This window comes from Sorex fumeus, unplaced genomic scaffold, assembly GCF_029834395.1.
Source record: "Sorex fumeus unplaced genomic scaffold, SorFum_2.1 ptg000122l, whole genome shotgun sequence".
In the NCBI taxonomy this organism is placed as follows: Eukaryota; Metazoa; Chordata; class Mammalia; order Eulipotyphla; family Soricidae; genus Sorex; species Sorex fumeus.
The window spans coordinates 49055616-49312500 of NW_026606179.1; the positions used below are offsets into that span (position 1 = coordinate 49055616).

General features: G+C 47.9%; 10 protein-coding genes, 1 non-coding gene and 1 pseudogene across 16 annotated transcripts in view; 7 read left to right on the forward strand and 5 right to left on the reverse strand.

Moving 5' to 3' along the window:
- Positions 1-1619: 1619 nt before the first annotated feature.
- On the reverse strand, positions 1620-35325 carry NAE1 (NEDD8 activating enzyme E1 subunit 1). Its single transcript, XM_056136042.1, has 20 exons — positions 35182-35325; positions 30637-30740; positions 30479-30539; positions 27214-27244; positions 25991-26062; positions 25692-25771; positions 24192-24301; positions 21620-21729; positions 20075-20137; positions 19648-19711; positions 18910-19001; positions 15358-15417; positions 15120-15253; positions 11250-11325; positions 10929-10968; positions 9578-9664; positions 8113-8205; positions 4842-4956; positions 3520-3569; positions 1620-1853 (listed from the first exon to the last, which is right to left on the reverse strand). The coding sequence occupies exons 1-20, from the start codon at positions 35232-35234 to the stop codon at positions 1744-1746; spliced, it is 1605 nt and encodes a 534-aa protein (XP_055992017.1). The 5' UTR covers positions 35235-35325; the 3' UTR covers positions 1620-1743.
- Positions 35326-48629: 13304 nt separating this feature from the next.
- Positions 48630-56688, forward strand: CA7 (carbonic anhydrase 7). 2 transcript variants are annotated; one of them, XM_056136311.1, is made up of 7 exons: positions 48630-48781; positions 51152-51349; positions 53902-54020; positions 54797-54892; positions 54997-55059; positions 55518-55673; positions 56062-56686. In XM_056136311.1, exons 1-7 carry the CDS (start codon positions 48742-48744, stop codon positions 56182-56184), a joined length of 795 nt encoding a protein of 264 aa, XP_055992286.1. In that variant the 5' UTR covers positions 48630-48741; the 3' UTR covers positions 56185-56686. The 2 variants fall into 2 exon arrangements, with proteins under 2 accessions (XP_055992286.1, XP_055992287.1); XM_056136312.1 differs by lacking the exon at positions 54797-54892 and having other exon boundaries at positions 56062-56688.
- A 33469-nt stretch (positions 56689-90157) lies between these two features.
- On the forward strand, positions 90158-95298 carry PDP2 (pyruvate dehydrogenase phosphatase catalytic subunit 2). Its single transcript, XM_056136020.1, has 2 exons — positions 90158-90203; positions 91467-95298. The coding sequence occupies exon 2, from the start codon at positions 91537-91539 to the stop codon at positions 93127-93129; it is 1593 nt and encodes a 530-aa protein (XP_055991995.1). The 5' UTR covers positions 90158-90203; positions 91467-91536; the 3' UTR covers positions 93130-95298.
- A 19208-nt stretch (positions 95299-114506) lies between these two features.
- On the reverse strand, positions 114507-125171 carry CDH16 (cadherin 16). 4 transcript variants are annotated; one of them, XM_056136017.1, is made up of 17 exons: positions 125127-125171; positions 124787-124870; positions 123567-123722; positions 123363-123501; positions 122113-122271; positions 120552-120748; positions 119902-120024; positions 119542-119692; positions 118878-119105; positions 118723-118799; positions 118460-118648; positions 118127-118368; positions 117515-117641; positions 116444-116567; positions 116208-116315; positions 115732-115848; positions 114507-114601 (listed from the first exon to the last, which is right to left on the reverse strand). In XM_056136017.1, the coding sequence occupies exons 1-17, from the start codon at positions 125169-125171 to the stop codon at positions 114507-114509; spliced, it is 2361 nt and encodes a 786-aa protein (XP_055991992.1). The 4 variants fall into 4 exon arrangements, with proteins under 4 accessions (XP_055991992.1, XP_055991991.1, XP_055991990.1 ...); XM_056136016.1 differs by having other exon boundaries at positions 116444-116624; XM_056136015.1 differs by having other exon boundaries at positions 116444-116674; positions 117508-117641.
- A 2996-nt stretch (positions 125172-128167) lies between these two features.
- On the reverse strand, positions 128168-131138 carry RRAD (RRAD, Ras related glycolysis inhibitor and calcium channel regulator). The gene is made up of 5 exons (XM_056136027.1): positions 131035-131138; positions 130478-130853; positions 129803-129876; positions 129450-129654; positions 128168-128782 (listed from the first exon to the last, which is right to left on the reverse strand). The coding sequence occupies exons 2-5, from the start codon at positions 130836-130838 to the stop codon at positions 128505-128507; spliced, it is 918 nt and encodes a 305-aa protein (XP_055992002.1). The 5' UTR covers positions 130839-130853; positions 131035-131138; the 3' UTR covers positions 128168-128504.
- A 6355-nt stretch (positions 131139-137493) lies between these two features.
- Positions 137494-139574, reverse strand: CIAO2B (cytosolic iron-sulfur assembly component 2B). The gene is made up of 5 exons (XM_056136031.1): positions 139386-139574; positions 139125-139202; positions 138710-138835; positions 138308-138353; positions 137494-137705 (listed from the first exon to the last, which is right to left on the reverse strand). Exons 1-5 carry the CDS (start codon positions 139539-139541, stop codon positions 137608-137610), a joined length of 504 nt encoding a protein of 167 aa, XP_055992006.1. The 5' UTR covers positions 139542-139574; the 3' UTR covers positions 137494-137607.
- Positions 139575-141195: 1621 nt separating this feature from the next.
- Positions 141196-152360, forward strand: LOC130043605 (cocaine esterase-like). The gene is made up of 12 exons (XM_056136019.1): positions 141196-141271; positions 147266-147470; positions 147846-147987; positions 148840-148973; positions 149067-149325; positions 149702-149800; positions 149967-150107; positions 150245-150325; positions 150513-150657; positions 151016-151153; positions 151780-151852; positions 152174-152360. The coding sequence occupies exons 1-12, from the start codon at positions 141196-141198 to the stop codon at positions 152358-152360; spliced, it is 1680 nt and encodes a 559-aa protein (XP_055991994.1).
- A 14984-nt stretch (positions 152361-167344) lies between these two features.
- On the forward strand, positions 167345-184535 carry CES4A (carboxylesterase 4A). Its single transcript, XM_056136123.1, has 14 exons — positions 167345-167402; positions 171772-171973; positions 175955-176096; positions 176182-176315; positions 176603-176756; positions 178874-178978; positions 179061-179165; positions 179332-179370; positions 179978-180118; positions 180579-180659; positions 181130-181283; positions 181824-181955; positions 182151-182223; positions 184346-184535. The coding sequence occupies exons 1-14, from the start codon at positions 167345-167347 to the stop codon at positions 184533-184535; spliced, it is 1710 nt and encodes a 569-aa protein (XP_055992098.1).
- Positions 170232-170331, forward strand: LOC130044539 (uncharacterized; annotated as a pseudogene).
- A 13398-nt stretch (positions 184536-197933) lies between the features above and the next one.
- CBFB (core-binding factor subunit beta) lies at positions 197934-239997 on the forward strand. Of its 2 annotated transcripts, none has more exons than XM_056136029.1 (6): positions 197934-198263; positions 198507-198593; positions 204917-205033; positions 222919-223035; positions 228730-228825; positions 237805-239997. In XM_056136029.1, exons 1-6 carry the CDS (start codon positions 198186-198188, stop codon positions 237871-237873), a joined length of 564 nt encoding a protein of 187 aa, XP_055992004.1. In that variant the 5' UTR covers positions 197934-198185; the 3' UTR covers positions 237874-239997. The 2 variants fall into 2 exon arrangements, with proteins under 2 accessions (XP_055992004.1, XP_055992005.1); XM_056136030.1 differs by having other exon boundaries at positions 197935-198263; positions 228730-228856.
- Positions 211700-211830, reverse strand: LOC130044557 (small nucleolar RNA SNORA72). Its single transcript, XR_008795417.1, has one exon. It is a non-coding gene; the product is annotated as a small nucleolar RNA SNORA72 (small nucleolar RNA).
- A 6391-nt stretch (positions 239998-246388) lies between the features above and the next one.
- The window catches only part of PHAF1 (phagosome assembly factor 1), a 35670-nt gene continuing 25173 nt past the window's right edge, over positions 246389-256885 (forward strand). Inside the window, exons 1-2 of the mRNA XM_056136022.1 lie at positions 246389-246694; positions 254597-254679. Coding sequence (XP_055991997.1) covers positions 246631-246694; positions 254597-254679 — 147 coding nt within the window. The 5' untranslated portion in view covers positions 246389-246630. The remainder of the gene's footprint in view (positions 246695-254596; positions 254680-256885) is intronic.

Genomic DNA, 256885 nt, shown 5'->3' on the forward strand with positions numbered 1-256885 from the left:
TGGCCTAAGTTATAATACACCAAGAAACTGGACCTTGCCCTGGTTCCTAATTCCGGTTTGCTTCTAGTTTGGCTTTTGTGTTGTTTTATTTTTCCTTCTGGTATGTGGGTGATTATTATGAGCATAACATGGTTCTTTTTCTTCCCCTTAATTTTTTTTTTAATTTTGGGCAGAGTGGTTTACAAACCATTATTAGTAGGATTTCATACATGAACTATTCCAGCACCACACCTTCCACCCATGCGTCTGCTCCCCTCCACCACTGTCTCAGGTCCCTCTCCAAACTGGTGGCAAACTTCCTACACAAGTTCTCAGTTTCCATTGCCTTTGGACTTTTGTTACTCCTGTTTCTTCATATCACACAAGAGATCATTCTGCATTCATCTCTCTCCTGACTTCTCTCAGCATGATACTCTAGCTCCATTCATGTGACAGCAGATTTTATGATTTCATTTTTTCTTAAGAAAGTGAAATAGCCAAGTACTATTTCATTGTGTGTAAGTACCAGTTTCTTTATCCAGACATCTGATCTTGGACACTTGGGGTGTTTCCATTTTTTGGCTACTGTGAAAGTGTTGCTCAACATGATTATTCCTTAAAATGAAAGAGATGGAAGGATCACCAAAATGTTCAGGAAATTGCCAAATAGAAGATGCCACATGCAGGATGGGTTAATTTTCTGAGGGAAAAAGAGTGGAGTGAATGCTTTGTATTTAGGAACCATAGGTTCAATCTCTAGCACCACAGAATTTCAGAGCACTGTACTCTGAATAGCCCATGGTCATCCTCCACATCTGAAATATTTGACCTTTAAAATCCTATTTGTTGGGGCTGGGGTGATAGCACAGGTGATAGTAGGGCGTTTGCCTTGCACGCGGCCAACCCGGGTTCGATTACCAGCATCCCATATGGTCCCCTGAGCACCCCCAGGAGTAATTCCTGAGTGCAGAGCCAGGAGTAACCCCTGAGCATTGCTGGGTGTGACCCAAAAAGAAAAAAAAATTATATTTGTTAGGGCCGGAGCGACAGTACAGTGAGTAGGGTGTCTGCCTTGCATGCAGCTGACCTGGGTTCAATCCCCAGCATTCCATATGGTCCCCTGAGCACTGCCAGGAGTAATTCTGAAGTGCAGAGCAAGGAATAATCCCTGTGCATTGCCAGGTGTGACCCAAAAAGAAACACACACACACACACACACACACACACACACACTAAAACCCTATTTGTTTTCATTGTTTTGTTTTGGTTTATTTTTGGAACACACCTGGCAGTATTAAGGGGTAACTCCTGGCTCTGCACTCAGGAATGATTTCTGGTGGTGCTCGGAGGACCATTCAGAATGCTGGGCATGTAATCTGGGTCAGTGGTGTGCAAGGCACAAGTGCCTTACTGCGGTACTATCTCTCTGGCCTCCCCAAATCCTATTTGTTTTAATAGTCCTAAAAGGATCATAGTTACAATCTGCATATATTTAAAAAATTTTAAGTTATTTTTCATGATCACAAATGATTTCTATAACTTTAAAACAGCAAACCAGTTACAAATGGGTAGGCCCCCTTTTTTTTCTGAGAAAAGGATGGCTTTCTTCCCCCACACCAGTAAATAATAAGACTACATCATTACAAATGAGAAAAATGTTTATTAAGTAAACAATAGTTGTCCCTTCACAGAATTTTACAGACTAGAACACGCCTAAAGACATTTACAGTTTCAACCATTACCACATTACATGGGATGCTTATTCTACAACTGGAAAGTTGCTGAAGTCTGTGACATTCCACTATAAATGTAAGTGTTGTTAAAAATGACAAATTGCTTGGTGATTATTTTGATAACCTCTTGAGCAGCAGCTCCTACAAGGAAAGGAGAAAAGGTTTTAGAAGTTTTAGAAGTTTTCTTTAAAACTACCATTTACTAACATTTGAACATTCTGAGTATCAATCACATCTGGATCTGCTTTCAAAACTTAATAATCTAGACAGCAAATGTCACAAGCAAGTATTACAATTGATCACAGAAGAGGGGCAGTTAGGCAGATAGGATGAGGGAAGGGAGACTCAATGAGGTGTTTTTGTTTGTTTGCTTGTTTTTGTTTTTATTGGGGGAGGATATACCCAGTGATAGTCAAAAAATCACAGAAATAATTCCTGGTGGTGCTCAGGAAAACATCTGGGGTGTTGGGGATCAAATTCAGGTTACCTGCTATACTATAGCTCTGGCCCTGACTCAAGGAGTCTTTAAGAACAAAATGGAAATTTTTTTTTTTGGGGGGGGGGGGGTCATACCCGGTGATGCACAGGGGTTATTCCTGGCTCATGCACTCATAAATTACTCCTAGAGGTGCTTGGGGGACCATATGGGATGTTGGGAATCGAACCTGGGCCGGCCGTGTGCAAGGCAAACGCCCTACCCGCTGTGCTACCGCTCCAGCCCCACAAAATGGAATTTTTAAGTTGGGCTTTTGACAGGTGAACTTTCTATAGGAAATAAGGACATTAAAGGCAAATGGTGTGAAGTTTCAAGGCGCAGGAACTCAAAGGGAGAAAAGTAAGCAAATGATTTTAAAATCAAGGACAGAAGTTTGTTTTTATTTTTTAAACAAAGCCCCCATTTTCTCTGATTTTTTTTCCTCCCTGTGGGTTTTTTGGCCACACCAGGTGCTCAGGAGTTACTCCTGACTATATTCATGGGACCATATGGAATATCAGGAACTGAACCCAGGTGAGCCACATGTAAGGCAAGCTCCCTACCCACTACACTATTGCTCCAGGCCCAAAACAGAGTTCTCTATCAAATGAAACATCCTGAACTAATTTTCTAAGGACATTATCATTATGTCATGTATTGGGAGGGGCAGAAGGTTGGAAAGAGATACATATGGCCATATTTATTTATTTATTTGGGCTGGAGTGATAGCACAGCGGGTAGGGTGTTTGCCTTACACACAACCAACATGGCCGACCCGAGTTCAATTCCTCCGCCCCTCTCGGACAGCCCGGCAAGCTACTGAGAGTATCTCGCCCACACGGCAAACCCTGGCAAGCTACCCGTGACGTATTCGATATGCCAAACAGCGTAACAACCAAGTCTCACAATGGAAACGTTACTGGGCCTGCTCGAGAAAATCGATGAACAACGGGAGGACAGTAACAGATTTATTTATTTATTTTGCTTTTTGGGTCACACCCAGCAATGCTCAGGGGACAATATGGGAAGCTGGGAATCGAACCCGGGTTGGTCACGTGGAAGGCAAACTCTCTACCTGTTGTGCTATCGCTCCAGCCCCCCCATGGCTTTGCTATGTAGAGATTAATCCCTCTTCACAAGATGACAACAGTGGAGAAATGAAAAGCAGAGTAACCAGCACTGGGGTGTGTGTGTGTGTGGGGGGAGTACTAAAATTATCTAAACTTGTAACATTCTGCTTTACCAACTTCCTAGTTAAAACTGAGAAAATAAAACTTCACAATAAAAATATGCACTTTACAAGAATCAATGAGTCTTCTCCACAGAACTTACCCCCTAAGAATGCAGCGATGGTGTGCGGCTCAGCAGCTCCGTACCGGCAACTGCAGAAAAGGAGAGACATGAACTTGGATTAATTGGGGCCAGGACAGATGTTATTTCTGGCCACACCCAACAATGCTCAGGGATGCTCTTAGCACTGCATAGGAACGACGAAGTGCCAGGATTCAAACCCAGGACTCCCATGTGTAATGTATATGCTCAGCCTGTTGAGCCATCTCTGTTGTCCACATGTTCTTTTTAAAATTTTAAGTTTTTGTGGTGATGGGGATTGACCCCAAGACTTCACACATGCCAGGTAGCACTCTACTGCTGAACCACATTCCCAGTTCCTATTATTTGATCTCCTTCATATTCTAAAGAAAAAAAAAGGGGGGGTCGTGAGAAGAGAGGAATGGATAAAGAAACTATGGTACATCTACATGGTGGAATACTACGCAGCAGTTAGGAAAACTGAAGTCATGAAATTTGCTTATAAATGGATGGACATGGAGAGTATCATGCCGAGTGGAATGAGTTAGAAGGAGAGGGACAGATATAGAATAACTGCATTCATTTGTGGTATGTAAAAAATATATTAGAAGACTTGGAGCTGGAGCAATAGCACAGCGGGTAAGGCGTTTGCCTTGCACGCAGCCTACCTGGGTTTGATCCCCAGCATCCCATATGGTACCCCGAGCACCGCCAGGGGTATTTCCTGAGTGTAGAGCCAGGAGTAACCCCTGAGCATTGCCTGGTGTGACCCAAAAAGCAAAAAAAAAAAAAAAAAAAAAAAAAAAAAGACTAATATCCAAGGCCAGGGAAAACAAGGGCTAGGAGGACTGGTCAATGGTTGGAATCAACCACAAGTGTGTGTGAGGTGGAGGGTAGGTAAGAGAGAGAAGAGACCAATATGACAATAATCAGAAATGATCACGCTGGACAAGTACCGGGTATTAAAAGTAAGTAAAAGGCTATATATGACAACCTTTCAGTATCTGTATTGCAAACCACAATGAGAGAAATATAGAGAAAGACAGAGAGAGAGAGAGAGAGAGAGAGAGAGAGAGAGAGAGAGAAGTGATTCAATTGAAGAAAAAAAAGCACAGGGGCTAGAGTGATAGTGCAGTAGGTAGGGCGTTTGCCTTGCATGCAGCTGACCCAGGTTCAATCCCCATTATCCCATATGGCCCCCAGGAATGGTTCAATCCCAGGTATCCCAAATGAGTACCTGCAGGAATGGTTCCTGAGTGCAGAGCCAGGAGTGACCCCTGAGTATTGTCAGGTGTGGCCCCAAAACAAAAAACATTTAAAAAAAAAAACCCCTCCAAACTCACAATTCGTGGATATAATCATCTTTCACCATTATAGATAATCCATATTCCTGAAGGAAACTGTTGAGACAAGCCTTCAATTTCCCTATATCTTCTTCAACTTGATAGTTAGAAACCCCTAAAAAATATGTAATTTTCAATGAAACAAATGCTATTCAAAATTAATGGTAACACCTCTTTTATTATTTAATCCAACATTAGGTAGTCTAGTCAAAGAATAAAACTGAAGAACAAAAATAATGAGATGCACAAGACCAATATTTGCAAATATCATAAGCCTGTAATAATTAAAGTAACCACCTAAAACCTATAGGAGTTTAATGAATCTGCTTTTGATCATTGCTCCACACTTGATATTCACAGAGTATTTGGCATACATTAGTGCTCAATTACTAACTGCATAAAAGAATTGGATGAATGAGAAAGTAATGTCCTGTTTACTATTCATAAAAACAATAGTACTGGGGCTGGAGAGATAGCACAGCGGGTAGGGCATTTGCCTTGTACGCGGCCGACCTGGGTTCGATTCCCAGCATCCCATATGGTCGGTTCCCTGAGCACTGCCAGGAGTAACTCCTGAGTGCAGAGCCAGGAGTAACCCCTGTGCATCGTCAGGTGTGACCCAAAAAGCAAAAAAAAAAAAAAAAAAAGATAGTACTATCCATTTTGAGACTGAATGACAAAGATTATTATGAACAATTATTATAAACTTACAATACATAATATTCAGAGTATTTAATAGATGTTAGTCACCATATTAATTCTCATGACAACTCATTATCCCCATTTTACAGAAGACTAAGGCACAAAGTTACTCCTTGAGTTACTTTTCTTATTAATAATCACTACCCTTTATTTTCAAAGTGCCTGGCAGTATTATTATATAACATGCTATCATACGTCACAGGGCTGGAGCGAGAGTAGGGCGTTTGCCTTGCGCGCAGCCAGCCCGGCTGAGGTGAGTTCGATTCCTCTGCCCCTCTCGGAGAGCTCGCTCGGCAAGCTACCGAGAGTATCTCGTCCACACAGCAAAGCCTGGCAAGCTCCCCGTGATGTATTCAACATGCCAAACACAGTAACAAGTCTCAAAAAAGGGGGACGTTACTGGGCCCGCTCAAGAAAATCGATGAACAACGGGAGGACAGTGACAGTCACATATGTCACATAAGCCATTTCATAAATAACTGAGATTTGGAGTGGAATAGTGATGCATTCAAAGTCACACAGGTAGGAAGTGACAGAGCTTGGTTATGAACCAGAAAAACTCTGTGCTCCTGGGGTAGTTAGTATCCCAAGATGGCTCCCTGATGAAAAGTGGTTTGTGCCCTCATGCACTCTCCTCTCTTACTCTGAACTGGCTCTGTGAACTCTGTGAGTTCACACACAAAACAGTGATACTATGTAAATTTTATTTTTGTTTGGGAGACATACTCAGCTATGCTCAGAGATTACTCCTGGCCTACTCCTGGCTCTGTGTTCAGGGATCACTTTGGGCAGGCTTGGGGGACAATATGGGGTGTGAAGGATCAAGCCTGGGTCTGCTGAGTGCAAGACAAGCACTTTACCCTTGTACTATCTCTCAGGTCCTGTGAAGACTTGTTTTAAACCACTAAATTCTGGTATAATTTATAATTCAAATACATGTTAGTGAATAGGTTATTACCAAGTTCACACCCTGTAAAAGTTCTCTGCACTATTTACTAACTTTGTTTACCCACTTTACCACTCAGCAGTGTAACAACTGGTGGAAGCCAATGAGCGTGCAACATGGTGCATCATTAATCTTTTTCTTTTTTTTAATTTTTGGGTCACACCTGGCGATGCGCAGGGGTTACTCCTGGCTCTGCACTCAGGAATTACTCCTGACGGTGCTCGGGGGACATATGGAATGTTGGGAATCGAACCCGGGTCAGCTGCATGCAAGGCAAATGCCCTATCCACTGTGCTATTGCTCCAGCCCCCATTAATCTTTACAGTACAGGAGCCATACAGTCAGCTTCTTACAGAGCACCTGGCACCACTCTGAGCCCTAATATAAAGTGGGCTTCGTGTGATAGTGGCAGTCCAGGCAGGGACGTTAGTTACAGCTGGAAGTCAGGTGTCTATTCAGTTGCTGTGATGAACACCTTAATCTGGAGGGTTCATAACAAATTTATTTCTTACTGTTCTAACAGCTGGGAAGACCAAGATAAAAATGCAGCAGATTTGGTGTGCTGTGAGGCCCCTTTCTGGTTCAGAGAGGACAGTCTGCATTGCTCTGGCCTCCACAGTGCTGTCAGGCCAGAGGGATTCTTTGGGACCTCTGTTATAAGGCAGTAACCTGCTTTCATTCCTGAATTTGGGGTGCAGGCGCCAAGTTTTGGCCTGTAGTAAAGGTGAAAATGAAGCAGTAAATAGAAGGTGGTACGTTTCTTTAAAGGGCCGGAGCGATAGCATAGCGGGTAGGCGTTTTCCTTGCACGTGGCTGACCTGGGTTCAATACCTCCGCCCCTCTCAGCGAGCCCAGCAAGCTACTGAGAGTATTCCGCTTGCATGGCAAAGCCTGGCAAGCTACCTGTGACGTATTCAATATGCCAAACACAGTAACAAGTCTCACAATGGAGATGTTACTAGTGCCTGCTGGAGAAAATCAATGAACAACAGGAGGACAGTGCTACACTGCAGTGCTACATGTTAATGAAATAATATAAATAGAGCAATAAATATTTTTTTAATTCTTTTTTCTTTAGGGGGGGTGGCACACCCAGAGGTGCTCAGATGAAACTACAGGTTTTATGAAATGCCTAAAAGGTGTTGCTATGCAATAATCCCGAGGAATTAAAAAGATCTTTATCAAAATATTCTGAACAACTGTTTATCTCTGAGATTATGCCAACTTCCTAATTACTACATTTGCAAATAAGACAAAAATAGATACTAAGCAAAGAAATTCCTACTTCCTCTGAGTTGAAAAGTCACTGGCATACTTTTCATGACCAGCTAAACTCAGTATGAGTCTTAGAGGCTACAAAAGTGACAGAGTTTTCTTCTATATGCAGTCAATGAACATTTCCTCTAGTAGTTCAGAATCAATGACTATTTGCAAATAGTTAAATATAGAGACACCTGATAGTTTCTCACTGAGAGATGAACTAGGTATAAACTGTTTACAAGATAAAAAATTCAAGAACCACAACTATGAATACTGGGATGAAAGACTTTATGATTCAATCCCACTGCTTATTCAAGATCTTATGATATTTGATACTTTTATTGCTTGATAACATATTCTTACCTGGATATCTACCATGTTGTTTATAAAATCTGTCAACGGCCCGTAACATTAAGTATAATACTATTTCATTATCTGGATTGTCCATGCTGGAAACTGAAATGAAAAAACTTTTCAGTGAAATTTGGGTTATTCATGATATAAAAACTTAATGGGGGAATAAATTTAATATGTACTTAAGTTTCGTGATACAAGAAATTTTTAATACAAAATTTAAATATTTTGTGACAATAACAGTAAAATAAATGAAACATTAAGCAGAACCCTAGTGATCTTATGATTATTAGTCATATCTCTACTAAACTACTACAAACATGCTGGCTTCACACAACTGACTCAGGAACATAAATATGATTTTATGTGTGTTAAGTTTATATTTTAAAATTATAAACACCAGAGTAAGTTAATAACATCTGGAGTATATATTTTTACATTATTCTTTATTATCACTGTACACTCAACAGTATTATGCAAAAACTTTTATGTATTTATTTTGTTTGGGGAGACTACACTCAACTGTGCTTAGGAATCACAACTGGCATGCTGGGGGACCAAATGGGGGGAGGGTACTGAAGCTTGGTCAGCTGCCTGCAAAACAAGTACCCTATCCACTATCCTCTCTCTCCAGCCCCACCAATCTACCTTTAGAGTTAGCTAGAGCCAAGGACATCTCAGGGTTCCCAGGACACCACCAAATGTAGTGTGAGTGATCCAAGAGCACTGGCCCAGACAGCACTGCATTAACTCAGAACTAAAGCCAGAGTCACCACACTGAGCACTGTAGGGAGGGGTGTGGGTACAGTCCTTATTAAAAAATACCAATCAATTAAAAAAAAACCCTCAAATCAGTAGCCCAATGGCCAGGCATGTGGCTTAGGTGTACAGAACACACCTTGCATAGGTTAGGTTCCATCACCAACACATGCCCCATCCACAGCACTGCTGGGTGTGGCTGCCACAATAACAAATGTTCTTAAAAATTAATTGCCCTGCCCCAGCTCCGCCTACTCCAGATGAACCGCTGTAAGAAAAACCCAGGTACTCGGACTGAAGACACCAGGCCACATGACAGCTTTCCTTCCCTTCTCCCCGCGCCCTCAGATCCTGGTCAACACGCCCACTAACTGTCTCCCTGACGTTTAAGCGCGTCACTGGCCTTGATTCAGAGACTGAGCAGTGAATTCCAAAGACAGAGGCTCAAAAGAATCTCAAAATGGATTAGCTCTCTACAGAGATGTCTCCAGACCCCAATCATTTACGATTTTAGAATTCCAGAAGTGCACAGCCGTGAACTCTCATGACATTCATAAGCATTAGAAAATAAATTATCTAGCATCTGCCTGTGGCAGGCAGACTTGAACAGTGGTGGGAAGGTGTAATGGTGGTGGGACTGGTGTTGAAAAATTGAATGTAATCAGTTAATGTGAATAACCTTATCGTCTTGCATCAAAAAGATAATTATACATACTAATTTCATCCTTGTTAACTGTATTCAAGCCATATTCTTCAGCCAAGGATCGACATCTGACCACTCGAAGAAATGCAGAATTGCTGCCTAAAAAGAAGACATGTAAGGAAATGGTTGAGAAACTAACATTCTGAGTCACAGGCTACTCTTATTTTTTTTTTTACAGGCTACTCTTAAGGAGAGGAAATTTTGTATAGGCACAAAGACATGGTAATATTTAAAAACACCTTCTCTTTGGCTCCAGGTTAGCAGAGTAGACACTACAACACGTCCCCTATTTTAACTTCACATCCTTCACACTACCCAGTTCTGAATAAAGTAGGTGAGGGTATCTCTCTCTGAGCCTCAGAGCAGTCTCACTGTAAGATTCCTGATAGGATACAATGAATAATAGTTCTTGTTATTGTTATAGTCTTCCTAAGGGAGACTATGGCATACATTGTGCTTTTAGTATATAAACCTTAAAAAAAAACTTTATTTGCGTCAAGAATGTGGCTCAAGTGGTAAAACAGACCATGTATATGCAAGGTCTTGGGTTTAATCTCTGGCAGCACATTACTTTTCACAGTACCAACACGTGTGACCTCCTCAATGATTAAAAAACTATCCTATGGTGGACAATTTCAAACAGTCCTGCTATAGTAGACAGACCAGCAACCAGGTGTTAATCTTGTGTTATATACTCCACTAGCACACACATTAATGCTGAATCAAGATTCAAGAGTAGTAGTGGAACAAAATATAAAAAGTAAGCCAAACAAGTACTGTGCAAGAGTAGTGAGAGGGAGAAGTCAGATATTTTAAGGATAGGGAAGAGGGAAAGTAAAATTTCTGCAAAAACTGTGGTTAGTAACTACAGTGAAGTCTCAAGACCTGCAAAATAGAATTTTCATTTTTAAGTTGACTCTTAAAATAAGAAAATGCTTTGGTTCATCTGATGTTATTAAGAAGACCCCAGAAATTAATTATTCTCAAAATAGATGACAAAATCCTGAATTTTATTAGTCATCTAATGTGACTTTGACTGTACTTTCAGTGTTCAGGTAAAAATTTTCTATTTATAAACTGAAAATAATTCTACACAAATGAGAGCTTTCAACTGACTTTATGTCTTTGTATTGTCATAGAGACACTCTAATTCACTCTTATAATACCCCTTTTACTATAAAGGAAAAGAAAAAGGAAACCTTGTCCAATAAATAGGTATATCTGCACCATTAAGACCATGCACAAAATTTGAATTCACTCATTTAAAATTCCTGAGACTATAAATAAAGGAAAACCAAATTTCTGGGAACCTTTTCAGTGGCACAGTTTATCAAACAAAATAAATTAATTCAAAGGGACTTACAGAGTAATTTTAATTCTTTCTCTGAAATGGACTCTGGTGCCTGTAAAGAGATAAATACACGTTTTGCTGTGGTTTAAAAGAGAAGATGAATAGCAGGTACGGCACAAAGCTAATCACTGCGAGATGGGGAAGCTTTCTTTCTCCAAATGCTGGGACATCCCCCCAAGAGGACCTTATTTCCGGATAACGGCTTTCTCCTTAGGCACACCTCTGAGGCTCCTGAGTGTGCACGGGGCCAGTGCTCCCCACTTGGTCTCTGAACCTGTTCTAGTCGGGATTATGTGCTCAGGTCTCTGGAGCTCAAAAAGCCCAGCAACTTACCTGGCCTATAGACTGCAGCAGTTTTGCAGCGTGATGGCCCACAGCGTCAGCATCTTTCTTTGCTTTTTCACGGTAACTGGAAAACAAGATTTCCTTTCTATGAAAGAAATACGTGCCTGACAACATACAAAATGTGAAAACGTCATGGAATGCAACTAGTCGCACCTAGTGTTTGGTTTGGTTTGGGACCTCCTAGCTGAGCAAGCTCGAGCCGGGGTGCTTAGGATCACTCCTGCAGTACTCAAGGGACATGAGGCGCTGATGATCAAAGCTAGGCCTCCCATATGCAAAGCATTAGCACTGGGGGATCTTCCCAGGGTTGTCAATAAACTCTAATACTGAGCACTTTCTCTACTTAACATATCCAATCTAAACACTATTAGAAGACCCTGATAAAATGTTACTGAAGAATATGCTTTATCTCCTTGAAGTCAGGTCTAAGGAAAGTTAAATGTATTTTAGAGTCCATGTGCAAATTCACATGAAACCTCCTGTAAGTCTATATTATCAGCCGCCAAAGATACATTCCATGTGAGGTCATATTTTTTTGTATTACAAATCAGCTTTTCCCAAGTTTTAAAAACCTTCTTTACGCTAGGACAACAAAAAAGAAAATTGCTGAAGAGTGACTAAGCAGAACAGTATAATCAGTCCCGGGAAACAGAACTTCTTTCTGTGTGATATAAACAAACAACAAAGGTTGTTTGCCTCTAAACAACCAAGCCAGGCACTTAATTATCAGCACAGTGCCGAAACTAAACAAGGGCACTGAGAGTCATTCTGAGAGAGTCCACTTTGTTTTGAGTAGCAACCTGGAGAGCAAGTGTCTACTACCATGAAGTTATAGAACACTAATGTCAAAAAAAAAAAAAACTGATCAAGAGGCTGAAACAATAGTACAGCGTGTAGGCACCTGCCTTGTATGCGGCCAACCCTGAGTTCAGTCCCTACCATCCCGTATGGTCCCCTAGCCACCATCATGAGTAATTTCTGAGCACAAAGCCAAGATTAACCCCTGAGCATCACCAATTGTGGCTCAAATACAAAAAAAAAAAAAAAAAAAAAAAAAAAAGAGGTGGGGGATCAAAACTAAAGTCTTTGGCTCAGGAGATAGTATAGAGGCTAAGGTTCTTGTCCGGCAGATACCTGACGGGGAGTTTGAGACCCAGCCAGCAAAAATTTTCTTGAGCATCAGAAGTAATCCCTGAGTACCACAAGGTGTGGCCCCCTTCCCTCACCCCACCAAAAATAAACAAAAAAGCAAACAAAAACAACTACCTAAAAACTACAGACTTGAAAGTTTTAAAAGAGAACAGGGCCATCCTGGTTCTGCCATTTACCAATTGTTTGATCCTGATTAAATTGCCTTTCTGGGCCTATCTTTTCACCTGTAAAATGGAAGAACAGTTTCTCTTCTCACAGAGTTGTGGTGCAGAATAATTTCATCACTACACTAAGCAGTTTGTAGCATGGAGTTCAAATGTAATTTTTCAAAGAAATAGACAAATTACTCCTAACATTCATATGGAGTAAACCTCCACAAAGAGCTAAAGCAATCCTTGGGGAAAAGAAGATGGAAGGCATCATCTTCATCAACTTCAAACTGTACTCTAAAGCAGTAGTAATTAAAACAGCATGGTATTGGAATAGAAACAGAACTGCAGACCAATGGAATGGAATTGAATATTCTGACACAGACTCTCAAATATATGATCACTTAATCTTTGATAAAGGAGCAAGAAATGTGAAGTGGAGCAAGGAAAGCCTCTTCAACAAGTGGTGTTAGGAAAACTGGACAGCTACATGCAAAAAAAATAAACTCAGACCTCTGTCTAAAGCCAAGCACAAAAGTCAGATCAAAATGGATTAAAAATCTCAATATCAGACCTGAAGCCATAAGGTACAAGGAAGAAAAGCAGAACCTTTCTTGATATTGAATCTAAAAGCATCTTTAACACCACTGACCAACCAAGTGGAAACAAAGCTAAATAAGACTACATTAAAGTAAGAAGCTTCTGTACCTCAAAAGAAACAGTGACCAAAATACAGAGCGAGCCCACAGAACGGGAAAAAAAAATTTACCCAATACCCATCAGATAAGGGGGTAATATTCAGGATATACAAGACACTGGTAGAACTTTATAAGAAAAAAACTTCCAACCCCATCAAAAAATGGGGAGACGAACAGAAACATTCTCAAAATAGAAATACAAATGGCCAAAAGACACATGAAAAAATGCTCTACATCGACAATCATCAAAGAGATGAAATCAAAACAACAATAAGATATCATCTTATACCATAGAAACTGGCACACATCCAAAAGAACAAAAGTAAGCGGTGTTGGCATGGATGTGGGGAGAAAGGGACTCTCCTAATCACTGTTGGGGGAATGCTGACTGGCCCAGCTTTTTTTGGAAAACAATATAGACGTTTCTCAAAAAACTAGAAATTGAACTTCCATATGACCCAGCAATACCACTTCAATATATCCCAAGTATGCAAAAAAGCACAGTAGAAATGAAATCTGCACTTGTATATTTATTGCAGCACTGTTCAAATAGCCAGAATATGGAAACAACTCAAGTGCCCGAGAATAGATGACTGGTTAAAGAAACTTTGGTACATCTACACAATGGAATACTATGCAGCTGTTAGGAAAGATGAAGTCATGAAATTTGCTTATAAGTGGATGAATACTGAGACTATCATGCTAACTGTAATGAGTCAGAAAGAGAGAGAAAGACATAGAATGACTGCAGTTATTTGTGGAATACAGAAAACATAATATGAAACTAACACCCAAGGACAATAGAGACAAGGGCCAAGAGGCTCACTCCACAGATTAGAAGCCTGCCTCATGTGGAAGAGAAGGCAGTTGGGATGCAGAAGGGACCACTAAGTCAATGATGGTTGGAGGGATTGCTCGGGATGGGAGATGTGTGCTGAAAGTAGTCTAAAGATCAAACATGACAGCCACTCAGTGTCTGTACTGCAAACCACGATGCCCAAAAGTAGAGAGAAAGAAGGAAGGTACCTGCCACAGAGGCAGGGGGGCAGGGGGTGAGGGTACACTGGTGGTGGAAAATGCGCACTGGTGGAGGGATGGGTAGTCCATCATTGTATGACTGAAACTCAATCATGAAAGTTTTGTAAATGTATCCCACAGTGATTCAGTTAAAAAATAAAGAGTTCAAATATTAGGTTTCACCATTTAACAAAAAAAAAAAAAATTGTCCCTGGGCTAGACAGGTACAGCAGGTAAGGCTAGGGCCTTACAGCAAGCAAGGCTAGTCTGTCAATTCCCAGCACCATCAGTAGTGATCCCTGAGTGCAGAGCCAGAAGCAAGCCCTGAGAACTGCCAGATGTACCTAAAAACAAACAAAAAGATTCTGCCCCCTATATGGGAACTCTTTATTTCCCACCCTTCACTAAAATTTGCTATGAAATCCCTTGTAAGTTCTTGGTGGGGGTTGTGGTTGGGAAGTGCTGGGGGCTCTCTTTCTGCTTGAATCCCACGACTCACACAAGTCATATGCTCTACCCCAAACTACATCTTCTGCCTCTACCTTATTTGGAAAGCAATGAGATTAGAACAGAATTAATCATTTGGTTCTGATACACTGATAAAATGAGATTTTTTGGCGGGGGTGGGGGGCATACACAGTGGTGTTTAGGGCTTCTTCTTGGCTCTGCACTCAGGGAATACTCATGGCAGGGCTGGGGGACCATATGGGGTGCCAGGGATCAAACCTGGGTCAGCAACATGAAAGGGAGGTGCCCTACCCACTGTACTATTGCTTCAACCCTGACAAAACGTTTATCTCTAATATTAATTTTTACTACTAATTTAGAAAACAATGACTTACACAGTTTGCAGTTTTATGTATTTGCCAGAATCTGCAATCATATCAGGAATTGTGCCTCGAACAGGTAAATTTCCTTGACCTTCTTTGGCCACAAATTCCTTTAAGGCACGAGCTAAAATCCAAAATGATGGAGTCTAAAATAAAAGCAATAATATTAAATGGCATTTGAATTTCCCTCAAGGGTTGAAAGAGTGTAAAATAAAAAATAAAGAGCATATTTTTTATTTCCTGCTGTTACCTGTTTGGTGATATTTATGCAGCGATCATCATTAAATATATCTTCAATACTGCTTGGGATCTAACAAAGGAAAAGAAAACATTTTCTTCAAACAAGAATTTGCCCAACTTTATTTTCACTGCTATTTCTCCTAAGTTCTTTAAATTCTCAAGTTAGTATAAAATGAAAATATCCGATCTGCATAGGCTTTTGGAGGTTTTGATGGGAAAGAGAAAACAAAAGAAAGTCCCCTCCTGTTCACTGGTCATTAGGATTAAGGATCAAGGTGAAGGAGCCAAAGTAAAACACGGCTTCATGAGAAGACACAAAATAGATTACAGACATTACTACCAAACTGGGTTTGTAGACCTTCATGCTTTTCCACCTAATCAAAACCTTGAAACCCAAACACCCTAGTGTGTGCTGAGACACCCACTGGCAAAAATTGGATAAAATGGTTTCTAGTGGGGGTGGGATGGGCGGGGTGGGACACATAAAATGGTGCTTAGGGGCTACTTCTGGCTCTGTGCCCGCAGGACCATCCACATAAGGTGCCTGGGATTGAACTGAGGTCAGCTACATACAAGGCAAGCACCTTCACTCTATACTATTTCTCTGTCCTCAAACTAAAAAAAATTGGGGGAATTGTTCTATACCCTGTGATACTCAAGAAACTATATGTGGTACTGAGGATCAAACTGGGGTTAGCCAAGTGTAAGAGAAGCACTTTGCCTCTTATACATCTCTCTCTCTCGACCCTCTAAATATTTTTAATGTAAGCAAGATAATTATACATTCTAAGAACATTACAAGGTTTAGGTCCCGAGGCCTTGATTCTACTATTCTATAGACAAAAGAAATTTCTTATTAGTTGGTCTCTGCATGGTTTTTTCCCTTGTTTGGTGGGAGGGACACAGACTTCACCCAGCAATGCTTTGGGCTGACTTCTAGCTTTGCACTAAGGAATCATTCCAGGTGGTGCTGGGGGACCATACGGGATACTGAGGATTCAACCTGGATTGGCATGCAAGGCAAGTGCCCTATCCACTTTACTATCTCTCTGGCACCTGGACTCTCTGCTTTTCCTCCCATTTTTTTTCTCCTCATAAGATCTTGAATGGTTTGGGGAGGAAGCAGGGAATACTCCCAGCAGTGCTCAGTGGTGCAAGGATCAATCCCAGGGTTCCCACATACAAAGCATGCACTCCAACCCTGTACGTCATTTCACCAGCACCAGAATGATTTTTACTTTTGGCAGCAGCAAGGGGTGGGGGTGGGGCAGAGAGGGGCACACATTCGGCAATACTTAGGGCTTACTCCTGGCTCTATGCTCAGGGAACATACCTGGAGTACCATATAAGGTGCTGGAAGTCAAATCTGGGTTGGCCGCACACAAGGCATGTGGCTTACCTGCCGAACTATCTCTCCGGTCCCCAGAATATTGTTTTAAGAAACATATATGACTAGTATACTCCCCTGCTCAAGTGCTTCACTGGTCTGCAAGGCCATTATGACCTGGATCTTTCTGCCTCTCCAAATTCGAGTTCCTCCCCCACAACTGTCCTCTGTTCACTTCACTCCAATCATACCAGTTTTCCTACTGATCCTTGAACAAATGCCATCATCCCTATTAAGACATAGAAAATTTTGTGGCCAGGATGTAACTCAGTGGAAGAGCACAATGCTTTGCATGTGTGAAACTCTGGGTTGGATCTGTGACATGCAAAATTAAACAAAAAAAAAAGTATTTTCATCACCCCAGAAAACTGATAAACAAGGTACATGCTTAGAAGTGCAAGTTAATCCCCTCATTGTTGCCCCCAAATTTATAATAATTGCTCAAGTACATTTCTAAATTGAAAGGCAACATTTTTAATTAAAGTGTAAGAAAATTATACAGAGGGTGGATGGGAAGGGTTGGGGGCCATATTCAGTGGTGCTCAGGGTTTACTTCTGGGTCTGCACTCAGCAATCACTCCTGGTGGGCTTGGAACCATGTGGAGTGCCAGGGATCAAACCCGGTCAGCTGCTTACAAAGCAAATGCCTTATCTGCTGTACAAGCACTCTAGCCCTATAAGAAAATTCTAACTTAACTGCCTGTGTTATTCTAATGTTCCCCAAAAATATCATTGACCAGACATTAACAACATCAAAAAAACCAAAAGTCATCTAAACTATGTTATCCTCCAAATAATTTTATTGGGGGAAGGGTAACACACCGAGCAGTGCTCTGAGTTCAGTGTTTGGGGAACCATGTGGTGCCAGGGACTGAACCCAGGTCTGCTGCATGCAAAGTCTGCTCTCAGTGCTTTGAGCTATCCCTCCAGTCACCAAATATACAGTAATATTAAAGGCATATTCCAGCGGCCAGGGATCTAGCTTGAAAGACTGGAGTGCATGCTTCGCATGTGAAGCAGCGACTGAGCCCATGACACTGCATGATGCCCTTAAGCACCTCCAGGTTTGAGCACCAAACCTTCAAGTCCTGACAGTCACATGGATCCCTGACCAAGCACCCTAAGCACTGTTTGGGTGATCCCACCCACCAAATATTTCCATTTTATTCAAATAACTAGTGTCAAAAAAAAATGAAAGGTGAGATTCAACTTTCATTAGTTTTATTTATTTTATTATTTTGTTTTGGTGCCACACCCTGTGGTGTTCAGGGATCACTTCTGGCAGGCTTGGGGGACCACATGTGATGCTGGGGATCAAACCCAGGATGGCCACATGCAAGGCAAGGACTTCACTGCCTATACCATTTCTCTGGCCCAAGATTCAGCTTTCAAAGCAAAATAATTTTAGATGAGCAAAATACCATGCATTATCAAATTCCTATCACCTAATTTTTACTGTTCAGAAATCATGTATTCTGAATAACTATTGATACTGTCACTATCCTCCCATTGTTCATTAATTTGCTCGAGCAGGCCCAGCAACGTCTCCTTCGACTTGTTGTTACTGTGTTTGGAATATCGAATACATCACGGGTAGCTTGCCAGGCTTTGCCCTGTGGCCAAGATACTCTCGGTAGCTTGCCGGACTCTCCGGCAGGGGCGGAGGAACTGAACTTGGGTCAGCCAGGTCGGCCGTATACAAGGCAAATGCCCTACCCGCTGTGCTATCGCTCCACCCATATACTGCTGTATTACTCTATATGTAGTATTCATATCCATTTTAACAAAGAAATACAGACTCTTATTAAAACAAAATTCAAGGGCTGGGCAATAGTACAGGAGTTAGGGCATGTGCCTAGCAAGGGCCCAATCTGAGTTTAATTCCTGGTGCCACATAGTCCTCGAGCACTACAGGGCAGAGTCCGGGAGGCCCCCAGAACTATCAGTGGTCGGCCCAACACTGCAGGACTGGTTGGCTGATAAATGCCAGTGGGACCCCAGGATGTCCTTAACAAGTTGCAAAATAATACATAAAAAGAGTAAAAGAATCCATCTGTATTCAAAATAATTTCTAACAGCTTCGGGAATATTGCCTTAATTTGCAAACCAACTGTCTCCCACAAGGACTTCAGAAAACCCTTTTCCTGTCCGACTCCCTCAGCAGTTCCTCAATACCTGAGTTGTATTCAATGCTGTGTTCACATTTTTAATCGCTTCTTCAAAATTCTCTTCATCTTCAGGAGTCCCATTTTCATTCTTTAGAATCCCTATCAAAATCAACACCAGTTAGCAAACAGCAGCTCCTTTTCCCCCACACCTCTTCCCCTCCGATGTTTATTTTTTGCTTGGTTTTTGGGCCAGAGCCACTGGTGCACACGGGCTACTCCCTAGAGAGGGTTAGTTACCCCCTAAATATTAAGGAAATAATAGTCAATTTTGAATGGAGGACCAAATACAATTAATTTTTTGTTTTGGGAGGTGTTTGCTTTTTGGGGGGCTACAACTTACTCCCAGCTCTGCATGCTGAAATCATTACTAGAGTTGGGGGAGGAAGGGGTGCCAGGGATCAAACCGGGGTCAGCTACGTGCAAGACAAATGCCCTACCACGCTGCGCTGGCCCCCTACTCTTTAGCTTGTTTTTAATCTTTGTAGAGGCCAGGGCTGCACAACACCCCATTCAGTCATGCTGAGGAACCGTGCAAACCCAGGACCTCACTACAGAGTCACATGCCCAGCCCTCAGTCACTCTGAAAACTATACAGTGTAGCTCCTTGCCCACCGAGGGAAAAAAAATCTAAAGGTCATGAAGGTATCATATGACAAAAGCTTTGTCTGAAATAAAATAAACATGAGCTTAAGCAATTTGCTTTTCAAACATTATACACAAAACACTTAATCACATCCTTCATTACCTTGTCTAATCATCTCTCTGAATTCTTCCTTTTCTTTATATGTTTTCGGTGTTCGTCCGTTTGTCTAAATTGATGCAAAAAAAATTGTAGTTATAAAAATTAAAAATTCAGAAATTCAGATCTAAAGTTCCCCCATCCTCCCAACCCCATGAGATCTCATCAGCAGATACAGACTTCACTGAAATCAGAGGCTGACTATGGGCCATTTTGCTGTGTTTAATCCCTACTGCCAGTTTCAGCACGAGGTTTATTCAAATTTTATTTAATTAACTAAAATATCAGCTTCAAAACAGAAACTCCTGAAAGTACACTGGAAAAGGGATACCTGTTCTATAACCACTTAAGGGAGACCATCAATGTCCTATTTCCCTCCCTTGTAATCCTTAATGAAAAATTGAGAATAACATGAATTTTTTAAAGGACATACCTCACTATACCACTGTGCTAAATATTTAGCTATGATCACAATCCATGGAGTATGGCTATGGTCCTAAAAATCAGAGAAAAATAAAAATGACAGTATTAGTTAACTTTTATTCATCTGTATACCATCTCATTTCAATAAATTGAATAATATTTGTTATTTACCAGTTTACATGGAATAACTAATGAGGAAAATGAATTTGGTTAATAAAAATTACTGTCAAATTTTTAGAGGCAACTGTCCAATTTAATTTTAATGTGGCAGGATATACTATGAGTGCTTCCATTTTATCATCAAGAAAATTTTTAAAAATTGTTGTCCCCAAATAAAAGCTTAAGTTTCTCGATTTCAGCTACCAACCCTTGAAAAAAAAATAAAACACATCCTCTCTGTGTTCTGACAGACCAGATACCTCCACTTTAATAAATACTAGGCCTGCCTGGCAGTGGCTTAGCAGAATACCATGGGCCTGGTGTGAGTGAAGTCCTGGGTTCGATCCCCTGCACCACACAACACACAAATTTATTAATATGTAGATAATAAAAATACAAGCTCTCCTTAAGTTACATGGTCTGCTAAAATTTCTACAGTGAAACGTGCTGTTGCCTTTTACATCTCAAACATCTGAAATAAATTTCATTCAAAAATGTATTTTAAGAGGAAACAATTTAAAAAACACCCAATTCAAATTCAAGTTACGTTTCAAAGTATTTTAGGTTGGAGAGATAGCTAATGGGCGGAACACATATGTGCCCAGAATGTGGGGAGCTCAGATTGAATCTTCAGCACCATATATGGCTCCCTGAATCTCACCAGGAGTAATTCACAAGCACAGAGCTGAGAGTAACACCTGGGCATAGCCAGATGTGGCCCAAAAATATAAAGGAAAAATTAAAAGTGCTTCGATTTGCTTAAGAAAAGTCTAAGAAGGAAGCTTCAGGATGTGTTAATGTTCTACTTCTTGACCTGCATGTTGATTATATGGATATGATTAGTTTATGATTTCTCCTATGCAATATTCTTTCATCACGGGGGGAAAAAGATTTATTTAAAATAAATAATGTTGAGAGACAGCAGAGGTCACCACCTTGTGGGGAGTGAGAGGGGGGTCTAAAAAAAAAGAGAGAAAAATAAAACATTGATTACAGAAATATGGATGCATACAGTATCTTCTCATGTATCATTTTTAAAACCTTAGGTTGAAAAAAAAAATGCTTTGGGGCTGGAGCAATAGCATAGAGGGTAGGGCGTTTGCCTTGCACGCGGTCAACCTGAGTTCGATCCCCGGAATCCCATATGTTCCCGCAAGTACCGCCAGGAGTAATTCCTGAGTGCACAGCCAGGAATAACCCCTGAGCATCGCTGGGTGTAACCCAAAAAGCAAAAAAAAAAAAAAAAAAAAAAAGCTTTAAGGAGCCAGGTCTGTGGTTCAGCCCTCCCTTGCATATGTGAGGCCTTGGATATAATTCCCCACATCATCCAAAGGAAAAGGGGGGAGGGGGGACTTTAAACCTATCTATAAAAAAAAAAGGTGTGCAGATTACTAACCTTTTTTTCCATCTGATCCAAATCATAAGACTGAAAATGTTCTCTCAATTCTGGAAATGGCTTATCTAGTCGCAGATCCTCTAACGCATTATCTGGGTGAGATTCTATTACTGTGAAACAAGAAATCCCAAAAGAGAAATTTACTTCTTTGGCAATACACATCACAGAAACAGAAAATCTGTAAGTTCAAAAATGGGAAAAGGGCCTACAGGGCTTTTTCACTATGGGGCTCATTAATGAGGCATAAACTGACAACATATATTTTACTAAATGCACAAATCTAAAGTGGACGATATATCTTTTTTAAGTCACCATGAAATTACAAAGTTATTCATGACTGGGTTCCAGGCATACAATTTTTTCAACACCGATAAATGGATTTTACTTTTAATCAAATTAGAGCCCAAAGTATTCTAGAGCAGAACTGTCACATTATTCTAACTAGAAAAGATGACACTTATGTATGCAGCTCAAACTTAGCAACCTGCCTTCCACCAGCTGTGGTCTTCAATCCATCCTCATGCCATCTGCCTAAACCTCTTCTTGAAACCTACTCATCCTTGACTTCTTGCTTTCCTGCCCGACATTAGTCACTTCCCACACATTCTAATGTTGCTTGGTACACAGCTCTCCACATGGGGGAGGACAGGAGAGCATGGCATTTCTTAACAGTGTTTCTAGAACACGGGGCCCAGTTTTGTCATTTTGTAGCTATGTGACCTTAGCCAGTAACTTAATCTCTGACTCAACAGTCTCATTTGTGAAAAGCATTTAATCTAATTTTTAAGACATTTCCAAAAGAAACTGGAAGCATCTGAAGTAATCACATAAAGACTGATATACAGCTCAAAATAACCTTCATTATTATCTATTCCCACTGCCCTAGATTTAAAGCATCTAACCTTAAGTCAGAGGCAAACACACTCCCTCGAAGACCACTAGGAATCTCCTAAGTGCAACCTCTGCCTGCCTTCTTTGCCTCTTCAAATTCATTATCTATCTACCTTCAGAGTAACAGCTCATTTAAAATTTCACCCTATCACTCTTCCACTTACATCTCTTTTTTTAGTGTATGTATGTGGAGATAAGGGGGAGGTGGGGGAAGGATGGGCACCCGGCGATGCTCAGAACTTATTCCTGGCTCTGTACTCAGGATTACTCCTGGCAAGTTTGGGGGACCATACGGGGTGTAGAAGATAGAACCTGGGTCAATTGTGTGCAAGGCAAGCACCCTAGAGTGCTATCACTTGAGCCCATTTATATCTCTCAATTGGCCCAACAGCACCAGCCATCAGCTTACCTTTCAAGGTGGACCCTATCTGCCCAAACAGATAACACAGTGACACCACCACTGCCAATGGCTATAACTGAGAGAGCAGAGTTCTGGGTCAGAATAATACAAGACGGACTGAAATGTTTACATTGATTTGAGGCCAGGGAGACACCTCACATACAGGGCTAGAGCACTTTGTACATGGCCTCAATTCAATTCCGAGACTATTGGTGGCCTTAGTAGCCCTCAGCACCACTGGACCGAGTCCCATCACACTGCCAGGCTCAAGCACTGATCTCTCCAGTCAGCTTGGTAAGTCACTCCACCCCCAAACTTTATGCAATTTAAGATTAAAATTTTCTAGGTAAAGTTCTAATATTATCTTTGATTAGCAAGCCTGTCTCTTGACTAACTCTGCTATCCTTCCGGTTGCATTATTTCCTTAGAACAGCAGCTAGGGAAATGCCTTGTGTGAAATGCCTTGCCCTGTACCTGATTTGGGGGAACCTCAGGTCTGCATGGAAAGAGGATGAAAGGTCAAAGGGGTTAATGTGGTGTGTCCTCTATGTGTTAAGTAGGATCTCCACTATAGCAAGCAGCTACATGAACCTATGTGGGTCTGGAGGCAAAAACAAATAAATACATGAATAAAAGAGGTGCCTGCATAGCTGATAGGTCTAATAAAATTAGCAAGTTGTATTTCTTGCTTTAGCTACACTGTAGCACTGCAGCACTGTCCTCCAGTTGTTCATAGATTTGCTCAAGGCACCAGTAACATCTCCATTGTGAGACTTGTTGTCAGTTTTTGGCATAAGGAATGTCACGGGGAGCTTGCCAGGCTTTGCCATGCAGGCGGGATATTCTCGATAGCTTGCCGGGCTCTCCAAGAGGGATGAAGGAATTGAACCAGGGTCGGCCACGTGCAAGGCGAACACCCTACCCGCTGTGCTATCCTAAATTAAAGCCTACTATTTCTGATTGCTATTCTGAACCCAAAGAGTTTTGTTACTATAAATTTACTTTGTAATTTAATTTTTACTTTTTTTGGGGATCACACCTGGCAATGCTCAGGAATTACTCCTCGCTCTGCATTCGAGAATTACTCCTGGTAGTGCTCAGGGGACCATATGGGATGCCAGGGATGAAATCTGGGGAGGCCACATGCAAAGCAAACACCCTACCTGCTGAAATTGCTCCAGCCCCTACTTTGTAATTCGAAATTCACTTTCTAAAGGTCCACACTTCCCAAACAGTACCGACATTTACCAGCAGTCAGCCCCAGAGTCACAACAATTTTACCTGGATGTTCCTTTATAATGATTCTCATATAACCAACTAGTCCATATGTCCTACAGATCAAAAGTGGAATCTGAGAGTTCCAGAGGACATCTGCTAAACGGAGCAATGTACTGTAAAAAAAAAAGTAGCATAAGATAAGAGCAGCGGCAGATGGATATATGCCAAGCCTGAAATAAAGACAAGTTGCTTATTAAATAATGCAAAGACAAGCCTGAAAAAAGCCTTAAAATAAAGCAAGCTGCATACTAAATAATGCAAATATATGTTACTGGATTTATATAAGCAGGACAAAAATATACTGAAATGCAAAAAACAAGGAGGGGGACCAGGAGATGGCTTAGTGGCTGAAGCACTTGCCTTGAAGCATGAGGTCATGAGTTCTAACCCTGGGACCATCTACATGTACTAGCACAATCCAACACCTCTACTGTCTGTGCTTCTCAGCACCACAGCCAGGAGTGTGTGCACAACACCTAATAGGGCGGGACATTCAGCAAACACAACTAAGAAGATGTGCAAGTACCACAGCCAAGGTGACCCCTCCCCGAAGGATGCAACACTACTGAAGAGGACGCCCCCCAGTTTGCAAGCACCCAAACTAAAAAAATTCAACCCCTGTGTGTGTATAACAATCCCATCCCCAATATCATAATAAGAGTATTAGACAAAGGAAGGTGGGGAACCACAAGGTTGTGTCCCAAGAAAGTATCTTTTGGATAGTGGGATATGAAGCCTCATCCTTTCTGGAAGGAAGAATGTTACCAAAAAGACCCTTCCTGGGTCAGGGATGCAGCACAAGTGCTGGAGCATATATGCAAGGCTTTTGCAAGGCCCTAAGTTCAAACCCCAGCATTGCTGGGACCCCTGCCCAGCACAGCTGTAAGGGATTTCCCTCACAAAAAAAAAAAGAAAAAGAAAAAAAATTTGTTAAAAATTTTAACAATAAAGAGAAAATATTTCTAAGACCCTGTACACACTTTCAGGTGCTCTCTATTATTCTAATCAGTTTAATTCTAGCCTTCACTAAAAGGCAATGTTCAATTTAATTACTCTAAGCATATACAAAAAAGCTTCAGGTCTCAAAAAGAAGTTGTCTATTTTTCTCTTCTCTATCTTCTGTTTTTAAACATTGTATCAATGGTTTATTATCAGTTGAGGCTTATTTATATAAGGAATATCAAAATAAACTATTTTTTGGTCTCGTTGCCTTTTTTTAAAAAAATCTTTTTATGCAGGCACTGTGATTCACAAAAACATTCAGAGTTGAGTTTCAGACAGTGTTCCAGCACCAGAGCCACCATCAGTGCCAATTTCTCTCCACCTTTGTCCCCAGGTTCCTTCCTGCACCATTTCTCTATCTTCTTAATGCTGGAGGTAAACAGCTTCCATTGAAAGGTTTCTATAGAGGTGAGCAATTTAAAAACCACAGACTCGGTAGAGAAAATAAACCTATGCAAATCTAGTAAGAAACTAAAATAACATACTGACATCAAAACTTACCTCTCTGGAAGCTGAGTTGCAATCACAATGGTAAATCTACAGAAAAATGAAGGGTCGTTGTCTAGAATGTTTTCTGGATTCTAAACAGAAGGGGGAAAAATTAAAAAAAACTTTACAATCAGATCAGATACATTAGAACAGGTAAGCGATTCGAGAAAAATTAGGCATCATGCTAGATTCCAATGTTAAAGCAGTTCAAGTTTCAACTAAACATAATCAAAAATTCCAATTCCTAGGGTTGTGAGCTATTATAACGATTGCATTTCTGTACAGAAATAATTACGCATACACATGGGTACCTGTTCCACACAACTTCCAGAGACGTCAGTATTTAATTCTTGTAATAATTCCATGGCAGCTTGAGCTCGGTTCTTTATGAAAACAAACCATTTGACTTGAATTAGAAAAAAATTTTGTTAAAATATCACCCATCCACTTTCAGGCCAGGCAAACACATTGTAAAACTCCCAATCTCACATGTAGGCCTGACAATTCTGCCCTTCACAGCGAACAAAATGGGATTCAAACAGAAGATTACTTCCAATAGCTAATTATTCCCAGTTCCCCAATGCTGACATTATTAGCACTTTTCTGAGCGGGCAAAATATCAGAACACCCAGGGTGGCAGATAGGGATGTCCCGGAGCAAATTCTGACCTACTCTAAAATCCCAAGGTCAGTCGTAGGGGGATGGGAGGGAAACTGGGGACATGAGTAAAGGAAAATGAACCCTGGTGAAGGGATTGGTGTTGGAACATTGCATGCCTGAAACTCAATTACAAATAATTTTGTAATTCATACAACTCAAATTTTAAAAAAGAAGTCAATCATAAAGCAATAGTCACTGTCATTCAGAATACTGTATTAAGTTAATAAAGCTTTGTGTAAGTTTTAATATAAAAGCAAAAATAAAGGTTATTCTGGCTAACTAAAAATTTTAATAACAAGAATAATTCAAACTCTGAACATGAACATCACCCAACATTTAGCTTTACTATAGAATACAATGTAAACGAACAAACAGATAAAGATTTACAACATTAGGAAGAAGGAGCTAATTCTCAAAACACTTTATAAGAAATGTTAAGTGTTACAGGATTTTTTTTTCTTTTGGAACTATACCCAGCAATGCTCAGAGGTTACTCCTGGTTCTGCACTCAGGAATCACTCCCAGCAGCGCTCAGGAGACCATATAGGATGCCACTATCGGACTGTGATTGGCCATGTGCAATGCAAGCGCCCTACTGGCTGGTCTATCTCTCCAGCCCCAATATTAGCTATTTTAAAGTCAAAGCTTTTGAACTGAAAGGGAGCTCAAAGAACTGAGTGCAGGCTTTGAATGCAAGAGCCCCATGTTAGATATCTGAGCACTACGCTGAGAGTAAACCCCAAGCAATGCTGGATGTGGCTCTCAAAGCAAAAATTTTACTTAAAAGAAATAATAAAGTCAAAGTTTTTCAAGCACTCAAAACAGAGTGACATCACTGTTGCTCAAAATCCTACTATGTTCTACAATCACTTACCTTGCCAATACTGCTTCTTTGAAGAAAAAAACTAAAATAGAACAAAAGAAAAAGAAAGTATTTCTTTAACTATGAAGGAAAAACCACTTATATCAGATACATTTCACTCACAACATAAAATAAACTATATATGATTCTAGATTGTAAGAGACTTCTTTGGAAAAAGAAAGTTAGGTGAAACTTGTAATCAAGGAGGCTAATATCTTCTAAAGAATATACCACGGACTTATTTCCTAGCCTGGCAAGCTACCCGTGATGTATTCGATATGCCAAACACAGTAACAACAAAGTCTCAATGGAGATGTTACTAGGCCTGCTCGAGCAAATCAATGAACAACGGGAGGACAGTGACAGTGACAGCTCCAAAAGAAAAGAATTTGGGAAAGGTGGAGCCAGAGAGATAGTACAGCGGGTAAGGCACCTGACCTGCACACAAACTAGTTTTATCCCCGGGATCCCATATGGGATGTACCACCTGAGTACCTGAGTACCATCCAGAGTACCACCCTGATTGCAGAGCCCAGAGTAATCCCTGAGCAAGACTGGGTGTGCCCCTGCCACCCCCCCCCCCCCCACACACAAACACACAAAAAGAAAAAGAGTGTGGGAAAGGGCTAGGTATATGGCCCAAGTGATGCCAGAGTGGCCCTGCTAGTACCTGGGTGACCTATTCACCCCCAACCCTTCAGCCCCTAAATGCTGGCAGCGATTGCTACACCAGTAACCCACACCCCCCCCCCAAAAAAGGGAAATATCATGTTCTATTTTTCTGTAAGAAATTTCTATTATTCATGCATTCCTTGGCAACAGACATGTTCTGAGAAATATAATGCTGCCACTGTGGCGATGTTGGAGTGTACCTAGACAGTATCTACTAGGTAGGCACTGAGACTGCAGCTCTGGAGCCCATGACAAACATGTGACCTGATGACGAAAACGGGATGTGGCATGTGACAGCACATATAACACAGAGTAGGAGCCAGAGCCGTAGTACAGCAGGGAGTGCACTTGCCTTGCACATGACTGGCCCAGGTTCAATCCCCGGCATCCCATACCATCCCCCAAGCACTGCCAGAAGTAATTCCTGAGTGCAGAGCCAAGAGTAACTCCTGAGCATCATCAGGTATGGCAAGAAACAAACAAACAGAAAAACCACACAATAAGCTTTATACTAAGAAATGCTTAGCTTTATCTGATTCGTGTCCTGAACTCACTGGACACTGGAGTCCATCTGCTCTATGAAGCTACTAATAGAACCTCTATTAAGAGTCATCCCCAGCCCCGAGGGCCAGAGTTCAGCAAAACACACTTGGGAAATGCTAGGCTGAACTGTTTGTTCTTTGCAGGTAATTACTAACTGATTTATTCAGGCTTCTTCCAGCATATTATATACCTTCATGTTCTCAGGTGTCTGACCAGAAAAATCAGTGGTTTAAGGTTTTTTTGGCTTTTGAGCTACATCTAGCTGTGCTTCGGCTATTCCCAACTCAGTGCCTGGAGAACATGCAGTTCCAGGAATCAAACCTGGGGCTCCTGCATGAGGTGCATGTACTCCAGCACACTGAACTATGTCCGTGGTCCTGGATCAGAGTTGGTTTTATAGCAGACATTCTTATCACACCCTGCCCCCAACCACGAAGTAAGCAACAATAACAAGGCTTTATAGATACCAATTAAAGAGCTGTTAAAGAAAGCAGAAATGTATATACCACTCAAAGAAAAAGGATCTAAAGGATATTATTGCTCAACATGAACTAAAGTGATTTTCCTTGTATTCACCCATTGTTTACTGACAAATACTAAACACCCTAACTCCAAGTTCCTAAGAAAACACTTGAAATCCAGATATGGGCATGCTTTATAAGTCTAAATATGATCATATTTAAAGAATGATATATAGATCTGTTAGGCTGGATTTTGGTTTTAAGGCCACATCCAGGAATGCTCAGGGTCTTCTCTCTCTCATAGGAGAGAGAGGAGCTAGAGATATGTTGGGTAGGACGTTTCCCTTGCACATAGCTGACCTTGGTTTGGTCCCTGGCACCCCATATGGTCCCCTGAGCCTACCAGGGGGATTCTTAAGTACAAAGCAAGAAGCCCTGAGCACTACTAGCCCAAAAAGAAAAAGGGATTATCCTCAGCCATGCTTGGGTAGTCCATCTTTAGGAAAGCATTTTTTGTTTGTTTTTGGACAAGGCAAGGCAAACATCCTACTGGCCCCAACGATGCACTTTTAGAGACAACAGGTAGAGATGGCTACTCCTGGACCAGGCTAGGAAGACATCACAAATAACCAAGCTCCACCACAGTGAACACAGAGCCAGGAATAAGACCTGACCACCATCGGGTATAGCCTAAGCCTCCTCCCCTTCAAAATAAAAATGGTGCACAAATAAAAGTAGTTTTTTATTACTGATTCTGTGGGAGAATGGTAAGGCCAGGGACTGAATCCACGTCCTAATATATGTGAGGCAGAGTTCAGAGCACATCTCTTGTTTTTCTTCTCTTTCCTTTTTGGGCTATACCTCACAGCGAACAGGGACTATTTATAGCTGGGTGCCAGGGAGTCTCCTGGTGATGCTCAGAAGTCCTTGAGCAGTACAAGGTATCCAACCCGGACTCCTGCATGTACTGCATGCTCTACTCTTGTGAGCAAAAATAAAATTATTGTCAAGTGCAGACTTAAATCTGGTAAACAATGCATGCAAAGTATCCATATTTCACAAATTAATAACAGTATTTCACAAATTACTAACATTATAATAATATTAATTAGCATTAATAACAAAATAGCACAGCAGGTAGGGCATTTGCCTTGCAAGAGGTCAACATGGCCGACCAGAGTTCGATACCTCCGCTCCTCTCGGAGAGCCTGGCAAGCTACCGAGAGTATCTTGCCGGCACTGCAAAGTCTGGCAAGCTACCCGTGAGGTATTCGATATGCCAAACACAGTAACAATTGTCACAATGGAGATGTTACTGGGCCCGCTCGAGCAAATCAATGAACAACGGGAGCACAGTGACAGTGACTATGTATCACTATCAGCAATAAAGAAAGTAATAATGGCCTATTTGCCAGACACTCTGCTAGCACTTTACCTACATTAATTCACTTCATTCTCACTAAAATCCTAACTTGGGAATTACTTCCAGCTGACTGTCAAGTCACTGATTAAGGAGGTAACACTGGGATTTAGATCACAGCCTCTTCGACTGTGTACTACCTTCCCTAAACATGCATTTATTTGAAAAAACAAGAACCTACTTATTTCCAGCATCTTCTCCGCTGACCTGATTTCCATCAATAATTGTGAATGAACCAATACCTAGGAGACAAAAAGTGCCAGTCAAGAATATGTATCTCTACTTCAAATTTTTAAAGAAGTAAATTCAGAGGTATAAAAACCCACAAAACTACATTACCGGGTAATACTAAGTTCTTAAGAATTTCCGTTCCTGTAGCTGTTGCATTTATTAGGCAAACATGAGCAGATTCTAAAGCCTCCTGCCCGTGATCACCCCACAACCTGCAAAACAAGACATAAATCAAACACTCAAAAAAAAATGAACTCTTCCTTATTTGAATGGTGATCTATAATTTTTATTGGGGAAGTGTGTGTGGGAGGAGGAAATTGGGAAACACCTGGCAGTGCTCAGGGGACCATATGAGGTGCTGGGGATTTGAACCGGGTTAGCTTCACGCAAGGCAAGCACCTTAACTCCTTTACTATCTCTCAGTTCAAACCTTTGATCTTTAAGGTGTTATTCAAGAGGCAGGAGAGGCTCAAAGGGCTGAGCACATGCTTTGCATGAACGAGGCCTGAGTCCAATTCCCAGATCCATGTAGTCCCAAGAGCACCACAGGCAACAAGCCCAAGCAGAGTTGAGAGTAACCCCCTACAACAAAAGTTTTTCTTTTACATATAAAAATGGCAAATGTGAAACAGAACTGCAGGAAGAGTGAATGGAGATTCCATAGCTGAGATTCCATAGCTCATACGAGTGGATGCCTTACATGGCTAGAGGGAGGTCAAATCATTACTAGGAGTTCGGTCAACCATATCCTTGTCCATTATTCTTTCCAAGTTAGAAAGTTACAACTAGAAAGTTTTCGGATACACTCATTAAAGAAGTGCCCTGGATTGGAAACCTATCCTGTTCTCTGCCTCGTTTTTCCTTAAGTTACACTTATCCAGCATATCTAAGACCATGATTTTGGATTTATCAATGTGATAGTTCCAAAACTAAGCAAAAACTTTTCTATAAAAATGAAATTACTATTATTTGAGAAACCTCATATCAACTTCTACAGGAGTGCACTAAACCCCCAATGAGGGGGCTGGAGAGACAATTCTAGCAGGTAGGGCATTTGCTTGCATATGGCTGACACGGGTTCTGGTATTGGAAGTACCAATTCCTGATACTCCATATGGTCCCCTAATCCTTGTCAGGAGTGATTCCTGAGTGCAGAGCCAGGAGTAAGCTCTGAATACCAAGGGGTGTGGCTCAAAAACAAAAACACCAAAATACCCAATGAACATTCTGATAGCATGATTAATACATGCAACAAACACAAGGATGGAATAACAACTGCTATAACCCTGGCACCCAGGCCAACTGAGCTACCTTTTTTTTTTTCTTTTTGGGGTCATATCTGGTGATGTTGAAGGTGATGTTACTCCTAGCTCTGTACTCAGGAATTACACCTGGTGGTGCTCGGTGGACTTTGTAGGATGCCGGGGATCGAACCCAAGTCTGCATGCAAGGCAAATGCACTCACTACCCACAGTACCATCACTCTGGCCCCCCAACCTGGCTACTTTCATCCAGAAAACTTACAAACTAATTTCTTCTCTTGTCAGTATCAGAAGTGTAGGAGCACCAAAATCAGAAAACCATATCCACCACAACTTGGGTGACAAACCTTAATGTGTCTTCCCCATCACGTGATGTACTACACACCCCTCATCTCTCACACCTTCCTTCCACCTCCCACCAGTGCCAAGGTTTAAAACAAGGGTCAGAGTGACAGGAGAGCAGGTAGGGCGTTTGCCTTGCAAGCGGCCAACCTGGTTCGATCCCCCGCATCCTATACAGTTCCCTGAGCACAACCAGGAGTGATTCCTGAGCAGAGCCAGGAGTAACTCCTGAGCATTTCTGAGTGTGGCCTAAAAAACAGTAATAACAACAACAAAAACCCCACAAAAAAACAAACAAACAAACCAAGGGCCTTACGCATGCAAGGCAAGTGCTCACCTGCACTTCCTGTCACCTGGTCTAAAGCAGATTTCCCTCCCTCTTACTGTAGCTGGTATGTGGTCCCATCACAACTCTAACTGCCTCACCAAGCTTTTTATTTGCTAACCATCCTTTCCTCTACCCCACTCTCATCTCCACTCAGGTCCCTATTACTCCCATCTTCACCGGAGCCCCGTTGCCTGGCTGAGGGCAAGTGGTCACAGAATAGCTTGTAAACTTCATGGAAGATCCAGCCGAATTAGAAACATCTGATCTTTCTATAAAAGTCAGGCTCACATAACAAGGCACCAGGCCAATCTGGTCGATGGGTGCTTGGGCAGTCAGAGAGTGAGCCTTGGAGAACACTGGAGCATCTCTAGGGAACAGGGTTCAAGAAAGGGGTCCGATACAATTCAATCCTCCACTCTCCTGCTGACCAATGGAGAGTGGGGCCTTGTTACCTGTTAGCTGCACCGCTTTGCTTCTGTTCCCTTGTGACACGCAAAACCAATGATCAACTTCTTTGTTAAAGATAACATTTGGAGGGGGCTAGAGTGATAGTACAGCGGGTAGGGTGTTTGCCTTGCACGTGGCCGACCCGGGTTTGATTCCCAGTATCTCATATAGTCCCCCGAGCACCACCAGGAGTAATTCCTGAGTGCAAAGCCAGGAGTAACCCCTGTGCATCGCCGGGTGTGACCCAAAAACCGAAAAAAAAAAAAAAGATAGCATTTGGAGCAGGCGAGTTAAGAGAGCTGAAGCACATGCTTAGCAACCAGTGGGCCCAAGTTCAACCCCCCGCCCCTCAGCTCTATACAATCACCCCCAAACACCTCCAAATGCAATTTCAAGCAAAGTGCTGGAAGCAGCCTCTAAGCAATGCCTAGATGTGATCCCAAAATCAAACAAAGAGATCAAGTATGGGGGCAAAAGAAGTAACAGTGGCAAGAGTGCAAACTCTGCATGAATGAGGCCTTGGGTTTGGTCCTTGGGAACCAAACCAATACAAAATAACAAAGCTAAAAACTGCAAAGTTAAATGCCTAAACAATTTGGCTCAGCAGAAACTCTTTTGTCAAGGCAGTGTTAAGGAATGGTAGAGTCAAGTATTCAAACCATAGTCAACAGCACTGAAACCAAGACACCCAAACTTTAACAGTCAAACTTAGAAAGGTGCCTGACAAGAAGGCAGGCTGAAGACGGGGAGAGTATGGGAGGGAACCTGGGAACACTGGTGGAGGGAAGCCACTGGAGGTGGGTATTGCAATATTGTACAATAAACTCAACAATGAATCACTTTGTAAATTATGGTGCTTTGATTCAAAAAACAATTTCTTTAAAACTTTTCTTTGGTCACAGATATTCAATGATATATCTTGATATATATTCTGAAATATCTTTTCTCAGCTTTATCATATATTCAAAAGACAAAGAGCACCAAGAATTTACAAAAGAATATAGCAGGTTCTGGGGGCCTCTCGTACCTCGCTTTTCGCTCAGAAGCTTGGGCACTTGAGAAGAAATGATTAAAGTACTCATTCTGAAAAACCCAGAGGGCCGAAATTATAGCCTGGCTCACGTGGAGGGGAAAATCACTCAGAAGTTATGGTCTAACATTTCCCAAGACTCAGTATACCCATCTAGACAACAGAGAGAATGTCTCATCAGCAGGAGGCAGCAGCTGCCCACCTTGCAGCCTACCCACAACATACCCTGACCCCCTTCCTGGCTTGAGTAAAGAGGACCCAGAAAACCGGGACAGGGGCAATTTTTTTTTTTTTTACTTCCACTGCACAGAGGTTAGGGCCTTTGCTTTGCACAAAGCCCATCAGAGTCCCATCCCTGGCATCCCCGTATAGTCCCCTGGGCCCTTCAAGAAAAATTCCTGAGTGCAGATCCAGAAGAAAACCCTGAGCACCGCCAGGAGTGGTCCCCAAACAAAAAAAAAAAAAAAAAGGAAAAACGAAGAAAACTAAGGAATGAGAAGGAGGAGGAGGAAGAGGAGGAGGAGGAAAGGCCAGGAACAGAAAGCAGCCAAGACCCTGCTTGAGATGAGCTGTCCAGGGCCCGTGGCACTTGGGGCCACACAGGGTCACACTCGCCAAAGGGGCTCCTGAGCGCCGGATCGGCGAACCGTCCACACACACACCCCGAGATGCTGCATGTGCGTGGAGGGGTCGGGGGTGGGAAACGTCCGATTTCCAAGACAGCGCGACAAAAAAAAAAAAAAAAAAGGCGAACTATCCGGGGTAAGTTTTTCTTTTAGGTGCGGAAACGGTAACTGCATCTGTTGGGTTGAATTTCTTGAAACTGGCCTCCCCTCCGCTCCCCTCAGATTTGCTTGGCGTGGCCCGGAGGCGCGCCCGGGGCACGGAGGCGGCCCCAGTCGCTGGGGCTGTGCTCGGACGGCGCCGGCCGATACCTGACGCTCGGAGGGCCGGGCCGGGCAGCCCAGGTCCACGCCCCGCATTCTGCCAAGCCCCCAGCTCGGCGAGGCGGGGCCGTAGCGCCCCCGGGACTCGCCGCGTGGCGGCCGGGGAGCGGGGTACGAGGAGTGGCGCGGAGTCCCGGCCTCGCGGCGCTCCGAACGCAGCTCCCGGAGCCCCGGATGGCACGGCTCGGCCCGAGGCCCCGGGAGAGGCCCAGCCGCGCCGCCCGCTCTCTCACGCCCGGCCCGGACGCCGCGGGGGCCCGGCTGGCCGCCCGCCCGGCCCAGTGAGCCCCGGCTCACCTCAGCTGCCGGTCGTACTTCTGCTCTTTGAGCAGCTTCCCCGGCTGCGCCATGGTCGCGCCCGCCGCGCAGAGAACCGGCAAGTCGCCGCCGAGCGCCGCCACCGCCGCTGCCGCCGCCGCCGCTTCCAGAGCGCAGGCGCACTGCGCGCTCCGGGGCCCCCGCGGCGGCTCCCCGCGCGCCGCCGGTAGGGGGCGCCTCACGGCACTGCGCACGCGTGGCCGGGATGACCCGGCATTCCCGCAGACCGAATTGGGGTTGTCTTTCCTGGGGTTGGAGCCTATTAATCCTGCTAGCCGTGGCTGTTTGCGTGCACTCGGTAGGTGACTTTGTCCGTGCAGAGGGGACTTCGGCTCTGGGAGCAGCGAGTTTTGAATCTTGACCCTATACTGCTTGTGAAATCTGCCCTAGGTCTTTTGGAATCCTCAGCTTGTTCACCTGTGCAATGGGTTCATTCGGTTCTCCATCACTGGGTTCGTTTGCTTTGAATAAATGTTTGTGGGGCCGGAGCCATAGTACAGAGAACAGGGCGCTTGCCTTGCACGCAGCCGACCCAGGTTCAATTCCCCACACTACATATGGTCTCCTGAGCCCATGAGCCCAGGGGTTATCCCCGAGCACAGAGCCAGGAGTAAGCTCTGAGTATCACCAAAAAATAAATAAACAATAAAATACACAGAGTCAGATTTTCCAGAGGATTTGTACAGGTCGTAACTTACATTTCTACGTCATACTGTGCCCTGTTTCTTCCATCCCCATAGAATCAGTCCACACCAAGTCTCTCTTTCTCTCTCTCTCTCTCTCTCGTTTTTGTATTTTGGGCCACACCCATAGGTGCTCAGGGCTTACTCCTGGCGCTGTGCTCAGGGATCACACTCCTGGAGCTGTGCTCTTGGTGGTGTTCAAGGGACCATATGATGCCAGGGATTAAACCAGCGTCAGCTGCATGCAAAGCAAATGCCCTCCTCACTGTACTATCACTTCCGTCCCCCAACCAAGGGTCCCTTCTGAACCAGAAAGCTCCCGCTGGCAGAGGCAGAAGCAGAGGACCCTCTGCTGTGAAGTTGACAGCCCCACAATGGGAGAGAGACAGGAAATAAGTACTTACTAGACAATGTGGCCTTCCATTAGCTAGAGGGAAGCTGGGGTTCTGAGAGGGGCACAGAGGAACCCCATCACTATGCTTCTCCAGGAATAATGCTTCATGGGGTGTGGGTAAGGAAGGGAGATGATTTTAGTACGTTCATCTCGGCTGCAGAGAAGACACTGGCAGGCTGGGGCACCAGTGCTCAGTGGCAGCTCACCGGTTTGAGCGGGCCCAGTAACATTGTGAGACTTGTTGTCACTGTGTTTGGCATATCGAATACATCACGGGTAGCTTGCCAGGCTTTGCTATGCGGGCGAGATACTTTTGCCGGGCTTGCCGGGCTCTCCAAGAGGGGCGGAGGAATCAAACTCGGGTCAACCAGGTCGGCCGTGTGCAAGGCAAAAGCCCTACCCGCTGTGCTATCGCTCCAGCCCATGTAAGGAGGAATCTAAAGCCCTCTGACCAATGCGCTGGAGCGATAGCACAATGGATAGAGGCATTTGCCTTGCCACTGGCCGACCCGAGTTCGATTGCTCTGTCCCTCTTGGAGAGCCCAGCAAGCTACTGAGAGTATCCTGCCCGCATGGCAGAGCCTGGCAAGCTCCCTGTGGCGCATTTGCTATACGACAGTAACAATAAGTCTCACAATAGAGACGTTACTAGTGCCCGCTTGAGCAAATCCATGAACAACGGGAGGACAGTGCTACAGTGCTGAAAAGAACCACTTCCAGAGAGAACATGAAATGTGCACAAGCAAGGGGATGAGAGATGAGGACATACAGCTCAGGGGCAGAGTACTTGCTTTGCTTGGGGCCCTGAGTTTAATTCAGGAACACTGAAAAAAGAAAGAAAAGATGAGCTAGAGAGATAGCACAGGGATTAAGGCACTTGCCTTTTATGCAGCCAACCCTGGTTCGATTCCCAGCTCCACATATGATCCCTTGAGCACAGACTCAGGAGTAGCCCCTGAACACCACCACCCCACACCACCCCACCATGAAAAAGAAAAAATATTAAGCTGATGCTATTGGGGAGGTGACTCAAAGGGTTAAAGTAAATGCTTTGGATTCCATCCCCACCACTGGAAGTGTCAGCCCCCAGCACTACCAGATGCAACAGCCTCCATCCAAAAAAAAGAGATAAAGAAAGGGGTACCCTTAGGAGGAGGGGGGCAGGGAGAGAGATTGTTAGTCAGAGAGGAGGGAGGTGAGGATTCTCTCTCTCTGCTTTCCAGGCACTCCAGCCACCCCAGGTTAATCATTGCCTGAAAGCAAGTGAAAAGGAACATACCAGCCTATGTCCCCACCTGGAGATCAGGGCAGGAGAAGTTGCCCAGCCCGACAGCTATGTTGCCCCATGATGGATGCACTTCCTCTCCTCGTGCTGTGGGAGCACAGTGAGGGACCCCCTGCACCTGACTTCCTTGGCGCCTGCCCAACCTCCAGGGAATACTTGATGGGAAACAGGGCCGGGAAGCTCTCCCAGGTCATCATGTGCTTGTGTGTGTGTGTGTGGATGAGGCCACATTTCCTTCTCTAGTTAGACAGGAATACGAGGGATAATAAATACACCCAGGAAATGTGGGAAGGTCAAAAGTCAACAGGGGCGAGTTCACTGTTTGGCCACTCCTGCTCATGGACCATGTCAAACATCCCTACAGATAATGTGGGTTAGGCAGTGGGGTCATCCAGCCTATGAAAAAAGGCTCACCTTGGTGGTGCCCACAAAAGGACACCTCAAGTGTATTCATTTCCTAGGGTTGCTTCTATGAAGAACCCTGAGGCATGTAGCGTAAAAAGACGAGAACGTTTTGTCTCGTGGTTCTGACAGCTAAAAGTCTAAAACCCAAGGTAGCATCACTGTGTTTCCCACATTCCTACTGGCAGGCTCCATCAGCACCTTCCTCGCTTCTGTGGGCCCCTGACACCCAGGGGTGTGCAACTGAATACTCCCACACTCAGCTTCTCCCAGGGCTTCTCATCTCGTGTCCTCATGACACATGCACACTGGACCAGATTCCACCCTAAGGACCACATTTTAACTTGATTCCATTTGAAAAAATCCTGTTTCCAGACAAGTTCCCACTCCCAGGCACAGGGGATTCAAGATTCAGCGCGTTAAGGGGAATTGGTTGTGTTGTGCTGGCATGAGCCACGAATGAACAGAGACACAGTTCAGAATAGGATAGTGAGTTTAGTATAAGTTCAGCTCTGAAGACCCCAAGTCAGAAGAGAGCAAGACGGAGCCCTGTTTGCTAAGAGGGTCTCTCTTTTATCCTCTAAAGGCGGGCTACAATCTACATACATTCTTATCAGTGGAACAGGGGATATAGAGGTAATAAGTAAAAGAAAAACAATCAATGCATCGTTCCCACATGGTATGACCTTCAGGTGTTCAAAGAAAAACAGTATCAGTATCTCTTGCTCATTTTTGGTGCGACCTTCAGGTACCATCTCCCGTGAACTCCCATAAATCTGTCGGGCCTATCAATCTGGGCTGGTGGCCCCTTAACTCGGTTAATTAGGGTCATAAAAGGAATGCATCTCCCTTCCTTCTCTTGTTTAATTTAGGGGGTCAGTTTCAGTTTCCCAGACCTCATCACAATTTCTAAATTTTCATTACAGTTTCATAATTCTCATTATGTACAGCTTCTTGTTTGTCATTACAGCTGAACCAGAGTAGCCAGTACACGAGTCTCTGCTGGAGCCAGAGCAGGTAGCCAGCCCACCCCTGTTCTCTGGAAACCCTAGGAATGGGCTGACGCATTGTCTCTGTTGTAGAAGACAAAGAATCCAGGCCTAGCTTACTTTCCGAGTGTGAGCTTAGATCAGCAGCATCAACATTGCGAGGAAGTCTGCTAAATATACAAGTTCTCAGGCCCTGCCCTGACCCACTGAGTCCAAGCTCTGAGGTAAGTTCGGAAAACTGTGAGTCCTGGGGCCAGAGTGGCAGTACAGTGGGTAGGGTGTTTGCCTTGCACAAGACCTTGCACAGAGTGGCAGTACAGTGGGTAGGGTGTTTGCCTTGCACAAGACCCAGGCATCCTATATGGTCTCCAAAGCACTGCCAGGAATAATTCCTGAGAACAGAGCCAGGAGTAACTCCTAAACACTGCCAGGTATTACCCAAAAAGTAAAACAAAACGACAAACCAACCCCCAGAAAATTATGTGTTCCCTAATCATAGTACTGCCTGATTGACTAAACATTTCTTTCTTTGGGGGGGGGGGGGGCGTCAGGACGGTGTGAGGGGGGGGGGGGGAGTTTTCCCAAGTAGTTTGGGAAATGTAGTTTGGGAAAACTCCCCCCCCACCCCCTCACACCGTCCTGACGCCCCCCCCCCCCCCCAAAGAAAGAAATGTTTAGGTCCGAGGGCTGGAGCGATAGCACAGCGGGTAGGGCGTTCGCCTTACAAGCGGCCAACATGGCCGACCCGAGTTCGATTCCTCCGCCCCTCTCGGAGAGCCCGGCAAGCTACCGAGTATTCGATATGCCAGACACAGTAACAACAAAGTCTCCAATGGAGACGTTACTGGGCCCGCTCGAGCAAATCGACGATCAACGGGAGGGCCTTTACCTTTTTACCTTTTACTCAGGAGGTCCAGGGGCCCCACTTGTGATTCTCAGCCAACCAGGCTGGTCACTAACTGCAAGGATCCAGGGATATGAAGTTGCTCAGGCCTTGCAGTTCCAGAGATACCTGGACCACACCTGTGGTATTTGGGGTCTCCGAGGCCGCACCCAGTGATGCTCAGGGGTCCAGGTGCTTTTCCATGTTAGGAATATGCCTAGCACACACCCCAGCCACTGTATAATCCCTTGTCCCCACTGAACACTTCTGTCTGCCAAGCAAGCTCCTGGCTGCTCGTGAGCTTATTTTGAGCTCATCCTATGTAGCAGACATCTGCGGCTCCCTCCGTTTTAGAGACAGGAACACAGAGGCGTGAATCACATTCCAAAGCCTCGGGCTGGAGAGAGCTCAACGGGCTGAGCACAGGGCGCACAAAGCATGCTTGGCATGCAGGAGGCCTGGGTTCGATCCCTGGCATTGCATGACTCCAGGAGAACCGCTGAGAGCAACCCCCGAATATTGAGCCAGAAGAAGCTCCTAAGCACTGCTGGGTGCACATCCCACAAAGTAAGATAAAATTCCAAAGTCTCGGAGCTATTACAGGTGCAGGGATGAGAAACAAATGCCCTGGCAGACTTGGCCAGGTGCCAGCACAGGTCTCGTCTGCTCACCCTAGTAGACCTCAGCTGGGGAAGACTGGATCCTTGACTGCCTGTACTCGGGGAGAGTTTATACTCTGCAGGAAATTATCCGGGAAGAATGAGTCACTTATACAGACCCCCTCCCTACCTAGCTGTCCCCGCCTATCCTCGTCCTTCCCACCCTGGCACGTGTTGGCCTGTGCGCTCAGCTCTTTCCTCATAGCTCTGGAACTCTATGTTCACAGTTGTATCACCTCTGCCTGGCCCAACACTTGTCAGCACTATCTTCAATAAATGTTTGTGGAATAAAGGATAGATTTCCGGAGATGTGGATCGAGTGGTAGAGCACATGCCTGCCTAGCATACATAAGGCTCCGAGTTTGATCCCTGGCACTTCATGTCTCTTTTCACTGCCAAATACAGTCACAACACCCCACCCTAAGCACTACTCAGGGCAGTCCTAGTGACCACAAGCACCGTGGGGGGGGGGGGGGTGTCAGGTCCCGGTCTTGAGGTCAAGCATCACCAGAAGTGACCTCAGGACCACTTTACTCATCTCTGGGGAGGGCCCCTATAAAATAAAAAAGAATAGATTTCTGAAAAAACTTCCACCATAGGGATGAAGAGAGCATAGCATATAGGGTGCTTGCCTTGCGCACAGCCAACCCAGGTTCGATCCTTCATATCCCATATGGTCCCCTCGGCCCACCAGGAATGATTCCTGAGTGCTGGGCCAGGAGTAACCTCCCAGCACAGCAAAGTGTGGCCAAAAAAAAAAAAATGACTTCCACCAGACTCTACTCATTTTATTTTACTTTAGGGGGATCAATTGGAAAGATAGTACAGAAGATAAGGCATTTGTGGAGCTGGAGTGACAGTATAGTGGGTAGACATTTGCCTTGCACACGGCCATTCCAAGTTTGATCTTTGGCATCTCATTGGTTCCCTGAGCACTTCCAGGAGTAATTCCTGAGTATAGAGCCAGGAGTAATCCCTAAGTACTGCCAGCTGTGGCCCAAAAACAAACCAACCAAAGAATAAGGCCTTGCAGGTAACTGACCCCAGTTCAGTCCCTAGCACCAGCACAAGTGGTTATCTGAGCACAGAGCACAGGAGTAAGCACTGAGGACAGCTAGTTGTGGCTACCAAAAATGTAGGGGGCCTTTCTAGAGGTGCTTGGGGGACTGGGGCCACTCCTATTAATAGTTGGCCCAGGACAGAGGCACTGGCCTGGCATTTGGTGCTGATCAAGCTCAGCAGTCTCGGAGGCTACTGGGGCCGTACCTGATGGTGCTCAAGAACCATGAGTACCAGGGATCAAAGTTGGGGCCTCAAGCATACAGCACAGTATGGTCTCAGCTTGGGAACTCGGGGCATTCTATAGGCAGTAGAGGGTTGCCAAGCAGGAGGATCCCTCCACAGCTTGGAAGCTGGCCTCACATGCTGGGGGAAAAGGCAGCTGGGATAGAGACAGGAATACTGAGTGAATGATGCTTGGAGGGCTAGTTCGGGATGGGAGATGCGTGCCAAAAGTAGACTATAGACCAAACATGATGGCCACTTACTACCTGTATTGTAAACCATAACACCCAGAAGGTGAGAGAAAGAAAAGGGGAATGAATGCGCCTGCCACAGAGGCAGAGGGCGATGGGGGTGGGTGGGAGGGATACTGGGAACATTGGTGGTGGAGAATGGGCACTAGTGGAGGGATGGGTGCTCAATAATTGTATGACTGAAACATAATCATGGAAGTTTGTAAGTTTGTAACTGTATCTGATGGTGATTCATTAGAAACAAAAACAAAAAACTAGAGGGGTGCCAAGATCAGAGGACACACAGGGGGTGCACTTGGGGCATTAGTGCCCAGGTCTAATCACCACATGAGAGTAGGTTGTGAGCTCAGGCCCACTGGTTCTAGGCTCACACTGAGCCAATGGCCCAAGCTGCAGGTAATTTGATTTGATTTTGTATTTTAAATTTATTTTCTTTGGGGCTGAAGCAATAGCACAGCGGGTAGAGCGTCTGCCTTGCACACGGCCGACCTGGGTGCGATTTCCAGCATCCCATATGGTCCCCTGAGCACCGCCAGGGATAATTCCTGAGTGCAGAGCCAGGAGTAACCCCTTTGCATCGCCAGGTGTGACCCAAAAAGCAAAAAAAATTATTTTCTTTGGTTTGGGGACCCTACAGTGTTTGGGGGCTATTCTTGAACAGGAGTGACCCTTGGCTATACTGGGGAACCATATGTGGTGCCAGGAATTGATCTGCAGTTTGGTCGCATGCGAGTCACATGTCCTACTCCCTGTACCAAGACTCCAGTCCATCTGCAGGTGATTTATTTTATTTTCCTTTAATTTTTTATTAAGACATCGTGATTTACAAAGTTTTTCATGATACAGATGTTTCAGGCATGCAAAGCTCCAACATCAGTCCCACCACCAATGTTCTCTTACCACCACCAGGTTCCCCACCACCTCCAGCCGCTCTCTTTGGCAGGCAAGTAACAAATTTACTTCATAAGACTTGCTACAACAAAACTTCAAGGAATGGCAAAAGAAATTATAAAATACATCAGTAAATTTGTGATGATTGATTGCTCTATAATTTTAACCTAGGCTAATAAAGAAATTAAGGTTCTGGAGAGATAGTATAGCAAGTAGGGATTTGCCTTGAATGCAGCTGACCTGGATTCAATCCTCAGCACCCCATATGGTTCCTGAAGCCTCTCCAGGAGTGATTTCTGAGCACTGAGTCAGAAGTAAGCCCTGAGCACTGCTAGGTGTGGCCCCAAAAACAAGAGAGAGCAAGAGAGAAAGAGAGAGTGAGAGTGAGAGTGAGAGAGAGAGAGAGAGAGAGAACACAGATGAGGGGAACAGGAAAAAAGGGAGGGAGGGAAAGTAGAAGGGAGAGGGGAAAGGCAGAGGAAAATAAAAGGGAGAAGCAGAGGGTGGAAGAAAGGAAGAGAGGATAGAATGAAGGGAGGAAGGAAGGAAGGAAGGAAGGAAGGAAGGAAGGAAGGAAGGAAGGAAGGAAGGAAGGACTAACAAAGCTACATACCAGATCCTAATTATCTAGTGTTGGGAATGGAACCTGACCTTAGACATGCCCTCTCCCCTGAGCTACATCCCCAATATTTGACTGTGGTCTTTTTTTAAAATTAATTAATTAATTAATTAATTTTGCTTTTGGGGTCACGCCCAGCAATGCACAGGGGTGACTCCTGGCTTATGCACTCAGGAATTACTCCTGGTGGTGCTGGGGGAAACCATATGGAATGCTGGGAATTGAATCCGGGTTGACCAAGTGCAAGGCAAACGCCCTACCCACTGTGGTCTTTTTGTTTTGTTTTGGGGTCACAGCCAGCAGTGCTCATGATTTACTCCTGACTCTGCATTCAGGAATCATTTTTTCCCCACCCTCCTCCTGCCTCCATGACAGACATGCTTCCCCATAATCTCTCTCTACTTTTGGGCATTATGGTTTATAGTACAGACCCTGAGAGGTCATCATGTTTGGTCCTTTATCTACTTTCTGTACACATCTCCCATCCCGACCAATTCCTCCAGCCATCTTTTTCTTAGTGATCCCTTCTCTATTCCAGCTGCCTTCTCCCCTTTGCTCATGAGGTAGGCTTCCAGCTATGGAGAATCTATCTGTCCCATGTATCTTTAGATGTCAGCCTCATGTTATGTTGTTTTATACTCCATAAATGAGTGCAGTCCTTCTATGTCTATCCCTCTCTTTCTGACTCATTTCACTTAGCATAATACTCTCCATGTCTATCCATTTATAAGCAAAGTTCATGACTTCATCTCTCCTGACAGCTGCATAGTATTCCATTGTGTAGATGTACCAAAGTTTCTTTAACCAGTCATCTGTTCTAGGGCACTTGGGTTGTTTCCAGATTTTGGCTATTGTCAGGAGTCACTTTTGACTGGCTTGGGGGACTATATGAGATGCTGGAGATCAAACCCGGATGCATGCAAGGCAAGAACCCTACCAACTGCTGTATCACTTAGCCCCTGATTGTGGTTGTTTCGTCTTACTGATACATATGGAAAAGCCTGGCAGAACAATCAATAGAATGTTAACAATGCTGGTTCTTGAGTCACATCCCCAAATAGTTTTAATTTCCTTCTATTTTCTTTTCTGATTCTTCTAAATCTATTCTACAATGACTAGATGATAGTACTATCATTGAAAAAAAGTCATGCTTGGGGTTTAAATGTGCCCAACAACAAGCTTAGAAAAAGGAGAAAAAGAATAGGGTCTGAGAAACACATCCTTGGATCAAGAATTACACAATTATCTCCTCCCCTGGCTAGCTTAGGAGCCGTCTCTACTCCCCCTTCCAGTATATACAATAGCAAATGGACACAAAGACATGAAGCAACTTGCCCCAGACCACACAGACCCAGAGGCTGGAAGCCAAATTCAGGTCTCTCTGTGGTTCACCATCCCACTGTGTATAATCATGTGTGTGCATGCGTGTATACACACACACACGCACACACACACACACACACATCCTTAGAGTGGTATTGTCTTTTCAAAATACATGGAACTTGGCCAAGATTGTAGCACTTGCCCTGCATGCATAAAGTTCTGGGTTTATCGCTGTGCACCTGTAAGGTGGTGTGGTACATGGAGCTACTGTCGTTTCAATCGTAGCGTCTCTGGCTATAGGGCTTCTACCTGGCTCCCAGCCCTGTGTGGAAAAGACAGTGCTGAGTAGGCATTCTCGCCCTGTTGTCGCAGCACTGGATGTCTGTCATCTCAGCCAGTGCTCCCAGAGTCTCATGAGGTGAGTTTGCAGGGAGGATCCCCCTTGTCACTTGGCAGGTCATAGGGCAGAGACACTGTACTTCGGAGAAGGGAAGTGAGACCCAGCCAAGGCCACGTGGGAACGAGGTGTGGTTGTGTAAGGGCCCCTGACCTTCATCACAGCCCCCACACCCCTGCACTCCCCCTCCACCATTAGTGCAGAATCTAGGCGCCATCAAGCCAGTGAGACCAAAGAGTAAACGGCGGAGCAGGAAATCAATTCTGTTTTAATGATAGCACCTCGCTGAGATGGGAGGCGCCTGGAAGGGGGCACTTGCCTTTCCCACATTGACCTCAGTGGGCTGCAGTGGCCCTAGGGCCACACCAGAGACAGGCAGACTCCACCCGTTCCTCTCACCTGCTGAATTTCCCAGCACCTGGTTCCTAGGGAAAATTGCAGAAGCTGGAAGACAGGCGGTAAGATAGAAAGAACTGGATCAACTTTTATTTGCCTGGTAAAAAGGCAATACTCAGTTCTTTGAAAAGGTACAAAGGGTAGGCAGTAAAGAGTGTCCCTCTTACCCTCAGACAGCAACACCCTTACCCCACTTCCGGTCTCCTTCCTAGAGTCACACACTCTCTTGAGCAGCTCTTAAATCCTTTCAATGAGAATCTCGCATATACACACAAATGAAAATCAAATTTCAAATCCACGCTGTGCATCCAGATGAGCTGAATGTGACTCGAAGCAGCCCAGGCTTCTCCTGGCTCTCATTCACTGCGTACCAGTCTTAGCTTCTGAGCCTCGCTTTCCTCATTTGTAAATGAGGCCAACCCCACCAGCCAGAGTTTAATCTGCAGATGAAACTGGATGTAAACATACATGAATAATTTCAAATGTTTTCAGTTATTTAGAGAAACATGGAGAGAGCCTGGGGATGGCTTGGTGGCAAAAACATCAGGCTTGCAAGCAGATGGTCATGAGTTCGATCCCAGTGTCATGTGCGTGCTCAGTCCCACCAGCTCTGCTTTTTTTGACCCCAGGTGCTGCAAGAGTGCAATGTCTGGCATATTGCAGTCAGATGTGTGTGACAGTCAACACGCTAGTTGTATTGCGTGTGTGACTTTCCAGCGAGCACCTAAAAAAAATGAGTGAGCACTGTGTCCAGGAGAGTAACCCCAGCATGCATGGTGTGAGCACCACAGCGAGCATGACAACCAGAATGTTCTAGAGCAGTGCAACTAAATGAGTGTGACCCCGAGAAGTACCATAACCAGATATCCTAGCCACAGTGGAATGACTTATATAATCCCCAGTCATTGCAACAACAAAGAGAAAGGAAGAGGGTGGCAAATGCATGTTAAAAGTTGAAAGAAAGTATCACATATTATATATATATATATATTTACAAAGTTTGGGTCACTATGAGGAAAAGTGGGTCAGTGAAGTGGACACAATTGTCCGTAGGCCCTGAGAGTATGGTGACCCCCCCAAGAACAGGGTGGCTGGCTGCATTGACAGAGATCTCACACTGGTCTTGGTCTTCTTGGTCTGCAAGATGTCATTTCTGGCTTGGAGATCTGTGACCTTGACATGTGTCTCTATCATGAATCTCTCTGGCTTCACTCTTAATGTCAGGTAACACTGGCTGATCAAGTCACTGATTGATCGTGACCTAGTCAACTCTCTCTTAGTTCATCTCCACAACTTTTCCTGGCAAGATGGGGTTCAAGGAGAGGGAAAGTGAGACAGGCAGAGAGATATAGGAGAACCAGAAATCAGGATGGCAGGTTGCCTCTGAAGGTCAGCCAAAAGCAGAGCCTAAAGAGATCTCTCTTGGCCAAGGTTAGACCTAGAGACAATGAACAAAGGGCCCTTCAACCCCTGTCACGTCTAGGGCACTGGGCAGGATTATTTGTCCTGTAGTCCACCTGTCTATCTCTCCCAAACTGCTGAGGCTGAGCAGAGCCTTCCCTTTGGCAGAAGTCCACCTACCAAGGTAAACCAGATTTGGCCTGCTGGAGCCTTGGGCAGGAGAGGAAGGACATACCAAGAAGTGGAAGGCACTACAAGTAGCCGACTTCTGGGTGGGAAATGAGCAACCAAGGCAGAAACTGAGTGCAGCGTGGAGGGGCCTGAGTTCATGGGGAATAAAGGAAAGGAGGCTAATGCAACAGACTGTTGAGAGACAGGCAATAGATAGAGGAAGGCTGGACGGATGGGTGAGTGGAAGGAAAAATAGTGGAGGGATGGTGGATGGATGGAGGATGAGTGGGTGGATGGAAGAAAGAATGGTGGAGGCATGATGGATGGATGGATGGATGGATGGATGGAAGAAAGAGTGGTGGAGGCATGATGGATGGATGGATGGATGGATGGATGGATGGATGGAAGAAAGAGTGGTGGAGGCATGATGGATGGATGGATGGATGGATGGATGGAAGAAAGAGTGGTGGAGGCATGATGGATGGATGGATGGATGGATGGATGGAAGAAAGAGTGGTGGAGGCATGATGGATGGATGGATGGATGGATGGATGGAAGAAAGAGTGGTGGAGGCATGATGGATGGATGGATGGATGGATGGAAGAAAGAGTGGTGGAGGCATGATGGATGGATGGATGGATGAGGGATGGATGGAGCACTGGAGGAAATGAGAGTAAGGAGGTGAGTTCTCGGACTTGGTTGCACATGGGGAAGCCAACTGGTGTCTGTGGCTCTACATATTCTCATTCTCCTGTTGGACCCCGCCCCACTCCCTTCACTGCCTCTGCTGCCTGTGCCAGGGGTTCAGAGGGTCTGATGTGCTCGCATCTCAGGGCTTCTAGCCTCCCTCACCCGATGAATGCCCTTTGGCCCCAGCATCCAGGGAAAGTGACAAAGAAAAATGAACAAACTGAAGTGAAAACTGGGAAAGACCCTCTCACTAACTGTCTGGGTGACCTAAGGCAGATCACTTCATCTTCCCAGTCCCCAGTCTCCTGATCTATGAAATGGGTCTATAACGGGAAGCATCCCCAACCAGAAGGAACCAAAGTTTGGTTCAGGCCCTGCCCCGGGGATTCGGGGACACAATGGGCAGCCGGGCAACTTCACGGGTACACTCCAGTCTCAGGGGGCTGCTGGTGGTGGGTTTTACAGCTCAGGAACAAGCCTGGGGAAAGTGGAGGGTATGAGCCCTAAGCGGGGCTAGTGTCTCAGTCCTGGGAACAGACCGTCCTCTGTCCAGGGAGCGCTGGGCTGGAGCAGGGCTAGGTCCCCACGCCTCTCATCGGATCCCCGGGCTCAAGTGGCCAGCGGGTGGAGGGGCGGGGGTGGGGCAGAGACGGCCTCTCTCGCCCTGCTGGGGGGTGGGGGGGCGGGTCCCCTGGGAACTGCTCCTCCCGCCCGCCACCGCTTTAAGAGGCTGCAAGGCGCGGGGCCGGAGCCGCAGCCCGGAGCGCGGAGCCGGAGCCGAGCCGAGCGGGCAGGTGCAGGGCTGCGGGGACGGCAGCGGCATGACCGGCCACCACGGCTGGGGCTACGGCCAGAACGACGGTAGGCGCCCCCGCCGGCACGCCGCCCCGACCGGGGCTCCCCAACCCCTCCAGCCCCCACCCTCCAGGCCGGCCCGGGACCCTGGCAACCCCCTTCCTGCACCCGGCGCGAAGTCCGCGCCGCCTGCCCGCCCGCGCATCCCGCCGCCTCCTCCGCGCAGCCCCAGGCAGCTGTGGCGCTCGTTCGGACCCGAGCCCGACACTTGCTCACGCGCCCCGGAGGGCGCCGCTGCGGGCCGAGAGGGCCCCGGGCAGCGCGGGGTGGTCGGGGCGGAGCGCGGTGCGCGGTGTCTGTGCGGGGAGCGCGCACGGCGTGTGTGTGCGGGGGACCTCCCGGGAGGGGCTCCGCGGGGGCAAGGGCGCAGTGTCCCCGGGAGAGCTTCCCCGAGGAAGCATCGTCTTGGCTGTCGTGCTGGAGGTATGTGAGGGCGGGGGCATACAGGGGCGCACGCCTGGGTCCGGGCTTCCGCATAGAGCGGGATGTGTGAGCACGTCCCGGCTTGAGACGCCAGAGCCGCTGGCCCGAACCCACCTCTGGGGTGACGGGCCCGACAAGCTGACCAGTAACAGGCGCTCCGTCGCTCAGTTGAGGTGGGGGTGGGGAGGGGGAGGCAAAGAAGAAAGAAAGGGCGGCAGAAGGGAGAACCAGGCAGGCTTGGTCCGGCTCTGGGCTACTTCTTACCAACCTGGAGCAGGGACCTCACTGCTCTGTTCCCGCATCCCTAGCATGTGTGTGGGCCCTGCGCTGGTCAGGCTATGGGGGGCAGGACTTTGCAATGCTGGGGGGGGGGGGGGGCTCAGGGAGGTGCCTGCTGTCTCTGCCTTTCCCCAAGACCCCCAAGGACAGGATAGCCTAATTTGGAGGGGAGAACCCCAAATTAGGCTATCCTGTGGGCGTACATGGTAAAGAGATCCAGGAAAAGGCCACGTAGAGCTGCAAGGATGGAATGAAGCAGGGAAAGGGCAGGTGGACAGACCCCGCGAAGCTCCAGTTCCTCCTGCACCTGCTCTGGGCCAACATCTAAGGGTGTCCCCAGGAGAGGGAGCCCCCAACTCTAGCCTTGCTGGTCCTGTCTCTAGTTGTGAACAGCCAGGATGCTCTGAGGCCTGCCACCCTCAGGTCCCTGCCCATCATCAGCCAGACCAAGGTGGTACCTTCTGGGGGTAAGGAGGGAAGGGAACAGGCAGAGGGAGGTGCCAGCATGCGACGTGCTCATAGGACTTCAAAAATAACCCAGTGGGTCTGGGCCACCATTCTGAGTCATCCACTGGGGCCTCGGCTCCGTCGGCACCTGCTGCTGTTTTCTCAGGAAAACTTAAGAAGCCAAAAACGGGGAGAAGCACCAGCCGGCGATGGCGCTAAAAATAGGTCGCATCTCAGGATGTTCCCCGGGGAGATGCCGAGCCTCCAGGCTACAGATGGAGGCTCTGGGAGGCAGGTGGTGGGCGCCTGTGGGTGTACGTGCAGGTGTGTGTGTGTGTGTGTGTGTGTGTGTGTGTGTGCACGCAGGCGCGCACAAGTATGTTTGCTGGCATCTTTTCATGCAGACCTTGGTTTGCAACAGGGTGTGTTTGTATGGGAGGGTGCACACGTGTGTGTTAGATGGAGTCAGCAGGGACATGCATGTTTGCAGTCGTGCGTGTTGCTGGTCACTGAGCACATGGGTGTGCAAGGAGGAAATAGGTGGATCGCTGGGCACATGTCAGGGAAGGGCAGCTGGGGCAGGCCACGCACACATACTTATACCATACCCAAGCATGCACATGCCTGAGGGGCTCTCAGTTCCCTCATCTGAGAAACAGCACCCCTGCTGCTCTCTCCTTCACTAGGGGCCTTTGTGGAGCTGAGACATCTCTCAAGTCAAAGTGAGGCCCCGGTGAACATCACCATGAACATGTCTAAGGCAGGGGAAGGGGAAGTGGCTAGCATCAGACTGGGGACACCAGGGTTTGGGGGACCCCTCTGAGCATGTACTGGGTATGGGGGTGAGTCTGCTGTCCAGACGGCCCCTCTAGGCTTCCTGTCAACTCTAGGAGGTGAATGTTAGTGAGCTCATTTCACAGACAAGGGAAAGGATGGTGAGAGGGGAAGTGACAGATTGGTGGCCCAAGCTGCCCATCTTCGATCTGGGACCTCTGAAAGCACACCAGAGAGAAGGCTGGAGACCCGGGCTCATGCCCTGACACCACATGGTCTCCTGAGCACCTCCACGAGCAAGCCCTGAGCACCCAGTTGGGAGTAGCCCACCCCCAGCACCTCTGGTATATCTCCCCAACCTCCCTGAGAAAAGAAGACAAGGGGACCATGGCCCACGGATGCCCTCAGCATGTAGCCGAGAGATGTCTGATCCTTGCCCTCTGCCCACTGCAGGCCCTTCACAGTGGCACAAGCTGTTTCCCATTGCCCAGGGAGAGCGCCAGTCCCCCATCAACATCGTGTCCAGCCAGGCTGTCTACTCGCCCAGCCTGAAGCCTCTGGAGCTGTCCTATGAGGCCTGCAGGTCTGTCAGCATCACCAACAACGGACACTCTGTCCAGGTGGACTTCAATGACAATGATGACCGAACCGGTAAGTGGTCTGTGCCAGAACTGGTGCTCTGCCCGCCCGCTGTGGACAGGCTCGGGAGGGGCATCAGGCTGAGGTAGAGAAGGCAGGTCCTCTCTCCAGCTCCAGAGCCTCCGGCTCAGGTCTATGCCCTTGTGCATGCAATGCAAGCAGCGGAGGCTGCTCTCCTCTCCAGGGCCACAGAACTGCAGGGATGTTGAGCTGGTCTACAGCAGATGCCCAAGAAATGTTTTTCCCCCTCCTTCTCATCCACCACACTTTAGGCTGGTTTGATTTTTCATTCCCTGCCCCATTAGTGAGGGGCAGGGTGGCCTATGGCCAATCTCTCCTCTCTGTGATCTGGCCAAATGCAACAGAGAGAGAGAGAGAGAGAGAGAGAGAGAGAGAGAGAGAGAGAGAGAGAGAGAGAGAGAGAGACAGAGAGAGAGAGAGAGAGAGAGAGAATGGAGCTAAAAGGTGCTGTGGCCCTGCGCCCACCTCTGCTGCTCTTTTATTCCTCTGCACCACCACTAACATGGGTGAGCACAGAGAGTTTGGGAGCTGTGGGGCCCAGAGCCAGTCCCGCCCCATATAAAGATCCTCTCGCCAGTCCACTCCTGACCTCAAGATCCCCATCATCCTGGGTCGGAGAGGCCAGTGGGAACTTCGGGCAGCTCCTTCCCAAGTTTCTTTGCCCTAGAATAGAATCCATGTTTGTCTGCAGTCAGGTCTTAGAGAGCTCAAGAATATTCCCTAATGAAGGAATTTTGTCTTTGGGCCCGGCCAGTGAAGAAGAACTGGCTGCTTCCTTGGGTAAGGGGATGGTTGGTGCTCTGTCCCCTGCTTCCTGTCTCCCCTTCCCCCAACACACACAACTAAGGACTCCAGGGAACTTCTGTTCTAAAGAAGAAGTCAAGAAGTAGGTAAAGAAACAGACTTTCTGGCTTAGTTGCTCAGATCTGAGTTCCTTGGCAAGCTAGGAGTAAAGAGAAAGAAGTTCAGGTCTAGTTCTTGCTGCAGGAGGAAGAATGTCTAGTCAGTCCTTGGAAGAGGGACACAGCATTTCCTGGTACTAGATTCTAAGGAAGAGTCACTCAAAGCTTTGGGAAGGGTCCCAGGCCACCCAAACAGCCTTCAGAGGCCACTGAGGCTCAACATTGATACTTAGAGAAGCCTCTGATGCAGGGCCAGGTTCAAGGAGGTCTACTTCCAGGCTTTTCTGGGGCTCCCTCTGCTCCCCCAGATTCCCAGAACTGCGATGACAGGGAGCCCACAGAAAGAGATTAAGCCCAAACAGAAGACAGTTGGGACTCTGCCACTCCCGAGTCGTGTGACCTTGGGCAGGATTCCTGCTTTTCTGAGCATCAGGCCCGGGAACAACTTGTCCTCCTCAAGGAGTTCATGGGTACAAAGTCAGCTGAGGGCTGGGCACACAGTGAATGCTCAGTGAAAGGAAGGATTTGGTGCTCACAGGTCAGACTAGGGAGTTCAGCCTTCGAATCTAGGGCTCCTGACACCTTCTTCACTGGACCCCTGAGCTTGGCTCCAGAACGAGCTTCTCTTTTCTCCCAGATTCATCATGACAGGCTCAGCATCTCGGATCAGGCTGGGCAGCAAGTGTGTGTGTGTGTGTGTGTGTGTGTGTGTGTGTGTGTGTGTGTAGGGAAGTGGGGTGGAAGGAGGCGGGGGACTTCTCTCAACTCTCCCTCCTTCTCCTCTAGGGCTCTGTGGGGGAAGGTCCTGCCCTGGGCACCCCTCCTGGAGGGGCCCTGTCACACTCTGAGTCTGGGGCTGTCACCCGATCCCAGGGCTCACATTCAGGCCCCGCTGGATCCCTTTCAGCTGGTGATTCAATCCGTCTCTTCAGGCCTGGTGTGACCATACTCACCAGGTAGTAGGGAAGGCCCAGAACCAGCATGGTGGGACCCTCCCCAGGAGGCCATGAAGGAGGCACACTGGAGCTATCTGGACCTGGCCATCCGAGTGGGGACTCAGTGGCCTTTAGACAGCAACAAGGACCTGGGGAGACGTAAGATTTGGGGGGAGGCAGCACAGCCTGGTGATCAGGGCTCTGGCTCTAGACTTGCATAGGAAATATGATAGCCTTAGAGCCTAGCTCAGGGCCATGCTGTGTGATGTTGGGCCAATGCCTTGCCCTCTCTGTGCCATTACTTCTTACTAATACAGAGACAGTTAATTCTGTCCCTCATGGGTTACTGGGAGAACTAAACAAAGTAATCCTCTGAACCCAGCCCTGGGCCAGGGCTCCAGAAGTAAGAGATTCTTTTGATAGTGGTGATGGGAGCCCAGGAAGCCAGGCCCCACATTACCTGAAAAATTAGATGGGAATGAGGGAGTGATAGTCCTGTCATTGTCCTGTCATTGCCAGGTTCTTCTGCCACCTGCAGGCTGCCTGGGATCTCTGCCCAGACCCAGTCTAGGAGCGAGGGGCCTGGGTAGGGATGGGACCAAATTCTGTGCAGTGAATTTTCTGAATGGAAAGCCTCCCAGCCCTGGGCAATGCCTGGATGCTCTCTGGGGTGCCACTTAGGTCCACACCCCATTTTTTCCTGCAGTGGTGACTGGGGGGCCTCTGGAGGGGCCCTACCGGCTCAAGCAATTCCATTTCCACTGGGGCCAGAAGCACAGCGTGGGCTCGGAGCACACGGTGGATGGCAAGTCATTCCCCAGCGAGGTAAGGGCCCTCCTATCCCCCCCACACCCTATCAGGGAGAGGAGAGCCGGGGGTGGGCGCCAAGCCAGATGGATGCCCTCCACCCACCCCAGCTCAGGGTCTTTACCTGAACTCTAACCCTTGCTGGCCTGGTCCATGTGTCTAGTTCTCTGAAAGGCAAATCCAGTCCCCCATGCCCTGAGTCACCCCCTTTCCAACTGGATCTGGGGCTGGAGAAACAGTAGGGAACGTGCACTGGCCTTGCCCAGAGCTGACCCCTGTTCTCCCCCCAGCACCACAAATGGTCCCCTGAGAACCCTTGGGTGTGGTCAAAAAAAGAGTGGGGCTGGCATTCCAGGCCCAGCAGGCCTGGCCTTCCTGGCCTTGAGTCCCCCGCTGATCTGTACATGCTCCTCCCTCAGCCCAGGGCTGGCCCCTGTCTTGTCCACCCACTCAGCCTTTGGCCCACACCGTTCTCCTCCAGGGATGCTTCTCCAGAGCGTCTGTCCGGTAGCTCCACCCTCTCCTTTGCATTCAGCTCCGGGACACTCATCTGTTTAACATTGACTTGGTGGAGGACCGGCGCCCTTGCCGGGCTCCGTGGGCTCAGGGAAGGATGGACCCACAATATGGAGGATGTTGTCTCTCAGAGCTTTGTCAAGCTACCGCCGCCCGCCCCCGCTTCACCCCCCTCCCCCTGCAGCAGACCTGGAGTTTGCTGGGAGTCCAGTAAGCCTGGGTCCCAGCTCCCCTGGTCCCTGGCAGGCGCTAAGCCCTGGCCGGTTGTCACCCCGTAGCTGCACCTGGTTCACTGGAATGCCACCAAGTACAGCACCTTTGGGGAGGCGGCCTCGGCACCCGATGGCCTGGCTGTGGTCGGTGTCTTCCTGGAGGTGAGGGGGGTGAAGTGGGGCCAGGAGGGGCACGGGAGGCCTGGCACTGCCCCCGGTTCCAGACCGTAGGGGATGCTAGACTCACCTGACCCTCTCCCCTACAGACAGGCAATGAGCACCCCAGCATGAACCGCCTGACCGATGCCCTCTACATGGTGCGGTTTAAGGTGAGAGCAGGGGTCTGTGGGCCTGGCCCAAAGCAGCCTGGAGGGGAGCGTGGGGGGCAGTACTGGACCCAGGAGCAGACAGGCCCTTGCTGAGATGAAGGGCACCAGGCAGTGCTGGAAGAGCCGTGCTCCTTGCTCCCGTTCCCAGGTTCTTGGGGCTCTACTGAGACCCTCAGATCCAACCCTGTGGAGCATAGGATTGCCAAGATGCTCACTAGGCAGCTGGACACGCACAGACAGGGCCACTCAGGGTCACTGAAGGCCAGGGAGAGGATGGGGAGGGGGGTGACAAAGGGCTCGGGAGGAATCACAACTTTTACACTCGATGGGGAGGGGGTGGACGGGGGAATGGACTGGCTGGGGCTGCATCTGGGACTGCAGACATGTGCCTATGATTTGCATCAGTGGGCAGCCATGAGGCTGCCCGTGCTGATTCCCGGATCCTCGGCCCTGTCCAGGGCACCAAGGCCCAGTTCAGCTGCTTCAACCCCAAGTGCCTCCTGCCCACCAGCCGGCACTACTGGACCTACCCGGGCTCCCTGACGACCCCCCCGCTGAGCGAGAGCGTCACCTGGATCGTGCTCAGGGAGCCCATTAGCATCTCGGAGAGGCAGGTGAGTCCTCCCAAAGTACCAGGCAGAGGGTTGCAGTGCTCGGCGTCCCTCTAAGGACCTGTGACTCTCCCAGTCAGCACCCCACGACCTGAACCCCCACGGTCATGGCTCCAGTCTTTTTGCTAATCATCATTGAGTCTCTGGGTTGGGAGTTGTCTGGTTTTGCTGCCTGTAAGGACCTAGACACTGAGTGGGAGGGGAGACCCCTGAATTCTGTGACTAGCCGCTGCTGTCAGGCTCTGAACTGGAACTGGAGAGAGCGGGGTCCGGGGTGCGAGTCCTTCAGTGAATAAATGAAGTTGGAGGCCAAAAAGGGAGAGTCAGAGAATGTGCTTGGGGTCGAAAAAGGCAGTCCCCCATGCCCCCCTCATCTTTTCTATCTTCTCAGATGGAGAAGTTTCGAAGCTTACTTTTCACCTCGGAAGACGATGAGAGGATTCACATGGTGAACAACTTCCGGCCGCCACAGCCACTCAAGGGACGGGTGGTCAAGGCCTCCTTCCGGGCCTGAGCTGCCCACCTGCCCCACCAGCTACTAGGCACCATCCTATCAAGGGCTTCCACGTCAGCAGACACCAAACCATTGAGGCTCCCCGCCTGGGGGTGCCGTGGACAGCCTCTGGCCAGTTTGTCCTTGGCCACCCTGGAGGTTTCTTGATGGGGCCCTGGAGTTGGGGAGAGGAAGGGCTAGAGCTGAGCGTGGGCCCAGCCTGGGGTCACCTCAGCTTCTCCAGGACCCTAAGGTTCATCGCCCCCCCACCCCTAACCCCCTTCCCCGGAGCTCACACTGTGATTGATGGACGAGATCAGGCTCGGCGGGGCAGGCTGCGGGCAAAGCCAGGAAGACTTAAGCAATAATTAGAGGCAGGCAGAGCTGCCCCTCGGCGTTACCTCTGGCGTTACCTCTTCTGCAGCCTCCGCCACGCACGCGGCACCTCAGTGCCAGGCCGTTGAAGTCAGCACCCGGTGGCCGGAGGGGCCGTGGCCTTCTCCCTCCAGCCACCTGCTGCTGGAATGGCACTGGCAACAGCTTTCCCTTATTCCCCAATTTCTCCCCTTAGCACTGCCCCGCCCCCTGCATCCCTCCCTCCTGCCCCCACCCCCACCCCCCGTCCCTGCCAGCCACCAAAGCCATCCAGGTGACAAGCCATCCTCATGTTGGTTAATAAATTCATCTGTGCAGCGAATCCCTTTGAATGTCTGTGCTGCGGTCATCCTCAGCTTTATGATGTGTCCGTCCAGGGAGGGACAGGGAGTGTGAGGACAGAGCAGGGCAGGTGGGCGGAATTCCTGTCCCAAGACTAATGGGAGCATTCAAAAAAAATTTGAACTACCTCCCAAGTAGTTCTTAGAGAACGTAGAGCCACTCTTGGTGGTGCTTGGCCCCCGGGACAGGGTGGCTCAATTCTTGGGTCCGCATGTGGTGCTGCTCAGGCCCAGGGGTCCTGGGGACCACCAGGGCCACACCTGGTGGTACTTAAGGGCCAACAGGCCTAGATCTGACAGTGCCGAACACGGGGCCTCTGACATGCAAGGCATAAGCGCCTTGCCTTTTGAACTATCTCCCTGATGCCTTTTTAGACTTTGCAGGGGCCAGAGAGATAGTACAGCAGGTAGGGTGTTTGCCTTGCACCTGGCTGGCCCGGGTTCAGTCCCCAGCATCCCATATGGTTCCCCCAAGCACTGCCAGGAGTAATTCCTGAGTGCAGAGTCAGGAGTAACCCCTGAGCATCACTGGGTATGGCTCCAAAAGCTAAATAAATAAATAGACTGCCAGGGAAGAAATGGGAAAGCAATGGGAAGGACAGTGTGGGCTGCCAAGACTCTAGAGGCCTGCAGCTGAATCCGCAGCACATAGCAGCAGCACAAGGAACTAGTTCTGTTTAGATTCAGGGTCTCATCCAACAGTGCTGCACATCACTCAGGGGTCACTCCTGGGGGTGCTCAGGGTGCCTTGCCAGGGGTAGAACCTGGACTTTCCGCTTGCAAAGCTTATGCCCAGCCCTGGGAGTCAGCTCCCCAGCACTGTGACTGAGCTCAAAGCCACACCCTTGTCCTGGGAACTTTTTCAGGTCCTGAGCCACTGCTGGACTTTCTAATGGGAGTGTTGAAGCGTCTGGTGTAGCGGAGAACCCAGGGAATATGACTGGATGGTGGTGGGGCCAGGCCAGAAGAGCAGAGAGCTGGGTGAGAGATCTGGGGGTGGCACCCAAATACCGCTTCAGCTCTATGTGAGTGTGTACCTGGGTGGAGAGCAGAGACAGGGGACCCTGGGGAGGACCTAATGGAGGTTAGGTAGGCAGAACATTGAGGAGCTCAGAGGGAGGGGCTGGGAGATAGAGAAATGTTGGGGTCTGAGCACAGGAGAATGGTGGGGAGTAGAGGGGCTGCCTTGGGCCTTGGACCTTGAAGCTGAAGGGCTGCATGGGGGGAAACGGGGGGCAGAGATATGAGAGGCGGAGGGTGTGATCTGGGGATAGAGCTCCAGAAAAGCACATGCCTCGATCATGCCTCACACATAGGATGTCCCTGGCTTGATTCCCAGCACCTGACCCACCCCCAAAGACACACAGGCTATTTTTTTTTACAATTCACAACACATTTTACTTACAGTTTTGCACACTGTTTTAATATGAATGGGACAGTTTATTTACTTGAGCCATATTTTAATCAAAGCAATATAACCTAAGTAATAACACTGTCCTCCCATTGTTCATTGATTTGCTCAAGCGGGCCCAGTAACGTCTCCATTGTGAGACTTCTTGTTACTGTATTTGGCTGAATACTCTCGGTAGCTTGTCAGGCTCTCTGAGAGGGGTGGAGGAATCGAACCTGGCTCAACCAGGCTGGCTGTGTGCAAGGCGAATGCCCTACCACTGTGCTATTGCTCCAGCCCTAAGTAATACAAAGTGTTAAAATACAGCATAGAGATACGAAAATAAACTAATTCTAACTAGGAGTGACATATGATGCTACGTTTTTTATAATCAATAATTATGTTTAAGAAATCACACAAACATAGATCACTGATTTGAATAAAATGCACAATTTGTAGCAAAGCTTTGTAGTTAAAAAAACCAAAATTACCAAAGAATGCACAAAATTAATGTTTATTCTACCTTTGTGTCATATTCCTGGATCCTCACCAATGTTACATGAGGACAAAACACAAGCAAAACAAATGAAAATCTGAAATCAGAATCATTAATGGGAAACAACTAAATTAAAACCTAGCAGCTATCAGCCAGAGCAAAAACAATGCTGTGAAAAAGAAACAGAGACAATTGCTAGAAAACTGCGCGTCATACTCTCCTCAAACCAGCAAAATATGCTCCTGCATACAATGGAACATAATATTTTTTTTCCTGCAAAGAATGGAAATGCAAGCTGTTGGGGTTTTTTTTCTTCTTAATATTGTGAATGGTTAAAGTGTGTTTGTAATGTTAATTCAACTAAGTTCTAATAGAGTTGGCCAGAAACACATGTGTACAATTCTTTGATTGGGATAGCCAACTCTCTAGCCAAAAGAAATCCAAAAACCCATAAACAAAGATTTGGGAAGGGATGTTAGGGGCTGCAGAGGAGTCATGGAGCTGAACCTGTTGAATCCTTGGGAGATGAGTGATTCTGGGGGTGCAAAACTGAAGGGGTCATATACCCTCAGGCACCACCATGCATGTTTGCCCCAGCCCCAGTCTGCAGAGCTCAAAGGTTTTAGAGATCCAAGATCAGCGAGACCCGCAGGACCAGAGCAGGAGGGGAGAAGCCAGGTAGTGACCACACTGGACTGGTTCTGAAGGTGGGGGGCTTATTGGAGGGAATTGGGGCAGGACTTGGAGGTTCACAGATGAGGATTGCCTGAACCAGTGCACTGAGCATGAGGGAGATGGTCAGGGAGGGGATCACTGGGCCCTCACCCCTAAACCTCTCCCAGGTCAATATCTAACTCTGGGCTGCATAGGAGAATGTCAGGAAGGGGAGGGTTAGAGTACGGGGGTGCAGAGAAGAGAGGGATGCCCCATTGGCCTCCCGACCAGGGCCCAAGGGAAGAATCCCTTATCCAGGGCAGCACCCAGGTCTGATCTGGGGGGGTCCTTATCCACCTGACCTCCAGGATTTAGGTGAATAAGAAGAGGAGAGCTCTCAGGATAGAGTTTGCTCAGCTGTGGGGCAGGTGGTGGCAGGTCACTAGGAAAAGAGCTGGGAGCCCCTGCTCCTCCCTCCCAGAACCCCCAACATCATTAGTATCCCTAGGAGGGTAGTACTGATCAACAGGAGCTTAAGATGATCAGTGAAGAGAGAATTTGAACCCAGATCTGCCCTGTTACTTGCTGGCACTAACCCAGGCAGCTGATCTGGGCTGAGAGTGCTGGGCATGGTGGTGGCCACCTGTGGGTGGAGCAAGAGGCCTGAAGTGCCAGTGCTTCCAGGGGACCTGAGAATCAGGAACTGCCTTTCTAATAGTGACCCCAGCTGGCCAAGAGTCCTCACCCCCTAAATCCTTTCCCTTCATGAGCTTTTTTCCATTTAAAATGGTTTTTGTCATTTTATTTATTACAAAATTGTTCATGATGATTTGTTATAGACATTCAATATTCTAATACAAATCCCCCACCATTGCATCTTCCCACCACCCTTATTTCCAATTTACCAACCACCCTTAAGCCTGCCCCCATAGCAGGCCCTCAATAATTTATTTTGTATTGCTTAGCACTGTAGCACTGTCCTCCTGTTGTTCATCGATTTGCTGGAGCGGGCACCAGTAACGTCTCACCATTGTGAGACTTGTTACTGTTTTTGGCATATCGAATACATCACAGTAGCTTTGCCGTGTGGGCGGGATACTCTCAGTAGCTTACCAGGCTCTTCGAGAGGGATGGAGGAATCGAATCCGGGTCAGCCGCGTGCAAGGTGAATGCCCTACCCACTGTGCTATGTTCAAAAATAGTTCCTTAGAAGAAAGTTAGTGAAGATTGTTGTATTTCACCATGGAGTCATTAAGCCCTTGCATAAGAGATTACAAAGATGTTGCTACAAGTTAAGCCTTCTGTGTTTATATTCTGTTAATTGAGATTTGTTGCTTTCTACATTACATCCCATCCAATCTGGTGTGCTTCTTCTGGTTTATCAGTACCTTAGAGCTTGAGATGTTTTAAGGGGTGATATAGTTAGAGTTAAATTTTTAACTGGGTGGCAGCTTAGGAACATGTGCATGACTGCTAGAACTTCTGGAAGTTCAGGGAGATGCGGGGAGGTAGTCCATCCCTGACTCCATGAAGCCTGGAGATTTCAGACACAAAACCCACATACCTCAGTTTTCCAACAGATTAATTTTTAGATGAGGCTCATCCTGAACATGGAGTCCAACTATGAGTGTGTTGGTGATTGTGGAGTGGAGTGTGGAGGTTTTCAGCTGATGGAACCTCTATTTGGGTGGATCCTCAGAAGGGCCCCAGGGCTACTCAGCCTTGCACAGGATCCAGAAGAATCTTTGCAACTTGTTGATCTCTTTCGAGATTTATTTATGAGTCTCTGGATCATGGTACCAGAGGTGGTTTGTGGGTGTGACTCCATTTAAAACTATTTGAAACCAAAAAGTGGCCTTGTTCAGATACAAGCACAGTTCAAAATTTGATCTTTTTTTAAATCTCCAAATGGAATTAGCTCCTCACTAACAGTATCCTGTGAACTCGACTTCAAGAATGCTCCAAGAGGGCTGGAGAGATAGTACAGTGGGTAGAGCATTTGTTTTGCACACTGGGATGATCTGAGTGATCCAGCTGACCCAGGTTTGACCCCAGCATCCCATATGGTTCCCTGTGCAGCATTAGGCATAATTCTTGAGTGTAGAGTCAAAAATTACCAGGAATAATCCCTTGAGCATCACTGGGTATGACCCAAAAAAGTAAAAAAAAAAAATCCTCAGGAAGGGCACAGTTTCCTCCTTGATGATGCTGGGCATTTTTAGGGTCTCCAAGTAAAGATGATCCCAAGAAACCAGAAAGGGAGCCAGGGCATCTCTCCAGGAGACCTGTGTGTGAGTTGGTGGGGGGAGGGAGGGCAGCAGAGGCAGTGGACATACCTGTCAAGTGTGCCTAGACCAGGCAACCAATTTCCTTCCAAAACACTTCCCAGGGGCCAGATTCCGAGTCCCCACCATCTCCTTCTCTGGGGGTGAGGGGAGGTTGGGGGTGGTGGTGCCAGGAGTTAGGGTAGCTCTGAAGACTTATACCCAGATCCATCTGAAGAAACTACTCCAAATCTCCAGGTTCCCTCTACAGGTGCTTTTGTCATAGGGATCTGGGGAGAGGTCCCCCTAAAAGCTAGCTAGGAACCTATAGCTCAGCATGCTGCTCTATGGGCAAAGTGGAAGGGCTGGGGACAGGGACATAGGAGGGACTAAGGGAGATGGTGCAAGACAGCACAATGGGGCTGCAGACAAGGGAGGGGTCACACTGGTGCCCAAGTGGGGAGGTGGGGAGCAGGACAGTGGCCTTTAACCTGGCAACTACCCGGCTACCCAGGTGCAGGGCGAAATGGGAGGGGAACCACCCCCAGCCTGGGCATTATGGGGAGGCCCCTATGTGGAAGGGTAGGTCTCCACCTCAAGTCTAAGCCATCCTCAGTACCAGAATGTACCACTGATGGATCAAGATTCTGAGGGGGACCTAGATTCTGTGAACATGGAAGATTCTGGTGTTTGTTTCTCAAACAGAAGGGACACTGGTGCTGGGGCAAAACGGGGTATGGGTGGATGATTGGAAACAGGTCCCCAAATCCCTAACCTTTGTCTCTTGATGTGGCCAGAGAACAGCCAGTCTTTTTTCCATCCCTCACAAGGTGGCTCAGAGGGAGATAGAACTGATTTACATGAAACAACTGCAGGACTCCCTGGGGGCCCAGTGGCGGGGGTGGGGTGGTCCTGGGGGGCTGTGCTACCTGGGGCGATGGTGCTGGGAAGCAGATCCTCTCTCACAAGAATGGGACTCTGATGGCACCATTGCAGGCAGGGCCAGTGAGCTAAAAAGGTATTTAGGAGGCAGCCTTGCCTTTGGTGCTCTGTCTCCAGCATTAAATCCAGAAGCCTGAGGGTTTTTGGGGCCACAGCGGGGACCTGGAGGGAGGCTCCTCATCTCTGTCAGAGGCACTCAGATGGGCTCTCTGACCCCAGGTTTAGAGGGGTTAGCTGAGTGCCAGCCTGGTTGCTGGAACAGGCGCCAGTAGTGACCCCAGTGACTCCTGGGGGCTAGAGGCTGAGCAGCCACAGTCAGCTCTGCTGTCTGAGACACCTGCCTGCTCTCAGCCTGGCGCCCCTGAGGTCAGAGGTCATTCTGAGGAAAGAATGTCAGGGGTCGGGCTGCAGCCAGAGTTAACGAGCTCAGGCAGCTTCACTGGCCAGCTGTGAACAGGCTGTTTCCCTCCTGACCTGTCCCCTGCACCTGGGGATGCAGCCATGGGTCAGAGAAAAGGCCAGTGTTTGGGGTTCCATGATCAGATCCCACTTTTGCTTGTTTGACTAATTCTGGGCAACACTCAGTGGTGCTCAAAGCTTATTCCTGGCTCTGTGTGCAGGAATCACAGGTCTTTGGGGAACCCTGTGTGATGCCAGGGTTGAACTCAGGTCAGACATGTGCAAGGCTAGTGCCCAATCTGCTGTACTATCTCTTGGCCCCAGATTCCACATTTTTCAAAGAAAATTGTTCTTCCTTTTGATATTTAACTTTAGCATGATTTCAGACTTATTGAGAAGTAAGTCTGTTATTTTACTGAGAGAATATGGAGGGGGTGCCCAGTTCCCCATTTTGGCATGTGGCTTCCTCCCGCTCTCATCATATAGATACATTTTAGAAATGGTTTGAGAATGAGTGGGAAATATGGTCCCATTTTATCCCTAAATACTTCAGTGGTTTTTCCTAAAATCAAGGACATTCTCTTACATAACCAAAAACCAAAGCCAGCTATCCACTTTGTTGTGTTTTTACTTATTATCATTATCATTGATTACCAGCTCATCAACCTGCCTTGTTCAGATTTCGCTCATTCACATCTTTTGAAACCAAATAATTCCCAGAGCATGCAGTGCATTATGTTGTCCAACCCCTGCCTCCTCCCTGACACATCCTTAGCCACATTGCAGTGGAGAGAGAGCAGAGGCCACTTAGCAGGAAGCTGACCCACCTTTGGGTTGGTAGGTGTTTCTGTCATAAAGAGATTAGACCTGAGACTATAAAATGCATTGAGGAAACTCTCATAAGATCTCTCCAGGATCTGAACCTCAGGTTTTTTAATGCTTTGGTTTCATCTGCAAAGATAACAATAAGTTTAAAAGGTTTTACAAGGCAAAAGAATCTAGGCTAAAAGAAAAAAGACTCCCTACTAAAGAAAGGGAAAATATAATCTGCACACAATACATGAGATTAAGGACAAATACTGCAAGGCTGGAGTGATAGCACAGTGGATAGGGCATTTGTCTTGCATGCAGCCTACCCAGGTTCTAACTCCAGAACTCCATCTGGTGCCCCGAGCACCACCACCAGGAGTGACCCCTGAGAGCAGAGCCAGGAGTAAGGATTGAGCACTGCCAGGTGTGGTCCAAAACCAAACAAAAGCAAAGCCAAACCAAAAATAAATGGGCATGTACCCAAAGTATAAAAAGCACTCACAAAGTTCAGTAACAAAGACTCAATGACCCATCAAGAACTGGGGAGAGCACGTTTCCGGCAACTTGGCAGTCAAACCCAGAAGCCACCTCTGGTTGGCGCTGGATAATCTCACCCACAGCCATAATCCAGAGACTCAGTATCCTTCTCTCTTGGAAGAGAGCATAACATGACACTGCCATAGCCATGCCTCTGGAACTCGCACCAGGCTGTTTCATTCAGGGCTCCATGAAGGGGGGCGGGTGAGGCCCCTCCCTACCCCAAGGGACCCAGCCCCAGCAGCTGAAAACCTCCAGAACTCAACCGCCACCATGCTCACAGCCATTCTCCACACACTTGGGCTCAGCCTCACGCATGAGTAAACCTCTCCCTGGACCGTGTGGCCATGAGACATCTCATACCTCACACCACTCATACTCTTAGAATAGTGCACCAATTTGATGAGGCTTAAAGTAGAAGGCAATCAATTTTAGAGGAAAATAAATTTTTACAGATATATGTACATAAGCACCCAAGGCTCAACCCTTAATAGCATATTAGTAATCTCTTATAGAAGGGCTTAATGATCCCTGTATGAAATACAACAATCTTCACACATTCTCCTCTAAGGAAAATTTTTTGGAGCATTCTCAGCAGTTTATTCATAACAAACCATACAATATAAATTATTTTGGTTTTGCTTTGGGGCAGGGGTTGGGGTTCAGAATGGAAATATCCAAAATATGGTGGCAAAAATGTATGATGGTGGTGGGATTGGTGTTAGAATATTAAATGTAATTAAATATTGTGAATTACTTTATAAAAATAAAATAAAATTTAAAAAAAAGAAAAAATAAAATGGGGAGAGTAGGTGAATGGAACTTCTGTGAAGGGGTTATGTTTTTGGGTGGTCAAGAAATAGATGAAAAAGTGTTCAACACTTATTATTATCAAGGAATTACAAATCAAAACAGTGAGGTTTTCATCACACACCAGTGAGACTGTCATACAGCAATAAAACTGGTAACTACCAATGTTGGCAGGGATGTGGTGAAAAAGGAAGCATCACTCATGGCTAGTTGTTTATTGTCTGGTCCAACCATTATGAAGAGCAGTAAGAAGATTTGTCAAAAAAGTAAGAATAGAGAGAGCCAAATTGTACAATGGATAGGACATTTGCCTTGCATGCAGGTGATCTGGGTTCAATCCCCAGCATCCCATATGATACTCCAAGTCCTTCCAGGGGTGATCCCTGAGCACAGAGCCAGGAGCATCACCAGGGGTGGCCCAAAAACCAAAAATTAAAAAAAAAAAGAATTAAGCTCCCATATGACCCAGTGATTCCACTTCTTGGCATCTACCTCAGAAAAAAAAATGCACACCTTTGTCCATTACAGTGTTTAGCACAATAGCCAAGATATGGAAACAAGACAAATGTCCTACAACAGAAAAATGAATAAAGAAGTTATGACAAAAAGAAAACAAAAAAAAGAAGTTGTGGCATATATGTGCAACAGAATACTATGCAATCACAAGGAAAAATTAAATTATTCCATTTGCTGCAACTTATATGGAATTGGAGGGTACCGTGATAAGCAAAGTAAGCCAGAGGGAGGAAGACAAGTCCCCAGTGGAGTCACTCATTTGTGGTGCACAGGGAAGAGAAACAAAGCTATCGACTGTATCAACAGATAACAACACCTGGGTACTGGAGTACAGACAGAGCACCAGATTGGGGTAGGGGATGGGGTAATTCAGGGGCAGGAGGACAGGGGCGGTCACTTTGGCTGACGTGAAGCACTGTAGCACTGTAGCACTGTCCTCCCGTTGTTCATTGATTTGCTCGAATGGGCCCAGTAACGTCTCCATGATGAGACTTGTTGTTACTGTGTTTGGTATATGGAATACGTCACAAATAGCTTGCCAGGCTTTGCCGTGCAGGCGAAATACTCTCCGTAGCTTGCTGGGCTTTTCAAGAGGGGCGGAGGAATCTAACCCGGCTCGGCCAGGCCAGTGGCTTGCAAGGCAAACGCCCTACCGCTGTGCTATTGCTCCTACACCAATATCACGAGAGTCAACACTGCTGTAAACGAATCACCTAAACTATAATAGAAATTGAGTTTTAAAAGAAAGAACTTCAATTATTTACTTTTTGTCAGAATATCACAGACCCATCCCACCTTGTTTCCAGGCATATGGTATTGATCTGTCCGAGTGTCAGTGATGTTCATGTGAGTTTTGTTTAGTCTTCAATTGATTTTCTTGTACTGATGGATTTAGTATGCTGCTGGGATTGAACCATGGGCCTCATTCATGTGAGGCATGTGCTCTGCCCTGAGTCCCAACCCTGGCCTCGTTTCTGTCTTGGATTGAAACTGGCATTATTATATAGCAAAGGGCACACACACACTCCCTAAACTTTCATAGTCTGATCCTACTCGTGGAACCAGTAGCCCAAGCAGCAAAAGTACATTTCCAGTACCCCCCAACATCTATGTTCTTCCCAATTTCCTGCCTCCCAAAGAGAATCAACCTCTCCAATTCAAACAACATCATTCTATTAGTCTGGCCTTGAACTTGAAAGAATAAAGGCACTCTTTCCAATTCCAGAGTCTCCTTCATTTCTGGGATTTTTGATCCCATTATTTTGTGAGTGAGAGCTGGAGCGATAGCACAGGGGGTAGGATGTTTGCCTTGCACACAGCCAACTCAGGTTCAATTCCTCTGTCCCTCTTGGAGAGCCCAGCAAGCTACCGAGGGTATCCTGCCTGCATGGCAGAGCCTGACAAGCTCCCTGTGGCATATTCAATATGCCAAAAAACAGTAACAAAAAGTCTCACAATGGAGACATTACTGGTGCCTGCTTGAGCAAATCAATGAACAATGGGAGGACAGTGCTACAGTGCTACAGTGTTATTTTGTGAGTGTCCCAGCACCTCCTTTTTACAATAATAAATGCAATACCTCCTATCCTCAGCCTTCTATAAAAATAAAAGAAACAGGGGCCAGAATGATTGTACAGTGACTAGGGTGCTTGCCTTGAATGCGGTCGACCCGGGTTCAATCCCCAGCACCCCATACAGTCCCTGAACACTGCCAGGTATGATTTCTAGATGCAGAACCAAGAGTAATCCCCAAGCATCACTGAGTATGACCCAAAAAGCAAAAATAAATAAATAAATAAATAAATAACTTACCCATATACACAATATAAAGGACAGTTACTTATGATATATAATAACATTTATAGGCACAAATCATTCTTTTGTTTTTGGGGCCATACTCAATCCATCTTTATTCAAGGGTCACTCCTAGTGGGACTCAGGGAAACATAAGTGTGCTGGAGATCAAACAAATCTGCCACTTGCAAGGGATGTGACTCGTCTCGTACTATCTCCCCTCCCAACACAAAATTATTTATTATTATTTTGCTTTTCAGCTCATACCCAGCAATGGTCAGGGGTTACTCCTGGCTCCGCATTCAGGAATTACTCCTGGTGGTGCTCAGGGGACGGTAGGGGATGCCAAGGATCAAACCTGGGTTGGCCTTGTGCAAGGCAAACACCTCCCTGCTGTACTATCATTCCGGCTCTTAATTTTTAACAAAATACTAAGGGCTGGTATTTGGGGCTGGAGCAATAGTGCAGTGGTTAGGGTATTTGCCTTGTACGCGACCAACCCCGGTTTGATTCCCGGCATCCCATATGCCCCCCCCACCCGAGCACCCCACCCGAGCACTGCCAGGAGTAATCCCTGAGTGCAAAGCCAGGAATAACCTCTGATCATTGGGTGTGACCCAAAAAAACAAAAGAATACAAAATCAAAAAACCCAAATACTAAGGGCTGGTATTTAGTGCCAGAGCACTGGACCTAAGAAGTTCTGACTTGTGAAGTTTGCGTCTCTCTCAGAAGCTAGGCAGCTACAATGCATTCTGGGTAGATGGATGTGAGTGCCTTTTCACATTCTGGTTTTCCTAGAGGGTGAAGCAGTCCTGGAAAAATTCCAGACCACACAGAGCAGATAATTCATTCTATATTAAAATGGCAAATACCACTTCATATTTCCAAATTAAACAAACCAAGGTTGGAGGCGCCAGTGAAGATCAATAGGTCCATTGTGTTTGTAGCATCTGGGTGAGATGTTCCAAAGCAGGACTTCAAGCATCTTTGGGTCTGTGAGCCTGTCCTCTCGAATGTCCAACACCCCAATCTCATCTCCCCAAGTACCCCACCGGGATCTTCCCTACTGTGGGAGAAACTCCCCAGATGCCCTCCAGGGCAGTGTCACCTTCTAGGGGACAAGAGTGAGGCTTTGGGTGTCAGATAACCACCTGGGGAGGACACCAGGAAAGGGTGGCGTGGGGCTGAGGTGCATGCCCAGGTGAGAGCACTATTAGGGGAGTCTAATACAGGAGACTCTCAAAGCCAACCTGTGGGGTACAGGTTGGTCTCAGGGGAGAGAGAGTTGAATTGGTCTATGTGGCCTTTTCATTTATCACCAGGGTCATTCTGCAGAGAAAACCACCAGGCCCTACACTTTCCTTGGGGCCTGCTTGGACTTCTAGTTTTTACTCCACTTTATTAAACACCGTGGCTTACAAGGTTGTTCATGGTGATTTGTTACAGGTATTCAATATTCCAACACCAATCCCACTACCACTGTCACCTTCCCTCCACCACAGTCTCCATTTTCCCAACCACCCTTCAAGCCTTCCCCTGTAGCAGGCTCACAGTAATCTATTTCATATTGCTTGTTATTATTAAATGGTTAATGGAATGATTTTAAAAAATTGTCTCCAACTTGTTGTATTTCATGGGCTAAAGCGATAGCACAGTGGGTAGGGCGTTTGCCTTGCACACGGACGACCCAGATTCGATTCCTCCGCCCTTTCTGAGAGCCCGGCAAGCTACCGAGAGTAACTTACCAGCACGGCAAAGCCTGGCAAGCTACCCTTGACATATTGATATTCCAAAAACAGTAACAACAAGTCTCACAAATTTGTTACCGGTGCCCGCTCAAGCAAATCCATGAACAACGGGAGGACAGTGCTACAGTGCTACAGTTGTATTTCATGTTCCACGGGGACATGAACTCCTTGTATGGTTTTGCTTAGATGGTGTTGTCAAGTTAAACCCTGAGCCACCTCTCCGGGCCCCTTGAAAGGCGCTGGCTGACTTCAATGCCGCTGATAGCGTCAGTTCCTGAGGCTCAGCACACACGATCTCTCTCCCTCTAGCTTCCCTCTCCTCCCATCCCCCTTTTTTCATCTGCCAGTTACCCAATCTCCAACCCCACCTGGGAAGTGAGAGGCTTGGGGGCTCCCTGCAGTGTAGTCAATCTCTGCCCCCTGGTGGCTGCATCAAAGCTGTTGCACGGTCCCAGCTCCATCCAAGCCTAGGAGCCTCTGAGCAATTCATGAGCCCTTTGGGCCAGAAAAGGACCTGGCCTTGCAGGTGACACTAGCCAAAAATCTGTCAGAAAGAAAGCTTTTGGGGGGCTGAAGTGACAGCACAGCGTGTAGGGCATTTGCCTTGCACGCGGCCGACCCGGGTTCGATTCCCAGCATTCCCATATGGTCCCCTGAGCACTGCCAGGAGTAATTCCTGAGTGCAGAGCCAGGAGTAACCCCTGTGTATTGCCGGGTGTGACCCAAAAAGCAAAAAAAAAAAAAAAGAGAGAGAGAGAGAGAGAGAGAGAGAGAGAGAGAGAGAGAGAGAGATTCTATTCGTGCTCCTGAGCGCCTGGTTTCTCTGCTGGATAAGAAATTCCAAGAATGTGTTGGGCGTGCAGCAGCCATGGGCATGCAAGGAACCCTGAGGCAGTGGTTGCTGTGACCCCAAAGGAATAAAAGAAGAGAGAGCAACCCAGGGAGGCCGCAGCAGGGCAAAGGCTGGGGCAGCTGCAGGGAACTGAAGGTCAGTGTAAAAACCAGTGGCTCAGGGTTTAGGGTGTTTTGGTTTGGGTTGGTTTGTTGTTGTTTGGATGGGGGCTATGGAGGGGGGGGACCACTCCCAGCAGCCCTTAGGGCTTACTCCTAGTTCTGTGCTTAGGGATCACCCTTGGTGGGCTCAGGGGTCGAACCCAGGTTGACCACAAGCAAGCAAGGCAAGTGCCTTACCTGCTGCGCGACGGCTCTGGTCTGGCAGAGGGCTCAGTCTGACCTAGAGACAGGGTTGCCCTTATTCCAAAGACAGGTTCTAGTTCTTCAGACAGAAATAGCTCTGGAGCTGGAAAGGAGGCCAGCTCTGTCTCATCGCCCCCACACCTTCCCCTGGGGCCCCCATCTGCCGTCACCATGCAGCTGGGGGGGAGGGTGTGATGCCACCTCTGTGGGAAACGTGGCCTTCAGTCACTGAGGAGATGCAGGGCTCTGGGTGAGGCAGAGTACCCGGTAGCCATGTGACAATCACCGACAGTGCTGGGGACCCCGACTGTGCCTGCCACAGCACACGGGGTGCCCTGCTTTGGAGGGGACTCTTGTCTTCTGAAAAATCAAGTTTAAAAAATGCTGGAGGGTGGAGGTTGGAGGTAATAGAGGTTAAGGAACTTGCCTTGCACACAGTTAACCCAGCACCCATCACAGACATCTCCTCTGGGCCCCCAAACCCCACTGGGAGAGAACCCTGAGCACAGAGCCACAGAGCCAGGAGCACAGAGCCCTGAGAACCACTGGGTGTGGCCCAGAAAACAAACAAGCAAACAAAAATTTAAAAAGTTTAAATGCTGAGGAGAGGGCCAGGGAGACATTGCAGAGGGGAGGCACTTGCATCTCAGGACAATATGTGGTCCCTGGAGCACCACCATGAGTCACTCCTGAGCATGGAGCAAGGAAGGGAAACTGAGTACTGCCAGCTGTGACCTCTCTCTCTCTCTCTCTCTCTCTATATATATATATATATATATATATGTATGTATACATATATATGTACATAAAATTGGAGAGACATGGCAGGGAAAGAGCCCAGGGATTAGGGCCATGCAAAGTATGCATGGAGAAAGGCTGGAGCGGTAGCACAGCGGGTAGTGCATTTGCCCTGCATGCGGCCAACCCGGGTTCGATTCCCAGCATCCCATATGGTCCCCTGAGCACCACCAGGAGTAATTCCTGAGTAACCACTGTGCATTGCCGGGTGTGACCCAAGAAGCAAAAACAAACAAACAAACAAAAAGCATGCATGGAGGGCTGAGGAAGTACCCCCTATTTCCTATAGGAATGGAAGATAGATGAGGACAAAGCATGTGCCAAATCTGGGTTCAGTCCAGGCACCCCATGGCACCTTGAGCATCAGCAGGTGCAAGTCTGGATGCCTCCAAGCATGGTGGGGTTGCCTTGATGATTACAATCCCTGGGGGCAGAGGGGCCTGAGCAGCACCACACCCTCAAGCCCCCACGGTGAGCCTCCAGACCATCTTCCTGAGCATTGCTTGAGAGACCCCTTAAAAATTGTTCAGGGATAGCACTTTGCCAATAAGCCCTAAATATCCCCGTTACCCTCTGATCCTCAGTAGGGAAGCAAACAAAATCCTCACAGGGTCTCCACCCTCTCAGAGGTTGTTGGAAGGAAGACTGATCCTCAGAGTGGCAGATGAGTCACCAAAGAGATTTGGTTAGCCCTGAGGATGCTGAAAATGCAGGAGATGCCCACTGGGTCACATAGGGTCAGCCACCCTGCACTACCCACGGAGCCCACACAGGATCAGCCTCCTGCACTGCCTATGGGGTCTACATAGGATCAGACCCCAGGAGACAAAGGCCTGATGAAGTTCATGTGGCTGGGCCATCAGTCCAGAGACCAGGGTCCATCCCCATCCCTATCACAGTCAGAAGCTTCAAGTAGGACCGTGTGTGTGTGTGTGTGTGTGTGTGTGTGTGTGTGTGTGTGTGTGTGTGTTAGGGGCGGGGGGGTGGGGGACTGCTGAGGAAGGATGAGGCCAGGTCACCAGACTTTATTTTGCTCTTCAAAGAATGGATGGATATATGTGTCTTACTCAGTACAAAGCATGAGTTCAGCTTCTGCCAGTAGTTCTGACAGCAAACAGGAGGGTCGCTGTGAAGAGTTTGGAACAGTCAAGCTGGATAAGCTCCTTTGCATGACAGAGCCCTTAGTTCACTGGGACTTACTGCCTGCAGCAGGTAGCAAGGACGAGGCCCTTTTCTCTCTGAACATTTTCTGGGCTCATGTTCCTACGTCTGCACTTTAGGAAACCTTGAGCAGGATAGTCTGGCAAGTCCTTCCCAGCCCTGGCCCAAGAACTGAGGATGGCACACAGTGCTGGTCATCAAACCCTTGGCCCAAAGGCCTGGGCTTTGGTGCCCTTCTTTCTTTCCTGGAATGCATTCTCCCGGGTATCGCCAAGCTTGCTCCCTTGCTTCAGATCTCTTTCCAAAATTTATCTTACAGGGACTATTCCCGACTTCCAGATCAAACGTAAGCTGTAAGGCCCTGCATGCAGCTGCCCTGCATTCAATCTCCAGCACCACCTGTGGTCCCCTGAGAATTGCCAGGAGTGATCCCTGAGCACAGAGACAGGAGTTATGCCCTGAGTGACCTCCCTGGAACCTCTAAAGAAATAATTCTTCCGCTCCACCCACAGGGCTGCCCTCTCCTCAACTGCCTCTCTAGGAAACCCAGACCTCTTCCACATCCGTGCGTGTGGGCTTCCCTCTGTTGAACGCATGTTGCATGGCCAAATAATCAAAAGGATGAAAAAAAAGAAAGACAAAAGCAAAGAAAGAGGTGTGTGATCCTGAATCCCCGCTACACCTCAAGCCCCAGCACTGCAATAAGCATGACCCCTGACAGCTCTCATTGCAAAAAAAAAACAACTGAGAAAGATGGAGTACATGAGCAGCCCTACAGTCTGGTGACCCTGAATTTAAGCCTTCTCAACAGCTGCCTCTGTCCCACTCAGCTGCACGCAGAGGCAAGCGCAAAGGGGAAGGGGAAAGCAAATGAATAAACACTCGTTGCTATCTGAGCGACCTCTCTCTGCACTAACCTGGTCTTTCCAGTTGATGTTCTGTCTGGGCCAAGAACTCTGTCCCTGCCTTCCGAGTCCCACACCTGGCTCCTATTAGGGCTAAACAGGTCCAACCGAGGCACTGCAGGCCAGACCAGGAACCTGACACTCCACCCCTCTGTGCCTATCCCACCCACCTCTGCCCACATTGCTCGGGGTTTCTCAGTTCACATGGTGACAGTTACCTCTTCCTTCCATTTAGGGATGGTCACTCTGGAAGTGGCATGAAGGGTCCTTGGGCACCCACAATTCCACAGGTGTCAATGGTGAGCACCATTTCTTGCCAATTAAGCTGAAACCAAAGTCTCAGCGCGTTTCTGAGGGAGGGGGCAACCAGGGAACCCAAAGCTGTGTTTCTACTTGCTCATGCCCAGATTGTTCTACCCTCAAGTCCATGCTTGTAAGAACAGAGGGGTCCTCAGACCTCCTACACTGCTCAATGGTGAGAGGTGATGACTCAAGGTCTGCTTTCAAACTTCCCAGGGCTGGAGTCTCAGAGAGAGCAAACTGACTCCTCCAGATGCCACGGCAGCTCCATGGCAAAGCCTGAGCCTCAGACTGAGGACTCTCATGCAGGGAAAATTCTGGGCCTGCCAGTGAATGAAACAGAGTGTGTGGGGGGTGGCGGGGGAAGGGGCTGGCCAAGGGAAGGGTGACTGTGGGGGCTGCCCAAGGATATCGTAACCTTGGGTGCAGCTGCTCCAGCTGGCTAGAGGAGCCTTACAGAGATGGCGAGGGGCACTCTTGAACTTTGGCTCGATGAGCTGGGAGTTTCCAAAACGCATTTGGAAGCGGAGAGACAGGGCTGGAGTACATGCTTTGCAGGTTCCATCTCCTATGCTGTGGAACCTCACCCCAAATTAGTTAAATTTTAAAGTGAGGTTAGAGATAGGTAAGACACTTGTCTTGCATGCAGCCAACCCACTTTCGACCCCCAGCACCCCATATGGTCCCCCAAGCCCGCCCAGGTATGCAGAGCCCGGAGTAAGCCCTGAGCATTGCCAGGTATGCATCCCCCCCATTCAAAAAAAAAGATGAGTTTAAAAAACTAGTTCAAGTGCGAGGAGTACAGGAAGTGCAGGAATACAGGAGTAGTCCTTATATAGAGAAGGCTGGGGTTCAATCCCTGTCAATTGCTCGTTCCCCAAATATCAAGCTGAGAGTAAACCATGAACATTGCAAGGTGGTATCAAAATAAATAAAATCCATCTGAATAAATTTATAGATCTAATGAACTTTGTTAAAAAATACTTAAGGATGTGGCCCCAAAATGTAAAAAAAAGGGTGGCTGCAGGAGGGAGAAGAAAGAAAAAGATTGAAGAACTGGACAGTATCCCATTTAGCAAGTAGAGCAATATTACAAGTTGTCGAATATGTAAGGTTTTGATAGTTAGAAAGCAGCCGGGACAGGTTGTTAGCCGATAGGAGAGAATTTCAGGCAAGTTTTCTCTCCTCTGAGGGGCAGGCGTTTAAACTCTGAGGAGTTTAGGTGAGAGCTAGAGTTTATGCAGTTGCTCATAGTGATGAACTAGAACTCTTCTCCTGCTCGGTTTCCACTGCACCCGGGAGAGGTTGACCCTGCACTCAGGTGAGTCACTAAGCCCCAGTGGCAACTGGCATAAATGACTTTGAGCCTGGTGTTTCTTCTTGGACAGTTTGATTACTGTACAAGTTTTATAATGTTCCCCTTTATGCTATATTCATAGTCTCTCTATTAGGAACAAGTTTGTAAGTCATGATGACTTAATAAAAAACTTTTAAAAAATAAACTAAACTAAAGTCATAGAATCTCTTTACATTCCTGCCCACCAAGATGGCAATAGGTGCCCATCATGTTGTAATATTTGTCAGGATCATTGGCAACAATCAGTGATCTCATTTCAACTCAAATCACCTGGATTTTGAGGGATAGTGATTGCGTTTTGTTTGTTTGGGGGCCCTGTACTCAGTGGTGCTCAGGGCTTACTCCTGGCTTTGTGCTCAGGGATCATTCCTGACTGGGCTCAGGGAAGCATACGGGATATTGGGGGTCCAACCTAGGCCAGCCTCATGCAAGGCAAGCACCCTACCCTCTGTATTATTGCTCTGGTTCTATTTTTTTCTTTTCCAGGTCTCACATGAGCATGGCGCTGAGCCACATCTTGGGCCCAAAGCGAGGAATGTTTTTATTCTTGGAAAACAGTTGTAGAGCTACTACATTCCCTTCCTCAAGGGAGAGATTAGTCCTTTCCCGGCCTTTGCTTTCAATCGAAGACCCTGGGACAAGGAAATACTTAGATGAGACTCTGGACCTGCTCATCATTTATAGCGTGATTAAGCTGGTTACAGCCTTTATCTTAATTGTATTGTTTTATTTTATAACACAATAAAGTGGTGCTTAGCAGACCCAGTGGGGCTGGGATCAAACCAAGACTACACATGCAAAGCATATGTTCCGGTTTTTTTGAGTCAGATCTCCCCAGTCCACGTAAGGACTGGTCAATGGTTGGCAGCTTGCCACAAGTGTGTAGGGCAGTTAGGATAGAGAAAGGACCATTATGCATTATGATAATAGTTAGAAATGATCACTCTGGACAAAAACTGAGTGTTGAAAGTAGGCAAAGAGATATACATGATAACCTTTCAGTATCTGTATTGCAAACCATAATTCCCAAAAGGAAAGGAAAGGGAGAGAGGGAGAGATAGAGAGAGCAAGAGAGAGAGAGAGAGAGAGAGAGAGAGAGAGAGAGAGAGTCCCTGTCATATAGTGGGGGTGGGCTAGGTCTATGTGATGTGGATACAGGAGGTAAACTGGGGACATTGGTGGTGGGAAATGTACACTGGTGAAAAGATGGCTGTTGAAATATTATATTGTAGAATAACATTGCCACAGGGAACTTAGGTTTATCGGGTTACACCCATCACAGTGCTCCCATTCCTCTGTTTATCTATAAACTCTTCTCTGTGCTCTCTTCCCCAGCCAGTTAATCACCTTTTCTCCCTAATCAGATTTTATTAGCTTGTAAGATCAGATCCTTCTAAGGACACTGGACTTGTATTGTAAGTTATGTCCTTTGCATAGTTTACCTTAAAGCAATGTCCTTTCTGTATGGACACAGAAAGACAGTTAATATTATGCTTTGTAACTTGGGAGTTGATTGACTCCGAATAATATTTACTCCTCGGCATTTGCTTTCTTGACTCAGTTGCCCTTAGTTCCAAGCACCCCAAAAGCAGGGTCCGACGAGGGACAGAATGGATCCAGGGCAAGCTGTGAGCTACCCTGGCATTGAAATGGGCCAGGCCAAAGTGCCATGATACTCAACTATAAGTTGAGGGCATGATCATGGACAAATGCTGTCATGATCCAAAAGTAAGTAACAACGAGACTAGGACCCTGCTGGGGCTGGGAAGACTAACCTGGCCTGAGGACTGTAATATATATTTTCATTTCATCATCCTGTTATTCGTCGATTGCCTCGAGCAGGCCCCAGTAACGTCTCTTTCATCCTAGCCCTGAGATTATATTCAAGGCTATTTAGGAGAATGAGACCCATCATTGTTACTGGTATTTGGCATATTTGGTACGCCACGGGGAGTTTGCCAGACTCTGTCCTGTGGGCAGGCTACATTCGATAGCCTGCAAGTTTGTCCAAAGTAGTAATGAGACAATAAGATGTCATAAAAAAAAGTTCTGCAACGAGTGGATTAGACAGGAAATCAAAGAGGAAATCAAAAGATTCCTAGAAACGAATGAAAATGAGAACACGAGTTACCAAAACTTATGGGACACAGCAAAGGCTGTGTTAAGAGGAAAGTTTATAGCTCTACAAGCATTCCTCAGGAAGGAGGAGCGAGCACACATAAGTAACCTAACCTCACAGCTTAAGAGCTTGGAGAAGGACCAAAAAAAGGAGCACAACCCGAACAGGAGAAAGGAAATAATAAAACTCAGAGCAGAGATTAACGAGATGGAAACCCAAAAAACAATCCGAAAGATCAATGAAACCAAAAGGTGGTTCTTCGAGAAAATTAACAAGATCGATAAGCCTCTAGCAAAACTCACAAAGAAAGGGAGAGAGAAAACCCTAATAAACCGAATCAGAAATGAAAAGGGGGTCATTACAACAGAAACCACAGAAATTCAGAGGATCCTCAGGGAGTACTTTGAGAAGCTTTATGCCACGGAACATCAAAACCTCGAGGAAATGGATAAATTCCTAGACTCCTACAGACTCCCAAGGCTGAACCAAGAAGACCTGGAATACCTGAACAGACCTATCACCATCAAGGAAATTGAAATGGTAATAAAAGTCTCCCCAAGCACAAAAGCCCTGGCCCGGATGGATTCACTAGTGAATTCTTCCAAATCTTTAAAGAGGACTTACTTCCGATGCTCTTTAAGCTTTTCCACGAAATTGAAATATCAAAAACACTTCCGAACAGTTTCTACGAAGCAAATATCACACTGATACCAAAAGCAGACAGAGATACCACAAAGAAAGAGAATTACAGGCCGATATCCCTGATGAACACAGATACAAAGATCCTCAACAAACTACTAGCAAATAGAATCCAACTACTCATCAAAAAGATCATACACCATGACCAAGTAGGATTCATCCCAGGGATGCAAGGATGGTTTAACATTCGGAAATCAATCAACATAATCCACCATATCAACAAAAGAAAAGATAAAAAGCATATGATCATATCAATAGATGCAGAGAAAGCATTTGATAAGATCCAGCACCCCTTTATGATGAAAACCCTAGCCAAAATGGGTATAGAGGGGACCTTCCTCAACATAATTAAAGCCATCTACCACAAGCCTACAGCAAGCATCATCCTCAATGGGGAAAAACTGAGAGCCTTCCCTCTAAGATCAGGGACGAGACAGGGATGCCCACTCTCTCCACTGCTGTTCAATATAGTACTGGAAGTACTTGCAATAGCGATTAGGCAGGAAAAAGATATTAAGGGCATTCAGGTAGGAAAGGAAGAAATCAAGCTCTCACTATTCGCAGATGATATGATACTCTACTTAGAGAACCCAATAACTTCCACCAAAAAACTCCTAGAAACAATAGACTCGTATAGTAAAGTTGCAGGTTATAAAATCAATACCCAAAAGTCCATGGCTTTCCTATACGCAAACAGTGAGAGAGAAGAAAGCAACATGAAAAAAACAATCCCATTCACAATTGTGCCCCAGAAAATCAAGTACCTAGGAATCAGCTTAACTAAGGAAGTAAAGGACCTGTACAAAGAAAACTACAAAACGCTATTTCAGGAAATAAAAGAGGACATGAGGAAATGGAAAGATATCCCCTGCTCATGGGTCGGGAGACTTAACATTGTCAAAATGGCAATACTACCGAAAGCATTGTATAAATTCAATGCAATCCCTATAAGGATACCCATGACATTCTTCAAAGAAATGGAGCAAACACTCTTGAAATTTATATGGAACAAAAAGCCCCCACGAATAGCTAAAGCAATTCTTGGGAAAAAGAAAATGGGAGGAATCAACCTCCCGAACTTCAAACTGTACTACAAAGCAGTAATAATTAAAACAGCATGGTACTGGAACAAAGGCAGAACTGCAGACCAATGGAACAGGGTTGAATACACTGACATCTCTCCTCAATCATATGCTCATCTAATCTTTGATAAAGGTGCAAGTAATGTGAAGTGGAGTAAGGAAAGCCTCTTTAATAAATTGTGTTGGCATCACTGGACGGCTACATGCAAAAAAATAGGCTCAGAACTCTGCCTAACACCATGTACAAAAGTAAGATCAAAATGGATTAAAGACCTCAACATCAGACCAGAAACCATAAGGTACATTGAAGATAAAGTTGGCAAAACCCTCCATGACATTGAAGCTAATGGTATCTTCAAAGATGCCACGCCACTGGCCGAGCAAGTGAAAACAGAGATAGATAAATGGGACTATCTTAAACTAAGAAGCTTCTGCGCCTCCAAAGAAACAGTGACCAAAATACAAAGACAGTCTACAGAATGGGAAAGGATATTCACCGAATACACATCTGACAAGGGGTTGATATCCAGGATATACAAAATACTGGTTAAACTCCACAAGAAGAAAACATCCAACCCCATCCAAAAATGGGGCAATGAAATGAACAGAAACTTTCTCAAAGAAGAAATCCGAATGGCAAAAAAGCACATGAGAAAATGCTCTACATCATTAATCATCAGGGAGATGCAGATCAAAACCACAATGAGATACCATCTCACACCTCAGAGACTGGCCCACATTCAAAAGAACAAAAGCAACCGATGCTGGCGTGGATGTGGCGAGAAAGGGACACTCCTTCACTGTTGGTGGGAATGTCCACTGGTTCAGCCCTTCTGGAAAACAGTATGGACGATTCTCAAAAAATTAGAAATTGAGCTCCCATTTGACCCAGCAATACCACTCCTGGGAATATATCCCAGAGAGACAAAAATGTATAGTCGAAGTGACATCTGCACTTGTTTGTTCATTGCAGCACTCTTTACAATAGCCAGAAACTGGAAGAAACCTGAATGCCCAAGAACAGATGACTGGTTAAAGAAACTTTGGTACATCTACACAATGGAGTACTATGTAGCTCTTAGAAAAGATGAAGTCATGAACTTTACATACAAGTGGTACAATATGGAAAGTATCATGCTAAGCGAAATGAGTCAGAAAGAGAGGGATAGACATAGAAAGATTGCATTCATCTGGGGGATATAAAGTAACAAAGTATGAGATTAATACCCAAGAATAGCTGAGATTAGCACCAGGAGGATTACTCCATAACTTAGAGGCTAGCCGGGTATCCTAGAGGAAAGGGCAGTTCAGATAGAGAAGGGAGCACCAAATAAAGGATTTTTGGAGGATCCTCCCAGGAGGGGAGATGCATGTCGAAAGTAGACTATGGACTGAACATGTTTGCCACTCAATGCCTCTTTTGCAGACCACAACACCCAAAAGGAGAGAGAGAACACAGGGGATTGCCCTGCCACAGAGACAGGGGGGATGGGGGGATGGGGGTGGGAGGGATATTATCCATGGTGGTGGAAAATGGGCACTGGTGGAGGGATGGGTATCTGATCATTGTATGATTGAAACCAAAGCACAAAAAATTGTAAATCTACAACTTTAAAAAAAATAAAATAAAATAAAGGGAAAAAAAGTTCTGATACGATGTCGTGCGGCCGCAAATGCGGCCACGCGGTTCCGGGATCTGGATTTTATAGTCTCTGAGTCTTGGCCGCTGATGGGATTACACGGCGCCAGGGGGCCAGGTGGTGGGTGTGACCCCCGCCTACTGGAATTTGGAGGATCTGGGTGGAAGATGCTCGACTCCAATTCGAGTAGGCTTGGAGGTCTCGGCCCCGGAACCCGCGTGTCTTTGTCCCTCTGCCAGTACCTTCATGTGTGCGGAGAGTGGTCTCAGCATGGTGGTGGCTGGTCCTGGAGGTCTTCGGCTGCCAGAGCCCTGGTCGGGGCGGGGAGGAAAGCTCAACCCGCTCCCCTCCAAGGGGCTCCGGGAAGGAACACCCAGGCACGGGGGCAGAAGACTGCACTGTTCTCATCCGGGATCTGGATTTTATAGTCTCTGAGTCTTGGCCGCTGATGGGATTACACGGCGCCAGGGGGGCAGGTGGTGGGTGTGACCCCCGCCTACTGAAATTTGGAGGATCTGGGTGGAAGATGCTCGACTCCAATTCGAGTAGGCTTGGAGGTCTCGGCCCCGGAACCCGCGTGTCTTTGTCCCTCTGCCAGTACCTTCATGTGTGCGGAGAGTGGTCTCAGCATGGTGGTGGCTGGTCCTGGAGGTCTTCGGCTGCCGGAGCCCTGGTCGGGGCAGGGAGGAAAGCTCAACCCGCTCCCCTCCAAGGGGCTCCGGGAAGGAACACCCAGGCGCGGGGGCAGAAGACTGCACTGTTCTCGCCCGGACGAGAACAGTAAAATATATATATATATATATATATATATATATATATATATATAGCAGAATATATAGTGAGATGTCCTCAGGAAGAACCAAACTGTAAGTTTTTCTCTTACTGTGCTCATACAGAGTGACATTGCTAGAAATATTAGAAGTAGACTTACTACAACTATTTAAGTAGATTACTAGCTGAGGAAAGAATACACCCCTGTTGGGATCCCACCCTTGAGCAGATCTCCTAGTAATCTGGAATAAATCTCTTTAGATGAGATTTAACCCTTGAGTTAATCTCCTTGAGGAGTGGTCTTACCTCTCTTTGCTGATTTGTTAATGTTCAACCCACCCTTGTTGCACCACCCTACGTGATTGCTATATAAACTAAGACTGTAAGCTCAAAGGGGACTTGGGCTCGAGAGAGCAGAGACTGAGGCTTAGGCTGAGGCTCAGCAGAGGCTCAAGCTGAGGCGTGGCTCGGGCTCTGGAGCTTGGGCTCCAGAGGGCAGAATCAGAGGTGAGAGTGAAGATAGGAATAAACTACAATTGATATCGACCAGCCTGGCCCTCGTTTGTTCCTTCGCCTGCCCATCGCCATCGACCTCCCTGGGGTGGGAGAAACGGCTCGAAACTACCGAACGTGGGCGACAGGAGAGATAGAGCACCGCAGACCTTCTGAAAACACACATTATATGACTGAAATCCAATCACGAACAACTTTGTAGCTGTGCATCTCACTGTGATTCAATTTTTTAAAAATAAAAATTTGAAAAACCATTCTAGAAGTTTAATACTTAACAAATAAATTTTTAATAAAAGAATAAAATTCTTTTTTTTTTTTTTTGCTCTTTGGGTCATACCCCGCGATGCACAGGAGTTACTCCTGGTTCATGCACTCAGGAATTACTCCTGGCGGTGCTCGGGGGACCATATGGGGTGCTGGGAATCCAACCTAGGTGGGCTGCATGCAAGGCAAACGCCCTTCCCGCTGTGCTATTGCTCCAGCCCCCAAGAATAAAATTCTTGATGGATTAAAGGAAAATAAATATGCAAAGTCCTTGGAGAATTCCCAAAGTACCCCATAGTACTCAGTCTCCTTTTTGGGCAATACCTGGCAGTGCTTAAGTCTTATTCCTGGCACTGTGCTTCGGGATCACTCTTGGTGGTTCCAAGTCAGCCTTGTGCAAGGCAAATGCTTTATCTTCTGTTCTATTTCTTCTTTTAGAAAGAGAAGTACATATCCATAAGGACTATGTAGGATATTGAAACTTTATGGAACACATGGTCACATAAAGATAAAGGTTAAACTTTCTTAACATATATGTGAATTTTAATGTGAGGATCCTAAAATGATGAGAGACATATGAAGAGTCTGAGATGGTCTGGTGAATTCTGGTTATTGTTCTAAAATAATTTTTGTTCCTCCAAATCAAGCATGCTTTCTCAGCAATTGAATTATAGTAAGGTAAAGGTAAAGGCCCTCCCATTGATCGTCGATTTGCTCGAGCGGGCCCAGTAACGTCTCCATTGGAGACTTTGTTGTTACTGTGTTTGGCATATCGAATACATCACGGGGAGCTTGCCAGGCTCTGCCGTGCAGGTGAGATACTCTCGGTAGCTTGCTGGGCTCTCCGAGAGGGGTGGAGGAATCGAACTCGGGTCGGCCATGTTGGCCGCTTGTAAGGCGAACGCCCTACCTGCTGTGCTATCGCTCCAGCCCTAAAATTTAAATTTTTTTAAAATTTTACTCATCATAATTTAGAATACTGTCAAAGATGGACTTTCATGTATGCAACATTCCAACACCACACACCTTCCCCCTTGTCTTTTTCTCGCCACCATTGTCTCAGGGCCAACCTACCACCACCATCACATGCTCCCCCCATAATAAGATCTCTAATTTATTCAATCTAATTTAGAGATCTTACAGAGATCTCTAAAGAGTATTCTAAGGACTTTTGTCATTTAGAGAAACTTGTTTAACGCTTTGTGTTTGTGTTTCAGTTCCAAGGTCCCAGGTTCTTCTCTCTTAGGCAAGAATGAAATGTCTGAGGAATGAGGGTAACATCTCGTGGCAGAGAGTTTAAGGATAAAACAGAGGGTGACTATGCTAGTATTTCACTGGAGCAAACACAGATAAGTAATGCAGCAGGAAAAGCAGACTGCGAGCTCAAGCAAGATGGCCCAAGAGCCCTGCTCTGCCTAAATTGTCAGATTTTAATTGTTCTAATATGCTAATATGGAGATTCTAATGTCTCAGAAGCAACAGCTGGAATTTGTGTGGACTAGATTAAATAGACAGTTATGGTCATTTTATTTCTTTATTGTTCCCATAGCTCAGATGCAAGAGAGGCAGCCAATAATCAATAGTACCAGTGGAGTGTCATGGCAGGATTATGCTCTGTGTGTGTGTGTGTGTGTGTGTGTGTGTGTGTGTGTGTGTGTGTGTATTTGAAACTTTGATTGGCAAGACAGAATTTTTCTTATCTTATCCAGCTCCTTACAGAGTGGGATGTGGGCTAGGCTGGGTGGTCTCATTGGGAGTTGGAGACAGCTGCTGAATTAACACACAGACTCTGCCATCTGGTAGGATGGTTGGTGTACTTTCTGGGAAAGGGGACTCTGTCCCTTCTTTATTTGCATGAATTCATGGGAAAGGACTTGGACAAATACTCTAATATAGGTTTACCATGAAATTGAGCATTTAAAAAATTGCCATTTATGGGATTAGGGGAATGGGGACCTGAACTCTTAAAATTTTTCAGAGTTTAACAGTTTTCTACATGGGGGCATTTGCCTTGCACACAGCTGACCCAGGTTCAATTTCTGGCAATATATGGTCCTCTAAGTCCGCAGGAGTGATCACTGAGAGCAGAGCCAGGAGTAAGCCCCGAACACTGCCAGGCATGGTCCAAAAATTAAAAAAACAAAGAGAAATTTTCTACTTGGGAATCACTTAATCACTTAATCACTTAACTTCCCGTTAGTCGTCGATTTGCTCGAGCGGGCGCCAGTAACGTCTCCATTTGTCCCTGTCGCGTGCTAGTGTAGCCCAATGGCATCTCTTCGCTCCGGGAACATGGAGGGCCTCAAACCGATCGTTCATGACCTTGACAAAGAAGTCTGACCATCTGGTAGGTGGGCGGCCACGCGGTCTCTTGACATCCCGTGGAATCCAGTCAGTAACAGCTCTAGTCCAACGGTCGTCTTTAAATCTCATTACGTGACCAGCCCATCTGATTTTCGACACCTTGGCAAATGAGACAGCGTCCCTGATCCTTGATCGTCGACGGATGTCAGAACTCCGGATTCGTTCTCTCATTTGAGTGAAACGTGATATTCCAAGCATAGCTCTTTCTATTCTTCTTTGGGAGACCTGAATGGCGTTCTCATCTTGTTTGCGTAGGGCCCAGGTCTCTGAGGCATATGTTAATGCAGGAAGAACAGTGGAATCAAAGAGATGTGCCCGGAGCCGGAGGTTCTTCATCCTCTTAGCTATTTCTTCGACGTTCTTGAAGGCGTTCCAAGCCGCTCTCTTCCTCCTGCGCAGCTCGGGTGCCAGGTCATTTGTCATGTTGACCTCTCGACCTAGGTACACATAGCTGTTGCATTCGGAGATGGTCGTTCCATTGAGAGCGAATGGGGCGTCATTCTTGGGAATAACTGAACTATATAGGACAAAGGTAATTTTTAATTAATTAATTAATTAATTTTAAATTTTTGATAATTTTTAATTTTTAATGGAACAATATGTTTTGCTTTTTCTGGATATAAGAATGCTCAGAGGATTATATGTGGTACAGGGGATCGAACTCAGGTTGGCTGAGTGCAAGGAAAGGACCCTTCCTGCTGTACAATCTCTCCAGTCCTTCACATGATATAAACTTAACTTTGGGACTCATCTACAGTACCACATCAAGACAGGCACAACATTTTTTTAAGTAAAACAGATTTTTTTCATTTTTTTATAATTTTATTTATTGACTCACCATGAGAGAGGTTACAAGGCTTTCAGGTTTAAAGTCTTGGTCATACAATGAAACACCCTAACCTTCACCAGTGCCCATTCTCCACCACCAAAAACCTCAGCATACCCCCATCCCACACCCTCTCCCTTCCTGTGGGGCAGATGATTTCCACATTACTCTCTCTCTACTTTGATTACATTCAATATTCTGACACCAGACCGACCATTATTATTTGTGATTTTACCCCAACACTCAGATCTGCTGAAAAGGCAACCATAGACAATTTGTTTTCTACTGCTGGTTATGAATAACATATGATGTTGCATGAATAACATATGATGTTGCATGACCGAAGTAGTGACAGCACGATTTTGGAATTTCGAAATTTTAACAATTAAATCTGGAGAGATTTCTGCCAAAACCTGCTGGGTTCTGAGATTTGTTCCTGAGTCTCTGGGATCATGGCCATTAAGCAAGTTGATCAGGAGCCAGAGAGGCTGTTCATGGGCGGTGACCCAGGGTCTCGTTGGGGCAAGGAGGAAAGAGCCAGTTTCATCCCCATCCCATGAGGCCCCGCATGTCTCGTCATTGCAGGCCCAAACCTGACTGTCCAGTGGCCTCTGGAGGATGGTGGCCACCAAGCTGCCAGGGGGAATAGGCCAAGGCACGGAACCTATTACCCCCTTAGGGTGGCCCAGCAACAGTAACCTACTGCGGGGTCTGGATGCATTTCTGCCCAAAGCCGCTGGGTTCCAATATTTGTTTCTGAGTCTCTGGGATCATGGCCATTAAACGGCTTGATCAGGAGCCAGAGAGGCCCTTCGTGAACGGTGACCCGGGGTCTTGTTGGGACAGGGAGGAAGGGGCCGGCTCCACCCCCATCCCGTGAGGCCCCGCGTGTCTCGTCACTGCAGGCCCAAACCTGACTGTCCAATGGCCTCTGGAGGATGGAGGCCACTGAGCCTCCAGGGGGAACAGGCCAAGGCATGAAACCTATTCCTACCTGGGGTGGCCCGGCGCCGGTAACCTACTGCAGGCTCTGGACGCATTTCTGCCAAAAGCCATTGGTTTTTGAGATTTGTTTCTGAGTCTCTGGGATCATGGCCATTAAGCAGTCTGATTAGGAACCAGAGAGGCCATGGCTGAGCCAGAGATGGTTTATGTATGTTTCTCCCACATACTTAATTTTTGGCCATTTATTTTCTTGGTAAACTTTGCCCCAAGTTTTTGGGGTCTGGCAAAGGCACAGCAGCAATTTTGAGGTATCTGGAAATCTAAAGGCACCATCAGGCTGCTGATGCACTCGCCTCACAGGTACAGATTGACCAGCTGGCGGCACCATACCCCCGGTAAAACAGATTTTATTTGGAGGTTTTTGGAAGGGGAGAAGGGAGGAAAAGTGAGAGATTGTAGGGAGGTAAATTGGCCGCCCCTGAAATATAATACTTTGGCATAATATTTATTTTATAGGCAAGAACCTGAAGGTAGGATGATTTTCTTTGCAGAGATACATATAGACATCTCCCTTATGACCATCTCCCTGGAGAGAGCTAACCCATGGAAAAGACAGACTTCAAATTGTTTTACAGTGTCTTTTTTGGGTAACCTTTATAATTGCCTTCTGGTTGCTCTTTTCCCCCAAAATCCTCTGTGTTAGCTAAGCTATTTAAAGATAAAATCTAAGACCAAGTGGTGGCTTACTCCACTTTGCTGGTTCTTGCCATGTTATTTGGAAGCAAACCTGTTATTCATAACTTTCTCTACATTTTCTCTTATTAACCTGCTTGTGCTTATTTTAGTATTTTTCAGTCTCTGAAAACCAAATAAGGCTACAAGATGATTCTGTGGTTACCAGACAGGAATGAGGCCATTTGCCTCTGGACAGTGGGTTGGGGGCAGTTGTCTGTGTGTCTTTAGGAACTGGCCAGAGCTGGCCCATGAAGTCACCATAATGCCCACCAACTGAGTCCCAAAATGGTGCTGTCTCTGTATGATGCCTCATTGTAACCCCAAAGGAACTGTCTATACAAAAATAGGTAGGTACCCACTTATTTAGAATCTGCTTAAGTTATTTTAAATTTTATTTATTTATTTATTGGGTGATGACTTTGACCTACAACCTGGTTGTACTCAGAGGCTATTCCTGGCTCCATCTCTATGCTCAAGGATCACTCCTGGAGGTACTGCAAAGTGGCCTTAACATCTGTACTATCTCTCCAGCTCTATTTATTTAATTTTGTTAGTTAGTTTTGATTGGTTTGGGGGCCACACCAGAGGTGCTTTGGGGGTGCTCCTGGTTCTGTGCTCAGGAATCATTCCTGGCAGTGCTTAAGGGACCATACGCTGTACGGGGATCAAACTGGGGTTGGACTTGTGCAAGGCAAGGGCCTCAATCTCTGAACTGTCTCTCTTTCCCTTACCTCCCTTTTGGGGGGCCCACACTTGACAATGTTCAGGAATTACTGAAGGCAGTGCTCAGGGGACCATTTGAGATGCCAGGGATTGAACCCAGGTTAGCTACATGCAAGGCAAACACCTTACCCACTGTACTATTGCTCTGGTCTTTTCTTCATTATCTTTTGAGGGTCTTCCAACTAGTGTTCTGGGTACCCAGGAGCCACTTCTGGTAATACTCGATCATCTGAGCTGGTGGTGCAATACTAGGGTCCAAGGGTTAGGTGCTGCTTGGACCCTGCAGTGCCAGGAACCACTAGGATCAGCCCAGCAGTGCTTGGGGATATCCCCAGGGATGTCTGGAAAGCTTTGTGTGCTGGAGGTGAAATCCAGATTGGGTATATGACTTGAATGTGCCCTGCCCTCTTAACCCCTTTATTTATAGTTATTTTTAATTACTCTGTAGCATTGTCCTCCTGTTGTTCATCGATTGCTCGAGGGTACCAGTAACGTCTCACAACAAATTGTGAGACTTGTTACTGTTTTTGGCATATCAAATATGCCACGGGGAGCTTGCCAGGCTCTGCCATGCTGGTGGGATACTCTCGGTAGCTTGCCGGGCTCTCCGAGAGGGGCCCGGGCTCTCTGAGAGGGGCAGAGGACTCAAACCCGGGTTGGCCTTGCAGCTGCAAGTAAGGCATTTGCCTTGCATGCAGCCGACCTGGATTCGATTACTGGAGACGTTACTAGTGCCCGCTCGAGCAAATTGATGAACAATGGGAAGACAGTGCTACAGTGCTACAGTGCTTTAATTACTCAAAGGCCTGGTGATGCTTAGTCATCCAAATGCAGTCCTGGGGATTAAACAGAGGCTGGTCATATGCAAGCTTATCGTCTCTACCATCTCTCTGCCCCCTATTTCTATTTTGTAAAGAGTTTACTGTTATGTTTACTTCTTATTTATTTCCCTTACCTCACTGATTTTTTTGTTTGTTTGTTTGTTTTTTGCTGTTGCTGCAATGATTTGCTTGGCTGTGGTGCTTGTACACTGGGCCTTGATGATCACTGGGGGTTGTACCCTCACAATGCAGTTTTTGCACAGTGCTTGCTTGTGTGGGCGAACCCATTTTGTTGTAATGCTCACTATTATTCTGGCTGTAGTGTTCAGTGCAGGTTGCTGTGGTGCTCACCCACGTTCGATTAGGGTTGCCTTCCCATCTGTGGTGTTCACACATATTTAGCTGCAGTGCTCCATACATGCTTTGAGACACTTTTTAGCCAATGAATCATCTGGATCCTTGAGTTATTCTTAATTCTCTTAACCACCTCTCTTAACTAATATCCAGGAAGAACTATACCACAATTCTGACTTAATAACAGAGCTGCTAGAATGAGTCAAGGGTGAGTGCTAATATAAATATACCAGGGGAGAGTCTGGTAGGAACAGTTTTATGACAGGTATGTCCTTGGGCCCTGGTAGACTGGCCAGATTCCCAAGGTAACCTTGTGTGTCTTCCCTTCAGAAAACCATATCCTCAGGGCTCAAAGTAACCTATTCTGATCTTTTTCTTTTTGGCTCCAGGGAAAAACTGAACTGGACTTACCATAGCTACTAGTAGCAAATTCTATTTAAACTATTTAGAGGGCCAGAAAAATAGCTCCACCATGGAATGTATGAGACCCTGGGCTCGAACACCAACACATACACACACATTGTTAGAAAGCAGGTAGTAAATAAGAATCCCATAGTGGAAGAGACAGAGGACTTATCTGGTATCCTGGCCTCTCCAGACTGTGTCAATGGACAGGTCAATGCAATTGTCAGTTCAAGTCCAGAGTTAGGTGGGGAACCATTGAAGACTTTGGGGTAGACATGGTGGTCTGCTCCACAGAGAGGGCAGATAGGACCAAGAAAGAGTCAGAGGTTTGGGCACCTGATAAGGGATTGGAATAGGGTGTTGGACAGGTGGATAGAGGTGGGCCGCCCTGGAGGAAGGTGCCTGGGTAGAGCCTGGGTTTCTGTTATGAGACTCTAGGCAGAGAGAGGTCGTGCTCCTTAGCTGGGTCAGAGACGAAGACAGGCAGACGTGTCACGGCTCCGAGAAAGCTGTATCTGAGTTGGATACTTCGGGCCTCCAGGGGACGATGTCCTGATCGTTGAGTATCACAGTGTGGCCCTAAGGGAAGGATGAAACATTGCTACACTACGGAATTGGAGGGGGCGCTGCGTTTGGCGTGTACAGAATGGGGGCGGTGACACGGTGGCGGTATTGGACACGTGACCGCCTGGGCCGGTAGCACCGGCGCTCCTCGCACCGGCCCTCTGGGCCCCTGGAGTGGGTGGGGAGAGAGCGGATTTGACCCCTCGGGGTCGGCCCTCCGGCGCTCCCTCAGCCATTGGACAATTGAGCCGTCCGTCAAGGCCCGAGGAACCAATAAGAACTGAAAGAGGCTTCTTCCTCCGGAGTCGGGCTCGGCCCACGGGGTTACTTCAGGGAGACCCGGCTCGGAGAGCCGCCTCCGGGGCACTGTGCGCAGGCGTGGGGCTGACGGGACGGACCGGGCGGCCGCGGAGCGAGCTGGTGAGTTGGGGGTCCGAGGGAGCGGGCGCGGGGTTAGGGTACCTCTCACCTCTCCCCGCGCGGGCGCTCTCGGATCCGCGAGGGCGGGTCAGGTGATGGGGTGGAGAGCTGAGGAGCGAGAGAGAGGTGAGGGGGGCGGACCCGCGGCCGACTCGGAAGAGCGGGGCGCGCCGCCGCCGTCGTCCCCCCACTCGCGCGCGCCCGCCACGTGGGCTTGCAGACTCGCCGACACCCTTTGACTGTGCCCTGGGGTCCCCCGCACTGGGTGCTTTGGCCTTGGGAGCGCCCCCGGGAACTTGGCGCCCCGAAGGAAATCTATTCTTTCACTGGCTGGGAAAAACGGGGAGCCACCCCGGAGGGGCCCCGGAGCGCGCTCATCTGGGACGCGGTTGTCGCCCGGGCTCAGAAGAAGGGCAGACCTGGCGGGGCTGGGAGGCTGGCGCCCGAGTTCGAGCCTGTGGGTCTGAGGCTTGAACTTGAGACCCAGGTGTTTGTTTAGAGCTGCGAAATTGTCTGGGTCCGGGCGGCCGCAGACAGCCTTGCGTCAGGCACCCCGCGGGGAGGGACGGTCACCCTCTGTGCGCCATCACCCTCCGCTTCTGCCCCAGATTCTGGCTGTGGTGGCACCAGCTTCAGCCCGCGGTGCCGTGTCTCCCCCTCCCCCCCACCCCAAGCCCCCAACGACCAGACCTAGGGGGTACAGCCTTTATAAAGCCATCAGTGAACATGTGGGTCGCGCCCCGCCTCCCTGCTCACCCCAGAACATAGAAATAGAAAATAGAGCAGCTTTTTTTTTTTTTGTCTAAGGAAACATACCATTGGAGGCTGTGGAAGGTGCTAGGAGACTGTTTCCTTAATGCCTCTGCGGAGGCAGATTTCCAAACTTTTTTGGAAATCAGTTTGGCAACATAAGTCTCCACCCTTTGACCTACTGATTCCGCCTTTGGGAAGTAAGTAGGGAAAAGGTGGATACACAAAACAGTACAGTTTGGTGTTTTATGAGCAGGGAGCCAGTGGCAGTGACCTCCAAATCCCTCAGAAGAGAAAACAAGTTAGGTGGGTGGGCCAGTGGCACAACGATACCAGCTCTGACTACAGAAAACAGTTAAGTACATGGTGAATTGTTTGTGCCAACATTAGCTGTTACCTGTCAGTGAAATGCAATGTCATGAATAAAATGCTTTTGGGAAAAAATGTTTTTTTTTCAGAAGTGAGTATTTTTAAGGAATTAAATTAGAAATTTTCTTCAACTCATATTTTCAGATTTCAAACCCCCCCCCACCCACCACCTGTTTTTGCTGAAGGAACCGTTCTTTGCTGGCCTAGTTCCAGAATGTCAAGTCCTGTATCCTACTGGATCTTAAATTCTGCACGGAACAGCATTGCCACATTGCAAGGGGGCCGACGTTTATACTCCAAGTGTGCCTCAAATAGGAACAAGTCAAAATGGAGGCTTTTTTCCCAGGTACCAACCACCCTAATAAACGAGACTCCTGGGGGTAACTTGGTTCTGCCGAGAGCCTACAGACACACATCAACAGAGGAGGAGGATTTCCACTTGCAGCTCAGCCCAGAGCAGGTGAATGAAGTACTGCGAGCTGGAGAGTCAGCCCACAAGATTGCTGACCTTACTGGTGGTGTCCTGAATTCGGTGTTGCGGTTTGAGAGCAACCAGCTGGCTGCCAATTCTCCAGTGGAGGATCGGCAAGGGGTCGCCTCGTGCCTGCAGACACATGGGCTGATGTTTGGCATCTTTGACGGGCATGGTGGCCATGCATGCGCACAAGCAGTGAGTGAAAGGCTCTTCTCCTACATGGCAGTGTCCCTGATGTCCCAGCAGACCCTGGAGAAGATGGAGGATGCCATGGAGAGCATGAAGCCCTTGCTGCCCATCCTGCAGTGGCTCAAGCACCCAGGAGACAGTATCTATAAGGATGTCACATCAGTTCACCTCGATCACCTCCGGGTCTACTGGCAGGAGCTATTGGACCTACACATGGAAATGGGGCTGAACACAGAGGAGGCGCTCAAGTACTCCTTCCAGAGACTAGATTCTGACCTCTCTCTGGAAATCCAGGCTCCCTTGGAAGATGAGATGGCCAGAAATCTTTCCCTCCAGGTCGCTTTCTCTGGGGCAACAGCCTGCATGGCCCATGTGGATGGAGTTCATTTGCATGTGGCCAATGCAGGGGACTGCCGGGCCATCCTTGGTGTCCAGGAGGACAATGGCCTGTGGTCTTGTCTGCCACTCACCCAGGACCACAATGCCTGGAATGAAGCTGAGCTGGCACGCCTGAAACAGGAGCACCCGGAGTCAGAGCACCGGACAGTCATCATGGACAACAGGCTGTTGGGAGTCCTCATGCCCTGCAGGGCCTTCGGGGATGTGCAGCTGAAGTGGAGCAAAGAGCTGCAACGCAGTGTCCTGGAGAGGGGCTTTGACATTGAGGCCCTCAATATTTACCAGTTCACCCCCTCCCACTACTATACTCCACCCTACCTCACAGCGGAGCCAGAAGTCACATACCACAAACTGAGACCCCAGGACAAATTCCTGGTTCTGGCCTCCGATGGCCTGTGGGACATGCTAGATAACGAGGATGTGGTGAGACTGGTGGTAGAGCACCTGGCTGAAGCAGGTCGCCACAAACCAGACCTGGCGCAAGGACCCACTAACCTGGGGCTCATGCAGAGCCTGCTGCTGCAGAGGAAAGCCAAGGGGCTTCACGCTGCTGACCAGAATGCAGCCACACGCCTGATCAGACACGCTATCGGGAGCAACGAGTACGGGGAGCTGGATCCCGAGCGGCTGGCAGCGATGCTGACCTTGCCAGAGGACTTGGCCAGGATGTACAGGGATGATATCACTATCACTGTGGTGTATTTTAACTCAGACTCAATCGATACATTTTACAAGGGGGGTTAAGAGTCTCCCATCCTGTTGCCGAGATTAACGTAGTACTCTTCTAAAACATTTTCTCTTACTCTTAAAATTGACTTTTTAGAACTTACTAAAAGGGCAGGCAGATGTAGCTTGCTTAGTGACAGATTAACCTGAGGAAAAAAAAAAAGACCAGCAAAAAAGACTTAAAAATCATTAGCAGTCACTTTATGTTGTCTCTGTTTGGGTCACCTTTTCTATGCAGAGAGGTCAGAGCAAGAAGCCCATAGAACTGGCTTAGGCTCCTGGAGCCCAAGTCCTTTTACAAAGACACTCTTGTTAAACTATCAGCTGGGCCTTCAAAGACTAATTTTAACCATGATTCTGGGAATGTGAAGAACTCCAGGGACTTTTGAGGTCTTGCTGCCAAATCTGCAGACTTCATCATTTCTCAATTTATTATCAAGGATGACTACGAAATGGGAGGTTTTTAACTTTTTGAATTTTAAGACTTGGGTTTACAAAACATCTAGGACACTTTCCTATGCAATAGGTAACTTTTTCTGGTGATCACACTTGGGAAAACATTTTGTAATACTACATTCTGGTTCTGGTTTATTTAAAAATGGAACCCTCACACCCCCACTCAGGACTCATGTAAGCCTGCTTGGAAAGACTTAGCACTCAGAGTGAGAGGGGTCAGGCCTTCAGATCTAACGAAACGTGCGGCTTTTGGGTCACTTGTCTTCCTGCCTCCTCTGAACTTTGAAGCCGTGCTAGGAGGTAACTTCATCTGAGCCTTAACTCTGGGCCTTTTCTATATTCGTAGAATTTTGTGTGTGTGTGTGTGTGTGTGTGTGTGTGTGTGTGTGTGTGTGTGTGTGTGTTTAAGTGTATGAACTTTGTTACAGACGAGGCCTACAATTAATAGAATTTCTAACAGGTTTATTCAGAGCACTTGATCTTTCTGGTTATACGTCTCAAACGTTCTTCTATCTATTCATTCCACCTAACACTCCTCCCTCTGATCTGTGAAACTCCTTCACCCTGCATTTGTTCACTAGCAGTATTATCTAAAAAGAATCTTCCCATAGTTGCAGGGAAGGAGAAAAATGTGAAGGTATGTGGTAGCTGGGACAGGTGTTAGGTAGAACCGCCCTATGCAATGAATTGTGGGCTTAACGTTTGGTCTGATCTGTCCAGGGGAAAACAGGAGACTTGAAAACACTCGCTGACCAAGGACCTGTCAGTATCCTGAGAAGCAGGAGGGTAGAAGGAGGCAGAAGATTTAGCAAATGGGACACTTACCCTTAGACTGTGCTATCAATCACCTTTCTGCTCCTCAGGAGCTATACTTACTTCAGAAGCTGAAAGAAGACTGAAAAGGTGACCTGGAATGGTCACCGTGTTACTTGAAAATGAAACCATGTGAACCTCTCTGTGGGAGGTGGGAGTGAATTTCACATTCTCATGAATTGCTGTGACATTCATTTCAATAACCGAATACATACCCCTGAGTAGCATAATCCCATAAAACTGCACAGTTTTGTCTGACTGCACTACATTTTTTGATCCTTACCTCATCTCCTTCCTCTTCATGCATCCACTGAAAGAAAAGCCAAAAGTCAGGTTTGGCCTCGTTTTGGTCCATGTCCCTGTGATATCCATTCAAGCCTTGAGCTCCTTTTAGCAGAGCACCATTTCCCTGTACATTTCCCTGTACTTCTTTCCTAATAGGGCTTCATCTAAGACGTTTTCTTCTGGGTGCTTAATTAAGCCTTGATCCTTTTATCCGGAAGTCATTAATATTCCTTCTGATCCTTGAGATCTTAGAATGTGAACTACATGCTGCCATTCTGCTAGCATGGTTTGTTGCCAGAGCTGAGGATCGTGCTGTCTTCACCTCCTTTGTTCTTGATGCCGCCTAAGGCCTGGCACACCTGTGCAGCACTTACGGCTTCTGATTTGGAGCCTAGCATGGTTGTAAATGTATCTGATGAGTCGATCTTGAGACAACTGTGAGGGCACAGATTTCTCAGCTGTTTCACAAGCTGATCTGTGTTTTTTTTTTCTCTGCCTGACTGATTTCTTGCTGTCTGTGGTGTCTTGGTTGAAGAAAGGCCGGTTAATTGTCACCTTTACCACTGTGAATGCCGTCGGTGCTGTCCATGAAAGCTCCACGGAGCAATTCCCAGATAAACCCTAGAGTATTCTCTTGTGCAGTCCTGGGCCTTCCTGATGCCTTGGGTCTTGAGCAAACTGGGATGGGAGTGAGGAGGTAATTGTCAGGTCTTCCGAAGCATTTATCATCCCTTTCATGTTGAGATTTCATATTGAGACCTTTAAAATGAAGTGATAAAAAGTGAGATTGAACCCAATATCTTGGATGTAACTTTTTGGAGGGGGGAATACCTGGTAGTATTCAGGTGCCACACCCAACTTGGTGCTCAGAGATCACACCTATGGTGCTCAGGGACCACACAGTGCCAGGGACCACTCAGTGCTCAGGCCTCCTGCATGCAAAGCATGTACACTAGTCCTTTGAGCTATCTTCCCAGTCCCTTGGATCTAACTTTTGAATAAAATACGCTTTGATGCTTTAAATTGTGTATTTATCACTTAAGGTGAGAACTGGTGATACCAATATAAACAGCTCTCATTTCTGGGAGCTAGTCAAAAGGAGCGAAGGAGATGGTAATTAGGTATTTCAACTTAGAATCTATTTGTAACCCTTTAGCTAATTAGTTATAATGAAAACATAGACTTGGGGGCTGTTAATATGTAAACCTATTTTGCTTAGAAGTACAGTTGGCCTAAAAGAAAGAACTCTAGTATTGGGCTCAGTATGCAAAGTTCAGCTTAGACACAATTGAGCTGGCTCCCTCTGTCTACCACAGGGTGAAATAGAAACATCTTGAACTGGAGTTAGTTAATGAAGAGAATAATTGTGTGGAACAGAAGGTGCTCAGGGAGGAAGAGTCTGGCTTACTCTTGTGTCTCAGCCTCTGCTTACCTAGCTCTAGGGACAGCTTTTGAGAAGCTTAACTTCCCAGGTAGAAACAATATCCTGGGGCTGAGATGTTCTAGTTTCATCTTATAGTGGTTCATTTGTCTCAGAAAGTGACTCTTATCTGTGACAGAAAAGGCCCTGTGGAGGCTTGGAGCTGGCATTGACAAGATTGGTGGTACCCCATGGTAACATCGTGGGAGCTGCCTCCTAAACCTCCCTCATGGGAAACATGTTGAGGACTGCTGTGCACTCCCAAACAGACTAAGGCTCTGTCCCCTACCCCTTGGATATCTCACTTCTAATCCACCTTCTAGAAGATGCTGTTATGCATTCACTTGGAAAAATTAACCGTGTTATTTAATAATTATTGCTATTTGAGTTGCAAGCTATCTGCCAATGTTCATATTTGATAATGATTTTCTAACCATTAGATTTAAATAAATGTTATAAATAAAAGAGGCAAAATGAAGTTTGGTTTCTTATTTATTTATTTATTTATTGGGGTGCACTCCAGCAGTGCTCAGGGGTTATTTCTGGCTCTGCACTCAGGAATCACTCCTGGCGGACTAGGGGATCAAATCCAGGTTGGCCATGTGCAAGGCAAACACCCTACCTGCTGGACTATCGCTTTGGCCCCTAAAATTTTATTTCCTTTGATCTGAATACTAATTTTTTATAGTTCCTGACTGATAGTAGTCAATTTGTTTCACTCTCACTTTTCCTGGCCATGGAAGATTTCAGACTGTTTGAGTCCACACAAAAGAGAAACTGAAATTTAGGAGTGCTGTGAGCCGCTCAGGAAGTCCTGAGAGTTCACTGTGGGGCTAAGAGGAGGTGGGTAAGGCTAAAAGAAAAAGCCAGTGAAGGCTTTTGTTACCAGCGCCTCCAGGTACTCAGTGCTGGGGTTTCATTTAACAAAAGCTCCGGTGTATTTAATATTAAGTGCAGAACTTTTGGAAGGGCTGCTAGCTAAACAGTTGAAAACCACTTCATTCCACTGCCACCAGCTGAGTTAGTTTTGTTCCCTGGGTGTGATACAGACCAATTACAAGGCTTGCTCCAGGGGCTGCTGCTTGTGCCCACCCAGTGAGATCAGGAAATCCTGTGGTAAGGGCAGGTGTGGCAAATCTGGGTCTTAGGAGGGGCACACTTGGAAGAGGAGATGGTGGCAAGGGGAGTGTCTGATAAAGATAAGGAGGAGCTCTGAGACTTTTTTTTTAACTTGATAAAACAGGCCCAGAGGTTGAAAAACTTATCCCTGCCAAAAAGGTAAAGCCTGGATTTAAACCAAGTCCATAGTCCACACCCTTGTCCCTGGAGCTCTCAGAAAAAAAAAAAAAAGGGATAAGGAAACTTTCGATTTGCTCGAGCGGACCCAGTAACGTCTCCATTGGAGACTTTTGTTGTTACTGTGTCTGGCATATCGAATACTCTCAGTAGCTTGCCGGGCTCTCCGAGAGGGGCGGAGGAATCGAACTCGGGTCGGCCATGTTGGCCGCTTGTAAGGCGAACGCCCTACCCGCTGTGCCACAATTTTGGCCTGGGTGGGTGGAAATGACACAGAGAGGTAGATGGTGCTAAAAACAAACTAGAAGACTTCTTTTTTTTTTTAAATTCTTGGTTATTTCAGGGAATAAAACAAAGCTCTCTTGAAGCTGGATGTTCCTTTAGCTGTTACAAGCCAAGCTAGATATATTTAATGTATGCTTTCCAATTCCTTGTCATTTTGGAACCTAATAAAAATAGAGGGGAAACAAGAACTAAATTTTAAAAATTGAACCTTCAGGGAAGGATTCTTTAACTAGTGTTCCTTTCACCTTCAGAGTTTTTGTTCTTATTTTACTTTATGCTACTAAATGCCCCTGAGTGGGCATCTAGCCCACTGCAGGCAGCTCCATGTGGGATGGGTGAACCTTCCCTCATGGCTTGAGTGGGTGAGGGTGTCTTTGTTCCACTGGCCCAGGGCCTTGTCTGTACTACATGGAACATCACCTGAGGGAGGAACCAATGAGCCAGAATTCCTGCTCTCACTTCCCCTGGCAAGGGAATCTGTAGGTTGTTGCTGGCTAGCCCTCATCCCCTGGAAAAGTGGCCTATGGAGGGACTTGATCTCAGAATTTTAACTCTTCCAGTCTTTCTGGGATTCTGGAAAGCCTTCACTCGCCCACTCCACTTTCTCACTGCAGATGTACGGAAATGCCATTCAAAGTTGCAGTCAAAGTTAAGGGGAGTTAGCTGGTGTGACTGAGTGCACCGGAAGAACCTCTCAGGAGAACTCTGGGGTGCAAAGACCTCAGAAAGGACTACACACATGGGACTGGAGAGATAGCACAGCGGGTAGGGCATATGCCTTGCAAGCGGTCAACCTGGGTTCGATTCCCAGCATTTGGTGCTCTGAGCACTGCTAGGAGTAACTCCTGAGTGCAGAGCCAGGAGTAACCCCTGTGCATCGCCAGGTGTGACCCAAAAAGCAAAAAAAAAAAAAAAGAAAAGAAAAGAAAGAAAGAAAGGACTACATACATGGAAAGGGGAGTGCAGGACACAAAAAGCCTTCACCATCCCCCATTCTCGCATCCCCTGTGACCATGTGACCAAGGGATGTGCAGGTATCTTTGTTCTCCCACCCATCCCTGTAATAACAGGGTTGATTGTCCTGCTGATGTAGGATGAGTGAGGAGAGTGAAGGAGATGGAGGGAGGGGGTGGTGGAGGGATCCATAATCAAGGGAAGAACAGATGAAGAGAACCTGAAAAAGACAAGTCAGAAAAGAAATCTGTGAGTGGAGGTATGGAAGCAAGGAGAGGGGGTTCAGGTGTCTAGTACCAGAAAAGTCCTGGGTGTGCATGGACAGAAACGAACAATAAGCTAAAAGAGCCAAGGCCTTCCTGTGTTCTCTGGGCCCCAGCACGCACAGGTGGTGGGGTCGGGAAGAAAAAATGTTGTCTGTAAGCCAATCTGCTCCTTGGCTTGTCAATGAGGGGTTGGGAGGGCTGACCTGACACCGGGCTGCAGAATGGAGGGACTGGAAGCTCTGCCTGGTGGCTTGGCCACTGAATCTGAAGATGGCCTGTGAACACCGCAGAGGAGACCGTTTGCCAAGCTAGGTGTTTGATTGCAGTGTGGCTCATTTCCAGCATATATTTGATTTGGGTTGTGGGGGCACACCTGGCTATGCCAGGTGCAGTTATCGAGGAACCCTGAACCTCAGCAAACCATGCGCCGCAGCCCTTTATGTGACATCTGTGTTTTCCAATAGTTTCCCACCTCTTCACGCAAAAAAATGGCATCTGTGCGCCCCCCTTTGGCTGTGGGAGTCCAAGACACCATGTAAGGCAGGAGGCGGCCTCTAGGTGTCGCTGTCTGGCCGTGTTGGTGGCAGCTGCAACTGCAGCTGCAGCAACGCAGGGGCTTGAGTTCTGGGGTGAGGCTTGGAGATTCCTCGCCCAGCCAGCGGGGAACAGGGGGAACAGCCAGGAGCACATCCTTCAGGAAGCCTCACTACATCCTGGTCCTCCTTGGGGCTGGAACTTCCCATGTCACTTTGTCCTGCTGAGGTCCCAAGAGAGCAGGAATCAGATGGTGGGCACCAGAGGAGTGGGAGATGTACCCAGGCTCCCCCAAGGTGATGTTCCGCTCTGTGGCCTTACCCGCATCGCTGAACCCTTTCCCCTTCATACCACTTTGCTCCCCAAAGCACCAGCCGGTGTCTGCCATTACCCTCTCAGCTCCAGGGACATCTCCTTCCTGCCCTCTGCTTACCGCAGCCCCAAGTCGCAAGCCTCTTCCACATCTAGAGAACAGTCAGTGGCTCCCAGCACAGGATAGAGATGCCTCAAAGGTCTGCAGAGCATGCTCTGCACGTGGAGGCCCAGGTTTCATTCCCCTGTGCTGCATGGTTCTCCCTTCCCCTCCCCACACATACACACCAATTTTTCTGGGAGCAGCCCCTGAGTCTGAGCCCAGAGCAACTTCCAAGAATTACCAGATGTGGGGCTGGAGTGATAGCACAGAGGGTAGGGCATTTGCCTTGCATGTGGCCGACCCGGGTTAGATTCCCTGTATCCCCCAAGCACCACCAGGAGTAATTCCTGAGTGCATGAGCCAGGAGTAACCCCTGTGCAACGCTGGGTGTGACCCCCCCCCCAAAAAAAACAAACAAAAAAAAGAATTACCAGGTGTGTCCAAACAAACAACATTCCTCCCAGCACACACCGGCCTGTCTGCTGGCATGGCTCGGAATCCAGCCTGGCAGCCCATGACCCTCTGCACAGGTGCAAACTCCTCGCCTGCCCCTGAGGGTGCAGGAGCCTGTAGTCTCCAGGGGGAAAAGGAGCAAGACAGGACAAGGCCTTTAGCTTCTTCCACAATTGAAGGCACCCCTTCCAAGAATCAGTCCACCCCCTGACCACCTCTGGAATGAAGTCTGGAACTTTTCACCTTTTGTTCCTTGGCGTGTTTTTCAGGATGGCCATAGTCACACCTGACGGTGCTCAGGGATTATTCCTGGCTCTGTACTCGAGATCACTTCTGACAGTGTTCAAGGAACCTTCCAGGTGAAAGGTGACAATGTCTGGAGAGGAGGGACTGGATCTAGGGATAGTTGAAAGGCAGTTCTGACAGAAGGGCCTGGGTTTCTGCTGGGGTGATGGAGGAGACGGGTACAGGGTCAGAAAGAGGCTAGCGTGGGAGCTCCCGGGGATTAAGCCCCACAGTCATTAACCTTTGAGTGAGTTCAGAGGGTCAGGGCCCCAATAGCTGGCCACAAAGCATCCAGCTCACTCTAGAAGGCTGTGAGCCCTGACCGTGGAAGAGTCTATGCAGAATTGGAACCAAGACAAGTGCCATGAGAGTGGCTGTGATCGGATGGCCAGGAATTTGGGCAAGGCAGAATAGATACAGTCTGTCCCTGTTCCACTGTGCCTGCTTTCTTCAAGGGGCTCAGGCTTCCTCACATCGTGGGGTAGTTACATTTCTAAGGGGTTAGGTCAGGCCTCTGAGAGCAAATGTTAGGGGACATGGCAGAAGCATATAACCTCTTCTGACTTAGTTTGGGAAGAAAGACAGTTGATTTTTTGTTTGTTTATTTGTTTTGCTTCTTTGGGTCACACCCAGCGATGCTCAGGGGTTACTCCTGGCTCTGTACTCAGGAATCACTCTGGCAGTGATAGGGGATCATATGGGATGCCGGGGATCGAACCCGGGTCAACCATGTGCAAGGCAAATACCCTACCCGCTGTTCTATCTCTCCAGCACCAAGAAAGACAGTTGAGATGGTAAGATTTGGGCGAGAGAGATAGTATAGTGGGGAAGGGCACTTTCTTTACACACAGCCAACGTGGATTCGCTCTCTGGCACTGCATGTGGTACCCTGAGCCATATAGGAAGGCTCTCTAAGCTCAGAGACAAGAGTAAGCCCCAATTACAGCCAGGTGTGCCCCTCCAAAAAAGAGAGAAAAGTATACACAGAAATAGAGTGAATCATCAATGCCTCTTTTGCAAACCACAACACCCAAAAGGATATAGAGAACAAAGGGGAATGCCCTGCCACAGAGGCAGGGTGGGATGGGGGGGATGGGAGGTGAGAGGGATACTGGGATTTGTGATGGTGGGAAATGGGCACTGGTGGAGGGATGGGTATTTGATCATTGTATAATTGAAACCCAAGCACAAAATTTGTAAGTCTACAACTGTACCTCATGGTGTCTCACTAATAAAAATTTTTTTAAAAAGAGTGAATCAAATAATCAACCCAACTACACTATTGCATTACTTTGATTCCCCAGAGAAGCAGAAATAATAAGAATACGAAGGCTGAGAAGTCCTGTCTGGTGCCTGCAGACAGAGCTCAGGACAGTCAGAGCTATAGCTCCTGTCCGCACTGGAAGGCCCAAGAATCAGAGCAGCAAAAAAAGAAAAATTGCAGTCCAACTCCAAACATCCAAGAACTTGGACTGCTGAGAGATGCCTGAAGAAACGTCCCAGCCCACACAGAGGAAATGTGCCCGCAAGAGGGTGGATGATTGCTGCCTGCCCACCTACCCCTTTACCTCATTTTCTTGAAAAAACAAGGCACAGCTGGGTCCAGAGATTCTAATATCTACCCACAAACACACCCACAAACCTCTTTATCAGTGACCGAGGGCACCCTTTAGTTCAGTCAAGGAGACACACAAAATTAGCCATCCCAATTACCAGTTGGATTGGCCCAGTTATGAGAATTTTTCGGTCCTTGACTTTGTTGGTACCTGTGTCACAGCTGCAGAGCTCCGTTGCTAAAAGCAAGCCACTAAGGCCATCCCAGAATCAAGACCCCACATTTGGGGTGGTCAGAGAGATAGTCCAGTGGGTCGGATGCTTGCCTTGCAAGCAGCCAACTTGGTTCAATCCCCAGACAGAACTGTGCAACCTCCATGTTCTTACGGGGCCTCCTCACTGGTGTTCCAACCTCCTACCCTGCCCATTTAAGTTGTCCTTGTGTGTCTGATTTATTATTTTTTTTGGAGGGGGAGCTTTTTTGGTCACAGCCAGCAATGCTCAGAGGTTACTCCTGGTTCTTCACTCAGGAATTACTCGTGGTAGTGCTCAGGAGACCATATGGGATGCTGGGGATTGAACCCGGGTCAGCTGCATGAAAGGCAAATGCCCTACCCTCTGGCCCCCCATGTCCAATTTCTTTTTCTTGAAGACACAAGGCACAAGTGGGTCAATGACCTTTTTTCTCTTGAGGAGGGGTGTGGGTGGTGTGGCTGAACTATTTAAAGCAAATTCCAGACCATATGTCATTTCCAGCAGGATCTTTCAACAAGCACCCCTGAAAGAATGGATTATATTTTTTTTTTTAGGAAACAGAACCCAGGGCCTCATCCAGGAGAGGCTTATGCTCTGCCAGCAAGCCACCCGCTCGGGTCCAGGAATAGCTATTTGATTAAACCACTACCGTGCTGTTTTCAAGGAAAGTCTTGAAGCCGAGAGTCAGCCCAGCCAAAGTTAATGAGGCAAAAGGCTTAACAATTGACAAATTCAATAAAGAGCTGATTTTGTTGTATGGTTGGCTCTAGTTTTGTAAATGTGTGGAATCTCTTTTTAATTTGGGTTTTGGTTTTTTTGGGCCACACCTGGCAGTGCTTAGAGCTTACTCCTAGCTCTGTGCTCAGGGATCACTCCTGGCAGGACTCTGGGGCCATATGAGGTACTGGGGATCGAACCCAGTTTGGGCAGATGCAAGGCAAGCAACCTATCTGCTATACTATTGCTCTTGTCCCTGTTTGACATTTTTTATTTAAAAAAAAAAGGCTTCATCTCTGTCTTCCTGCCCTCTTTTAGTCAGAAAAATGTCTTAGTCCATCAATGCAATGCCTGGCCGAGTGTGACAGCACCCATGCTCTATCCTCACCTCCTGTCTTCCTCCACTCTGCCTCAGCCATCCCGATCTGCCTGCAGCCAAGCCCTCTACCCTGTGAACTGGGCACAGCAAGACTCAGTACAGTAGGATCAGAGCAATAATACAGCAGGGAGGGCGCTTGCCTTGCACGTGGCCAACCTGGGTTTGGTCGCTGGCGTTCCATATGGTTCCCCAAGCACCACCAGGAATGTTCTCTTTGCACAAGGTCAGGAATCAACTCTGCACTACTGAGTATGGCCCCAAAACAAAACAAAACAAACAAAAAAAGACAGTACAATAAAGAGGTCACTCGTGCTCTGCAGGTGCTATGTGGGCACTTACACCTGTTATTTCACGCAATCCTCAAACAACCTGGTGAGACAAGTCTCATCAGCCAGCTTTACCGATGATGAAACTGAGCCTTGAGGGGGGAAAATGAGGTGCCCAAGGTCCCCAAACTAGCAAATACTCAGCTGAGTTTCAAACCCCGAGGTCTCCAAAGCTTTCCCTTAATATTTATGCAATTTTGTTGAATATCTACTTATTAAAAAATAATGATAAACTGGGGAGCAGAGGCAACTGGGCACATTGGTGGGGGGAAGTGGACACTGGTGAAGGGATTGGTGTTGGAACATTGTACGCCTGAAACTCAATCATAAATAACTTTGTAATTCACAGTGATTCAATAATAATAATAATAATAATTAATAAATTATTAATTATAGGGGCTGGAGCGATAGCACAGTGGGTAGGGCGTTTGCCTTGCACGCAGCCAACATGGCCGACCTGAGTTCGATTCCTTCCCCCCTCTTGGAGAGCCCGCCAAGCTACCGAGAGTATCTCGCCCGCACGGCAGAGCCTGGCAAGCTACCCGTGATGTATTCGATATGCCAAACACAGTAACAACAAAATCTCCAATGGAGACGTTAGTGGGCCCGCTAGAGCAAATCGATGATCAACGGGAGGGCCTTTACTTTACTTACTTTAATTAATAAATAACACATTCCATCTGTTTCTCACAGATGAGAAGGGACTGCATAAAAGCTTTTTAGCAGAAGCTGGGGAGCACCTGTAAGATATAAATTCAATGAAGTGTGTGGCCCACTCTGAGGCGGGCCCTCTGCTTGGGACTGGGGAGAGCTGTGTGACTGTGACAAGGACAAAGTCTGGGAAAGGCCTTCCCTGTGTCCGCTGCCTGCCTGTTAGGGCAGGAGGGCAAGAGTAGCTGGCCTCTAGGGGGCACCCGCGAGCCACCTTGCTGGAGCAGACGCTAGCTTGCCTGTTCTAGTCTGGAGCAGCACCACATCCTTCGGCCCTCACATGGAACCACTGGTCCAGTTGGTTGAGAATTAGCAATGAATAACCCGCCAGACCTCCTGAGCATTGCTTGGGAGTTCCCCACCCCCACCCCCAAAATAAAACTGACCTAATGGGGTGCTATCTCACTGTCACTGTCCTCCTGTTGTTCATTGATTTGCTCGAGCGGGCCCAGTAACATTCTGAGAGTTGTTACTGTGTTTGGCATATCGAATACATCATGGGTAGCTTGTCAGGCTTTGCCGTGCAGGTGAGATACTTTCAATAGCTTGCCGGGTTTTCCGAGACAGGCGGAGGAATCGAATTTGGGTTGACCATGTCGGCCGCGTGCAAAGCAAACGCCCTACCCACTGTGCTATGTTCTCATCATTTGTGAGGAAGCTGCCAAATGTAAACACAGGAGGTGTGTGTGGCATGGGAAGTCGCAGACCAGACAGTGTATAGGGGGAGCCCCCCGCTGAAACTCTCCTTCCACCAGCTCCCTCGTGACTCGTCCCTTTGGCCAGGGGCCGCCGACAGAGGAGGGGACTGGGTTATATTGGGAAGGGGATGAGATCACCCCAAGGCTGGCTGTAACTTTTTCCACCCGGCTGGCTCGTAATTCTTGGCAGCAGCCTGCAAGGGGGGAGGGTGACATGCTCCCCTCCTGGGGCAGGAGAAGGTGCCAGAAGCTGCATAGTGCACAGGTGCGAGGCTCCAGTGAACACAAAGTGTCAGAGTGGGTTTGGGGCCCCCAGGACTCAGGAACCTACAAGAACTTTTTTCACAACAGATGAGTGTCCTGTCACACCCCAGGGACCCATGGGGCAGGTACCTCCCCTATTACAGAGGGCGACCACCAGGGTAAACTGAGCCAGACCCTGTGATGACTCGAGATTCCTCTTTGCAAGTCTGACTCTCCCGCTGTTTCTGGCCAAAGCCTGCATGGGGGGTGAGGAGGGGCCTTCTGCCCACAAGTAGTGTCCATCATACTCAATTGCCCACTAGCATCTGAGGTGCCTGTGAGCTGAGGATGGCTCCAGAGAGAATTCTGAGACACATTTGGGGACTAGGGGAGGGGTCCCTAGAGAGGATAGAGGGTCAGAGCCTTTTGTGCCCAGCTTTAATGGTCCAGGGCTGTGAGCTGGGACCTTAGTGCCCAAGGCCCTTCATACCCCACAGCAAATTGCAAGTGAGCACTGCGTGTGTTTGTGTGTGTTTTGGGGTGGGGGGGTCCCTGACTGAAACCTTATTGCGGAGCAGGGTCTGAGCAGAAACAGAATGAGCTGGAGTGTGCTCTCTTGCTTGTGGGTCTGGGCAGAGGGGCCTGTGATGTAAATTCTCCAGCTGGGTGGTGTTGATTCTGGAAAATTCCCAGCAGCGCTTTTGTGCCTAATTTGGCTCCTTCAGGTCAGAGGGGCAGTGACAGCCCCAGGCCAGACGCCTCTGGTGTGGCTCACAGCCTCTCCGAGCCCAGGCCCCCTGATGCTGGGCCAGCGGAAGTGAAATTAAAGTTCATGTACCTGCTGAGCAGAGTTCATCAGCTTCCCATAGTCCTTCCAACCCCTTGCCCCAAGATCTAGGATCATGGTCCCCCAACATTAGAGAAGGGAACTGGGGCTCAGAAAAGCCCCGTGACTTGGCTCAGGGCCAAGCTGAGCTCTCCCAACAGTCTGCACCTGATCCCCGAAAGGCAAGCTGAGGATGTTGCATCCCTCTGGACAGCGCGGGGCTGGCCCTGAGCCTGGGCTCTCAGAATATCACTGGTGGTTCTGGGCACAGATCACTGGCCAGCACCTGGGATCTATTTTTGTCCTTCGAGTAACATGGAAGCCTCACCTTGGACGGTAACTACTCTGGCAGGCGAGGGTGTCACACGTGGTCTCTGACCCCAACTGACCCTTCTGTCCTGCTGGGAAGTGACCCAGGTGACCCAGACAGAAAGGGATGTGGGGCTCAGCCACCCTGCCCCTCTCTCCCTGACCGGCCACTTCCCAGAACCTGGCTTTCTGTGCTGGTCCCTCTTTTTGGCTGCCCACACATTCCCCAACTCACACAGGCTGACCAGGGGTCTGAGAGTAGCTTCCTTAGTTAGCCCTCATGATCCATCATCAATATTTAGTTGTTTGAACAGTCATGAAAATGTTTTCTCAGATCAGAGAGAGAATACACAGATTGTCTTTGCCTTGCACATGGCTGACCCAGGTTTGACACCCCATATGGTCACCCAAGCACCACCAGGAGTGAGCCCTGAGCACCACTGTGTGTAGCTCCAAACTTCCACCACGCTCCCGCCCCCCAAAAAATAGGTGCTTGCCTTGATGTGGCCAGGGTCCTAGTTCCGTTCTCAGAAATACACATGGTCCCTTGAGCACTGCCAGGAGTCACTCCTGAGTGCTCAGTCAAGAATAACTTCTGAGTGCTACCAGGTATGGCCAAACCTCCCTACCTCATCCCCAATTAAAAAAAAAAAGAGGAGCTGAGGGGCTGGAACAATAGTAAAATGGGCAGGGTGTTTGCCTTGCATACCTCCAATATGGCTCCCTGAGCACCACCAGGAGTAATTCCTGAGTGCAGAGCCAGGAGTAACCCCTGAGCATAACTGGGTATGGCTGAAAAACATTATAAAAATAGAAACGATAAAATAATCAGTTATGTGATTCAATAAACACACTATTAAAAATTATTATGGTGTGATTTACCAACTTGTTCATAATATAGTTGTTTGGGGCATTTATTGTTCAAACCCCAATCCTATTACCAGCGTGACCTTCCCTCTACCAATGTCCTTGGTTTCCCCACCATCATTCCAGTCTGCCCCCTTGAAGGCGCAAACAAATATATTTTAAAATGTTCATTAACAGCATAAAGGCAAATGGAATTATCAGAACTTAGATCATTAAGAATAAATTTTTAATAATCTCACAATGATGTTAGTAAAGTCATTGTTTGAGGATCTGCTGTGCTAGTTAGTGCTAGCTGAGCCTCCTGTGTTACTGTTTAGGCTTATTGAACTTGGCAGGCTTATGCAATTTTCCCATCAGATTTGCAGTGGGCCTACTGGGCTGGTAGTGCTATGAAATTTGGAGGTGTTGTGCAGCCACATATGTGGCCATGCGGTCCAGGAGTTATAGATCTGGAACAATTTGATGGTCTGGCAGTTTAATGAGGATCATTAGGGAGCTGGGCTATTTCTGTGTTGGAGGGTGTCAGACATAGCTGACTGCTGTGCCATTAGGCAGAAAGGGGGATCTGTCCCCCTCTATTCCAAGGAGGTCCCAGGGTACTCAGTCTGGACCACTCTACCTGGGATCATTCCGCAGTCTCATGTTATTTGGGAGATGTGGTCTAAACACACAATTAAAAAAATCCCTCTCCCTTCCAGCCAAGGGAACAATCCTGTTTCTTTAGGTACCAGCCAGAGGGTTCTGGAATCCTAGTGCCGGGTCATGTGGAGATGGAGCATCTAGAACTTGACTTTTAGAGTCTGGAGCCCTGGCACCTCCAGGGCAGTCATATTGCTGGCCTGTGGGCACACCACAGATCCACTGAAAGGCAAAATGTAATCTCAGAGGACAAGGGCGCTAGGGCCATTATAGGGATGATCCCTGGAGAGAACCCCAAAGAGTCAGAGTACCCCGCATGCCAGCCAACTTGGAGGGGTCTTGTTTGTTTGAAATTGGGTGTATATGTACCCGCAGGGATGTTTTGATCTGTATTTTTCCTTTGGAGTATGTGAGGCACACACAGCAGTTCTCGGGGATTACTCCAGACTCTGTGCTCTGGCAGGGCTCAGGGGGCCATACGTGGTGCCGGAGATTGTATCTGGGTTGGCTGCATGCAAATTAGGGGCCCTAACCACTGTACTATCACTCTAGCTCCTGTGACCTGAATTTAGCAACAGAAGATAAATGTGTAGAAAAAAGGACAGAGGGGCTAGGGTGATAGTACAGCAGGTAGGGCACTCACCTTGCATGAGGCTAACCTGAATTCAATCCCCAGCATCCCATACAGTCCCCTGAGCTCACCAGGAGTGATTCCTTAGTGTAGAGCCAGGAGTCATATTTGAGTAATGCCGGGTGAGGTATGGCCCTTAAACAAAACAAAATGAAACAAAAAGACTAGAAGAAACCCTGATAAGAATGTCACCATAACAACAAAAACAAGAATGACTTAACTATGACAGTGACAGGAGGAGCTGTTCCCCCACAGTGACTAAACCCAGGGTCTTGCACCTGTAGGCATGAGTTCTACCCCTGAACCACCTCTCAACCCTATTATGATATTTCCATTTTTCTGTATTATGATGTCAGGAATCTGATTCAGCATCTCATACTTGTGAGACATCTGCTATAGTATTGAGTCCAATCCTGAGTCTTATTTCCACTTTGAGTTAGGCAGGGGGGCGGGGGCGGGTCAGTTATGTGCAGTCCCTATGCCAAGTAGGGGCTCAAGGAAATAGCTTAGAAGACTGAAGGAGATGGGCAGGAAGGTCAGTCCCTGCTGTGCTCTGGTGGCTCCCAGTGGTGCTCGGGGTGCCATGCAGTGTCGGGGCTTAAACCCAGGTCTATTGCATGCAGAACATGTACTCAGTCCACTGAGCTATCTGTCTCTTTGGCCCTGGAGCATTTATCCTGCATGCACAAGGCCCTGAGGTATACCGCATGGCCCCTTGAGCATTGCCGGGTGTAGTCCTGGTGGTACCTGAGCACCATGAAGAGAAACTGCCCCCTGAAGAAAAGTGAAAAAGGCCCATTCCTGTCCAGGAGATGATGGCAGTGGCATACAAATCTGATTCTGCCTCTGCAGCTTCCCTGGAGGTGGGCAGAAGAAGCCCCAGACTGGGCGCACGGGGGATGCTGCCAGCAGTGCTGGGTGTGTGAGGGCATGACTGGTCCCCTCGGGGATACCTTCAGGGAGCTGGCCAGGCCTACTGAGCTGACTCCAGCCCCCGCTTGGCCTTACTCTTCTAGGCATTGAGGCCCGAAATAGCAGCTGCTCGAGAGCTGACAATCAAAGGGCAGCTAAAAAAAGTCCCCAGTCTGGGCTCTGTCGCGCACGGCTCAGAGGACCTATTTTTGGGGAGAGGGTGCCGACATGCCAATGGAAAATCCATGGGGTGAGTGTCTCCAAGGTGGTTGAACCACGTGCCCTCTCCTCATCCCAGTCCCCATACCCTAGTACGTGTGCAAATGCATGCACGGGCGCGTGCGCGTACGCACACACACACACACGCACATGCACACAAGCACAAACACACGTGTGTGCGCGCACACACACACACACACAGAGTCCATAACCCACCTTCTCCATGCTTAGAACTTGCCATCCCTACAAAAATCCAGGAAACAGATGAGAAAAGGAAAATTGAGAAATTTGTCCAAAATCATACAGTTAGGACGTGGGCAGGCTGGGTGCCAGTCTGTATTCCTGAGGCTCACAATGCAGTTCTCCCCACGAGGTAGTTTGTGCCTATGGTGTCACTGAGGAAACCAGCACATTGTCTTCCAGGGCATGGGAAACCATAGAACATTCTGTGTTGGACTGGGTAGAAAACTGAGGGTGACCTGACAGGTTGACTATGTGCAAAGAAACCCTACTGGAGGGGCCAGAGCGATAGTATATCAGGTAGGGCGCTTGCCTTTCACGTGACCTACCTGTCTCCAGCACCCCATATGGTCCCCTGAGCCTGCCAGGAGTGATCCCTGAGTATAAAGCCAGGAGTAAGCCCTGAGCACTGCCAGGTACAGCCAAAAGTAGAACAAAACAAACAAAATCACAAAATCCCAGGATCAGTTCTGATGGGACAGTTCCCTGGATGAACAAGAAACAGCTGTGCAGGCCTTGTCCTGGGTGAGCCCAGTGTTCCCTCTGTCCCTGTACTCCCCCCTCCTTAGCCCCCCAAGCCTGCCAGCCGCTGCCAAGTTTCCAGGGAATGTGTCAGATAAGGGCCTGGTGCTCATGACCACCTCCCAGCCAGCCACTATCTCCAAGCCTGCCACCACCGCCAGGTGGGTAAGAATAGCCTTGGTCCCCGTGAGCGGGCACCACCCAGGACAACCCAGCAGCCGCCCAATCTCAGGTCCTCAGGGCGAGGTCAAGGCTGTGCTGCCCCACCCCACCCCCACCCAGCCCTCAGCACTTCGTGGGAAAGGGCCAAGCCGCATCTCAGTGGAGGGTCTGAAGGCAGTGCTGGGCCTTGTGGCTCCTTGCATGAGCCCTGTCTTCCCCAGTGGAGCTGTGTGACCTGGAACTGGACCCTGGCCCTCTTTGGGACCCTGAAGGATGGTGGACAGACAGCTCGGCCTCTCAGGGGTGAGGGCTGTAGCCCAGCCTGGCTCTTCACTGGCCCTCAGGCCCTCATGGCTGTCACCCCCCACCCCCGGGACATGTGGACCGGGTGGGAAATGATAGGGTGGGAGTGGTGATCCTGGGCAGGAGTGAGGCTGAACCTGTCGGAGGCTCCCTGTGGGAGGTGGTGCTGTGGCGTGTGTGAGGGTGGCTGTCTCACTCTGAGGGAAGAGGCTGTTGTCATGGAAACCACAGTGAGCGTCACTATGTCACCGGAAGATGCAGGAGACATGTGTACAGGTCGTACGTCAGTGCGACACTGACGGTAATCTAGAGCCCCAAGGCCTGTCCCCACGTCAGCAGCCCCTGTAGCTCACGGCCTGACTCACCGAGGCCCATCTCCCCACCTCCTGAGCCCTCTGCTTCCAGCCCCTCGCCTCCTCAAGTCCCCCATTTTCAGGTGACTTCTCCTTGACCCTCACCCCTACCTCACCCTGGTCCCCTGTGATGACCCCAAGGGAGTCCCAGGCAGTAGTCAGGAAAAGTCAGGGAAGGGAAAAAAGGAGGATCTAGGGAGCTCCTGGCACCCCCACCTTGTGCTACAGCATCATGAACACTAGATTTGGCCTGTACCCACCCCCATACACACACACAAATACACACATGTGACTCTGTGACCCCAGAGTCCTTTGTGTCTTCCTGAGTTCCCAGGAACCCTCTGTGGAAATGTTGCAGCAGAAGCATATCTGGAAGTGAGATCCCAGGAAGAACAATCAGCCCTGAGGCCCGGGCTGGAGTCCCAGGGAGCAGAGGGGCCGGGTGGGGCTGGGTCTCTCAGGGCCCAAGCCTGTGTGAGGGCCAGATCGACCTCTGGACCTCGCGCTTCAAGAGCCCTAATCGCTGAGGGTGGAAAAAGTTTAAAAATATCCTCATGTTTACATTCCTCCCAGGCCTGCCTCAGTGCTGGGGCTCTTTGATCTGGCCCGGGGCCTCTGCAGGGTCCTGGGAGATGGGGCACACAAGCCCCCTGTGGGGCCAGGCTGCGCCTCTTCCCAGCCCCACCCCTGTGAAGCCCCTTCACAGAGCTGACCAGCAGCCCAGGCCGGAGGGGCTCCAGGCTCGCTCAGCCAGGCCCAGCTAGGTCCCCTCCGGACTCTGCGTCTCTCCTCCTGAGAGAGACCACCCCAACCCAACCATTAGATTCCTCTGTGGAATGGTGCAGAGACTCCCCATAGCATCTCAGCGAAACCAGGCCCTGTGTATTGTGTGCACCTGACTCCAGAATGGCCACAGTCGGAGCTCCCTGGGACCTGGAGACTCAAGGAAGAAGCTCTCAAACTAGGACTGGTGCCTCATGTGCCCTGGCATCCTGGTATCTACTCTTTCCTTTGGCACCCCACCGGCTTGGTAACCCATCTATCCATCTTTCTGTCTACCCATCCCTTCCACCCATATACCATCTATCCATTCAGACACCCACACACCTGCCATCCATCCTCTCAGCCATTCACCCATTTAACCACCTTGAATCCACCCGCTTACCCCACCTACCCATCTACCATCTACCACTCAGACATCCATCCATCCACCTACTCATTGACCCACTACCATCCACCCACCCACCCACTTGTCCACCCATTAACTTGTCTACTACCTACCCACTGATCCACCTACCAGTCCATCCATCCATCCATCCATCCATCCATCCATCCATCCATCTGTCCATCCAATCCATCCATCCATCTACCCACCCACCCATCCATCCACTCATGCCACTCATCTACCTATTAATCCATACACCCACCTACCCACTGACCCACCTACCATCCACCTGCCTATTCTCCAAGTCACCCACCCACTTCATCCATTGACCCACCTACCCATCCATTAGGCTATCCACCCACCTATCCATCCAGAATGATGACCCAGAGTAGAACGGGGTAATTCATTGCAGGGTCTGAGCTTGGAAGCTGTGGCTCATTGGCTTAGTGAACTGGGGAAACTGGCTCCACCTCTTTACCACGCACGCTCCTGCTTTACATAAAGAAGCCCAGGCCCTTCTGCAGTCCCCTGAGAGCAGAGACCAGTGGACGGACATGTGGAGGGGAATCGTGGCCATCTGCTTCCACCTTGGTTTCCGGTTCCCAGACTCCCTGCTCCAGTCCTTGAACACCCTGACTGTTTAGGTCCTCTGCTGGGCGAGTAGAGCCAGTGCTCCCACCATAGGCTGTGGGAAGAGCTGATGAATTGCTGCATTCAATTGTCTTTGACCCCTAAGGCCTGGGTGGATGCAGGCCGAGTAGAGGCTCCTGGGAGTGTTGAATTCTGGGAGCATGGGAGTCAGTGTATGTCTCTGTGTATGTGAGTGTGTGAGTGGTGAGTGTGTGTGTGGGGGGGGGGGGCGGGGTGTTCTTGTGTCCATCCTGGGCTGGAGATTCTGACTGAATCTCCCAGCCACCATCCCCCTGCCCAGGCCAACAGGATGCCCACCCCATCTCCCCTGGTGGAGGTTGGCCCCCATCCCACAGAATCTGCCAATAGTGGAGAGATTATCTCCTGAAAACAGGGCTTGGGCTCCACCAAGTTTGTTCCCAGACTCCCGCTGTGATTTACCATCATCAGCTCAGTGCCCTTAGGGCAGCCAAGCCCACCCTGACTCCCCAGAGACCCCCTGGGGTGCAAGTGCAGGGACCAAGGACGTGCCTGAGGTCTTCCAGGGTGAGGAGCTGTGGCCAGCTGGACTGTGCTCAGGGCTCCACAGGACACTAGCAACATGGTTGAATGTTCAACCTGAGAAAGGGATTCCTCTGGGTGGAGGCAGCTCAGGTGAGCTCTGGGGGTCCTTGTGCCAACTGTAAGTGCCATGGGAACCGCACTGGGCTGAGTCACTGCTCCCCGGCCTCGCGTCCCCTCAAGAAGCCTCAAGGAGTCTCTGGAAGCTCCCCGCACCAGCCCAAGATGAGGACCCCCATAGCAAAGATGATAGCCAGGAAATCACACAGAAGACAACTCGTCCCCAGCTATCCCCTGGACAGGGAACCAGCCCGGCCTGTAACAGGGGCTCTTTGCATGCTGATGACTTACCTACCTCACTCTGGCCTCACCCTGTCCCCAGTACCCACCCCAAGGGACCAGATCCTTTCAGCGGCATCAGTTGGACACAGGGAATACACACACACACACACACACACACACACACACACGTACATGGACACGGTGTGCAGTCCTGGGGCCCAGCCCAGCCCTGAGGCCTTTATTATCCATCTGACAAATGCCATTTGGATGCACCCCCTGGGCACCCAGAAAGTCAGTATTTAGGCTCTGAAGACACATCAGTACAATGTGGCCACTAGCCCAGGGCAGGTGACAAGTGCTCTAGCTTGGCCCCTGTGCATTTAGGATGCAGGGCTCTCTCCCATGGATTCAGGTGGAGATGCTCCGTGTTCATACTGCTGTCTTCAGGGGCATGCTGTCCACAGGTTGATCAAGGTCCTTCCGTGCCAGTCTCAAATGAGCGAAGATGAGGAGAAGCAGGAAGCCTGAGGGCCCCGAGAGAGACCAGCGCTCAGAGGAGCCGCAGGATGTGTTCCTCCCTGGGGCTTCCCTGTTAGTGGTCTTGGTGACTAAGGAAGCAACAGGTCCAAGACAGAAGACCTGAGCTAGACTGGGAAACCTGTGATCTCGGTGCCCGAACACGCCTGACTGCTGGGTCTGCTCAGCCCCCACCAGAATCCCCGCCATTCCCTGAGGCAGCCCCAGAGCAACCCAATCTCCAGAGGCCCCCTTCTCTATAGAACAATTTGGTTGGGGGTGGAAGTTCACTCCTTTGTGTGGATTTTGGTTCTGATGGCATCAGTGATGTCAGGGGCTGCTCCAAGCTCTATGCTCGGGGGTCGCTCTTGGCAGTGCTCAGAGGACCAGGCGGTACTGGGGTTCGAACCCGGGCCTCCGGCATACTTTGCATGCATTCAGCCTGTGGAGCCATCTCTCCATCCCCGAAGAACAGTCCAGTGGGGGTTATCAGAGAATCAATGAGTCATTGGAGAAAGACACCTTGAGGCATCATGCTAAAAGAGCAAAGAAAACCAGCTAGGAAGGAAGGTAAGGGTAGAAAGTAAAGGATGGTTAGGGAGGCTCGGATTGAAGGAATTAAGTTGGAGGCACAGAGAGGAAGTTCAAAGGGCTTAGCGCAGGCTTTGCATGCAGGAACCCCAGGTTCCATCCCTGGCACTTCATTCTACAGAGCCAGTAGTAGCCCTTGAGCACCACCAGTGTGGCCCCAAAATAAGAGAATTCATCCGGAAAGACCTGGACCCTGTCATCCTCTGACTAGGGAACCTTGGACCAGTCATGTGGCATTTCTGAGCCCTAGTGATCTCTTCTGCACAGAGAAGAGAGGCCAAATCCATCGACCGGGCTGTGGGCAGTGCCAGTGCTTGACAATCCTGAGCTTGGCAGAGACCCGGCAGAGGGCCTGCCTCCCAGTCCAAGTGCAATCAGTGAAATGCTTAATCAGTGGCCGTGCAGAGGGTTCTGCTAACAGGTGGTACCCACAGAATGGCGGGGAGTGCTTCTCCAGCCCTTAGGGCACCATGGATGTTATTTGTCCAAAAGTGCGGCTCTGAACTTCCATTCCCCAGTCCCACCCAGTAATCCCGGCCCCCATTACCTATCACTATCAGGGTGCCCACGAGAGTGCCCACCGCCGACAGCTTCGTGGGCATGCCCTTCATGCGGCCCACCTTGCGCATGCACTCCCTATCCACATTGCAGCGACACACGATCACTGAGGGGAGGGCACAGGGGAGGAAGGTAAGAACCCCGCCAGCCCAGCCGGGAGTGTGCAAGTGAATGGATTCATGTGTCCAGGTGAGACTGCGTGCTGTGTGCTGCATGCCTGTGTGCTGTATTGCATGTCTGCATGCTGTGTGCTTCGATGCCCCTGTGCTGTATGCTGCATGCCGGGGTGCTGTGTGCTGCACACCTACATGCTGTGTATTGCATGCCTGTGTGCTGCGTGCCTAGGTGCTGTGTGTCGCTGCTGGTGTGTACTGAGTGCCATGTGCCCGCAGACCCAGCCCCTCTCCCCATAACCACAGAAGTCACCAGTCACCCACCTGGGGTGCCCCTGAACCCTGATCTCACCTCGGACCTGGAGCTGCCACTTGTGCTCATCACGACGGACCACCACAGGGATCACGTGTTCTCCAGGCTCCACCCAGTGCAGGGCCAGGGTGAGGTAGGCGTGGGAGTCTGTTGGGAACCAGAGCACTGATCAGGCCTCTGTGGCCTGCTGCCTAGGCAAATGCCCACAGTGCCAGGGGATCCCTCTTTGAGATGCGCCTCCACCTTGAGTGGGCCCCGGCCCAGCCCCTACACACCGTTGAGCGACTGGAGGCGCCAGTCCCGCTGCACCGTGGGGTTGGGCCCCAGGATGAAGCTGTAGGGGCTAGCACTGGCCGGGCCAGGGTCCGCGCTGGGCCCACTGACAATCACGCCATGGTCCTGGCGCGGGGTGCAGAGGTGCCGCATGGACATAGAGGGCAGCGTCAGGAAGGGCCCCTTCAGGAAGTGGATGACCAGGATGGCAGAGGCATTCAGGCTGGGCTCATCTGTGGAGGAGGCAAGGGGAGCAGGAGTGAAGCCAGGATCCTTGGGCCCACCCCCGACTCCACCTCATCTGCATGCCCTCTCACTGCACCCCTTCCCACCACGCCCCCACCCCCCACACACACACCAGTCTCCTCTTCATGCCCCGTCTACTGCCTCCACAGTCAAAGGCCTTTCTTGGTCTTTCTGTATGTTAAACTGCCCCCACAAACCCCCAGGACCTCCCCTACTGCTGGCACAAGACTCCAGGATAGGACATCCAGTATCCCGGGGACTTCTTGCCAAGGCGGCACCAGGCTCCAACTGTTCAACTGTCCGTGCCTCACTGTCTTGCTCACTCACCTGCTGACACATACCCAGACCCGACCCGCCCATGACCTCTCATCCCAGCAGTGCCCCTGAAGCCCACCAGCTGGGTCCTGGGCTGGGTTCAGTAGCAAACTAAGGGGGCTGTCCTGAGAGGGGAGGAGAGGCCAGGACTGTGTCCCTGGTGGATAGAGCCATCCTCAGAAATGGCAGGGAGGGCCTGGAGCCATAGCACAGCGGGGAAGGCATTTGCCTTGCACACGGCCAACCTGGGTTCAATTCCCAGCATCCCATAGGGTCCCCCGAGCACTGCCAGGAGTAATTCTTGAGTGCAGAGTCAGGAATAACCCCTGAACATCACCGGGTGTGACCCAAAAAGAATAAAAAGGAGAAGAAATGGCAGGGAAGGCCCTGCGCTCTCCTTCCCTCCTGCAGAGACTGAGTGTATCCAGACAGAGATCCCCCGCCCACCCCAGCCCATCCCTGACATCCCACCTCCCTCCTGGGTTCCCCCCACTACCAACCCTACCTGCAACCCAGGCAGCCACCAGCACCGTGTAGGTGTCCCCAGGCCAGGCGCCCTGCAGGGCCCGAGCCACGCGCACCTTCCCGGATGCCTCCTCGATGGAGAACCAGCCCTTGGAGTCGTTTACCAGCGAGAACCTGCGTGAGAACTCATGTAGTCCTGGGGCCACATAGGAAGGCTTCCCTACATCCCCGGCAGGCGTGTGACCTGCTCAGGGGGGTGGCAGTGTGGGGGAGGAGGCTAGTCTCTCCCCAGCTTTAGGGATTTAGCTGGGGGGCAGGACTTGAAACGGGAACCTGTGATGGTACACTCTGTGGATTGAGTGATCCCACACCATGAATACATGTCACCTTACAAAGGGTCAGATGGGGTTATAAGTGGCACCGTCTGAGTGGAGGTTGGGATGTGCAGTAGAGCCTGGACTGAGCTATTTTGGGGTACAAATACCCTTCTCCAAGTCTGGCCTAGCTCACACAGCCCTGATCTCTCCAATCACAACCTTGACTGAGCCTTAGCTTGAGGTCTCTTCTGGATCGTAAGGAATGGGAACCGTGGGAGGACCCAGGATCCTTGTGGGGGGCAGGGAGGGAAGCCCAAGGAAGGGAGTGGGCTCGGGGCTCACCTGACAGAACTGATGGTGGGACCGGAGGGCCTGATGGTGAGCAGGAGGGAGCCAGCTGGGGTGCCAATGGGGACGCTGGCCTTGTAGCCCATGGGGTTCAGCTTGGGGGCAGGCAGCACCCTCTCCACCAGCACAGTCACAGTGGCTGTGGCTCGGGGGCCTGGGCCCGGCCCCACCAGCTGTGCCACATTCTTCACTACCACCACCAACTCGTGCCTTGGGGCTGCCTCGTAGCTGAGTTTCTGGAACCGATGGGCCCTGGGTCACAATGTGGGCCCACATGGCACCGGGTGATGTGTGACCCCCCCCCATCCCCCACCCATAGCCTCGCACCTTGAGGAGCTGGAGTTGGACATGAGTAGAGTCCGGTTCCCAAGACAGGCCAAAGAGCCCCTTGGCGTTCCCCGCCGTGATGGCAAAGGTCATGAGACGAAAGGCGGGCTCCAGGTCAGCATCGGTGGCCGTGAGTGTGGCCACCAGCGTGCCAGGCTCTGTGTCCTCAGGGACGCTCACGGGCTCAGTCTGGAGAGACGGGGATAGCTGTGAATCCCACCTTCGCGCCAACCCCCTCCCAAACGGGCCCCACTCCTGCTTACCTGGACAGTGGTAAACTCAGGGGCGTGGTCATTGATGTCCAGGACAGTGACTGCGACTTCACAGGTACTGCTGAGGCCTGAGGAAGAAGCGAATGTGGGGGAGGTAAGGACCCCCGAGGGCCGGAGGCTGGGCTGGCTACCATGAGGGCACTTACCACCCTCTGCTCCTCCCAGGTCAGCAGCCACTATCTGGAGCAGGAAGTCCTGTCCTGCACGAAGGGGGGAGGACCCCAAGGTCACAGTGCCCAAGGTGGGGTCCAGCTCAAAGACTGGCCCCTCCACGCCCTCTTCAGCCTCAGGGCTCAGCAGCTGGTACACAACGTGAGAATTGGGGGAGTCGGGAGCGTCTGCATCTTCTGCCAACAGCCTAGTCACCTGGGTGCCTGCAAGACAGAACCCCCAGAGGCCTGCGCTCACCCACAACCCCTCCTCAGGTTGTGCTGGGCTGTGCCAAAGCTTATGCATGAGTGCATGGGTGCATGTGTGGTCAGGACTGTGTCTGAGCTCATATATGTGTGTGTGCTCTTGTGTGCATGTGTGCAGGACTGTATCTGAGCTCATACATGTGTATGCATGTGTGTGCATGTGCGTGTGTGTGCGTGTGCGTGTGCATGTGCGTGTGTGTGTGTCTGAAGGAATGTCCTGAGCTTGTGGTGCATGCCTGTCTGTGCAGGACTGTTCCTGAACTCGCACATGTGTGTACTTTGGGAGTGGAACGGAGGTGGATGGAGGGTCTGAGCTCAGAGCAGTGCAGGATGGATGGTTCATCAGGATGAATCTCCCATCTCTCCCCCAGCCCTTGACCAAACCCCAGTGCACCTGGGGGACTGAGCTCCATGATGCCAATTGGGGGGCCCCGTGGGGGGCAGATGGGTGCGTTGTCGTTTTCATCCATCACCAGCACAGGCAGCACCAGAGGATCTGCGTAGTCCTCGCCGTGGGGGTTCTGGGCCCGCACCTGGAGCAGGTACTACAGTGGGCAGTGGGGGCTTCAGCTGAGGCCAAGGGCAGCTCCACCTGGCCGGGTCTGGGCTCCCTGCTGGCGGTGAACTCCAGCTTTTCTGGGAGCTCTTCCACAGCCTCAGCATCTGTGGGGGATGTGACACCCCCAGAAGCCAACAAGAGAGTGACCAGGAACCCCTCAGCCCGCCCCACCCCAACATCCCCCCCTTACCTCACCTCAGCCTGAGCTTCCCGGTCCAGCTCCTGGGTCACATAGAGCTTCCCCTCTGCATCCACATCAAAGGGGCCGGGGGGCTGGCTGTCCAGGCTGTAATGGACATTGTCCCCGCTCCAGTGTACCTGCAAGGGACGCCACGTGAGGGCGCTACAGGCCAGGGCAGGAACAGCCATGTAAGGTGGGGTCCTGGCTCCCTCTGAGGACAGCGTGAATTCCAGCCAGCCTGATCTCCCTGGGGCCCAGGTTGGGGGAGTAGGGTTCTTCTTAGGACACCAACATAGTGGCCTTGGTGGCCCTGCCCTGCTCCTGGGCCCAGTCCAGAGCACTCATGTCTTCCCAGCAGGTCTCTTCCTGTCCTCCCAGGCGGGCGGGCCTAGAGCATTCCTTGAGCAGGCCTGAGACATTTCTAGGCGGGGTGACAATCCCTGTGGCAGCTGAGGAAGGCTTGGGCACAGGAGGTCAGCACTCAGGGCAACGCCTGGCGGGGGAGGGGGAGGGCTTGGGCCCAGGGGCTGCAGTGCCTCCACTCTGTCTGGGAACACCAGATGGAGGAGCACAGGAACCAGAGGGACAGGTGTCCAACTGAGCACGCACCCCCCAAATCCGTCCTTGCCCAGGCCCTGCTGCACCGGTTGTGCCAGGCACTCACCTGGGCAACCTGGTGCGGGTACAGAGCTTTGAGGTTCTCTGGCAGGCGGAGAGGCTCGAAGGACATCCATGTGCTCGCTATCATGGAGACCACCACGGTGGCTGTGGCCTGGTGGCCCGAGGCCTGGTCACCCATGTCCTTGACCTGGACCAACAGCTGGTAGGGCCCCCCCAGGGCCTGAGCTAAGTGAGTGCTCCCTGGAAGAGGCAAAACGGTGAGCTGACCCATTTGACCCAGCAATACCACTCCTGGGAATATATCCCAGAGAGGCAAAAATGTATAGTCGAAGTGACATCTGCACTTGTTTGTTCATTGCAGCACTCTTTACAATAGCCAGAAACTGGAAGAAACCTGAATGCCCAAGAACAGATGACTGGTTAAAGAAACTTTGGTACATCTACACAATGGAGTACTATGTAGCTCTTAGAAAAGATGAAGTCATGAAATTTACATACAAGTGGTACAATATGGAAAGTATCATGCTAAGCGAAATGAGTCAGAAAGAGAGGGATAGACATAGAAAGATTGCATTCATCTGGGGGATATAAAGTAACAAAGTATGAGATTAATACCCAAGAATAGCTGAGATCAGCACCAGGAGGATTACTCCATAACTTAGAGGCCAGCCGGGTATCCTAGAGGAAAGGGCTGTTCAGATAGAGAAGGGAGCACCAAATAAAGGATGTTTGGAGGATCCTCCCAGGAGGGGAGATGCATGTCGAAAGTAGACTATGGACTGAACATGTTTGCCACTCAGTGCCTCTTTTGCAGACCACAACACCCAAAAGGAGAGAGAGAACACAGGGGATTGCCCTGCCACAGAGACAGGGGGGATGGGGGGATGGGGGTGGGAGGGATATTATCCATGGTGGTGGAAAATGGGCACTGGTGGAGGGATGGGTATCTAATCATTGTATAATTGAAACCAAAGCACAAAAAATTGTAAATCTACAACTTTAAAAAAAATAAAATAAAATAAAGGGAAAAAAAAAAAAACGGTGAGCTGAGACCTGGGCCAGAGCATCCTTGTGGTCGAGGTTCCAAACACAAAGCCAAGAGTGCAGTGGGGTGGGGTGGGATGGGGGCAGGGGTGGGTAGTTTCTTGGCCAGTAGCTGAAATAGACTTTCAGCATCTTTGTGGGTGACCAATCCCAACTTTTCTCTTCCACTTTGGTCAGCTGGGATAGACTAAATTTCCCTGGCCGCCCAGTCCAGCCGCTGCCTCTGATCTCACCCCTGGGCCAGGTCTCTTGCCATCAGCCACTGCCTATGGGGATCCAGCAATGTCCTGGGCTACAACCCCTCAGGGCCTCCTCTCCTTACCCCCAGCTCTGGCCTTCAGGGTGTGAGGCTGGAACTCAGTCCACACCCCTCCAGATGGTCCCCCCATAAGAGCCTGCCCCAGGAATGGCTCCAGGGTGGCCTTTGCAGCCCCCTCCCCAGGATGCTCTTTGCCCCCACTCCCATTCCCCCACCCCCACGCTTGTTTCCTCCTGTTAGGAAGTGGACTCCACCCTGGCCACTCCCCTCCTCCTCCCCATCACACCGGGCTCAGGCTCACCCTTGGGGCTAAGGGCCAGAGCCCCCTGCTGACGCTCCAGCTGGAACATGTCCGGGAAAGGCTGGGCGGGTGACTGGTTCAGGATGTGGAATCGGAGATCCGAGTTGGCTGTGCCGGGCTCATCCCCATCCGAGGCCTCAAGGAAGAGGAAGGCGACGCCTGGTACGTGTGCAGAGGGTGAACCATTAGGGGTGAAGCCGCCTGTGCCTCCCCCTGCGCAATGTTCATTTTCTCATCCTATCAGAATTCCCAAGGTGTCTTGACATTTTTGTTTGGTTTGGTTTGGTTTGGTTGGGGGTCACACCTGGCAGTGCTCAGGGTTTATGCCTGGCTCTGTGCCCAGGAATATTCCTGTTGGTGCTCAGGGGATTATAAGGGATGCTGGGGTTCGAATCCGGGTCAGTCACATGTAAGGCAATGGCCCTGCCTGTCATACTATCACTCTAGCCCCAGTGTTGTAGATTTTTGTTTTGTTTTTAGGCCACACTAAGTGGTGCTTAGTACTCAGGGCTTACTCCTGACTCTGTTCTAAGGAGTTACTCCTTATGGTGCTCAGGGAACCATAGAGGGTGTCACGGATCGATCCCAGGTTGGCCATCTGCAAGGCAAACACCGTGCCCATTGTCCTGTCTTTGTAGCTCCTGTTGTGGCTTTTTAAAAAAATTTTTATTAGTGAAACACCATGAGGTACAGTTGTAGACTTACAAATTTTTGTGCTTGGGTTTCAGTTATACAATGATCAAGTACCCATCCCTCCACCAGTGCCCATTTTCCACCATCATGGGTCCCAGTATCCCTCCCACCCCACCCCCATCGCCCACATCCCACCCTGCTTCTGTGGCAGGGCATTCCCTTTTGTTCTCTCTCTCCTTTTGGGTGTTGTGGTTTGCAAAAGATGCAATGAGTGGCAATCATGTTTGGTCTACAGTCTACTTTCAGCATGCTTCTCCCATCCTGGGAGGATCCTCCCAACACCTTTTATTTGGTGCTCCCTTCTCTATCTGAGCTGCCTTTTCCCCTAACATGTGTGGCTGGCCTCCAAGCTATGGAGCCTGTTGTGGCTTTTTTAACCCCTCTTCGCAGAGGAATAAACTGAGGGTAGAAGTCTCAGAGTGGGTAGAAGTCACCTGAGCACCCTCAGTGGATTGGAGAGGAGAGAACGGGGGCAGTTTGCCTTCTCACTGCCCTCCTCTGGACCAGCTCTCAGGCAGCTCCCCCAACAGTGCCCACCTGCCTGCCCCAGCACTCACCAGCTCTGGTGCCCTGGCTCAGGCGAATTCTGTAGACCTCCTGGGAGAAACGGGGCACCTGGTCATTCTCGTCCTTCACGCGCACACGCACAGGTTGGGGACCCCACAGAAGGTGCCCGTGCTGGGACTCCAGGGTGACCTGCAGGGGAGGACATGAGTGGCCATCCCTGTGTTGGCCCCGCTCCCACCCTGATTCCACTGTACCTGCAACTGGTACTCCGCCCGCTCCTCACGGTCCAGGGCCGCGGTTACCAGCAGGAAGCCCGACTCTGGGTCCACAGCAAAGGGGCCCTGAGCGGCGGCGCCCGAATGTTCCGACAGGACAATGTGGCCCCCAGCTTTCTCGCGGGGCAGTGGGATCTGTGGGAGCAGAGAAAGGTGAAGGGGCGGGACCACACCCGGGGATCACCCCCTTCATCCATGCCCCTGAGACTTAGAGAGGGTGACCACTGGCCCGAGGTCACCCAGACAGTAAGCGACTGGACCGAGACTACTCTGAACATGCTCTTTCCTCCTACCTGTGGATCCCCAGGACTACTTCCTACCTTCGATATAAATCATAAAACTCCGGGTCATTTTTAGCAGATTATTCATAACAAGAAATACAAAATGAATTACTTCAGTTCTGCTTTGGGGGCAGGGTTTGGGGTTCAGGATGGAAATATTTGAAATATGGTGGTGGGAAGGCGTAATGGTGGTGGGAACTGGTGTTCAGATATTAAACATAATCAATTATTGTAAACAACTTTATAAGCACTGTAGCACTGTCCTCCCATTGTTCATCGATTTGCTCAAACGGGCACCAGTAATGTCTCCAGTGTGAGACTTGTTGTTACTGTTTTTGGCATATCGAATATGCCACGGGGAGCTTGCCAGGCTCTGCTGTGTGGGCAGGATACTCTCGGTAGCTTGCCGGGCTCTCTGAAAGGGACGGAGGAATCGAACCCGGGTTGGCTGCGTGCAAAGCAAAGGCCCTACCCGCTGTGCTTTTTCTCCAGTTCAACTTTATAAGAATAAAATAAATTTGTTTAAAACATAAATAAAATGTGAAGCTCCTCAGCCCTCGTTATTGTCTTTTTGTTTTGTTTTTGGACCCCACCAGCAGTGGTCAGGGCTTACTCCTGACTCTGTACTCAGAAGGGACCATATTTGGTACCAAGGAGCCAATTCAGTCGGCCCTGTATAAGGCAAGTGCCCTACCCACTATGCATCACTCTGACCTCACCACATTATAGTTTTTAACTTAAAACTCCTCTTGTCTCTGGGTGCAAACCCTCATGAATCCTTCACGCTATCTACTACCTATCTCTGGAAAACAGCGTTGAAAGGAAACTGGGGCAAGAGGGAACAGGAGGTGCCCGTGGTGGTGGTGGCAGCGGCAGAAGCCGGACCTGGGAGGGGCAGATGGGAGTGGGAGGACTCACCTTGGTCAGGTACAAAGGGAAATTTCCGCCATAGTTTTCTGGGACTTCCACATACAGCTCTGTGGATGGGGCCTGAGGAAGAGCCTGGGAAAAGGTCTCACCTTGTTACTAGGTTCCCACTTGCCACCAGCGACTCCACCCAGGAACCCGTCACCTCAGCTGAGCAGCCTGGCCCTACATGAGCCCATTCACATCTGGCCTTTGACCCCCCCAGGAGGCCTCCAGCCCCTACTGGCCCCCTCCCTCTTGGGTGACCATGCTGGTAGGCTCGCCTGGTGGTGGCGGGGTTGCAGATAGGGGCAATAGGATCGAGGACCTGAGGAGAGGGACGGGCGCTCACCTGGGGGAGACAGAGGCTCAACAGCCATAGCCAGGCTGGCACCATGGTCCGGGTGGGCCTGAGGGACACGGTGGTGAGACTTCAGCCCCGATCACTGTCCTCCCCTCCAGAAGCCCCCCATCTGCCCCCCGCCAGACCTCAGTTACTTCCTTGAGGACAAAACTCTCTCTTGCTCACCCGCCTCCAGCTGCAGACCACAGCGCCAACTTGCCCCTTCTTCTCCTGCCGGACCCCTGCTCCCCGGCCACCAGGCCTCCTCCTGTCCCCCTCTTCCGCAGCCTGCCCCAGCCCACCCGGGTCCCCTACGTCAGCCATTCCCGGCTCCTCTTCCGCCTCGAAGGTTCTGTGGCTCCCCATAATCTGTGTGGTAGCACTCAGCTCCTCAGTCAGGCCCCGCATGGCCACCAGGACCAGCATGAGAGTCTCATCCCCTGACCTTTGTCCTCTCCCCGCCTCCCCAGCTTAGAGATTCTCAAGGGGTCATTTCCCGGCAGGCCCCAGTGAAAGCTGCAAAAACCCCAGTGACGACGGAAGGTCTCTGTCAGAACTGAAGGGCGTGGCCAAGGTCACAGAGGACTTGACCACAGACCGCCTCTGGAACCCGAGATCCAAGATCTCCCCCACAGCACCCCCACACCACCCCAAGATCCCTTCCCCCCACCCGCGGCCCTTTCCAGCTCTCAGCTGGAGGCACACACAGAACTGGGACAAGCCCTCCAAGCAGGCCCTGAGATGCCCCCAGGACCCTCCCACCCCACTCCTCCATGCTGCTCACCCGCTGGTGCTGAGACGGAGCCAGCCCTGACTCCGACCCTCTGGAGCGGCCGCCGCTCGCCCAGGGAGGCACTTGGCTCTGGCCACGCGTGCTCAGAGGGGAATTCAGCTCCGGGCCCGCAGCAGCAGGCCAGCCCCTCCCAAACCCCCAAGTTACTCATTGACTTTGGAAAGCTGGGGTGCTCAGCATCCGTGACTGCCAGCCCCAGGAGGTGGGGAGATCACCGGCCCGGCACGCCCCGCACCCCTCCTACATCACCCACCAGGGAGGACTTGGGCACTTCCTCCAGTGCTCTGCACTATCCCACTTTGGCCCCTGGGCACCAGGCCGGCAGCTCTGCCTCAACCATTACTGCTCCTTTGGTCTGGAAGGAACTTTTTTTGGTCTGTGAGAACCTTTCCCTCACTTGCACCCCACTTTCTGCCAGCTGAGTGCCTGCTCAGGCTCTAGGGTTCTGCTCCTAGTCCCTAGGTCTCCTCTGGAAATGCCCCTCCTCCAGGCCAGTGCTGGCTCCATCAACCAGAAGACCCCAAGTGGTCGTCAGTTCTAGGTTGTCTCAGTCTGTCTCTGGCCACACTCCCAGGCAAGGAGCTGGAGGGTGTGCAGGAAAGGGAGCAAGACACGCACAACCTCAACTGTAGCACCGGGGCTCCAGCACGCCCAGCAGGGGGGCCCGCAGTGGGGAGAGGCAGCCTGTGAGGTCCCCTGAGGCTGCCTCAGCACTCCCATTCACCTCAGCACACCCATGGGTGGGGGACAAGGGCCTGGGGCACTTCCAGGAAGAGAGGACAAGACTGAGCCAGCCCTGGTGACCTTGATGGAAGGCAAGGCTGACCGGACCGTGCCCCTGCGAGGCAGCCAAGTGCAGCCAAGAAAAGTTCCCGGGGCCTCCGAGTCTGGGGAGGAGGAAGAGGGGAGGGCCGGGGAGCCCGGGTGGCCGCCCCACCTTGTTCTCACGCGTCCCGTGGCCTCGGCCAGGCCGTTTTTACTCCATATCCAACTTCCTCAGCTGCCCTCCAGCCTGGTGGGTCACAAGCTGAATGCCCGCTCAGGGTCACCCTCACCTGCAGAGGGGCGATGGCCGGAGTGGAGGGTCACAGGGCTGAGAGCCTTCCTTCCTACTTCACAGGCCACTCTGGAGCACAGCAAGGGGGAGGGCCTGCCTGCAGCCATGAAGCCAGACTGAGGCAAACCCAGGAAGGTTCTGGATGCTCCTCCTGACCTTGGGGCCTTCACAGCTCTGCGAAAACCACCACCTTGAAGTATCTATTGGGGGGGGGGGTTGGGTGGAGAGCAACATCTTCAACAGTTACCATTGCCTTTGGGTCCCCCAAACCTCCTCTAGCCATTGAACTGTGGTAAGTTGGGGTTCTAGTCTGTGGCTGCCAGGACTCAAAGGGGTCTGTGTAATAAATCAACCAAACCAACGCAAGATGTATAAACCCTGGCCTGGAACCTTCTCAGAAACTGCCCGCCTTGCTCAGAGACAGGTCGCCCTCCAAACCAATGCCCCACCCATCTACTGCTCCCAATGGGACCTGGTTTTAGTGCTCCACCTGCCACCACTGCCTATGGGGAGGTCATTCCAGAAACTGTGTCAGTGAAGAGGGACGGCACCTGTGCAGGAAGGTGCCCCCATTTTCTTGGGCTGCAGCTAGGGAGCCAGGCACACCTCCAGATAAAGAAGCACCCCTGTCCCACACCACCACGGCCTCTCATTCCAGATGGGAAGGGCAGCACTGTGGACTGACACCACAGGAGCCAGTGCACAGCCGGCCCCGACAGCGTGAGAAAACACTCTGCACCCCAACAGCCCATCAGCAGCCTCAGCAAGAAGTGGAGAGCCATGGGGAGTCCAGTCCCCAGGAGGGTGCCTCCTTCAATCCCACCCTAAATAAAGCAGCGGCCTTGTTCTCCAGGTGGGGAGAGCTCAAACCCTTCCCCAACCACCCCGTCTCCATCAGTTCCTGTCTCTTCGGAGACAGCAGGGCAGAGACAAGACTAAGGCCTTTGGGGTGGGGGTAAGGTGCCCAGTGCCCTTCCAGTGGGTGATCTCCATCCACAATCCCCAGTTGAATAGTAGGGGGTGTCTCCTACTGTCTGACCCCAAACAGGCCCCAGTTGGATCACTTGCGGTCGCAATATTCAGAAAATTGAGGCTATACACAAAGATGGGGTGGCGACCCCCCATCTCTCAGCTCGGGGTCCCTGGGGTCCCTGCTTCTGCAGTCCTGGGATGGGAGGAATCAGAGATCACAGCCCGGACTATCAGGAAATAGTCTTTATTACAAAACTCCACATGTAAACATAAAGCCACTGCACTGAACGGCCTTCTCCCAGGCCACGAATGATCCAGGTGGAAAGACAGACGGACGGAGGGAGTCTGCTCCCCTCATGCAGGCCTGCCATGGGGTGGGCTCCCGCTGCAGCCTCCGACAGCCACCGGGTGCTGCCTCCCGGGGCAGCACTGTCTGTCCATGACCGTGAAACCAAAGGATGCCCAAAGTTTTGAGTCCGCCTGGGGCACCTGGGGCGGTTGGCTGGGCCGGCCCACCCATCTGCCTGTCTCTCTGCCCCTCGCAGCGAGCACTGGGCTGCGGGCCCTAGAGCACCGAGAGGTCGTGGCAGGACTTGGACTTGGCCCGGAAGGCCATCTTGCGGCTGTTGCGGGCTACGATGCGGCCCAGGAAGCGCTTGGCCTTCTTGCCCAGGCTCTCTCGCCGCCCGGAGCCTGCTTGTCGGCGCGCGTTGGCCTCTTTGCTGTCCCTGCGCAGGCGGATCTGACGCACGACACCCTCAAACAGTGCCTGGACGTTGTGGTGCAGTGCGGCTGACGTCTCGATGAACTTACAGTCGAACACCACGGCGCAGGCCCGGCCCTCTGCAGTGGGATGACAGAGAGGGCCGTAAGTGGAGAGCAGGTGAGTGGGTGAAGGGTCCATTACAGCATGGTGTGCCCTCCCCTGCCTAAGGCAGCTCCCACTTAGGAATCTGGGGAAGGCGGGAATGGGGGGCCTAGATCCTCCCAAGAAACAGAACCTCCAGATTCTGAACAGAGGGTTCTGGGCATTAGTGGGCTCCCCATCAGACCGTTTGCCTATGATAAGGAACTCACGAAGGAGATCCAAGTACTAGAACAATTTGTTTTGTTTTTAAGTCACACCTGGCAGCGTTCAGTGCTTACTCCTGGCTCTGTGCTCAGGGGTCACTCCTGGGGTTACTCAGGGGACCATATGTGGTGCTGGGAATTGAACCCAGGGCACCAGCAAGGCAAGTGCACTACCCACTGCACTATCACTCTGCCCAAGGAGCTAGAAAAGGAGAACCCGAGGTGCCCCGACTCAGCACCCAGTAGCCCCCACCCCCCAGCACCTGGCGCCCTTCCCAACATCCTAGGTCTTTGGGAGCCCTTCTGGGGGCAGCTGCTCCCCACTCCACACACAGGTACACCCCAAGTTTCCCAACTGAGCATTTTGAGTCACTGAAGATCCCCTGGGCCCAGAGCTTTGCCAGGATCTCCCTCCCTCCCCAGCCCCGCCGCTGCTCACCATCCAGGGACACCTCTCGGGAGCGCACCAGGTCACTCTTGTTGCCCACGAGGATGATGGGCACGTCGTCTGCCTGCCGCGCGCGCCGCAGCTGGATCCGCAGCTCCGACGCTTTCTCAAAGCTGCCCTTGTCAGTCACAGAGTACACGATGACATAGGCATCGCCCATAGCCATGCAGTGACCCGGGAGCCAGTGGCCACCATCCTAAGGAACACATCAGCAGCCAATTGGCATCAACTCCAGGGTTCTTGTGCCCAGAAGGTTCTTGTCCGCTGGCATCAACATCCCACTGCCCTGACCCCCAGCAGCTCCCCAATCCCTGTCTGGTACCCAGATCACAGATGCATCTTACCTGATCCCAAATGTCATACACCATGAGAGACGTCTCTTCTCCGTCTACCAGCACCGAACGATCATACGTGTGCCCTGGACGGGAGGTCAGAGTCACCCAGGGGGACCAAAGTGCCTCCAGTGACTCATTTTCACACACGCGGCACCTCTTCTCCAAATCAAATCCCCCTTCCCCGCCAGGCTCTCTCCCCCCACTAACGCATTCCTCCAAAGGGATAAGAGAAAAGATAGGGTGGGAAAGTAGAGGGTGGGGGGCATGCTGTACTGGCCCCCCTAGGAACCCCGTTCTCCTAGCTAGCAGTATGCCCGCAGCCCTCCGGCTGCCCAGGAACCTGAGTTAGAGGAATAAATGTCAGGTCCCCGGAGATGCCTTTCCTAGAAACTCCCTCTGGTTGTATTCTTGCCAAGTCTTCAGAGAGACTACTGTCCCCAACATACAAGTAGATCCACCCACCCCACTCCTCCACCGCCGCCCTCCACCCCACCCCCCCAAAAAAAATTTTTGAGTATTTCTCTTGCCACAGGCTGGCGCCCTTCGCGGTCGCCCCCCACCCCCCCGCAAAGGACAGGTGGCGTCTGATTGCAAACGAGCTTCAGAACCCAGCGAGAGCCACCACTCGGTCCCCCGGGGAGCCGCCCGACCCCCGGGACGTCGGTGCCCTCCGCAGCCGCTCACCTGCAGCCTCGGCTTCAGGCCCGTCCTCCACGCCCCCGAAGATGCGCGCCAGGGCGCTCTTGCCCACGCCTGGCGCTCCCAGCAGCAGCACCTTGTAAACGCTCTCGTCGCTGTCCCCGGAGCTGAGCGAGTCGGAGGAGCCTTCGGGCCAGTCGAGAGCGGGTCGCGGAGCCCCTGTGGCAGCCCCAGCCGCGGCCAGCGCGCCGGGGGCCAGGGCCGCCTGCAGGTCGCGCTCGTCCACGGGCATGCTGCGGCGGTGCAGCGCGGCCGCCGGGCCCCAGGGCGTGCTGCCCCGACGGCGCTCACGCTCCCGCACGCCGCGGCTCCCGCACGCCGCGCCGCCGCCGCTGTTCAGGGTCATCGCGTCCCGCACCGTCTGGGGAAGCCGGAGCGCGAGGGCAGGGTCAGCGCGGGCAGTGGGCGCGGGTCCCCCAGCCCCCGCCGCGAGGGACCCTCCTGATTCCACCCCCATCCTCCTCTCTCGCTCTCCCCGACCTCCGTGGCGCTGCCGCCGACGGGGCGACCACCCCGCCAGCGCTCCCCGCTGGGACACTCACCACTCGCACAAGCACAGTCACGACGGGGTCCCGGGCTGCGCTCTCTCAGGCTCGGCCACCGCAAGCTGCCCGCTGCTGCCTCCGCTGACCGTGCTGGGTCCCCGCTTCCCGAGCCGCCTATTTAAGCCTCTGCCCGCCCCCGCCTGCCGCCCCCGCTCTCGCCCCCGTCCACGCCGGTGCGGGGGCTGACGTGTCGGTCCCCCCCCTCCCGCTCCCCGCCAGGGAAATCCCCCACCCTCCTTTGAGGCCCTCAGTCCACCGAGACCACGCCCCACCCGCTAGGCGCGCCCCTAGAGAGTGTGAGTATGAGGGAGGGGGAGGGGGGTGTTGTCCGGGTGGGGGGATAACTTCTCTCTGGGGAAGAATTAGATCTGGCCCTTTAAAAGTGAATGCTCCATGTCATCACACACACACACACACACACACACACACACACACACACACGGCTCACTACACCTTTCTTCTGATCAGGACATCCACTCTTCCCCACCTCTCTGAGCCTGAATATGGAGTATGGGGGCCTCAACACCAAATGCTTCAACCCCCTCTGCGGCAAACCCCTGAAGACCCCAGAGAGGCATGGGGGGAGGGGGCAGGCAGTTCACAGAAGGGAGGCCCTCCAGCAGGGGGCTGCTGGCTGGGTCCATGCTTGAATTCTGGGGTGGAATATCGGGCCTAGAGAAGGAAAAGGGTGAACCCAGTCCCCATCTCACCCACCCTGCCCCACCCCCTACACTGTCCTGCAACTGCCAGCAACTGGGCTAAAAATACCTCAGCTGGTCACTCAGCCTGGGCATTAGGCTACTGGGCTGGAGACTGCCCAGAGCTGGGGAAGTCCAGGCAGACAGGTGGCAGAGGCTAGACAGAGTGGACAGATGAGGGACTGGAACCAGACATGGTATCAGGTCTCCTGCCTTCCCTCCAGCCCAGAGAGGGCCTAGTTTAGACTCCTACCCAGGGTAGAGTGTGTGTGTGTGTGTGTGTGTGTGTGTGTGCCTGTGTGTATGTGACGGTGGACTGTCCTGCACATGGCGTGGTCCAAGCACAGTGGGCCGATGGAACAGGGAAGCTGCTTTCTTGTTCTGTCTCTGCCTCCCTCCCAGTCTCAGAGTACCCAGCTCTGGTATAAATTAGGCATCATCTTTAAATTGGGCTTACAAAGTGGGCATGTCCACCTCTTGTCCACCTCTGGAGTACAAGGAGTGGGGGCAAGCAGGCAGCGTGGCACCTTGTGATAGGGCCCTGCTGTGAGACTCTGACGATCCGTGGTGACGAATGTGGTGGGGGTGGGCAGCACCATTCAGGCTCAGGTGACATCATGATTGGGTGGATCCTGGTGGGCTGTCATAGGTTGTCATGGAGACCTGGGTCAGGCTCTCTGGCTGCTGCACCAGTTTCCTTGGCAACATCTGAGGAGGCCTTGAAGTCAGGAGGCATTGGATTAGCAAGTATTAGAAGGGTACGTGCCATGTACCCCACACTTCCACGCCCCATTCTTGTTTTTGGTACTAAGTCTCTTGCTTTTGAGGGCCTCAAGTAGGTGGGGGTGCCCTGGAGGGTGACACTGGAGGGTGTTCTGCTCCTGTGTCCTTCCCATAACCCTGGGGGTCTTAGAGGCCCTGAACAGCCCATGCTGGCTCTAACTTCCTGGACACAGTCCACTGGGGAGAGGGAGTCGGGTGTCAGATTCAGTGACCAGCAAACCACTTCCAGTCAAGAGTCCTGGCCGGGCTGCTGTGGCCAACGCTCATCCCCTCCTCACAGATGACCATGCCACCTGAGCCCAGGGCTGTCCGGCAGAGGGAGCAGCAGTAGCTCTTCCCAGCAGGGAGCCATGCAAGGAATTAGAGCTGGGTTTCCCCTCTGGTAATCTGAGCACTTGACCTCAGCAGTGTTTCCTCATCGCCAAGGGAACTGCATCCACATTGGGCCACTCAGGCCACTGGCATCCCCCAGCAGGCCAGAGCCACTCAGCACACACTTAGATATGACTGGGGCCCCTAGAGATCCAGACCAGGACATGACCTTGAGACACCCCCCCACCCCCGCCATCCCCCATCTCCTATTCTTTCCAGTTCCCTGGGCTAAGCTTGGCAGTTCAGAAGGAGCAAACTCAAACTGGACTCCCTGGACAGCCTGACCTTCCCATCCCATTTGTGCTCCTTGCTAGCCATTTCACTTCTGCTGTGCTTCTGTTTCACCTGAGTAGAGCAGAAATCCTACTTTCATGGGGATTATCAGCAGAGCAAAGTACTGCCCAGTGCACAGGTTAATGTGGCTGGCATGTGGTTAGAGCCTGTCAGCATCCTGGGCTGTAGGAGAGACTCCGCGCCGCTGCTTTCCTGCTTCGGCTCCATTCTCCCCACGTGAGAGTCTGCCCAGGAGAAGAACAGATGCAGAAACCTGTACCTGCTTCCCCATACCCATTTTCTCTTTTTGGGACACCTGGAATAATTCTGCCTCCCTTGGGTAGCAAAATGTTGCAGAGTGAGTGTGCCTGGGTTTCTGCATACTCAGCCATCCTCAGCAACAGTTCCCAGCTCCAGGATTCAATTCATTCCTTCTTTCCATTCGGCCTGTACTAAGTACCTACTGTGTGTCAGGCCCTGGTGCCTCAGTTCCCAGGATAAGGAGCAACTTCGAGTGGGCACTCCCGATGTTACCCTGAATCCCTGGGTCAATCTTGCTTGGCTGTGATTTGCTCCCAATTTGTGGATAAGGAGACCCCCAGACGTGGGAGATCACAGGCCTGAAACAGCAGAGTCAGCCACGCTTAAAGGAGGGCTCAGAAGCCTAACACTTCACCAGACCCTGTTCTTTGTTCTCAAACAGCAGCTGGGGATCCAGAAAGTTCCCCAGGCACTAGCCCAGCATTCCCAGATGGTGTCCCTGCAGGGAGTTAGGGCCCAGACACGATGAGTCAAGACGGACAAGGAACTGTCCCATATGCAGCTACCACGTGCGCTTCATGTCTCTTGCGGGGGCCCCCCAGTCATGCCAACTGAATGACTCAGCGGCAGCTGCTTCCCCATGACCCCCAACCTCCTGTTGAACATGGGCACCATGGACAGCTCAGGCAGCTGGGGCTGTCAGTGCAGAGGGCACCGGGTGGTGTGAGGTGGGTGTGGAGTGGAACCTCCAGCAGTGTACAGGGGACTGGGAAGGTTCCTGACGGGTCGCCCTGTCTCTCTGCAGGAAGCCAGGGCAGGCTTGGGTGGGGGGTTGGGGGGTAGTATGCCAGGAAGAAATCGCAAATATAGGCCCAGATCCACTGAATCTCCACAGAGCATTCCGAGCAACTGTCATAACTGTCACAACTGTCCCCACATTACACCAGGGAAACTGAGCCAGGGGCTGGTAGCATATTACTTCTGGGCTTAACAGCCACATGCAGAGTCTTGCTCTTGGGCGCAAAGGCCCTGACCCCAGTAGCTGGGAAATTAATTGGGGGTGGCAACAGCGCCCCCTACCAACTTAGTACCTGCCAAGCTACTAAGGTTCCTCTTAACCTCCTAGCTGGAGGTCTTAGGAGTGATTTAGATTCCTCACCTGCACAACAGGAATAACTAATGGCAGTAGCCACCCGCTGGATGGAGGGTCAACAATTAGATCATTTATATCAGTCCTATAACCCCTCAGAACTGGTTAATGTTGGGGCTGGAGTGATAGCACAGTGGGTAGGGCGTTTGCCTTGCACGCGTTTGACCCGGGTTCGATTCCCAGCATCCCATATGGTCCCCCAAGCACTGCCAGGAGTAATTCCTGAGTGCAGAGCCGGGAGTAACCCAGGGGTTACTCCTGGTTATTGCTGGGTGTGACCCAAAACGCCAAAAAAAGAAAAAGAACTGGTCAATGTTGTCAGCTGGCAGAGAACAGATTTACCAAAGGCCTCTGGAACTCTCTGCCTGCTAATGGTTTCTGAGCTTCAGATAAGGTGGACAGGCCTTATCCCTATTGTCTCAGAACAAGAAACCAAAGCAGGAAATGTGGCCATCAGCTGCCTAACTGACTAATTCAAGGCAGAAGCCCCATAGCCTCATCTAGTGATCAAGCAGCTGTGCTCTGGACACAGGACCAGGGGAGGCAGAGGCCCCATTCCCGAACGATTGCGGCAACAAACTCCTCTGGGGATACTGATGGAGATGGTGCCTCAGGTTCCTCTCATCACTGAAATCTATCAGTCTCCTCAGTAGAAGCCCAGACTGAACCTCCCCGAGAGCGGGACACGCTGCCATCCACCACTGGGAGATGCTCGTGGAGGGCATACAACTCTCCTGGGCAAGGTTCATGGTCCCAAACTCTTCTGGGCAAGGTTCACGCTCCCAAACTCAAACCCAAATCCAATCCATTTCTGCTTTGCAGAGCTGAGAGACAGCACAGGGGTTAAGGCTGTTCAATCCCTAGCACCGTATAATGTTCCCTAAGCTCCTTCAGAAGTGATCCATGAGCAGAGTCGGGAGTAACCCCTGAACACTTTCCGGTGTGGCCCTCTCCACTTCAAAAAAACAACTTCAGCTTTACACAGACTGCACATCTCTCCAGGTCAACTTGAGTCAGTGTTTGAACTGGAAATATACATCAAAGGGCCGAGTGCATGTTTTGTATTCAGGTTCAATTCCTGGCACCACAGTTTCGTAAACAGCCCCGGAAGGAACCCCCTGGCCCCAAGTAGTCACGAGTAGCTCCAGCACTGCTCATTGTGGTTGAATGTGGTTCAATAGTAAGGCACATGCTCCTTGTATGTGTAATTCATGGATCCTTGAGTTCAATCCCCAATACAGAAAAAAAAAAATTTTTTTTCAGTTTAAAACAAAGGATCCAGAAAATAGATCAACGGCTTAAAGTGCTTGCATGGTGTGATCAAGGTATGAGTTCAAACTCTGGTGTCGCCTCATAAGTGGAGGTAACTAGAAGAGTCCTGCTGTTTGTGATCCCCAGTGAGAAGGGACAGAGAGGACTCAGTGGTTAGGAAGCACTCAGAGGAAGCATGAAGCCATGAGCTTAATCCTAGGGACGGTGCATGTGCTGGGGGAATCCTGGCAAGCCTGACATCTGGAGTCCCTCAGAGGGAAAAAAAAAAAAAAAGTCAATGTCAAAAGAGATAAAAAGGTAGCAGAGGGTGAAGATGATTCTAGTCCACTGGACTTTAATTCAGTAATGGGCCCATGCTAGTCCACAGGTGTAGAAAGGCTGAAAACCAGCTGGTTAGAAGGGCAGGGTCACAGGTGTAAGGTTGGAGAATGGCTGTACTAGACAAGGCTAGAGAGATACCAGATGAAGTCCATGAATCTTAATTGAAACCAAATTATAAAAACAACTGTGAGGGGCTGGATAGCACAGTGGGTAGGGCATTTGCCTTGCACGCAGCTGACCCAGGTTCGATTCCCAGCATCCCATATAGTCCCCCGAGCACCACCAGGGGTAACTCCTGAGTGCAGAGCAAGGAGTAACCCCTGTTCATCGCCAGGTGTGACCCAAAAAGTAAAAAAATAAATAAAAACAACTGTGAGGGCCTAGAGCTATAGTACAGTGGGTAGGGCTCTTGTCTTGCACGCAATCACCGTTCAATCCCAGCATCCCTTATAGTCCCCTGAGCACCACCAGGAATAGTTTCTAGGTGCAGAGCCAGAAGTAAGCTGAGCATCACCGGCTGTGGCCCAAATACAAAAACAAACAAAAAATAACTGTGAATACCATTTGGGGAGAAATTCAGACAGATGGAGTCGCAGAACTGATGGCTTATTTTGGTAACTACATAGGGCGAGAGACTTTGCCTTACATATGCCCAAACCAGATTCAATCCCTAGTACTGCACATGATCCCCGAGCATAAGCCCTGAGTATCAAGTGTGGCCCAAGACCAAATGAAAAAAGACCAGAGTGAAGTACTTTCTAAGTGGAGGCCATACTGCTGCAGTTCCCTTTCAAATATATCATGCTTTAAAAAAAACCAAAAAAAAAACCTATAAATTTCAAATCAAATTCTCATGGTAAATTTTTTTTTTTTTTTTTTGCTTTTTGGGTCACACCCAGCGATGCTCAGGGGTTACTCCTGGCTCATGCACTCAGGAATCACTCCTGGTGGTGTTCGGGGAACCATATGGGATGCTGGGAATTGAACCCGGGTTGGCAGCGTGCAAGGTAAATGCCCTACCCACTATGCTATTGTTCCAGCCCAAATTCTTTAAAATGGGTACCAGTTATAGTACAGCGAATAAGGCACTTACTCTGGTTTAATCCCCAGCATCACATAAGGTCCCCTTAGCCCCATCAGAAGTGATCTCTGAGCACCACTGGGTATGTACCAATATCCTCCCCCAAATCCAAAAAGATTTTTTTCTAAAAAGAAAATATGCCCTATCCCTCTCCTAAATACCCACCTGTACAGCCAGTAATTACTGCCTCCCTACCAACCCGAAAAAAAAACCACCAACCGGAAAGATTCCAAAGAACACTGGGAAATGAATATAAATTAAGGGTTTATTACAAAATGCAAAATGTTATTTTCTTCATTGTCAGTGATCCAAGAAAGTCGGAGCATGTGCCCTGGTGGTGCTGAGGACAAAGAGCCAGCTCAAGAGCGGGACGACAGACACTGGTTCACAACTTCCAGCAGGTGGGTGTTCTCCAGGGCAGCTGCAACCCGCTCCTTATCGGCGAGCTGCTTGTTCACTGCATGGAAAAGAAGGAGGGGAGAAGGGAATGAAAGACTGGCCTGCCAGACTGCTAGCACACTCACCTCTGCACACATGTGGACACGCGCACACAGCTGTCACCTTTCCAACACCCAATGAGGAGGCCTCGACTACCTGAACCCACATCTATTCTCGTCTCCTGGCCGACCCACCAGGCTCTTCGTGTCCGCTTCCTGTAATACGCGCCTTGGGGTAGCCTGGGTATGTAGGAGAGGAATAGGGCACAGCAGATGGGGGCGCATCTCCGTAACAACGCTCCCAGATTTTTTCCAAAAAGCCAATGCCAAGAAAAGTTCAAACAAACAAAAAAATGTGAGGTGGTATGAGAGAGAGTCTAGAAGAGACTAAAGAGGGGCTGTGAGCAAATGTCATACATTTGCCTGGCCTGGAACCCGAAGGCAGGCACGCTATTGGGGGAAAACTCATTCCTGAACTGAAGAACTCGTGCAAAGCACAGGAAACTTGAGTCCAGCTAGTGCCTCCCCAGGAACCGCCCATCCAGCGCCCCTCCCAGCTTGCCCCAAAAACCACAGGGTTCAGGGGCCCGGGGCCATGGTCCCTGCACCAGGCCACACTTACCTGCGTGCTCTGAAGCATGGGTCCCTGGGGTGATATGTACATCCATCTGGGGAAAGAGACGCAGAGCCTGAGAACGCCCCCACCTGTCTCCCCGCTTCTCCCATTTCCCCTCCTCCCCACCCTCAGCAAATCCTTCTTCCTAATCTGGTCTCTAGATTCGGCCCCTTCCATTACACCCTGGCTCCCCTATATACTCAACGTCCACCCAGAAACCTGCCTGTTATCCCCTGCCCACACCAAACTCCTCACAGCCGCCCCTGTGTGGTCCTCGCTACTTTTCTGCACTGCCCCAGCCAGTGCATTTATTCTTGCTGTCCCTTCCAGCCCCAAAGCCTTATTCAAACATCCAATGTAGCCTCCGAGACTCACACTGGCCCCCCAGGCCTGCCAATTTCAACGCACCTTGAAGCGCTGGGGAAGGGATCGCAAGAGCTTGACCTTGATGGAGAGGCCAATCAGGGTGGCCATGCTGCAGTGCGGGATGGTGGGGGTGAAGGCCACGGCCACGGTGCTCTCTGGGTCACTCACCTGGTTGCAGGGTGGGGTGACAAGAGTCAGGGCTATCAGGGCGCAGAGAGCCCCCGTTCTTGGTGGCTCCAGGCAAGTCCTCTGGCCGCGTATGGGGGCGTCAGGGTCCTTATCCATAAACTGAGCGCGCGCGCGCGCACACACACACACACACACACACACACACACACGCTTCCAAGGACTCGGCTGAGGAGCTGGGGCTCTGGGAGACCACAACTTCTTCGGGTCTTTCTGCCTCCGGAACTTGTCACCCCCCCTCCCCCCCGTCCCCGGGATGTCGGGGACTCACCTGAACTCGGACTTGCTCCACGACGTTCAGTTCTTCCAGTGTCAATGGATGTTCCGGGTCGTTGATGGAGCGAATCAGATGTGGCAAGTGAAGGAAAAGGGACTCTGTCCCATCGCCCGCTCAAGGCCCTCGGCCGGGAACGCCCGGCCTCCTCGAGACTGTCCCACCGACTCGGTAGGGGTAGGGGGGTGGGGGTGGGGGGCGCTTCACTTCACTCCCCTCCCGGCCCTTCGGTCCCGCCCGCGCCCGGCAGCGGCGGATATCGAAAATCTCCCGCGCGTCGATGCTGTCGGGGACCTGCTCGTCCTCCTCGCCCGCCGTCACCGGCCGCTCCCCGGAGCGCTCGTAGATCAGGGGGTTGGCGTTCTCCAGGAGGCCGCCCCCCATCCCGCCGACGCCGCCACCGCCGCCCACCATCGCAGAAGCGCTGCCGGCCGCTGGGGGCGGGCACTTCCGCTCCTAGCGGGACACTTCCGGGGAAGGGGCAGCAGCGGGGCGTGGCGACGGGGTCATGCGAGGGACACGCGAGGCCGCGCCTAGTGTGCTGGGGCGCGCGGGAGGCGGGGTCTGCTCGGCGCGCGCCCCAGCCGGGCGCAGCAGGGGGGACCAAGGTTTCAGGGCACTAAGCGCGGCTCCGAAATTGAATCTAGGGTATCCGGCTACCTCGGGCAGTTGCTTCTGCGGTCGTGGGTGGATGCAGGGAGGCCACGGTTGCCCCTGTCCTGACACTGCCCACTGCCAGTCAGAGCTCCCGGGGCTGTGGCTGTGCTTTGGATGGACTGGGGAGCGCTTGCCGGGTCCCCAGTGCAGCCCAGTCTGCGCTCCTTTCTGTCGGGAGCCAAAATGTCAGTACAGCCTGACCTGCGATTTAAGAACTAATGTCTTCGTGGGAAAATGTTACATTGTGTAAGTTTCTGAGCCATGCCAAGAGCCCACCGTTAGGGCTCACACCATGATTTATTGAAAATCTGCATGCTTTGTTAATTTCCCATTTTGCCCACTTCCTCCTGTAATCAATTATAAAAGGCTAGCTTGGGAGAAATAATTTTGGAGCTTGATCAGAGTCTTGACTTGCTCCCATTCTTTTGTCTCTCTCTCTTTTTTCTCACTCACGCACCCTCTCCCGGTTATCCACGATGACTAGTCCCGCGGGCCCGGGCACCTTTCAAATGTTCATCAAGTGAACAGACAGCCACGACCGTTGGCATTCGTTCTTGGGAGAAAAAGTCACCCGGGTGGGATTATCTTTCAAATAAAAATTCCTGGAGCCGGAGAGATATTCAGCTGTCTAGAAGGCATGCTCGACATGCAGAATGCGCAGACTTAGTCCTGTGCAGTCAAGAGTGACACCCACCACCCTCCACAAGCAGGAAGCATAGTCAGGAGTGACCCCCAAGCACTTAACAAGGAGTAGCACCTGAGCACTGCCAGGTATGAACCCAAAGACAGTAACAGTAAGTGCTCCTGCCTTGTGTGTATTTCCCAAGAAAAGTAGGTGGAGTGTCTATGGAGACCCCTTGCTGGGACTAGAGGGCGCGGAGTCATGAAGACAGACTCAGGAAACAGATCTGAGGCCCTCCCAGGGTAGAGTCACCTCTCCCTGCCTCTTGAGTTCATGAGGGTGCTTTCAGCTCATGAAGGCCCTTCCAGTCTCATCTGCAAGAACCCTATTTGTGCAATGCCTCCAGGAAGTTTTCCATGGTTTCTCAATCATAGTCTGTGCCTCTTCTTTTGCTCCCAAACATATAAGGGGCCTGTGTCTATTCAGTGACTACAAGAGGGGAACAGAGGGTTTTGGTTCTGTAGAGGGACCTGCAGAAGGACCCTTCTAAGGAAGCCTGGTGTGTGTGAGGGGCGAGGGGGAGGAAGGGCTTTTAGTGGACTAGAAGTGAGTCTAATGTGCCACTGATCTGTGTGGTGAGCTTCTGAGAATCCCACTCTTCATTGCCCAGCCCCATTTGCCCCGCCTCCTCCCCACCCAGTTCAAACTCCAGACACTGCCAGCTGCAGCTTCTCTGTGCAAAGCATCACACCCAGCCTCCTGCTCAGAGAAACATACCTGTGAGCGTCCATGTGGCCCGACAACCTGTCTGCGCGCTTTGTCACCGTGGCTTGTGGGATCCTGCTTCTCCTTGTCCGGGCCCAGGGTGAGACTCCCCGGCTGTTGAGGGTAGCAGAGAGGAGGGATGGTCAGAGTGCAAGTCCTGAGCAGGGGACAGAGCATGAAGGTAGCAGGGATATGGATGCAGGTATCTGCTCCCTGGGCTTTGCAGGCTGTCTGAGGTCATCCAGGGACCCAGAATTGTTCAGGTGATGGACGTTACCTTGTTATAAAACAAAATTTAACTGAAATTTTTGAAAGATCCAGCTCTTCTTCTGAAACTTGTTGGGAACAGGGCAGCCTTCCAGCTAGAGCTACAAGAAATCTGAGGTACCATACAAAACGGAAGACTTGGGGTTGGAGATGTAATACCAGTGGATAGGGTGGTTGCCATGCATGTGGCTGACCTGGGTTTGATCCCCAGCGCCACATGTGGTCCCCTAAGCCCACCAGGAGTGATCCCTGACAGCAGAGCCAGTAGTCAGCCTCAGTACCACCTCATGGGGAATCAATGCTCACCAAAAGTAAGAACAAAAACAACTCAAAAGTTCTGGGGCCAGAGAGGAAGTGAGTATAGATCACTTCAGGTCAGGTCCCCTTTGGTTTGGGGTATAGATGGGAGAGGCCTCCTCAGTAGATTACCTGAACCTGAAATTCCAGATTGATTGGTCTGGGAAAGGCTGAATCATGCTGGGAATTAAACTGGAAACACATTGGGTATTAAATTTTGGTTTTTGTGGCCCCAGCTTAGCACAAATATTTCCATTCAGGGCCTGTTTTTCTTTAAGCACCCTCCTAGGGTTTGCGGTGGTAACAATAATACCCACCTTTGATATTTGGACTTGAGTATTATATCCAGAGCCAGAGGAGTGCTGAAATACCCATTGACCCCTTCACGCCCCTCTCTGCCCTCACCCCCCCCCCCCAGGAGCCCTGTCAGAGTGCGGCTATGAAAGACTGCCCCCACCCCTGCACCCACAATTCCCCCCACCTCCACCCACCCGAGACACCTCCCTGCTGAATCCCGACACCCAGCAAGAGTCTAATTATCTCTCTGCAACCCATGCACACACCCCCAGGAAGGGTAGGTCTTGGTCTCCAGGGCAAAGATGATGGACCTTTGTGCCAGCTCAGAGTGAGTCTCCAATTACTTATCAATTACTTTTTTTTCTTTTTGGGTCACACCCAGCCATGCACAGGGGTTACGCCTGGCTCTGCACACAGGAATTACCCCTGGCGTTGCTCAGGGGACCATATGGGATATTGGGAATTGAACCCGAGTCAGCCGCGTGCAAGGCAAATGCCCTTCCCGCTGTGCTATTGCTCCAGCCCCATTAATGACTTTTAAAGCTATGTAGGCACTACAACCAGGGCATCTGGAATTCTTTTTCTTTTTTTTTTTTTGGTTGGGGGGCATGGGGGTCATTCCGGTGGTGCTCAGGGTTTACTCCTGATTCACTCCCATTGGTGCTCAGGGGACCATATAGGGTTCCAGGGGTCAAACCCAGTCAGGTGCAAAGCAAGTGCCCTATCCACGATACTATTATTCTGGTGCAGGCATCTGGAATTCCAGCAATCTCCTGCCCCATGTGTGTCCACTGTCTCTGGTTCCAAGTGGCCTGGGCCAAAAGTCATGGGCAACCATACCCTCCCCATGGTCCACCACACTAGACTTCCACACCTCCCCTGCCACCATCCACCTTGGAAGGTCACAGGATTCTCAGTCTGTGAAGTCTCTGTGCCCCCGCCTCTGACAGCTCTTCTGTTTTGGACTGAATCCAGCTTCAGAAAAAAAGAACTGAGCAGACTTCAGAGGGTGTGGGGATGGGACTGACCAGCTCCTGAGCCCCCAGCCCCAGCTCCTGCCCAGCACTAGACAGGCAAGACAGACACCTGATGCATGAAAGGAGGTGACTTTCTCCCCATGCTCACAGGCTTCATTTCCTGACCTCCGGCTCTTTTTTCCCCCTTTTTATAAATGTATTTATTGAATCACAGTGAGAGCAGTTACAAAGATTTCAGGTTTAAGTCTCGGTCATACAATGAAACACCCATACCTTCATCAGTGCCCATTCTCCACCACCAAAAACCCCTGTATAGCCCTTATCACACACCCTCCCGCTACCTGTGGGGCAGATGATTTGCACATTACTCTCTCTCTACTTTGATGACATTCAATATTTTGACACCAGACCCATCATTATTATTTGAGATTTTACCCCAACACTCAGATCTGTTGAAAAGGCAACCATAGACAATTTGTTTTCTATTGCTGGTTATGAATAACATATGATGACACATGGCCGAAGTAGTGGCCGCACGATTTTGAAATTCCAAAATTTAACACTTAAATCTGGAGGGATTTCTGCCAAAACCTGCTGGGTTCTGAAATTTATTCCTGAGTCTCTGGGATGGCCATTAAGCAGCTTGATCAGGAGCCAGAGAGGCTGTTCGTTGGCGGTGACTCAGGGTCTCGTTGGGGCAGGGAGGAAAGGGCTGGCTCCACCCCCATCCCATGAGGCCTGGTCTTGTCACTGCGGGCCCAAACCTGACTGTCCAATGGCTCTGGAGGATGGCGGCCACCGAGCTGCCAATAGGGAGCAGGCGGAGGGACAGCACCCTTTCCCCCCTGAGGTGGCCTGGCACTGGTAACCTACTGCGGGGACCAGACGCATTTCTGCCAAAAGTTGCTGAGTTCCAAGATTTGTTTCTGAGTCTCTAGGATCATGGCCATTAAGCAGTTTGATCAGGAACCAGAGAGGCCTTGCCTCCCATTATATAGCTGAGCCAGAGGTGGTTTGTGGGTGTGTCTCCCACATATCTAAATTTTGGCCATTTACTTTCTTGGTAAACTTGGCCCTAAGTTGTTGGGGTCTGGCCAAAGGCACAGCAGCAATTTGGGGGTATCTAGAAGTCTGAAGGCACCATCAGACTGCTGATGCACTTGCCTCACAGGTACAGATTGACCTGCTGGTAGCACCATACCCCTGCTGAGCTTCAGCTCTTCCACTTCCAGGCACAGGCTAACACACCTGCTCTCCTCCTGGGCAGAGCCTCCTCAGTCAGGGAGGCAATATCCTTGGTCAAGCTGTCTTCTGCTCCAGGACGCCTTTGCAGGTGACCTTGAGCAATGTGGCAACCAACCCAGGCCTCACAGGCCACGAACCTCTCAGCCTATTGAACCCAGCTGATCTGAGAGGGGCTGTAAAGATAGAACTGTGGGGAGGGTGTTTGCCTTGCAGGCGGCCTGCCCAAGTTCAATCCCCTGCACCCTATATGATTTCAGGAGCACCACCAGGAATAATTCCTGAGTGCAGAGCTGGGTGTGACCCAAAAAAGAACCCTATGCCCCCCAAAAAGAAAAAAAATCACCTAAACAGCGGATCTGCTGAGACCTAGAGATTGGTTTGCCTCCCAAGGGCTGAATTTTTCTTTCTGTTAATTTGTTATTTTCTTCTGATAATCCTTTTATTTATATAGTTATTATTTCAATCTGTTCTTATTCCAGCTCTGCCAGATTGCACAACCTGACCCTGCAGGACGGGGAGTTGTCAGAGGGGAAAGTGCATGGAGATATAACCCCAGAAGGGGAACCCAAACCTGGCTGGGTGCCTCCCTAAACCTTGTGGCACACCCAGTTCCCAAGGGCACCCTGTCTCTGTCGGTGGCAGAGAGAAGGGTATAAATAACCCCATGTGCCCGTGATCTACCTCTAACAGTTACCAAGACCCAGGCCACCTGCTTTTATCTAAATGACAGTGTCTGACTTCTACCACGACTTTAAGTAAATCCCAGAGATGAGATTGTCTGCCAAGTGTTCACCATGTCCTGCTAAAAGAAACATACACACATGCCAGTACATGTCTCACTCTCATCAGCTACTAAATCAAATGCTCTTTTTTTTTCCATGTTGACTTTTTCCAGTCTCTATAGAACCTAGTCTTTTGTTGTGGTCTATTTATTTTTTGGTCAAACGCAGCAGTACTCAGGGCTTGCTTGCTCCTGGCTCTGCACATAGGGGTTTCTCAGGGGACCATATGGGGTCACAAACCCAGGTCATGAACATAGGTTGGTCGCATACACGGCAAGTACCCTACCCAGTGTATTACTGCTCTGGCCCCTAAACTAACTTTATCCCCCAACAAATTGTATCGCTTTACCTTTGGTTTATCCTACTATAAAATGTCAGAAGTATGAATATAAGCCTCATCATCCCTAAGTTCTAGTGCCATCTATTTCAAATTAGCCCCTTGTGCCTAGGGACAGGGCTCAGAGAATTATACTGTTTTGCATGTAGGAGAATTAGGTTTGATCCCTGAATCTGCATGTACTGCTGGGAACTCTGCTGCCCCCACTCACATATGCATCTAGGGGAGAGTAACCCCTGAGCACTGCTAGATGTGGCCCCAAAACAAAATACACCCCGTACCCATTCCTCGCACCCCTCCATGTATCTAATATTATTTTAGAAATGATTTACAGGGCGTTTGTGTGTGGATGTGTGTGTTGATTGGGATTAAGCATAGGGTCTCATATATGCAATGCATGCACTCCACCAATGAGCAATGCCCCTGGCCCACAATTCTGCTCCTGCCTCGTGGGTGCTGTCTCACAGACCCAGCAGTCTCATTTGTTTGGTGCTTCTATGTAAAGTCAGCCCCCCACCCCACCCTTTTTTTTTTAAATTTTGGCTTTTGGGTCATGCCGGCGGTGCTTGGGGCTGACTCCAGTTCTGTACCCAACTAACTCCCAACAGTGCTCAGAAGATAAAGCTGGATATCAAACCCATAGTTCCTGCAAGGGCTAGAGCTATTAATAGCACAGCGGGTAGGGCGTTTGCCTTGCGTGCGGCCAACATGGCCGAGCCAAGTTCGATTCCTCCGCCCTTCTCGGAGAGCCCAGCAAGCTACCGAGAATATCTCGCCCGCACGGCAAAGCCTGGCAAACTACCCGTGGCGTATTCGATATGCCAAACGCAGTGACAAGTCTCACAATGTTACGGGGCCTGTTCGAGCAAATCTATGAACAGTGGGAGGACAGTGACAGTGACAGTTCCTGCAAAATGTGCCCTAAGCCCAGTGCCCTGCTCAGGATTCAAATAAGGCCCATGCTTGAGAATCGGTACCTGTGTTTCTTTTCATTCTGATGGGGGCATCTCCCAGTCAGAGCTCAGGTGGCACAGGGGCCCCTCCTGACATTCTCTTCATGCGTCTCAACCCCAGGGCTATCTCTCTGTCATGTGTTTCTTTATGACAGCCCTGGGATATAATGCACATTGCAAATCATTCACCCTTTTAAGGAACGCAATTTCATATTTAGTCGCAATTTCATATTTAGTTGCTTTCATATTTAGTCTCAGAGTTCACCAAATTAGTTTCATTTTCCCCCAACCTCAGTAGATTGGTTGTTCAGTCTCTGGTATGCCAGTTCTGAATGTTTCGTATAAATGGGATCATTCTAGTATGTGGTCCAAAATGACCGGTTTACTTCACTTACTATACTTTTGGGTTTTGTTGGGTTTGTTTGTTTGTTTGTTTGCTTGCTTGCTTGTTTTATGCCCACACCCTGTGACACTCAGGGGTTATTCCTGGCTCTGCACTCAGCAGTTCCTCCTGGTGGGATTCGGGGACCATCAGTGGTGCTGGGAATCCAACCCAGGTCAACTACATGCAGAACAGGGCCCTGACCCCTGCAGTATCTCAGCTGAGTGTCCTGTTTTCACTCTTGCCCTGAAGGGTCTTTCCTACAGCGTTGCTGGCCATCCAGAGAGTGAGCACTGCAGGGACAGCACCTTAGTCTGTGCTGTCCCCACACTTCTATTACTGCCGCATGGGACCCGGCTCTCAGGCCTCCCTCATTTTCTTGAAGCTCCTGGAGCCCGGATGAGTTGGTGACAGTGGGCAGGGGACCAAGTGAGAGACGGGGGGTTCAACCAAGTGTTTGGAGAGCAGGTTGTGGGGGTGAACAAAGATAGGTGATAGGTGCTATCATCACTGCTCCAGTAGGGCCTGGGTCCTAATGCCCTCTTTGCTGTCCACAGGTCAGGATTCCGCCAGCCCCATCCGGACCACACATCTGGGACAGGTGCGGGGGAGCCTGGTGCACTTGAAGGGCATCAATGCAACTGTCCACACCTTCCTCGGCCTTCCCTTTGCCAAGCCGCCCCTAGGGCCGTTGCGATTTGCACCCCCTGAGCCCCCTGAAGCTTGGAGTGGTATCAAGGATGGAACCTCCCACCCAAACATGTAAGCAAGAGCTCTGGGGACTGTAGACCCTGGGGTGGTGGGTGCTCTGAGCATGGGGTGAGGGGCACCCCACCCTTCTCCACAAAATGAGTTTCATTCACTCAGGCAGCCGATGTCTTTGACTTTCATGTCTGTCCCTGGCCCGTCGGGGTACCAGGACACAGTGGCGAGTGTCAACAGATGTGAGCATAGTGGGTTCTCATGAGACCCCCTCAGGCCCTCCCCACCTTGAGAACCTCCTGGAAGATTCCATCTCAGCTTAGTGATGAGGGATTCCAGGGAAGGTTATAGATGAGAAGGGTATTGAAGATGGGGCACTCAGAGGACCGGGTGTCCCAAGTCTGACTGCCTGTCACGGACATGGCCATCCACCAGTTGTCTGCAGAACATGCCTGAGGTGACTGGAATAATTCAAAGGATGATGAACAGGACCCTGCAATCCACCTCCATGTCTGAAGACTGTTTGTACCTCAACATCTACGCTCCTTCCCATGCCCGTGAGGGCTCCAGTTTGCCGGTGAGTGCCGGGTCCCCATACATGGTACAGATTAGGACAGGTCCACTGCCAAGGACAAGATGTGCTGCAGGGTGAACCCTATAGAAAGTGCCCCTTGTACCTAGAGTGGGCAGCTGCCCCCAGGGCTTCAAGCCTGGCTGCTTCCAGAGGTTAGAAATAGACCCTCAAATGGAACACCCTCAACTTATGCCCAAGAAATTACATCCAGAGATCATTTCTTGGGCCCACAAGAATGGAAGTGCACCAGAGATGAAGTTTCACCTCCCAGAAGGTTCTGGGAGAAACAGCGACCAGCCTTGGTACCTGGGACAGGTGGCAACACAGGGGAGGCCTAGTTTTACAGTTAGAACGTGGGGCCGGAGCGACAGTACAGAAGGTAGGATACTTGCCTTGCATGCGACTGGCCAAGTTCGATCCCTGCACCCCATATGATCTTCCAAGCACTGACAGGAGTGACCCCTGAGCACAGAGGCAGGAGCAAGCCCCAAGCACATCTGGATGTGTGACCCAAAACCCAAAAGTATCTTTAAAATATAAAAATGCACTGTAGTACTGTCCTCCCATTGTTCACTGATTTTGCTCAAGCAGGCACCAGTAATGTCTCACAACAAATTGTGGGACTTATTGTTACTGTTTTTGGCATATTGAGTACATCACGGGTAGCTTGCCAGGCTTTGCCATGTGGGCGAGATACTCTCAGTAGCTTGCTGGGCTCTCCGAGAGGGAAAATATAAAAAATAGACCCTGAATATCTCCAGGCTCTGTCACAAAGACACCCCTTGTTTCATCAATGTTCTGTGGGATGAAACAGCTTCAGGCCAAGTGAGAACACTGTCTGCCTCGGTTTCCCAGGTGATGGTGTATATCCACGGTGGGGGCCTGGTGATGGGCATGGCCACCATATATGATGGCTCAGCACTGGCAGCCTTCGAGGACGTGGTGGTGGTGATAATCCAGTATCGCCTGGGCATTCTGGGCTTCTTCAGGTGATCAACTGGGTGGGGTTGTGGGGGGCCAGGCCTCGCGGACAGAATTAACCCAGCACTCCCTGTGAACCCCCCCTCTTTGCTACCTCTTAGCACTGGAGACAGACATGCCTCCGGAAACTGGGGCTACCTGGACCAAGTAGCTGCTCTGCGCTGGGTCCAGCAGAATATCGCCAGCTTTGGGGGCAACCCAGGCCGCGTCACCATTTTCGGCACGTCCGCGGGTGGCACAAGTGTGTCCTCACATGTGGTGTCACCCATGTCCAAAGGACTCTTCCATGGGGCTATCATGGAGAGCGGTGTTGCCCTGATGCCCGGTCTCATCGCCAGCTCATCGGAGGTGGTGTCCAAGGTGAATGCCCCACGGCAGGGTTCCCCCCACGAGCCTCCTTCTGTCTCTTAAACCTCCAAGGCCTCCCCACCCCAGAGTCTGAGAACCCACAGCTAATGGAGACAGAGGGCCAGGGGGAGCTCAGGGTGAGAACCCCAGATATCTGCCTTCACAGAGGCGCCCAGTGCTGTCTCCCTGGGGTCCGCATCTCAGCAAGGACTGGCTGGGCAGCGGGATGCCCCCTCTGGTTGAGACCCCTAATCAGTGGGAGAAGTCAGAAGCATTTTAGACCCACAGGAATCCTGGAGCGCACCTGGACCCAGCAGGGGATGGCTTGCAAGCCCCCTTCCTGGGCCACAGGCACAGGCTGACCCACCGCTGCCCGGCCTCTTTGCAGATGGTGGCTGAGGGTTCTGGCTGTAACCAAGGGAACTCCAAGGCCCTGGTGCAGTGCCTGCGAGGCAAGAGCAAGGAAGAAATACTGGTCATCAATAAGGTCAGGCTGAGCCCACAAGATGGGGTGGGGCACATGACCCCGGGGTTCGGGGCTTGGTCTTTCATGGGGGAAGTGGAAAACAGGTCAGGTCTGCCAGGCATGCAGCCTCCTGGAGGGTGTGAGAGGTCAGGTAGGAGTCTTGGCCTCACCTGGCATGCCTGCTCAGCCCTTTAAGATCATCCCCGGCGTGGTGGACGGCACCTTCCTACCCAGGCACCCGCAGGAGCTGCTGCTTTCAGCCGACTTCCAGCCTGTTCCAAGCATCATTGGTGTCAACAATGATGAATACGGCTGGCATATCCCCATGGTGAGGCTTCCCAGCATCCTGGACCGGGGCCCGTGATGGGAGGGAGTGGGGGAGGGTGAGTGGGTATGCAGGGATCTGAAGTTCCAAGCCTATCTCCACCCCAACTCCGGACACCGCTCAAACCCCCTCCCCCCAAGGCTATACAATCCTCTGACACTGAAAGGAAAATCGACAGGAAGGCGATGAGGAAGATGTTGCAGAAAGTCTCCGGCATGATGGTGAGGCTCCAGGGTCCTCCCCAGTAGGCAGGGTAAGCCCCTTCCCTATGCACAAACACCCCCCCAAAAAAGCTGAAGTATGTGTGTTGGTGCAGGGGTCCACTTTGCATGTTCCATCCAGAGCCCATCACCCCGCCTTGCCCCTGCTGCTTCCTCACCCTGCAGCTGCCGACTCTACCCCCTCTAGGTATTGCCTCCTGAGCTCGGTGACCTGTTGATGGAGGAGTACATGGGGGACAGCAAGGACCCCCAGATCCTCCAAGCCCAGTTCCATGAGTTGATGGAGGACTGCATCTTCGTGATCCCTGCACTCCAAGTAGCCAATTTCCAGCGTGAGTCATGAAGAACCAAGTGACTGGGTCACTTCAGGGCTGCCGGTATTCCATCCTCAGATCATGGTCCCTGCCAGTCTACTGATTGGGTCCCTGGGTGTCAAGGACTTATTGACCCTCTATTTGATAAATCCTGAGGGCTTGGCTGAGAGACATTTACCAATTACTCAGTGACCTCTGGTAACTTTTGGTCAAGAACATAGTTGGGCCATTTCAAAACCATGAGTGGCCCCATCAATCCCTGGTTCTAGCCAGGGGCTCCCTTGCCCTGTCATCTACATTCCTCTTGTGTGAGCAGGAAGGCTCCAGGGGAGGGGTTGCCATGTCACAGCCTGCCCCCCACCCCACGGCCCCCCAGGTTCCCTGGCTCCTGTCTATTTCTATGAGTTCCAGCATCAGCCCAGCTACCTCAAGGACACAAGGCCGCCATATGTCAAGGCGGACCATGGTGATGAAGTTGCCTTTGTCTTTGGAATCTTCGCCTGGATCCACGACAGTGAGTCTTCCTGGCAGGTGCCCTCATTCCCAGGAGGACATGAGTGAGTGCCCTCGCAGTGCAGATGAGGATTCCGGGACTCAGAGAGGGGACGGGCTCAGGTCTCTACCTAGAAGGGCTGAGTTCAATAGATGAGCCCTGTGATCCCTCGCCTAGCTCCCATAACTGGTTGGGAAAGGGGTTACTTCAAGGCAGCATTTGTGTTTCTCAAATGGTTTTGGAGAATCAGAGAGAAGAAGGGGGGTGGGAGAGATACATAGGACCCAGGTTAAGGCTCTTGCCTCAAACACTGTCAAACCTGGCTCAGTCCTGTACATGGTCCCCTGAACATGACTAGGATCACTCCTGAGCATAGAGCCAGGAATCTCCCCTGAATACTAATGTGGCCCAGCTTTTAGTCCCAGTGAGGTAATCAGGGGTCTCTGGCTAGAAATGAGCCTAGTGTTGGGTGAGTGGTGGGTGGGGATGGTATGTGGCCAGGGCAGGGAAGTTGGCGCCATCCATCCCCAGAGGAGCCAGGGAAGGGGCCCCGCTGAAGATATTGTGGAGAGGGGCCTGAGTGTGTGGGGGGACCTGCACAGATGGGGACTGGCGCCGTGATCCTCTGTTCTCTTTGCTCTGTCTAGTTGAATTCACGAAGGAGGAACTGCTGCTGAGCAGGATGATGATGAAGTACTGGGCCAACTTTGCTCGAAGTGGGTAAGGTGTCATGCTGGAGCCCTGTCAGGGCTGAGCTAGTAAACCAGCCCAGCTCTGAGACCCATGTGGACGGAGGGGAGCTGCATGATAAGCCCCCACAGTGCCTGGGCTGCCACCTCATATGGGGACAAATCAGCCCCTGTTGATGCAGACCTTCTCCCTGGAGTTGCTTCTATGTGTCAAAACTTGCCCCTTGGCTCCCCAAAGGTCAGGGGAGGTCAGGTTGGCTGCCGTGCCCAACTGTAGTGGGGTACTCGGCTCTGAACTGCCCCCAGCCCAGAATGACTCACACACTTGCCTGGGTGGGGTGTTTGTCTGCAGGAACCCCAACAGTGAGGACCTGCTTCACTGGCCCAAGTTGGATCAGGAGGAGCAGTACCTGCAGCTGAACCTGCAGCCGGCGCTGGGCCAGGCCCTGAAGGCACCCCAGCTCCAATTCTGGACCAAGATGCTGCCACAGAAGATCAAGGAACTCACATATGCCCAGGAGAGGTACCAAGAGCTGTAGCATCCTGTGTCCAGGTCAGGTGTGGCGCTGGAGTGTAGATCGGGGGCTGCCCATGTGACTGCATGCCTCACTGGGTGCTCCCTTGAAGCCGAAGCTAGAAAAGCTCCAATGGACTTTCTTAGCACTCAACTGCATCCTTCCTCAAGTCTGCCCTTCCCCACAACTCCTCACTCTCCTGTTAGCCCCCGGCCTTCCTGTCTTGAAGGAAAGTGCCATGGGATTCCACCCAGGCCTGGCTCTGAGCAAACCCCCATGCTCTCATATCTGAAAATGCTCGACCACGTCCCATCCTATGCCCCTAGATGCAATATCATCTTCCATTGATATTTTTCTGGAAGAAGAGGAGGGATTGGACCACACCCAGTTTGTTCAGGGACTGTGTGATCCGGAGGTGTTTGGGGGACCATATGCGGTGTCAGATCAGACAGGGTTGGTGCTATATGTTATAAGGGCATGGCCCACTGTGAATCTCTCAGCCCTACCATTGTTTAAACCACCCATCCACTCACTTATTAGTGTCCCTGAAAGGAACTGACCTTTTGTTAAGAAGCAGAACACACCTTGGCCCTGAGCCTGGGAGCCTGGGCCAGTGCCTGGGAAGTGACCAGGAAAACCTGCCACTTCCCGTCACCTGCCTCCTGGATTTACCTGAATGCTAAGAGGCACAGCGGAACCCAAACTTCACCACATCTGGAGCATTAGGTCAGATCCAGAAATTTCTCTGCACGGTTGTGTGTCCTGGATCTCAAGGGCTGCTGCACCCAAAAAGGTCTTCACTCATCGTTGTGACACCATCCCTCCAGTGCCCCCTCTCCTGAGTCGTCCCCAACTTACCCTCGAGGTTCACATGATTCACTTTTTTACTTGCCTTCGTGGTTTTCCCTTAGCTTTTCTGGCCCTCCCCACCCCTACTTTATCTTTCCCCAAAGAAATCTCTCTTCGCCACATGCAAAGGTATCAGACTGTGTTCACTCAGCCTTGGAATGCCACGGAGCATCCCTCATCTCAAAGGAATATCCCTCACCTCCTGGACCCAGGACTTCCCCTCTGCTCCCACCCTTGCTCCCATCTGGGAGCTAGATTTCCGGAGAAAGCCCCATTTTCTTTTCCTTTGCTAAACTTAAAAGCCCCACCTGTAGCTCTTAAAAGCCTCATCCGAAGGGACCAGAGTGATAGCACGGGGGAAAGGGTGCTGGTCACAGCAGGAAGGGCGCTTGCTCTGCAAGCGGTCAACCCGGGTTTTATTATTGGCATCTTCCATGGTTCCCCCCACCCCCGCTAGTGGTAGTTCCTGAGTGCAGATCCAGGAGTAATTCCTGAGCACCACCTGGTATGGCCCCAGATGCTATCAAAAAATCTCACCTGGGCACTGATGGAGGGATGGGTATTCTATCATTGTATAACTGAAATCCAAGCACAAAAATGTGTAAATCTACAACTGTACCTCATGGGGATTCACTAATAAAAATCTAAATTAAAACAAAACCAAAAAAAAACCCTCACCTGAAGAGGTGCCGGCATTGCCCACTCTGGCCACCAGATGGCAGACAAAGACATCCATAAACCTGACCCCGCCGGGGTGGCAGAGGCTTTCCTTCCCAGAACAAGGGTAATGCTTGGCCTGCTTGCTTCCCGCATCAGCCTCTGGGGACCCTTGTCCTTATGGCTCCAGCCCATCTCAGGCCTTTCACTCATCACATCACGCCTGCAGCCACTTCACAAGATTCAGCTTCCCTGAATACGGAGGGGCTAAATAATTCGTTTTCTGAAGAGGGGCGGCAGATCCCCTTAGAAATCTCTGTTCTAGGGGGTGTGGTGCCGCCAGCAGGTCAATCTGTACCTGTGAGGTGAGTGCATCAGCAGCCTGATGGTGCCTTCAGACCTCCAGTTGCCCCCAAATTGCTGCTGTGCCTTCGGTTAGCCCCAAAAAACTTGGAGCAAAGTTTACTAAGAAAGTAAACGGTCAAAAGTTAGGTATGTGGGAAACACACCCACAAACCACCTCCGGCTCAGCTATATATTTGGAGGCATGGCCTCTCTGGTTTCTGATTGAACTGCTTAATGGCCATGATCCCAGAGACGCAGAAACAAATCTCGAAACCCAATGGCTTTTGGCAGAAATGTGTCCGGTCCCTGCAGTAGGTTACCGGTGCTGGACCAACCCAGGTGGGAATAGGTTTCATGCCTTGGCCATCCTTCAGAGGCCACTGGACAGTCAGGTTTGGGCCTCCAGTGACGAGACATGCAGGGCCTCACGGGATGGGGGTGGAGCCGGTCCTGTCCTCCCCACCCCAACGAGATCCCAACGTACGACCTCTCTGGCTCCTGATCAAGCTGCTTAATGGCCATGATCCCGGAGACTCAGAAACAAATCTCAAAACCCAGTGGCTTTTGGCAGAAATGCGTCCGGACCCCACAGTACGTTACTGTCGCCGGGCGACCCCAGGGAGGAAAGGGTGTTGTCCCTCCGCCTGCTCCCCCTTGGTGGTTCGGTGGCCATCATCCTCCAGAGGCCATTGGACAGTCAGGCTTAGGCCCACAGTGACGAAACTTGTTGGGTCTCACAGGATGGGGGGAGCCGTGCCTGTCCTCCCCACCCCAATGAGACCCCAAGTCATCACCCATGAACGGCCTCTGGCTCCTGATCAAGCTGCTCAATGGCCATGATCCTAAAGACTCAGAAACAAAACTCGAAACCCAGTGTCTTTTGGCAGAAATCCCTCCAGATTTAAGTGTTAAATTTCGGAATTTCAAAATCACATGACCCTACTGCAGCCACGCAACATCATATGTTATTCTTAACCAGCAATAGAACACAAATTGTCTACTGTTGCCTTTTCAGCAGATCTGAGTGTTGGGGTAAAATCTCAAATAATAATGGGGGGGTCTGGTGTCGAAATATTGAATGTGATCAAAGTAGAGAGAGAGTAATGTGGAAATCATCTGCCCCACAGGTAGGGGGAGGGTGTGGGATGGAGGTATACTAGGGTTTTTGGTGGTGGAGAATGGGCACTGGTGAAGGTACGGGTGTTTCATTGTATGACCGAGACTTAGACCCGAAAGCTTTTTAACTGCTCTCACAGTGATTCAATAAATAAAAGTATAAAAAATGAAAAAAATAAGGTGGAGTTTATGCACAATTCAATCAGCTAATCAGTGGCTGAATAAATAGCAGTACTCCTACATAAAAAAAAAAAAATCTCTGTTCTATGGGAACATCATCCAGCCACTGCAGAAAGGAGCTTATCAGTGACCCCGGGCCTCTTTTCCCAGCACACAGTCAAGATGAATAAAAATACAGGCCTGGGCCGGGGGGAGGCATGGAAGCTGGAGCACCCGCTTTGATGCAGGAACTTCAGGTTCAATCCCAGAAGGTGCCCCAGCATCACCAAGAGCAACCCTCGAGTTTCCAACTACCAGAGGGGAACTCCTTCTCAAAAAACTAAACAGTGGGGGGTATGGTGCCACCAACAAGTCAATCCATACCTGTGAGACGAGTGCATCAGCAACCTGATCACGCCTTCAGACTTCCAGATACCCCAAAATTGCTGCTGTGCCTTTGGCCAGACCCCAAAAACTTGGGCCAAATTTTCCAAGAAAGTAAACGGCCAAAAGTCAGGTATGTGGGAGACACACCCAAAAACCACTTCCGGCTCAGCCATATAATTGGAGGCATGGCCTCTCTGGTTCCTGATTGAACTGCGTAACAGCCATGATGCCAGAGACTCAGAAACAAATCTCAAAACCCAATGGCTTTTGGCAGAAATGCATCTGGTCCCTGCAGTAGGTTACCAGTGCTGGGCCACCCCAGGTGGGAATAGGTTTCGTGCCTTGACCTGTTTCCCCTGGCGGCCTGGCGGCTGCCATCCTCCAGAGACCACTGGACAGTCAGGTTTGGGCCCGCAGTGATGGGACACGTGGGACCTCACTGGATGGGGGTGGAGCCAGCCCTTTCCTCCCTGCCCCAACGAGACCCCGAGTCACCACCAACAAACGACCTTTCTGGCTCCTGATCAAGCCGCTTAATGACCATGATCCCAGAGACTCAGAAACAAATCTCAGAACCCACTGGCTTTTGGCAGAAATGTGTCCAGACCCCACAGTAGGTTACTGTCACCGGGCCACCCCAGGGAGGAAAGAGTGCTGTCCCTCTGCCTGCTCCCCCTTGGTGGTTCCGTGGCCACCATCATCCAGAGGCCATAGGACAGTTAGGTTTGGGCCCTTAGTGACGAGACACGTGAGGCCTCATGGGTTGGGGTGGAGCTGCCCTTTCTTCCCCGTCCCAACATGACCCCGATTTGCCACCCACGAATGGCCTCTCTGGCTCCTGATCAAGCTGCTTAACGGCCATGGTCCCAGAGACTCAGGAACGAATCTCAGAACCCAGTAGCTTTTAGAAGAAATCCCTCCAGATTTAATTGTTAAAATTTCAGAATTTCAAAATTGCAAGGGCACTACTGCAGCCGTACGACATCAGATGTTGTTCATAACGAGAAATAGAAAACAAATTGTCTACTATTGCCTTTTCGGCAGATCTGAGTATTGGGGTAAAATCCCAAATAATAATGGTGGGTCTGGTGTCAAAATATTGAATGTAATCAAAGTATATAGAGAGTAATGTGGAAATCATCTGCCCCACAGGTAGAGGGAGGGTATGGGATGGGGGTATACTGGGGTTTTTGGTGGTGAAGAATGGGCACTGGTGAAGGTGCGTGTGTTTCATTGTATGACCGTGACTTAAACCCAAAAACTTTGTAATTGCTCTCATGGTGATTCAATAAATAAAATTATAAAAACTGAAAAAAAAGTAAGGTGGGGTTCATGCCCAGTTCAATCAGTCTAATCAGTGACTGAATAAATAGCAGTACTCCTACATAAAATAAATAAATAAACAGAAGTCTACTCAGAAACAGGTGTCGTTAAACAGGTATCATTTCCAAGAATCAAATTGTATTTGGTGGTGGAAAATGTGCATTGATGAAGGGATGAGTGTTTGATGATTGCATGACTGAAACTCAAACATGAAAGCTTTGTAAATGTATCTCACGGTGAATCAAAAAAAGGGGGGGGAGGAAATAATAATAAAATTAAATTAATACTCACGATCACGATCATCCTGTTGTTCATTGATTGCCTCAAGCAGGCACCAGTAACGTCTCCTTCGTCCTAGCCCTGAGATTTTAAAAAGTGCCATATTCAAGGCTCTTTCAGGGTTAGAAGAATGAGACCCATCCTTGTTACTGGTATTTGGCATATTGGGTATGCCACGGGGAGTTTGCCAGACTCTGCCGTGTGGGCAGGTTACATTTGGTAGCCTTCCAGGTTGTCCAAAGTAGGAATGAGAAAATAAGATGTCGCGTGGCCGCAAATGAGGCCGAGCACTTCCAGGAGCTGGGTTTTATAGTCTCTGGGTCTTGGCCGTTAATGGGATCACAAGGCGGTGGGGGGCAGCTGGTGGGTGTTACTCCTGCCTACTGGAAGATGGAGGATCTGGGTGGAGGATGCTCAGTCCCAATCTGAGCAGGCTTGGAGATCTCAGCCCCGGGACTCACATGCCTTTGTTCCTCTGCCGGTACCTTCATGCGTGTGGAGAGTGGTCTCAGCATGGTTGTGGCTGGTTCTGGAGGTCTTCGGCTGCTGGAGCTCTGCTCAGGGCAGGCACAGAAACTCAACCCGCCCCCCTCCAAGGGGCCCCGGTGAAGACAGCGAGGCGCAGGGGCAGGAGAAATTAATACTCAGAATAGTATAGTATGTCACTGTCCTCCTGTTGTTCATCGATTTGCTCGAGCGGGCCCAGTAACATCTCCATTGGAGACTTTGTTGTTACTGTGTTTGGCATATCGAATACATCACGGGTAGCTTGCCAGCTCTGCCGTGCGGGTGAGATACTCTCGGTAGCTTGCTGGGCTCTCCGAGAGGGACGGAGGAATTGAACTCAGGTCACCATGTTGGCTGCATGCAAGGCAAATGCCCTACCACTGTGCTATCGCTCCAGCCCACTCAGAATAGAATAAAAACAAAAGTAATATGGAGTTCATGCCCAATTCAATCAGCTTAATCAATGGCTGAATAAATAGCAGTATTCCTACATTTAAAAAAATTTTTTTAAAAAGAATCAAAAGCTAGAAGTAACTCAAATACCCATGAATTATTTGAGTAAGTAAACTGTGGTATAGTTATACAATGAAAAATGTTATTAGTTTTTATTTTATTTTTTCAAATCAAAGTAACACTGCATTCATCAGAACATTTTATAAGTTTCAGGTATGCCTTGTAAAACACCAACATATAGGGTAACAGAGACAGTACATTGCTTTGCATGAGGCTGATTTGGGTTCGATTGTCAGCACTCCCTGTGTTCCCCTAGTACTCCAGGAGTGATCCTTTAACACAGAGCCAGGAGTAAGTCTGGCCACCTCCAGATAAGGCCTAACACAAACACACACCCAAATTTTTAAAATATATATTCAGCCATTGAAAAGTACAAAGTATTGATATGTGATATTTAAGTGTAGTTTGGATGAATAGTAAAAAAAATTATGCTTGGGCCACAAAGATAGTACAGGAATGAAGGCCATGCCTTGCATGCAGCCAACCCCACTGTGATCACTAACACCATATGGTCCCCCAGCATCACTGTGTGCAGCCCTTTATCCCCCAAGCATCACTGGGGTAGGGGAGAAACCTAAGGGCCTGAACAGCACCACATCCTGAGGCGTGAGCATCGAACCACTGTCTGGATCATAGGGAGTTACAGGAAGGGCCATCTGGGCACTGCTTGGGAGGTAGCCCACAAAACAGGACAAAATTTAAAAAAATAAAACCTACATGAAAGAAAGCAGACACCAAATCACATATTGTATCAGTACTTATTTGGTGGGGGGAAGTGTTGGGGCCATATCCAGATATCCAGCATTGCTGAGGGGCTATGATGTATTCGATATGCCAAACACAGTAACAAGAATTCTCACAATGGAGACATTACTGGGCCCACTAGAGCAAATCGATGGACAATGGGAGGACAGTGCTACAGTGCTACTCTGCATCAGTTTCATCCACCCTGGCAGGTAGGACTGAGCACCAAGCCCCACTCCGATCCTATTGACTGGTAACAAATGGGCATCTGGGTTCCAGCTACCAGCCCTCAAGGTTGGTGATGCAGTTATCTGAGCTCAGGAAAGCTAGACTTAGAGCTCAGGGCTGTGGAACTCCAAAGTCCATGCCACTCCCTCTGTCTGGGTGTGGTGGATCACTGCCAGGGTATCAGCATGAGCCAAAGGACTGGCCACCAGCCAGGTGGGCAACCCACTGAGGTTTTCATAACTTGACTAATACTTTACAGATGGGATATGGCCACAGACAGGAAGCTCATTCCACTTCTGCCACTGTCACTGCCGGTTATGAGTGATGAGCTTGGGGACAGCAGTGGGAACCGGGCCAGTCTCCTGGTATGGGCAGCCTTTCTGGTCCGGGGGTTCCTCTGCAGGGTCATAGAGGTGACAATGGGATGCACAGGCTTTTCATGCAGGAGGCCTCATATAACCTTCCAGCACCATAAATTCGCCAACGGGCCACCAGAATCTCTTGAGCATAGACCAGAGTATAAAGTTCAAGAAGAAAGAAGTCAGAAAACACATTCCTGGGGTTGGAGCAATATTACAGTGGGGAGGGCGCTTTCCTTGAATGCATCCATCCCCAGCACCTTGTATGGTTCCCAGAGCACGGCCAGGAGTGATTTCTGAGTTCAGAGCATCTCCTGGTGTGGCACAAAAACAAAATTTAAAAGACCCACATCAGAGCGGGAGATGGTGAGGCGGTGGGAGACCTGGGAATTGGGGAAAAGGTGGGGCGACCCAAGGAGGAGAGGCCCACTGCTCAGGCCAGAGTCTCTGCCCTCTGTGTGTGTCCAGAATGCCTCTGACTGGCCATGGGACTCCCAATGCCTGGGTTTTTCTGGTGACCTGTTTCTTTGGATTTGGGTATATGGGCGCCACCTGGTGGTCCTCAGAGGCTACTCCCAGCACAGTGCTTGGAATATACTGCAGTGTGCAGTGCTCCTGGAACCCTCAACGCCCGGGACCAAATCTGGGGCTCTGATACGAGAAGCCTTTTGAATCTTGCTTTGAATTTAATCAGCCCTTTGAATCATGCTCGGCTCCTGTGTTTCAAGGGGTCTTGGGACTTGTTTTACTCAGTGAGACACAGATGCGGGAATGATCTTTGTCACATAAGTTTCCTCCCGCTCCCTCACAAAGTAGGAGGCTGGCCCCAGGGGGCAGGGCAGGGAGGGAGACAGGGTCCCTCCCGCCCCCAGTCAGTGTGGAACAGGAGCAGCAGGCAGAGCAGGATACGCGGGTTTCATGCTTTCAGGCCCTTCCCTGCTCTCTGAAGCATGGGGCTGTCCCAAGTATCTGGCCCTGGGTGATAGGTGCAGGAGGGTTAGTGGCTGGTAGGCATGAGGTGAGTCCAGGAAGGTGATTGTTGGGGACGCCCTGGTGACTGGTGGATTTGCACTTGATGGGTACATTATTATTTACTTTAAGCACTTGCTAGCCAGGGAGACACAGGGACCCTCTCAGTCAGCAAGGCGCTGGGTATAGAAACATCAGAACAGAAAAGATCAAAAGAGCCGGTTATTGTCCTGTGTGTGGCAGCAGAGCCATCTGAGGTTCAGAGAGGGTGAGCGAGTTATACCCACTGCCAAGTAGCAGGTCTGTGAGTCCCGGAGACCCTGCTTCCTGCACTCAGGGCCTGGTTTGTCCTGCAGGAGAGTTGAGGGTGGGTGGGAAACAGAGAGTTCCTGAGGCTGGTCCAGTCTCAGTGGGAAGATGGAAGAACTTGTGTTCTGGCTCTGCTCGCAGCCCGTCAGTTCCCTGGGCATTTCTCCTGCCCAGCACCGCTGGTCTGGGTGCTTCTCAGCCCCACCCAGGACAGCCTGGGAGGGCTTAGATGTCTCAAGAGAGGTCAGTCATGGATGACTGGGAAAAGACTGAGGCAAACACAGCCCAGTCCACCGAGGGTGAGACCCTCATGAGGGCCAAGGGCAGGGGTCCCAAGCTTGAATGGAGGTCTTTGAAGCAAGTAAAGGCCAACTATGGATTAACCCCACACACCTCCACTGCCTTTATCTGGGTGGAGATTTTGAGAAGAGCCCCAAATCTCCCTGGGGGGAGCTCGGTCAAAGCCAGATGATGCCATAGGTGGAGCCTTTGGACATGGCTCAGCTCCTGACTGGCATCAGGGACCTGACAGCAAAGGTGGCTCAGCATGTTCTGGCAGGTACATGGTAAAGGTAAAGGTAAAGGCCCTCCCGTTGATCATCGATTTGCTCGAGCGGGCCCAGTAACGTCTCCATTGGAGACTTTGTTGTTACTGTGTCTGGCATATCGAATACTCTCGGTAGCTTGCCGGGCTCTCCGAGAGGGGCAGAGGAATCGAACTCGGGTCGGCCATGTTGGCCGCTTGTAAGGCGAACGCCCTACCCGCTGAGTGCCCATCAATCCCAAACATGTGTGGGCAATGCCAGTCTTATGTACCAGGGAGTGCCAAGTTTGCCAGGTAGTGCCAGGCTCACCAACATTGCCAGGATGTGTTGATATGTATCAACTGGTGCCAACCTCTGCAGGAGCTGCCAGTCTTTTCTACCTGTGTCAGGCAACATCTATATGTGCCCACTGAGTCAACTTGTACCAGACTAGGCCAGTGTGTTTCCACCTTGCCAATATGTGTGAGATGTGCCAGTCTATGCCCACATGTGCCAGTCTGTGTCAATATGTGCTTGATGTGACTACCTTGCCAGCTATGCCAATTGTGCCAAACTGTGCCTTTCTGTGTCTGTCTGTACCAGATATCACCAGAATGTGCCGGCATGTGTTATCATGTGCCACCCAGTTCCAACTTTATCATGTGGTATTCATATGTGCCAGGCTATGCCATCCTTGCTATGGTGGTGCTAGATTGTGCCAAACTATTCCAGATTGTGTCAAAGTGTGCCAGCCTTGCCCTGCAATGTCAGTCTGTGCCAACCTTTTCCAGTGTTCTGACCTGTGACAGGTGATATCCACCTATACAAAGTGATACCAGACTGTGCCAACCTGTATCAGTTCATGTCAGGGATGTCCACCAATCCCAAACATGTGCAAAGCAATGCCAGTTTATACCAGTTTTGCCAACTTATGCTCAATGGTGTCAGCTGTGCTCAGTGATACCAGTCTATGTTCCCAGTTTTGCAAACCTATTCCAAGTGATACCAATACATTCCAGATGGTGTCAACCTGTGTCAACCAGTACCAGCCTGTGCCTGGTGGTGCTAGTCTGTCCCCAGCCCCTCTCTACAATCTGTCTCCTCCTGTCTTTTGCAATGCAGGGAACTGCCTGTGGGATCTGGCCAAGTCTTTCCTCCATTCTGGGTCTGTTTCCTCATCTACACAATGGAAGACAGGCTCCCAATGGGAACAAAGACCATGATAAAATTTGGGAGGAATCTTGCCCGAGCTGGAGGGATGTTGATCAACCTCTGGAGATTTTTCTCCTGAGATAAAGATAACCTCTCTTTTTTAGTAGGTACATCCAGTTTTCAGCTGCCCAATATTAAGCAGAGACACCAAACAAGTAGGGTTGACTGTTCTCTGTGGCCCCACCAAGAGAGCGGCCTCCATGGTTCTGGAGAGCAGAGCCTGTTCTCAGAGCTGGCCCAGCGCTGGCACTGGAGTGAGGACAGAGCAGGACTCTGGGTCGCTGGGGTTCTGACCCCACCTCCACCTGCAGGTGCAGAGAGCAATGCCCAGAGGGACAGGGACAGGGGCCATGCTGTCAGTCTCCACTAATGTCTGCTCCAGAATGGCGTTCAGCTCATCTATGGTCTTGAAAACAATTCCCTCTATACCCCAGGGCCTAAACATGCTATTTAGTAGTGGGTGGGGTATGTGGCCCTCGGTTCTCAGAGAAGGCCCCTGACACCCCTCTCAAGGCAAACCTTTTCCGCCTTCCTTCCTCCTTCCAGAGCCAGTGTTGCTTCAGCAGGTGGGGACCCAAAGGAGACATTGGGATCAAACACTCCTCCTAGTTCCCCACCCGTCCCCCTCAGAACAGAACCCCGTGATGTCAGCACTCACCCCCACTGAAAACTCCAGTAATGTGGCCTCAACTCACCCAATTAGGGGTCATTCCTCCCAGAAAATTCTTCCCCCATCCCTGCCCTTCACTTACTTTTCCTTTTCTTTTCTTTAAAAAAATGCTTTTGTTTGTCTTTATTGGGGACCACATTCAGGCTGTGCTCAGGATTTAATCCTAACTCTGCTCAGGGATCACTGCTGATGGTGCTTGAGATTCAAACTGGGGTCAGCCACATACAAGGCAGTGTCTTGCCCCTAGACTATTTCTCTGGTCACCTACCTTTTTTTTTTTTCTGGTTAACTGTCATACTGAAATAGAACTTGTGGACCAAAAGGAGAACATATTGTTAAGTATTCTGCTCAATTCCTTTTCACAAATTAAACATACCACTAAGAAACCACTAAGGCTGGAGTGATAACACAGCGGGAAGGGCATTTGCCTTGCACGCAGCTAACATGGCCAACCCGAGTTCGATTTCTCCGCCCCTCTCGGGGAGCCCGGCAAGCTACCGAGAGTATCTCGCCCTCACGGCAAAGCCTGGCAAGCTACCCATGACTTATTCAATATGCCAAACACAAACAACAAAGTCTCATGATGGAGATGTCACTGGGCCCACTCGAGCAAATCGATGAATAATGGGAGGACCGTGACCATTACTAAGAAACCATCAATAGGACCAAGAAGTGACTACCCTCACAGGGGTTGGAGAAATAGTTCAGCACACGGAGTGTTCACCTTGCATGCTGCTAACCCAGCTTTTTTTTCCTGCTTTTTGGGTGACACCCAGCAATGCCCAGGGGTTACTCCTGATTCTGCACTCAGGAATTACTCCTGGCAGTGCTCAGGGGACCATATGGGATGCTAGGAATCGAACCCGGGTCAGCTGCGTGCAAGGCAAATGCCCTACCCGCTGAACTATCACTCCGGCCCACTAACCCAGCTCTGAACCCCTGCAGTCCCCTGAGCCCAACCAGAAGTGATCTCTGAGCTCAGATCCAGCAGTAATCCTGGAACACTGTCGGGTGTGGATCCCCCAAAAGAAAATTTAAAAATTGCTAGTCCCAGAAAACTAAATTAAACTCTTCAGTCGCCCTCAGCTCATACCTACCCTGGTCCTCCCTTCCCTGTCCTCCCTATCCTGCCCCTTCCACCATGAATGCCATTACTAAAGAAAGTCTGGAACATACCAAAAAGGTAAAGGCAAAAGAAAAAGAAGCAAAATGAGTGGTGACTGTTGCTCAGGACCAATTGTGGCTCTAGTTTGGCCATGGCACTCGTTTGGTCACAATTTAACACTTTCTGTCCCTTGGTTTTTTGAGGGAGAGGTGGAGTGCATACCTGGTGCTCAGGGTTTACTTCTGGCTTTGCACTTAGGGTTCACTCCTGTCAGGCTCAGAGAACCATATGGGGTATCAGGGATCAAACCCAGGTTGGTCACATGTAAGGCAAACGCCCTCCCGCTGTACTATCACTCTGTCTCTTTAGAACAAGGCTTCTTAAACATTTCCCTCTCAAAACTCCTTCTTGCCAGAGAAAGGCAACATGGGCAAACACTGTCAGAAGCACTTCAGATTCAGGACGTGGTGGATTTTGAATTCAAGTTTGATGGTTGCTCATGCAGAAAACTTTTACTATTGCCAAATTTTTTGTGACCCCAAATTTAGTTACATGATTGAGGTCATACCCAGTCTAAGCAGCTTCACTTTCGACATCTTTGAGTTTTAGGCATGTGATTTCCATGGAGATCTGGTCATACTCTCTCTATATAATTTCCTGTCTGCCCTTTTCAAGTTCTTAAGCCACATTAGCATTTTCCCAACTACTGGTGACAATAGACCTTTCCCTGTTTTAGTAGCTCCACTTATATTTGGCCATTTACCCCTCCCCACATCCACATGGGGAGGGGGGATGTAAATCCTATTATTATGCTAATTTTGTGGACAGTGGAACCAAGTCTCAGAAATCTAGAGTCTCCTAAGATGACACAGTTCCTAAGTGGCAGCGCTGGAATTCGAACCAGAAGTTCACCTCAGACCCACTACACTCAGTTGTCCGCAGCACAAGGTGTTGAGGGCTAGACTCTCCAGGCAGGATTGTTCTGTGCATGGAGTCTGTCTTTACTCTCCCCTCCAGTAACCTTGGGGTGAGGCTATTGGCAGGACTGTAGGTCACACATCACAAAGTGTTTTTGGAGTCTCCAAGACTGAGGGATGCACATTTTGAAGGTTCCTGCTCCAAGTGCACCCATGACCTCAATGGTCTGTGTCGTGTCCCTCCCGCCGCTGATGCTGAAGAATGAAGGCTCCTGCTTTGCAAACGGTACAGGGATGCCTGGACAGAATCACAGAGAGCTGTGGTCTCTCTGAACCCTCTCCCTATTTCCTCCCCTCAGTGCTTCTTCTGGACCACACTTGGCCTGCTGAGGGTCTTCCTTGGTTCTGGGTGACCTTATGATGCCAGGATAGAAGCCTGCACTCCAACCCTTCTGAGCGTCTCCCTGCCCACAAGGGATTCTTTTTCAAGAAACCACCAACAAAGCAAGGGTGCTGATCTCCACGAGAAAGTTCAGCCCACTGGGGTCCAACTCCAACAAGGGGAAAACAGGCAGCTCATGACCACAGTAAGGGGTCCCTTGGGGGACTGTTGTGCAAAGTGAAGGATAATGCAGGGTTGCCTGACAGACCTTGCAGGGGGGTGGGTCACTTCTCTCAATGCCCCTGAAAGGAGCCCAGGGCCTGGGAAGTGTGAATGGGCAGGAATGCCTCATTCATAGAGACACAGGATGAGAACTGGGGTCGGGAAGAAATCTCTTCAGAACCCACAAAACAGACCATGAGGGAAGGCGAAAGCCAGTCTATTGCAACCTTTTTCCAACCGTGACCTCCCCCTCCCAAACTTGCTTATTTCCTGTGGCCCCCATGTCCTACCAGTTGGTCCCATTCCATGACCTGCCTTGATGAGATGTTTCACCTGTAGTCCCCTGGAGGTAAAAATCCTGGAGGCCCACAGTGGGCCATAGGGTTTTCAGTTGAGAAATGCTGTTGTAAGCTTTGATCATCTGCCAGGCTCAAGGAGAATGAAGTCATAGGTCAAACCTAACTGCACCATCCCCCTACTTTTCCACTCCCTCAGTTCTGCCCAGCCAGGGAGAGAATGTCTAGGAGCCAAACGTGGTACTGGGGGAGAGCCTTAGACCTGGGTGGTCTAAGGCTGCCCTGGTAGCTTCCAACCTCCTATGAGGCCTCTCTTTACTGGGCCAAGCCTCAATCCTAACAACTCAGGGAACCTTCCAGCAGCTCTCAGGGAACCTTGTACTGCTCTGAATTCCCCTATCATGGCTGCTTCCTGACTCATTGCCCCAAGTGCATGGTGAGTTGGTGAAGGCCGTGACCCTCTCGCTCCTGCTCCTCTGGGCCTTCACAGCCAAGAGTCTGCCACCGAAGGGCGTTTCCTGCCAGACTCAGGATTTGTGAGGAAAGATGGGGTATGCTGAAGAGAGACAGGACAGAGCAGCGGGGAGAAGGGAGACCTGAGAGCCATTAAATCTTTACCAAGAGGAAACGGGGGGCGGGGAGCAGGAGGACCTGTACCACAGCTCTGTGCCAGTTGAGCACTGACTGTTCACTCCTCTGAGCTCCAACTGAATAGGCATTGCAGCCGGAAACAGCTTTTAAGAGCCAAAACCATCTATTGTGACCTGTCACCCGACGGCAGACACAATGCCAGTCACCATTTCTCCCGCCCCAGCACCTGCTGATAAGGACTGAAGGAAGGAAGATAAAAATGGGACTGCCCAGTGCTCTCAGGCCAACAGCTGCCCCGTGGACAACGCCACAGCCTGTGCCCAAGGCCTGAGCGGCTACCAGAATATGAACTGGATTCTGCACCTGAGCGTCATCCTCTGCCTAATGGGGCTCACGGCTCTGGGTAAGCTCCCATCCTTCCCTCAGGGCTCAGACGCGGGATGCAAGGCATAGGGGCAGGTCCTGGGGGCAGCTAAGGTATAAAAAAAGGTCTGAGTAGATGTGGGACAGAGTTTCTGTGTACTGATCCAGCCACCAGGTGGGAATCTGAGCACTTCTGTTCTTACAAAACAGAGCCGATAATTCATACTACTCTGTTTCTAGCTTGATTTTATATTTATAGGTTTTATACAATGACTATAATATAAAATGAGTATAGTATTTCTTGTATGCATACATGTACATATATGTATTTCTGAGTCAAAGATACAGAGATGTATCTACCTTCTGCAACCATGAGCCAGATCAAAACTTTCCCAGCATGCCACATGCCCCTTTGCAGTTAATATCATCAAGGTAACCACAATTCTGACTTCTATTATAAAAAAAAATCTATACATTAAATTTTTTATTTCAGTAAAATATGGCTAAAATTACTATTAACATATTGCACATAAAACCACTACTAAATGTATTCTCGTTTAGTTTGGGGGCCACATCCAGTGATGCCTAAAGCCCTCTCTTTAATCACTCCTGGCAATGCTCAGGGAACTATACAGGATGCCAGGGATCCAACAAGGCAAACACTCTACCAACTGTGCTATTGCTCCAGCCCTATTAACATATTCTTTTTGGTGCAGATTTCACATAGCTGTGACAGCAGCATATGGTCTATGTTATACTCTGCTTTTGTTTTGTTTTGTTTTAACCTAAAATCTTATCATCAGGAGTTTGTAGTTGGAGCTCAGACCCTGGCAGTCTCAGGCTATGAGTGTTGATTTGTGGCTTGTTTTTATTTTCTTTTTTGGGTCACACCAGGCAATTCAGGGATTACTCCTGGTTTTGCACCCAGGAATTACTCCTGGCAGTGCTTGGGGGACCATATGGGACACTGGGAATAGAACCTGGGTCGGCCGCATGCAAGGTAAACGTCCTACCTGCTGTCCTATTGCTCCAGCCCCATGAGTGTTGATTTGTTCTCACTCTGTGACACAAGACTTCAGTCCCTGAAGGTCTTGTTATTCATGCATTTCAGACCATTTTCTTAAGGAAAGTGAAATTTCTGAGTCAAAGCGTGTGAACACTTGATGACTCCTACGTTTTGCTCAATCATTTTCCCCCAGGGTGGAATTACTCCTCCACCATCAGTGGATGCCAAAGTTGGGGACATCATTTAAACCATCATGGCTCCAGCTAAGTTTTGGGATGACACATTCCCAGTGTGACCTGCAGTTACAGATGTCGCTCCACTCAACCGTCCATCTCCACCTTTGTAGGGTCTGATAATAATAATATTTGCCCTATAATTTTTTCAGGATAAGGTGAAATAATGCACCTCAAGTGTTGGGCAAACACCAGGTATAACAAACGATAAGCAAATCATAGTTGTTGGCTAGTCAGTCAGGAGTGAACCCAGGTATTTGATAGGGCTTAGCCATCTGGCTCATCCTTGGAGACTTCAGGCTGGTCACTGTCCCTCCCTGGGCTTCTGGACCTCCGGCAATTCCTTCCTGGACCCATGAGAATTCCATAGGCGAGGCCCCATGAAATGGCTAAAGGACTCTAACTACAAAGCACTCACACCTGAGGGTAAAATGATCTCTTGGCCCTGTTGTCCCATCTCTGTGCCTCAAGGGCTTTCTCTGCAGTCATTTCTTCCTGCCCAGTGTCCTCGCATAAAAACATAGAAACTTGGAGACATCAGAAGAGAGGTGTCCTTGGGCACCTGGAGGTGGGGGTGTGAGAGTGAGCTCTGTCACCCCAACTCCCAGTGTGACTCCAGAGAACAGTTGCATAAAAACTTTCTGGAAAGGTTTGTGAATCTAATTTCCAGGTGCAACCTAGAGATTCTCATTCAAACCAGGTGAAGTAATCCTAGGAATCTGGATTCTCACAAAGGTTTTGAATCAAATAATTCAGCTAAACAGTCTGGCTTAATAATATTTGGAGAAGTAGGACTGAAGCAATAGTACAGTGGGTAAGAGGTTTGCTTTGCACTTGGCTGGCCTGATTTCCACCTCCAGCATCCCATATGGTCCCTGAGCAGTCAGGAGTGATTCCTGAGTGCAGAGCCAGGAGTAACCCCTGAGCATTGCTGGGTGTGGCCCAAAAATAAACAAATAAACAAATAAAAGAATCTCACCAGCTCTGTCTTTAATAATAATAATAATAATAATAATAATACTTGGATCAGGACCCAGGAATGCAGCTTACTAGTACAGTGTCCTCCTTACATGCTTTGCTTTGTTTTGATTAATGTTTGGGGGCTATATCTGGCAGTGCTCTGGAGTTACTCCTGGGCGTCCTTGTAGGGGTGCTCAAGAAATCATGTGGTGCCAGGGATGAAACTGAGATTGGCCTCATGCATGGCAAATGCCTTCGTTACCCACTATACTATTTCTCTGGCCAGTGCCTTTCATGCTTGAGGCCGTGAGTTCAATCCCCAGCCCACATTGGGTGGGCATGATCTTAGCAAGTCAGTGTGATCCCAAGTGCACCAGGACCAACGAGGTTGCATGCACCACAAATTGGTGTAAGAACCATACAACCAAGTGTGTAACCCGCACCCCCACCCCCACCCACCCCAGTAAACACCACAACCAGGTGTGTGACTCCTGGGCCCAACAACAACAAAGGGAAGGAGAGAGGGGAAGTAATACTGAGATCAGATTTGCTTTCTGTTGCCTGTAGATGAGCCCAGGGGACAGGGCACAGAACAACATAAGATATGAGACCCTTGGTAAGGGGGTGGGAAAGCAGGGTGAGTGCCTAGGACAAGGAGCACCAACTGGGCTCACTTCAGGAGCAAATATACTAAAACTGGAAGGATACAGAGATTAGCGTGGCCCTTGCACAAGGATGACACGCAAATTCAGGAAGCATTCCAGATTTTTCATAGAATGACTGCACTCATTCATGGAATATAAAATAACATAATATGAGACAGACACCCCAGGACAGTAGAGACAAGGGCCAGGAAGATTGTTCCATAGTTGGAAGCCTGCCTCATGAGCTGTGGGAGAAGGCAGCTGGGATAGAGAAAGGATCAGTAAGTCAATGATGGTTAGAGGGATCGCTTGGGATGGGAGATGTGTGCTGAAAGTAGATAAAAGACCAAACGTGATGGCCTCTCAGTATCTGTATTGCAAACTGTAATGCCCAAAAGTAGACAGTATGGGGGAAATTGTATGCCATAGAGGCAGAGGGAGGGTTGGAATGGGTGGGAGAGAATACTGGGGACATTGGTGGTGGAAGCTGTGCACTGGTGGAGGGACGGGTGTTTAATCCTAGTATGACTGAAACTCAAACATGAAAGCTTTGTAACTGTATCTCATGGCGATTCAATCAAAACAATTTTTAAAAAGCACCCATTGAAAACAGCTAAATCCAACCTAGTCTAGTTTATATCTATTCCAACAGCAAGTTAGATGTAGGAATGCTTGTTACACATATGTGAATGTATGCTTGGCATGGATACAGTATGGCCTGTGTCTAACTACTTACATGGTTATGTTAGACATATACAAGCGTGCCTTTAACTCTTCAATTTCTACATATTCTATTGTTTTGTTCTTTTGGGTATTTTCCTTGAGTCGGGGTGGGGTAGGCCACATCCAGCTGTGCTCAGGTTAACTCCTGAATCTGTTGCTCAGGGATCACCCCTGGCAGTCCTTGAGGAACCAAGTGCAGTGCTGGGAATGGAACCCAGTCAGTCGAATGCAAGGCCAGCAGACCACCTGCTGAGCTGTTTTGCCAACCCCATTGCATGTTGCTATGTAAAGGTAAAGGTAAAGGCCCTCCCGTTGATCGTCGATTTGCTCGAGCGGGCCCAGTAACGTCTCCGTTGGAGACTTTGTTGTTACTGTGTCTGGCATATCGAATTTCTCATGTGTGCATAAATCTGCATGTATGAGGCTCTAGGTTTGACCCCCAGCACCAAAACCAATTTGCATGCCCCTAAATCCATGTAAGTGTATATATGCAGAAGTATGTGTGCATGACTTCTTGCCAGAAATATGGTGTGCAGGTGTTAGCAATACACACAAAAAAGGCATGGTCATATTGATTACAAACAAGCAGAAATCAAAAGAAACAATTTATAGACATCTGACAAGTTAGATGACACAAAGAGAATGCGTTTGAATGACTTAAAATCACTCTCATGCACCTACATACACAGCTTTGAAACCTTAACAAGAAAGGGGAAAAAACAACATAGAAAAAGTGGCAAATCACAATTGCCATGAGAAGTCTGGCTGTTTCTGGGGGTGGGTGCATGGTCACCGGGCCAGGGTTGCTCGGGTGGCCAGGTGAACTTTCCCCTCTCTTCCTAGGGAAGTTGCACGTCAAGAATCCTCTGGTGGCTACTAAATATGGGATCCTCCAAGGAAAGCAGGTGCATGTCCGGAAGACGCCCATCAATGTCTTCCTGGGAATCCCCTTCGCCAAGCCTCCTGTGGGCGCCCGCAGGTTTGCTGCCCCTGAGCCGCCAGAGCCATGGGAAGGAATCAGAGCTGCCACCAGCCACGGCCCTTCGTAAGACCCCACAGCCTGGAAGAGGGCAGACCCTAAGTGGGAGGTGGATGATAGCTCACCTCGGGGCTAGGGTTTAAACAGAGCATGGAAAAGAACACAGCAGGGGATCACAGGCTCTAGCCTGTGTTTCCAAAGCTATAGGACATGGTGATTGGTTCAGTGGGGCTAAAGGCACTGATAATGTTCTCAGTGCTTTCCTTTTTTCCTTCCTTCCTTCCTTACTTCCTTCCTTCCGTCCTTCCCTCCCTCTTCCCTTCTTTCACATTCTTTTATTTTCCCTCCTTTCTTTTTCTCTCTTTCTCTTTCTTTCTTTCTTCCTTTCTTTCTTTCTTTCTTCCTTTCTTCCTTCCTTTCCCTCTCTCTTTTGTTTTGGTTTTAGGGTCACATCCTGAAGTGCTCAAAACTTACTCCAGGCTCTGTGCTCAGGGATCACTCCTGCCAGTGCTTAGGGGACCAGATATGGTGCCAAGGATAGAACCTGGGTCGGCTATAAGCAAGATAAGCACTTAACTGCTATATTATCTCTCTAGCTCATGGTTCTCTTAAGGGAACCTTAAGACAACCTTAGTCTTAGTCTCAGATGCCTCCAGTATCTGAGAAGCCAGAAGCACGTGAGAAGCAATGCTCACATACACACAACATGAAAAAAATAAATACATATATACATAGCACAGCGGGTAGGGCGTTCGCCTTACAAGCGGCCAACATGGCCGACCCGAGTTCGATTCCTCCGCCCCTCTCGGAGAGCCCGGCAAGCTACCGAGAGTATTCGATATGCCAGACACAGTAACAACAAAGTCTCCAATGGAGACGTTACTGGGCCCGCTCGAGCAAATCGACGATCAACGGGAGGGCCTTTACCTTTACCTTTACCTTACTCACACACTGAGCCCCGATCTCTTCCTTCTCCCTTGGATCTTGAGTCCAAGAGCAAAGCCACCCCAGGACCTCCATAGGAGATGAGCCCACTTTCCATTTGAATGTCCTCATGATTGCAAGTCCTGAGTCATCTGAAGTTCTGGGACAGGGGCTGCTCTCCAGGCATCGGGCTTGGCAGTCTACCCAAAATAAGTGTGTTCATTCAAGTGTGTTTATTCAGGCCATTGAGTAACCCACTGTCCAGAACATTCTGTGATAAGTACTAGCAATGTTTAATGTCAGATAAAGTATGGATTTATGAAAATGTCTGTTGTGAAAACTTGGGTATCAGGTGACATAAGAAATGACAGCCAGTAGCCCTGGTGTCTAGTCATTAGCAGCAGAGTATCTGATTTAGAAGAGGAATGATTGTAACTGGAATACCATGGGGGTTACTTAGCAAGCTGACCACAGGGGGACAAGCCTAGGGATTCAGAACACTGTGTGAATGCCATGAGGAACCAATGATTCAGGTGGGCCTAACAAGGGAGTATCCCTGCTAGAGCCCTTGGGATTATGGGTTTAGAGACTGGGGTTACCACTGCATGGGCATCTGGGTGTCTGACAGTTGGCATCAGCTATCAGACAAGGGCTGTTTGGAATACACAGTGCAGGTGTAAGAATTGTGATGGGGACACTGGAGATAGAGTGCAGTGGGCAGGGCTCTTGCCATGAATGTGGCCACCCTGGGTTTGATGCAGCATCCCATATGGTTTTCCAAGCCCTTCCAGGAGTGATCCCTAAGTACAGAACTAAGAACAAGCCCTAAGTACTACCAGTGTGGATGTAAAAACATAACTGTGGATGAATTAGAAGGAGAATGGGGGGGGGGGGTGAATGTAAGGAGGGAACAGGGAGACAGGAAGCAATTAGAGAGAGAGTGGCTTCAACAGCAGTCATTTCACTGAAAGTGGTAAGGATAGTAATATTCAAGATTTATTGGAGGTGGGGAGACTATTATGCTTAGGGATTTGAACCACTGTTGCAGCTCTAGTCACATACCAGGTGATGTCTCTCTGGCCTTCCAGGTTTATTTTAAAGGGACAATTGGAAGGATTTGTTGAAAAACAAAGTGAAAGTCATGAGGGAAGTCATCAAAGACAATGACTAATTTGGGCCAGAGCAGCAAGGGAAACGGGCTTATTTACCAAATGAAGAAGCTGGGAACACCATAATGGGTGTAGTCCCAGAGCACTACTGGATAGGACAAAAAACAAAACCTAGAATGTGCTAGGCACAGGGGCCAGAGCCATAGTATAGCAGGTAGGTGCTTGCCTTGCACATAGCTGACAGGGGCTCAAACCCCAGCATTTGACTCCCCTGGCACTGTCAGGAATGATCCATGAGCACAGAGCTAGAAGTAAGCCCTGAGCACTCCCAGATGTGCTCCCCTCTCCCAAAAAAGAATGTGTTTGGTACAGGCCACACTGGGGTCACCCCTATCCCAACTCCAGATGCGCAATTTCTCCTTTACTTTCCAGCCTTTCATCCTGGGTTTGCCCGTGTTCTTCTTTAGGGCATCATTTAATTGCTTTTTGACTTTCTCTTTCTGGATGAATCTACATGAATTTCTTTCCTTTGGGTCTTTCTCTTTTCATTTTCCTTGGAATTAGTAGCTTCTCTCCATAAAACTATTTTACTATGCAAATGCACACATATGCATATATGCACAAGCGCACACGCGCGCGCGCGCACACACACACACATGCATGCACGCACGCACACTGAAGGATGGGACAAGAAAACAGAGGAAGAAACATGCAGACAGGGCTTCCTGTTCTGTGAAATGGGCTCAGCCCCAGTGGTTGTGAAAACCACATAGGGCTAAACTGACGGGGAGAAAAGGCAGGGTGACCTGCCAGCAAATACTGAGTTCACTCCAGGCCTCCAGGGACTTGTCCAGTGGCCAGAATTCAAAGCACTTGGCAATCCTCCATCTCTGCCCCTGGGAAATTATATACATGTCCTCTTGTGGGAAGAAACACAAAATAACTACTAGTGGGACGGAGTAATAATACAGCAGGTAAGTTGTTTGCCTTGCATGCAGCCGACTCAGGTTCAATTCCCATAATACCATATGGTCCCCCAAGCACTGCCAGGAATAATTCCTGAGTGCAGAGCCAGGAGTGACCCCCTGAGCATTACCAAGTTTGACCCAAAAAATAAAATAACAATGAATAATAATAATAGTAATAACTCTGATAGGGGGCTAGAGCAATGGTATAGTGAGTAGGGCATTTGCCTTGCATGTGACCAACCAGGGTTTGAAAATCCTCAGCACCCATATGGTTCCCTGAGTGCAGAGCCTGGAGTAAGCTCTGAGCACTGCCAGGTTTGGTCCTAAAACAAAACAAAAAATAACTATGATCCAGCACTTTAGTTGAGGTGGATGGAGCTTTGAGACGTTTCAGCAGAGAGGGTGCCACTTGAACTAGTCCGTAAACAGGAGCAAGTGTTTCCCAGGCAGAGAAGGCATTTGGCCAAAAAGGACATGGGCTTGGAGGAGGGAGGTTTGGAGGAATAACGGATGCAAAGAGGGTAACCCCTCCTCCCATCACTTGGATGAGTGGAGCTTTTGCCTGAGGGGGAGTCAGTGTGGGATTTGTACTTGCTACCCCTCCACTTAGGAAGAGTATGAGGGACTTGATAGGTATGAAGTGGCAGGGAAGTTGCCTGGGGGAGGACTCAGAGGACCCTGGAACGTGTGAGGGTGAGGGGGGGACTCTCCCTGAGCCCATTAGGAGGCAGATGAGAAACTGAAGGGACAGCCATGGCATGAGAGTCGGCACCCCACTCTTTGACTCGAAACCAATTGGATCTCCAGAATTTCTTGCAGAGAGGAGGAGGGCACCTGACCTGGAGACCCAGGAGGCAGGATGCCAAGCTGCATCTACACCCTGGACCCTCACACTAGCAGAGGACACCCAACAGGGACACACACACACACACACACACACACACAACCTGGATTTTCCTGTGGGTTCTATTCCCTCCCTAAGGAATCATTCCCCTCGTTTCGACCCCGTACCCCAAACTGGGCCCCAACTCATACTGTGCTCGCAGGTGCCTTCAGGAGCCCTGGGGACAATTGAATTCCATATACCTCCACACGGGCAAACACTACACGTGGATGCACTTCAGCGAGGACTGCCTGTACCTGAACGTGTACGGGCCGGCGCGCGCGCCCGGGGATCCCCTTCTGCCGGTGGGTGCTCTCACAATCTTCAACCCTGCGCCCCCCACATTAAGCCACCACACCGCCCAGCTCCAACCTCAGCCTTCCCTGCCAGGTGATGGTTTGGATCCCAGGAGGCGCCTTCCTCGTGGGCTCCGCTTCCACGTACGATGGCTCGGAGCTGGCAGCCCGCGAGAAAGTGGTACTGGTGGTTCTGCAGCACAGAGTAGGCATCCTGGGATTCCTAAGGTGCACACCTGGGTTCCGGAACGCGGCCTAGAGGGGAGGGGAGGGGCCTAGATGGGCGGGTGGGCGTGGTCTCTGGCGGAGGGCGGGGCCTGGTGAGGAAAGTCCGGCTCAGTACCCACCGCCTCGGTGGCGCGCGGCCCCTTTTCACTTTACATGATGCGTTTGCAGACCCGGGTGTCTGACTCGGACTAGGCGGGGCGAGGCGGGGTTCGGAGGAGCCCCCGCAGGATCCCTTAGTACCCAGGTGTCTCGGCTCCGGACCCTGACCTTGAGCTTCGCACGCTCAGCACCGGCGACAGCCATGCCCGGGGGAACTGGGGGCTGCTGGACCAGATTTTGGCTCTGAGCTGGGTGCAGAAGAACATCAGAGCCTTCGGCGGAGACCCAGGCCTCGTGACCCTCTTTGGTCAGTCTTCTGGGGCTGCATGCGTCTCGGGACTGGTGAGTGGGGTACCCAGAACGGCCCTGCACAGTCGCCAAACCCGCATGCTCTGACCGAGGCCGGGAACACACGGGATTCCAGTCCTGCGGACCTGCCCTCACCCCTGCCAGGGGAAGCGCCTCCCCTTGGCCACACACACACACACACACACACACACACACACACACACACACACACACACACACGCAGCTCCAGCCCCTAAACAGTCCTCGGATTTGGCTGCACTGGAGCCGCAAACCGAGTCTAGAAGGCAAGGGTTGGAGTGGAAGCTGCGCTCAGACACAGGCCCAGAGTTCAAACACCTGAGCTCCTGGTGTCAGGAAGCTCTTCTTGGTCTACTCACTCATTTAACATCCTCAGAAATCAGAAGGGGGAAAGAATTCTCTCCATATAGTCTACAAAAAGTTTTTTCTAGGTAAAGAAAATGAGACCCAGAGAAGTAAACAACTTTCCACTCGCTGGTGCTCAGGGTTTACTCCTGACTCTGACTCAGGAATCACTCCTGGTGATGCTTAGGGTCCATATGAGGTGTTGGGGATCAAACCCAGCTTGGCAGTGTGGAAGGCAAGCAGCTTACCCACTGTACTGTCGTTCAACCTCCAGAAACAAACAACTTTATCTGAGATGCAGTGAAAGATTTTGAGCAGGGGAGTCACATGTCAGATGTTTATTTTAAGTTGGCTCTGTCTGCATGACTGGGTTGGATCAAATCAATAGAGGCTGGGAGACCAGCTCCTTGGAGGGGATTCCTTCTCACAGGAGAGCACAAGGACTGGTTCTAAAATAGGGGCAGAGAAGATGAAGGTTAACGGATGGTTGCAGAGTGAGGCAAGAGGCCAGTGGACAGGATTGGGGTCACAGGGTATTGGATGAGCAGAAGAGACAGGGAGAGCCCTGGGATGAGAGAACTTTGGGGAGTAAGAGACAACACACAGATGGGGATTGACTGCAGCAACTTTGAGATAGATGAAGCCTGAGGTGTCCAAGGGGCAACATGAGAAAACTCAGATAGAGATGTTTCCTGACATGGGCAGCCGGAAAGGCTAAGAGCAGTCAGAGGAAATAACTGGGGAAGAAGCATAACCAGGGCCACAGTCAGGGCTAGGGGGATAGTCAAAGGGCCAGAACACATGCCTGACATACAGTGTCCTATGTCCAATTTCTAGAACCAGCTGGCCTCCTGAGCACCAGGTATGACCCTGGTGGCTCGAGCACCACTGGGGAAGTTACAAAAAAAAGAAGAAGAAGAAGAAAGTGAAGAGGAGGAGGAGGAGAAGGAAGAGGAGGAGGAGGAGGAGTAGGAAAAGGAGAGAAGGAGGTGGAGGAAGAGGAGGAGGAAAAGGAGGAGGAGGAGGAGAAGGAGAAGGAGGAGGAGAAGGAGAGGGAGAGGGAGAAGAGGAGGAGGAGGAGGAGGAGGAGGAGGAGGAGGAAGAGGTGGAGGAGGAGGAGGAGGAGGAAGAGGAAGAAGAAGAGGAAGAAGAAGAAAAAGAAGAAGAAGAAGAAGAAGAAGAAGAAGAAGAAGAAGAAGAAGAAGAAGAAGAAGAAGAAGAAGAAGAAGCTGGTGTTGCATGCCGCCAACCCGGGTTTGATCCTCGGTACTGCATATAGTCCCCTCAGTACCGACAGGGATCACCCCCTGAGCATAGAGCCAGGAATAGCCCTAAGCACTGGTGGGCATGTAGCCTGTCCCCCAACCAAAAAGAGGAAAACAGTAGAGTTCCCCAATTTCCAGTCTAGTAGCTGATTCCTTCTGTTTACTAGTAGAACCCCTTACACAAGCTCATATCACCCCTAGAATTCCTGGAGCTACTGTCTAGATCAGGATTTGGGGGTTCGAAGGTAGGATGGCACCAATTCTAGGTCAAGGATGCCAACACATGGCCCAGAAAGGTAGTATAGTGTGTAGGGCACTTATTTTGCAGAGGGCTGACCTGGGTTTGATCCTTGGAATCCCATATGATCCCCTGAGCACTGCCAGGGGTGACTCCTGAGTGAAGAGCCAGGAGTAAGCCCTGAGCATTGCCAAGTGTGACCCCAAAACTGGAAAAAAAGATGCCAACTGCTAGACTGGCCCCCACCTCTGTTGTTCATGCATGCCATGCTTGCCTCCTTGTAGATGCTGTCCCCCCTAGCCCGGGGTCTCTTCCACCGGGCCATTTCACAGAGTGGCACTGCACTCTTCAGCCTCTTCATCACTCCTGACCCGCTCCAAGTGGCCAAGGTGGGTGTCTTCTCTCATGGAGGGCACAGCATGCAAGGATCCAAGGGCTGTTCCCCACATGGAGTTCCCCTTCTCTCCATAGAAAATTGCTCACCAGGCAGGCTGCCAACACAACAGCACACGGAGTCTGGTGGACTGCCTGCGGGCACTACCGGCATCTGAGCTCATGCGCGTGTCCAGGAAGATGGTAGGGAGCCCCACCTCTAAGCACCTTGGTATGGCCCCCCATTCCTGCCCACCCCCACCACCCCAGGAACTCTGTCTCAGAGTACACTGGGCTTTTAACTTGAGATAACTTGGGTTTAACTCAGGGCACACTGCTTTTTAACTCGAATCCCCTCTTTCCCCTATAGAAATTCTTCCACCTCAACTCCCAGAAGGACCCTCAGGAGGTGAGCAGACCCCATTTGGGAATGCTAGTATTTGCTGGACAACTGCAGTAGATAGGCACTCAGGCTAACCCCAAGGCCAAGATCCCTTCCCAAGCTGGGCTGGAGCTGTGGAGAGAAGAGATAATAAACACTATAACCAAATAGTTCGCCAGCTTAGAAGTTCATCAGCAAACAACACTGGGTGGAGCAGAGGAAGATCTGGGTGATTGGAGGAGGCAGGTGGTGGAGAGGGACGGGGTCGAAATAGAAGGGTCAGAAGCAGAGATGGGACCAGGCACTTGCCTTGCACAAGGCCAACCCCAGTTCAACACTCAGCAACACATAGGGTCTCCTGAGCTCTGCAGGAGTGATCCATGAGCACCACTGGGAGTGACCCAACTTCCCCCCAAACGATAAATAAATTGAAACAGAGAAGCCTTCATGGGGAAGGGAGTGAGCTGTGTAGATACTTGCAGGGAGCCCCCCAAATGCAAGTAGCCTGGTCCTGCCTACGGTCACCGAGTTCCAGACTTTTCCTGCTCAAGAGGCTCAGAGCTAGCTCAGTCCCTAGGCACCCTAAGCTTTAGGGGGGATGGAGAACCACCTGGAAACGTCCCTCCCCATGTAGATGGTATGGTTCCTGAGCTCCGTAGTGGACGGCGTGGTATTCCCAGACAACCCCATGGTCTCCCTGAGCCGGGGCCAGGTCGCACCTGTGCCATACCTTCTGGGCATCAACAGCTTGGAGTTCAACTGGGCCCTGCCCGCCGTAAGTGCAAAGGAGGGGTGCTCGCCACAGTGGGGTAGCAAAGGATGTCCATGGGGGAATGCTGGGCCCCAGGACAGATCCCAATGTTTGGAGCCTCCTTCCCTGTAGTGAGGTCCAGCCAGAAATTTGGGGTGGATACAAAGAGGTTTGGGGCCCCCACTCTTCAGATCATAGATTGTCAAGGCCGGCAAGAACATTCCTGATCCTCAAGGCAGCTGTAAATGATAGCGTCCTCCCTCGTTTCTGGGTGGGGGCAGATGTCCCCGTTCTTGAGGGTCCCTCCCAGCCCCACTTCAGCTCAGAGGGCTAGTGAGGAATTCAGCGGAATCAGGCAATGTTCATAGGCCCTCCCTGGGCTGGGCACTGCCTGTTTTGATGGGTGAGAACCTTCGGAGTTGGCACAACCTTGGCTGGAATTGCCTGAGCCTGGCCCACACCTCAGCTCTCGTCTCTTGGGCAGCTCCTGAAGATCTCAATGAACCGCCACTCAATGAGAAAGGAGGCCATCACCAAGATGCTCTGGAGAACCAGCACCCTGATGGTGAGGGGTCAGGCCAGCTGGCTGCTTGGTTGGGTTGGACAAAGCTAGTCACCAGACTCCGCCTTTTGTTTTTCTACTTAGTAGCCTTGTCCTTCACAAAGCACTTCCAGGTGGGATCAAGGCCCTCCTTGGAGGACCAGCATTTGGCCAGGGGACAGGGTGAGGAGGTGGCTCACAGGGCTGGAATGCATACTTCGCACATGGAAGCTATGGGTTCACCCCTGGCACTTCCTAGTTCCCTGAGCACCACCGGGAGTGGCCCCAAACAAAATAAAACAACATGGGTAAAATCAGCAGCAAAGAGGGAGAGTGTCCCAAGAAGCAACCCTTTATCCTTTGTCCTTTGTCCCTCTCCCACGGCAAACCCTTGGTGGGGGAGCTGAGCCTGAGCCCAGGTCCTTGGGTGCCTAATTCTAGCCTGGCTAGCACCCCAGACCTCAGCATGGTTCTTAGCTAGCTCCCCCGCCCAGAATATCACTAAGGAGCAGTTGCCACTCGTGGTGGAGGAGTACCTGGGCCAGATCGACGACCAAGACTGGAAGATGGTACGGAATCAAGTGATAGAGCTGGTTGGGGACGCGACCTTTTTGTATTCCACGCTGCGGGCTGCTCGCTACCACCGCGGTATGTAGGGTCGCCGGATGGCCACACCTCATTCTCTCCTGCTCTTTATTCACCTGCCCTCCATACCCCTGAGCAGGCATAGGATTCCAAAATGCTACCAAAGAGGCTCCTGCGAAAACATCCAAAAGGTGTCTTAGGGTTGACCATTCAGGCCAGAGTAGATCAACCACGGGAGATCACGTGGCAGGGAGGACCAATTGAGGGGCACTTGGGGATCCTGCCAGGTGAGGGAGAGCTGTGGAAACAGATGCAACTGAAAGGGGTCACGCTGAAGAACCTCAGATGCCAAGCCAGGAGAGGGCAGGTGCAGAAGAGTGGAGAGGAAGCTGGCCGTCAGACCCCCATCGGAGAACTCCGCCCCCTCTGTCTGCAGACGAGGAGCAACAGCTCAGGGAGGCAGCCCGGGCTCAGGAGGAAAGAGATGAGTGAAAGGGCTCCCTTGACTCTGCAGCCCAGGCGCTTTCCCCAGTGCTGGGATTCCTGGGCTGGATGAGATGCCAAGGAGATTCCCCGTAATTTAGTCAGTCCCCCTGTTCACAGACGCCGGCTTCCCTGTCTACCTATATGAGTTTCGGCACCGGGCTCCTGACTTCTTCATTCCCAAACCGCGCATGGACGGGGCTGACCACGGGGACGAGATCCACTTCGTCTTTGGGAGTCCTTTCTCCAAAGGTACTGAACCCGCCCCCCCCCCCCCGCAACCCCCCCACGCCATTCCCCCTTCCACTCACTGAGCACCAGCCACTCCCGATTACGGGCTGCTGCTCTCTGCTCTCCGGAAGGACAGCCCCAGCCTGGAGGCCAGGGTTTTCTGGGGGGTCCGCACCCCTTCTCCCTTTCAGAAGCCCCATCTCACTCTGCCCCCAGGCCATTCCACTGGTGAGGAGAGATTGCTGAGCCTCCGGATGATGAAATACTGGGCCAACTTTGCCCGCACAGGGTAAGCACGCCCCTCAGCCCAGCCAGTCAGGGCTCCAACAGAGCTCGGTCCAGTGACCAGTTGCTTCAGTTGTCCCTGCCTGTTCAAAGGGGTGTCACCATCCGACTAGGCTGAAGGCGCCTTCCTGTTTTTGCTTTTGGGCCACACCTGGCAGTGCTCAGAGTTTAATTTCTGGCTCTGTGCCCAGGGATTGCTCCTGGCTGGCTCAGGGGAACCATATGGAATGCCAGGGATCAAAGGCAAGACAAGCCCCCTGCACTCTATGATCTCTCTGGCCCTTTGAAGGTCTCTTCTTCCTCCCCCTTTCTCCCATCAGTCGGCAGATCCATAATGATCCTAGATTGTCTTCCTCCTTGTCCCTGGGCACATCCTTCCTTCACTCAAGCATCACAGTGCATTACTACTGCTGTCTTCTGCTTCCAATACTGGGAGTTGGAATTCTGAGATATCATAGACATGGCCCTCCATCCTCTAGCAGCTCCGTCATGCTTAACAAAAACATGAAATTTTTTAGTGTTTTAAAACATTATCTCTGTGGAGGGTGGGGGAGGAGGGCTGAGAGATAGCACAGGAGATGAGGCTTTTGCCTTGCTTATGGCTGACCGATGTCTTGCACCACATATGGTTCCCCAAACAACACCAGTGGTCCCTCCTCACCACTGCCAGGTGTGGCCCAATCCCTGTTCCCCCACCTTAACCCCACAGGAGAAAACAAAACACTGAATGACAATCTGGTATATCTCCGGTTTGGGGGTGGGGGTAGCAAGGCACTGTGAACATGCTGAGGAAGCACAGGAAGGCTGGACATTTGAGCTGGCTTTGGTGAGCCAGTGGCTCATTCCCTACATCCAAATTCTCTCTCCTTTCTAATCATCCTCCTAGTGACGCCCAAGAGGTTAATTCTGAAATGTCATCTGACCAAGTCATCTACTTAAAACTCCTTAAAAAAAAAAAACTACAAAAATGGGGCTGGAGCGATAGTACAGTGAGTAGGCCTTTTGCCTTGCACGCGGCCGATCTGGTTTGATTCCCAGCATCCCATAGGGTCCCCCGAGCACCGCCAGGAGTAATTCCTGAGTGCATGAGCCAGGAGTAATCCATGTGCATTGCTGGCATTGCTGGCTGTGACCCAAGAAGCAAAAGAAAAAAAAAACACAAAAAAAAACCTCTATTTTTGCGGGGCAGGGGGATAGGGGGGTGGTAGGAAACACCTGGTGGTGCTCGAGGCCCACTCCAAGTGGTGTTCAGTGGGAACATGTGGTGTCTGGAATCAAACCCGAGCTCCTACAGCAAAGTATGTGCTCCAGCCCTTTGCGCCATCTCTCCAGCCCCTGCTGAAAACTTTTTTTTCTTTTCTTTTTTTTTTTTTTTTTTTTGCTTTTTGAGTCACACCTGGCAATGCACAGGAAATACTCCTGGCTCTGCACTCAGGAATTACCCCTGCTGGTGCTCAGGGAACCATATGGGATGCTGGGAATCAAACCCAGGTCAGCCACGTGCAAGGCAAACGCCCTACCCACTGTGCTATCACTCCAGCACCCCTGCTTAAAATTCTTCATAGTTTCCCTTTTTCCCTATACCCCCAGTATAAAGTCCCAATTCCTTAACCTAACACAAAAATCTTCAAAATTTCTCTTGTGCCATTTCCTCCCCATACCTAGCCTTTTTGTATTTTTTTTTTTTTTGGTGAAACCTATATGAAAGCTTTTCTCCAAGCCTGATCCTGACCTGATCTCTCTCTCTCTCTCTCTCTCTCTCTCTCTCTCTCTCTCTCTCTCTCTCTCTCTCTCTCTCTCCCTCTTATTGGGTCACACTCAGTGGTATTTTTAGACTGCTCCTGTGTGGAGCCAAGGGTAGAATCTGGCCTCCAGAACTCAAACATACTCTCAGCCCTTGAGTTACCTCTCCAGCCCCACAATTCTAACTCTGGACTTGGTATTCCCTCTGCCCGGAAGACCCTGCCCATCACATACTTCCCTGCTCTTTCCTAAGAATCTGTGTAAATATGCCTGTAGAGTCCTTGGGCCCCATCCCCAAGGGAAGGGGAGTGAGGGGAGGTAAGGGATCAAGAGACAGGGTAGAGAGCTGTGTGAACCATCCTCTTCCTCCTTCCCTGGGGCAGAAATCCCAATGGTGAGAAGCTGCCCTGCTGGCCCCGCTACAACCAGGATGAGAAGTACCTGCAGCTGGATTTCACCGTGAGCGTGGGCGTGAAGCTCAAGGAGGAGAAGATGGCCTTTTGGTCGAGACTGCGCCAGGCTGAGGGCCCAAGAAGTAGAAGCATCCCTGAGGATGACAATGCAGGGGCCTAAGGGGATGTCCCACTACCCTGGCCTCAAGGACACTGGCCCTAGATACATCTGGGACAAGGGTCCTACCCTCCCAAATTTAGGATTGACCAAAGGCTCCCTATTACCTCTGGAACCAGAGCCCAGATTTTGTTTTTTGGTTGTTGTTCTTTTTTTTCTTTCTTGTTTTGGGTTTTTTTGGTTTTTATTCTTTGCTTTTTGTGTCGCACCCAGCGATGCACAGGGGATACTCCTGGCTCTGCACTCAGGAATCATTCCTGGCTGTGCTCGGGAGACCATATGGGATGCTGAGGATCAAACCCGGGTTGGCCACGTGCAAGGCAAATGCCCTACCAGCTGTGCTATCATTCCAGCCCCTTGTTTGGGTATTTTTTTTGCTTGTTTGCTTGTTTGTGAGACCACACTCAACTGTGACCAGGACTTACTCCTGCCTCTGTACTCAGGGATCACTTCTGGGAGGCTCAGGGAACCATCTGGGGTGCCAGGGATCGAGCCTTAGCCGGCCCCATGCAAGGCAAGAACCCTCCCTCCTGTACAATCGCTCAGGCCCCCAGAACCTCATGCTTAACCTGTTTTTTATGGCTTTGTTCCACCCTCTTCAGCCTGATGTCCCCTGATGCCCATTAGTCCCTTGACTCCATCATCTTGGTTCTTTTCACTGCCGCACTATGTCCAACTATGTTTCTCTCGCTCTTCCTGATCCAGGCAATGAGGTTCAGAAGTAGAGTACTGGCCTTGCATAGGTGAGGCCCTGGTACAGTCCTCATCCATCCATAGGACAATGATAACAACAACAAAAACAAAACACCCTACCAGATCCTCCTCCCCTTCAAAGTCTACTCAAGTCGCCTCTTCTGGAAATGCGCCCAGAGTGAAGTACCCCTGGCATTTACGATTCATCCTGCTCAAGCTTATGCCTGTTTACATTGGCTGAGACCCTGGGAGTGTGATTTATAAGCTAGAGTGAAGCACTGATAACTTGGGACCTTCCCTTTCTATACTCCTCTCTGGAGGGCCCCTGCAAAACCTAGTGGTCTTCAGTAAAAACGTGGATATGGAGTTGGAGAAACAACAGGCTAAGCTCATGCTTTGCATGTAGGAGGACTGAGTTCAAACCCCAGCACAAAGAGTAAGCCCCCAAGCACCGCCACCAAGTGTGGCCCCTCCAGAAACAAAGCACCAACACATGAACTTGACCTGAATTTCTCCATCTGCCAAACATTGGGTGAAGGGCCTAGTGTCTGCATTTGAGCCGTAGAAGGGAATGTTGCCACACATCCAGGAGCTGCAGCCAAGATGCCTGGGCTACAACAATGTCTGACTGTCATCCTTGTCTTTCTTCATTTGCTTGTTTTTGTTTGGGGGCCACACCCAGCAGTGCTCTGCACTCAGGAATTACCCCGTGCTGGGTTGTTCAGGCTGGAGAAGGGACGTACCTGAGCTGTCAGAAGGTGCCCCAGGATCTCTTCTCATGCCACTTGTCTGATGTGATGACACCCCCCACCCTGCCCCCACCAAGGATCTGGAAGGGGTCACCTGGAAAGGTGTGGAGGGAGTACAAATGAGCTAGTATGGGGGAAGGATCAGGAGAATCTGGAGGGGAGTGGAGGTAGATGAAGGGGAAGCCAGATCAGAGGGTGTAGTCAGCAGGCAGGCTCGGAGCAGGAAGTGGCCTCGTCCAGTCAGCAGCTCTGTGTGGAGACGAACCCAGGGCTGAAATGCCAGGATGGGGGCATAGGCAGAGTCTGTGTCTCTGGAGACATTCCTCCTCTCACCTTGTGCCCAGCGGTGCTCAGGGGTCACTCTTCCCAAGGATTGGAGGACCAGATGCAGTGCCTGGCATTGAATCTAGGTGAGTAGCTGTGTGTAAAGCAAGTGCCTTCCCTCCTGTATTATCTCTCTGCCCCCCCCCCCCCGCGACACACACACACACACACACACACACACACACACACACTTGGAACAACTAATCAAGTCTAAGTCTGCTGTCCATTTGCCTTGCATAGCATTGGTCAGGGTTTAATTTCCGAGCAACCCTAGGAGCGAGCTCTGAGCACAGAACCAGTAGTAGCCCCTGTATCCTGCCAGAGGGGGTCCTGAAACCAAAGGTAAATAAATAAGGTTAAGGCTACTCCAGCACTTGCCTCACATGTGTAAGGCCCTGGGTTCGATTGTGATTCTGGACATTGCATTAAAAAACAAACAAATTAAAAAAAAATCACAAGACTATCTTACCTCCCTCCATTGACCCTCAATCATGTCACGGTAGTCTCATGGCCTCAAGAGGTTGGGTTTGAACCTGTTTGTATGGAGCAAACTGGAAGGAGATGAAGGCAAATTTGAGTCCCGAAAGAACTCAGACGCTGTGACAAAATGGCTTCCCAAAGCCGAAGCCTGCATGCCTATGTCAGACGGATTTAGGAGTGTGTGTGTCCTCAGGCTTGCCTTTCTGGGCTTGGTCCCTGTCTGGGACCTTCTCTGTGGTAGGCCAAGTCCAGCCCCAGGCTCCTGTGACCGCAGTCCAGGCCTCCTGTGTCCTCCAGCCCTTTCTGACACAGGACGAAGAGAGCATGAGGGGACCCTCACCCAGAGGCCCTGGTACTCATAATGACTCTCCGCCTAGAAGGAGTAAGAATCCCTTTGAAGGGGAGCCCGAAGAGGAACAATGAAAGAAAAGCCTTTCAGGAAATTAGCACCAGCAGGGGAATTTATCAAAAGCTGACAGAGGCAGGCAGGCGCCTGCTGCTAATTCATTCCCCTGCCAGAGAAGAAGCATTTCTCACCCTCAGGAAGACCTGGTAGCCTCCTGGACATTCCAATGCCCCCACCACCACCCTTGGCTCCCAAACTCAGTCTCTGTGACTGGAGCTCTGAGCACCTGGGGAGAACTGTTATTGATCGCTGCACTCAGTGGTGCCAGCCACGCTGCTGCAGGCAGGACTGGAGTTTTGTGTTTTGTTTATTTGTTTTGTTTGTTTTGGGGTCACACCTGGTGGTGCTCAGGGCTTACTCCTATTGTGCTGGGGGAATATATGGGGTACCAGGTTTGCCATATTTAAGACAAGTGCCCTACCCACCGTACTATGGCTGTGGGGCGCTCTTTATTTGTTTTTACCTTTGGGGTCACACCAGCACTGGGCTCAGGATCTGTGTTCAGGAGTCACACCCGACAGTGCTGGGGAGGGGTGAGGGTGAGGGCCATGCGGTACTGGGAATAAAATGGGGGTCAGCCACATGCAAAGCAGGCATCCTAACATCTATACTGTCTCACCAGTCATAGGTAAAGAATTATTTTTCAAAGACTGAGGATGCAATCAATTGTACCCAAACCCAGGTTTGGGAGCAGAAAGCTATTGCAGCATACGCCTCTAGGGGGCACCACCTACCTGCATGAGTCCATAGATGTAACCTGAGTTCTGTGCCCTGCCTTCTGAACACACACACACACACACACACACACACACACACACCTTAAAGATTAGTCTGATGGGGCGATTGCTTGATCACCATTTAACAGAAAGCATCCAGAGCTGTTCCAGGCCTCAGGCCAACAAGGTCTTTTGATGCTGAGAAGAGCAGGATCCTGTAAAAGGGCCATGGATGCAGCATCAAGCCCCAGGGGATCCCTCCCAGGCCACACCCTCATCCTGGCACTGCCTCTGTCCCTGACTCAGCTACAGAATGGGCCACACACAGTTAGCCCCAGGAGTCTCTCCCTCTTCCTTGCCCAGGTTCCTCTTTCAGGCCCCTTTTAGCTCATTTTATGGTATTTTGACTAGCCGTGTGTGAACTCAAATTGTTACCCATGCTTTGCTTGGCTGCCAACTTCTACAGCTGGATTTGTATCAAAGTATGCAGTTGGACAAATCCTAGTATTTCAGAGCTGGAGGCGCCCATAAAGATTGTCATAGCCACTGTTCTCTAAGAGCTTATAATTTGGGGCCAGACTAACCCAGTTCCCCTCTGATGTGTCTGCGTGTTTAGTACAGGTATTTCTCTCCCTGTGACACTCTTGATCCACAGCAATTCTGTTTCTATAGCTCCAGGATGAATGGGTAGCAAGTGTGACCTGTTAAAAGTCAACCCCAAATGCTACCAGATGTACCTCACCCCCCAAAAAATCAACTTAACAAGGAGCAGGGGAGATAGCTCAACATGCTAGAGCATGTAGGAGCCCCAGGTTCAATCACCAGCATTGCAGGGTCCTCCAAACTCTGGGAACACCCCCCCCACCCCCCATCCAAGCACAGAGCCAGGAATAATTTCTTAAGCAATGCCAGGTGTGGCCCAAACCCCCTCCACTCGGGGAAAAAAAAACTAAGATAATTCATTTTAAAAATAAACCTAACAGAACCGTATCACACTATAGAGTAAGCTTCTCCACTATATCCCACTGGGTTGGACATGGCTCAGGACAGGTGATGACTCTTGGGAATAATCCCTTGTGTCTGTCTCAGCTTGAGTTTTGTTTTGTTTTGTTTTGCTTTTGCTTTTTGGGTCACACCCGGCGATGCACAGGGGTTACTCCTGGCTCTGCACTCAGGAATCACCCCTGGTGGTGCTCAGGGGACCATATGGGATGCTGGGAATCGAACCTGGGTTGGCCGCATGCAAGGCAAACACCCTACCCGCTGTGCTCCAACCCGTGTTCTTTAAGTTTTGTTTGCACACAATGTTTATTGTGTCCTTAGGATCAAAACCTGTCGATGGGGGTCAAAGAGATAGTACAAGTAAGGGTTAAAATCCTTGCTTGCCTGATTTGATCCCCAGCACCAAATGATCCTCCCCAAGCACCACCAGGTGTGGTACAAACACAAACAAAATACCTGTTGAGAGAAAGAAACAGAACTGGGTCAAACAGAGAGAAACCAAGCTCACTCCGGGCCTAACAACAGCTTCAGCCAATGCTAGAGCCAATGCACTAATGGTGCCCATTATTGCCCTCCTAGACCTTGCAACTCCCACTCTGATCAATGTTTGGAGGTGAGCTTCCAGGAAGGAAGAGCGACCTGCAGAAAACTCTGCAGCTCAGGGAATCCCTGAAGAACTATGAGCATTCCCTGTGGCTAGATCTCTCTTCTCTAAAGAGAGATCTGGGCGGTGCATCTATAGTTCATCCCAGTCACTAATATCCCATACCCAAGCTGCAAGGCATGCTGGGAGCTCCAGTGGGCAGGAAGATGAAGTTTGCAGAAGGTGGTGCTAGGGAAGCTATCAAGACTGTAGAGTGCCTTTGAGGAGGCTGGGACCGTTCAGGGCAAATGTTGGTGAAAAGATACTAGGGTGTGGGGGGCAGTCGTTCTGCTAAGCAAATTTGAGAAAACTTCTCAGAGGGGCTGGAGCGATAGCACAGTGTGTAGGGCATTTGCCTTGCACACGGCCGATCCAGGTTCAATTCCCAGCATCCCATATGGTCCCCTGAGCACCACCAGGAGTAATTCCTGAGTGCAGAGCCAGGAGTAACCCCTGAGCATTGGTGGTGTGACCCAAAAAGCAGGGAGAAAAAGAGAAAGAAAAAGAAGCGAAAGAAAGCAAAAAAAAAAAAAACTTCTCAGAGATCTCTAAAACCAGACTTAATGACTTAATGAATGAGCCTGAATTTACCAGAATACAAAAGGGCAAAGAAGCAAGCTAGAAGGAGTTATGCCAGGCAGGAACAGCCTGAAGCTGAACTCTTTTTTTTTTCTAGAGGTTCAGTATATCTTTACTGAACATTCTCTAATCTGAAGCTGAACTCTTTGCCCAAGCACTCAAAAGTGACCTCTAGAAGCAGAGAACTATCATCTGCTTCAGTAAAATTCCTCCTGCACTTCTGGAGGGAAGGCAGGCCATAAGATAGCTGTGGATGATTCTTTCTAACCATTTACAAAACAATATTACATATAACACGATGGGAAAACCTACCTGGCAGGGTGACTTGAAGATTGGGAAATTTGAAGGGCCAAAGAGATAGGACAGAGGTTAAGGCACACACCTTTTATGTGGCAGAAGCTAATTCATTCCTTAGCACCCCTCGGTCCCCAGAGCATTTCCTCCAGTTGCAGCTCTTGAGGCCACCCAACATCCACTGGGTGACTTGGGTAATCCCCAGCACCTCAGCGCCCAGGCACACTGCCCCCTTGGGGGCTTCTCATTGTAGTGCTGTCTCAGTTGGCCAAGAATTGCTGGGAGGGGCTCCAGGCCTTCTGAACACTACTTAAAATGGGGGGGGGGAACCTTGGGAAATTTGGGAACGGATCCAAGAACTGGGCAGCATGTCAAGATATCAGCAGGGAGACAAAGGCATTTGGATTCCAGAGTTGATAAATGAGCCAGAGTGAGTGTTGAATTATTCAACCTCCTTTATTGATCCATTGATCCGTATCTGGAGGTCTGGCTTTATTCTTGGTTGGCATTTCCTGTGTCTGAGACACTAAGAAGAGAAATGGATGAAGGAAAGGACAGATTTTTAAGACTCAGGAAGAAAAAAGAATTAGTGCCAAAGAGAAATCTGGCAACCAGTATCAGGAACCTTTAGATATAGTGGTTCTACCTCTGATACTAAACACATTATTCAAAATATTTCCAAAGAAGCTGTAAGCACCATTATCACAAATTTTTATCTTACAACATCAAATGATGTAAACAACTAAAACAAAAGACCAATAATAAGGATTTAGCCAAAATATCATTAGGAATTTTATATGATTGCATTGGACTTAAACAACAAAGGAGCATTTAAAACTGTACTTGATGACCAGAGCAATAGTACAGCAGGCAGGGCACAAGCCTTACTCATGGCCAACCCTGGTTCAATCCCTGGCATCCCTTACTCCCCTGAGAACCATCAGGAGTAATTCTTGAATGCAGAGCCAGGAGTCACCTGAGCATCACCAGGTGTGGTCCAAACTATCCCCCCACAAAAATAAATTCTGTACTTAAAGAATGTCCTACATGGGCCAGAGTAATAGTATAGTGGGTAGAGCATTTGCTTTGCACGCGGCCACTTGGGTTGAATCAGGAGTAACCCCTGAGCATCACCAGGTATAACCCAAAATGACAAAAATAAAGTCTTGGAGGTCAGAGCAGGTAGGGCGCTTGCCTTGCACACAATATCCCCAATCCATGTTTGATCTCCAGCACCAGTTATGGTGCCCCGAGTCTTTCCAGGAGTAATCCTTGAGTGCATGGCCAAAAGTAATTTCTGAGTACTGTGTGGTCCCAAAAAAGCAAACAAACAAAAACAAAACAAAATAAGTGTATCACGAACTGGGAGGATCACTCAAAGGGATAGAGTGCATGTTTTGCACATGGGACCCCAGGTTTGCTCTCTGGTACTGCAAGATCCCTTGAATATCATCAGGAATGACCACCCTCCTTAGCACAGCACCTCAATAGGAGTGACCCCTGAGCACTGCCAGGGATGGCCCCAAAATAAAACAAAAGAGTGAAATATATACGTGAACAAGTGGGGATGGAAAGAGACTCCAGAATGCACTAGAAAATATGCAACAGTTTTTTCCCTTGATTTGTAAGTCACTTCTGAGGATATTTAGGTGTTAGTCTTGGCTATGGTCCACACAATGCCAGGGATCAAACCCAGTGTTCCTGCATGCAAATCATATACTCTAACCCACTGAGTTATCCATTGACCTAGCAATGATGATTTTGAAGTGGTTGGGTATTCTATGTTTCCTCAATTTTTTACCAAAAATATGCTCACGGTTTGAATAGTTGAAACAAGATGTAGGAGTTGGGTGAGGGACATTCACATAAAGGCTACCAGAAGTAAAATAAACACAAATTAGTGGGTAGCCAAATCATCCCAGAACCAGACCCCTACTATGCTTCTGTGTGCCAACCATTTCCTGGCACATTTTATGAACCCCGATGGCAAAATGAAGGGGCATTGTGGATAGTCACTATGTGGCAAACAAAGGCCCCTGAACTTGTATTTGAAGAAAAAGCATGAGGTTTCCTCTCAGAGATGGGGGAGGGAGTCGAACTAGAGGGAGGAGACAGAGGCACTGAGGCCAGTGTGGGGAGAATGACTGGCAGGGGGTCTGAAAGGCTGGGCTGAGGGCCTTTGCCCTTCTGTCACAAGCAAGTCAGAGATCTGGGGGAGGGGGCTTAAGCAGAGGGTATGTGGTTAGAGCTCCCCAGTTCCATGTTCTTGGCCCCTAATCTGGTCTGTTTCCCATCATCCACAGAAACTTAGAGAGCCAGGAAGGGGGTGGGGAGCAGTTGAGCTGTTCAGCAGCTCTCCTAAGGGTCAGTCTGGCCTTCCGGCCCCAGCCTGGCCCTCTTCCCACCATCCCAGGTTCAAACCCCATCCCGAGGTCCCCGTCACCCCCCCACCCATGAACCCCTTCGCCTCTCATAACCAAGAGGCTCATTTGGAGCCTGAGCAAAATTTGCAAACGTCAAACTTGTAATTACAAGGATGAAATCATCTGGTTCCTTTTAAGCAAAAGGGTTTATTGATCCCAACCCTGAAGAATTGCTATTCTGGGGATAACTTGCTCCTCTCTGCTTTCCACTCCCCTCTGGGATGGTGGGGGTGGGGAGAGGATGGTGGCTGGGGAGCCCAGAAAGGGGAGAATCTTTGGGGAAGAGAAATTCTGAGGAGCTTAAGGGTAAATTTTATGAATATGATACCTTAGAAATATTCTTTAGGGCTCAGGAAATGAACTGCCTCATTTAGGCAGATGACAGCCTCCGTCTGGACTTCAGCCCATCTCTAGCCCCAAACCAGGAGCCGCAGGAGCCAGCACGCCAGGCACCGTGCCAGCCCCTCATTTCCCTCCTCTCCCACCACCCTCAAGTCTCCTATGTGACTCAGGATCCTATTTCAACTTCGTGATGGTACAATATTGCCTCAGTAACTGAAGAGAAACTATTTCCTGAGGTATTAAAAAAAAAAAAAGGCCGGGAGGCTGAAGAACCCGGAGAACCCCTCCCCCTCCCTCACTGCAGAGGGGCCCATGTAGGTGGCTGCCCCAGCAAGGCAGCCTGTCAGCACGGACTCAGGCCTAAACCTTGCAAAACTAAGAGGGACAAAAGTTGGGGTGGGGGTGGGGAAGGAAGGCTTAAACCGTTGAGGACAAGAGCTGCATCCGCCCACACCCACTCGCCCACAGTGGGATCCTTTCCTCAACCTTTGGGGGCTTCTTTGGGACTCCAGCAGGATGCTCCAGTGACAACTCTCCATGAGCTTGCAGTACACTTTAGGGGCAAGTGCGATCTGGCTTCTCCCTCCAGAGGCAGCTATGGGCAAGGTTTTGGATGGCAAGAGGCAGAGAAGATTCGGTATTTTTTTATCTGAGGAAGTTTAGGGACCATACCTGGCGGTGTTCAGGGGCGACTCCTGGCTCTGTGCTCAGGGTTCACTCATGGTGGTGCTTAGGAGACCATGAGGTATTGGGGACTCAACCAGGGTTGGCCCTTGCAAGGTGAATGATCCCAAGAATTGGGATCTCTTTCTTACACCCCTCCCTCCCTGCCTCCCTTCTTCTCTTCCTTCCTTCCTTCCTTCTTTCCTTCCTTTCATTTTAGAAATTTCATTTTGGTGTAGAAACAGCTCTAATGTTTAACAGAAATGAATAAATAAAATGTGGTCTATACATTAAAAAAAAAAAGAAGAATTGGGATCTAACTGGTAAAATTGCTGCCATCGGATGGGGCTTGGAGGTGATGTGTGTGGCTGAAATACATTGTGTATGGTCTCATCTAGACCCGGCATCGCCCTGATCTGGGAGCTCAGCTTTACTCTGAGATTCAGAATCTGAGTGGTTGGGGTGGGGCTGGGTGGGAGTGCAGAGCAGGGCAGAATATCTTAATTGCCAAGTCTGGGGTTGGAGTGATAGCACAGCGGGTAGGGTATTTGTCTTGCACATGGCTGACCCAGGTTCGATTCCCAGCATCCCATATGGTCCCCTGAGCACTGCCAGGAGTGATTTCTGAGTGCAAAGCCAGGAGTAATCCCTGAGCATGACCAGGTGTGACCCAAAAAGAAAAATAAATAAATAAATAAATAAATAAATAAAATAAACTGCCAAGTCTGCTACAGAGTTTAGCGGGCAGAGCATGGAAACTTCAGCTGAGGCCCAAGGAGGAGCAGGAGGAAGAGAAGGATGAGTCAGGGTCTTGCCACTATTCTATCATCACTTACTTATTTACCTTTTCATTTTTTTTTCCTCTTGGGGCCACACCCACTGGTGCTCAGGGGTTACTCCTGGCTCTGCATTCAGAAATTTCTCCTGGCAGTGCTTGAGGAACCATATAGGATGCTGAGGATTGAACCCAGGTCAACTGCATGCAAGGCAAACACCTTACCTGCTGTATAGTCTTTCTGCTCCTCACTTATTTATGTTTTCAGAATCTCTATTTCCTCGCCTGTCTGATGGGAACAAGACCTGTCTTAGCCGGTGGTTGCGTGAATTAACTTAGTTAAGGGGCATAAAAGCATGCAGCTTCATGGTAGGGCCCCATAATTGAGGGTTCCCACCCGCTATTCAGCGTTATTGTGCATTCTCTGCCCACTCAAGGAGAGAAGAGGAGGTTCTGAGCTAGCTGAATCCTTGCAAAAGCTCTCCAGGCAGCAAAGCTTCCGAGAATTCAGGCCGACTCAGAGCGTGAGGAGGGGTGTTTCTAAACAGTGGACAGGAACCCTCAGGCTTCCATCTTTGGGCCCTTGGAGAGCCGATTCTTGGCAAATCCCTCCATGGCGTTATGCCTGGACCAATCCAATCCGAGCTAGACAGAAACACAGAGTTATATATACCTGCCATGGGTGAAATTTTCTCTTAAAGTGGTTTTTAAAATGAGACCCTATGTCCTCCCGTTGTTCATTGATTTGCTCGAGCGGGCCTAGTAACATCTCCATTTTGAGACTTGTTGTTACTGTGTTTGGCATATCAAATACGTAGCTTGCCAGGCTTTGCCATGAGGTCCGACATACTCTCGGTAGCTTGCCGGGCTCTCCAAGAGGGGCAGAGGAATCAAACCCGGCTGGGCTGGCTGCGCGCAAGGCAAACACTACCCCTGTGCTATCGCTCCAGGCTTTTAAAATAAGTTTTAAAAAATCACAACAAAAGGCATGCAGAGGTCAGCCGAGGAGATGGACTCCTTCAGCTGCGGCTGGTTTCCCAGGCTGGTTGGCCGCCAGACAATGCCGTGTGGGTTACCCTGAGGCCCGGAGTTGCCTTTGGCTGTCTGTGGTGCTGCTGTTCTGGAGCAGTCTGGCTCACTTTCCATCCCTTTCCCTCAGGACATCATTCCTCACCAGGTCCAGGAGGCTGACCACGAGAATGTTCTACCCACCCCTACCTGCTGCCTCATCCAGCTCCGTTGAATTTGGAAGACACTTGCCAGAACTCTTGTTAGGGCTCATGATGTCTGTCTGGGTCTGTAGGCCACCCCAGAGTAAGTTCAACTTTTATTTATTCCACATTTCCCGCGGCAGAAACAACTCTTCCTAGAATTCCAAGACGGAGATCAGCTGCAGGTCTTTGTGCCTTAGCTGGACACATTGTGGAGAAAACATGTTTCCTTGTGGATCATTTCTCAGGGACAGAATCAGAATCATTTTCCAGAAACAGAAACAGCTTACACAGATGTCTACGTGAGCAGGACATGGTGTTTCTCCCTGGGCCATCCCTTTTTTCCTACCACAGTGGCCGACTGCAGACAGGGCTCTCCAGACCACTGGCCTTCAAGCAGTCCTGTTGAGTGGGGGCAAAGTCATCCTCTTCTCGTTTAAACAATGGCGGTGCTGTCCCTGCGCCTAAAGGTGGAACTGGAAAGACTTGAGCAGACGGATGAAAGCTTCCATTCCTGTGACTGAGCTCAGCCTTGGGGGAGAGGCTGCTTCCATCGCCTATCCAAATGGGTTGCAGATGTTCTTTAAGATTGATTTTGTTTCACTTTTTCCAAGTTGCTGTGGAGTTTCCTCCTCCTGTTTCACCAGAACCCTGAGCAGCAAAATAAAAGTGACATTCCTTGCCAGACTCACTAATAGGCAATGTTCAATAGGCCCACAATGCTCTCACTTGCTCTCCTTCTAGATTTCTCTTCCTGCCATTCACCCTTCAGGTTCTGAGGCTACTAATGCCAGAGGCCCCAAACTCCCTCTTGCCCAAGAGAAAGCACATGACATCAGCTGGCTAATATCTTCAAACCTGCCTGCACATGGTGATCTGGCAGAGGTTATATGATTCCAAAATGGGTCAAAGTCCTACTCAGGAATTTTTTTTGGGGGGGGGTCTGGAGATGGAGGAATAGTTGCGTTTATCTTCTGGATTTGTGTGTGTGTGTGTGTTGGGGTTTGTGTTTTTTTGAGGGGCCATACCCGTCTTGTGTTCAGGGCTTACTCCTGGCTCTGTGCTCAGGGATCACTCCTGGCACAGCTCCAGGGATCCCGCATAAGTGGCTCCCATAAGCCAACTCCGGTGGGCTTCGTGCAAGAAAAGGACTCAGCCCTACCGCTGAGTCCAGGCCTCAGTTGCGCCTGTCTTCTGCTGGGGCATGAATGAATGGCATGGATGAGAGTCTGAGCGAAGCTCAGTCAGAAGAAACGAGACGCAGAATAGTGTCCCTCTTCGATGGGAAGCTGTTTTTGCTTCACGTTTGAACTGGGTTTCTATTACTAGCAATTGAAAGACACGGGAAGAAAAGTGTGTGAGGCAGCCCGAGATTCATTTTGTGCTAAATCTATAGAAAAGGCTCTCAAGCCACAAGGACAGGCTCGTGAGCGTCCGCACTTTAGAAACGAGCAAACTGTGGCTTAGCGGTCAGGGTCTGTCTACGGGCTTGGCCAGCAGGCAGTGGAGCGGGATCCCGTTTAAAGGCCTCCGACTGCAACCTTCGCACCAACAACCCAAATCAGTCAGATTCTTCTTCGTTCCCCTCCTCCCCGCCCCTCAGTAATCTTTCGGTGGGGAACAGCCTTCAACCCTGTTGGATTTGGGACCGGAAAGCCCCCAATGACTCATTTCCTCGAGTTCAGGTGGCGATGTGAGGTTACTCCGTGCGGCTGGGGAGCCCCAAATTTCCAAGGGTGCAAACAAATGACCCCCCGCAAGCCGCTTCCTGCCTCGACGGCCGGGGCTGGGCACTGAGGCGCCGGCGCGGACGGGAAACGGGCCGTGCAGCAGGCTGCGGGGACCGCTGCGCGACGGCGGCGGCGACGGGAGCTCTGCGCGGAGGCGCGGCGCATGCGCGGCGCGGGCGTCCGAGTTGTGAATGGTGCGTTTTGTTTGCAGAGTTTGGGGCGGGCGGCGGCGCGCGCGGGGAGGCGGGGTGGGGCCGACGGGGGCGGGGCGCGCGGGCGAGGTGGGCGGTGAGAGGAAGTGGCGGCGGCGGCGGCGGCGGCAGCGGCGGCGGCGGCCGGGGGCGGCGAGTTGCTGGGTCCGCGCGCGGGCTGGACGCAACGGCTGAGGCGGCGGCGGCGGCAGCGGCGGCGGCGCCGTGGGCTGCAGCGCTCGCGCGGGCGGCGGCACCTGGGGCTCGCGGGCGCGGGAGCCCACGCGGGCGGGCGGGCGCCGGAAACAAAGGGAAGCGGGAGTCCGGGCGCCGCGGGCGGGCGGTCAGTCGGTCAGCGGGGGAGCCCTCGGCCAGCGGGTGCTCGCGCTAGCCCCGAGCCCGGGCCGGCCGGCGCGGCCTGAGGGCGGGAAGATGCCGCGCGTCGTGCCCGACCAGCGGAGCAAGTTCGAGAACGAGGAGTTCTTCAGGAAGCTGAGCCGCGAGTGCGAGGTGAGGCCGGGCGGGCGGGCGGCGTGGAGGCCGCGGTGCGGGGGCCCGAGTGGGCCCGGGGAGGGTGGGGGGGGGGAGAAAAGTTTGCGCGGTGCGCCCCCCCCCAACCGGGAACCCCCGCCGGGACTGCCCGCGGACTGGGGCAATCTCGCCCGCGGACTCCGCCGGCCCTGAGCGGGGCGGGCGCGCGGGCGGCGCCGCGGCTTGGGCTCCTGATTGCGGGCCGCCCTCTCTGCCTTGCAGATTAAGTACACGGGCTTCAGGGACCGGCCGCACGAGGAGCGCCAGACGCGCTTCCAGAACGCCTGTCGCGACGGCCGCTCGGAGATCGTAAGTCGTGCGTGCGGGGCGCGGGGCGCGAGCGCGCGCGGGTCACTTGTTGCGCCGGGGCGGTGGCGGCTCGGGGGGCCGGTTCCGGACGGCGCCGCCGCGGCTCCCGGAACTGAAGCGGCTGCCGGCTCACTTCCTACTCGGGATTCAAAATGCGAAACCGGAGCCCGCCCGCGCGGGCCGCGTCTTCGCCGGGTGCCGGGGTGGGGACGAGCGGGCCCCCGGCCGCGGCTCCCCCACGCAGCCCCGAGCCCCGCGAAACCACGGGGAAGGTCGTTGCCTCGGCCGCGACTCGAGCGAAAGGCTTTGGGCGGCGGGGGGTGGGGGGATGTCGTCGCAGGAAGAAAAGCAGCCCCTGGGAAAATGAGGGTTCAAGTTCATGCAGGGTTCGGATTGGCGTGCCATCCGTTTGTTTCTTAGACGCCCTCCCCCTTGCCCTCCAACCCCCCCCACCCCCCCCACCCCCGTCTCGGTCTCTCGGTCTGGGAAGCGGCTTCTCACTCCCTGCGTGGCTGAGAATAAATCCAGTTAGCTCTACCCTCAGTATGGCCCAGAGAAACGTGCCAGCTTCGCTATTTAGAACGTTAAGCCCCTTGAGAATGAGACACTGTTGGAATCTTTCAAACCTCAGGAACACACCCGGTTTCCTGCTGCAGTTCCTAAAAGAATCGTATGGATTTGCGAAAATGCAGTTGATCTTGAGGAGCCCGCGTTTTTAAAATCTATAGGTTAGGTGCTTGGTTCCCCCCAATAAACCTTATACTGGAAAAATTAAAAAATTCAAGTGTCCTCTGTTTTCCCCATTCCCCTGTTGTTTTGGTCCAGTTAGAGATGCTAATGAGGAAATCAGGAAACCAAAAAGTGGATAGGAAAAATCAAAAGAGGGAGATTATTGATTTTGATTTTTTAAAGTTGCAGCACTGTGTTGTAGAATCTAGTTATCTGCCCTGTGAATTGGAGCGCTGCATTTGCAGAGACTTGAAATGAAGGTGCAGTTTGAATTTGGGTCAACAATAGGAAGATGGACCAGGTCCATACTCAAGGAATAGGGTAGTGCTTTGCAGTTCGGAGGCCCAGGTTCAGTCCTTGTTGTCTCTATCGTGTTCCCCTGGCACCTAGCAGGGTAACCCCTACAACACCACCGGGTGTGGCTCAAAAATCAATAATAGGAAGACATTGGAATTGTATTTCTCCCACCTTCTTAGAGAGAATGCAATTTTATTGAGCTGTCCTTTTCATCCGGTGAGATTCTCTTTCACCACGAAAGTCAAGGTCTTTTTCGGGGGACACATCCAAGGGTGCTTAGAACTCTGCTAAAGGGACTATATGGGATGCTGGTTAATCTCTGTTGGCTGAATGGAAAACAAGCATCCTACCCAGGTTTATTTTTATTATTTAAAAAATTATTAATTTCCCCCCAAGTTTATTCTTAAAGAGTAATTTGCAATTTAAAAATAAAGACGTTTTAGATTTTTTAATAGAAATTATTGGTTCAGTTTATTAGGCACTGCGGACTATTGGATTATTATTATACTTTTGTGTTTTTGAATAGCTGTAATATTTATATGATTTAGATGTGTAGAACAGATACTTTTGGTTTTGACACTGGTAGAAGAATCATTTGTCAGCGGGCCTGGTAATTGTATCATACTTTGGGATTTTTGCAAAAGGTGGATGGATGGTATACCTAACTTTATTTTCTAAAGGTAATTAATATAAGGATAAAAGTTGAGCCACAGGGCGGTGTAGACTAGGAGTAACCCCAGAGCACAGTGGGGTGTGGTCCCCAAACAGACTTACAAAGTATGTCACAGTTTTTTAAATCTGAGGTTTTCTTGGAAACCTAGTGAAACAATTAGATATTAGTTGTATCAGATTTTATTGCATATAATTATTGGAAAAATAATTTTACCCACGATATATTGGTTTTGGGGCTACACCTGACAGTACATATGACTTACTCCTAGCTCTGTTGCTCAGAGATCACTCCTGGCAATGTTCTGGACCCCATGTGGTGCCAGGGATCAAAGTTGGACCTGCCATGTGCAATGCAAATTCCTTAACTATCTCTTCAGCCCCCCAGTATGTTTTAATTGCTGTATTATATCACTATGTGACGACAGCAGTAGTACAGATTACTTGTTTTTGTCATAAATTTTTCTACAGAAATGTTGACATTCGCTCCCTCCCTCTTTTGTTTATCCGATCCTACACATTTTAGTGAGTTCCTAATTTTTTGCAAGTTATAAAAGTTAAAGAAGGTAGTTTAAATTTAAGAATTCTAATTTAAGTCACATATCTCAATTTGTTGAATTATGTGACTGTTCTTGAGAAAGATTTCACTTTTCACTCTGCTTTCCTCTAACTTATTTAAATTATGAACTCCTGGATGATGAAGACCCATTCTATATCCTCTTGCCCCTTGCACATTTTGCACAATGCTTTTTGCATCATCAATGCTAAAAGTATTTAAATTTAGAGCTACCTAATTTAATGCCCCGAATCTATCTTATGTATATACAGACTAAACGATAGCATAGTGGGCAGGTCATGCCTTGCATGCAGCAGACCCGGGTTCGAATTTTTTCCATCCCTCTCAGGGAGCCTGGCAAGCTACCGAGAGTATCCCGCCCACACGACAGAGCCTGGCAAGCTCCCTGTGGCATATTCAGTATGCCAAAAACAGTAACAAGTCTCACAATGGAGACATTACTGGTGCCCGCTTGAGCAAATCGATGAACAATAGGAGGGCAGTGCTACAGTATATACAGACTGTGACTTTTACTTATTCAACTCTGGAAAAGGATGTGGAGAATACATTCTTTTTGTCTCTATATGACTTGAATGGTGAAAATGTAAACATACTGTAATGCTCAAAAGTATAACCCTTTTCTCTTTCATAGTTCCCAAAACTATAATTCTTTCCTCTGTAGTATCAGTGAGGTAAATAAAGAATTATTATTTTTAAATGTGAAACAGAATAGTGATTCTTAGCGATAAAAACACAGATTCCTGTGCCATAGCACAGTGTAGGGCGCTTGCTTTGCACAAGACTGACCCTGGTCTGGTCTCCGGCGTCCCATTTGGTTTCTTGATCTCCGCCAGGAGTATTTCCTGAGTATGGAGCGAGGATTTACTCCTGAGCATCACTGTGTGTGACCCAAAACAAAGTAATAAATAAAAATAAGAGTGGTGGTGTCTTAAATGCCAGTGATTAAGAAAAATGCTCTTGAGATGTATTGTGACAACAATGAAAGCAGTAAATTTCCCTTGTACAGAAACTGTGCTCTAAAGCCAATGTTAAAAAAGTACTGGAGTGCTGGAGGGATAGTACTGGAGTTAAGGTACTTGTTTGTGGCTGCCACCCTGGTTCGAATCCCAGAAACTACATATGATCCACTGAGCACTGTCAGATATGCCCAAAACCCTAAAAATACACTTGGGAAGTTAGAAGAGAGCTACAGGGGGTCAGGAGACTGTCTTGCTTCCAGCTGACCCTGGCACCACATGATTCCCCAAGCACTTCTGAGGGCAACCTCTGAGCACAGAGCCTGGAGTTCCCCATGAGCACAGCTGGATATGGAAAGAAATATACCTGGAAGCCCAAAAGATATCTCAAGTGAGGCACTGAATTCAATCCTAGCCCCCAGGCATTAACAGCTCAAAGAACCATGGAGATGGCCCTAGCACTGCCAGCTCAAGCACATAAACCACCAGCCCACTGGAGTATCAGGCCTACATAGCTTCATTGCCAAGACCCCCAGCACCCCTCTTCCAGCAGAGCTGGAGAGCTCCCCCACACCTAAAAAATGTACTTGGAATCGTCTCTTTTAATAGGCCATTCAGTACATGTGACTTAATGGTGATTTTCTCTTTTTTCTGTTTATGGTGAAGCAAGATAGTATTTATTGAGGCTTAGAAAGATGGGGCGGGGAGTACGTACCTGTTCAAGAGAGAACACAAACTGGAAAGAATAAGTAAATGGACAAGCAAGATAGATAAATGTTCAAGGCAGGAAACTGGTTTGAAGTGCAAAATGTAAAAAGCACTTTTTATTTCTCTAAAATTGTGGATTAAAAAATATTTTCTGGGGCTGGAGCAATAGTACAGTGGGTAGGATGTTTGTCTTGCAAGTATCTGGCTGGTGTTCAATTTCCAGCATCCCATATGGTCCCCTGAGCACTGCCAGGAGTAATTCCTGAGTGCAGAGCCAGGAGTAACCTCTGTGCATTGCAGGGTGTGATCCAAAAAGCCAAAAAAAAAAAAAAAGTTTTCTTAAATTTGACTTGGACAGAACTGGAACTGACTATAATAAGGAGGGATTTTTTTTTTTAATAGAAAAGACTTGGATGGAAGGGATTCAGTTTTTGACACCAAACACTCAAAAAGGATGGCATCACTTGTTTTCAAGCATAGAGCCTTCATATAAAAGAGAGGTTCATATTTTGGGTAATTTGTTTAGTAATTAGCTTATTCACTTACCCACAACAGCCCTGGTGATTAAGTGTAGATTTATTATAATTTTTTAGAGTTAACTGTATAGTTTTTAGATCCAAAAATTATACTTCCTATTTCTATTATTGGTATTAAAGGTACAATTATCAATCTAGTACTGTTAAATTTCCATCTTTGGGATTTCCCTAATCAATTGGAATACCCTTTCTTCTTAATTTATTATATGAAGAAACTGAACAAACATGTAATCTTAAGAAAAAAATATTTCCTTTCTATTTGCTAAGTTTAAAAAACAATCCAGTGAAGCGAAAAGAACCCAAAGTTCAAATGAAAAACAGACTCAAAGAGGTAAAGTAATATACTGTATTACAGAGGCATTTACTTAGCTCTGTACCTCATTTTCGATATTTGTTAAGTACTTAAAATAGCAAATAAACATTCTGTGTATACATAAATAAAAAATAATTTTGAGCTGGATAAAAGAGCCAACTTTTAAAATTTCAAATGAAATTTCCCGAGTAGAGGCAGCGGACAAGCAGTTCAGTCTTCTATATTCAAGTAGCAACAAGTAGTAACAGGGTACCCCAAATCAACTCTGTGCTAAGTAAAGACAGTCTGAAGATTTTATTACCTCACCTCCTGTCTGAAGGCCAACCTCAAAAGAGATTTCCTGCTTCATCACTTTATGTCCATTATCTCACCAGCATCCCTCACTCTGACACAGAAGTGGTAAAAATAGAGCTTTCTAGATTGCATTTCTAAAACTTGACAATGAAACCTTTTGTTGAATTATACCTACATATAAGAGTTGGAAAAATTCTGAGTTAAAAAAGATTTAAATTATCAAAAGATAAAAATTTTTAAAAAGTTTAAAAATGGTACCAGAGAGATAGTACAGTGTGTGGTACTCTTTCCATGCATGCAATCCTCAGTATCCTGTATGGTTCCCTGAACACCACCAGGAGTGATTTCTGAGTGTAGATCCAGGAGTAATCTCTGAGCATCACCAGATTTGGCCAACAACCCCCCTAAAAAAAATTAATTCTTTTTAATTACATCTACACTTAAGGGGATCGTATGTAGTTCCTGGGATTTGATCCAATGTGACAGCCACAAACAAAACAAGTGCTTTAACTCCTATACTGTCTCTCTAGGTCCCCCAAGTCCCCTTTTTTTTGAGGGAGAAAGTTCACACTTGGTGCTTCTCAATGGCTTACCCCTCACTCTGTTGTCGGGGATCACTCCTGGTGGGCTCAGGGAACCATATGGAGAACCAAATGTAATGCCAGGGATTGAACCCAAGTCGACTGTGCAAAGCAAGAACTCTTCCCGCTGTACTATTGCCCTGACCCCCCAAGTGCCTTTTTAACATTGCCTTTAAAGCATAGTTTGCTTGTGCAAAGGAAATCATGAGAAAAGAAAATGGCTCATTTACACAGCTTTAAATTGTGGTGTACTTGGAAAATGTAGATGTTTAGATCTTTGGTGATTTTTCACATTTAAGAACAGAAGGTATTTTGGGGTTTTTTTGCATTTTGTAAATACATAAGTAGATTTAGACTAGGCAGCTTCTGGTTAGACATTAGTAATGCGTGATACTAACGTCAGCAAAAAATGACCTGAAAGAAAGTATTGATTCCATGTCTGATTTTATATTTAAACAGCCAATGGCAAATGTCCTCAAAATGGAATCAGATGTTTGTAACTTAATACTTAAGAAAAATGATGAGTGCATGTTTTTTTTTTACTTTTAAGTATTCTCAGTGCTACTTGGCTTAAGACAGAAACTGATGTAAAAATAAATGACTGCCTGCATAATTTATGTAATGTTCTGCTCCTGATCCTGTTTGTATTGATTTTTCTAAAAGGCTTTTGTGGCCACAGGAACCAATCTGTCTCTCCAGTTTTTTCCGGCCAGCTGGCAGGGAGAACAGCGACAAACACCTAGCCGGGAATATGTCGACTTAGAAAGAGAAGTAGGCAAGGTAGGAAATATTTCTTTGCAATTTGAAATACTGTGGACTGTTTTATTAGAAATTATTTTGGTGTTTTACATAAAGAGGGCACAGGTCTGATCATCAGGGTTATGATCAGATTTTTAAATCTGATCATCAGGGTTATGATCAGATTTTTAAATCTGATCATAAAAAACATGGATCATGTTTTTAAAACTCACTCAAATTTTCATTACAGATTTCATCTATAAAGCGTTAACTATAGAAGAATCTAGAGCTTTAAAGAGGGTTTTCTTATATGTAACATTTAAAAGTATAATCTTTCAGATTGTTGACAGATTTATTTTTCTAAAATGTGTATGACTTCAGTGCTGTTAAAAAATGAAATTAAGAGAAAAATGGCAAAGTCTCTGTAAGCATAAAATTTAATAATGTTTAGTAATAGTTCATTGGTAACTTTTTACTTCAGTTAATAGAGAATTAAATTTTGAGAAAGACAATGAAAACTTTGGTTTGGAAATAATTGTTTTGAGGTAAAGCTTCTGAGAATACAAACTTTGTTGGAAGTAAAGGTTGAAAATATGAAAATAATGAAGATAGAAAATGTATGTGGAAATTAAAACCTATCATGTGATTTTTTTTAAGGTTTTAATAAATAATAGTTTGGATAGGTTGAGAAGTTGTCTTCCCCCCCCCCCCCCCCCACCTGTCAACACTTGGGGCCTACTCCCAGCTCTGTGATGCAGTGCTTAGGGACCTAAGTGTTATCAGGGATGAAACCCAGCCTCCCACAAGTAAAACATGCAATTACCTCATTGTGCTTGTTCAGCTCTTAGAAGTTGACTTCTTGAAATAGAATATTTCAAGAAGGGCCTAGAAAATATTCCTACCATGCGTGAGACCCTGGATTCAATTTTTATTTATTTATTTAATAAAGTAATTTACAATATTTGGTTACATTTAATATTCAAGCACCAATCCCATCACCATTGCACCTTCCCACCGCTGTATGAGTTCAATTTCTGATACCTAAAAAAAATCTTTTTTGGATTTTTGTATTGTGGAGTTCATGCCCAATTCAATCAACTTAATCAATGGCTGAATAAATAGCAGTACTCCTACATTATAAAAAAAATCCTTTTTTTTCTCTGCGGGGGAAATACTGACATCATGTTATACTCAGTATTTTTCCTATTTTATTTGTCTTTTTTTGTTGTTTATTTTTTGGTGAAGGGTGGAGATTTGGGCCATAGCCATCAATACTCTGGGGAAATTCCTGACACCACTGTATTCCAGTCACTTGGGGTATGCTTACAGGTATCATTTGTTCATATGTGAATTTAAATGGGGTTAGTACATGTAAGGCAAGGAAGTACCCTAACCCCTATACTATTCTTGTCATCCGTGCAGTGTGTTTTTATTAACTGCTAAATATCTTTTTTCTTGGCAGAGAGTGTGTGTGGGAACATCTAGTGGTAATCAGGGCTTATTCCTGGCTCTGTATTTAGGGATCTGGTGGGGTTTAGGAGGCCATATGGAATGCTGAGGATTGAATCTGGATTGTTATTGGCAAGACAAGCACTGTACTTGTTGTACTATCTCTCCAGTCCTAAATACCTTTTCTGAGTGTTGTAATGATTAGTATGATTTATATTTTAGTAATTTTTGGGGTTTTTTTTGAGGGGGTCACACCCAGAAATGCACAGAGGTTATTCCTGGCTCTGCACTCAGAAATTACTCCTTGGCGGTGCTGGGGGAACCATATGGGATGCTAAGAATCGAACCAGGTCGGCCACATGCAAGGCAAACGCTCTACCCACTGTGGTATCTCTCCAGCCCCTGATAAAAATTTGGGGGGGTGGGGGGGCCACATCTGACTGTTTAGGGATCACTCCTGGTTCTGTGCTCAGGGATCACTCCTGGTGGTGCTCAGAGGACCATATGTGGTGTTGCATGCAAAATTGCCCTTCCTGCTCTAGTGTCTCTCCAGCCCAAGAATATTTGTGATTCTTAGTAGTATAGGCTCGATAAAATTTATATTTGAACAAGACCTGAAGGAAGTTGGGAAATTAAAAGCCATGCAGTTTCTGGGGGAAAGGTGTTCCAGCAGAGGAGACACAGAGGCTTTTCTTCTGAGTGAGACAAAGAGTAATTTTGGGGTTTTAATAGCCAGGATATTTCAGGGGGCCACGGGTACAAGTTGTATAAATGGCAGTGGGAGCAGCCAGTAGGAGGAGGAGGGGACCACAGGGAAAAAAGATTGGAAGGGAGCTGAAGTTGGAGAAAGGTTGAGAAACACTGGTTTAGAGGACAGAAGTGAAGCTGGGAGACCAGTTTGGCTATTTCAGTAATCTTGGCAAGAGACTAAATGGTAGCCGTGGTGGAGGTGGTGAGAAATGGTCATATTCTGAAAGTATTTTGAGATACAGCCAAGAGGATTGGCTTATGGATTGGATGTGGCATGTGAGAATCCGGAATGCCTCCAACATTCTTGGCTAGTGAAAGGGAGTATGGGATTGCAGTTATATGAGATGGGACAGACTGTGGGAGGAGCAGTTTTGAGGAATGGTTTAAGACATGAATTTGTGGCCTGTTACTGCAGCTTCTATTTTTCTCACTACCTCCCCTTAATTTCATGACTGTTGACACTGCTTTTTCATAAGTAACCTTTCATCTGCTTAAGAATTCAGTGGCAGGGGCTGGAGCAATAGAACAGTGGGTGTGGTGCTTTCCTTGCATGCAGCCAACCTGGGTTTGATCCCTGGCATCCCATATGGTCCCTGGACACTGCCAGGTGTAATTCCCAAGTGCAGAGCCAGGAGTAACCTCTGAGCATTGCTGGGTTTGACCCCAAAAGCATATTTTATATATATATATATATATATATATGTATATGGGCTGGAGCGATAGCACAGCGGGCAAGGCGTTTGCCTTGCACGCAGCCGACATGGCCAACCCGAATTCAATTCCTCCGCCCATCTCGGAGAGCCCGGCAAGCTACTGAGAGTATCTCGCCCGCATGGCAGAGCCTGGCAAGCTACCCGTGATGTATTCGATATGCCAAACACAGTAACAAGTCTCATGATGGAGACGTTACTGGGCCCGCTCGAGAAAATCGATGAACAACGGGAGGACCATGACCGTGATATATATATATATATATATATATATATGTATATATATGTATGTATATACACATATATATATAGCTGTAGATCTGGAGAGAAAACTCAACAGGCCAGCTCTGTTTGTTGTTTGTTCCTTGGTACCACATGATTCCCTGAACACAGGCTGGGAGCAAACCCTGAACACTGAGCCAGGAATGGCCCAAAACCAAAAAAATAATAATAAGTTCCATGGCTTTTCTACACAATATCGATTTTATTGGAGTATAATTCACACACAGTAAAATGCACCAGTTTTGTTTATTCTTTGTATTGTTTTTTTGGTGCCACTCCTGGCACTACTTGGGAGACTCTGTGTAATGCCAGGGATTAAACCCAATAAAGTGATCCTATTTTAAAATGTGAATTACTTGGGTTTAAGTGAATGTATGTACCCACAAATCAGATATATTGTAGTTACCCCCAAAAGCTCCCTTGGGCCCTTTCATAGGAATCTTGGAGTAGCTTGGCCAGATGTTAGTGGCTCGTGGTCTCCTGTGAGATAGCAAATTATTGGCTAGCCTACAGTCTGTAGACTTGACTGGAATTGAGTTCACTTCCGAGTTTACTCATGTGACTATTGCTACGTGACTACAGTTCCTAGTTATGTGCTTTTCTTTGTAGAGAGGATAAAAATGAAGTCACTCTGCTTTTTATGACTTATTTTCTCTTGTCACTTGTGTCTTACTCTGTCCATTAGAGTGAGTCATTAAGTCTAGCCTACACTCGAGAAGGAATGGGGGATTTATTCACTCATGGTGTGAATACCAGAAGGCTGGGATCATGGCTACCGTAATAATTTAAATTTAGTGAATGTTGGAAAATTTCTGAAGCTCTCTTTCTCTTTGTTTAAATATGACTTTCTGATTTGAGAAAACAAACTTGGGGCTGGAACGATAACACAGTGGGTAGGATGTTTTCCTTGCATGCGGCCGACCTGGGTTCAATTCCCAGCATCCCATATGGTTCCCCAAGCACCGCCAGGAGTAATTCCTGAGTGCAGAGCCAGGAGTAACATCAGAGCCAGGAGTAACCCCTGAGCATTGCTGGATGTGACCCAAAAAAAGAAGAAAAAAAAGGAAAACAAACTCGGTGAACTCAGTCTTTTATTCTTTATGCCTCTGTAAGTATTTTTGTTTGTTTTGTCCCTTACCCAGTAATGCTCAGGGATTACTTTCGGCTCTGCACTCAGGAATTGCTCCAGGCAGTGCTTGGGGATCATATGGGGTGCCAGGGATAAAACCCAGGTCTGCTGCATGCAAGGCAAGGCCCTGCCTGCTATAATATTCTCTGGAACCAATATAAGAATTATTATTATTATTATTATTATTATTTTTGCTTTTTGGATCACATCCAGCGATGCACAGGGGTTAATCCTGGCTCTGCACTCAGGAATCCAGGAATCATCACTGGCGGTGCTCAGGGGACCATATGGGGTGCTGGGAATTGAACCCGGGTTGGCCGTGTGCAAGGCAAATGCCCTACCCACTGTACTATTGCTCCAGCCCCTAAGAATATATTTTAACCCAGGATCTTCACATAAGGAAATCTGTTCATGGAAAACTGAGCATAGATAGTATTGTTTTTCAAGTGGATTTGAAACTTTTGCTCCCAGGTGTCTAGTGAGCTGTCTGCGTTGAGCCGTAATGAAGGTCTGTCTCAGAAGAGTTAAAATAATTTTAAAGGGGCTGGAGCGATAGCACAGCGGGTAGGGCATTTGCCTTGCACGCGGCCAACCCGAGTTCAATTCCCAGCATCCCATATGATCTCCTGAGCATCGCCAGGAGTAATTCTTGGGTGAAGAGCCAGGAGTAACCCCTGTGCATCGCCAGGTGTGACCCAAAAGAGGAAAAAAAAAAAACCTCTATCTCTCTCTCTCTTTCCCCCTCTCCCACTTTCCTTCTCTCATCCCCCACCCCAATATTTCTTTAAAGAAATTTTTTAAATAATGGGACCGGAGTGATAGTACAGTGGGTAGGGTGCACTTGCTTCATATGCAGCTGACCCAGCTTCCATACCAATTTCAATCCCTGGCATCTATCCTTGGCATCCCTTATATATGGTCACCTGAGTCCACCAGATGTGGAGGGAAAAAAATAGCATAGAGAAAACTCTTGATTTCTGTCTAAAGACAGTCACAATTGTTTCTCTCACCTATAACTAGGAATCAGAATGCCCTATTTATATCATAAGAAAATTCACTGTCACTATCCTCCCGTTGTTCATCGATTTGCTCGAGCGGGCCCAGTAATGTCTCCATTATGACACTTGTTACTGTGTTTGGCATATCGAATATGTCATTGGTAGCTTGCCAGGCTTTACCATGAGGGCAAGATACTCTCGGTAACTTGCCAGGCTCTCCGAGAGGGGCAGAGGAATCGAACCTGGGTTGGCCGGGTCAGCCACGTGCAAGGCAAACGCCCTACCTGCTAAGTGCCATAATATGTAAAAATGCCTTTTAAGTTATAAAGCTCTATCCAAAAACCTACTTTTTTTTTTGAGGGGTGTGATGCATTCAACTGTGTTCAGAGATTTCACCTGGTTCTGCACTGGGGATCATTCCTGGTGGTGTTCTTAGGGACTGTATGTGGTGCTGGGGTCAAACCCAGGTTGGCTGTGAGCAAGGCAAGCTCCTTACCCGCAGTCAACGATTTTCTAGTGTGAGATTATAGATAATTTAGTTGTGGATTAGCAGGAGGAGATTTCAGCAGTTCTTATGTTTTACTGTAGGCTCAATATTCCGGGGACCATGTGGTGCCAGGTGTAGAATCTGGAAAGCAGATACTCTAACCCGTTTAACTATTTTCCCAGATCAGTTATGGGTCATTTTGAAAGGCAGAGGAACACATCCTTCCCAAATTATAAAACCCGATACTCCAAATGTTCATGGTTATACTTGACTGTGCTCTACCAGTGAGCCATATTCTCAGCCTCTTTTATTTGAGGCACTCCTGACTGCTTGGTGGGCCATATACATGGAGTTCCTTTAATCTTTCCTTGTCAGCTTATTTTTGATATTTATTTCAAACAAATACAAATGATTATGATTAACCACGTTATTGGTTTTGAAAAGTTAGAAATTAATCATTTTTACATGCATTCTGTGTTTCATAAAGCTTACGTATTTAAAATTAATGGTCATACATGCTATGGCATTAGACTAGTTTTTGTATAAAGAATATGGAATAGAATACTTATAAAAGTATTTTATAAACTGAGAACTGAACTCTACAGTAATATTATTTACCATATTTTCTGTGGTAATTTTATATACTATGTAATTTTAACATTGACTCCAGAATGAAGTTGAACTCTTCTATTTTTTATCATTTTTAATTTTTAAAAGTTTTTATAGTCTTGTTTATTTTTTTCGAGTTTTGGGCCACACCTCGTGGTGCTAAGGCTTACTCCTGGCTCTGCACAAAGGGTTCACTCCTTGTCTGTGCTCAGGGGACCATGTAGGGTCCCAGGGATTGACTTGGGTTGGTCGTGCACAAGGCAATTGCCCTACTTAGTATACTAACTCTCCAGCCCTGATCACCAGCATTTCTAAGACCAGACATAAGATAAAGAACTAGGTCTGGGGACACATGCTATGGTCTTATAGCGAATGTTTAGCCTGTCTTGATTTTTAAAAAATCAGAACAGTGAGAATATTTGTATATTCTTTAATTTTTAAAAATCATTCTCAGGGCTGGAGCAATAGCACAGCGGGTAGGGTGTTTGCCTTGCATGCGGCCAACCCAGGTTCGATTCCCAGCATCCCATATGGTCCCCTGAGCACTGCCAGGGGTGATTCCTGAATGCAGAGTCAGGAGTAACCCCTGTGCATCGCCAGGTGTGACCCAAAAAGAAAAAGAATCACTCTCGGGGCTGGAGCAATAGCACAGCGGGGAGGGCATTTGCCTTGCACATGGCCGACCCGGGTTTGATTCCTAGCATCCCATATGGTCCCCTGAGCACCGCCAGGAGTAATTTTTGAGTGCAAAGCCAGGAGTAACCCCTGTGTACCGCCGGGTGTGACCCAAAAAGAAAAAAAAATAGAAAAAGAATCATTCTCATGAGTGTAAAATAGCAGAGCAGGAGAGATTGTATAGGAGATAGTTTGCTTGCCTTACATGCAGCCAACTCTGATTCAAATTCCTGGCACCGTACATGGCCCTCTGAGCACTGCCAGGAGTGATCACCAAGTCAAGAAGTAAGCCCTGAGCACTTCCAGGTATGTCTCCAAAACAAGCAAAGCAGAGCTGGAGAGACAGCGCACTGGACTAAGCACATGCTTTGCATGTAATGGGCCTAGGATAGATCACTAGCGCTGAATGTTCCCTAAGCACCACCAGGTATATCTTAAAAATTCTTAAAAATTAGAATAATAGCTAATTGGTAGCACTGACTTCTTACCAGGTGCTACTTTATTTGTGAAATTTTTTAAAAATGACATTTGTATTATCTCTGTTTTACTGGTAAGAAAACGTTTTTGTGGGGGCACCACATCTGGTGATGCTCAGGTGTTTTCCCTGGCTCCACACTCAGGAATTATTTCTGGCGGTGCTCAGGGAACCATATGGGATGTCAGGGATGGGAGTCCAATTCAGCCATGCGCAAGTGCAAATGCCCTACCCACTGTTCTGTCACTCTGGCCCCGGGTACAAAAACACCAATGAATTTTAATGCCGTTTAGCTTGCGCATAATCAGACTTTATTTCTCTACTACTTAGTTTTCAACAAAGATATAGAGGGCACAAACATTTAAATTATGTTACCCTCTTTTATGAGAATATGCAATATAGAGCCAGGGAATGTGACTCTAGTGGTACACTATTTGCCTTGCATGCTTGAGATATTATGATTGTGATACCCTACACCACAAGTGTATAACCCCCAGGAGATATCTCAAGTTTGTGCCAACCTAGTTGAACCCCTGACCTCTGGGACATGACTCAAAGAGCTGAATCACATGCCTTGCACATGGGAACCCAAGGTTCCACTGTCAACATGGCATGGTCCCCTAGCACTGCTTGGTCTCCCCCCCCACACACACACACTCCCCCCACCAAGAAAAGCTGAAGCTTCCATTCCTCCTCCACAGTCTCTGACATCCATCATCAATTCTCTAGGGTTTTGACTATGTGGGATCATGAGTAGAATCAGTATTTGTCCTTTTGAGGGGGGTAGAAAAGTATTTACCAAACAGTGCTCAGGAGACCTTGGAACCCCTCCTGCCATTTTCAGCTAACCAGATAGGTGATTCAGTGATTGGGCCTGAGAATGTCGTGCTACTCAGATCCTGAGTGCCGGTGATCACCACTTATCACCTTACCCATTGTGCTATCTCTCCAGCCCCTATACAGAGATTTTCAACTGCTGATTCAAAGATTTTTGCTTCTCAGCAAGTAGAAAAATACTGAAAACCACTGCTTTATATTATAAATGTTAAATATTGATCTCTTAAAATATATATAATTTGTAAATTATATCTCCCATTCTGTGAATTGTTTTTTTACTCTCTAGTATTCTTTGATACCCAAACTTCTAAAATTTTCATGAATTCTGATTTTGTTGTGGTTACCTATATTTTGGTATCATATTCAAGTAACCATTGTCAAACCTAATATTACAAAAGTTATCCCATGTTTGTTTCTAAGAGTTTCAGTTGCAGAAACTTTTTTAAATCCTGTATAGTCTTAGGTCCAGCTTCTTCACTGTATATGAATATTCATTTTCCTATTAATATTTACTTAGAAAACTATACTTACCATTTTGAATGACCTTGACACTCTTGTCAAAATTATTTGACCATATATGACAAAATGATCGCATGTGGGTGAATTGGGTGGGTTTATTTCTGAGCTTTCTATTCTGATTAATCAGTCTATGTGTTTGTCTTTTTGTCAGTTCTTTATGTCATTACAGTAGCTGTGTGGTAAGTTTCAAAATTGGGAGATATGAGTCTTCACGTTTTGTTCTTTTTCAAGATTGCTTTGATTATTCAGGGTTCCTTACAAATTTTAGGATAATTTTTTAACTTGGCTATATGTACATATATGTTATATACACGTGATCTGTTAAGTCGCAGTCTCTTTATTATCCATGCTATTCTTTTTTGAATTATAAAAAGCTGATTATAATATTAAATAATATTTAATGATAGTAAATCACTTTAGAAAAATGATGATAGACATTTCTAAGATGTTAAGAATGATATTAAATCGCTATAGAAAAAAGCTATTTTTTAGTGTTACATGCAACCCATCATTCAGCATCAAGTAAGATTAAATGACTCTGTTGCTTATCCACAAACAAGCAGCTGACTGACTGTGCATCTATGAATCAGGAAGAATGTGTGGCTAAGAGAGTATGAGTCAACCAAATATCTTCTGAAGAATTCTGTCAAATAGATCTTAGAAACGATTACAGCTGAAAGGCAGGGCCCATCCTTCTGTAGTGGAACTTTGCTTCCTGAATATAGCCATATCTGTTTCAGTCTTACTGCTTCTTTTCTGATTCATGGGAATAACTGTTGTTGATAAAAGGCCAGCAAGGGGGAGTCGGCTGCAAGGCTTTATTCCCATGGAAAGAAGTTACTATCTGAAACACTGGTGGAAATATGTGAGCAATTAATGTTTCCATAGTGCTCAATGTTTCCTAACTATTTAACCTTAATTTTACTTGTGATTATCCTGTGTCTTAGTGACAAAATTTGTCTCAGACACTTAATAGAGCTAGAATTTAAACCCAGATTTTACTTTATTCAAAGTACATCTTGTTTTTTAGTCTTCTTATGCATTTACTCTTTTCATGTTTTTCTCTTAGCCTGGGCTTAAGCATAGTGATAGTATTTTTTTCTCCTTTAAAAATAATAATGGCTGTGACTGGAAAGATAGCACAGTGGGTAGGGCGTTTGCCTTGCACGCGGCCGACCCGAGTTCGATTCCCAGCATCCCATATGGTCCCCTGAGCATTGCCAGGAGTAACTCCTGAGTGCAGAGCCAGGAGTAACCCCTGTGCAGCGCCAGGTGTGACCCAAAAAGCAAAAAAAAAAAAATAAATAAATAATAAAAATAATATTGGAGGGGCCAGAGAGATAGTACAGTAGTTGGGCATTCACCTTGCATGAGAACAACCTGAGTTTGATACCCACCACCCCTTATGGTCCCCTGAGCCCACCAGGAGTGATCCCTGAGTGCAGAGCCAGGACTCAGCCCTGAGCACCACCAGGTATGACCCAAAACAAACCAAAAAATATTGAAATAAGATAAATAAATGTGAGGACTTAGTGAGATAGTGCAGCATGTAGTGGACCCAATTTGAGCCCCACCAGGAGTGATTCTGGAGCACAGAGCTCTCATCATTTATGATAATAATCATTAATAAAATTATTGCAGACACTGAATTAATACTGAGTAATTACTTCCAGTGGAACTATAGTTAGGTGCTTGCTTGTTTTGGGACGACATCTTGTGGTACTCAGGGGCTACTCCCTGGTCATTGCTTGGGTGTTCTCACAGCAGTGCTCAGAGGACCATGCATTGCTAGGAGTTGAACTCGGCAGTCCTTCAGGCAAAGCATACTGCACTCCAACCCTCTGAGTCATCTCCTTGGTCTTGAACATCTTCCTAGCCTTGAATAGGTGAATCTTTTAAGAGCAGAGTTAGAGGGTAGCTGTTTTTTCTTTTATAAGATATTTTCTACATTCTAACTTTATTTCTGTACTTTTATTATTCATTATTGAAATACTTAGTGAAGGCCTTCTTACTGTTTTCCAAAATGTTTATGCTTTAACAGTTTTTGCTACAGAAAGTGAAATACTCTTTCCAGTTAGAATTATTTCTGTTTGTTTTGTTTGGGGGCTACGCTACACCCAACAGTGCTCTTGGCTTACTCCTGGCTCTGTACTTAAGGATTACTCCTGGTAGGGCTTAGAGACCCCTATGAAGTACCAAGCAAGCATTCTATCTGCTGCACTACTGCTCTGGCTCCTTAAAAATGACTTTTTATGAGAGTAAAGAATCGTTCTTTTGTCAGTATCTTTGAGTGTTTTTGTATATGTTGACTTTATGACTTCGTGTTAATGTTCATTGAATGTCATTTGCAAATCTCTAATTATTCTATTTTATTATTATTATTATTATAATATATTTTTTATTAGTGAAGCACCATGAGGTACAGTTGTAGATTTACAAATCTTTGTGCTTGGGTTTCGGTCATACAATGATCAAATACCCATCCCTCCACCAGTGCCCATTTTCCACCAGCATAATATCCCCCCCCCCATACCCCTCCCTCCCACCCTGCCTCTGTGGCAGGGCATTCCCTTTTGTTCTCTCTCTCCTTTTGGGTGTTGTTGTCTGCAAAAGAGGCATTGAGTGGCAAACATGTTCAGTCCATAGTCTACTTTCAACATGCATCTCCCCTCCTGGGAGGATCCTCCAAAAACCCTTTATTTGGTGCTCCCTTCTCTATCTGAACTGCCCTTTCCCCTAGAATACCCGGCTGGCCTCTAAGCTGTGGAGTTGATTATTCTATTTTAATGATTTTGAAATAACTTTTTCAGAGCCACTTAAAGGGGAAATCTTGGTACTGGAGTGGTAGTACAATGGGAAGGGCGCTTGCTTTGCATGCTGCTGACAAAGGTTCAAGCCCCAGCACCCTATATGGTCACTTGAGCCTCACCAGGAATGATCCCTGAACACAGAGCCAGGGGTGAGCCCTGAGCACCACCTGTGTGGGCCCCCAAGCCCCCCTCCCCCACCAAAAGGGGAAATCTTCCTGTTATTCCTTTGTAGCCTTAATTTCAATCCTTTGGCGAGCACCGGGGAGCTAGAGTCACTCATCATAGTATTGTAGAAGAAAGGACAACAGAGGATGCCACTTGTTTCATAGTTAGATCTTCAGAACAGACCCCAGAACCTCAGAGACAGAACTGATCTGAAAGTTGATAAGAAATTGACTAAAGTATTATAGTATTTCCTCTGATATTTTATTTCAAACCATAGGTAAACTAAATCTGATCTGCTTGTTTGTGGTCCTTGTATGGAATGAAGGGCAGTTATCATCTCACAAGTTCTGCGCCACAAAGACCTTGATGTCTCTGAGAAAAATGTGAAGAATCAATTGTGGGGGTTTTTATATTTTTTGTGTCACGCCTGGTATTGCTCAGGGATTACTCTTGGCCAAGAACTCCTGCCTTAAATACATTGCTAAAAGTTACATGTGACATTAGATCCTGTAATACAATCCCTAGGTATCTGATACATTCAAGAAAGGGGGTAATCGGGCTAGAAAGATAGTATAGCTAGTAAGGTGCTCGCCTTGCACACAGTTAACCCTCATTCCTTGAACCCTGAGAGGAATGATCCTTGAACACAGGACTGGGCAAGCCCTGAATGTGGTCCAGAAACAAAAGGGGTGAGGGGGGAGATTTTCATTTGGGGACTTTTAATTAAACTAAATCTTTAGGCACTAGACTTCATGTTTTCTGTTTCTCACTAACTTCACAGGCTGCAGTGTTGGGCTCTTTTTTCCTCACCCAGGACCTAAAGGGTGAACTTCCTCAGGTTCTTCCGGCCCCTCCTCTTTTCTCCTCTATTGCTTGAGGACTTTCTCTTTTCCCCAAAATTTAAATACTACTGTATGTTGATGTCTGCCAGATTTCTACTTCAGGCCTTATCACTCCTCAGAGTACCATGATCTTCTTTATATTTCCTCTTTAAAAATGTGCTTAGGACTCAGCTCCTGCTTCACATCTAGGGTGCCCAGATTTGATCCCTGGCACCACATTGCCCTCCAAGTCCCAAGCACTGAACTGGGAGTAGCCCCTGAGTACCACCAAAGGTAGTCCCAAAACAACAAAAATTTTTTAAAAATGTAAGAACCCCAAAACACCAGTATTATGGGTGGCCAGAGAGATAGTTTAGGGGAATGCCTTGTATAAGACTGGCCCTGGTTTTGTTCAAACCCCACATAGTACCCCAAGCATTACCTATTGGCTTTTAGCAATGCTGTGTTTGTCCCTGAAGGCCCCGGAGCACTCTTAAGTTGCCCAGGTAATCCTCAGCATCTGAGGCCTTCACAGAGGCAGAGAATCACTGGTTAGAAGCCCCTGGGTTTCCTGAGCACGGCTTGGAGGTCCAAAGTTTAAAAACAAGTTTTTAAACAAAATCTTCATTTAGGATCTAGAGAGATATTTCTGGGGTTAAAGAACTTGCTTTGCACAGTCTGATCTCCCACACCACACATTGTTCCCCGAGTACCTCCAGGAGTGATCTCTGAGCAGAGCCAGGCATGATCACTGAGTTACAGAGGTCAGAGAAATTGTGCAGCGGGCAGGACACTTGCCTTGTTTGTAACCAACGTGGATTCGATCCTTGGCAGCCCTGTGGTCCACCAAACTCTGCCAGGAGTGATTCCTTAGTACAGAGCCAGGAGTAAGTCCTGAGCACCATCGGGCGTTGCCCAAAATCCAAAATAATAAAGGTACAGAATGTGAAAATAAAGTGATACGTATCATTTGACTAATGAAAACACTGATATTTAGATCTTGCATTAGTTAAAAAGTTTAGAGAATAAAATGTGAGACTACTGGCACTCTTTTCCTAAAAGAATAAAATGTGAAGGGCTAAAGTAATAGTGCAGACCCATGTGGGTAGGGCATTTGCCTTATACATGACCAAGGTTTGATCTCCAATACCCAATATAGTCCCCTAAGCCTGCCAGGAGTGATCCCTGAGCACAGCCATTACTAATCCCTGAGCACCACTGTGTGTGGCCCCCCCAAAACAAAACAAAAAGAATAAAATGTAAGACACAAGCCAGAGATATAGTACAGTGAGTTAGGCGCTTGCCCTACACATGGCCAATGGGGGTTTGACCCCTGGTACCCCATTTTGTCCCCCAAGCCTAGTAGGGGTGATCTATGAGTGTAGAGCAAGGAGTAATTCCTGAGCACAGTGAGGTGTGTCCCAGAACCACTAAATAAAATCAATGTGAGACAGCTGACAAAATATTTTTTGTAGTGACAGTGGCTATTCCCTACTGTGCTCAGGGATCATTCTTGTCCTATCTCTCTGGCCCCTACAGCCACTTTTTACCTTCTGTGAAGCAGTAAACGCACTCTCTGATTTCTACTTTTGAAGCAACAAACAAGCTGTTTTGTTCTGGCAGATGATTAGTTTAATTCATTTGCCCATTTTATTTTTTTGTTTTATGTGTTTGGACCACACATTGTGGTGCTCACTCCTGACTCTGTGCTCTATTATTACTCCTTATAGAGTGCCAGGGGTCAAACCAGGGTTGGCTGTACAGAAGGCAAGTGCCTTAAATCACTCTCTCTCCAGCCCTTTTTTATTCTTTTAAAGACTTGGGGCCAGAGCAGTAGTACAGTGGGAAGGGCATTTACCTTGCATGTGGCTGACCTGGGTTCGATGCCAGCATCCCATATGGTCCCCCAAGCATCTTCAGGAGTAATTCATGAGTGCAGTCAGGAGTAGGTCCTGAGCATTGCCCGGTGTGACCCAAAAGAAAAAAAAAAGACTTTATAGTCTATTTGTATTAAATGTTTAATTGTTGTTTAATTGTTGTAGGACAATGGTTATTCATTCTAAGGCATTTTCTTTTCTCAGTTTGAAATAAAGCATTGATATTTTCAGTGAAATATATCTTAGTGTTTAAATGACATTATTGAATTACGTTACAAAATGTCAAAGTGTTAAGTCAGAATTTTGTTTTCCTCATTCTTTGAGGTTTGGTATTCATGAATGTATGAAAGTACCGAATGTTTACTTTGAAGATCTGCACATCAGCTGGATTCATTTAAATGTGAACATCCAAATAATTCACCAGCATCATCTAAATACTTTAAATTATGACTCCAGCACTAGCCTTGATTAAGAATTATAACCATTTTTTGAATTATTTAGGTGGTTTTCTTTGTCATGAGAGAACTGCTACTTCTTGTTTGTTTCTTTGGGGCTTCCCAAGCAGTTGGTGCTCAGGGTCAGAGGACCATGCCATGAGAAAATGCTGAACATGCTGTAAATCATCTCCAGCGTGCAGGAGAGAAAAGCTTACAGAGTGACACTCCTTCAGATGGAAGCACACTGAAAGTACCCTGAATCCAAAAACTATTTCAGCAAACAAATTTTGGATTAGAAAAGCGAAAGAATGACTGGGGCCAGAGAGACTGTACAGGGATTAAAGTGTATCTGTACAGAGTGCAGATTGCCTTGCACTCTGCTGTCCCTGGTTTCATACTTAACACAATGTGGTTTCCTGAGCATGGTGGGGTATGGCCCACGATCTGCCTCTCCTTCCCCCCAAACAAAGAAGTGGCTGGAAATTTTGATCAGAAGATGTCCATCAAGTTAGTTATATTGATTGTCACTATAGAAGGGGTTGTTTTTTTAAAGGAGGCTTTTGTGAAGTCATAATGAATATGAGATTCTCATAGTCACTTGCTTGACTAAGTGCACATCAGTGGAGTTTTAAACTCACAATGTGAAATGAACATTTATCAACACAAAAGGAAATGTGTGGTTAAACGGTTTTAGCTATAACTGTAGACTATTTCCCTTAGTCCAAATGGGACGAGAAATGGAACCTTATATTTTGAACTTTTTTCCCAGTGCAGGTGGATTTTGGTTGAATTTAGTTCTTTATGATTTAATTAGAAAGCTAATTGTGCAGTAATAGAGGAAGTAGTAAATATTAAAAAGTCAGGAATTTTTCAGGCATTAGTTTACAGATTCTTAGTATTTTTCTTGACTGCTTATAGTAAGAATAGTTAATTCTTTTTTCCTTTTTCTTTCTTTCTTTTTTTTTTTTTTTGGCCACACCTTATTATTCTCCAGGCTAACTCCTGGCTTTTTATTCAGGGATTGATAGTCGTGGTGGGCTTGGGGAACACTATGAGGTGCCGGGGATTGAATCCAGGTCTCCCAGTGCAGGACGAGCGCCCTGCTCACTGTACTCTCTTCAGTCCCTAAGTCAGTTCTTTATCTTTTTAAAAGCAAGAATACCCCCAACATTCTTTGTGGAGGAAACTATTGGATTGAGTAAAGTAAAAGGTGATGCAGGATCAGAGTGATAGTACAGCAGGTAGGTTGTTTGTCTTGCACATGGCCTTGCACTCACCCTTGCTCAATCCCTGTCATTCCATATGGTCCCCCTAGCCCCACCAGGAGTGATTCTGAGCATTGAGCCAGAAGTAACCCCTGAGCATCACTATTGTAACCCAAAAAACCTAAAAAGTGATACTTTCAATTTTTCCCTCAAAAAAGGAAGCTATTTTACAAACTTTATAATAGTGCTAATTTTAGTTCACAAAAGGACTGGAATTATCCAGAGAAAATATATTAGGTGTACACAAATGAAGAAGCTCATTTATAAAGATGAGCCTGAATTTTGGTAGCCTGGATTTTTGAAAACATTGTCTTTTACTACATTAGAATAAATATATATTCAGCACAGGGACCAGAGAGAGAGCTCAAAGAAGTTGATGAATGTCTGAAGTTTATTTATTTTTTTAATTTAATTGTTTATTTTTTGCATTTTGGGTCACACCCTAGTGATGCTTAGGCGTTACTCCTGCTCTGCACTCAGGAATTATTCCTACCAGTGCTTGGGGGACCATATGAAATGCTGGGGATTGAACCTGGGTCTGCTGCATGCAAGCAAATGCCCTCCAAGATGGACTATCACTCTGGCCCCCCAAGAGGCTGAAGTGTAATTCCCAGGACTGAAAGGTTCCCTGTGCACTGCTGAGAGCTCCAATCTCTTCCCTCCTTGCACCCCAGCATGGAACCATGAGTAAGGCACTGAGCCACTGCCAGATGCGGCCTCAAAATAGAAACAAAATCTTGTTCAGGCAGTAAATGGTAAAAATCTAAGCTCATTTATATTCAGAAGCCCACAAAAATTAAAGTAGAAAAGTCTGAAACAACTTTTTATTTTCATGCACTATCGTGTTTATTATAGCACTATTTACAAAATAGCCAAGAATTAGAACTACTGACAAAAGTTCTTTAAGAAGATGTGTATGTATACATTGGAGTAATTGTTGTTATTGTTATTATAGTTGATGTTACAAAGGTGTCAACATTTATTCATTTAGTGTACAGACTTACTGTGCCTTCATCACCTCTAAACTGCCAAAGGCCCTCTACCACTGTCCTTGTGTCACTTGTAGTCTGCTTCCCACCCACCCCACCATCCCACCCTCCACCACCTGCCAGCCTCGCCTCCCACTACAACTAGGTAACTTTACAAAGTCCTAGGATTTGCCATCACTCAGAATTTCCTTGTTTTGTTTCTTCTTTTGTTTCTTCACAAATGAGTAAGATTATCTGGTATTTTTCCTTTTCTCTCTGCCTTCTAGTTTTTCATCATATATATCTTTCCAAGAAATGAAAAAAAAAAAAAGAAGACAAAGCACTTGACAGGTCCTGACTTCTGGAAAAACTGTTACTTCAAGAATAAGAATTTACAACAAACAGATTTTACAGATTTTATTTTAAAAATAATCTGAAAGAATTGCAACTAGAAATAATATCCTCGTAAACCATTGATCTTAGCTTAGAAAATATGGTCAGAGGTATAAGGTTCATGTGTTTTCTTATGTTCCTAAATTTTGTAATTATATTAACTCCCTTTTTTTTTTAATAAGAAAGCCACAGGTTTCCTTAATAAGCCTATCCTTTGCTATTACATCTGATAACTTAGCATTGGTGTTTTTCCTTCTTTTATGTATCTTAGGTATATTTGAAGGCTCCCATGATTCTGAATGGAGTTTGTGTTATCTGGAAAGGCTGGATTGATCTCCAGAGACTGGATGGTATGGGTTGCCTGGAGTTTGATGAAGAGCGAGCCCAGGTAGGGAATCATCAGACTTCACTGAGTGTCCTTTACTTACTCCTAATCTTGCAGTTGTCTAGGGTCTATTTACTGAGTTTCTAATAGGATGTTGAGACCCAGCCAAGTTCCATTTCTGGTTTAGGTATTTTTTCTCCAGTGGTTCTAAATTTTGTTGGGTTACCCGTATCTGCTCAGTGGGAGATGTCAAAGTATAGTAAACGACTCCGTTTTATATTTGTTCTTTATCTTTAGAACATCATGAGGAAACAATTTCAAATAAATATAGTAATAGCACTCAGAGAGTGACCAAGTAAAGACTCTGGCAAATCCTTTCCTTAAAAAGCAGTGATTGGAGCCAGGGAAATGGCTTAAAAGACTGAAGCCCATGCTTTGCATACAGGAGCCCCTGGTGCCACAACATGGTTCCTCAGTACCACCTGACATGGCCCAAGCAACACTGAGTGTGGACTCACTCCCCCCACCACCAAGTGTTCAAACAGAAAAAAATTATTTTTAAAATATTCGTTTTCAGGGCCAGGAATAGCTTCAGTAGTGGAGCATATGCCTACCTGCCTCAGTCCCACATACCCCTTCACCACAGCATCATCAGATATGGGCCTGGTGGCCCCTGCACATCATTGGTTATGGACTCCATATCTGTAGATAATTCATTTAAGTTCTAGAAATTAATCAAAGACTATAAATTCAGAGGCACTGTAGCACTGTCCTCCTGCTGTTCATTGATTTGCTCGAGCAAGCCCAGTAACGTCTCTATCATGAGACTTGTTGCTGTTTTTGGCATATCGAATATGTCACGGGTAGCTTGCCAGACTTTGCCGTGCGGATGAGATACTCTCGGTGGCTTGCCAGGCTCTCTGAGAGGGGCGGATGAATCGAACCTGGGTCAGCCAGGTCAGCTGCATGCAAGGCAAACGCCCTACCCGCTGTGCTATCGCTCCAGCCCAAATTTAGAGGCACTAGTTAAAAACAAGATTAGAATTTTTTTTTCCTTTTTTCTTTTTTTTTTTAATAAAAAAGGACTGAAATTTCAATTAAGAACAGTTAGTGTAAACATTTCAGTCAGAAACTGGTTCCATCTCTTCCCTTAGCTCTCTGTTGCCTCATGTACTATCCTGGGCAGGCCATGAGGACTGGCCTCTCTGTTTTCTTATCCGAGAGAGCTGTCTTTATTCACAGCAGTGCTTGGGGGGAAAGTATGCCAAGGAAAACAGTGGAGAGCACAGTAGCAAACAGTCTAAGAAAACTAATATTTCACAAAGCCACAAAATAATGGACTAGGCAGAAATGTATGAAGGAAATTTAGGGAAACTGCTCACACTTAACCTTCATTTTTTTGTATGTGCAAGGCCTCTTTTTTTCCTTGGTTTTTGGGCCACGTTCAGTGATGCTTAGGAATTACTCGTGGCTCTGTGCTCAGGAATCACTCCTGACAGACGTGGGGCACCGGGGATTGAACGCAAGTCATCCACAATGCAAGTCAAATACCCTACCTGCTGTACTGTAACGCCAGCCCTGTGTAGGGCTTCTTTACCTTGCTCTCGGGAGCAAATAGAGTATCCTGAAAGTCTTTGACTCAAGCAAGGGAGCACGGGGTGGGGGTAGGGGAATGGACACACAACAGAATGATCCCAAATTACCTCCAGATTCAGTAACAAATGATGGAAACCAACTGGATTAAGACATTTAAGAAAAATCTATGATTACTTGTTAGCTGGCCACTAAGTTATGCCAGTCCAGGAACAGACAGGTCACTAAATCGACAAAAAGCAGCAAGGCGGAGGCTTGCAGAATTTAGAGTTGCTGTGGTCTATTGTCTGAAATGTCTGGTTTTCAACAAAAATTATGAAACAAGCATAGAAACACAAAATGTAATTCATGTTCAAGAAGGAAAGCAGGCACTAGAGTCTGAGGAGCCCATATGTTGGTTTTTGGTGGCAGTGACTGAAGCAGGTATTGTCAATATTTTCAAGGACTAAAGTTCCTTAAAGAATTTGAGTCAGGGATTTAGTACAGGGGCTGACCCAGATTTGACCCCAACACCGCATGGTCTCTCAGCGTCACTGGCTATAGCCCTGGAGACCCCAAGCACCAATAGGGTCGCCCTGGTAGACCCCAGCACCATAGGGCTTGAGCAGCGCCTTATCCTAAGACCCTTGGACTGAACCAATAGCTCAGTTGACTATAGATTACTGGAAGTAGGGGGTGGAGCAATAGTACAGCACATAGGGCATTTACCTTGGATGTGGTGACCCAGGTTCAGTCCCCACCATCTGAGTACCACCAGTTCTTCCTGAGTACCACCGGGTATGGCACAAAACCCAAAAATAAATTGCTAGATGTAGTTCCCTGAGCACTATTAGGACCCCCTTCCCCAGAGTGGAAGGGAAATTGTTGGCTGATACTCTGAATAGAGAATATCAGTAAAAAAAATATAAAATATAAATCCAAGAATTGAAAATACCGTATCTGAAGGGCAGAATTCACAGGTTCAGCAGTATATGTGAGTTGGCAAAAGAATTAGTGAATTTGAAAGTCGGTTCACAGAGATTATTCAGTCTAAAGAGCAGAAAGAAAAAATAAAAATGAACAGTCATTGGGAGCTGAAGTGATAGTACAGCAGTGAGGGTGCCTTTCTTGAATGCAGCTCATCAAGATCCCTGGCACCTCATACATAATGGTCCCCAAGGAGTCCGCCAAGAGTCATCCCTGAGCTCAAAAGCTGGAGTAAGCCCTGAGCATTATCAGGAGTTACTCATGGGTGAGCTTGGGGAGGACCTTGTCATGCTAGGAATCCAGTCCAGCCTCTGCATGCGTGCAAAGTATATGCTTCAGTTCTTTGAACTGTCTCCCAGGGCCAGCTTTGCTTTTTGTTTGTGCATAAGAATGTTAAAGAGCCATTTAAATGAAAAGTTATATTTTACAGAGTGATGTTAAATGTACCATTTGCAGCTGCAGACATTAGTTGCCTTTGAAGTATGTTGATGCTTCTTCAGCAGATTTATTTCTTCTGATTTTCAAGTGATCAGTGATACCATTCTGGTTCCTACAGAGAATAGAAAATGTGCAAATTACATGTTCACCATCAATCTACTTGGAAATGAATTTGATATCTTAATTTCTTTTTTATTAAACGTGCATTTCCATTTCTTAAATTCATTGCTGCACAGAGGTAAGTATTACACTACAAAATAAAGTTGGGGGTTTAGGCAATACAATCAAGACAAATTGATTGCGTTAAGAGTGGTCACAATATTTTATACACACACATAGACACACACCCTAATATCTCTTATTAGGCCTTTATTTCCCATGTGAGAACCTCCTCTTAAGGTGACCTCACCCCCACAGTCCAACTACTTTGTGCAGATTGTGGTCTGTATCAGGGTAACAGACTAGTATATCAAGCAGCTGACAGGAACCAGAATGTTGAAAGCCTCTCTCAGTACTACCTGAGACAAAGTAGACTTAGCTGTCCCTGACCATTTGAGTAGACTTTATAAGTAAGCATGCAGTTTATCAGCAAGTGCCCTTTATGCTGGCCTTGAAAGACAGGTGTTACTGAAGGTTGCAACAGAAAGGATCAGATTAACACTGTTTATAAGCTTAAAGTACAAACTGTTTACATACATTTCATGTTTCACTGGAAAAGACCAATATAGAAACTGGAATTAGAAAGTAAAGGACAGCCAAAGTGCCCCTAACCTATTCTACTATAATGTAATAATAATATATTTTATCTTTTAATAAAAAAATTTGTAACCACTGCTAGGATTTGTATTTGTAGCTAATATTTCCTTAGGGAATAAGATCACATCTCATGTGCACTCATTTCATCATGTAATTTTACTTTCCTATACCTGAAAACAGTTGATACTTATATACTGATTTTTGTATTATTTGTATATTGTCCACCTGCCCCACCATACCGGAGCACCATATTTTCCTCACATTGTGTCCATGGCTTTGTTATGCTCAAGTACAGTGACACGCATACCAGAGATAGATTATTTGTGGCTTAGATGAAAAAATTGGGTGACATAAAGGACAGACGTATATTTATAGAAATATATACCAAATATTTTTGTCTTGTACTTATGTTTTTGGGGGGGTTTGTTTGGTTTTGGGGTTTATTCCTAGCTCTGCACTCAGGGATCTCTCCTGGCTCAGGGAACTATATAGGGTTGGGTTGGCTGCAAACAAGGTCATCCTACCACTATACTATTGCTCCAATCCTCTCCAGAATTTTTTTGGGAGGGGGAGATGGAGGGGAGCTACACCCAGCAGTGCTGAGGTATCACTCTTAGTGGGGCTCAGCAGATGATGTGAGCCAGGGATTGAATTCAGTTGGCCCCAGGCAGGACAAGAGACTTATCTGCTGTATTGTCTCTCTAGCCTCAGACTTTTCTGTTCGTTTATTTTGTTTTGGGCCACAATAGCAAATATTCCTGGCTTATTGCTGCCTCATGCTCACATATGACTCCTGGAGGTGTTTGGGGACCGTAAGAGCAATATCTTGATCAATTATTGATCAGTTATTATTTCCAAGTTGTAATATGAAATAGGGGGAGGAAAATGAAGGTGTTTTGGGGTTTTTTTTGTTTTTGTTTTTGTTTTTGTTTTGCTTTTTGGGTCATACCCGGCAACAATGCACAGGGGTTACTCCTGGCTCATGCACTCAGGAATTACCCCTGGTGGTGCCCAGGAGACCATATGGGATGCTGGGAATCGAACCCGGGTCAGCCGCGTGCAAGGCAAACACCCAACCCACTGTGCTATCACTCTAGCCCCTGTTTGTGTGTTTTTATCTAGCTCAGACAGGAGCTGGGAATGTTGTTCAAAGTGTTAGAATACATGCCTGCCATGTGTAAGGTCCAGAATTTGATTCACATGGTACATGGCCTCTTAAACTCCCTGACATAGGAAATGTAGCTCTAAAATTAACTTTAACTTAGTTTTGATGTTTTGAGAAATGCTCTGCTATTTATTTCTTATTTTAAAGAAACACATGTAGGAACTGGAGAGATAGAATGGTGGGCGGGGTGCTTGCTTCTTATGCAGCCAATTCAGGTTTGATCCGTCGCATCCCGTATGGTCACCTGAACCCACCAAGAGTAATTCCTGAACGGGGTTGGAGTGATAGCACAGTGGGTAGGGTAGGGTAGAGTAGGGTAAGGTAGGGTAGGGCATTTGCCTTGCATGTGGCCAACCTGGGTTCGATCCCCAGTATCCCATATGGTCCCCCAAGCACTGCCAGGAGTAATTGCTGAGTGTAGAACCAGGAATAACCCCTGAGCATTGCTGGGTGTGACCCTAAAAGCAAAAACAAAATGAGTAATTCCTGAACAAAATAAATTTAAAATGTATGTATGTATATGTATGTATATTTCCTCAATACCTCAGTGACCAAGCAATACTGCATCCTCAGATCCTAGTGTCAGCTGTCTGGCCCTGTTGACCAAGAATTGCTACAAGAGGCCCCCAGGCTCTTAGAGCACCACTAGGAGGCAAAAAAATATATGTGTGTGTTTGTGTGTGTGTACGTGTACACTTGCCCACGCACCAAGTATGTGAAATCTCAGTCATTACAACACAGCAACAAAGGAGGGCTCAAGAGGGGGGGATGATGACGACACTCACAAAATGTTTATTGTAAATAAAAATTAAATTATCTGTTTTATGTGTTTATAACAGCAGGAGGATGCATTAGCACAACAAGCCTTTGATGAGGCTCGGAGAAGGACACGTGAATTTGAAGACAGAGACAGGTCTCATCGTGAGGAAATGGAGGTGAGAGTTTCACAGCTGCTGGCAGTAACTGGTTAGTACTTTCCCCCAACTCTCAGGCTCTGTTTGTGATGTTATTGCATGATGTATTTGAATAATTTAATTTTTGTCTTTTATTTTTAATTAAGTTGTGTTCTGTGACTATGTTTGTTAAATGTAATTGCTATGAATTTCTCATTGAATGCTATAAAAATATTTTACCATAGCAGCTATGTGTTAATTCAGTGAGCAAAATACCTCACCTTTTTTTCTTAATTATTTTTCTAGATTATTTGTAAAAATTACCTGATCTGAACATAGATGCCAATATTTAGAATGTTATGAAAAACTCTTGAGAATTATCTTTAATTTTTTTCTCATTCCCTTTGATTTTTTTAGTCATGTGTGTTTTCTTTGATAGAAGAAAAATTAATTTTCTTCAAACTACACAAAGAGTGGAATTAGCCTACCAAGACTTTTTCTTTAACCTTTTTTTCCATTTTGGGCCACATTGGTGCTCAGGAACTGAGATTGTTGAGGGCCAAAGAGATAATACAGCGGGTAAGGCACTTGCCTTGTTCATGCCTGACCTGGGATCCCATATAGTTCTCTGAGCACCACCAGAAGTATTCCCGAGTGCACAAACGGGAGTAACCACTGAGTATCACCAGATTTGACCCAAAAACAAAAAGAGAGTTTGGGGGTCACTTCCTAGAAATGCACAGGCAGTGTTAGGGATCAGATCCAGGACTCCCAACATTCAAGCTATGTGCTTTAGCCCTTTATCCCATCCCTTTAACTTTTTCATTGTAAAATAAAATACAAAAATTTACAAAGAAGAAATCTGTAGCTTGACAGTTATAAGACTGAGATACTTATAACTGAAGAGTGCAACACTCTGAGCATGTGCTAAGCCCTTGGTTCAACCTTGGTTTCCTCCAAGGACAGAGCCAGGAATAATAGCACCCTAACACAGCGGTGTGAATCCAGAAACTTTTAAAAAGAATTGGTTTAGAGCTAGATAACAAAATCTGAATCATACTATTTAGGTGCGCAATATTATTCTATAAGATTAGGAGTATGTACATAGAGTTCCATTAGTTTAGTTTTGTTTTGTTTTTTACATGCATTGTTTTATTTATTTTTGGGTTTTTTACCTGGCAATGCTCAGGCCTTACTCCTGGCTCTTTAGTCACTCCGGAATTACATCTGGCAGGTTTCAGGGGATCATTTATGGTGCTGGGAATTGAACCTGGGTCGCTGTATAAACAGGGCAAATGACCTATCCACTGTACTCTCTTCAGCCTCTCAGATAGATTGTTTTCAGTCACTTTTATGTCAGTGATTTGAGAGCAGGAACTTTGTATCTTGCCTCGTTGAGATTCTTGCTTCATTACTCATTCTCTCTGAATCCCATTTTCTCTTGAAAATTATGAGAATTAAATTGGAAAATACTTATAACACTTAGTATGATGCTTGGTATGTGAATGCCTATAATAAATAATAGCTCTAAAGTGCTTCTTTAGCACTAAAAGCTCTACCACTGGGCTGGTTCCCGTTAATTGACTTATCAGGCTAACAAGAATATCCTTTTATTTCTCTAAAGTATATCAGGGCACTTTCCCTGCATTATAGCCTAGAGCATGGAAAAATGGTTAGATTTTCATGAATGATTTAAGATCTATGGTTCCTTATGACAGTCATTTAAAAGAGCATTTCTTGTATAGAACTGTCATCTGGAAAATTGGATCAGAATCTGACTCCAGAGTTTGTTCTGGCAGTCACCCATGGGAGTTTTAGGTATTTAGAAATTATTTTAACTTCCCTTAAAAAAGTTATAACAGATGACTGTCAGCTTATTTTCATAATATGCTTCTTTTTTCCTAAAGAACATTAGAGAAACATTTTACTCCTATAATTTAAACATCTGTAGAGAGTCATACATCTTAAAATATGACATTCTTATTACAGTGGAGGTAATGTCAACTGAAAAAAATCAGTTGATTTGCTGTCTTTCAAATAGTTAATGAAATGAAGAGTGAATTCTTAAACTCCTTTTCCAACAAAGAGGTCTTCACAAATAATGCCTAACACTAGGAAGTGAATTTTCTCATCACCCATAAAGATGATTAAGTTAAAAAATAACTGATGTCAGGAGAGGTTAGAAGTTCTTTTGCCTGGAAAAGAAAATGCTGAGACAGAGAATAATAATTCTGGCTTTAGTAGGTGGTCTTGCTGAGACAGCCAAAGGAGCAGTGGTAACTTATGGGTGGCAGTAACCCAGTAAATGGTCTTTGAAAACTTCGGATCTTGGCAGCATAGAATTTAGGGTTGGTCCATTTCTGTTTGAGCAACCTCTTATGTTCTGTAGACTTGACATGTTAAACTGCCATAAGATGGTCCTTAGCATTGAACATATCTGTAAAGTTAAGCTTATTAACTGGGAAACAGAGCACCAAGTGAATGGTGGCCCCAAGGGGCTGGTTTTAACAGTGTTTTAGGGTGGGTTTTTTGGGGGGGGGGCACACCCAGAAATGCTCAGGGCTTACTCTTTGCTCTCCACTTAGAGATCAATCCTGGCAGGAATGGGGTGGGTGAGGGTGACACAGGGACCATATGTAGTGCCAGGAGTTGAACCTGGTTAGGCTGCGTCCAAGCAGAGAGCCTACCTGCAGTACTAGCACTCTAGTCCCTTGCCAGTATCTTTTTTTTTGGGGGGGTCACACCCGGCAATGCACAGGGGTTACTCCTGGCTCATGGACTCAGGAATTACTCCTAGTGATGCTCGGGGGACCATATGGGATGCTGGGAATCCAACTTGGGTTGGCCGCTGCAAGGAAAACACCTTACCTGCTGTTCTATCGCTCTTGCCTCTTGCCTTTTAACCTAAAATCAGATCCAAAATTTTTTGGGTATGTTTCCATTTATTGTAGAAGGTTAAAATTTAGAAGGTTTTTTAATCTGTTATTCAGGGGGATTTTAACATTTTCTTTTTCTGATTTTTCTGGAAAAGAATATTTTAGTAGTATAAAATGTTCTTTACTTTCCAGATTAACATTTGGCAAATAAAAAACTAGCGAAAATGAAGAAACACTCATTTAATAACATTGTCCAGACATACTAAACCTTTGTTGTATAATAGGGACAGAATTACCTTACCCTCTTGGTGTTTTTACAAGGAATATATACACCTGTTTGTTTGAGTGGTCTGTCTAGTAAATTATATAAAAGGGCCAAGAAGCTAGCTTCAGGTGGTGAAGGCCTGAGTTCAGGTCCCACACAGAAGCACTGAGTATTGCCAGAAGTGGCTCCCAAGACTCTGAGCACTGCTGAAACATTCATATATTTTTTTAAAAGGTATGTAAGAATCTAGAATAAGAAATGAGAAGAAGAAAATGAGTATCTTGGGGCCCCCATATGGGAGGATATTTAGTTCTCACTCTGTATGATTTTTCACCTTTTGAGTTTTATATCATGTACATTTGCTACATAATTTTTTTAAGGTTTTGGGGTCATACACAATGATGCTCGGGGGGCTCCTGGCTCTGTCTTCAGGATTCACTCCTGGCAGGTACAGGGAATCATATGGGATGTTGGGGATTGAACCCAGGTTGGCCATGTGCAAAGCAGTCATCCTACCTGCTGGTACTATTGCTCCAACCCTGTTACCTATTTAGAAAAGTAGTGCTAAAAAAAAAAAAATCGGGGCAGGAACAATGCTGGGAATCAAACACAGGACTTCACACATGTGAACCAAAAAGTAATGTTTTGTTGACAGATGATGTAAATAAAAAAATTGGGAACTTCTATATGTTCTATCATATAGACATAAATATCTTGCTATTGTTTAGGAGGCCATACCTTGCAGTACTGAGGGTTCACTGCTGGCTGTGTTCAAGGGACCATGTTGTGCCAGAAATTGAACCCAGTGCTCCTGTATGCAAAGAGTTACTTCAGCTTTTGAGCTATTTTCAGCTCTTGAGCTATCTCCATGACCTAGTATAGACTGTTTTATAAAATTGGAAATCCTGGGCCAGAGAGAGAATACAGGAGGGAAGGACTTACCTTGTGTGTCACAATCCTCCTCGTTCCCCGCTCCTCCCCCAGGGATCACTCTTGAGCATCACTGGGTGTGGCCAATCCCCCCTGCCCCCTCCCCCCCTCCCCGTGAAAGTCTTTGTTTGAATTTCTATATACAAGACACCCACAAAAAACACTTCTCGGTGAAGCAGCAGGGGAAGGGATGACTCTAGTCTCCCGCTGGAGCAGGGAACCCAGTGCTTGGCCAAATTTGACAAGAACCTTTAATGTAGAATGAACAATGACGTTTGTAATAGATTGCCCTGACCTTAAATCCTAGCTCCATTAGTTGCTATGTGACATGGGGAAAGTTGTTGAACCTCATTTGTAAAACAGCAATTAGGGCTAACACTACCTCCCAGGTTGCTGGACACTAGTGTCTGATCCAGTGGGACTTAGTGGAAACAGATTCCTTCACTCCCTTTTTCTGCACCTTGGCTTACAGTGTATCTGGAATGGCAATGAAGCATGGTAGAGGTGGCAACAGGCATATACTGTGAAAGTCAGAAATGATTTTTCAAGCTTTTGCCTCTTGGTTTGTTGGTTTGTTTTTGTAGGAGGATGTTTGATAGTGTTTTATTGGGGGGAGTAGAGTGGGGGCTGGGGGAATGGGAGTCAGTTTGGGTTATACCCAGCTGTGCTCAGGAATCAGGAGATGCTATTTGGTGTCAGGGTTCTGGTCTGGATGCTCTGGACATAAATAAATTGCAACTCCATCATCTGTTTGATAGCAGTTCATACTCATTCTGTGTCAAGTTGCTTTCAATTTAATTGATCTCTTAACCTAAAACTGTAATACAGCACTTGTTGGCTCTAATTCAACTGCAGGGTGCCAGAGTACTAAAAGAAAAGTTCTCTGTCATCTAGAAAATGTTTTCATGTTTGTTAAGTTATAAAGCATTAACAATTAAATTGTCTTTAATGTCAGAATGGATAATATTACTTATTCTCCTTATAGGCAATTTTAGTATAATTCAGCAAACCATAGGAGAATTTTATGTGGAAACTATTTGGAAATAAAAACAGGCAGAGGACTTCATGTGGTTTTTATATTTGTGTTTTGTATGTTTTTGGAGGCTTCACTTCTGTGTGGTCCAAGAAAAAATTCCTAGCCCCTATTTATTTTAAATTCCCACAGACTTTAGTTTTCAAGTCACTTAACTCTACCAGCACTCATTTTTGTGTAAGAACAAATTAACCAAGAATCTATGTTGGATCTTCCTGAGGCATGTTTTGGATAAATACAACATATAACAGTGAACTGGAAATGTGAACTCAGACTAAGAAATAGAAGAGAATTGATTACCGGGGAAAGAAGAGAATACTCACTCTGCATTTTCTATATCAAGAGAGGAATAGGATATTGTTTTCTTATAATAGGAGATCTAAACTTTATTTTTATTTGTATATTTTTTGGTATGGGGGCCATACCTGGCAGTTCTTAGGATTTACTTCTGACTTAGTGCTCACAGATCACTCCTGGTGGGCTCAGGGGCTCTGGGTTGTAGGGGTTAGAATAAGGTTGGTTGCATGCAAGGCAAACTCCCGTCCCACCATGCTATTGCTCCAGCCCCAGGGGAATGTGAATTTTAATGAACTGTTTTGGTTTGTGTTTGTAGAAAATACATATTCTCTCTTTCATGGGCCAGTCTCTCCTGTTGGGCCCAGGGGCCACTCCTAGTAGTGCACGTAGCCCCATCAAAATGTGGATTATTTTCACTTTCATTCTGAAATACCATTTTGTATTTAATTTTCCTGAAGTTGTTTACTTAAAATAACTATATTTTTTGAATGATCCCTGAATGCAATCATGATCCCTGAGCACAGCCCAGTGCGGCCAGAAACAGAAAACAAAATAAAACAGAGGCTGCCACAGTAGGACGCACTGCTTCTAAACTCAGCTATTCCTCGTTGTTGAGTTCTCACAATGGAATTTGTTTGACTGAATCTGAATCTGTTCCTGTAGTTATCTCCTTCATATGATAGTCCATACATCTTCCTTCTTAGCATTAAATTTCCTCCACTCACCCAACTCTCTCATTCTTCCCTCTTCTATTAATGTCCTTCCTTACATCTTCCTCATTCCTTCAGAATGTAAGTAGAAACTAAGAAACAAGTAAGGGATAAAGCAGAATTTTTTTGGCAGTATGGGAGATTGAACCCAAGATCTCATACTCAAGGCAAGCATTCTATGACTGAGGTATACCGAATCCCAAAGCAACTTCTCCATGCTTTTACAAAAAAATACATTTGAACAAATCCATGACAACTCTGCATAGTCATGACTAGAATTTCAGGTGACTAGTCTCTTATTTTTAAGTCACTATAGTTATTATTAAAATAATTTAAAAATTACTGTTATCTGAAGACAGACACTGAAATGACCTTTTCACAAAGTAGTACTGATAGGTTAGTAGTGATTTATAAGTAAATAATTAGAATTGATTTTCCTCAGTGCTTTTTCATTGCTCAGCCCCTTTCTAATCCTCACTGACTAAAGCCAGATGCTTATATCACTATCCCTGATTTACAGAATTGATCGGTCCTTGCACAACAGTTAGCATTGATTCTGCATGGAATATAAATCATCTTTCTGATTATTCCATAGCATTTTGAGTCTGTGGCCCTGCAGCATAATTTTAACCTATTTGAAAGGATTGTGCTAAATAAATATCTGCTGATAAAAGGAAGATAAAATCTGCCTAAGAAATGAAATAAAATTTGTAAGGAAGATTGAAGTAGTGTTGAATTTTAACTTGCTTGAAAAAAGTTAAAACAGATTATTCCTGGTTGTTCTCGGGGGACCATATGGAATTCTGGGGATCAAACCCAGGTCTCCCACGTGCAAGGCAAGCACCCTCCTCGCTGTGATATCTCTCCAGCCCACAGCCTCATTTTTATCAAAACAACATAACCCTATTATGAAATGATGAGGCACCTGAAGCTTCTGACTTAACTTAATCTTTCAAGGGGCCAGAGTGATAGTACAGCAGGTAGGGTGCTTGCGTTGTGCCTAGCTGACCTGGATTTGACCCCTCGCACTTATATGATAGCTTGAACCCACCAGGTATGATCCCTGAGTGCAGAGCCAGGAATAAGCCCTGAGCACTGCTGTGTGTGGCAAAAAAATAATAATAAATAAATAGTATTCATCTTTTATTAGGAATATACTTTGTAGAGATGGTTCTTTGAAAGTCAAAGATACTCTTTAAAAAATCAGAATGTTTCAGTTTGGGCTTAATTGATTTCCAAATTTGCTAGAGACATGGAGAATCATATGATCATAATGCATGATTCCACTTAGCACAAATGTTCTATGCTTGCATTGCATGAGCCAAACTTGGATTTGATTCCTGGCATCCCATATAATACCCCACCTCACCCCTCACCCCAGCCCCACCAGCAATAATTCCTGGGTGCAAAGCCAGGTGTGACCCACAAACTAAAAAAAATAGATTCAGATGAAAAATGACTTACCTTCCATGAGCATGAAATTATATTTATGGATCAGAAGTGATCTGGTGAGGATGCATTTAAATGTAGAACAGTTAGAATTCTGCAGGTGGTGGATCAGAGGGAGTAGAGGTGGTAAGGCCCTTTCCTTACAGCTGGCCTGAGCACTGCCAGATGTCCCTCAAAAACCTAAAATAACCCTTGGTGGCTTTTTGGGGGGTGGGAGGTGCAACCTTTGGCAGTACTGTCCCCATAGGCAGATTTGAACCTGGCTAGCAGGATGCAAGGCACAAACACCTTAAACCCCTTGTATTCTATCCAGCCCAGAATTCTCAGTGTTTTTAATTATCAGACCTTTTGGTTCAGTATTGTTAGAAAGATATTCTGTATTTTTATGCAGCAAGGATTCCCATTTGAAAGTTCTATTTCTGCATTTAAAGCAGTATTTTATCCATAATAATTCTGAGCTTTATGTGAACTCAGTTGATAAAGATGGAGTTTACTTTGGTAGATCATATACTGTATGACTGAATTTCTTTATCTGTTAAAAATATTAGGTGATGGGACCAGAGCAATAGTACAGCGGGTAGGGCGTTTGCCTTGCATGCGGCTGACCCAAGCTCAATCACCGGCATCCCATATGGTCTCCCAAGCACTGCCAGGAATAATTTCTAAGGGCAGAGCCAGGAGTAATCCCTGAGCATCCCTGGGTGTCACCCAAAAAGCAAACAGGAAAAAAAAACCTACAAATAATGTGATTGATGGGGGTTAAATTTATACAGACAAAGGAAGTGTTTTATTTTTAAAGTGATTGGTGTAGGGGCTGGAGCAATAGCCTTGCACGCGGCCAACCCCATTCGATTCCCAGCATCCCATATGGTCCCCCGAGCACCACCAGGAGTAATTCCCGAGTGCAGAGCCAGGAGTAACCCATGAGCATCGCCGGGTGTGACCCAAAAAGCCCAAAAAATAAATAATAAAGTGATTGGTGTATTAAAGTTAAATTTTCTAGTTCCAAGACTGTCAACATAGATTTTTTTTTTCTTAAAAAAAATTTTTTTGTTTTGGTGGCCACAGTCTGTGGTACTCAGGACTTACTACTGGTCTGCTCTCAGCATTTACTCCTGGTCAGGCTCAGGGAATGAAATAGGGTGCCAGGGATCTAAGATGGGTTGATATATTTTTCATAATTATCCTAAATGCAAGGCAAGCACTCTGTATTATCTGCTGTATTATCTCTCTTGCCCCAAATTTATCTTTCATATATATTGTATGTTCTAAAATATGTATTTAAATCTGTATTTTAAAGGAAATTTTAGCAAGTTACTTCATGCAAATTTTGATTTTTGTTCTCATAAATGGATATAATGACTAAAATTTTTTGTTGCCAACTTTTCGTGTTACTTGTTTTATAGCACTTGGGATTTTCAAAACATATTTTGACCCCAAATTATAATTTTATCTTTGCAGGCAAGAAGACAACAAGACCCTAGTCCTGGTTCCAATTTAGGCGGTGGTGATGACCTTAAACTTCGCTGATTCTCACAGTACATGTGTGCACTCCAACCCCCCCTTCCATCTTTATATTGTTAAATATACATTGTTTATAGTTGGCAGAAATTGATCAAAAAGACCAGAAACTGTGATAACTGGAGGTACTTCGATCTAATTCTCAACCTTGGGCAAATACAGGACATCACAAACTGCCATGGTTTTGCACTAAAATTATAATACTTGCATTCTAATTTTTATATGCATGTAGCCAGTAATGGAAATTTTTTTCTATGCAAGCTTATCTTAATGGCATTATTTTAGTGAAAATCATCCACTTAAAAGCTCTTTTTCACTCCATTTTTATTTAAAAGTTAATGTCTTTTAAAGACGAAAAATGAAAATTTTTTATCAGGATTTTTGCTAATCAGTTGCTCCCTTGTTTTGTAATCTTAAGGATTTTTTTTTGTGTTTTCTGTTTTTTATAGCTTCATTTAGTTAGGCATTCTTGGATTTTAATTTTGTTTTCTCCATTCCCTTTTGTGTTTTATAATCTGGCATTTTTAAACTGCTGAGTTTGCATTATTTACAAGTTTAAAAACCTAGTAGCATAGAGCTGTCTGCCACAGCCTTCTTATACAAAGTTTACAGTTGTTAAAGTTGCAGTATCCTTTTAAATGTTGATAATCAGCTCCTTTTCTTACCATTACAGAATTTTAATTGGTATTCTAATAAAAATCTGCCCCAGATCTGCTTTAGATTATGTTCTGTAATCATGAGTTTGTATGAAGTGATTCTCCAAAGATAAAAATATTCTACTGAAATGCCTAAAGAAGTCACAAGCTGGCTTCTGTTTTATTCAGGGATTTTTTTTTTTAAGTCAGTCAGAAAAAGGGATACTGGAACTTCTCGTATGTAACAGCATATTAAACTGGAGACAGTGATTAAATCAGCTACAAAGTTAATATTAAAATCATGTTTAAGATAGCTGCTTTTATGTGTATTTTATAATGCTTGCTTTTGTAAAAACAGTGCTGGATGATGAAAGATTAATCTTAGAGAAAATGTTCATCTCTACAGAGGATACATTTTCTTTCATTAATTCTGGAAAAAATTTCACAGTTATATATGTTATTTTCCAAAAAGACTATTAATAGAACCTTTTGAGATGAATTAGTATAAGAATATTTTTTAAATAGGCTCACTGTCAAATTTAATGCAACTTCTTTTTAGATAGAAGACTGGAAAAAAGTGCTAAGACACTTTGCACCTCCTTACAAATATTTTTCATGGCCACATTCATAAAATGTTAATGCATTTGTGAATTTTTGCAAAAATGTATTTTATCATAATAAAATGGTATTATTTTAAAGAGTTTAAAAAACTGATATGGTCAATCAGAAAATGAATTCTATAAGGTCATTGCATAAAACATCTAGATATAGATATATACACTTGAGGGAGGTTGACTTTCACTGTACATAGCTCTTATTCATAAATACATCCTGTATCTCAAATATGTTATATATTTGAAGTCATGCATGGTAAAGAGTGTGTTAAAATTGTTATAAAACAACAATGCATCTTAAAAGACCATGCTGATCTCCAATAAGTCAGTACTATGAATGAATCTGGTTGGTATTTGGTGTTGTGCAGCTCACATGTTTACACACTCAGTGCCCTAATTTCCCCTGAGGGAATCGCCTTTTAAGTGGTCCTTACAGTGGTGTTTTAAGGTTACTTTATTATAGAGCTCCTTGGTTTTTACTTCTGCACTTAAATTTTTTTTTTAAGTAAATGATAATGATGATGCATTTTCCTCTATTGTTTCTAGTTAAGGGCTTTCAGTCTACCAGTAACTAAGATCAAATGTTATTAAATGTTCATGTTCCATCCTGTAAATACTGATCTTTTCCTGTTGTTTAGTACTTGCTGCTTTTGTCTGTCTTAATGCTGGCATTAAGATCATATAGTGCAGGCTTTGAAAAATGACTTTTATTAAGTTATTGATGCAATTTGATATATTTCCATAATCTATATTTAAACAAAATTACATCATTGCATCATTTTTTTTCTAAATTCTTCTCCATTAAAAATTGCCTTAAGCTACTAGATTGCTTTGCCACCATTAGCCATATGTTTAATTTGCCTTCACAATAAACTTCTATGTAGTAAAAACATGGTTTTGACTCTTCATTGTGTAACCAAGAGTTCTTGTTCAAGTCCTGGTTATGACATGAAAATGCATTTTGTTGTTTCTTGTGTTTTTGATTTCTTGGTTTCTGGGTCACACTCAGCAGGGCTTACTTCTGCCTCTTTGCTCAGGTGTCTGTCACTCCATGCACTGCTGAAAGGACCACCTGCAGTGCCAGGGATTGAGCCTGGGTAGGCTGCATGCAAAGCCAGCATCTAACTCCCCTGTAATATCTTCTAGTCCCTGATTTTGTTGTTTGCTTACTGTGCTCTGCTTCTGCATTTTTCTTTTTAAATATAGGCCACATTTGGTGTTGCTTGTGGGGTGGGAAATCTGGCGTCACGGATGCTGGGTATGTGCTCTATATCAGTTGATCTCCCTCTCTTCCCCCAACTATGCTGTGGGTCTTTGGGTATGATTATTTTGGGTAGGATGGGGAGGGGTTTCCCATTTCGTTTTTTGGGCCACACCCGGTGATACTCGGGGGTTATTCCCAGCTCTGCACTCAGGAATTAAACCTGGCAGTGCTCAGGGGATCATATGGGATGCCTGAGATCACACTATGGTCAGCTAAGTGCAAGGCAAGCACCCTACCTGCTGTACTATCTCTCTGGTCCCTATTTTTTTATTTTTAAGAAAAATAGTTTCATTTTAAGAAAAATGAAAGAAACTTACTTAGATGTAGTAGAATTGTAGTAAAAACAAAAAAGAATAAAAGAAAAATTTCCTCACGTATAAAGAAAAGAAAATGAGGAATACATGTTCCAGAAAGAGCATGGGCTTCAGGTGTCTTTAGAATGGGAAAAATATCTGAAAAAGATGCACATTTCTCCACAGTGGAAAAAGCCTGATTATTCTGCTTAACCTTAAAAAAATATAATAAGCCAACAGTGGCATCTAGTGGTCATTTCTGCTAATTCCAAGGAAAACCTTCAATGCAGATAGCCAAAACGTTTATTTCCCGATATTCATTGATTTTTATTTATTTATTTTAAATCTGGTTTGTTAGCCAACTCCTGTTTGAAACCCAACACCACATATGGTCTGCCAAGCACTGCCAGATATGGACTGCTCCACCCCCCAAAATTTTAAGCTAATTATTTTAGAAATAGACAATTATGCTGGTGTTATTCAGATATCCTTGGCTCAGTTTGGTCTGTAATAACAAAAAATTATTTGCCAGACATCTATAAATAATATGACCTTAATGGCTGAATTGGTCCCAGCAAGTAGCATTCTAGAAAATGCTCATAGATTGAGGGTTAATTTCAAAAGCTATTTAAAGCCTGGAGAGAACTCATTGGGTTGGCGCACCTACTTTGCATGCAGAAGGCCTATGTCAATGTAAACACCATACTGTAGCCACTGAGCACCACCACATGACCCAAAAGTAAAGCCAAAATTTTCTTGAGCAGTAATTATGGTTTTGATAAGTCTCACCTGTAGAAATAGGTACCTGGTTATGCTAATTCTGGACTGCATGAGGAAAGGAATCTCTGTGCCTCACATGGCAATAGAAAGCTTTTTCAAGTTCTAAGTCATTGCATTAGCCATTGCTGTAGAACCTACTTCCCCAAAATTACCTATTTGAAAACAGGAACATCATTTCTGGGACGAGATCAATAAATAGTTCAGCAGATAAGGCACTTGCCTTGCAGTTGCCAACCCAAGTTCAGTCCCCAATATCTCATGGTACCCCAAAACCCACCAAGAGTGATCCCTGGATGCAGAACCAGGAGTAACACCTGAACACCACTTGAGTATGACCCAAAGACAAAAAATTTCTAAAAGGATTATCTATAAAATTTAAAAAGCATCTGTTGGGGTTGGAGCAATAGCACAGCAGGTAGGGCATTTTCCTTGCATGCAGCCAACCTGGGTTCAATTCCCAGCATCCCATATAGTCCCCTGAGCACCGCCAGGGGTAATTCCTGAGGACAGAGCCAAGAGTAATCCTGTGCATTGCCGGGTGTGACCCAAAAAAAGAATAAAATAAAAAGCATCTGTTTCTGTGGGTCAGATTAAGGAAAAGCTAAAGGTTCTTTGATCAAGGGTTCTCATGCGGCATGAGTCTCATTGTTTAGAGACTAGATTACAGTTACTTCAACTTGATTGTGAGAGCCAAAAAGTATGGGATTAAAGTTCTTGCATGCAGTCAACCGTAGTTTAATCCTCAGCACCACCCCAAGCATCACCAGGTGCTGCCCTGCAAGCTACTGGGCACCTCTGGATTGACCCAGGGTGATTCTTGAGAACTACAGCCTCAGACTAGCATTGAACTGTGGTCGGGAGGAAACCCCCAGACTTGAGCATGCTTGGGAGGTTCCCACCACCAGAGAAGACTATGGCCAAAGGACTCTTCTCCATGAATTCTTCTGACTGGTCTAAGTTGCTTAAAGACTTAGACAAAAACCTGGTTTTAACCGAGGTTTTGGGATGGACACCTTTATTTTCTTGCTACATGTGAGTTTTGGTAGTATAAGTCACAGATTGAAAGGTGGCTTCCCCCAGAAGAAGCTATCCAAGAAAGAATGCAGGGCTGGAGCAATAAAACAGCGGGTAGGGCATTTGCCTTGGGTGAGGCCGACCTTTTTTCAATCCCCCAAACACTGCCAGGAGTAATTCCTGAGTGCAAAACCAGGAATAAGTCCTAAGGATCGCAGTGGCCCAAAAGCAGAAAAAGGATGTATAAAATGAAAGCCTGTATCTATTCTTGCACTGCCATATTGTAAATGTGTGTTACTGACTGGATCCGGTCACACTGAAAGGAATGTTAAGCTCTCTCTTGATGGTGTGATGTCAAAGAATTAGAACTTTTTTGTTTTGGCATTACACCTGAGAGTACTCAGTAGATACTCCTGGCTCCGTGCTTGGAAAGCCCTGTGGGCCAGGGATCAAATGCAGGTCTTCTACGTGAAAAGTATACACACAGTCCTTAGTTGTCTCTCTGGCCCTGTCAACATAAGTCTTAAAATAATCATGACCATCTTTGAGAGAAATATACATGTATATATTGGGACCAGAGTGATAGTACCGCTGGTCGGATGCTGGTCGGGCATTTGCCTTGCTCACAACTGACCCCAGGTTCAATCCCCAGCATCCCATATCCCCCAGAGTTACACCAGGAATGATACCTGAATGCAGAACCAGGAGTAAGCCCTGAGCACCGCTGGGTGTGACCCCAAAACTTTTTTTTTTCTTCTTGGGTCACACCCAGCAATGCTCAGGGATTACTCCTGGCTCTGCGCTCAGAAATTACTCCTGGTGATGCTTGAGGGACTATATGGGGTGCCGGGTATCGAACCCAGGTCAGCTGCATGCAAGGCAAACGCCCTACCTGCTGTGCTATAGCTCCAGCCCCAAAAAAAAACTTTGGAAAAAAAAAAAGCTAAGAATCAAGAGAAGGTGTGTTTGCATTGGTCTTTGTAAAGAGACGTTCAAGTTGATGAGCAAATGGAGAATCCAAAGGAACATGGCCTAGGGGCCAGGGAGATGAGTCCAAGGACTAGAAGCATGAACTTTTTTTTTTCTTTTTGGTTCACATAGCGATGCACTGGGGTTACTCCTGACTCTGCACTCAGGAATTACTCCTGGCAGTGTTCAGGGGACCATATGGGATGCTGAGAATCGAACCTGGGTCGGCCGCATGCAAGGCATTTCTTACACAAGGACTTAGGAGTATGATCCCTGCATCACATGCTCCTACAGAACAGGCCTGGAACTATTACCCAGGAGTAGCCTCTGAGCACAGCTGGGTGTGGACCAAAAACAAAAACAAAATGAACAAAAGAAAACATGTTTAAACAGATCGCAGGAAGAAACCCAAGACAAATATAGGTGTGGTATTATTTAAGTAACCCCTATTTCTTGTCACAGGTGACTCTAATAATCGTGCTATTGTTGCAAAGCCAGTCCAAATCCAACAAATCAGAGCCCCCTCTCAGACTTGTTAGATGTAGGTGGGACCCCAGGTCCTCCCACACCAAACTAGATCAGTCTGGTAAGGGTTCAGTGATTCCAAGGCCACAGTGAAGGTGGGATGCCTTGGGCAAGGCATGTCTCAACAGTGTTTGGGCTGCCATAGGAAATGGGAGGAGACTAAAGCTTATTACTCAACCTCTTGACTTTGCAGAAGAGATATGAGTAGAAGACTTGCCAAGTACTGAATCCAGTGAGGCAGAACCCTGGAAAGATGCTGCAGTACAAACCTGGGTGTGTGCTGTCTCGTGGGTATCATACACCTCCTCATGCTTCTTCAAGTAGACAAAACCATGATAAATTTGGAAGTTCTGCTAGGAAACGTAGCTCCACTTCCAAATGTTTCAGTGAGGTTTTGCTGTTTATTTGCTCTGCTAGGGATCAAACCCAGACTTCGTATGTACAAGGCAAAGCACTCCACCACTAAGATTCATTCCTTACCCAACTTTTGCAGTCTTTATAGTCTTTGCCTCCACTCAATGCTTCATGTCTAGGATCGTGAGTTAGGTATCCTCCCTGTTTTTTTGTTGTTGTTTTTGGTTTGGTTTGTGGCCATACCTGACAATACTCAGTCGCTACTCCTGGCTCCAGGCTCAGAAATTACCCCTGGCGGTGCTCTGGGCGCCATATTGGGTGCTGGGGATTGTACCTGGGTTGACCGCATGCAAGGTGGTGTACTATCGCTCTGCTCCCTATGAAGACATTTTCAACAAAGATCACTCTTCCCCAACCTTAGAAATATTTTTCCCAGTTCCCTTTCCCACACCCTCTAGGCCAGCTGTCTAATATTTCCAAAGCTCTTCATTATTGTGTTTACCATGCTTGATAAGAGACAGATATGGTCCCTCTCCATCCCTGCCCAGATTGGTTATTTGTGACATTGTGTGTGCATGCGCTGCCAAATATCAAACCCAGGGCCTCACAACACAATTCAAGTGCTCTACTACTGAGGCATATTCCCAGCCCTGACAATTTCTTTTTTCCATATCCAGCAGCGTTCTGGGTAGTCCTGGTTATGTACCTGGGGATCATTCCTGGCAGGGCTTGGACAACCATATGGGGTGCCAGGGATAGAACCAAGGTTGACAGTGCAAGATCAGCCCCTCATCCTTTGCTGTAGTATCTCTTCATCTCTAGACCTGACAATTTTTTGTCTCTAGAAATGTTCTGTTAAGTATGGCAAATGTTCCTTTCCCATTTCTATTTTCACAGGGAATAAAAACGGCGTTTTTTGCACCTGACTTTTTTTCTCTTACAGCTTCCACATCAGCATACAGGGATATACATCCTTTTGTCACGCTGTCATCTATTAGACATACCACAGTGTAGTTAGCCAATTCCCTCTGCTAGACATCTCAATGACTCAGCTTCGTTTGGGGACTGAAGTATAACAATGCAGGAATGGAAAGACTTCCCCACTTCGAATTTTGAGTTTTCCAAGTTACAGTTTGAGAATTAGTCATGTCATTCTTTCTCTTGCTAAAGACCTTCCTGTATAGGACGACATAATAGAACCTGGGATCTACCCGAAGATCACAAGGACTTGAACTTCTTTAGGCTTCACTCCTTGCAGCTGTAAATTAAGTTGTGATTTTAGGTTTCATATTGGTCTTGAGAACCCGTACTGAAGGCTGACTCTCCAGGAGAACTATCAGGAGAGGAATTTCCTTTAGGTATGGACCCAAAGTCTGAACAGACTATAAGAGCCCCTCCCCTAATTTGTAGCTGAGGAAACTGAGGCATTATGAAAGAGCACCTGAAGTTTGGTACAACACACAAGGTTAGTGAAGAAGCAGATCCAAGTTAGAGCTGCTGGCAGTGGCCTCTGGCTGTCTCAGACGGTAGGTCCGCCTAGCCACTCTTCTTCATCCGGTTCTCTGTCCAACTCCCCCTCTCCTGTCCAGTCCACACGTTAGCATGGGGTTCCTGCTGAGGGAGTGCTGGGGATCATTCCTGGACAATAAAGTCTCTGTTCCAACAAGGCTCCTGAACGCGGCATCTTGCGTCCCTTTTGAGTCTCAGACTTGTGCACCCTCGAAAGTCGCCTTTTGCGTCCGATGAGCCGAATGGAACGTTCGCGTAGCCACAGACAAGTATTGTGCAGCAGTGTCAGGTGTGGGCTGTGTGGTATCCACATCCTCCTATGAAACGGGTGAGGTGTAGTGTGCACTTGCGGGACACCACACCGTCGGAGTTTCCTCTTTCACTGAAGATTTTTCCTTCGCGTCCACTCTCGGGTTTCCCGCGTCGCGGGCCGAGGCGGGGGGGGAGGGGGGACGGGGGAGTCACAGCCTCCGACTCCACCGTGTGCGCACGCGTAACCCCGCCTCGGGCTCCTCCCCCGCGGCGGAAACCCCGCCCCGGCCCCGCCCCCGCCCCACTTTACGGCCGGGCACGCCACTTTTGCTGCAAACGCCCCTGCTACCGCTGCCGCCTCTGTTGCCGCGGCTGCTGCGGGTGAGGTGAGGTGAGGTGAGGTGTTGGACCGGTGCCGCCCGAGACCAAGGAGGAGGTGGAGAGCTGGGCCTCCGCGGGCCGGCCGAGGCGGCGGGTCAGCCGCTGCTTTGTCTCTTCAGCCCCGGTCGCGTCTGCGCCGCCGCAGGGAGGCCGCCCCGGCCCGGCGAGCCGAGCCAATGCTGGATCTCGAGGTGGTGCCCGAGCGCTCTCTGGGGAACGAGCAATGGGAGTTTACGCTGGGTGAGTGTGGGGGTCCTTGCTCCGGACCCCGGAGGTTGACCTGGCGGACTCCCCGCCCTTCCCGCGCCTGCTCTCTGCCCCGACTCCCCAGACCCAGCGGTTCTCCTCCTTTTCCGTCCCCCACTCAGGCTCCAAGGGTTCCGGGCATTGGATCCCCCGTCAGTCTGTGTTGCCCAGCCGGGCAGTGACCGTCCCGGTCTCAGGCTCCCAGAGCCGCGGGGCCTTAGTAGTGGTAATAATAATATAATAATAATAACAGTAATAATGGCTGACACACCCCAAACACTCCTGGCCTGCACCCAGGGACGCCCCGATCGCGTCTGCCTCCGAGGGGGCCCCCGGAGATGGCTTCTGCTCTCGCTCCCACCTTACAGATGGGGAGGCTCAACGCTACCCCCCGGGCCCCCGGCAGTCAACTCGCCTGCGTCTCCCATCGCTCTTCGGGGCTGCCCTAATCAGCTGTCGGGGGAGCTCACCCGGGGAGCCAAGGAGAAGTTTGCGTGTATTGAGCGAACTTCTGACTCTGCCTTTTAACTTTATGGGGCAGCGTGGTGGTGTAACCCTAAACCCAGACCTTGTGAGAAGGGAAGGGTGAGTGGCATGGGGGTGGCGGGCGGGGGGCGGCGGGTGCAGGCAGAGGAGCTTGTCAGGTGGTGAGGGTGCCGCGCAGAGTCGTGGCTGGGTTTGCATGCATCGTTCACCCCCTCCCCAAGGTCTTAGTCCCAATCGGTCGCCCCTTCTCCCCGCCTCCCCCAACGCGTGTTTACTTTGTTCTAGCGCTCAGCGAGGGGGGTGGGGAGCAGGTGTTGGCGCTGTTCGTGCAGGCCTAAACTTTTGTCACCCAGATTGGGGCCCCTGCTCTGCTGGGGGCATAGCTTCCCCTGGAATCTAGAAGGTGCCACCGTGCCGGCAGGGTAGACAGGAAGTGGGACCAAACTGAGTGAGCAGGCCCCTGCTCTTGCCCTCTGTCTCCATGAACAGCCCCCTCGGTTGGTCGAGGAGCCAGTTGTATTGAGCCATCTTAGCCCCCTGTTGTTTGTTTGTCCCTAGGGCTCACATGGGAGGTCAGAACTGTCAGTGCTTCCAGGTCCATTCCTCATGCTGCTGTTGTTTGGCCTCTGCAGTGAGGAAACAACCTCCTGACCCCACCCCTTGACAGCTTGTGCTCATACCAGAACTTCACAGGGCAGAGAGCCACAACCTTGGCTTCAGACCGCGTTTGATGTTGTGACTCAGGTGTGGGTCTCTGTGTCCAGTCTCTTGGTCAAGAGCAGTGATTAGGACATCATTTCGAGACCAGGGCTTCCCCAGAACTGGTTGGAAGCACAAGAGGAGTCAGCTGTTGTTTTGGTACTTTGACTCCCACTTCTAACTTTGACAGTTTTGAGGAATCAAGGGTTTGGATACTCTTTTCTAAAGGAGTTGTGAAATAGCAACTCAAGAGTGAGTAGACAGCGATTGTCTTCCTGGGCGCCAAGATCCATCCAGAGGGTCCAAGCCCTCTTGATTCCTTTTTAGGATCTAAAAAACTACAGTTTAGAATGATATGTCTGAGAAACGAGGTTCTCTAGTCTAGGAATCTAATTCTAAATTCTAAATTAGCTGCGGGAGTTCTGACCTCCCAAGTCCTGTAACTCCCCAGGCTAAAAACAAGGTAAAGACCAGAGAGATGAATGCAGCAGGTAGGATTCTTGCTTCCCCTTGCATATGGCTGACCTGGGTTTGGTTCCTAGCACCACAGTATATGATTCCCTGAGCACTGTCAGGAGTGATCCGTGAGCACAGCCAGATGTGGTCCCCTCATAAACTAGAATGAATTAGAAACAGTAATTCCATTTCTCCCTTTAAATCTTCTTCCTAGCCTGAAACATATGTAAATTGCATTTGAGGCTGAAATGTAAGGTTAGATCAAGAAGGGGATCTGTGCTTTAGAATTAGATTCCTAGACTAGAGAACCAGGCAGTGCTTAACTGAAGGTATCACACTTCTGTTCAGTAATTTCTATTTTCCACAATAGAATGGTAAAGGTAGCAGGGATTTCCTGCTTCCTGGTACTCTGCCCTTCTGAGGATCTGCATTTTGTCTCTAGGTTTCTTTCTGGAATCTGTGCAAATGCAGATGTATCTAACCGTTGCCATCATCCTTCTGGCATCACAATGGGAAGCTACATCCAATTTCTTGGCTGTCTTCCTGGCCTTTGTGTAATGTTGGGAGATTAAGGAAATGCCAGCAAAACAGGACAGGAAAAGGCCAAGAGGAATCTCAGAATGCACTAATGACTTGACCAGTGGTAGAGACAGTACAAATTATAAGTGTTTTCAGTGAGACGGGCTGAAATTGCTGATGTGGAGATCTGTCTGACTTTGTTTTGAAATTAGAAATTGTCTCTAAAAATGCCTTAAGAGGGGCTGGAGTCATAGCACAGCGGGTAGGGTGTAAGCCTTGCATGTGGCCGACCCGGGTTTGATTTCCAGCATCCCATATGGTCCTCCGAGCACCAACAGGAATAATTCCTGAGTGCGTGAACCAGGAGTAACCCCTGAGCATCGTGAGTGTGACCCAAAAAGCCAAAAATAAAAAAAAAAAAAGAGCCTTAAGAAAGTCTTGGAGAATAGCTTTCTCTTAGATTACCTTGCTCCAGAGAGACTAAGGTTCATTCTGGTAAAGGTGGTACATTCTGGTAAAGATAGCTATGGACTTCACTTGCAAGTAAAAGTTGTATGGGATGGGTGTGTGTGTGTGTGTGTGTGTGTGTGTGTGTGAGTAATTTTTGTCTTGGGGCCACACCTGCTGGTACTTGGGCTTACTCCTGGCTCTGCGCTCAGGGATCACTCTTTAGCTGGTTCAGACGTGCAAGGAAAATGCCCAAACCACTTTCTTATTCTCTGGGCCCCAGAGATGGTTTTATTTGGCCCAGGGATGTGTCTTAGTTATAGAATGCCTGCTTTGCAACCATGAGGCCCTGAGTTTGACTCCCAGCATTGCCAGTTGTTGCTGATCCTATCCTTGTGAATTCTCGTTACCAAAAATGTATAAGTACTACAATTCATAGGTGGGACCCCAGATAATCCCAGCAGCTACAAGTGGAAGAGATGGGGAGGAAATGAAAAATGGACTTACAACCAGAAGAACTTGGTTGAATGAATGGAGGAATTACAGAAACAGTTCAATTTATTATAGTGAGGTTAGAGAGTTACGCTATTTAGGGCAGTGTTTCTCAGCCCTTTTCAGATCATAGCACCTTTCCAACTTTTTTCCTTCCTGCGTCCCCCCATCTTATCAGTGGTAGGTCCTGACATGCTATAGTTCCATCTACTGTTTATGTAACTTTTATCTGTGGCCCCCGAGGAATATTATGGGGGACCATGGGATGCCGAATGGCTCAGTTGAGAAACACTGATATAGGATGTTGTGGAAGGGGAGAAGTAACTTGATCTCACCTAGGGGTTCAAAAAGAGATTTTTATCAACCTACTGGAGCCTATATTTCCATTTCCCAGAATAAGAAAGTACGAGGAACACCCTTTCAGAAGTCTGCTGCCTAAATCTAACTTGATCACTCGATCACTTGACTTCCCATTACTCATTGATTTGCTCGAGCAGGCGCCAGTAACGTCTCCATTCATCCCTGTTGCGTGCTAGTGTAACCCAATGAAGACCCATTGTATTTACTGGTTTTGGCAAATCGAATATGCCATGGATAGCTAGGCTCTGCACGGCGTATCTCTGCACAGCGGGTGGGATACTCTCCGTAGCTTGCTAGGCTCTCCGAGAGGAATAGAGGCTTTGGGGGCGGCCTCTAATCGCCCTTACCTAAATCTAACATCTAAACTAAAGGTCTAAAATTAACACAACCCTAAGTAACCCTAACCCAGTGTTTCCCAAACTGGGCCATACTGAATAATAACAACAACAATAATAATAGGTCTGGGATAATAAAAAGTCATTGAGATATGACCCAGAAACTAGGTATTTGACTGAATCAGTGGGTTGGGGTTGGCAGAAGGAAATACTGCCATCTTTAGGTTCTGGGAAAGTTAGAGGAACTGCAGGGAGTGTTGTGATATTGGTAGATTAGATAAAATTGGTGAAGGAGAGGACAGTGAAGGGCAAGAGTATTGAACAGTAAGGTTTTGGTATAGGATCTCTGTATTTTATTTCATTGCTTGTTTTGCTCATTTAGAATTACAGAAATACTAATAATATAAGACCACTTAACTATTATGTCAGGCATGTGATTGGGTTCTGGGAATAGAACAGTCCTCAAGGAAGTATAGAAGAAACTCTAGTGGATAAATAAATAAGAAGGAAGGGTTCATTAAATAAGGTAGTCAAGGAAGTGAAATGTAAGCAATAAGAAGGAGCAAGATGGGGATAGAATAATCCAGTAGAGGGGCTGGAGTGATAGCACAGCGGGTAGAGCATTTGCCTTGCACACGGTTGACCCGGGTTCGATTCCCAGCATCCCATATGGTCCCCAGAGCACCGCCAGGAGTAATTCCTGAGTGCATGAGCCAAGAGTAACCCAAGTATCGCTGAATGTGACCCAAAAAGCAAAAAATCATCATCATCATCATCATCATCATCATCATCCAGTAGAATTAAGAGCTAATGCAAAGGCATACAATATAAAAGATTTTGACAAGTGCTAGGAACAAGAGAAATCATGGTGAGCAGTAGAAAGAAAAGTAAAGGGTCCAGAACAGTATTATATCAGTTAGGGTGTTTGCTTTGCACACAGACCTGTGTTCAATTCCCACAAGCCCGTCGGGAGTGATCCCTGATCACAGATCCAGCAGTAAGCCCTGAGCACAACTGGGTATGGCCCAAAACACCAAAGAAAACAGAAAATTAGAGATAGACAAGGACCAGCATATTCAAGACCTTTAGATGATATTTGGAGTTTATCTTTTTGTAATATGAAAACCAAAGGATGAGATATTTAAGGCATAGCATCTGTGTAATTCAGAAAACTGACCATATGCTCCACACTTTGAGGGCTAGGTAACTGTTGAGTTGGGATGGTGCTCAAGTTTCTTTGCCATATATGTGTAGTTGGTTCTCTTGAGAAGTCTTTCGTAGCCTTCATTTTTTAGTAGCTTTGTGACGAGACTGGTCATTGAGGCTGCTTTGTTTCCTGCTTTGTTGGGTTTCTCTCCAGATGACTCTCTTGAAGATTCTAGGACCAAGGATTTAAGATGAATAGAAAGCAAATAACTCACCCTCAAGAAAGTGTTTTGTTCCATGTGGATCAGAGAAGCCATGTGGCTTTCTTGGCACCAGCTGAGCTTATCTCCACATATATATTTTCCACTCTGGGAGAGAAAGCATAGATACTCCTCCATTTCATGAATGGCAAAGCTAAGTGATGCTTCCGACTCATTTATATTCTCAGTGAACATTCATGAAGCCTCTATTGAGTCGCAGGTCGTAGACTATCAAAGGCTGACAGGTATCTTGCTTCACATCAGAAACCAGCTTTCTGATTCCCTACCACTTTCTACAAACCTTAGAATGGACTCAAATGGAAAGCAGAATTAGGTCATTGCTTAAATATGGATGGACCACATGTTTGTTTGGTTTTGGGGATACACCTAGGAGTACTCAGGGCTGATTCCTGGCGCTTAGGGATCACTCCTGGCAGGCTTGAGGGACCATATGTGGTGCTGGAGATTGAACTTGGGTCAGCTTCTTACAAGGCAAATGTTCCATCTGTCTCTCTGGCCCCAAGATGGGCTATATTTTTAACTTTCTAGTTCTTCATATGTGAGCTTTCCTTTGCATGACTTCTCCTTGAATTAGAGATAAACCAACCTTGAATGTGAGATATTATGTTAGTCCAAGAAGCAAGAATGGTTGCCCTTCCTCCCTTACTCCTATTACCAAACTCATAATCCTCCAGTCCCACTGAATAAATATTTGTTCAGTAGTCACTATGCGGTCAGCCCTGTGCTAGATGCAGAGTGGTGAATAACACCACTGTTTTTGCACTCATGAAGCTATGAGTCTTTGTATTTGGATTGTCTGACACGGTTTCAGTTTGGTTTTCTGTAGGGTGTTTTTTTGTGTTTTTTTTTTTTAATTTTCTGTTTGTTTGTTTTTGAAGCCACACCTGGCAGTATTTGGGGACTACTGCTAGTTCAGGAAGTTGTTCTGGTGGCATCCAGGACACCATGAGATGCTGGGGCTCCAGCCTTTTGAAAGCTATCTCTTTCAACCCCTGTAGGATTTTTTCTAATTTAAAATATAAAAGACCGGTGGGCAGGAAGATAGCTGAAAGGGCTGGAGCCCATGCTTTTATGCAAGAACTTGAGGTTCGGTTCGCAGCACCACATGGTCCCCCCCAGCACTGCTTAAGGGAGTGACCCTTAAGCTCTCCACTGGGAGTAACCCTTCACAGTTGGTATAGCACTAAACGAACACACACACAGTTGGTATAGCAACACACATACACTAAACGAACACACACACACTCTGGAAGCACTCTTTTTTTTGTATTCCCTGTGAGCCCTTGGAATCTTCTCAAGATTATTTAAGAAATGGGGACATCCATAAATCTGTTTATAATGATGAGTTCAAAAACCCCAGGATTAAGGCGTCAAACACTGTTTCTCAACCTTTTCCCTCCAACTGTGGCCCCCTTCTGACCTTGTTTTCTTTCTGTGCTCCACCTCCACCAGTTGGCTCTCTAGTCTCTGTTGTGGCATCTCCATTTACATGATTTTTACCTGTTTGCCCTCTACTCCAATATCCTGAAGGCCCACCTGGATGAGAAATTGATTTTATTTTTAAATATTTTTGAGGTACTATAATTTACAAAGTTATTCATAGCACCCAACTTTTACAATCAACTATGATCAAATTCCATGTGTCTAGTTTTCCTGACCTGAGATCTTAACCCCATCACACCAGTATCAGAGATCACTCCCGCCTGGGCTCTGAGGCCATACGGGGTGCCAGGGACCGAACCTGGATCAGCTGCATTGAAAGGCAAATGCTGTAACCGCTATTCTATCACTCTGGCTCCGAAACTAACTGATTTAAAAGGTAGATAAATAAAGATCCCACCGATTCCTTAATAAAAACTTGCTCTGGTGAGCTCTTGATTTTCTAATTTTTAAAAAACTTATTTTTGTTTTGGTCCATACCTCCGTCCTCAGGACTTAATTCCTGATTCTGAGCTCAGGAATCACCCCTGGAGGGCTCAGGGGACGAATGGGATGCTGGGTTGAAACCCACATCTTTTGCATGTAAGGTAAGCACCGTACCTACTATACTATCTGGCCCTAATTTTTAACTTATTTTTTGTTTGTTTTCGTTTGGGGGATACACATGGTGTAACTCACAGAACTTACTCCTTGCTCTGCACTTAAGGATTACTCTTGGCGGTGCTTGGGGGACCTTATGGGGTGCTGGGGGTGCAGATTGGCCACAAGACAAGCACCCTAACTACTGTATGCTCTATGACCTTGATTTTTAACTTCCTAAGCGAGATTTTGTAAGTCATGTGCTCCTGAAAATTCTCATCTGAGGGTTGAGGAAAATGCCAGAGAGGAAGGAACCTGCCCTTGTCACATGTGATACAGGAAAGAGTAGAAACTAAAACCTCAGTCTCCAGAGTCATGTAGTCAATGCTTTCATCACTGTTCTTTGGTGTCAGCTTACTGTGTCTTCCCAAGTACACAGGGCAAAAGTCCTGTTTCCAGGAATCCTTTTGGCATATTCACTCCTTCCTCTTTTCTTTTTTCTTTCCTTTTCTTCCTTTGATGCCTCCTGCAACTTTATTTTAGCTCATGTTGCTTATGGAACGTTTTGTCTGCTCCTAAAGGTTCTCCTTATGACACGAGGCTTTATTCAGGAACTAAGCCCAAGTAACCTACAGGGTGTCCTTGTTTTATTTCAGGAATGCCTCTGGCTCAGGCAGTAGCTATACTTCAGAAGCACTGTCGCATCATCAAAAATGTCCAGGTTCTCTACAGTGAACAGGTGAGTGGTAGCTGATTTATTTACTGCAGTTGCATCCCTGTTCAATGAGTCACCCTCAGAGGTTGACGCTCCGAAAAGCTAAATGACAGGGATTACTGGGTCAGTATATTTGAATGGGAGAATCCCTGGCAGCATTCAGTTAACCAAGTATTTATGTGTGTATGTATGGACTTGTATGTATATACAATAAACTCATACTTGCTAGGCATGCTTAAGTATATATTTTTTATTCTGGAACTTTTTTTGGTCTTGGTAATCTAATGCTGACAAATTTTGAAGAGTAGTTTTGAACTACACAGGCTATAGATATCCTCAGTGGCTTTTCTGAGAATTTTTTTTTCTTTTTGGGTGACACCTGGCAGTGCTGGCTCTGCACTCAGGAATTACTCAGGCAGTGCTCAGGGATGCTGGGAATCAAACCCGGGTCGGCCACACCCTGCCTGCTGTACTATTGCTCTGGCCCTCTTTTCTGGGAACTTTTTTTTTTTGGGGGGGGGGGTCACACCCAGCAATGCTCAGGAGTTACTCCTGGCTTTGCACTCAGGAATCACTCCTGGCGGTGCTTGGGGGACCATACGGGATGCTGAAAATCGAACCTGGGTCGGCCACATGCAAGGCAAATGCCCTACCTGCTGTGCTATCACTCCAGCCCCTTCTGAGAACTTTTAAGTGTTTGATCATTTTAATTCCATTTATTTCTGTTAGTCTTGTATCCTAAAGCATATAATCTTTTTTTTTTTTGATAAAAGAGTGTTGTAGAGATTAGTGGTTGGTAAAATTTTGGTAAGACTTCCCAAATTAACTAAGAGCATCAGAGTTGAATGTTATTTGTATCCAAAATTATAATCTGCAGAACTACTGCCCACTACCAGCCCAGTGAGGCCCCATGTGAAGTGTCCTTCTGAGGCCAGGAATGCTTAATGCTTCACTCAAGTATTTGGATATTCGTGTAGTGCTTACCACAGAACAAGGGATTTATAGAAGGAGAGCAAGGCCTCCTTTAGCCAGAAATGAAAGGAAACTGAAGTGGTTTCTTAGTTATAAAGTGAAAGAGGATAGCTTCTCATCTTTATTTTACTCAGATCCTGATCTAATCAACCTTTAGTGTTAGACTGTGATGAGACAAATTGCTTGGGACAAGTAGCTATCCAGACGGGGAAATGGACATGTTTCTTGAGCTTATAACCACCTGCACTTTTAGTAAAACCAGATTTGGGCACTCCCAGATTTAAAAACAGGCTTTTTGTTTTTATTTGGGGGGCATACCTGGCTTTTCTTTTTTTTTCTTTTTTTTTTTTCTTTTTGGGTCACACCTGGCGATGCACAGGGTTTACTCCTGGCTCTGCACTCAGGAGTTACTCCTGGCAGTGCTCAGGGGACCATATGGGATGCTGGGAATCAAACCCGGGTAGGCCGCGTGCAAGGCAAACGCCCTACCTGGTGTGCTATCTCTCCAGGCCCCCTGACTTTTCTTAGGGCTTACTCCTGGCTGCACGCTCAGGAATCACTGGAACCATATGGGGTGCCAGGGTTCGAACCTGGGTTGGCCATGGACAAGGCAAGAGCCCTACCCACTGAACTCTCTCCATCCCCTTAGCCAGTTTTTTAAATGAAGTTTATTACTTAGATCACTTACTAATTTTGTTGGCTGTCTTTTTGATAGTAGTTTTAGCACTAAGCTAATATTCTTTAAATATCTTCTAGCAACTGGAATCAATTTTGAATCTAGACCTTGGTTCACATCTCTATTTTTACCATTTCTTAGCTATACAGACTAATAATTTGTCTGGTTTTCTTCATAAGATGAATATAGTTTGCTTTTAATAGGATAATCTTTTCATAAGGTTCAAAAGGAGATGATTTCAGTTTTCTCCATCTTTTTCTTCTCTCTCTCTCTCTCTCATTCTCTTCCTTTCACATCTGTCTCTGCTTCTCATAAAATGCAGAGAATAGTCTGTTCCTACTAAATGTTTTAGAAATACCTTTTGTCTGTAGCAAATTGCACCTTGGAATTTATATGCATATCAAGTAGATCCTATTTTCTTAGAGTGGAAAGATGTTAATACTTTATTCAACTGTTTTTTATAGAGGACTCTCTAGTGCTGAGTTACAGGAAGGACATACTTAAATATCATTTAAAAATTATATTTTGATTCCAGAGATATAAAATATCAAAAAACATTGTTAGGGTGATTTTTTTTTTTTT

Bases quoted from the DNA above. Each gene is read 5' to 3' on its own strand.
- NAE1 (XM_056136042.1), bottom strand. From the start codon at position 35,234: ATGGCGCAGCCGGGGAAGCTGCTCAAAGAGCAGAAGTACGACCGGCAG. The intron at 19,712-20,074 runs GTATGTCCTTTA...GCATCAATTTAG, and splicing joins TAGCACAGTGGTATAGTGAG to ACAAACGGACGAACACCGAA. The intron at 9,665-10,928 runs GTAAGTCCCTTT...TCTTCTTTTTAG, and splicing joins GAAAGAATTAAAATTACTCT to GCAGCAATTCTGCATTTCTT.
- LOC130043605 (XM_056136019.1), top strand. From the start codon at position 141,196: ATGTGGCCCGACAACCTGTCTGCGCGCTTTGTCACCGTGGCTTGTGGG. The intron at 150,326-150,512 runs GTGAGGCTCCAG...TACCCCCTCTAG, and splicing joins AGAAAGTCTCCGGCATGATG to GTATTGCCTCCTGAGCTCGG. The intron at 151,154-151,779 runs GTGAGTCTTCCT...TGCTCTGTCTAG, and splicing joins CTTCGCCTGGATCCACGACA to TTGAATTCACGAAGGAGGAA.
- PDP2 (XM_056136020.1), top strand. From the start codon at position 91,537: ATGTCAAGTCCTGTATCCTACTGGATCTTAAATTCTGCACGGAACAGC.
- RRAD (XM_056136027.1), bottom strand. From the start codon at position 130,838: ATGACCCTGAACAGCGGCGGCGGCGCGGCGTGCGGGAGCCGCGGCGTG. The intron at 129,877-130,477 runs GTGAGCGGCTGC...CCTCCCGTCCAG, and splicing joins GCCTGAAGCCGAGGCTGCAG to GGCACACGTATGATCGTTCG. The intron at 128,783-129,449 runs GTGAGCAGCGGC...ATCCCACTGCAG, and splicing joins CCGAGAGGTGTCCCTGGATG to AGGGCCGGGCCTGCGCCGTG.
- CBFB (XM_056136029.1), top strand. From the start codon at position 198,186: ATGCCGCGCGTCGTGCCCGACCAGCGGAGCAAGTTCGAGAACGAGGAG. The intron at 198,264-198,506 runs GTGAGGCCGGGC...TCTGCCTTGCAG, and splicing joins AGCTGAGCCGCGAGTGCGAG to ATTAAGTACACGGGCTTCAG. The intron at 198,594-204,916 runs GTAAGTCGTGCG...TTTTTCTAAAAG, and splicing joins GCGACGGCCGCTCGGAGATC to GCTTTTGTGGCCACAGGAAC.
- CIAO2B (XM_056136031.1), bottom strand. From the start codon at position 139,541: ATGGTGGGCGGCGGTGGCGGCGTCGGCGGGATGGGGGGCGGCCTCCTG. The intron at 138,836-139,124 runs GTGAGTCCCCGA...CCCTGCAACCAG, and splicing joins TGGAGCAAGTCCGAGTTCAG to GTGAGTGACCCAGAGAGCAC. The intron at 137,706-138,307 runs GTAAGTGTGGCC...TTTTCCATGCAG, and splicing joins CCATGCTTCAGAGCACGCAG to TGAACAAGCAGCTCGCCGAT.
- CA7 (XM_056136311.1), top strand. From the start codon at position 48,742: ATGACCGGCCACCACGGCTGGGGCTACGGCCAGAACGACG. The intron at 51,350-53,901 runs GTAAGTGGTCTG...TTTTTCCTGCAG, and splicing joins TGACAATGATGACCGAACCG to TGGTGACTGGGGGGCCTCTG. The intron at 55,674-56,061 runs GTGAGTCCTCCC...CTATCTTCTCAG, and splicing joins TTAGCATCTCGGAGAGGCAG to ATGGAGAAGTTTCGAAGCTT.
- CDH16 (XM_056136015.1), bottom strand. From the start codon at position 125,171: ATGGTGCCAGCCTGGCTATGGCTGTTGAGCCTCTGTCTCCCCCAG. The intron at 119,693-119,901 runs GTGAGGTAAGGG...TGCCCACTGTAG, and splicing joins ACCGGGAAGCTCAGGCTGAG to TACCTGCTCCAGGTGCGGGC. The intron at 115,849-116,207 runs GTGAGATCAGGG...CCCTCCCCTCAG, and splicing joins GTGGCAGCTCCAGGTCCGAG to TGATCGTGTGTCGCTGCAAT.
- CES4A (XM_056136123.1), top strand. From the start codon at position 167,345: ATGAACTGGATTCTGCACCTGAGCGTCATCCTCTGCCTAATGGGGCTC. The intron at 167,403-171,771 runs GTAAGCTCCCAT...CTCTCTTCCTAG, and splicing joins AATGGGGCTCACGGCTCTGG to GGAAGTTGCACGTCAAGAAT. The intron at 171,974-175,954 runs GTAAGACCCCAC...CTGTGCTCGCAG, and splicing joins GCCACCAGCCACGGCCCTTC to GTGCCTTCAGGAGCCCTGGG.